Source organism: Blennius ocellaris, assembly GCF_963422515.1.
Source record: "Blennius ocellaris genome assembly, chromosome: 19".
Classification (NCBI taxonomy): domain Eukaryota; kingdom Metazoa; phylum Chordata; class Actinopteri; order Blenniiformes; family Blenniidae; genus Blennius; species Blennius ocellaris.
In genome coordinates, this window is record NC_137668.1 from 10,385,852 (window position 1) to 10,599,820 (window position 213,969).

Here is a 213,969-nt window from a genome sequence, read left to right on the forward strand (position 1 = left end):
TTCAATATTTTTATTTGAGTATCTGTGCTGAACTCAGCAAAGGTTTTAGATTTAGCAGAGATAAGTGTGGATTCTATTAGCCGATGATATCAGAGGAGGGCTATTAATATTCCAGCAGGACCAAATAAAAAAAAAAAACTGGGACTGCAGAGGGATATTACAGTTTTGCTCAGTATAAATGTCTCTCATAATAGAGAACAGTTTCTTACATGATTTTTAAAGGCTACCATTTTAAAGCTCCGCTTCTATTATAATTCATCTGCTTTGTCTTTCAATGAGGATTCATATTTTAATCCTTCAGTGGTCTGTTTTCCACAAGCTAAGCACAAGACTACCTTTGAGTATGATAAAACAAGTGCTCGAATGTTGAGCTTGATACAAACTCCATTGTGTATTACTCCACGTTTTTCACTATTGGCTCAAATCTTGTTGTTGGTTGTAGCTATCAATTACTTTTACAGCCACAAACTTTATACAAGAAAAACAATCAGGCAGACGTGTAATTACATAGAGTAATTACCCTTGCACGTCTGCTTTTGGAGAATTTTTGTATGACCCATATTTCTGATTCTGTATCTGATCATTGATAATGGCATAAATAAATTATTCTAGAAACTCTATTGAAATATTGCTGCTTTAAAAAAAAAGTGGCAGAAAATAGTATCAAGGGACGTAATTCTTAAAAGACGTCTTTCCTATAACTGGCATCTACCACCATGCTATTATTCATATTGATGGATAAGCGCATCAAAGCTAAGCCCCGATCTATCACCAGCGGCAGCGGAGCACTCGTCTCGGATGTCACAATAAGGTGGCTTACATCAAATGTGACCCCTTTCTCCTATTTCCTTTAACAATACCGTTTAATAACGATACGGTCCGTCACGCCCTATAGTGCAATTACATGCCCTGCTTTCAAGAGTTCTTTCTCCTAACCAAGATGAATCTCTGCTCAGGACTCGTGTTCAGACGCACCTTTGAACTGGGGGAAGATGCTTTTGTGGCACGACCTCGATCCATTCCCTTTTTCAAGAGAGCAGTGAACTTATATGCAGACAGCAGAAACCCCCTGGATCAAATTCTTCCGCAAGATGCAGAAATTCTGGAGCCACCAAGCCTTTAACTCAAAAATGGACTTCTGGAGAGCTGCTGTGACTTTTTCAGTTTGCTCAGACATATAGATCAAGTTTTCTGGCCAGTCGTTATGGAGATGAAAGAAAGGAGGGGAATAAAAAAAAAAAGGGGGGGGGGGGGGAGACGGTGTAAAAATAAGTCAGACAGAGCAGTGGTGCAGGACTGATTAGAAACACAGAAGAAGCATGTACTCCCAGTATCCCAGTAGTGGCTAGGTTTCAGTTTTTGGCCTGCTGTGATTGTCAGTGCTCCTAAATGGTGGTAATAACAGATCTGACGTTACCTGCTGCTGGGAGAGAACTGGGACATCACCACCAAAGAACAATAAGTCAATTCTACTCATGCATTGAAAGCCACCAGCAGGGTTTCCTACTTATATACACACATTCAAAGGTTTGTTATTCTTTTATAACCTTTGTTAGCGTAGGGAAATAATTATTCCTTTCCAATTTGCCTTAATTCTTCCCACAATTCTTTTTTTTTTGCATGACTTCCCTTGTTTTTGCCTTTCTTGTCAGCAGTTTTCTTCTCCACCTCTCTTGTCATCATTTCTCTTCCACCTCAGAGACTTTATTTCTCAACCTCTTTATCCATGCATTTCCCCTCCTTTAAGCCCCAGTCTCACCTCATCAGGACTGCTTCCCTGTGTGCAGCCTCCTGTACATCTGCATGTCTTACATCTGGGTCCAGGCAGGCTTGGTGGGAGCCCTTCACCTCGAGTGCAAGGCCTGCCTGTCTGCAAGTCTCCTCAACAGCTGTCACGAAAACCAAACAGACACTCTTAATTGGTGTTCCAGACTCAAGGAAACTGGACTAAAATATTTGCATAATTTCACTGAGGACAGAGGAAATTGTTAAAACATGTGAACCAAGGCCCTGTTGCTGTAACCCTACCCCCCCCTCAGGCCGGTGCGGCTCTTGGGTGCCACCCAGCGCCACCGGTGCCAGGAGCGAATGGAGGAGGGAATTGTCGGGGTGATGGGAGGGCAGTAAAGGAAAGAGAGGAAAGGAGTGAAAAGGTCATTGAAGCCGATCCTATCAGGGCGTCTCACCTTCTCACACTGCTCAGAGCCAGAGAGGACCTGACACAGGCAGAGCCGAGCCAATAGTATCGTATGAATGCATTGCAGGTATTTGCGTTTTAATGTGCGTCTTTCTTAGACATTTTTCTCTTTTTCAAATCTTTAAAGAAGCAGTTGTCATGCCTTTGTTGTGCATTGGGTGACAGTGTTGAGACACTTCAGCTGCAGAATGTCCATCTGGTTCTGTCACAGTTGCTTCTTTGGCTCCTATTATTGATTTGTAAGTGGCATCTATGTGATTATCATATATATTACACCACTATGCTGCATCCAAAAGCAGACATAGTTAATAACTACTGTTCCTGCTGATTCTTTGAGTTACTCACTACACCATCTTGTGGGGCAAACATGTATTGCAGGCTTAAACCTGCTGGGGCAAGTTGGAAATGAAGCCGGCTTCAAAATTATCTTTGAAATGATTTGTCCTTTCAATATTGTTGTGCAATAAATATAAATATTGCATATTTTACCTTTAAAGGAGCACATTTCTATGTTGTCACTGTTGTTGCAGCACATTCATAGACCAAATTGCACAACAAGTGTGTTTCCAATGTGTTTTCAATTGGTCTATCGAAACATCGGAATTTGTTATTTAAAATACAAAGAATGCCTGCAGGGTGCATACCAGAGCTTTATGGTTGTGATAAGAAAACAATGAAACAGACACCTGAAAAAACCCCAAATATATATATATATATATATATATAGTGCTCTTTCCTGAAATGTATGTTCATTCATACATTTTAACAAAGTTACTGAGCTTTATGACGTTTTAGGCATAGATGGATGTTATGGTCACAACAATTTGAAAAAGCTTTGTTCTGTTTTTAATTTTCTTATGTATTCCAATTATAATAAAGTGGATGCTGATAATTAATTGAGGAAAACCAAAATAAATATCAGAATAATAAAATACAAAAGTTTAATAAATATATGATGAATATGAATAATTAACTTTTGTTGGAATTTTAACATTATATTAAGGTGGACTTTGAGGTGCAGAATCAGAGCCGGATTAATATTATAATGAAAATGTGAAGTTTATTTAAGTTCCTGAATCGATGATGAAAATGTGTGGATTTTGATCATTTTCAAAGGAACAAGAGAAGTAGATGTGGACACTATATGACCAAATGACACTTTGAGACTAAATTAAGACATTGCTGCAGTGACATGGATCATCAAACAAAAGAGCTTTGAAACCGGTGAAATGAAATTGAACTTAATCCTGTGCTGAAGCTCATCCCAGCTCAGTATGGGCAAGGGCAGGATGCACCATGGAAAGGTCACTAGTCCATTTCAGGACACGCAGAGACAGACAACCAAACACACTCACATTCACACTTGGATGCAATTAACCTCACTTGCACGTTTTTTTGACTGTGGGAGGAAACCGGAGTACCCGGAGGAAACCACTCCACCCGACACACACACACATGGGTGGAACATGCAAACTCCACACAGAAAAGATGTAATTCTGTTGAATCAAGCTTCAATAATACATCCAAATGTCTTCATACAAACACGTGTGCATTACTGCATGTGGATGTCTATTCTGTCAGAAAGGCTTACAGCGTGTCATCGCTCTTAATTTTACAAGTCTGCACATTGATGTATTACTTACACTAATTCCAACATATTAGTTTTACACCGCTTTGCCCCCGGACCCTGTCCTCCTCCGTGCCGGTTCCCACATAGCGAGACAGAGTTGTGGGCGTTCAACGGTTCCAGCGGAGGCCGAGCAGGGTAATTAAACTAGTCTGGGCCATGTGGAAAAGACATAGAGATTTAAATGCCCTCGCTGGAGATAACATGAGCGCCATGCAGATAGATCACATGGGACCTCCCCGTTTACTGGGGATGCCAGCTGCACCGAGACGCTGCGGCGAGCTTCGTCACCTTGTAAAACCAAAGGGGACGGACAGGGAAGTGCGATGCAGTCAGTGAGCGGAGCTCTTTTTGTTGCTCGCCAGAGGCGGAGGGAGCCGGGAGGGGAAGACAGGGTCTGAAATGGTAGGGCGCTTAATAAAAATGTGCAGGAGGTTAGTATGAGACGCATGAAGTAGCTCAAACAAGCATCAGGTGTCTCTGGGATTTCAAAGGAAATTTCATGCTGCAAAACTATATTTTATGGTCCTCGGTGAGGAGAGATCGTGAAACTCAAGCCTATGATTGTTGACATTAGATATTATTTGGTTTTCTTTTTTTTTTTTTTTTTGCAATATAGATGCAAATGAGCCATCGCAGTTTCTACATTTCATCAGAGAGGAAAAGTCTCATTGGAAATTTCACTGGAGCGGCAACTAATTATTATCAAAAACAACTCTGCATCGCTGAGGTCTGATTAGATCTAATCAAGTGGAGATAAAGTGGGTAAACAGATCATTAAACAGCTGCTTCTTATGAATACAACATAATTATTAAATGATTAGAGTGATTACACACCCACGAGGGTTTGTGGTGCGTCGTCATTATCATGCAGATTAATCAAATCCACAGGCTTGAAGGGCGCGCGCTGCTGGATGATTCACACGGCAAGAATCAGGTCAAAAACCAGAGTGTGCACCGCTGCCATCCCAACATTAGGAGCAGTCAATGTGATGATAAAAAATAAAAACAAAACTGGCCTGGATGCTACGTATCCAATGATCCACCATGAGGTTGAGATACATATATACGAGATGGCTGTCGTTGCCCCAGGTGGTCTTTCAGCATGTGATTGACTGTGAGCAGAAATGTATATAACTGTAAAGAAAGTTGAGGAGAAACAATGATGGCCAAGACTCAAATTAGGAGTATTCTCACTGTGAGGAGAGAGTGCAAATCACAGCCCCACTTTCAGAAATCTTTCAACCAAAGAAGGAACCCAAAGTACCGAGTAGAAGAAGAAGAAAACAAACGTGCTTGTGCAAGGAAAACATGCAAACGGCACACAGTGAAATGTTTAACAGGGGGCATTCTCACAATGAGCCAATAACATTTGCCATTAGTTCTGGCTTAGATTTTTCAGAATTGACAAATGTTTACAAGTTAATGCTGCTCGACTGCAGCAGACTGCGTCTGTGAGTGCAGACCAGCTTCATTTTATGCGTTTCCATTTTACAGCGTAGATTAATCAGTGTCACGGACACAGACAGTGGGGATAAAAAAAAGAGATGATGGATGTAAAACGTCTGCATTGCAGCCGTGTGATGCAGGGAGAGGATGAGAGTCTGATGCAGTGTTGGAGGAGGAGGGCGAGTCGTCGTCCCGGAGAGGAACGAGACAGTTCAAGAAGCACAGTCTGTGTGTGTTTTCAAGTGTGTGTGTGTGTGAGCATGTCTTTCTATGATGACAGAACAAACGACCTCCTCTGTCATGCATGGCCTTGAGAAACCTCAATGGATTTAGGGCTCCATCAGCCTGGAGGGAAGAGAGGGTCGGGTCGGGGGGTGGGGGGGGGGGTTCTTTTGCCGTCCTTGAAGCTGCCTGTTTGTCTCTTTCCACACCAGCGACTAGCCAAACAGCAGGATCCTCCACCTCTCCCACGGGTCAGGTCCCTCTCAACCCCGGGCCAGCTTTGATCTGACCGACAGAAGAAGGGGGTCTGAGGAGGCTTTGGGAACTCTGAGCTCCGTGTACGTGTGTGATGGGGAAGCAGGCTGAAAGCCAGGGGGAGGGTCGGGGTCAGGAAGGGTCAAAGGTGGCTGTCCATCTCGGCCGTCCTCGTGTTTGTTGGCTGGAGGACGGCTTCCACTTATAAACACATCAACAGTTGCATAGAGACATACACAGTGAATTTAAAACTCCTGAAATTAATATTCCTGCTTTATCCAAACAATGGATCTCATGACAATGTGTGAAGTTTAAAGGTGTCACTCATGACAAAACCCCCAGAGGAAACACCTGACTGCTGATTCAGCTGTTCCAGGCAACGCCCAGCTCATTCCTACTGGTTCCCAACCCCTCTTTGAGGTGTTTATTTTGTGGAAATAAAAAAACCTAATCACCAACCCAATACGTAATAACAGCAGAACCAGTGAAGGTAGCAAAGCATTGAACATTTAAAAACAAAAAGTGAACGCTTACGATGAGTGTTAACCGTGTGAATAGCTGAAATGAATGTATACGAATAGCAAATATGTGCCATCAATATTGTTAATATTTCCTTCTCCCATCTACCCTATTTGATTTAAATTACATTCTTTGAAGTATAATACTTTAAAATCTTTAATTTAGTGGAATTTGCTTTTAAAATGTCAGAATTTTTCAAAGAAAATATACAAAAAAATCCTTTTTTTGGGGGGGGGGGGGGGGGGGTTAATTGTAAAAGCCTGATGGGTACCCCACCTGTGCATCAGCTTGCATATCTGTGTGCATGTACGTCCCCACATGTGCCCCTCATCCCCAGCAGCTTTTCCCCACGGGCAGCCTCTCTGACCACCACACAGCCATCAGTCCCCTGCTCACTTCCACCCAGGACAGCCCCCTTTTGAAGCCCGAGTAATTAACGTGCCATCCGATACACCATCCGGCTATGGAGGCTCTCCTCGGGGGTGGGTGGGTGGGTGGGTGGGGGGGACTGACAGATACACACACACACACACACACACACACACACACACACACACACACACACACACACACACACACACACACACACACACACACACACACACACACACGCATTCACATAGACACATGTACATCTCTCTCACACACACTTCCAAGCTTACATGCACAGGTAATCCATCACACAGTGTTAACTGGCCGAGTGCTGCTGTCAGCTGCGTCTTGCGCATGATGGTGACCCCAAGGTTAGCCCAAAGAGACCATCATGGCTGTAATGACAAGCCCCACTCCAGCAATCTGGACGTGGATGCATCATAAAACTAATCCTAAATGTTTGATTGAAGGTTTCCTGTAATTGCACACTGTGAATTACTTCCATCTTTAAAAAAAACAACAACAAAAAATGGACTAATATTTGCAAACAAATGTTGTGAAGATGATGAAGAAAATTTTTATGAGAGGAATAGAAATACTCTGATGTAGCCCTCTTTTTTATTTACATTTTTCGGGGTTGCACCTGTGCAAACTAAGCCGTCTTCACAGGCAATAAACAAAAAAACGGTCACAATAAATTTTTCCCTTCCACTCTGATTTTCTTTTCTTTTCTTTTTTTTTTTTTACGATGTCACGTTCAACACGATGACCATGAAATCACTTTGATTTCTGATGTGGTCACAAAAAGTTCAAGCCTCTTAAGAGAAAAGCGCGCAAGAGAGAAAAGGTTGCATCTGGGATTCAGTTGCTGGGTTGAAGCAGCCGCAGACTCTTGACAGAACATTTTCTCCACGAGGTCAAAGGTGACGCCGGGATGTCAGAGTAAGACTGATGCCTTGGAAATGTAGCCATCCTGACATTTATACTGACCTGGAAAAAACAGCCGATACAGACATCAGTGTGACATTAGTTTGAGAAAGACGATGTCATGAAGAAAAAAAAAATTTAAACTTGTCGTTGTAGAATTTCTAGCAGCAGTAATAGTATATAATAATAGTTCTTGTAGATTTGGCCAGTGGAGTGACACGTTTTGTAAAATGTTCTGTCATTGCTTTTGTAGTGTTTATAGTTGTAACTGCAGTTATTGAAGTCTTTTTTAATTTTGGAAGCTGCAGTTGTAGAAATTGTCAATTTTTATAATTGTTGTTTTTAGTTGTGGTAATAGTAGTAGTAGTTGTTATTGTTGCTGCTGTCGTAGTACAAGTGGTAGTCATAGTAACAGATGTTGTCGGAGTAGTAATAGTGGTAGAAGTGATGGTAGAAATAGAAGTCGTAGAATAAGTATTAATACTAGTAGTAGATTAGTTTTGTATAACAGTTGTATTACTTGTTTTTGTTTGTTGTTGGTGCTGTTTGTTGTAGCTGTCATAGTAGTAGCTGTTGTTGACATAATTGGTGTAGTTGTTGAAGTAGTTGTACAAGTTGTAGTAGTTAAAATAGTTCAAGATAGAGTTCCAGTTGTTTCCATATACAGATGAAACTACAGAACCTATATGATTTCTGAAGAATTTGTATTTGATCTTAATCTGGCATTTGTTTTGTTTTTTGTTTTTCAATGACATTCTACAAAATAAATTTATTCTAAACATAATTGAAAATTAAAAAAAAAAGAACGAAAATGTGTTTTTTGACATAAAATGTCTTTTGATGTGGTCTACACAGCCATAGGCAACGTGTTCGGAAGGAACGGGAGAGAAAAGGAGGAATGTGGAGGGGGTGGAAAAAAAAAAAAAAGAAAAACTTCTAATCCAGAGTTGCAGGTGTGTTACACTTTTGTTGCCCAAGCAGAAGTTCACAACAGAGTTGATGACAAAGGACCGGGCCCCATGCGGCCTATTGTGGCCTGGAGAACAATATAGAGGCTGTGAATAGCTAATCCCTCTGGACCGCTGACAGGTTGGGCCTTTAAGCAACCTGGGGACTCATTTCTCCACTGGGCTGGGCCGCCGTCTGACAGGGATGGGAAAACCCAGGCTACTTACTGAGCCTTTGCCCAGAGCAGAGACTGGGAGCCATTGTGAAGGAAAATATTATCTCCATTGTCAGGTTGTGGTCGTCTTTGTAATATCAGAAGATGAACTTGGGGAGAGTATGCCACCCGAGGGGAAACGGAGCGGCAATAGAAGACTGTGTGAAAGCTTTTCAGCCATATTAGGAGATTTTCAGTCCGACACCGTGTCTCAAAACAAGGTCTTCTGACCTCATTACAACTACAGATAAACAAACTGGTTCTTTAAAATGAATAGCTGCTATTTCTCCTCCCTTGCAATCAATCAGTTATTGCGTTTGGTATTCTGTGTCTCGTGTGTGTGTGTGTGTGTGTACATACATATAACAGGAAGTCCTGAAATATTTGTATAAATAACAATGGATGAGGAAACAATAAATAGGTAATATATAAAGTCTTTCTGAAACATGTAGTCATATATAAATGTAAGCACACATATATAAAACAATAGCGCAGGAAAAAATCTTGAAAAAGTAACATATACAAAATATTTTAAAGTTAGGGATTTATACAAGATTGCAATGCAAACAGCTAAACAAAAGTGAAATGTTTCAGAGACAATCATTTAAACATATAAAATATATAAAAAGCTGGTTAAGATTGTTTGAAGTTATACTTTCTGCACAATTTATTGTTATTTCTTTAACCTTCAATGTCAAAATGTCAGCGCTCAGCATGGAGCACACCTTAAATACCCAGAAACTCAGAGACAATGGGACAAATATGCAGCTAGTGTGTACGTAAAACAAGCCCAGTGAAAGAACCTGCTGGTTGTAAATCTCTTTGTGAGAGAGACAGAGAGGCGAGGACAAGATAATAAGTCAGGGGGGAGTGGGGGGGGTAGGTGGTGGCGCTCCACCCAGTATTTGTAAACAAGGCCTGGATTGCTCCACATGCCCTGAGAGCAAATACTAAATATATGTTTCTTCTGGGTTCCCATTGGCAGCAGCGCTGAAGCAGGTCTAAGTCACCAGGTGGCAGTGGGGTGGGGGGGGGGGGGGGGGGGGGGGGGGGGGTCCTGTCACCCAATCAGGGGGACTCGAGTAGAGGATGCAGGGAAAAGTTCCCATTTTTAGCCTCTCCTTCACACATTTTCTCTCCGGTATTTCCCTTCATCTCTGTTTTTTTCCTCTGATTTGCCTCAGCCTTCCCTTTCAGATTGTCCACCTCATCCTGCCACAAAGAGCCCGATTCCCTCCCGAGAGGACGCTACCCGTCCTGCAATGTAACCCAATCATCTGTCCAACAGAAGAGTGTGTCATCTCCACAGAGAAACAGGAAGTCTTAAACACAAGATAGAGCTCCTTCTCGCTGCATCTGTCTCCTCGTCTCATTCACACCTACACACTGGCAGGCAAATGTACAAACACTATATTGTATGTTCAGCCGCGTCTCAACATTGAATCTTCAAACTAAAAAGTGAGCAACTGTTACACATAATCCTGGTAATTTGGGAACTATAAACAAACACTTGCACACTTACACTCCGAAAATGAATAGTTTTGCACGATCCAAAAAACATATCAAATGGCTTGTGATTTATGAGTAAAGTAAAGGGTGTCACTCAAGATGAAATCCCCAGAGAAAAACTTAAGTTGAAGACATCGTCCAACTATATCGTGTGGCTTTCTGTGCAAGTGTTCACATACATGATAGGTTTTTAGGTGAAAACCCTGAAAACTCTCAACCTCAAACTGGCCCAAGTTTAATTATTTATATTCTAATGTGGTCAGAATTCAAATTGAAACCAAAAAAGAGATAGAGAAAGTTTTACCTGCCAATATATTAATAAGGACTTTGATAATAGTGATTAACCACAGCACCATGATAACACAAATCTTTCCAATGCATATTAAGCACCAAATTTATATTGTAAAGCAATGCTATTAATTTATTTATGTTAAAAATAACAAGGTTTTGCAATTTTTTGCTATATCATTGATTTAAAAGGAGAATTTCCATAAATTATACGATACATCTACTGTCTACCTAACATTAGTTTTGGGGGAAATAGGGGGAATATCACTAGGAATTAATTAATTTGCTAGACTCAAACATGCACATGTATTCAGAACCTCCAAAGCAACCTTGAACAAGTGTTCAAGTGAACAGAAACTGTTATCGCTCGGTTGTTGTTGAAGGATAATTTCACACTTTAGCATCCATAAAAAAAGATACAACATCACAAGCTATTTAAACTTTAAACTTACAAAGTGGTGTAGAACTGGCCATAATCACTCATATTTCATAAAAACAAAAACTGATCTAAATGGACATTATTCTCTCTCAATATCTGCCTTGACATAATTTAAAGAATAAAAGTGACTGGATAAATATTGAAATACGTCTCAGTTTTTTTATGTATGTTTAAATTTATATTATTAAGATTCATGCATCAATCAAGTCCACTAAACAGGAACAGGACGCATTGTGAAAGGAAAAGGGATGAAAAAAGTGAGTTACCAAAAAGTTGATGATAAAGGGTTAAATGTCTACATCTCGAACTCACTGATGCTTTTTCTCAATGAAACCTGCGGGTCAACTTAGATATTCGAACATCAATGTTTTCACTGCAATCATCAATAACTGCAGCTATTTGAAGAAAACCGTTCAATTTCTTTAAATTTCCATCTCAATACGACGGTTTTTGTATCAGAGGTCAACGTTTTAATACCTGGAAGGAATGCCTTTTCTCAACAAAGCCTTGACACGGGAGGGTAACTAATCTCTACATGGGGAAGTGTATACATTAAATGATTGAAATATTTGGGGATTTACATATCCCTTTTCTCATTAGTGGTATTGAGTGACTGGATATTGAATAACAAACATGTTGAAAATGAGTTTGGAAAGCTCAAAGCCTCCAGACTGGATTCTTGCAGCCTGAAAGGCCTAAAGTCTTTTGGGGCAGCTACAGAGGCAGCCTCATTGAACCTGCCAGTGTTGGCTTTGGACCTACGGTTCCTTCCTGTTGCGGAAATTCTTCTACAAATGAAAAGCATTTTAGTGCAAGAAAAAAAAAAGGGGTGGTGGGGGGGGGGGGTTATTGAACTGAGCATTATTGGCTGACAAAGCAATTTTATATCAAAACAATATGTTCAGCCTGAGTTAATTTGAAACTTTGGGTTATGAAACATGATAATGATGATGAGAATAAAATGTATGTATTTCACTGAGGAAGCGAAGAGTCAAATGTATGCATTTTTGTTTGAACACGTCGAGATATCTTAAAAGTAATTTCATAATGAGCCTCCTCAAGCTGACAACATGTTATACAGCTCAATGTATGTTGCGACATTGTCAGTGCGTCGTGAAGGCAGTGTCCATTGTGAAGTTAGGCTGACCTCTGCTGGACACTTGGAGTCATGGCGCCCTCCGTTCACCCAGCCATCCATCTTCTATGCTGATTTATGAAGGTCTCAGGGGCTGGAGCCAATCCCAGTTTAAACTGGGTGAGGGTGAGTCCACCTCTGGTCCGGGAGATCCCGTCTTCTGCATCTTTGGTTCCGCTCCCTGCTGTAATACACGTGAATGTATTGAGAGGCTGCTTATGGGGTTTAAGAGCTTGGTGATGATGTAGTTATTAGATTCAGGTGTGTTGAAGTTGGGCAGAGTCTAAAACCTACAGGATCCTAGACCAGGAAAAAAGACCACATACACGGAGAGACAGACCACCCCACATGCACATCTTGGTTTTTAATTTAACTGACATCTCGTGTCTTCAAGTAAAAGTTTGTCCATGTATGTATAAAGCTTTAGAAATGTTTGAACTTGTAACATAATCTGATAAGTTTTCAGCCACAGAAACTTTCACTTTTCATGCAAACAAAACATCTTTCCTTGTCTGAATTCTTTTCCTGCACATAATTACCAAAAGAAAGTTCACTCCCAAATATCTATGGGCATTTCCTCACACCGAAAATTTGGATGTGTCTCAACAGATATTATTTATAGCACATTCTATTAAAAGTGGTTTTGTTATAGTCACGTTTCCTAATAAGTCGTGGCAGTATGTGTGAGCGAGTATAAAACAATGAAAGCTCCCTGAAAACTATAGCAGATACATCCATTGAATGTTCTTATTTAGTACACCTGTCCTTGTTCTACTTGGTCATTTGGAGATACATTTAAACATTCCCCTCCCCCCATACTTCATTCCTAGTCATCGTGGATTCAGATGGATGGTGTGAACGTCAGACTTCAACTTAATCTAACGCATATGATTTAATAAACACAATGAAATCTGAGGAAGCAATTTGTGTCTCACTTACGCTTGTATTTTACACGGCTTTATTTATGCTTTGTCACAGTTTATGTTTTTGAGGATTATCTCTCTCGGTCTCAATAAAAAAAACATTTACCTTTACTAAGCTGATCAGCACAACAGCGGCCAATTATGATAATGTGAGGCCAAAGTCTTGTTTTTTGTTTTTTTTCTTAAGTCCTTCTCTGAGCAAGTTTTCAGACGTCTCTGTCCTCCATCCATCCTTTCATCTTTTATACTGCTTTATCTAATTGAGTTGAGTTGCGGGGTTTGGAGCCATTTCCAGATGAATGGTAAAAACAGGAGACATATATCAGCCTGATATAAATCATTGATTCAACAACAAACAGTGTACAAACCTTTAAAAGTGACGTATTCATTTAAATGTTGCTCCAGCGCCCTGTAACCCAGCACAGGATAAAGCAGTATAGAAGATAGAAAACAGTAGCACCACGTACATCAGATAGTGGCGAACAAAGATAATACATGGATAGAATTTAAATTTCTTCTTTTAACTTATAAAGCTCTGAACATCCAGGCCCCGTCATCTCCTAAAGAGCTGTCAGAGTGCTGTTGTCTGAATGTTTCCAGGATTTCCAGTTTCATTTCAGGCATACTAACTACCTTTACTTTTAAGATTAGATTTAGAACTTTCCTATTTAATAAAACCTACATTTAGGGCTGATTCAGGCCACCCTGGGCCATTTTCTAGTTCAGCTGCTATAGTTCTGGACTGCAGGGAGACCTTAACCTCACTGAACTTCTCTCTTTTCTCACTCTCACATTAATATTTCACCATCACATGTCACCAATATTCTGTCTCGCTTCTCCCCCCACAGTTTTATCTGTTAAAGAGCCTTGTGCTATATAAATTAAATTGAACTGAATTGAACTTTATAGTATTGTTGCTTCAAAACACATCAATTTGATGAATGCACCATGAATATATGCATAAAACATAATAACAAGCCACCGAGCGACACAACAAAACCACATGGAACCGTGACCCTGATGTCCAGCAATGCCTGCTTCACGCTGGCTGGGTGTTTTGGGAGCTGTGTTCACTCAGATCGCCACTAGATGCCACTCATTTAACATTTCCAACTGAAAGGCTCCACCAGAATTTTTCAAATCAACGGTTAAGCATCACCAGCAGTGTCATCTATCATAACACAGCCCCGATATCACAAATGGGCAGACACAGTTTTATTTGTGAAAAAAATATGGGTTGTTTTCACAGCTCACAACTGGTACGTTTGTCTCAAACATAATTTTGTTGACATACCACAAGTTTTTTATTAATGGCTCCTCATTTTCTGAGCAGTGAAGTTGTACATCATTTACAAGTTGCTTTCCCCTTCGGTGGCACATTTGAAGTGGATGGTACGGGAACTGAGGCTCAGCGAGTGTGAGAAGACACCTCATTAGCTGCCTGAGTCCAGCACAGTGGCCACTTTCTCCCACGAGAGCCGTTCAGGGTTCTGGGAAACTCACCAAAACGACAACAGCTGCAGCTCCACAAGAACCTGATGAAAAGATTTTTCTCTCCCCTCTCTGTCTCTTTCTTCATTTACACCGTTTCGTCAGTCTGGCCCCAGCAGACGCCCCGGGTCTGGATCTCAATCCATCTGTACTCACTTCATTTTGGGGTTTAAAGGGATAAAAGAAGCTTGTGGATCAAGAGATCACCGCCGACCAAGTGTGGATGTGTGTACGCCTTGTTTTGGGGTTGGAGGGGCTCAGCTGGTGACTTTTAGTTTGTTCCTGAATTTTTAGCAAAAGATTGTTTTAAGTTTTTTTTCTTGAACCTAAAAAGTTGCTTTTCTGATGACTTTCCCCAAGTTATCCAAATACTAACTGACCAATTCGTCTCCTAATTTGGCATTTTGATTCAGAACCCATAAAACCCACATGTAGTTGTGTTTTTCTCCCATTTTTTATATGAAAATAGAAGAACACAGTTGTTTGACTCCTTACATGTCGGTGCAAATTGATGTGCAAAGCTCATGACCAAAATAATGAAATCTGAGAAATTCAGACTCATTTCACTAATGTATTCTCAAAATGCATTAGTGAAATCTAATGTTTCCCCTGCCTTTTCAGTGGCGAGTTAGGCAAATCACATACTCGGATCACATTTAAGATCTCCATATAAACGAAGCACATGAATGGAAATGATGGCTTGCTTATTTTTTCAAGAGTCCTTTAAAGTCCTTCAGGTTTTAGGGTTTTGTTTTTTCTTCAGAGCCCCAACACACCTGATTCAAATAAATGGTTTGCTGCCGGGCTCCTGCACAGCCTGGTCTTGATATGTTCATTTGAATCATGTGTGTTGGAGCAGTGAGACGCCTTAAACATTGTGAGAAGATTGACATTTGTTGAAAAAGCTTCTTCTCTCTTTAAAACCTGATGGCAAGCTGCAATATAAAGAAAAAAAAATACAAATTTGCTTTAAGTGGTTACACTCTGACATTTTAAAAACATATACAAAAAAAACCCAATAATAAATTAATCTTTAATAGAGAGAAATTCATGCCCAGGCTGCTGTAATATTGTTTCACAACTAATATTTTGAGCATTTGGTGTTTCAGTAGAATTCACTAAAAAGATACTAAAAAATTATACTTGTATGTAAAAAGTTTGGTATTTTCGATAAAACTAAATCAGTGGTTACTTATAGTGCTTAACCACACTCATTGTACATAATAAAGAAGTTCACAAATGTAATCCAGCGTTTTAAAACCACAACAATAGTAAAAAGTTACACTCAGTGTAAATAAGATATGATTCTCTTTTCAACAAACATGCACACAGCAAGACACTACAAATCAGAGTCCAAAGTCATTGAGGAAGACACAAAGGAAGAAAGAGAGGTCACACCGGATCATTTCTGTGTCCCCCATCTCTTTTTCTTGTTCATGTCTTCAGAGTCCAGCAGTGCAGCTAAAACTGCTTTATGAAGAGATGTGACCTATGCTGTGGTTCCACAAAGTCTTACAGGGGATGTGAACTCTTCTTCTGACCCTCCTGTCATCAGGAACGGCCAAGTCTGTAAACGCAAAACACAACAGGTTTAAATTTGGGGATAAACACACAAGCATGTAAGTTGAGATGGGAAAAAATGATGTAATTTGAATTATGTCATGACGAAAGCTCCCTGTAAAACTAATATAATCTCAGGGGAATTTGGGTTTATGTGAAAAGAATCAAGTTCATGCATTAGTAGGAATAATGAACTATAACAGTGGAAAAGTGTCAAGTTGCATAAAGTCCAGTAACCTTACCAGATTGACTGGGTGGGCAAAGCTGTTTTCGAAGCGGTCGTCCTGCAGAAGCTGCCTGAGGTGAGAAATGTAGCTGGAGGCGAGACGGAGCGTGTCCAGTTTGGACAGTTTGGTGTCGGCCGGAACCCAGGGCAGGCTGGTTTTTAGTCTGGAGAAAGCTTTGCTCAGCACCCTCATCCTCGCCCTCTCACGGGCGTTGGCCGCGTTCCTCTGGGACTGCCGCGCCTCCCTCTGGTGCGTCCTGGAGAGTCTGCGCTCCTGCTTCATCCTCCCCTCCACACCGTCGTCCTCCAGCTCGCCATCTGAGAACCGGCTGGGGTTGTAACTGACACTCTTCCTGGCGGTAGACCTCTTTCTGTGACACGTCTCCTCGTCCTCGGCATCACTCGCAGCAGAGCCGGTGGACATGGCTGTTCCACCTGCACTTATTTTGGAGACAATGTAAAAAAAAAAATATATATATATATATATATATGCTTCTCAAGATATTCGAGTTGCAGCACCGCCCTTGGTAATCCTTATTACACTCGGAGGCCCTGAAGTGCCGCCACTTGACAGGACTGCAGCAGGTTTCCACAGCTCCCTCTAAAACTGAGACATAGCTCCTTGTAGCTATCCCTCTAATTTAAGTGTCCTCGACTTGGCATATGTGCAGAGTTTCTACTGAGTGTTTCTCCTCCCCTTTTTCTCCAAGCCACCGTGACCTCAGTAAGACCACAACTCTGTCCCTCTGTGTATACTGTTAAACACTTAGATTGCTCATCTGCAACTTGATAATGAAACTAAGCCCTGTAAGTGAAAGGCTTATGAACGTAATTCCAGTGGAAGGTCTTTTAAACTTGGCAAATTACTCAACAGCACTGGATTGATTTGACAAAATCAAGAAAATCTTTCAGGTATTACATATTCACAGGAGCAAAGCTGACTTTATAATACACCCAACCTGTTGCAACATTAAAAAAAAAGGCACATATATTGTGAACATCTTTCTATTTTGTTGGTCCCACAGATGTGTTATGGTAATAGAAATGTCTTGAGGACCTTATCAAAAGTGCCTAATCCTTTGCTGGTTTCACAGAGGGATTAGGTTTCTGCAGATGGAGCAGCCTTTCACACGCAGCCTGCGTCTACCAGCCCCAGCTGTTATCGGTTCCCATGACATCTGGAGCGTTGGCATGACAAGGGTGTGTCAGAGTCAAGGGGCCACTATCTTCATTCTCATGGCATTGAAGACATTTCCTCTGCCGTAGCACTGCATTTTACTTTAGCTTACAAATTGAACAAGGGGAGGAATTTATGGTTTGAGATCAATAACTGAAAGACAAAAATGGGATGCTGCAGGATTGAGTGCATGGATTTAAGATACATCTATGCTGATTAGATGTACATGCTAGAAAAGTTTCAGAAAACTTCTTCTGTAGTTTGTATTCAATGAATAAACATTACAACCACGCTGCAAGTAAGGCTCCAAAATGCGGTCAGGCCACAAAGAACAGTGGGATTTGTTTGCAGGTGCAGGATTTCTTTAAATATACTGGAAGTTTTCAGTGTCATTTTTTTATGACACTTGCAGGACTCTGCCAAGGATGACCTAACTCCAGCTGAGACGCACACTTCATATTTTCTGACGGCCATGCCAGGGATACCGGAGAGTACTGCAGTGGATCCAGCGCTTTGTGCAATCTGTTCCAGCAGTTTAGTTCAAATTTCAGTATTTTATACTATTGTGTATTCAAATTTTTCTTCTTACTTGCCTATAATGATGCTTGACTTTTTTTGTATTTTAGTTTAAATCCATCACAAGTTTGTCACAAAGCAAATACAGACAAACACTCACACTTACACCTATACCTATTGGCAATTTAGACAAAGAATGTACTTTTTTGAGCCCCTGAGTGGAATTGCTTCTCTATTTTAAACCCATCCAATACATAGTTAACCTACATGTTAGGAGCAGTGTGCTGCCACAGTATGGTGCCCGTAGAGCTGCAGGGCCAAGGGATACAGTGGTGACGCGTAAGTGGGAATCAAACATGCGAACTTCCAGGCACGAATCTGTTTCTCTGAGTTCTCAGCCACCGCTGCCCAAAGAAGTTCCCTGAGCTGCCTACCCACTACGACTCGGGAGTGAGACTTTAGTGGGCCTTTTAAGCTCAAATACATGTTTTTGGGCTGTGAGAAGAAGCCGGACTACCCAAAGATAACACGCAGGGATAACGTGGAATCTTCATACAGAAAAGCGAAGCAAGAGCACAATCCACTACACCACTGTATACCTTTCAGGCTTTTCCACTCTTCAAACATCCCGCTTTGTAATACAAGGACAGGAGTTCAGCTAGAGAACTGAGAGACCCCCTTCCTCTCACTATGTGTATGGATTTGTCACGTTGTTGAAATATTGAGTTCCACTTGTGCTGGTGAGACAGCCAGAGCTTCAGGCATCCGGCCAGCTCATCTTCCTGTCACCGCATTCGTCAGCAAGGTGAATGGCTTGACTGACACTCGTGAAGGTGCAAGTACTCTGCTGCTGGATTTACTCCTCATTTGATAATCTGTCTTCTATTTTTTTTCTTTTACCCAACACGAAAAAGTATTGGCTATATATTTCAACCTGCTGCTTCCTTCACTGTCAACACATGTTGAGATGAAACACGCTGCTCATTGCTCACTCTGTACATGTAGTTCCTGAAGTAAAAGCAGAAAACATCATCCACAACATCAGTGTAATTGATGGTTACATGGTTATTGTATTTGCCCTGGGAATAATTAAATTCAGTGCCAACTGTAATAAATATTACTTGAAGCCCGACTTGAAATGACTGCTAGCATTTGTCAATCAGCAAAGACTTTCAGGGGTCTTGACCTCCAACAGGCCCTTTACAGAAGAAGCAAAAGGACAGGTGCAGACTTATGATGTCACAAGCATTTCTGCCTTTCCCTCCACAGCCCCTTGTGATTCCCAGGATCGCTGCCGAAGCGGCCCGCAGCACATTGAACTGCTGGGCGACATGGACATAGAAGCCAGCCAGGGAATAAACCCGAGGCAACAATGAAATCAACCACTGGGATTTTTTTTCTGGTTTATTTTTTTATGTCATGCACTTAACGACAGAGCCAACAGTATGGTTGTTCTACAACCTCAAGATGCTACACATTCATCTAAAACTACATGTCAGACATGTTTATTCATGTTACAAAATATCACACCATAGAGACAAAAATGACAGACGAAAGATGAAAAAGCACACAGAAGACATCGAGAATTGTGCAAAAGGCCAGTAAGAAGTGTAAACACAAGAGGTGTCTCAACAGGGACAGTAAATCAATGACACTTCCACATCCATGGCGTTAAATGGCTTTAAAGATCATCAGAAAAAAACTGGATGCTAAATTTAAGGGGAACCCAGTGGCACTATAAGGATGGTCAAATTGGAGCGGGTTTTATATCATTTGTTTGTGCAAACATTGGCAGCAGCAGTTTCAACAACTTCTCAGGATTCCAGTGAAGTTTTGTGAGAAAAAAAAAAAAGGCTACAATAGTCATCCGTCTTGCTATTGAAAAATAAAGTCTGCAATTCGCCCTCATATAAATCCAATTTTCAATTGACATGCTGATATTTTTCATCCGCACGCGAGAAACTCGATTTTTTTAAGTTTTTATTGCAGCAATAAATTGTCACGGAAATCTCAAGCAGGCAGATGATATTAGATAACTGATATATTTAGTCATTTCAAAACAACGATTCTCTTTAAGCCCTGTTTAATGACGTATATATAAACAAGAACACTTTAAGTGAAAGATAAAAGAGCCTGCATTGCAGATGAAGACACTGAAAAGCAGAGACTCACTAAAGTACGATGGCATACACAGCATAGAAAAACATCCATTTATCAACAGGTCACTTGTGTAACTTGGCAGCTTACTATTGGATTAAAAAAAAGTGCTATCGTTTCAGTCTACAATGATTTGTTTCCAAAATACAATGAATACCTCTAATACTAAAGTTATATATGCAACCATATTCATGATTTAGCTTAATGACACACACACTGGAGTTGTCGTACTGCACATTCACCTGTTTACAGAGGTCACCACAGCAAGGCATTGCAAAACAAACAACAAACAAGATCGATCTCGTTTTCACACTGGTGCCCATCCTGCTACAACAAGGATTTGAACCCTGGCCCTCCATATTTAGTAGTTATGACTGATTCACAAATATATAACAATGACATGAGAACCGACTGTAAATGAAGGAGTCAGCTTTTAACATCGTCAAATGTAAGCATGCCTATTTATGGTTTCAGAATCAATTTTGTGAAATGATGCCTTTTTATTTCTTCCTGGTCTCGATGGCCTTCATGAGCGGGACCCACCGAGACGTGGAGGATCTTCTGGGTCTGACGTGGCTCACACTGGGCCACATGCTGCCTCCTCTGACGTTCACGGGGCCATCGTTCTCGTCGGCCTCCGAGGTGATCTCCATCTTCTGAATGATGAGCTTCAGGAGGCCGTGCTGCTTCTCCAGCTGGTTTGACAACTCCTTCATTCTGCAGAGGAAAGCGTCCCATCGTGGTGTTTAGTAAGAGATTCATCCACTAAAGGGAAGCTTGTCATTATTCTGACTTGAAAGGTGAGAGATAAAAGTCGCCACTAGGAGCTGCTCATGTAACAGGAGATTATTTTTCTCTCTCTCTCACTCTCTCACACACACACACACACACACACACACACACACACACACACACACACACACACACACACACACACACACACACACACACACACACACACACACACACACACACACAATACTGCAGTCAACATTATCAGGCACACATTCTTTAATAAGTGAAGTGAATATAAAATAAGCATTACTGGTTATTGGATCACAAACATTACCTGAACTTCTGCTTCCTGAGCTCAGTTTGTAGAAATGTGCAGGGCCTTGATTTGGCCTGCTCACGACTCCAGATTTCAGTTTTTTCATCTACACCAGTGAATAATTGCCTCAGGTAATGCTGCAAAAAAAGAAAAGAAAAGAAAATTCCACAAAATATTTATAAGAACCGACAATGTGAAATGTTTGGCTGACTGATTTGTTGTAGACATGTAGAGTATCTGATTTCAAACAAGCGTTTAACAAACCCTGGAGCATTTGCGATTGGGGTAGATGGTGACAAAGGGTTTGTCGACTCGTTTCATGAACCAGTAGGGGAGCTTGTCTTCCAGAGCAGTATGGAGGTCAATCTGGAGATCACAAAAATGTTCAATTCACCAGGTAAAAATTACATTTGTCGATATATTTTGAATAATAAGACTGATAATTGCACATCCATGATGCATGCAGTGATTTGTGCATTTGAAAAAAAGAGTAAATAGGAAGAAAACAAGTTCATACAAACCTGCATGGCGATTCGTTTTAGGGATGCATTTCTTTGAACTTCAGCAATGTCTCCAACAGCCAAACCAATCTTCCACAGAAAAAGATAATAATAAGTTTCCATGTCATGAGTTGATAATCTATATAAATAGATTTTTTTTCTTATAGATCAAGTTAACATATTAAAGACTATATTACAATACACTGTGTTTTTTAAGATATTGTGATCGAAAACAAAATGTGTAGCTAATGTGATTTTCAGGATAAACTCACCATCAGATTCACCAGCAGTATCGGCATCATGATCACAAAATTTACAAAGATGAAATAGGTGAGGTGACTGAAAGGAAGCTGGTCACTCAGGTAGGAGTCCAGAAAGTTGTTCTCGTAGTTCAGCTCCCCAACCATCATCACAAATGTCTGCATCACTGCGAGTGGCACAGTGTTGAACTCTCGCTAAGAATGAAACACAAGGAAGAAAAGCTTTAAATAACAACATGCGATGATAGGCTTAATATAGCACACACATATGCATTGTATGTGGATTACCAATCCTTCCCCATGTCCTGATTCACTTTAGAGGATGTTTATAGTGTTTGTGGTTTGCTGATTTTACTGATTTCTGTCAACACAAGGTCAGATGTGAATGTTATTAATTTAGTTGATATTTACCTTTAATAAAAGAACTTGTCTTGGTCGGATTTTGTGGGGGGAAAAAAACAAGATCTTATTGAAATCAATGAATTACCTTGTTTTTTATGAATTATGAATGTTCATTTCAACTCAGTGTCACACCCTCGCTCTGATAACCAGGCTGGGATTGATCAGACACCAGCACCGCTTGAACACTGATCTGCCCTCTCGATCTCTTTCTCTTTGGCGACAGTTGCCCGATAGCCTTCCTCTTTGTTTCTCCGTAAAGAAACAAAGAGGAAGAATATTGTATAATACTGTGAATATTTTGCTGAATAATCACTCTGGCAATCCTCTGCAGCGTACTTCCAGAGGGTCACGTGAGTTTTCCAGCCTTGCCTTCTGCGCTCGTCCACCAACTCCAGGCACTTGGCATGCTTTCCCTCGTTTCCTTCATCAATGCACTTGTGCCAGGGCACAGTGAGCTGACTTGACTTGGTAGGACATTATTAACAGTCTGGATGACAAACTTGATGCAACCAGACCTCTACTTTCCAGATGTCGGACCAGGTAATCTTACATTGCAGAACATTGTTCCAGTTAGTCTATTCTTCCTGTTGCCCCACCAGCCTACTAACTCATACTTCCTCCTGAACATGTTCTTGTTCTTTGCCTTTGGGCTTGGCCACCCTGGTTGCCGGAATGTAAAGACCTTCATTTTATGAGCTTAGAGCTCATCCTTGCCCCGGCTATGAGCATCTCTAAGCCTTTGAGGAGCCACCGACTGCCTTCAACGGATGTGTGGTGACGGTCTGGTCATTGAAGAGCAAGCTCAAGGAGCAGGTCAGGCTTTTGCCGAGGTTTTATGTTGGGCTTCTATTCAGCTCTGTGGAGCATGGTGGTCTGATTTTATCTACAGCTTATAGGTTTTGATCACTTGGAAGAGCCTTTTTAATGCATTGAACCTCTTCGATTTTCTCATTTTCTATGCATTCATTTGTCACCATTGCATGTCACAATCTTTCATGTGGTCTGTGCACTCTCATTTATCTTTTTGAAACTGGAAGTTTGTGCGCCATTCATCCTCTAACGAATCGAACAAATTATATTACTTGCACTCCATCTCTGTCTTAACATTTGCTCTTTTGGTGTCATCCAGCCCCACCAGTGCCAGTACAATGATACCACCTCTAAGTCTGGATCTCTTAAGTTTTTGTTCTTTTCGACTATCCCGTTGCTTGCTCATGTGGAATTATTGTTATAATAATAATGATTATTATGTTCTGTTTGTAAATGTGTTGTCTTTGTATTATGACAAGACCCACACAAGCTTGGGAAGAACATATATGAACATAATATGAACCTCCTGCTGTGAGCCTAAAGTTCTAACCTCTCAACCACCATATAACCAAAGTACAGCCAGAGTCATTTCTTCCCAGGCTGATAGTTCTACTCTAGGGAAAATAGTCAACAAAACTTATCAAAAGGTTCTGAAATCCCTGACTACAGAGTAAATTGGCATAAAACCTAATTTCTTAAAATCTTTGGGAAACTAATTCAAAACATCCTAACTTGAAAATGATTAAATGTCCATGCTAAGCACATGTACATAGAAGGTAAATGTTTCCCTGACCTTGCATCGTTACAGTCTATAACCAAAGAGGAGTTAAACAATTCAACTAATTTTTAGGAATTAGTTTCATTCCTACCTGGTTGAGCATCAGGGCATGAAATGTCAAACTGAATGAAAAGAGCAAGAACATGAACAGGATGATAACGCGCATCAGTGTCCTCATGATTTCTCCAAACATCACGACATAGATGCCAATGCCTTCGAACCTGACGAAACAGAAGGCAGCCAGTTAGTGGAGTGCCATTCCTAACCGGAGCTTTGAAAACAAGGAGGAACACGTACCTCTGGAGATAAAGTAGAAAGCCCATCCAGGAGTTAAAAACAGCAATTGCACCTGCTTGCCAGTGCAAAGACCCTTCAACATTCAATATGAGGGGGATGATGAACAGAAGAGAGAAGACGGCTGAAAACCAGTCACTCTGGTTGGAAAAATCCTTGATGTAGTTCCAGCGCTTTAAGGTGACAAGGAAAGAAATGTCAAAACAAATAAAGCTTTGCTGGTTATTTTTTACAAATAGCTCCTTGTTTGAGTGTCCAGTGGTGTAATTCACTTAAAAATAATCATGCCTGATAACATTTTAATCATATGGTACTGAACACATGATGCAATGTGATGAGGGAGTGTCTTTATGATGGCTAAAGTGTGGAGGCAACGTCCCACTGTGGCCATGCAGTGGTCCTACAAATCTAAGTCGGAGGACAGTCATCTATCACACATGATTGCTGGTGTGTCTGCGCAGCGCTGGTGCCGGACAGATTTATGGAGCCATGTTTTATATGAGGTAATGACACTTGTGTAACAGCCCAGTACCTGCTGCCATATCTGTATCATCTCCTTCAGTATCGAGCAGATGTTCATTACTAAGACCATCATCATGCAGAAGGACAAGAAGATGCTTTGCTGTGGAATTCAAAAATAATGTTGAGAAGATTCAGTTGATACAAAATAAACCTGTATGGATCTTAAAACATTCAATAAATGTAAGATTGTTATTAAAAAAAAAGACACAGGACAAAGACAAAGGATTGGAATTGTAAATTGAGATTAGTGATGCTCATGTGGAAACTGTTTTGATTTAAGTCTCTGATATATCAGCCCAGCCGATACCATTGCTGTTTAAGATTGGCGTGTCATTTAACTGATTCACTATTGGAATATGGTTGAAAATCTCAAACAACTTCTAATTTGTCAAGGACTGACAGCAAATTCTGCACAAAAAAAAAAAAAACATACACATGTGCAGATAGCTTTTATAATTGCTACCTATGGGTAATAGTGTATGTACACATTGCTAAGCAGCGCTTTAGATAGGATGAAATATTTGATGTCGATAAATCATCAAGTTATCAAATATGTCATCAAAACTAATTCATTGAGTTGTTTTTACTTCTACACAACTGTTTGCTGACATGTAATTTTTACCTTGGGGTAACAGACGGGCACCATGATTATATCGTGTGTGCCTGTTTCAGTGACGTTCAAAGACGGTCTCAAAGTCACCACCACATGAGTCAAGGGCAGCAGCCCTAACATGTACATAAACATGTTAACCAGATGAGCTTTGCTCCCATAAGCAATCCTGTGAAAGAGGCAAAGAGGCAGGGTTTCAGCATTCAGAGCAAGAGTTTTGTTCGATCTTTGAAAAAGAGTCAACTTCTCGTTTTGTCTTGTTACCCTGGACGACGAAAGATGTGCTAAAATCCTCACCATTTCATTGCCAGGTACTTTTTGCAGACAGGATGGTTGAGGAGCTCAATGCGGTTGTACTCCACCATTGCCTGCGGAGAATGTAACAGGAAAAAACACTTCCTTCAATAATACATTTTTCCCAAAATCAGCAGGGGTAGCAAAAGTGCTTACATTTTTCACACAGTACAATGAGAGATACCACTCTGGTGAAATCAAAAGGACTGAGACAACTCCTTCACAGTAAACAAATATAAGTACATAATTGAAATCGAAGTACGACTGCCCATCATAAAAGTGCTCTGTGTTGTTAGTCTGTCCATCAATTTGACATCTGCAGACATTTAAACAAATAACAAGCCAACATCCAGCAGTTAAGATGTAGAAAGTACAGGTACTTGTGTTAAAATGTAGAAAGCAAACAGAAAGTTGTCTAAAGAGTGAATACTGAAATAAACAACCGGTGACTGGGCATGTGACCATGTTTGGTAACGTCCACATTTCTTCGAATGGATTTAGTTTGCTGAACTACTATTCACATTCAGGTGTCACACTAAAATCTAACAAGGTAACTGAGCGACTTTTAAAAACAGTTCCTGTACACACCCCGATTCAAAAGTTTAAGAATTTCATTGTGTTGCTCCTTCCGTTGTCCACCTGGAAGCAACTTTCCTCTCCTCCTAGCAACCTGAGGCCATGCACATGTTTGCCCCTTCTGTAACACGATCTCTAGTGTTTTGGCAGCTATTAAGTATTTAAGTAAGGTTTATAGTCATTTTTAAAGAGTTGGCATGGCAGTTGTTGCATTGCATTAATGGTGCAGTTAATTATCATGTTCACTTGGCTTCTCTGCATCCTAATAGACCAAAACCTATAGAAAATTCCAATTTATGATTTTTGAAGCTCACACCAATTCTCCTTGCATAGCAAAAGGTGAAAATTGTGATCGTAAAAGAAATGAGCAAAAAGAAAGAGCATATGCAAATACAAATATTTAACATCATCTTTGGTCAGTTGAGGAAATCACATGCCTTCAGTCTTTGAGGAGGAAATAATTGTAACATATGCACCAGATGTAATTATGGCCCTTTTCCATCTTCTCTGCCCAAAAGGTCCTGGCAATGTTTGGTAAACCTCTCATTTATTTGGCTTGGTAGTTAGCGCCTGGCTCAGAAGTTTAGTAAACATGAAAAGCATGCATGCACAATGTTTCTGATGTTGTAAGCAAGTGCAATCAGGTGAATAAGATATGGGTGACTTGCTAGAGTACGTGTAGTATGACCACACAGTCAAAACAATCAGATTTAGGCTTCAAAACCGATCTTGGCATCAAGACTAGCACGGTGAATGTGGCCCCTGGCTTTCCTTTCAGGCTCTGTGACTTCCCCTCCTTGTGTTTGATTGCTGTTCCCCACCTGGATGTGTTTCACCTGTGCCTGAGTGTGTGATTGTCTGCACCTGGTGGCTGTGGCATATAGTGGACATCCTCTGTGTGTTCCGGTTGCTGATTCGTCTATGTGTCTGTGTGGGCAGTTCTCTCATGTCTCAGTCTGTGTTGCTGTGTCCTGTTTTCCAGTGCCTCAGTATTTATCGCCTGTGATTTCAAGGACTTTGTTTTTTTGATCATTTAGATTTTGGGGTTAAGCTCCTGTTCCAGCTTCTTGAGTCTTCCTCTGAACCAAACCTAACAGGCAGAGGCTTTTTGGTGTTTCGCACATTTGGCTGCACACCGATCCGACAAACACTTTTAACTCACTTGACAGTGTAACAAGAAACAAATGTACTCAATGACGCAAGCCTGATAGGTCATTTAATCAGGTCTGCCTCTACAGTTAAATGCTGTCACATTCCCACTGTGTAGTTCTGCATAATTTATTTCTGTTTACACTTAGTTTTTCACTGTCTTAGTTTTCCCAGTGTCAGGTTCTCCTTCTTATTTTATATTGTTGTTGTCTGATGTTTAGTTTTGGATTTGTGTTTTGTTTACTGTTACCATGTCATATAACAGAATATTTAACTTCAACATTTCTGGCCCTTTTTGACTCTTGTGACTTGAGCCTGGACCGTGAACCTTCAGACACTGATGCATGTGAGGTACCAGAAATGTCTGTTCATTATACGTGCAACAGTAAAATGCAATTTCTGTCTTGAGAAGCAGTTTATTTAATTGTTGTCAAGAAGGCTGGTTCGATAAGACAGACCCATCTTTACAAAGCAGTTGGACCTTCCTCAGCATTTGCTTATCTACTTACAACCGACCTGAACTACAAGTTCTACTGTCAAAGTTGCCTGCTCATCTTTCAATACTTTGAGATTGGTTCCTGTCTGCTCTGTGCCCTTATCTCTCGTCACAATGGTGAGAGTTGTAATTTGTCAAGACAGCTGAAGAAATAAGAATCCAAAGGCACCCTGAAGTTTAAACTTTGCTTTTACAAACCATTGACAAGATGTCATCATTATATCAATCACCCGTCGTAAAACAAAGGCTGCAATGTCAGATGTTTCATCATCCTGCACAGGGAAAGTTAAATCTTTGTAGGACAGCGGAGTGAAGAGCAGAAAAAGTGGATGGAGAAACATTCCACCACTGACCCTCAGGGACAGATAGACAAATCCTGATCAAATGAGCCAATGGAGGTGAATGGCTAATAAATGATAGAAAATAATGTACAACTAAATACTTGATACACAGATTTTCATTTGACTAGACAAAAAAAAAAAAAAGCAACATGAAAAATACTTACGTTGAGGGCAATCAGCGGCTTAAACTTCATGTTCTCATCTGATAGTTTCTTTACTGAGAGTGGAGGCTGTAGCCATCTGAAGTCATATTCAATCTGTAACGCAAAAATAATTGTCTTTACTTCCCTGAACTGGTTCCCTATACTGTAAAGAGTTGATTGTTTTTTGTAGATGAATTACATGATAGTTGGGACTGTTGTAGTCATCATCAGATTCCCTCACACAATTGTCTAATAGATGCTGTTGAAGACAGAAGCAAAGCTGTTAATCTTGGCTCAGCGTTCAATTAGAACAGGTTACATAAGAGAACGCTGCACAAGGAGATGACTTATGGTGCCTGTGTACACAGATTTATGTTATGAATGTTTTACTTTGACGGCAGCAAACCTTGTAGCTCTCAGGCAGACACTCAATCATGTCGAGTATGGGACATCGCTGGTTACTGCCAGGTTTGAACATTTTTAGTGCTTCACTACATCTGGAAGAATATAAGCAAGAATTACTCTTTAAGATATAATGATATTAGCATGCAAACATTCTGAATTTGGTACTCAACAGTTGAAGGTGTGATAACAAATATCCCGCCAAACATTGTGGCTTTCTTTAAAAAAATAAAAAATAAATAAATGTGCAAAAATTCACATTCAGGATTAACATCAGTTAGGAATATCTGGAAAAAATATATAGAAAATCAATCCTGGGCAGACGTCACCCTGCCTTCACCAACAGCTGGGAGTGACTCCAGTGCCTCTTGACCATAACGTTTATCCTCCATTCATCCATCTTCTCCTGTTAAACTACTGTGGCCAGAAACCTTATCCAACTCTTTGTGTGGAAAAACTTGTTTCTCTCAAACCTAGAGGTGTATTCTTTCCAGTGAGTTTCTGTGACAACCTTCTAGCTTCCTACCAGTTGGATATGTATGGTAGATCTCCAATGGGAGACAATAAAAACACCTCTGGATGTGGAGGAGGAGCACCTATAGGGTGTCTTCTGGGTGGTTGATCTCCACATACTATCACAAAGATCATGCAGGATTAGCTTCACCCTCTCCTATTCATGAGTCGGTCCAAGAGCAAAACCATTGGGAAGAATGAGGATGTAAAACATCCAGTAAATACGGTATCAAGCATGCAAACTGTCATTACCTTCGCCAACAAAAGATGGGGCGAAGGTTATGTTTTTGTCCGTGTGTGTGTTTGTTTGTTTGGTTGGTATGTAAGTATGATCCCAAATTTTTGGAAAAACTGTTGACTCGAATTGCATGACATTTTCACGGATGATTTGTCTATATCCAAGGATGCTTCCATTTACTTTTGAGAGTGATAGGGTCAAAGGTCAAAAAAGTATTGTCATAACACTGTCAGTTTTGATCTGATTTATGCCAGAATGTCCCATTTTCAATTCACTATCCTCTGATATGCCACATGCATGCAGTGACGTCATTACCCTGGTTAGTGGTTGCGGGTCAGAGGTCAGGCACGTGGAAATTGCAAAATGTGTGTACATTTGAATATTGAAACTCCTCACAGAAGGGCCTTGGTGATTCGTTTTTCCAAACAATATACCAATGCCTTTCATGCGAGAATTATGCAAACTTGATCTGATGGAGATGCCTGTTTAATTTCTACTGTGATAGATCAAAAACCAAACATCTTGAGGGTTCCCATTGTATCCGCAACATACCTCTCACTGTCAATTACAGAAATCACCACGTCTTTTCTCCCGTTTTGCAGAGCTTCATGGAGAAATGAGGTGTTGTTCTTGTTCAGGGTGATGTCTGCCCCCCGAGCCAGCATGAGCTTGACTGCAGCTGTATGTCCCGCTTTAGCTGCCACGTGTAGCGCAGTGTTCTGGAAGTACAACAGTACACTGCATTTATACAAGAATATTAACAATGGTATTATTCAGTGTTGCTGTTTGCTACAGTTAGTTTTTTGTTTTTTTTTACAAATCTGTGAACAAGTCTTGAATATTGTTTGTTTCCAGGGCTGAAGTGTTTTAAACGATGCAGTTTCTACCCCATCTTCATCTGTTTTATCCAGTAGCTTAAGATTGGCTGACAGGAGAATGTCCATAGTTTGTGTGTATCCTTCAGCAGCAGCATGGTGAAGACAAGTCCAGCCCTTATAATCACTGGAAACAACACAAATGAAACGATAACAATCAGGGGAGTTCCTGGACTGTAGCACGTACATTAGAGATGCACACAATTAGTCGGATAAGCAATTAATTCGCTGTCCAGAACCACAACAACAAGTCACGTAATCTAATTAGCGTTTAAGGTCCTGTTTACAACGACAACATTTTCAAGTGAAATAGGAAAGGTTTCGTTGCATTTTTGGGGTCTGTTTACATGACAACGGTGCGAGGAGCAACGGAAAATGCAACTTTTTGAAAATAAAACTCTACAGGTGGAACTCTTTGAAAATGCTCCATCTCCGTCTCCATGGATACACTGCTATTGCACACGCTCACCACATCCATAGTAAAAAGTTCTTCTGCACTTCTTTAGAGCAGCTGACTAGTCCTAATTTGAACTTTTTTGTTTAGTCATCAGAGAAAGCAACTTCTTTTGTGAAGGTTATTGTTTGTATTGATTTGTATTGGATTTACCTGTGAAAGAGAGCTCCTTTGCGCAACAGCAGCTGCACTACCTTGGTGTGCCCCTCCTTTGAGGCCAAATGCAGAGGCGTCAGGCCTCGCTCATCGCCTTCGTTTAAGATACGAGAGTCTGTGATGGTCTCCAGCAGACGTTGACATGTGTTAATGCGCCCATATCTAAAAGAGAAACACAATAAAAATCGGTATGACAGAACTTAACCTTCTTTTAAAAAGTTACTGTAACACAATTGGTAGGTGACTCCTCGGGTTGGGAGCTCTCAGGACATATAAGCAGAAGTGAAATATTGACTTATGCACTAAGTCAATATCTTTCTTTGTCTTTGAACCCTTTAACATGGTGTGTGTCCACACTGTGGTCCAGGGTGGAAAAGCAATGAGCTTTCTATGAGACTTAGCATGATGTCATAGCATGGCCTTCACTTGCCCTCGAGCACTTATGAAATGAGTGTACATGACAGATAAAAAGGAAAAAAAAAAAAAAAATCAATGACAAAAATGTTGAATGTTCACTTGGTTCACACATTCAATAACATTTCCTCACATGTGCTCAGCTAATTGAATCCTTTTCCCATGGCTGTACCTTTGGGTCACTGCATAATACGTATGTCACTGCAATTCATCTTGAAAAAACACTTCTGAGTACTGAAATTTCTCACACGATTAGAACAGCCGGACAGTGAGGCACCATGTTGAAATACAGTTGAGATGTTCATTTTTCATCTTCCTGTTGTTGTTTAATCACACATGTCCAATAAAACTGTTGGTTTTTCTGAGATGACTCATAAATCTTAAAGAGCCATTTTTGTTTTTTAATGATCTCGTGTTCTCATTTTGAAACTGTGGCTTACATTTTATTTTAATTTATTGATTAGATGCCAAACTAGATATGTGTTATTTGTTTGGTTTTATGGACATACAGGTGTTTCATTGCACTCTGGTCGATAGCGGTGACATTGGCAGCACTCAGTACTTTTTAAGTTCCTTTGTGTGAAAATCAGGTCAGATGAGTATTGTTTGGATCAATGGTATGGAAAGCCTTGCCCTCGAGGGCCAATCAAACTTACTGAGCAGCGAAGTGCAGGGCAGACTTCTTGTCCTTGGACTTGCACGCGAGGCCGATTTGCCCCGAGAGTCCCAGCATGTTCTTTACCGAGTCATGGATGCCAAGTCTGCAAGCGTAGTGGAGTGGTGTGCAGCCCTCATTATCCTCACAGCTCACCAGAGCCTTCACACTGTCATGCTAAAGTCAGACACATCACAAAAATGTTTAACATAGCTTTTTCCAGCCCATAAACAGAGAGAAAGCAAGAACAATGGTTCACTTTTCAGAGATATTCAAATTACTCATGTTTTGATGATCATTTTAGCTAAAAATATGTATTTTGCTACACTGTTTACAGCACCTATTCATCACAACTTGGCAGGAACTTTCCTCTTCCTGTCGTAGTAATGTAAACAAGTGATATTTATACCCCACAAAAGTGCATTAAGCTCATTTAATCAGTGACTCAGTGGTATTTTGAAAATGGCAAATGCAGTAACAGTCATGAGCTGAACCATTTAACTCCCAAAAAATTTAATTCAACACTGTATAAAGAATAAATAGTCTGTGTTTTTGATGCTTTTAACAGGGTCTGACCGTAGCTTTTGTTAACTTCTCTGCATCTGTTCACCATTTGAAGAAATGATCAGATCAATATCCCTGGCCCCAGTTTCAGTTTCACACGGCATCACATCAAAATGCTTTATTAGTTCAAGTTATTATTTCTTTTTTTTTTCCGTCTAAAGCAGTACCTGGTAGTCATATCAATTAAAACAGAATGAAGGAAGTTAGTGATCTAAAGAGTTATTGTTTATGTTTTACTGTGAATTAAAACAATGTATTATTGGAATTGAATGATACAAGGGCCAGTTCAATGAAACCTTTTATTTATCATTGCTATAAACTTTTAATAAGTTATATCTCAAATGCATTTTTCTCAATGTTGACCACTAATTTATTATTGTTACCATGACAATGAAGGTCAAGTGTGTTTCATGGAAAGGTGGCTAATTTCTCATGTGGATGCCTGAGCATAAATAGAACCTTAGTATGCTTAATTCATATATAGCAAATATATTTAATATCATAGGCGTTTGACCACAACTAAGTGCTTAGATGTCCATGTATTTCTTTTTCTAAAACCCTATATTCTGCGTAAGGCTTTCACTTTTTACTATGAGCTGATAGTTTTCAGAGTAACTAAGTATTTTTGAAAGCTAAGTTGGTGAAAATGATTTTAGGTTTCCACAACACACATGGAAAATATAAACCCCTAAAGCAGTTGTACTGCGTGCATCAAGTACACCAATATTCATTTGACAAGCAAATGGCAGAAGGTGCTGCTGCAGAAGATGTTTTAAATGTCTTTGTATTCTGTGTTGATTAATGAAGAAGTAATGTAATCTCCATACTGCCATCGGGAAGAATTGATTTGTACATGATATTGTTCACACTGATTATCTTTAAAAAAAAAATTTAATCTTCAACTACCTAAATAAACATGTGGCAGAGAGGTGATCAAGCTCCTGATGTGAATCAGGTGTGCTGCCTGGCCTCTCTGCCTATAAAGGAGGAGCCCATGGACACACAGGTGTGACAGACAGACAGACAGACAGACAGACAGACAGACAGACAGACTGACTGACTGACTGACTGACTGACTGACTGACTGACTGACTGACTGACTGACTGACTGAAGGAAAGAGCCTGAGGCCACGTTTACACGTACCTGGGTATCTGAAAAAAGAAAAAAAAACAACCCCCCCAAAAAATGGTGATATTTCTCTGTTCGGGCCCCGCATTTATACTTAAACACAGCTACGATTCACCACAAACGATGATTCCTGAAAACTCCATCCACAGTGGCGATTTGGATAAAATCTGTGTCTTTGTTTGCATGTAAAGGCGGATAGGGGGATATTTAAGTCACAATTCATGACATCCTGTTGTTTTGTTTTTTTTCTAGGATTCTGATTGTCCATCATGGCTTCATGCTTCTTGTTACACTGCCCCTTACAGATTTGGCATGCTCATAGCAGCTCCGAACCGGCTTTGTATAAATGAAACATAGAGAGTGAAATATTAGGGTTAAAAAAAAAAACTGGGTACGTGTTAATGCGGCCTGAAAGAGGCAGTAGTGTCTGTGCATTTGAGTTTGGTTTTGGTTTATTTAATAAAACAATGGTTTTGGAAAGCTTTGACTCTGCGTCTCTCTGGGAGAACGTGGCGGTGGCATGCTCTACTGCTACAAAACATTATATCGTAGTTGAAAGGTATTTAATGTGCACACACACACACGCACACACATCCCCACACATGCCCTTTGATGCTCATTTTGGAAGTTGTCAATGTTCTTAGCCTTCCATAAAGTGCAGTGTTTAAAGGACTGCTTGGCTCCGGAAGCCTAATGAAGTTCATCAACTTACTTGAAATGGATTCACCTGCTGAAGGCTCAAGTACATTGATCAAGGGCCGTATTGTAATGAGATTCCAATCTGCTAATCGCCCTATTGACATTTTCGCCTGAAGTTTGACAAAGTACGGGGTTCACGGAGTGAGAGTACCTGCAGCACTTCTTCTGGGAGATTTTTCAAGCCCTTGGGTTGCAAGAGCGCCAGGTGAAGGAAGTTACAACCCGCTTTGTCTTTTACACAGACATTTGCCCCTGAAAAGACATCAAATACATGCGTACGGAGCTGACTGACTGTATTTTCAGACATCTCCCAAGTTATACGAGCACTTTTAGAAATGAAGTGCGGAGTCGCTGTTCACCTTTCGACAGCAGCAGAATCACAGTTTTCCACGCGCCGCAGCTTGCAGCCTGCAGCAAAGGAGTATTTCCCTTACAGTCAACGCTGTTTAAGTCTGCGCCCTAGAGAGACGGAAAAAACAACACATCACCGCCATTAATTTCAACACACATTATTGTAATTACTGCAAACTAATGTGTTTACCCTATTGCCGCTCTGCAGTTATAATTAGTCCTGGCAGGTCTGTCAAGCCTTGATTTTACCCACATATTGAAGCAGTACACACATGGGGTGGGCAGAAAGAATAATTTCAACCCCCAAAAAATGCTAAATGCTTTAATTGTAAGAGTGAATAACGTGAGCAAAAAAAAAAAAAAAAAAAATGTGTTTGAGATTGCACAATTATTGATTACATATTGTTTAAACAACATGTTTATGCTTTTGCAAAAGCTACAATGTTTACTACCTACAACAGAAACTGACTGGACTTCCAAGGCGATAAAGCATATCATTATTTATATACATTAGGCATTTGGACTAAATAGCGTCTACTGTAATATCTTACATGAATCATCAGCTGTGAGGGTGCTGGCTATTTTCCAAGAAGAAAGCTCCGTATGGTAGCACATTTTTTATTGTTTTACATAGCCGTAAAAAGAAGATGTTTAGGTCTTTTTCACAGGTCCTGCATTTAGTTGAAGGTCACAGGGCAGAAATGAGAAGCTGCTCTTTTATATATTTGTATTTGAATTAGTCATAATTTGCCTGTGGTTCCAACAACAGCATGATAATCATACAAAATCAACAGCTTATGAAAACAGGTTTTGACAAAAGTTAAATACAAATTAATACAGTATAACATAACCCACCTCCAAATCTTTGCATGAGAAGATACCTGCCACTCTATACAACCCAGTGTTTTATAGTTAATGGCAATGACTTTATATCCTGTGTCATTGTTTGCTGACAAAATGAGTTGACATGAAGTAAACTTGAACTCTGTTCTTTGGAGTGACAGCTTGGTTCTGTGAACAGCGACAGACGGTCGCAGATGGTTTGCAAGCACTTTAATAAAAGACTCTTTAATATTAACATAACCAAGTTGAGTATTGAAAATTGGAAATAGTATTTAATGTTGCCACTGGGAACAAAAATAGATCAAATCCATTCAGCTATAAAGTTAATTTCCTGAAGAAGAGCTAAAGTGTCACCTATCTATCACAGAAATAAAAAGGCTAGTTTTACTCGTGTTGAAGCAATGTCTCGCTCGTAAGGTAAAAAAAATGAATAACACAATCCCCCATCATTAACCTTGAGATGCCTTGTGCATAACAGCTGTGTGGTGTGTTTACGAGTCTTATTTACCAAAGAAATGAGGTACTCCACCAGCTCTGTGTGATCAAATATTGTAGCCCTGGAAAAGTAAACACAATTGTTGTAAAGCAGCAACGTCACACAAGACACTGTGAGTCAAGAGCTTACTCATTTCATTTTTGAACGCCGATCAGTTATTGTCTAAATCGAATTCTGCTTTGTATTATATAAGTATTATATAACCACCAGATTGTTGCTTTATCTCAGAAATTGTAATGAGTCCTTTGGGTGAGGCACACTAATGACTAATTTCCAGTAAATGGCGAACACTCTGCATTAGGAGACAGACACTTCCACAACAAAATGACAGTCTCAAGATACTGATGATCGATACGTCTGCGGTTATCACATGTGGGAAGAAGCAGAAGCTGTTGCTGGTTTTTTAATGTCCAAGCTGAGATATTGTTAATCAATGATGGCTAATTTATTGTACATTATGGAAAAAATAATCGAAAAAGAAAATTTGAAGACCTTTGTCCTTTAGGTTGCAGATAAAATCCACATGAGGACCATATCCTTATTAGTGATTTGTAATTAATCACTAATCTTTTTCACCAATTAAAGATTACAAGTCTCAGGCTTTTTATCTGTTCCTTTTGTTTGCTAAACTGTTACAGTGTAATTATGTTGACGCAATAAAAATGGATTCAGACAGTCTGTGCCAATATTACATGTTAGTAAAGCCAGTTAGATTCTAAACCATATTAGAAATTTTATCCAAACTACAGTGAAATAAACTATATAAACACTGAATTTCTGTGGTTTGTTTTGAACTTCTTTGTAATTACCAACTAAATAGACAGCTATGGGTAAAAATGTTTGTTAAAATGTAGATAATGTACAGGGTCAAATATAAATCAAGTTACTTTCTTTATTCTTTGGACCTTTGATGAAAACATTTGTCTCTATTTGTGGTGCTGCTTAGACAACCAACAAATGCATGTGATTATATTTGTATTTTCAGTGGAAGGAAATTAGTAACTCACCGGTGTAGGGGAGTCTGGTGAGCCCCATCAGTGAGGTTGATAACATCCTCCACATGGTCGATAGAGGAGAGCATCAATTTGACAACTTCAGTTGCACCCTGGGTGCAGGCCAAATGAAGCGGAGTGGACTTGTCATTCTGAACAGACACAACATGGCTGGATTTATGACAAATGGTGAGAAACTAATGAATTAAATACAAACAAGTTGCTCAAACATGAATATGCCGGCTCCATTCGGTTAAATAAAACAGGAACCCAGATGCACATGAAGGGATTCATATACATGTGAGCTACTTGCCCAGTGTAACATTAGCAAAGTATCTCCGGGACCTGATGGGTGAACACTGGGGGCTGTAACACAAGCCTTTAATGAGGTAACCAGGACTGGCAGGAGGAGGCCAGTGATCGCTCCACTCAGCTTCACAGTGAAAGTGGAGGTAATTTGTATCAATTTAACCAACCAAAGCTATTACTGTACTCGCTCCTCCTGCTGTAGCTCTGGCCACTAGCCCAGGGCTACACATACCGATTACTCCCAGATGGGCATGATAAGACTGACATGCTCTAACAGGACACAGACCGAGACCCTCTGCCAGGAAAACACTTTACAGGTGTAGGCAAATGAGACCGAGATTCAAACCATCTCACCATGTGTCCAATGGACAGATGGAAAATTAACAATAACAAGCGTGATCTGTAGCTGCCAGCTGATATGTTATAGCTGCATCATGCTGTCCGATTTGAAAAAAAAAAAAAAACTGTGGCGACAAGGAAATTAATATCTGCCCTACCGGGGTATGAAACTGTAGATAATGCAGGTGTTGAGCCAGTGCAGAATGTAGGTACCTGTTGTTGGTCAATTTTGCCTCCAGCGGCAATGCAGAGATGGATTGTGTCAATATTACCACCACGTACAGCCAGATGGAGGGGGCTGCTACTGGACTTGTCTAAAAAGTTGATGTGGCCGATGGTTGTGTGGCCCACCTCCTCTCCTACTAGCAGACAATTAAATAAGACAGTTAAAAAAAGAAAAAACTTCAGATTGATCATATACAGACATTAAATGGATCATTTCTTTCACCTCAATAGTGAAGTTGTTTCCTGTTTTCAGTGAGGTAAAGAAGTGCATACTCATTGTGGCCTTGCAGTGTTCACCAAGTACAAATGTAATTATTTAGTGATGTTGTTTAGCAATTTCAGAAACAAGGGTAAATATTTGGTGTCTTGACTAAACTTTATGCAAAAACAGCAGATTTTACCATGCAGACCTCCCACTGGTGATAAACACACTGTTAGATTACGTCATTCAATCTTAAGGACAAAGTTCCAAGTTTTTTCTGCTTACTGCCTCTTAGGGCTAGGGTGGGGGGGGGGGGGGTGCTTTGTTGTTATCTATCAGCTGCATGTCCTGCTTCTCCTTGTGAGAAATGTTTTATTGTCAGCACTTTCACTTTTTAATGATGTGTTTGTCCCTTTTATCATACCGGACTTCAGAATCACTTCCATGGCTTTCCTTGCACCTGCAAAGGCAGCAGCGTGGATGGCGAAATGGCCCAGCTTGTTCTGCTGGCAGAGCTTGGCTCCATGCTTTAACTTTGGGGGAAAAAAAGAAATGGATGAAGAGGAAGACAGAGACAATGCTTTGTCAGTTTTAAAGCTGCTCTGGGCTGGCTGTCAATATATGGGAGATGCATAATGCTTTCTCTGCAGGTGGAGAGTTATCTGTTATCAGCTGCTGCAGGTACGCAGTGAGACTGAATGCCTTGTACATACCAATGTGCTGAGGGCTTCACAGTTATTAATGGAGCAGGCCAGCATCACAGGGGTGTTCCCCAGGTCTCCCCGTAGATTGCAATCTGTAGCACCGTAGGATAACAGCAGCTGGGGGGGGCGGCAGAAATATAAACAGTGAGCTCCATGCAGGCTATACTGTCCTCACTATCCCTGCGACCGCAGTCTCCATCATACTGCGGGTGTCAGTTTGTGGACCAGAGCCAAACCGTATAGCCATGACGTGACAAGGTCTTTTCAAGTAGACTTTAAAGTTGAGATTCGCCGGATAAATAAACACCGGTCAGGGACTTTAAGATGCAATTAATACTGAGAGTATGAGAATGAAGGATAGAAATGTGTGAGGGAGGGTTCTTTAATTACAGAAGAGCCCTAATTACCTGCCAAACTGGTGACCTATGAAAAGGTGACATCGACATGTTCTGTCTCGTAAGATATGTGCATCTTTGGTGAATACTCTTTTTCTAGAAGGAATCTAACATCTAAGAAACGCTGTAACATCACTAACATACAAAGCACTACTTGAACATCCAGTCGCGAATCGAAATGTCTTTGTTTACTTCATAATGAGCACATTTTGTGTCAGGGTTTCCTCAGTCTTGACAAACTGTTACATCAGCTGGGAAATGTCAGCATCCTCACCCCCACCAGGTCGTTGTGGTTGAGGCTGATGGCCAGGTGCAGGGGGGACAGCAGGGCCAGGTTGAGGATGTTGGGGTTGGCCCCCAGATCCAAAAGAGCCCTGCAGCTCTCCACCTTGTTCCTCTCCACGGCCCAGTGCAGGGGCACATTGCCCTGATCATCACAGCTGTTCAGCCCTGGGAAACAATATGAGAACGCATGCAAATACACACACACACACACACACGCACACACACACACACACACACACACACACACACACACACACACACACGCACACACACACGCACACACACACACACACACACACACACGCACACGCACACGCACACACACGCACACGCACACACCAAAAAATGCAAATGCATGAACATGCAAGCAGATGCAGACACCACCTCTCTGTACCCCGATGGAAAATGTAAAAATGAAATACACTCCCCCTCCCTTGAAGATGGACTTGTGGTGAATTAAAAAAAAACAAAAACATGCATCAGTACATCTTATGATCAATGACTGAGGCATGCATACCCTGTGAGTCTATGACAGTGTTGATGAATTGGATGAGGGTGACATGGCCCCCTGCGGCGGCATGATGAAGGGGAATGGCTCCACATTCATCTTTCTCACTCAGGACCTCTGGGTTCTTCCTGACTAGGTTCTCCAGGAGAGCCAGGTCACCCTTTTCTGCCAACTGGACAGTCATGTTAAATGTAGTGTGAAAGAGGAGGACAGAAAAGAAGATGAAAAAGTCTGTGAATACATGTCTGTGCATTTCTTACACATTATAGAGAAAATATTCCTTAAAAATGGGGGATAGCTGTTTGTGGGTTTTTTTTTGTTTTTTTTAATTTAATCAAACATCACAGCTATTATCTTCCAATTTTCAGAATGCTGGGCATGATTGTAAATGCAATTTGTTTAATGCTATTATATAATACTGGAATAGTCCTGGTCTATTCAGCTCCTTGCAGTTACTTAAGGTGAAACAATTCTTGGATTAAAGACACTCTGTTACATAAACACTCATATAGTAGAAGAGCTGAATTACTTTCTGAAAAGCATTGTTTTTCACATGTGGTTCTTTTTTATTGTATAGTTTCTCATCACCTTAAATGTGTTGAGACTTGCGAGGGCTGGATCCTCATCCTCTATCACGTACGTATAACAACTGGTCTGCCGGGCCACATCCCTGCTGAAGTTCATCCCTCAGCTCCACCTCTGTAGACAAACATGCCCACATCATGTCATAGACAACAACAATGAACCCCCCAAAAAACTCATCCAGAGCTTCAGTTGAGCTATATAAGTGAGTATACAGTGGAAAACCTGCATAACAAACATGTTCTGTGAAACAGAGGGCAGATAATGCCTGAAGCTATGGGCTTCTGTTGCCACGAGGGGGAAATGGGCACAGATGACTTTGTCTTTACCCGGAAGGGCATTTAGATCTGCCGAGTGTTTGGAGGTTGAAACCCTTCAGTTGAAGAAAGCAATTATGTTCTTCACAGCTGGGGGGCAGCTAGTTTGAGCCAGTCCCAGGTGTCCTTGCGTGATCCTGGTTGAGCGAGATTGAGAAAGACCTTGTAATTGTTCTGCACGCAGCCCTCAGTCACATCAAAAGGCCACACTACAAATGGCATTTTGTGTGTGAATTACTACGGAGAATTTCCATCGGAAAAACCTCCTTGACCTATAGCAAGATCGTTCCTCTGGTGTATACCGAAGTTGTTTTTTCAGGTCAAAACAGAAGCAAGGTTTCACCCTGTGTGGATAAGGATTATTATGTTCTGCTACTACTTTATTTTATAACGCAATTCTGCACAGTCAGTGGCAACTTACTGCACATGTCTTAGCAATATGGTATGGATCAGTGTCCTCAAACATTACTTTTTAACATTTCTGTCGTGGATCCATTAAATTAAATGGAAATACTGTAAAATGGATTATTTTTGCACCCTAAATCATGATGTCAAACATACAAACGGCAGCCAGCTCAAGGCTCCGATCATCCCATGGAACAACGTTTAACAACCAAAACACCAGGATCACAAAGATTTCTACTGCCATGTATGTTCAACATACAAGGAAGTTGCTTTGGGCCACAAAAACAGGAAAACATAAAGAGACTTGTACTTCCATATAATCACATTACATTCAAATTTACACATATGTGCGTGTCGCCAATATAGCCTGATGTAACACCCTGATCACAGGTCACTTAACATTAAGGTAAGCACCTTTAGTCACTGAGAAACATTAGCAATATACCCAAAGTGTGAGGGTGAGTTTGTGAACACATGCAGGATAAAAGATGCAGAACTTGTGCGCCCAATATTAATTTGAAGAGAAACAATTTGGCTGGCAGGATTATAGATCTTTCAGCAGATTTACCAAATGAAGCACAAAGTTTAGCCACTTGATCTATTTTGGGATGCGACGGAATTAAAATAGAAAGTAGGATTTGCAGATAGAGACCAGGGGTTTTGGGACATTACACAGACTTTTACGCCAGTTAAATATGTTGTCAAATGTTACATCATCAAGTAACCCTTTTCATGATGTAATTATAACTTTTTGCACATAAACCATAGGAGATCGTTCAGTTGTTGTAATTTACCGGTCAGTATTTTATTATTTTACTAATCGTGACCACTCAGGATAAGTTTGGGGTGTATGCGACCTCTGGACTGAAATCAGTTTGACAACAATGTCCTATAGTAATATTTAGGGGCATTTCAGTTATTTCCAATGACTATTTTTAGCCATTTATGAAATAACTGTATGGAGTTATAACATCCTTTACAACAGGGATTCTAAACTTTACATGGGAGCCATATTCCGAAAGTGGCATGTTGTCATAAAATTGATCAATATATAATCATATCATTCCTCTGTTTTCTACATGACACAATATATAACTGTTTGACTTTTTGTATTTTATAGTTCAGCACAAATTGAAAATACAAAATAAAGTGTGTCAATTATGGCAATGCAGGTGAATGAAAAGAACTAGGAAAACATTGAAAAAGTATCAATAATTAAATTGTCTATTACATTGCATGGTGTCTGACTGATTCAGAGAAGAAAAGCCTGACTCACAAATATAGATTTACGTGAGTGAATCAAACCCAAAATGACACAGTTTTTTCCTCTCAGGCTTCAGAAATTCTCTGGGTGGATGTTTGACAAGAGAAATGAGCATTTCTATTTGTTCAGGCCAGGGTGTCTCCATCTTTTAATATTTTTAAATTTAAAGCGTGGTGCAATGGTGCTCTATTTATTTAAATTTGAGATCACACATAATCCACAGCTTCTTAGCATCAGTGTTTAAGAACAGTTATTTAGTATAAAAATGTCCTTACACTTGTAGATTTGGAAAATGTAAAGAACATTTTAAGTTATCACTTGTCCTATACATGGTAAAAGTTTTACTGTAGGCTAAAGAAGCAATCCAAATTAATGTATTTGTCTTTAAATGTACCAGTGAATAATACAGACTCATAATGTTTCGCTTTAATAAGCCAATGATGTGCAACAGGTGACCTCCTGGAATTCTTCCAGTACTGCCAAGAAATGGCATGTACATCATATAAATTTGATCCCAGACCTTTTGTAGACACCTGATTAAATATTTCCCTTGTGCTCTATTAAAAGAGGCTTATGTCTCGACCACAATGTAAATCTTTAATCGATAACTTAAAAACCAGTGTGTCCACGTTTCTCATACAGTTCAAGCCACAGACAAATGTCCTGTAATTTTGTTGAATTTGATAATAAATCCACAGTGTAGCATCCCCCCCCCCTCCCCTCCTCATTTCCTGGGCTGATCCAGAAGATAATTGTCGTTTGGTTTTGTAATTGAGCCACCACACATTTGTTTGCCCAGGCCAACTGTCCAGGAAGTACAATAGTTGACACTGGTAAACACATTTGCAGAATACTTATATAAGTGAGTGGGTGTAACTAAATTTAACCAGATTCACACATGCAAGATATTTGTCTGTGTACTTATTGAAAGATCTTAACAGGATGTTCTTGTAGTCACCTATTAGGAAGAAAAAAAAGTGAACTATCCAGGCAGTGTCTAGTAATAGCTGAGTTCTTATTCATGAATAGGTAATTTAGTAATATGCATAAGGTTGCTTTACTTGTTAAAGCAGTAAAGCGCTTAAAAATCCTAACACTTTTTAATTGAATAAATCATCTTTTTTCATCAATACACTGCATATTTACAAAGAAGGATTGTTTCTGTGTTCACTGTTAACGCCTGTTGGATTTACCTCCCATTAAACAAGCAATTTATTATTTATTAATATTTATTCACTATGTGAATTAAAATGTTTAGTTTTTTTGCCATCTAAAAGAAATCTGGCATCCAAATGATTTAAGGCTTAACTCTCATCTTTATAGAATAACCACATGAGCAGAGCATCTTGGATACAGGAGACAAAATGAGGCACTTACTGTATTTGAAAGATGTTGCTCCTGAGCTGACCAGTCTGGATGTTCTCCTCACCACTGCAAAAAGGGCTTTAAATAGTGTGGGCAGCTGTTTCCCAGTCCATCTCCTAATGGAGGCAAGACGCTGCCCCTTGTGACCAAATGACTCATTATGTTTTCACAGAGAAGGAGACAGCCTATGTTGTAACGTGATAGGATGTTTGACTGGAAGCCATACATTAAGCGTACACGTGATATGCCTCTCTAACAAAAAGTTTGACTGAATGTGTCAGGGTAGTGCAGGCTATTGGTGAGATCTATCAGCTTACAAATTCTTGGAAAAGTAAAGGATTTTATTTTTCATTTTTTTGGGAGCACACATTCACCAAGGTTTTGCCTTCCACCCCAAGTTTGAGGGGCTGTCTCTTCTGTTAGTGTTTGAAAGTGGAGCACACCCTGCATCTTTAGACAAACCGCCCAGCTGCACATACGCACCATTGATCAAACTGTTGCTTTGTAAAGAAAACAATTTCCTGGAGGATCCAGGCCGGTGCCTGTTCTGCCGCTTTTCCTCTTAAATCAAGTGAATCCTGACAATGCAGAAGGAAGATGACCTCTGAGACCTGCTTGTTGACAGTGAGGATTAAGGAATATTCCGAAGAGAATATCAGGCAGGATTATCAGATAAGGTATATCATTAACTGAGGATTATACTTTCTACCAGCGCAGTTATCAAGAGAATAAGTATCATGTCAGATTGTTGATTTCCCTGGGACTATACACAGTATGAGCTCTGGCGGCAGAGATACTGAATTTGCAGCCAGATACGGATCATATTATGGAGAAAAAAATTGTGAATTTAACACCATCCTGCCCAAAAGTGTTTGGGTGAATGGTATTCCAGTTTATTTTTCAAGCTCGAAGAAGAGAAATGCTCACTATTTGGTTGTTCTACCACAGTCCAGACTGAAAAATTCAACAAATATTAACGGCCAAAAGCAATGGACTTTTAGTGCCCTGTTGTTCTCTACATCTTCATCCACATCAAACCAACTTTGGTCCAAAGGGAAGTTGTTCTGTGGCCAAACTTCCAAACTTTTAATTTTCTTTGAGAACTCTGAACTCTGTTCGCTGCAGGCTGAACCTTTCCCAAACAAAACATTTGATGCATCATAAAACAGATGTAAAGTCCACCCTGGACTGTTGAGTGGCTCAAATGCTACAAAAGAGACGAATGATAAGACTTTTCCCACTCAGACACCAACTGTGGTTTCCTGGTTGGCAGAGGGAAGATTGAAGGACTGTTGTGTTCACACAGCCAAGTTGCATTAGCATAACGTAGCTCCACAGAGCAGCGACAGGTAATTCACTGAGTGGAATATGGACAAGAGGATCATCTTTGGATTTACTGTCACAAATTTGCAGCAATTCTTAGGTGAATGCAAGACTTTTTAAAATAACACACTCCACCTTCAATGAAAGTCGCACATCTTTTACAATACATTCTCTTCGGACTTTTCAAAAATTATAAACATTCATGAATGTTGTCCTCCACTTAATCCTTTTCTTGTCGTGATTTCTTCTGAAAAATGACACCAACTCCCTTCAGAGGTACCATGACATTTAAAATGAGCTATTTTTCACTGAATAGTAATGAGTAATGAGGACTTTTTTCTCTCAAACAAAAGCTTTCAGCGTTTATTTATTAAACCGTTTCATGTGCTCGTTGATAGATTAACATCAGTGCAGATATTTCTGCACCACTTATGTTGAAATTGTAATCAAATGAAATGCCATGAACTCATATTTTATAGTTTGTCTGATACAAATGCAAGCAAAGTTGATGAAGGTCCAACCATCCTCTGCAGAACTTTCTGTTTTTGTGCTCAGTGTATTAATAGAGTTAAATACACCGCCACCATCAGGCAGCCGTTCAGCCAATTACTCGTGCTGCAACAGTGAAAAAAAAAATGAAAATAAAAAAATCCCCCGCAGTCCAAAAACTATTTTCCCCATCTGCCGCTATAAAAGAGGCGTCTGTAAAGCTGTTGGCAGGTCATATTCAGCCACAAATATCACCTTTTATATTGTGGATTTTTAAACCGCGGTTTTAAAAGTACCCAGAGCCAAATCTGGGGAAACGAGGACAGAGCCAGAGGGAGCGTGTATCTGAGTGGGCCACAGGATGAAAAACATAAACTTGGAAGTCGTGAAATTGTTTTTGTTTTGTTTTTTTTGGGGGGGGGGGGGTTTGTGTCGATCAGCACATTTCATGCAGACCAAATTATATCTAGGATGGTGAAAAGGAGTGGTGAATAATATCAGGCATGTTTTTAGGAGAATTAATGGGCTGGATGAAGTTGTACAGAAATTCACTTTATCATTTAATCCAATTTCATTCATTTCATTGCACTTTATCTGAAGGGTAATACCATTCTGCTTGACAAAAAAACAAAAATAAAACTCTACATGCAGGACAAGAATGAAAGAAATTAAAAAGGTTTAATATGAATATTTATGAAGATTAAGATAAAAAAAATGGAACTAAAAACAAATTTAACAATATAAACAAATAAATACCCTGTAAAAACAATTTGTTTCATATAGTTAAGTTTACAAACAGAAAGTTGTTACAAACAATAAAGTACTAAAAGATAACAATAAAATGTATAAACTGTTTATTTCTTGTTTTAATTGAAAAGCTAACACCCTTCCATGACTGAGCAGTCTTTTTTTAAAGAAATTGTGTCTTTAAAACTTTGCAAACATATTGAAAAATAAAAAAATCTTTCAGATAATTACTAAGGAGATGAACTACGGAGTGAAACACTTAAAATGAGTCGACAACATTTATTTGATTTATAGGGGTCATATGATAACTAATGAGTCAATAACGTATGACCAAACAGTTTTTCTAAATTCATTAAAGATCTGCAGAGTTAATTTTGCCATCAGACAACAAAATAAAAGCCACTCCAATAACTGTCACCATGTTTTATACACATCTCAAGTTCCCTGATCTTCCGTAGGACAGAACTAATATTTGCCCGGTTATTATCCCTGCAGCTTATCACAGAGACGTGCCATTGGCCGAGCAGTCTTTGTGAAAAAAGCCACACACGCAGCAGATGTGAAGCGAGTGTGACAAAGAGTGCATTATCTCTTCAGTTGAGCTTGATGAATTACCAGAATCAGATTGTGGGGCTGTTGCATAAATAAACATGATGCAGAACAATATGGCTGTGTTTGTCTTGGAAAATTTTTCCTGGGCGTGTGTGTGTGTGTGTGTGTGTGTGTGTGTGTGTGTGTGTGTGTGTGTGTGTGTGTATACATGCTTTGACTACATTTGGATGAGGGATTGAGTTCACCAGTGCTCATGTGGGCGCAATGACCATGTAATGACCATTTGATTTAAATATCCCGCCATTCAAACGGAGGCCATGTATGTTTAGCTGTGAGATGACCCCTATGACATAATGCCCGGCGCCACCAGTCAAATGACTGGGCAGTCACATACGGTGCTCTGCAGAGGCAGCTGTGGACTAAATTATACATTTACATCCTACATGTGATGTACCATACAGCCATTTCCTCTGCATTTAGTTTTATCCTCCTGATGTGCAAATCAATGCATTTTCTTGGCCTTACAATCATACAGATTTTAGGTTACAATGTGCTTGAAACAGTTTTTATTTGATGGCAATAATATTAAAATTCATGTTTAGTTTTTTGTCTTGTTTCGAGATTCCGACCCTGCCTTTTGTTTGAAGATCATTGACTTCCTCTCCTTGTGTCTTATTGCTGCTTCCTGATGTGTTTCACCTTTGCCTGAGTGTGTGATTGTCTGCACCTGGTGGCTGTGGTATATATTGAAGGGGTTTTTTTGTGTGTGTGTGTGTGTGTGTGTCTTGTTTGCCCATTGATCTGTGTTCCAGCATTGGATGTGTTCCTTAGATTTCTTCATTCCTCATGCTCCTAACCTTTCCCTGTGTTTGTATTTTTGTATTTTTTGGGAGTTTTTGGATTTTTGTCTTGACAATGTGGCTTTATTTACTTTTCCCCCAGTGCTTCAAATATAGCAAGCTCCTGTAACTTTTACGGCCTATTGAGTCCTTCTACAATCAGCCACCCTTGACAAATATATACAGCCAATAATAACCTGTAGCTTAACGTACATTTAGGAGGGCTGCGCAGGAATGTGTATGTATATGTCTGTGTGCATATGCTTGTTTTTAATGTTTTTAATACATTTTTTATTTTAAATCCCTTTTCCAGTTTGCCATTATAAATATCATTATAAATTCATTCTGAATGACTTACCTGGCTAAATACAAACTAAAAATAAAAACCCAATTTTCTTGCTCTGAGGCAAAGGCCAATCCTCCTCTACTACAACCAAACCCTTGAAGTGTTCAAAAACGTCAGCCTGATTTCTGTGCTTTTCAGCCAACATTGCAGCATAAACTACCTGTGACATGTGAACTATTTAAAGTGCTTTGCTTGCAGAAGAAAAACCTCTTATTGGATTTTCAAAGTGTAAAAAAAGTGACAAGTTAACATGTTGCTGCAACACAAAAGTGGCTGAGAACAGCTATATGCAGAGTGCATTAACCGCAGAGCTGTCAATCACAAGTTCAAACTGGACTAAGTGTCGCCGGTGTGTGCGTGTGTGCGTGCGTGTGTGTGTGTGTGTGTGGCCCTCATAACATGTGCCACTGCGTTGGTGTTCCATCACTTATAAATGAGGTTACCTCTTAAGAGTGCTGCTGTCCTTGAGGGCTGTGAAGCTGGCCTGGCTGCCAGACTCCTTTTTGACACTTTATCTGTCCCCTACTGAAAAGCAACTCAGCATGTTTGACGCTTCACATGTACGCCGGGTGAATTACAAGAGAAACAAAAAGTAATTTTCCCATCAATCAAATCAACGTGGACAACCGGAGCGCTCTCCAAAGACTGCCGTGTTTCGGTTGATTTTCTGACGTGACAGCGACGAGGCTGTCAGACGTTGCAAATCACACTGAAATGAGGATGCAAATTTCAGTATAAATATGTTTGCCTCGGAAATCTCTTTAGTCATACTGAGGATTATCTCCTCTCGAAGCATGTAATTAACGGCTCGGGGGCATGCTTTTCAGGCTTTACTTATGCCAGAAACACAGCTTTTGGTAGGAACAAATAAGTGGTGCTTATGGAGTCATTAGCCATCTTAAATAGGTACAATTTACAACAGCTATTAAGGTTCAAGGAAGAAAAAAAAACTCATTACAATACAATACAATACAAGTTTTTAAGTGTGGATAAAGCCGTTGCTGAAGAATTTCACAACCACATTGTGACTTGGACCACACATACTTTGTCTCGTGCATACTTTTAGTATTTCTATGTGATGAATAACTCTTCTATCTTTTTTATACAAGAAACAATATAAACATTGTTCTTAATGGGATCAATAGGAAGTAAATAACGTACTGAGATGCTTTTGAACCAGGGGTGTCAAAAATATTTTAGTTCAAGCTCAATTTCATCTTGAGTCGACCGGACCAGCATACTAATGTCATCCTAACCTTTAACTTTAAACATTACATTTTTTCTTTGTTGTGGTGCAGAATGTCTCACAAAAAAAATTAACATTATGTAGCGATAGTCATTTTTGGTAGTAATTGTTTTGAAGTAAACCTTCTGGTGCAAAATACAGTGACATGTGACAAACTCTTTGCTTGGTGAACTGAAGGATCTGGTAACACTTTGTACAGTCTGCAACTGTCATAATTATTTCACTTATGGTTTAGTACCTGTGCTTATTTTATTAATATAGTCTTCACAAACATGTCTCTTCCTAAAGAATCCAAAATTCAGTAATTAATAGTTTCACTGACCAATGATTTGGTGTTAATAGGAATTTTACCCAAAACATTTTTTTTTTTTTAATCTCAAATGACAAAAGGCATCCACTTGAGCAACTGGCTCTGATTCTAAAACCTTTCTGAAGCTTTTTGAATGACTCCCCCTCACAATTTGAAAATGTGGAATATAATAAAGATTCATTGACATTGAATTGAACAGTGAAATATTTAGCAGCTGTGTGCAGTACAAAGTAGAAAACATGATAAAGAGTGCAACTATATTACTTGACTGAGGACTTGTGAATGACGACATGGTTTATTCTAAGGTCTGCATTGTAGTCAGACAGACACCTCATGGACTGGCGACTGAGTGTATGTGCAGTGAATGAATTGTTATATTAATGGCTGGACTTTTTGTGATGCTGTGAGTTTCAATGGTGATATACATCAAATGGTGTATATATATTTCTGAATGTGTGTGCATAGGAATATTCGTGTATGTGATTGCACAACATTTATTTAACGTCACGTGCCTGAAATTACTTTATTAAAAAAAAAAAAAAGTTTAAACTGAGTTCCTCACTGCAGGTGATTTAAAAGTGCTGCAGTTTCTTTCTCTTTCTCATTCCCTCCGTTTTCCCATTTGTGTCTCCTCAACTCCCAGCTGGTCTGAGTTAAGCTGAGGCGAACTCAACTGCATTGTCTTGAGACTACCGTGAGCATTATGACTGCTCCAGCCCCCCCCCCATCCTCCCCTGAGGTCTAAATCCTTGATCCGGGTGCCTGCGATTATCTGTGTGGATTCACACCGGTCAAATTGGAGGAGAAAAAAAAAAAGGAGGAAAAAAAAAAACAATCATGAGTTACACAGGCTGCTGCTGCTGCTTGTCGCAGACAGTATCATTTCTATTCCATCCAGCTACACCATCTGCTCAGTTTGTAAGGCTGTGCCCTCATACTCTGGAGGGGACCACTGGCTTGTCATTATTCCTATTTGTTGTGGTTTATATTTGATTTTTTTTTTCTTAGATTGTGGCCATTCATCACGTTATTTATTTGTACTTATTTTTTTTACAAACAGACATATTCCAAGAGAAGTGACTTGATGTTTCACAGGATATAATAAACCGCCTTCAACACAATAAATGAATTTCCATCATGAAGAAAAGAAAGCCGTCTTCTCCGGCTGCTTGCCTGCGACATCCCCATCGCACCTGAAGGACCACTTCTCCTGGGTCGACCTTTAATCCCCTTTAATATTATTCTCCCATCTGTCAGTGCTCTGCCCTGTGCAGCTTGTTAACGTTGAATTCACACCTCTGAGGATTGGAAAAGAGATGCTTCAGACTTTCCCTTCACAATCACAAGGAGCTGAACGACACTGCACAGCATTGTATCAATTCATATACGTTTTTTGTGGACAGTAAGTAACATTGTCAAATCCATAACAAGTAATTTTGACGATCTTGATGTTTTATATGTCTAAATGGGTCATATAATACAGTTTTGCGAGAGGTCTGCTGTGGTTCTTTGAACATGTTTCAAATTAAAATGCATATCAGATCCCACTTTATCAGAGGAGGATATGTAAAGGTAATTTTGGCCTCTTGTTGGCTTGAAAACTTGATTACATTAATGAGTCCATAAGCAGAGCAAAGAGCAAGCAAAGTCTGTGTTTGAGGGTGTTTGGATGCATCGATGCAGGATCGTCATTGGAGCTGTGTTTGTCTCGTGTGACGCAGGTTGACCACAACGTTCATGTAAATAATTCAAAACACATTTAGAGGGTTTCATGTTCAGTAAAGCAGCAATAAATCAGTTTTCTTAGTTCTAACATGAGGTGAAAATTGTGTAATCAATCAGGGAATTAAATTTGAATGATTTGAATTAATCTCAAGCCTCAAAATCATGAAAAATTTAACATATTTTCTGCTCGAAGAAGATGAAGGCAAGTCTGCTCACTGGAATTGTCTGTGAAAGTGCAATTCCTTGAGGTCAACAGCAATCAAAAAATGAAATAGCAAATTTATTATGATGATGATTATGATATGATGGCACACAATAACTTAGATTAGCTGATGGTGCACGATGTTGCCAGGATGAAATGAGAGAAATAGTTGGGCTGGCTCCATTTAGCACAAGCTATTTAAAATTCCCCTCTGAAGAAGGTTAGTAAAACTTCATGGAGGGACATAATAATCAATACTTTAGAAAAACACTGGCAAAGGGAGGAATAAATAGCACTAAAACCCAGATATGACGCTATAAAAAGAGTCCAAAATACCAGAGCAAAAGTTACAATGCAGCATAAAATAGGTGATTGCTTTAATAAAATGAGGAAGAAAACAGCCGACTTAATAGATCTCAAGGTTTTAGTAGTGCTGCACTGACCAGGAAGCATGTTCCAAATATCTGTTGTGTGGATCCAAATTCTGCACGCTCAGTTAGAATTGATCTAGACGATGTGAAAGGTCTGGGAGGGTTCAGAAGTGAATGATTCTATCTCCTCAAATCCCGATCCACATGAATCCAACTCTATTTTGAGAAAACTCAACTGAGGTGTTTTCTTTGCTTTCAGTTTTTCAAGTGTGATTTCTTTTTTTGAATGGATCGCATCCTGGTGTAGTGGTTTGCAACAAACTCCTTTCCGCATAGTCTTCATATTCCGCCTGTCCTGTGTGTTTGCTTCAGGTACTCCAGTGTCCTCTCACGGTCCAGTAACATGTATTCAGGTTACCTGACGACTCCAAATTGCCCAAAGGTGTGAATGTGAGTGTGTGTGTGATTGTCTGTCTCTTTGTGTTTGCTCTGTGATGGACTGTGATGGTGACCTGTCAAGGGTGCATCCTGCCCTCTCGTAACCTTGGATTGGCTCCAGCTCCCCTCATGGCTCAGGTTTGGATGCATCGGTACACAAGATTGATGGATTGATTAAAGCTGACAAAGTTTATACGACCGTGTAGACTCAGTAGTTATCGTCGGCACTACAAATGGTGGTTGTGGATCCGAAAGCAGATCATGAGTCATGGGTAGGTCCCCTTGGTTGACCCAGACAAAGCTTGTTATCCCTGACACCGAGGGAGCAGCAGTTGGGTAAAATCAGTCACAGTCAGAGTTGATCACCGGGGCAATGTGTCACCAGGGAGTAAAGCGGTTTACAATAATCGCATTGTGTAAGCACTCATCATTTACTTTTTCACACCGTGGGGAATTACAAGTTCAGAATATCAATAAGTGATTGATTCCTGATTTTTTTCCCCCCTGTCTTTCATTGTTAAACCCCCTTTGTTGCAAGAGCACAAGTGGAGTTTGTTCATGAATGACAATGAAAGGCTGCAAAAGACAGAGGAAGAGATTAGAGGAGAAGACTCAGTGAATCAAGGAAGAGACAGCGAGAAGAGAGCGAGATGAGAGTCAGCCCTCCACTTGGAGGTTGCCCTGTTTTCTTGGCCTTATTTTGTGATTGAGGATGTATGAGCTTGTGGACTGGCAGGCTTTGTGGGTAATGAACTGTCTCCACACTACTGCACTACACAACTATTATTCTGAAGGTTAATGGATGGGTCAAGGCAAAGAGATACCCTCCAAATTGTGGTAATGAGTGGCTGGCTCCACTGCCTCACTTTACTCAACTGCTCATGGCCATAAAAATGGTTTTGTACAGTCACACGTGGCACTTCACACTGCAGGATAACAAAGGTTTTACAAGCTGTCATATCAACAATAAAGCACATTCATATCGATGGGAATCTATCCCCACTTTTTTCCCCCATGGAGATGTGGCTATGGGACGAATAGTGTCAACTACAAGAGAACCTCAGACTCAGACAAGCTGTTAAGATGAGCTGCAGCATTCAGATAATGAGCATGACACCACCTTGTGGAGACAATACAGATTTCTAACTGGAACACATACCATGAGAGAGGACTGTCCTGTTTCAAACAGCCCCATCATAAACATCATGCTGCCGTTAGATAGGCATGCTGATTAATTTTCAAATCGAAGAAGAAACGCTTACCTGACAAATGTGAGTATATTATTATGTAGCACACCAACCTGAAAACCTGAGCACCTGTTTTTTTCCCCTTGTGGGCCTATTCTATCCTTTATGTTTAACTGTGACAAGTGCATTAGCTGTGAATTGGGATACACATTGATCTTTAGGGGCTACAGCAAATAAAACAGAGCATCCAAAAAAATCTGATAACTGTTTAGGAGAGGAGAGGAGAGGAGAGGAGAGGAGAGGAGAGGAGAGGGAAGGAGAGGAGAGGAGAGGAGAGGAGCGGAGAGGAGAGGAGAGGGGTGAAGATGCAGTGGCAGATTTATGACTTCTTGTTTCGAGCATACTGCTGAAACAGACTCATAAATGTTTTTGATGGTCTGCAAATAAATTACTTTCAGCATGTCCGCTCAACACACAATAAATATTTCTGAAAAGTTTAATCATTCTCAATCCTTCAGATATCTTTTTAGAAATATTTATATGAGCCCATACTGGCCGAGATCTATAATATCCTTCCGTCTTACTTCATGTGTAACCTTCAAATCTGTGAGAACGGTGTGCCAGCTGTGTTATGAGAACCCAGCACGGAAAACCTTTTTTTGTTTGTTTGTTTGTTACTAGATTTAAAATTCTATTGGCTGCCTCCCCTGTGCGGTAATTTCAGTGTGTTTGCTGAGAGCTGTGTTCACCCTTGAACCTCCTCCTCCTCTTCCACAGCAAAAAGCTTCCCACATGCACAGGTCAAGAGACTCACTGTAAAGGTGCCCTCTGTAGAACTCGCTACTCATTATTAAGCTTTGGGAAGAGTGAGAGAGTGAGAAAACGATGCATGTGCATGTGCAGGTGTGAGCGCCTGCTGTCATAAAGAATGTGTAGAGAGAAAGAGAGAGATTTGCACTGATGCATGTGTTGGTGGGGTGCCTGTGATTGACCAGTGAGTAGGACTCCGTGTGTGTGTGTGTGTGTATGTGTGTGTAAGACTTTTGTATGTATTGGTGTGTGAGCTCATGTGAGTTGGCGGAGGTTTCCCTGGAGAAGCAGAGCAACAGAGTTGACCGTGCAATACATTTTTTTTTTTAAAAGACAATCATTTATTCATTGCCATTGTACACATTTCTCTCTAGCTCCCATTTAAGTGTTCAGCTCTTATCGCAGCTGGTCTAAAGTGTCCTTTCCTGCACCCAACGGATTATTGATTCGCTCCAAACAATCTTTAGCTTAGGACAAGATTGAGTTGATAATTCATGATCTTATCAACGTGCTTTCAGTAACTTCTCGTTCAGAGTTTGGATTCCGCTTTATACCTCATCTGGTTTGGTACCCACCCTGCGTCATTGTGTGTGGGGTTTTTTTTTCTTCTTCTTTTTAAAAAAAACCAACAACCTATAGCTTAACCTTGCTGTAAAAAGGTCTCTTATCGGACAGGGTCCACCTGGCAATGTCAAAACGATGGCTTTATACCCTCCAGGGTTTCCATTCAGACTAAATTAGTCCACTAAAATACCAAGGGGGCCCTTAGAAAGCAGACAATTAAACACCTTGCATGGAAGGCAGTCCAGCTGTATTTCAAATGACTGAGAGCTTATACTGATGAATGCAGTCATTAAAAAAGACAGCACTCAATACCATTTCAATGGACAGTAAACACACGGTCGACCTTGCAGCAGAATGGGCTGCGACAGGTTCAGGTATCCTCAAGATTGAACCGTGCATTACTTACCAGTGAGAGGAAGTGGCAATGTTGACTGTTGATTTAAATTATTCATCCTGTCACATGTTTAAAGCTCTCAATTAGTGTGTATAATGCCTGAGTGAAAAATGTGTCAGTATTCTTGACAGGGTAGTCACTGTGCTGCATAAACACTTAAATCGAGTATAGTAATGGGACCCATCTCGTCGCAGCGTGAGGGATGATGGCTTTTAAATTGCTTTGTTCAAACCAAGCAGCCACAGTTGTAGTGAGATTAATTTAAAGATTGTAGAAAATGGGGATAAGCATCTTTTTTTTTAAATGTTATTTTAACGACTTTTAGTTTTAATTTTAAAAAATATATATATTTTCTGGATGAATGATCAGATCACTCCTGTCAGGTATATGTGGGCAAACCACTGATGGGAGTTCGCTGATACTCATGAGTAGTGCAGGTATATCATACTGCACGGTGATGCCAGTAACCGGGGGATAATAATGAAACATTCATTGAATCCTACTCAATATAATTAAACTGTATTAACTTAATTACTCTTGCCTCTGTCACGGTAATCAAATGGATAGAGTTCAGCTGTGCACTAACCTTTCCCTCAGGTGTGAGTTACAAAGCACCCGAGGGATAGCATTACCATCCCAGCCAAAGGCCTGCCTGTCATTCCTTTTGAGGGCTTTATTCCCTGTCTGCCTGCCGGGCCCAGAAGGGTTTTTCCGCCACAGGGAGCTCCTGAACATAGGTGCCCTCCAAAATACTAAATAAATATATAAATAACAAACTGAAACTATATTCTTAGAACAATGAACGACCCCACTCCCTTGTGAAAGTAAGCTTGCGGCTGATCTCTCCACAGGAAGGTTAACGTGGCCGCAATGATCCAAGGACTGCCATCTGTCCTCAGGGGTTCTCCTTTATGGTGACAGCAATCGCTCATTTTGATACTTCTCATCATGACTCCATTTTTGGTCGAGGGCTAAGGCCAGTACTGGGTGGAGGGCATGTTGTGCTGTGCAAAACGACCAGGATAGCTGCTTGATGGATGAGGGAATGGTAGTTTTGGCATTGAGCGTTCCTTTTCAGGGGGTATTTGTACGTCCATGACCTGTGTTCGATTTTTAAGCAGAGTAAGAATCAATGGGGTGCTTTTTCCCCCAAATTGATCTCTAAGGCTATATGGGATCTTACCTTTTACACTTCAAATAGGACCAAGATCATGTTTATTTCACGAAGATTTCGTTATTAGGTTGTTTTTTTTTCCGAAAAAGGAACTAGTTCTTAACCTTTGATAAACATCTGCAGTCACATCCAAGAAATAAAAAAACTTCCGTCTCAGTTCTGAGGAATGTGCACATCAGGGAAGCGATCAAGCATCTGAAAGTAAAAAGCTCAGGATCCGGTAAGATAAAAGGCATTGGTTAGACTGAAAGCAACTGAGGTAGCCTGCCTTAGATTTACAGAGGCAAGAAAAAAGCCTTATTGACTCGTCCTGATGGCTAAGTATATTGAAGAACGGGGCAGTAAACAACAGTGTGTAAAACTCATGACGTGCACCACACCAATAATAAACCACTCTCGGAAAAACATTTAACGTGGGACGAAAGACAAATGGACTGGCATTATATAGCATGACAGAGGTATTCTGAACCCTCGCCCAAGAACTCTTATTTTGTGTTTTTACCAGTTTCTTTTTTAAGACATATAAACATAGTTTCCATTAGATCATAGGGCTCTATTGCAGTTGTTCCTGGCCAGGATTATGGGGCACTCTTGGTAGGGGTCCCCCATAGATCACTGGGGGAGGCCTGAGGCTTTCACCGCTCTGATGTCGAAGATCATAGGATGCTTTCCAGCACTGAGCCTGGGAAACTGTATGTAAGAGTGGCGTGCCATCCTGCGTTTGGCTTTAGCTAATTCAAGATTGGAAAGGAGGTATGCAGCCTTTTCTAGAGGCAATGTGGAAGGTGCTTCATGGAGAACAGGTTGGGGACCACTTATCAGCTGTTTCAAAGGAAACTGTTGAATTAGAATTAAACTAGAAACTCAGTAATGCAATTTGTTTTGTTTGTTTTGTTTATTAAAAAAACCACATTGTTAATGGATTTCAAAAATAGCATAGGGGAATGTTGCATTGCACTAATCTAACCTGGACATCTCCTTTTGGTTTTTTTATTGAGTTTGAATTAAGAGAAATGGAAAGTCATAAAGAGGTATCTAATCCATGCAAATGGGCAGAAACAAGCCGGATGTGTAAAGGCATAAAGATGAGTATGGCAGACACCTTCTCTGAGGTGCTTCTCTAAGAAGAACATTTTCTTCACAAGGCATCATTTCACAGCCATCTTTTATATCTTTGTCCACAGCATGTTCAAACCCTAGAGAGAACTGCACATTATCTATCAGCCGTCTTCATTCAAGTACTTTGTGCATGATATACTTTCTTCTCTGGACTGTTATTACCTGCGAAGTTGTTTGATTAAACACTTTTAATTAGGATTTCCTCTTCAGCGCTGCTCGTTTGAGGTTTGCTGAATTGCTGAGAATCTCCCGACTGTATTACAAGTCTTAAACTCACTGATTAAAATATCCAATAATGACTGTTTTGTGAAAGTGATAAAGAAATTTAACTAAACAGAATATTTCACTGTTATAAAACATTATTGTACTCATAGGACTGGATTTAAATGCACAATTATGTTCAGGTAAAAGTTACTCAGTTTCTCTTTCTGATGGAGCAAAATGAGTAAAAGAAAGGTTTGATGTGCAAAAATACTACCAAAAATGGTCAGATAAAATCCAATATTAAGTCAAGTATGAAAAGAAAACAATTTTAATGAGTATAGATTTGTAATTATAAACTTAGGCTGACCTTTATTTACAGATAGTTGCCTGTGAATGTTAATTTCTTTTTTGTTTAAAAAGCTCATAGAAAGTTCATTTATCAGGAAAAGACAGCCCCCTCCACCCCCAGTCCCGCACCCTCACCTCCACCACCACTATATTTCTGCTCTGCTAAAAACTTAAAGATGAAGGCAGAATCTGGTGAAATCTGACAAACGCAATCTCTCTCACCAACAGTTGAAAGCAGGAGTCTTCAAAATAGCACAGACGGTCAGTCTCACCAGTCTGGATTCCAGAGAGTGCTATATGATGGATTTCTTTGACATGTTCAAATCATATTTTGACATCCTCAGAGTGGACACAGCCTCCGGGCCCGCTGTGATGTCTGGCGCTCCCCCAAGGGCCTCATGGACCCCGAGGTGTAGAACAACTGGTTTAGGACTTGGTTTGTAGTCAGAAAATGTTGGCTGACAAAATCAGTTGTATAACAGAAATTCAGAAATTCAATATGCAGCATACCGCGCTGGGTTTAAGTGGTTTATATAATTGAAAAAAATGGCAAATTACAGAGCTAAAAGGTAACTGGACACACTTTTAATTCACATGTCACATATGTGGGTTTTAAACACTTTACCATCTATCATCATTATTTTGGACCCAAATACAAAATAATTGCAATTTGTAAATTATTGTCATCGAACAGTGAGTTGTGTAATGGCATCTTGTGTAACAATGTGATAACTGAATAATATAAAATAGCTGAAAAATTGTTCACTGTAATAATTCACCAAAGTGACTGCCGTGGCTTTGGAAGCCGAGACAACGGAGGATCAATTTCAGCTACCTGTTATTGTATTGGCAGTGCAATGACAGCATTCTCTGGCGCATCATGGTGGTTTGGCCATAAAGCACTTCTGCTGGTGTGTATTTATTGTGTTTGTATAGGACATTTGGAGTCGCTAATTGACCTCAAACATATGTTTTTATTACTATGAGAAGCAACCGGAGTATATGGAGACAACCTGCGCGGGGGGAAACATGCAAACTCTATATAGGATGATCCCCAACTGGAGACAAACTGTACAAAGTTATATTTTGATTTTCGTTATGGCAGTGATTAGTTTGCGCTGCACACACAAGTAGTTCCGGCCACTCATATTAGTTTGGTTTGATTTGTAAACACATGACGCAAGTCTTTGAGGGGAAGGGAAACTTGAAAGCAGGCTTTCTGCACAGCACCATGTGTCCTCCTTTTCTTTATGCTCTGGGTCAGGGGCTATGAAACATACAGGGGGATCAGGGGATCGCCTTCTGTCAAGGACAGGAACCAAGATCAGCTGCAGTGACCTCTTTAATAGAATGGTTTAAATTAGAAAGCACTTCCCAGGAGCATGTTCTCGAGTGCATCAAGAGCGACGTCATCTCCAGCAGTTAGCATTATCTTTAAAGTTCATAAATGTAACCTTGGAGGACATGAGCAAGATGAAATGATATCACACCATCACTGGGTGTTGACAGGGATTGAACATACCTCTGGTGTACTTGCAGGTCTTGTGACTTGATGTAGCAAATGCAAATATTCAAGGTTATTTGTCGCCTATACACTCACACACACACAAACGTGCACGCACATACACGCCAACACAGACGTGTTGGCTGGGATGATGAGGGGATTAGATGTGAATGCAATACCATCTTCTATACTTAAACCCGCAAACAGTTCACTGCAGACCAATACCCTCCACCAGACCACAGACGCACGTCAGCAGGTAAACAACAGGAAAGAAGATAGGACCACGTCACCTGCCCAGTTTGACCTGGACACACCGGCAACGTGCGTCCACTCACAACTTCAGTTAGCCTCATTTGTAACCATTTGTCACCTTGTCCTGTTCGTAGCAGGGTGCAGGGCGTGCACAGAAACATGCACATACATGCAATTAAGCATTGAACTAACATGAGATCAACACGTGAAAGATTAATGATGGTTTAAATACAAATGTGAAAATGGAAAAAGGACTAGTAAATCAGGGTAATTTCAGGTTTTTAAGGTTGTCTCTGTCACTAAACGTAACTTGATTAATTTAATACTTAAAACTTATTCAGACACAACATATACTGTAACCAGGTAAGTATTTTATCAACATAGCAAGAGGGAATGTCTCTTTTTTGGCTCACGCTTCAGTAAAGTGCTTCTTTTATATTTCCCTTCTTGTTAGATAAAACCTATTTTGATGACACTGCTTAATAAGACTCATTGGTATGACTTTAGACAGTTTTGCAATTAAAACTATATTAACTTAAAGCCAGTTTCGTCTGAGAGATAGTTTGCTATTTCATTTAAACACAGTGAATTTATTAAAGCAAAACCCTGTCTCCTCTCACTTCACTGTTCATTTGTGGAAGTATTTCCCCCGACATGTTTTCCCTCGCAGGAGCAGACAAGTTTTGGTTTCCTGACCAAATGATTAATCTCTCACATTATATTGCAGGGGGACTCATAACACCGCAACACTACCTGTGGACCCAATTACACAACTGACAACAGTATCAATGCAACTCTCTGACTTATGGCTGGATAAGCCGTGTTCCCTTTGTCTTACATCACTAAAAGTAGGACAACAGGGAGGCTGCATTGATTACCAGCATCACTGCATGCAGCTGATGATGGTGCAATAGTGTCACCCAGCAGAAGGTTTATTTTAGATTTATGCAGGAGCAGACAATGAAAGTAAATGCAGCATATTTCATATTGTGAATGGCGTAGGAGACAATTATGTTTCAGGCAAGGTGGACAGCAAATGACACTTTGAGCTTTAAAAGATGAACACAAGTCAGTTTGAGAAATGGTCCGTTCTAACTAATCTGCCCGCGACAACACAAGTGACTTCATTGCTATTCGTGACATGGTCTCTCCTCCTTGTCTTTCACGTCAGTGTACAACAATCAGTGATCACTGGAACACGCTGGAGGTGCCACACCTGCCCTGATTACAAAAATGCTTACTCCCATAAGACGACTCTCCGCGATAGTAGCGGGTCAAATTACCAGCCGGGGTGTTTTTGTGGCAATTAGACCAAGTGCATTATATTCACATTATCATGCTGCCACAAGCACTTTGGGTAAAGGTGTAGCGCGGAGCATCCTGTCTGCCCCGTGCAGCGGCATCATCCACACTGATGAATGCTGATGAGTATGGTGCAAACTCCTGAAATTCGGAGGTTACACCGGAGCTCTGCTGCAAAGGATGTGGCTTTGTGTGCTCGGTAAACAGTGACGCTGAGGTGCACAAGTCAAAAACAGAGCACTGCATTCTACGTGTGCAGCTCCCTGTCTGCTCATGGCTGCCTGTGTGCGGCACAGTGTGTGTTGGGCCGTGCTGGACAACATGATTGCGAGAGCAATTGACCAGCAGTTGGACCAGACAGCCAAAAATTAATACATAAACAAAACAGCACCCATTCAATTAGTGATCCATGGCCTTGGTTGTATTATGCAAACACGCAACCAAGAGGACGGAGACGTAATCAATCATGTTTGTTTGTCCACAGCGACCGGCGGTACAATAGAAAATGCAGAAACGTGAACAAGCCCATGGACACACAAAAAAGAACTTGTTTTCTTTAAAGATTGATTTTTATTTATTTATGTTTTTTTTTTAGCAGACCCTTGTTCTCTTTGATTGATAGGTGTATTACGTGACAATAAACACGGGGACATGCAGAGGGAGACGACACACTGCAAAGGTCTTTGGTTGGACTTGAACCAGGATCCGGTGACTCCACATTCACAAGGTACAGACTTGGACTGTTAATTCCTGAGAGGCACTCCAAATGCTACAGTAGTAATTTGCACAAGCAAACAACGAGGCATGCTCATTGTGTTGTGTGTATTTTTGACACGTTTAGATGCTGTTGGCAGCATAAGAGGTGAACAGGTGTGTTTGCCGGGATGAATGAAGACATGACATAGATTAATGACTGGACTCCACAGCAGACCATTATATTGAAGGCCACTGCTGCCCACTGTGGGTGGGTGGGCGGTTGGTTGTATGGACCTTGACATGGCCAGCAGCTAAAAATAGCCAAAGAGAATAAACAGGCTGCTGCCATGGCGTCTTTCCTCCCTCTTATTGACAAAAAAACGTGCACACACACTTACACGTGCTGCACTATAGCTTGCCACCACTGTACTTACAAACTCATCAAGCTCACATGGCCTCACATGGACCAAACACAACTTTGACTGTGGCAGAATAAATAACATCTTTGAAAATTGCATTAAGTCCAAGCCATTAAAATATCATGGGAGCAGAAAGCAGAGTGGGAGAGAGAGCAGATACATTTGATCAACCTTGGCCAAGTCTTGTTTTTCTTCTCTTCACAAGTATTCATATCTACGGCGGTGTACTATAAATAGGAGGGTGTATCACGTTGATTGAATGCTTATTATTCTAATTCAAGTGGATGTGACTTTTGCTCTCCCACTCCTGCAGAAGCTGACAGTAAATTACAGCATCCATTTGTCTCTTTCCTTTCTCTTCCACTGTCTTTGCCACCACACACAGACCCGTTTCACATGCAAGGCGGCATTCTCCTTCGGTTAAATTGGCTCCGCTTTTATGACGGAAAATTTATTTAGGTTTACGATCTGATGCAATGCAGTCATTTTAGAGCCCAATGCTCTGAATTATTCTTATTGGGGAGCTTAAAGTGAACTGGGCACGCTGGTCTTTGGAATAAGTGTGATGATTGGATGATGATGATGTGTCTCTCTTATGTGCTGACAACGTCACGGGCAGAAGCTGTGGGGTGCAGGAGTGTCCACGGTGTTGTTTGGATGATAGAATGGACACGTTTTATGACAAATTGAGAGGGGAAAATGCGGCAGGCAGTGACAGCTCAGGGATGAGGCAGCCGGTGCAGTCAGTCAACTCTTTTTGGTCTGAGATTGATGAGACTATGCTTACAATGAGAAAAGCTGGAGGTGGCTGTAATACCGGGCAGTGATGAACTCCCTTGCTTTCAACTTCTACCTCCTTTTATTGTCTTTCATGCACGGAATACACATTTTGGACACCTCCATGACTGCCAGGCTGGGGGAAACATTCTGATAAGTGGAGACACCAGAGGTTAATTAAAAGTGAAATCAATTATTCAGTCATACGGTGCAGCCACACCAGTTAAATCCAAGTCTAACCGGCTCTGTGACCCAAACTGTTTCTTCAGCATGGTGCCACAATTTGGGTTTCTATGGCAACAACCCACACAAGCACACATGCCCACATAGTGCACAGGAATTTAAAAGAAAAAAAAAAAAAAAACCTCTTCAACCTCATCTCTATGAAAAACCATTTTATAGTCATTGCAACCTGCTAGAAATTTTGTAATTATAGATATCAAGCTGGTAACTGGAGTTATTCCACCCACGTGGTGGAACTGAGGCCGGCTCCATCTCCCTGGAGTACCCATGCATGCAGGTGGTGTTAGCAAAGACCTGGAAGCGTCAACTGCTCTGCATTGCATTACATGGAGCTGTGGCCACACCGCTCTTGCATTGCTTGGCTATTTTGGACCAACGCTGCTGCTGTTACCTCGCACACCATGACTCACGAGAAAACCGATTGGCCGCCTGCTTGATAATAATAATTAATGGAAAGGGACACAGTCAATTAGCCCTCATCATTTCTCTGCACCCCTAAGTAATTAACAACTCTGTCATCAGCAGTTTTCCTTGTCACCAGGAAACTATTTTACATCTGTAGATTAAGGGTCATGAAGAGGAGTGAAATTAACGTCACAATGATGTCAAGAAAAGTTTAAATTGCACGTATGGCCACACAATGAATAGACATAGATCAGCTCTAATATTACGCAAAAGCCTTTCAAGACTTGAATCCACTAGACCTCTGATGATGTGATGTGGTATCAAGCATTAGGATATTAGCAATAAAGTCTTGACACTCTTCCCGGTTCACTGCTTTTCCTTTCTTGGAACGGTTTTGATGCATAATGACCACTGCAGACTGCGAACACTCTACAGAGCTGCACTTTTTAGAGATGCTCTTACCCAGTTGTCCAGTCATCTCATTTCTGTTCATGAAAGTTGTACAAATCCTTATGCCTGCCCTTTGTTCTGCTTCTCACACATCAACTTTGAGGACAAAGTGTTCACTTGCTGATTAATAAATCCCACCCACTAACAGGTGCCATGATGAGAATTAATCAGTGTGATTCACTTCATCCCTCAGTGGTCATAATTTTATAGCTGATCAGTATTAAAAGTCAAAAATATCTGTTTCTTATTTAAGACCCGGGTTGCATATATTAACATAAGACTTTAAAGCATCTTGCCATATCCAAATTAAATTTGCATGTTTGAACGAGCTCAAGTGTTAGGCAGGCGAAGTGCTGAAGTCACATCCTGATCCAGCCCATATGCGACTGCTGTAAAGAGAGCGTCTATGAAATCTGCATGTTTCGAAATACGAGGAGTACCAGAGCCGCTGACCTTCAAACTGGAGCGACCGAAACAGTTAAGACATAGTGCACATGGACATGAGGGCTTTGTTTCATCAATGCGGCAATATTGATCACTCGTCACTGGAAGGAAGGAACATGGCAAGGAAATCAATTACACATATGCGGTGTATAATCAAATTTCTAGAAAAGTGTCGAGCTAAGGGAAATGTCCGTCTGACACATATGTGGGCTTCTATGGGAAAATATCATTGCAGCACTCAAAGCTCCTCATACTCAGTGAGAGAGAGGGAGAGAGACGGAGAGAGGGGAGACGAAAATGGCCCGGCAGTAACGATCTGAGGATAATAAGGAATACATAATTTAATATCTGTATTTATTCATTTCAGACCAGGGGAATGGGTAGATCATTACATATTGATAACTAATAGATAAGATGGGGTTTGATTACTTGGAGGCTTTTAGGTGTATGTGCCTGAAGTCATATTGCTCACTGAAACAAGATTTAAAGAAAACAAAAAAGGTCAGGCCACCTTCTTGTCATTTGCAGATTGAATTACTTGCTGTGGGTCAAGTGAAGCATCTTAATGGTTGGCTATTTGTTACCTTTGAGGATTTAGCTCTTTTACATGTAATTGGAAGCAGGCATCATGTAGGTGCTGGAGTGGGCGGATGAACGCAATTACCTATGCACTCTGACAAGGAGCTACATCTAATATGATTAGTCCCTGGTTGGCTTTTCCTAAAGATGCTTCACAGTAATGTAAAGCAGTTGTTGCTCACCTTACTTGGGATCCCATTGGAGACGTGTTCTGGGGCTCTCAAAATTCAATTTGCACATATCAAAACCCCATCAGATCAAATAAACTCTAAACCCCCAAAACATCAAGCAGGCCTGAGACTTTGCCTTCTCAAAGGATGTCAAAATTGGATTTGCACTTTTTAAAGAAAACCATAACTTTTTCAAGTCTGCAGTAGATCTGTGCTGTTTTATGTTGGTGAGTGTGTCTGCAAACATTTTGGAAAATCAGATGTCAAAGTGAAACTCCACAGCCTTTTATGACAGCTTATAGAAGGAGTCGAAGTGGAAAATGTTGGTAACGACAACAAATATAAGATTTAATAACGGATGTAGCATTTGAGAGTGAGTTCACTCAGTTTAAAGTCATCTATAAGAAATCGCCCACCAGTAAAATATATGTTAATTTGTGAGATTTATTTTTGTGAAACACGGATGGAAAATGGTCTGCGGGCAATAAGAACAGCCTTAAATTACTATCCATTCTGGAATCGAATAGAAATCCATGTCTTCATTTCACTGCAGAGTTTTCCAAACATAATAATAATAATAATAATAATAATAATAATCTAGAGTCCAGATTCGGTGTTCTCCTCAGTGATGTGGTGCAGCCCGTGTGCGCCCCTCCACTCCTCCTCGTGTAGTGTGCGGCGGGACGCTCCGCAGCGCAGCGCAGCGCAGCGCGCTCATCCCGCTCCTTCCTTCCCGTTGGCTTTTTACGCGCTTGACGTCCGCAGCCACGCTGATTCAGTGATTCAGATGGAGGCGCAGGACTCTTTCTCCCACTGTTTCGATGGCGAAACGGCACAGCTCCGGTCCCAGTGATCGCATTTAGAGGAAGACGCTGCAGCTTAGTTTCTTTTCCATCTACTTCATTTTTTTTTTTTTTATTTTTTTTTTACAACAAAATGTGGGACGCGTGTCCTCTGCGCGGCGTCCACGGAGTGCTCCGTCCGGTCGTGGCCGCTTGACTAAAGGGGGATCCCGGCTCCCTTTTTCCATCTCCTACTCCCTTAGAAACAAGAGGAGTTTGCATGCAAAAGGTGGTTTATCACGGCAAGGTAAGAGTGGGTCTTTTGTGGTGATTTTCACACTACTTTTGACAGAGTCGGGACCGGATTACACATTGTTTAGACTGATTAACAATGACGGCAGCTGCAGTGTGAAGATATCAAAATCTTACTTGAGGCAAATACGTTGTTTTTTAACAGGTAACCTGGCGTATTAAAGCAAACATTCAGCACGCATAGAGTATATTTTACACATTGACGTTGAATTCCGCCATACACACATTCATTATTTTATTTGGATGGTTAAATTAGCTGTCTTGAAGTAATTTCTGTATCTGAAGTATGATGCAGTGCTTTATGTCAGTGTAATTAAAAACTGTTGCATTCAGCATATCAAATTGGGCTTTATTTTTAATCGTCTACTATAATTGTTTATTAAAAGTCGTACAATTACAACTTTCTTTGAATAAACTATACTTTCATTTTCAAAAGAGACAATGTACTCAAATTGAAATTGATCAGCAGTTGTTGACTAAGAGTTATATTTGACAAGGGATTAATTATGTGGCTATTTCACAATGACAAGTTGGGATTGAGACTTGACAGAGATTGCTGTCAACATGCTCCCTGCATCCGTAAAGCACTTGAATGGATTTCGAGCCTTCTTTGACCGTTTCACCGCAGGGCTGTGCAGAAAGTGGTGCTCCAGGCAGAACTTCACTGCCTCGACACAATGCAACAGAACTGGAGTGGAGTGCAAAGCAAAGCAAAGCAGCCATATTGACTGTTAAAACAAAACCATTGATCCTGCCCAACACCATCTTAGAAATGTGATGAAAGGGATCAATAAAGTTGCACAGCTGATACTATTTTGATCTGGCGAAATTAAGTAACAGGTGACTGTCACTTGAGGAGAGTGGATGTATTTTCCAACACAGAGAATGCATACTATTGTATTATACCCGTCTCTGATATTAAAGATGATTCAACGAATGTGTCATCAGTTGTCCAGTCATCTCACAAACTGTTTGTTTGTTTTCTCAGCCATGGAGGGACTTGCCTAAAGAGGATCCAACATAGTTGAAACATTTCAGACTTTTTTTTTTCTCCATTTTATTTATTTTTTGATTGTCATTGCAACAACTTACTAGAGGGATAATTTTACATCATCATGGCAGAGAAGCTTGGACCAGGGGGGCTGAAGTCCAACAATGCCCGAACAGCTCCCTCACTGCCCCCAGAGCCCATCGACATCATTCGCACCAAAGCTCGTTCTCGCAGGGTCCGCCTTAACGTCGGGGGTCTGAACCACGAGGTCCTGTGGCGGACCCTGGACCGGTTACCCAGGACCCGGCTCGGCAAGCTGCGAGAGTGCAACACCCACGAGTCCCTGATGGAGGTCTGCGACGACTACAGCTTGAACGAGAACGAGTACTTCTTCGACCGGCACCCGGGGGCTTTCACCTCCATCCTGAACTTTTACCGAACGGGCAAGTTGCACATGATGGAGGAGATGTGCGCCCTCTCCTTCGGCCAGGAGTTGGACTACTGGGGGATCGACGAGATCTACCTGGAGTCCTGCTGCCAGGCCCGTTACCACCAGAAGAAGGAGCAGATGAACGAGGAGCTGCGGAGGGAGGCAGAAACACTGAGGGATAGAGAGGGTGAGGGAGAGTTTGATAACACCTGCTGCCCAGACAAGAGGAAGAAACTGTGGGATCTCCTGGAGAAGCCCAGCTCCTCCATGGCTGCCAAGGTAGGGATCTGAATGTGGAAGTGCGATCACACCACCTCCATCTCACATTTCCCGTCCACATTCATCGCTGAACACTCTGCTTGGATCATAGCACATCGCCGGCATGCTTACTAAAGGCCGAATTCCATCTGTAAAGAAATACACACGAGTTCATCTATTTGAATTTTAGGAGTAGCAACAGTTGGTAAGGGTAATTACATTTGGTGAAAGATACAGTCTTTTTGGTAACTGTCTCTTTGGGTGCAACGATAGAAATGTTAAAAAAAACAAAAACATGAATGAAAGTAGCAAATCCACTCTTATCCGATTGGAGTTACGTCGGTGGGTTTTGATAGACGCACGCAGGAAACACTGCAGGAGAGCTCCTTTTGCTCCATGGGCTTTGACAAAATAATTTGTGGGTGAGTCAGTCTTTCTTTGCTCAGAGAAAGTATGTCAGGTCTGTCATTGACTTGTGACACGTCACGTCACTAAGAGGGAGCAGTACCAGCCCCTTCTCCCCTGTAGCTCTATTATGTGTCTTACTCACTGATTGGATTTGCTTCCTCATGGGCCTGACGGTGAGTCAGGGAATTAAAAGAGACTGATGTCAAGAGTTTGTTGCAGGTGTATTGATGGACAACATTCTTTTTATTTATGTATTTATTTACTTTAGCCCTGTACTATTTTTACTCCCAAACACCTTTATTTGATTTAATTGAGGGATGAATGTAGTTTCTCCCTCCCACGTACTACATGTTTAGAAAACTGCTGGATCAGTCACAATCATACCCTGGATGATCAACGTAAATCCTGCAGACAAAAGATGACTGTGTAGCAATGTCACGGTTGTCTCTGGCAAAATGATGACATCTCTTTCAGCTCCGCCCCCACCTCCTCATTGCAACGCCGCTCTGACTCAGTCCTCAATTAGGTAGGTCAGCCTTGATGAAATCCAATCACTGGTCATTTACGTTGAGTTTCCATTGTCCTGATCTCATCATCCAGCAGTGTAGGGTAGGGCTGGATAGGATTATATTCCATGTCAGAGGATCATAAACACAGGAACCTGTGTGCGTCCGAGCGCGTCCAGAGCAAGATCCTCTCAGTGTCAAATACAGCTCCTGTCCATGTCGCATGGTCCTCAGCTCCGTTACCTTTAAATTAAAATACAACAAAGCAGTGTTTTTTGTCCCCCTCTTCATTTGCATGATACTAAAATTAAAGTGCAGTATTTCAATTTAAATCGGCAACAAAAAGCACAATAGGTTCAGCCCCCTTCTCGGTAACAACCCTGTCCAGCCTGTTTTTTTCCTGAATAAACTAGTGATTTGTGATTGACAACGTCCCTCCCTCAGCTTGATAACTGCATTCAACCTTTGCAGGGAAGCTGTAGCTCACATGAATCAATTATAAGTAGACTGCCAATATCTAATTTAAGGGAAACTCGGGTGACAGCAGTGGGGTAATTTGATACGGTGTGTGATATTTAAAGTGATTTACTCCCCAATACCGTGCCTTTATTCTCCAGATACATTCTCCGTATTGCTGACATGTACATTATTGTGTGGGGAAGCCTGTGAAACCTTAAAGGGAAATTATACCTTAATTCAAATTGCAATGACTTTCTGCTGAGTGCTTTGCGAGGGAAAACTTGATGGTGGCTCAGCTTTGTAATCTCAGCGAGGTTATCCACAGCCGAGAGTACATTTGGAAAATAGCCTACCAGGACTTTCCAATTGTCAGATGGCTGCTCCCTGAGGTCAGGGAAGCCTTTTATTGGGCGCACATCGTGTTCATCTGAAAGCCCTTGACCAAGGAAATACCATTACAAGGCCACGCTTTTATACACTTTTATACAAAGCCACTTTGTCAAATGCAGTGTCAAAACTTTCTAACATAGGCATAATTTCTCTGTCTTTTTCTGTTACGCAGCCTTTTGCAGATATTGAATCTGCTGCAATGTGCCACATATTGCCCCCTATGCCCTTAAATAAAGGTTAAGTGTGAGAGGTCTGCCCTTTTCAACGAGGGTCAATCAAGCTAGGATTTCATTCATCATCACCAGCCGTGGCAAAGCTTCGGGAGTCCTGACGAAACAGCACACACACAGAGACGGAGCAGACACTGCACCAAAAACCATAAAGCAGTGGAGACGTGCAGCCACATGTAAAGTAACAAAGGTGGAGGGGAAAGATAGTGGCAGAGGAAAGCCCCACGAGAGAGAGGGAGAGTGATGTAAGAGATGCAGTCATGTAAGTTACGCCTCAGGATGCTGAGCTGGATCTCTGCAAACCTTTCTCAATGAATTATGAATGAAATGGTCAAAACAAAGAGGACTGGGCTAAATGCAGTGGCTTCACAGTGTGACTGTGTGACTTCTGGTTCACTGCCCCGTCGTCAAAGGTGGAGCGGGGGGTATTTGTGTTTCGGGTGCCAGCAGGTGCTTTTTGGCTTGTCGCAGGTGAGAGTCTGGGGGGGGAAGTGAGAGTTTCAGGCCGCAACAAGTTAGTGTGTGTGTTTTGTAGTTTTTCTTCAATGCAATTTCTCAAAATACAATTCTTTAAAAACAGATTTCCTTTGGAGTAGATATCGCTACTGGTAAGCGTTTTGAGATGAAAGTACTCTGAGAAAGTATTGGATGGTCTTTCCATGGTTTCCTTACTGTGGGCTATTCTTTTTGTATTAATCCAGAACATGTCAGACATTGTTCCTGCAGGATTTTGTGCCACCCTGATCTATTTTGTTTACAATGAGCCACGGGTGTAGTTGTTCAGCAAATATTATTTGCTTACCACGGACTCACGCAAGGGAGGCCTCGTCCAAGCTGCTGGATTACTGAATTACAGTGACGCTTGCTTTAATACTTCCCTTTCTAAATGTATTTCACCAAGACCAATTCTGGTGTTTGTAACTTGGAAACACACTTTGTAACCTTCCTATGTTTTTCCACGCGAAGTGTCTTTTGTCAGTGAGACGAGAAATGTGATTAGACGTGTTGAGAAAAACACCACCGTATGCAGAAAGTGTGCAATAAATATTGGGACCTTACTGGATGTTTGCTACACTGCTCGTGATTTAATGTGAGCCTCCACATTAAAATATGAGTCAGGCAGTCTTCCTGGTACCATAAATACATTCTATTAGGTGTGACATGGATGCCTACAGAACTCGGTTTCGGTAATATGCAAGAGCATCAACCGTTCTTTTAATCTTACACTCCTCTAATGCAGCATTTCTAAATAAACCCTCAGAAAATTAACAATGCATAATGAAATATTACAACCTCAATATGCCCCCGACTCTGAGATAGGAACGTGTTGCCTGTGAGGTTTTCTTTGGAGTCCATTCGGAGTGGGCATCCCCAGAAAATAATGGCAGAGGAGTCGGAGCGTTTTAATGAGATCAATGTTTCTTCTTGCCAGACGTCGGGTAGGGCTTTCTATTCCCCCACCCGCCCTGCTCAGAGAGCCACACACACACACACACACACACACACACACACACACACACACACACACACACACACACACACACACACACACACACACACACACACACACACACACACACACCCATGTCCAGCTCTATGCTTGCTCTTAATATGGATGTGCACCATTACTCTCCCTTTTATCTAATAAGCTAGGTCTAGCTAGTGGGAATGGCTAAGCAGTGCAGAGCCGCAGCCTTTTGCTGTTTGGTCCTCCCACGCTCACAAGCAGCCAAAGTCAGTCCAACACACACGCACACACACACACACACACTGTTGATGGCGGCGGCACAGTGTGAGGGAGCTGCAGCAGAACCGGGCACAGTAACATGCATTTCCAATGCCAGCCTTTGTGAATGTCACCGTTGTCATAATCATCCGTCTTAAATGCTGTGCAGCAGCAAACGCACAATACTCACTGCTGATTTGCTTTTCGCTGGCTCATTGATAGAATCGCCCACCGTGTGGATGTGTGACACAGCCAAAGTGACAATGTTAATGTATAGCTTTAAGTCTGACATGAACAAATTCAATCAGCAGGCTGTTGTGCTGTAACTTCATACCACTTGGAGCGGCCTATTGTTTCAGATCACTGCAGACAGCCTCTTACTTTCCATCCATCTGTTGGCTTCCAGGCTTTTACAGCACTATGGCAAACCTCTGGTCTGTCTGTGTATTGATGTAGTTTCTGACAGTGGCTGGAAAGAGAGAGAGGGTGGTGAAGGCGTTAAGTCAGCGTGAGGTCAAATGTTTTGTAACAGTTCGTACCCCCAGGTCAAATTAAAACGGCAGGTCTGCTACCTGCAATTCTGACTTTTATGATTACATTTTAGACTCTGTATGAACTGCAGTCGGTCTTTAGATGGTTAAATCAATAAGCACTAGCATTTTATGGAGGAAATACTCTCAGCTTGTTTGACAAATTGATTTTAGTTCATTTTTGATCATTTTGTAAAAAGCCTGATGCCTGGTTACTGACCTTGACCCTTAAAATCAATCCATGTTTTCTCTGTTCTGTCTCCACGTATGTTTTAAAAGCCATCATGTTTAAAGATATTTCTCCAATAACAGCTGACTCCAAACTGGGGCAGCTGTTGTTGAACCACATCAATGTATCTGGCTCTCAGGAAGTTATACCGCTGCAACACAGGAGACGAGTTTGTCATTTCGGTGGAGCGCTCCTCCCCTTCTAGTGCCTGCAGCCTCCCATTTACATAAGCCTTCCATCAGGACTGGCATTTAGGCACGAGCACCTAAATCCTCTTTACCCCGCGATCATAATCAGATAAGGGAGAACCCCCCCTAGATTATAGGTGACATGAGTTCTTATGGTGCATGCATCGGAAGAGGCAGCAGCATTTATCATCGGCAGTGATCCAGTAGGCACGTTAACCCAGTGTTGACTTTTCCTTCAATCGCCCACCACATGAGGATTACCTACAGCTGTGATCAGTTCTGCGATGATTTGGTGAGGCTCAAAAAGTTTATTAAAAATACTGGTGTGCAGGGGATAATGAAAACTTAGCAGTGGCTCCAGATCTAACAAGCAGCACTTCTCTGAGACCAATCGAGCCCAAATGCCATGAACAACATAATTTAATGCAAAATACATCAGCCAAAGTTAAGTATATAAATAATGATGTGCATTAAACTGGATTCAATAAGTCCACACTGAATGTGTTAAAGTTGCTCGTCCTGCTCAATTTATGATCTCAAAATACATATGTTTGATGTGTTTTGTCATTCCTGGTGGTGATGTCGCTTTAATCACTTCACTTCAATGAGGAATACTTCAGAAAAGGGGAATTCCTGAACCAGTAAGAGGGTGTAGTGTTAACATCCCTTCATGCAAAATTAACTCTATCAGATAATAACAGTATTGTATAGCATTTGATTTCAAGTTATACATGGTGAAAGTTTGATTGGTTTTTCCAATTTTCAATTGATATTATTAGATATAAATGATATTTTTCATTTACAATTATTTTGATTAGTCTATTGAAAAGATTTGAAACATTTGTAAAAGTTTTGTTATTAAAAAATTATTTATTGTATATACAGTCAATTCTGACCAATCGAGAAGAATGTCCTCATATGGACACCAAACTGCACTCCCGCTGTAAGCAGTAGCTAGTGCACTCCCCACTCTCCACAGTTTTGGTATTTATAGTTGCGTTTCTAAGCAGCAAATATCAACTTTCATAACAATAGCTTTGCATATTGGATTTATTTCATATAGGTGTGAGATGAGGCACTGTATGCAAAACTTCTCAAATCACGTGAGGGGGTTTAACAGTGAACTTATTCACATTTAAATCAGTGAATTGACACTCATGCTGTTTGATTTCAGACTGTGGCGCTGATGGTTCACAGTGTGTACATGGAAAACAATTCTCATGGGGAATACCATATCAGCAGTTCATCACATAAAACATTTATTTATACTAAATGCAGTGTAATTTAGCTTGTGTCCCACTGTTATAAGGCTAACTTGATCCCAGCAGAGATAGCTCAGGGTCACAATAAAGAACAGGGGGAGTTTAGGACACTGCAGCTTCTCACTGATCACTCTCAAACTTTTTATTCATGAGTTTCCCTTGCAGAGCTGAAGAGACCACTTGAAATGTTGGAAAAGAGAGGAAGGCACATTTTGAGCTCTACATCACAGCATACATTCATACCCATATGTTCTTTTTCTTTTCTTTTCTTTTCTTTGCATTGGTTTAGCTTTTCACAAACATCCCAACTGCTCTGTCTTTTTCGTCATGATTACCAGTGGGACTTCGCATGCGGAGGAATTAGCCTGGATGCAGTTCAGTGGCCACGGGGTCCCAAAAGAACCCACTGGGCTGTCTTCAGGCTTATTGTACTTGACCATGCACGTAGTTATTCATGAATGGAGACATCATTAAGTGAAACTCACAAGGCAGGACTAAACCTCACTATGTTATCCACACAATTTAAGTCGTAGAGACGGGGAAAAAAGAGTAACGGGCAACAGTGTGAACAGAGGAACTTCAGAGGAGCCAGGAAAACTCCCTTTGGCACACATCTAGAGCATAAACTATATGACCAATACAAGCCGAGGCTAATGAGTGGCCAGATGGTGTGGGAAGCCTGATGGCTGAAGCCTCATTAGTAATTGTACTGCTGTCCCCAGAATACAGCCCCACATTTTCTAACTGAACAAGCCTGTAGTGAATACAGCTACAACTGGGGATCATTTTCATTACTGATTATTGACCTGACAGTCACTTTTGTAATTAATCATGCATTTGGTAAGACGTGGAGATGAGGTGGCGTTCTCAAATAGCTCCTTTTTACTCCACAAATAAATAAATAAATACAGGAATTACTGCGTTTCTTCTCAACTAAACGATGACTCAAAAAGAATTTGACATTTCTTTCACATTGAGTGAAAAGCATCATGTTTGATGTTTCCAAATCCAGTTTGAGCAGGCATATGCCAAGTATGTTTTCTTCTCCAACACACCTGACTCAAATAAATGAGAAGAAGGCAGGTTTACAGTTTTGCAGTTTCGGCCTGTCCTTTGACGACAGATAAGTTCTGATTATATCTCTGTGTGGCTTACAAACAGTACTCTTACATTAATATCAGTTCAATGAAGAGAAACATTATGCAGCCAAACTTTCTGCTGCACCTGTCTCTCCAACTTGCATAAAAACTTGTCCAACTCAGGGTCACGGAGAGCTGGAGGCGGTCCCAGCTCATTTTGTGCAAAGTCATGGCACAAACTGCACAGGTCACCAGTCCATCACGAAGTTTTACAGATTCATGTCACATATTTGGTAGCAGGTAGTAAACTTCATCGACTGCTAAAATCACACAGGTTGGAATAGCCATCAAGCTCACAAGGATCACAGTTGGAGAACACAGATATATCCTGAGTTTGCACTTTTAACGTGTAGAATAATTGTGACTGGAGAAAATAATTTATAACATGATTTGGTACATATGCTGCACATGCAATGTGGTGATCGAACATCATTTATTGCTCTGGTGTTTGCTCTCCGCCACTCTTTATCTTATTATGTTGGCTATTTTGTGCAAGGCAGATGATAGCGGTGCTTTCTAAAACTTACATTTTTAAAGCAGATGCTTTGTCTTTGTCATTCAATGTAAATGATGCCCAGAGACCAGTGAGTGTGCACACTGGTCTCTGGGCATCTCTGTGTCATATCATAACACTGAAACAATTAACAGAACAACAATACACTTTCTGCAGAGAACAATGATGTTTCTGTAGACCAGGGGTGTTAAAGTCATGTTAGTTTCATCCTGATTGACAATTGTTCTAAATTCTGTGTCTTTATTTTTTTTTAAAGCCAAACCAAACACTATATGAACAACATGAAAAAGTGCAACCTCAAATCCTCTTTGTTGAACTTCTCTTCAGACCTTCTTTGACTGTATGATTTCTGCACCCTTCAACCTTCATTATTCCACAAACTGATCTTCACAGTCAATATTTAATACTCTTGCTATTTTGCTAGTAACCAAGCAGTTGGCATTTACTGCCCCTTGCTGCAATCTGCTGTACAGTTGTCTCTTTTGTCTGCTAATCTTACTTAAACAGAACAACCTGCTGTGGCCAAATTACCGACAATCATTACTTTCCCAAGTCCCAGTCTCTGTCCCTGCCTCGCTTCTGCTCTTTCGGGACAAACATGAAAATTGCACCACAAAAAAAACAACCAGTGTGCAAAGCTGAATATGTTTGCAACGGAGAATTCATACAGCCGACATATTAAAATATCCAACACAAGGGTGACGGAAAAGCGTCAACCTTTGGAGTGGTTATTTCCAAATGGTTATTTACCATCAACAATTCTTGCTGTGGAAACCCGGACTTTACCAGACCATACTATTCCATTCCTGCACGTTTTATGTGGTGGAAACGAGGCTTTAGACAACTCTATTAGCAAGAACAGTGTGCTCATCATTGTTTAAAATCCTCAATAACAGCATTTTTCTTCTGATCGAATAAAAGATTTTCTTTGTTTTTGAACGCCAAAAACGTCAACAAAAGTGCAAAAGATGTTAAAGGTATACAGGAGGATTTTCAGGAATTTTAGGAAAGAACCGCCCTCTCCACCGTTTGAAAAAAATGCGCATGCGCAACGCTGTACCTGCTCCCGAGACGGAACGCCTACTAAAACGCGTGCGAGAGACATGCACGAGCCCAGTTCTCCTCGTGCACGCTCTGTTTACAAGTCACAAGTCGGCATCGCTCACATAAGCTCACTTTACAAGAAGATTTGCACCAGAGGGGGTGAAACTGTGTAAAAATGTCCGAGAATAATGCGTCGGGTCGGCCACCGGCTTGATGAGGACCGTGTGGAGTGAGCTGCGCGCAGGGACGAGCACGTACGACGGGCTTACGTCGTATATCACCATAATGATTGACAATTGGGGAGTAGTTATTTTGATGATCCACCCGGAAGAAGAAAATCCTCTACTATACCTTTAACAGATCTGGGGCCAAAAGAAGTTTCTGCTGTCTAAATGAGACGTAACTTGCATTGAAGGCTGGGAGTGGCTGTATGTAGAACAAGCATAGACGGGGGCCGTCAGTTTGAGTGACACCCTTGGTAAGAGGCTAATGTGTCCCTTCCTCCTTGTCTCTCCTCTTACCTCCTCCCCGCCCTCAACTCCTGCCCTCAACCGCAGCCTCCTGGGAAGTTGGTTTACTTGTCTGTTGCTGTTTTTCTTCCCCCTGGAAGGCCTCAGGAATACGGCGAGATGGAAAGAGGACAGGGGGCGAGAAAAGAGTCGTCATTCTAAATGCTTCGTACACCAGGTCTCTATTACGTGCTTCAGCAATCCCCCTCGTCACACACAGGCACACACTGTGTGCTCTCACCTCCGGGCCAGTCTTCCACATCTCTGCCCATGCAATAATACACACATCACGTTCTCAATAGATGCAGCACACAAACTGGTGCTCCCATTCGCGTCACAAACGCACACATACAGCTCTTTATCTGAAAACCTTCAAATATTGCTGAACCAGCTGCACCACATAATAAGTGGTGAGTATGTATATATATATTTACCATCTCCTCGCAAGCCTCCATACCTCTTATAACTCCTGAACAATTCCACTCTGTGCTTTTTGTTTGTTTCTGTGTTATTCGTCCACAGGGCGAAAGCTGAATTGTGGTTCTCCATTGCCGCTCCATCTTGGGAGCAGTGGCATGAAAGTGCATTGGTATTCATTGTGCTGCTTTTAGATCTGGCTCTTTATCAGCCATATTTATGATTTAACACCAGTGGTCGGAAGAGTGCTTCCTGACCGCCGGGCTCGTATGTCCACTTCCTGTGGTGTACCAGCACTGCAGTGCTGAGGTGACCTGCCATCGGCGCGATGAGGTGAACCCTGTGTGGGTTTACACAAAGTGCACAAACAATTCAGCCACCCTGAAAAGCTACTGACAGAAAAGAAAGCTTGTATTGCACATTAAGAACTCCTCACAAACGAATGGGATTTCCTCAGGAGCTCCTTCAGTCCTCCTCGAGCGAGCAAGCCCTAAGAGGCGCTTGAAAAAAAAAAAAAAAAAAAAAAAGAACGAAAGAGTGTGTAAGCAACTTCATTTTACTTGTTTCCTCGGAAATGCTGTGTTTGCATAGTTTCCATGGTGACCGTGGTGTGCCATGGTGACTTATCGACACCCAAGGAGCAATTCATCTCTATACAGGCTGTGTGAGAGGCAGAGCAGCTGGTACCTCAGCCCCCACAACCAACCCCAAATGCAAATCGAGGGGAAGCGTGTTTGCTTTACATTATCAGCACAGTTCATGTGTCATTGAGCGGAGCTCGTCCTCAAGCTGCATGATTCTCTTTCTTCCAAATGCGGTGTTTATTGGTGATTCTCTGTTTGTGTGTAATGTAACAAAAGCTTTGACGCTCCGTGCTGACACCCGGCATGATTTCCCATTGTGCAGTGTCGCTTTTAAATGACTTCACACCGTCATGTTTAGCACAGTGACTGCTGTGATGTGATGAGTGCAAAATACCATTCGCTTTAATTGCTCCAGGATGTAATCATTAGCTGCCCACCTCTCAAATTAACTGAAGTGAAGAGGAAGGCAGTAATATTAGTGCATGAAGAAGAAAAGACAAGTTTTTCAGGTCTCCTTTTTGTGGCCTGGCTCTCAGGGATGCTAACAGGGTCTCCAGAGTATCAGGGACTCGCTTTTACAGGATATAGGAGAGGTAATTAAAGTGATGTACAAGGTAAGGGAAACAGAGCAAATCAGTGGCAGGTTCAAAACAGCCGGAGCCACTTGTTAGCTATTGCCCCATGGATACTGAGTGACGAAGCAGAAACTCTTGTGATTGGGCAAAACATATGTCCTCCTCATCATCACCGCCTCCTCCTCCTTTCTCTCACCTTTATCTATTTCTGTCTTTTATCCCTATTTCTGCTGCACGGCTGCTGGACTGCTTCCAGATTTCCGTGCCGCCGTTCCCCGTTTCTCACTCTCGTGCTTTTTCTCTTGTATCATCGTGCTTTTGGCGTCACTGTGGGCAGCGCTGCCAGCTGTTTGCTGTCTCCCTGCACCCCAGGAAGTGACAGAAGAAATTATTTTATCACCCGCTTTTCCCGCCGTGTTCGTGAGCCTCCCACATCTTTTCCTGAAGGCACAGGATTGCCTCGCTGCTGACCATAGTAAATCTTCAAATGCTTGGGTATAAAGTCACGGTGTTGATCGTGTAAAGAGTTTACGCTCATATTTCCTCTTAAAATGTCCATGTAACGTTCATTCAAATTAAATCAAATCGATCAAAATGATGAAAACAGAACATGTCATGCCAAAAAGTCATTTCTGGTTGAATCCTTCACTTCCTTGTGTTTTTGTACATTATGAAATAAAAACAGCTGTTCAGATTCATTGGCTATAAAAAAAAGTCTAATTCATGCCAGTTAGATGCTTTTATGATTAGACATCTGCTGGGTCTTCACATATTATCTGCAACTGTTCCACTTTCTGTTTTCAATAAAAGCTTATTTTCAGAGTTCATTCATCTCCATGACATGTAGACTACAATAAATCCACTTTTAAAGTGTTTTCATTAAAATATTTAATCATTCCTCTTTCTGCTGTATCCTTTTTTTAAATTTTATTCATTGAAATAGCTTCCAAAAATGAAAAGAAAATATCTTGCAGTTAAAAGGCATCCCTGAAGCTCTTTGGCAAACTTTGCACATAAAGGCCCAGCTGTGGGGCTAAAGTGCCACTGCACCACCGTGAGGTTCATTTAATGTCCAATGATGTGGTTTCTTGACTTGTCTCGAGTCTCCCTGGAAAGTTTTCCTCTGTGTTGCTCGTTTTGCAAGCTGAGAACTTGAGGCATGGAGACTGGCCTTTAACTCTCTGGTGTGATCATAATCAGCTTACTGCCAACGCAGGAAAAGACCCGACTGGCCGGAAGGCACACGGGGACGAGAAGACACACAGATCATGTGGCCCATGTCGGTGTCGGCAAGCGGAGCCTCGGGCCAGAGGATCAGTGTGCAGCACACCTGAAAGGTCGCGCAGCCTTTTTGTTTTATTCTGGGTTGCAGGCGCTGACATGGATCTGTGCTCTCTGTGTAAAACCTCCCAAGTGTTGTCAGAGATACTTCAGCTCAGATTTTCTGTTTTTATGTGGTGCTGACAGCTCACCGAGGATCTGTCCTCCATCATTGCAGGATCAGGGAAGATTTGGGTCTTTTGGGTGTTGACATTTGGTGGAGGCTTTGCCAATCAATAAGGCGACACTCGGGTATTGACTGGTGTACTGAAAGACCCACATGTCTCATTTTCTGTCAGAGTTGGAGCAGTGGTTGGCATACACCTGTACTTGTGCTTCTGCACTCCAGTGTTTTTTGTGATATTTGCTGTTTCCTTCCCTCAGTGGCAGCCTATAAAGAATATTTACGTCCTGAGTCTCGTATTTTTTTTTCCCTTATCCTTACTTTCACAGCATCTTGTCTTCATGCAGATTTGTGATTCACCTTCTGTGACTCACCATTAAGTTGATTCTCTTTATACCCTTCTTTGATTATGCTCATCTCTTGTGTGAGATATACTTGTTCCCCTCTTTTTTCCCCTGCACTCCATCTTACCGTAGTGTCCTGTAATCTTTCACTCCACCTCCCAAATCGCTTGTTTCCTCTCAAAGTTCCGGAAAGAAAACAAGAAAAATGAACTGAGAAGGATTAGGGTGCTGCTGGGATCCTCCATGTGCTGTAAACATCTACTCAATTCTATCGCCTTCATTTTTACAAGATATTTGACGCTTTTGAAATTCCAGGTCAGAGCAAAAAAAATTTTATTCGAATATATGCAAGGAGGCTTTAGCATGAGCTCCCAGCTCTATGATCAGTGTGTACATATTTTTTGTAAGTCCAGCATGCGTTGGAAGTGTTCTGTCTGTTGGTGCTCTATGCTCTACTAGTTTTGAGACTGACCGCCATGTAATAAATAATTAAATTGCATGTTTATACTGCTTGTTCTGACAAAGCATCCTTTTCAAATCAAACCACTTAATTTAACTGAAAATTCCCATGACAGATTATGACAGTCTGTGCTTGAGTAAAGCATTTTACACATAGAACTACGACTTATGTATTTACTTCTTGCAGATAATAACAGTGGTACTCAAAACAATGTAAGTAATAATGCTTTTAGCATATTTTGTCATGTGAAAAGGAAATTGAATGCTGCCTCATACTGACTTTAAAATATTAGAATATTATTAGATTACAGTCGGTGGCATTTCAAAGAGCTCCTTCAGAAACTACAGTATTATTTGTGGGAAAGTCTGAAATAATTCTTCTCCATTTATAGTCATTACTTGATGTAAAGATGCGGTGTAAGGAAATTTGTATTATTCATTGGCAGGATTCTGATTGGTTGGCCTATGGTCCTGAATAATGTAAAACTCACGTAAATGGTTTCCAAAACTGCCTGATGGAGGGAAATTCTGAACTGGGAGGAAAGATGGATTTGCAGAAAAGTCTTGTTGGGTCAAGAAGCGGTCTGCCCTCTCATTTATTTATCTCAAGACTATTCTTCTACTATACATTTGCTGGACTTCACTTTTTGATTTTGATTTGTTTTTCTATCTTTGCTGCTACAACGATAAGACAAACCCACTGTAAGTCTGAGTTATATCTTACACTCTTACTGGAGCTGGCCGCTCTTTCTGGCACTGGTCCAATTAAAGATTTCTAAAGGATACTTGTTTTGTAATAAATCCCTCTTAAGCAGTGTGACAGTATCTAAAGGCCACCGAAGAGTGTGAACCCCCTTAGTTTCCTCATTCAGTTCCTATCTAATGAATAAGGTGTCTGAAAACAAATAACAATACTAATGTTGATGGATGACTGGTGAGACTCTTCCCTTTGTCACATTTTCACTGTTGCTATTCTTGTCTTTTTGAGTGGCTGTTTTCCCAACTGTGGCATTTATAGTCTTCTTCTATTCAAATAAAACAAATTCCTCATTTAAACTGCTTTAATATTGCATTTAAAGTAATTTTATGCGACAGCTAGAAATCATAAAATGTAGTATTTAAATGCATAACACTTGATGTGCTTAGAGGCCGATGTAATGAAAACTCATCTCTAAAAATACCAACAAAGCTGCCAGTTCTACTCCATTATAACACATGGAGCAAGAGTAAACAACAATCTGAGATTAAAACCTGAAAATCTAGTCTTACTTTTTCACGAGTTGGAGATTAGGAAGTCTCATTTAAACATATAGATGTAATATGAATGGGTAAAGGCTAATGCGGATTATAATGCAAAGCTTTAAATCAGGAAAAGCAGTGATTCATCCTCCCTCAGCTCCATGTTATTACTCCAATATGTATTTATTCCTTTTATTCACATATCACAGTGAATACATACTGTGGCCTTTAATCCTAATCTCAGCCATCACCTTGAGTAATTTACAAAATTTGGGAAATTTGAGTCAACTTTTAGCTCAGTAATCATAATAATCATTGTCGTTTTTCTTTGTTTTTGTGTTCCAGCACAATTGTTTTGTCTTTCTTGTAGCTTAACACAGTTTTATCCACAGAGATCACTTTATGCAGTTTACTGATTTGAGAGTGGTGAACTAAATATATTTAAAATACATCAATTGAAACGAGGCAAAGCTGTTGTTTGATCCTCCCACTCCTTGCACCTTACTTCTTTACTGATAAAGTTAGTCTATTAAGCAGTCTTTAGCACTAAAGATACAGGTGTCTACAGATATATCTGAGGAATAGTCACTTCAAAGTAACAAAAAATACAGATTTTATTTCAATTTTAATTTTGTACATTTTCATATACAGTATATTATTGTGTGTCTTTATGTATGTGGGCTGGCTGCACATGGAGCTGTGAGGCCTGTTCTCCCTGTGCATGTAGGGGTCGACTGTGGGTCCTTTGGTTTCCTCCCACAGTCCACTAACCTGAGCCAAAAATGGATAATGCACAATAGAAGATTCATAGAAATATGAATGTTTGGTTCCCGTTTCCTCGTTTCTCTTGTATGCAAGTTTACTCACAGGTATATAGATTCGTCCAGCAGGTGGATCTTCTTGAAGTTAAAAGAAGTTGCATCAGAGTAGTGAGAGAATTTATTTTTAAATGTTTGCCATTTCAGCAAATTTAAGAAGTGCACCCATTTAATTATGAGGGTCGAATTTGTCTTAACTGAACACAAGAAATTCCCCCAACTTGCTCTTTCCTAATTGAAACCTCACGTCTGTTTTCATGGATTAGCTGGTGTAGGGACGGATAAATCCAGCCTCCTGTCTGTCTCACTTATTCACAGACACACCCCCAACCTGATGGGCTGTTACCCTAATCTCCTCTGACGACACTGCAAAGTCTATGGGCCAGAAATTAACATCCGTGTTACACGGTGTCAGCTGCGACGTCCCGTCTGCCCGTCATCACGGCAATCACACGGTGGTGACGGCAGCGAATCAATTAGCATTGCTGACATATATCAGATTAAGGCTAAACAGGGCCAAAGGCGAGCTCATTAAAACGGTTGTCTGTATGGCCTGCCTATTAGAGGGCCAAGCACAGGCTTAATACCGTCGGGTTGGGGCTGCGGAGGGAAGCATGAGATTGTCTAAACACGTGTAATCTGGTGCGATTATCTCCCCCGTATTCAACCTGAAGAAAATCCTGAGAAATATGGAGGGATGTTTCGCAGTGGACATGAAGACTAATAGTTTTGCTTCATTTTGAACCGCTTCAGTGAACTTTTCTGCAAGCTTGCAGCATATTTGTGTTCATTTTTGTGGTATATCCATGGGTGGCTCGTAATTAAAATCAGAAGTCAATGAAGTGTGAATATTTAACTTTTATTGGTTGGTCATTTATAACATTACCCCAAATGCTAAAGTTGCAAATCTATCCATTCATCATTTTTCCCACTTTATCCAAGTTTGGGTTCTGTGGGACTGGAGCCAATCACAGGCGACCATTGAAGAAGGGAGGTAGTGACATCTATCACAGTGCAAACACAGAGAGACAAAGCATCACAGCTAAAAGGCGGTTAATTAGCTTCGATGTTTAGAAGGCCTGCAATGATGCAAGAAATCTGTTTTTTTTTTTTTCTTGTTTTTTTTTTTTTTTTTTTCCAAGTTTGTGTATCCGATACTAAATATAGAGTTCCTGGCCAATGTGTACTTGTATGCATGCCCATTTGCCTGTGACTATGTGTTTTTTTCCCACACGTGCCTGAATTCCTGCACCGTTTCAGGTGGTGTAGCCTCAGTCGCTGCACAGAGTCTTCCTATTGGTTCCCACTGGGCCCTGGACTGAAAAGACGCAGTAAACACAGCCCAGCGATTAGATTAGCACACACTGCATCCACGTGTGCACGACGATGTGCATGTTGTGTAGGAGTGCAAATGCAGCACACTGCAGCCAGCCATGTAGAACATTGCATGGGCAGGCTCATGCAAAGCACGTCTGCAATGTAAGCGCTCTGCAGAAAGAGTGGAGCTCCATTCACAAGAATACATTAAAGAGGATCTGAGGAGTGAATGTCAAACAAATTTCCCTCCACTTTTCCCGGACTTTAATTCTCGATTAAACATGAGCTACGGGCGAGCTAATACTTTGCTGAGACAGTTTCTTCTGAGCTTGTATGGTATGATAATGAAATCTCCATTCTTATCAGACATAGATATCTACTCTAACAAAGCACTCATTCATATACTTCTGAGAACTGAAACCCTGCTCTATAGGAGTTGTGAAGGTGGATGTACTTTAATATGAAATATTCATAGATAAGACATTTACTGGAATTGCAACAAAGTGCTTGCAGATGGAAATAGTCAGTTTTGGCTACAGGGGGAAAAAAAGGTATTGTGGATTGCACAAGAACAGGGAACTACCATAGCCGCTTGTTACAAGGAATGCGGTGTACAATACACAAATTCCGAGGGATAATGCGTTTAAGCCAAGTGACTATTATGTCCAAGATTTTTCTTATGACTTCTGGACTCCTCTCTTCTATTTGTCAGCGAGACCACATAGAACAGTCCACATAAAACTCAACACAAAACACAATGCCGAAGTCCAATCAATAGCTCCTAAATAATTTCCGAACTCAATTTATTTGATGTTTGGTTCCATCTAAGAGCTTCATCAATATTGCTGTCAAATGGAATAATGTTGTATTTTGCCAGTGCCCCCCACTCCCCTCCACCCACCCTTGTGACTGCAAATTGAGGTAAATGTTTAATGACCATGTGTGTTCAGTCTGTGCCTTGAAGTGCCCCACTCTTTACAAAGGCACATGTTTGGTTCTTCAGAGGAAAGCCTCTGCTTTTCCCAGTGGCGGTACATGAATCTCACATCTTACAGTTCTTTCCTTTATGAAATCTTCCCATCACAGCCATGTGGCATCTCCTGGAAAATAGATGGTACTGCACATCAATGTTTATGTATACTCTCTATACTAGTGAGGGATATTAGCATGTTGCTGACCAGTCGGAATGAGCAACGAGGCATCAGAATATAACAAGCACAAACTTAGGCATGCACCGGTCAGAATATCAAGTTCAGTTTGGGATACTTAGTTATCTACTAGTAGAGGCGTATAGCTCCAGTGTACCTGCATCCTCTTCAGGCGTTATTGCTTTCTCTCCACATTCACTTGCTTCATCTCTTTCCAACATGCTACTTTATATTCTCCTTTTTTTCCCCTGATGTCGATCCCTTTTTTCTGGAGTCTATTTGCTTCCGCCCACATGCCCACCCACTATCCTCTCCTCTATCCAGCAGAGCAACCTGCCCTATATTTTACCTCTCCCCTGTGAAGGACACTGCATGTTGCCTCCTTGTAGCCATTCCAAACTGGATTATTTTGTTTATACTCTCATATTTTGTGATTGTATTCAAAAGTGTCTATTAAAGTGCTTCAAATGGTGCCCTGGATTATGCAATCCCTCGACCTGATTGAACTGTGAATGACAACCTCACAGTGGCAATTGTCCAAGTCATCACACCACCTAATCGCACAAGGCAACTTAGGTAAATTAGCGACTGAGCTGTGCATCTGCTCGTGCTAATCTGGAATGAATCTTGAGAGGGCTATTTAAAGTTGAGTTTCCACTGTGACGAGTCAAATTTAGCACAGCTACAGAAGTGTATGAATATCACTAAATCATCTTGATAACCTAATCCTTTCTTTGTGCAGTCATGCAGAGGGCAGATATTGAGGGGATGGAGCTCGAGGTTGGTCGGATGTAAGTGTGTTATAATAAGCTCCGGGATCTCTGGCCGGAGCAGAGTGAAAGGCAAATACAGTTTACTTCAAAAACACAAGAATGTGATGGATTGGGAAACACGTGCGTGAGGCTTTGAACGTGCAGGATTGCAGCTTGTGTTTATGCTTGTGGATAAAACGGAAAACATGCTCAGAGAAGATGTGAAAATTGTCTGGGGTTAAAGTTGAAGCAGCCTCAAACGAGGCGCAGGGAGTGCTCGACTCAGATAGCGGGGTGGTTAAACACAACGCACTCCCACACAACTGAACTGCCTCCAAGAAACTCGGCAATCCCCCGAAAGTGACATTTGTTATTTTCCAAACCACACGTACAGATTACAAAGGGACGTGTGTGAGTTTCCGCAACCATTTCTGTAAGGCCTGGCACTACTCATAGTGCCACTGATTAACATTCTTCTCATATTTGTTGGAAATTTCATTTGACTTTCATGTAATTTTGTTTATGTCCTCATGCGGGGTCATATCAGTGATGGGTGGAGCGCATTTATTAGAGTACAGAAAAGGTGGAGATGTGAAGAGGCGGAATATGGGACAGAGTTGATGAACTGTAGCACCGAAAACAAAATGTAAATGTGGGGATGTACGATAAAAAGGGGGAGAGGCGGAGTATGAGAGATCACAGAGAGACGTGGGGAATGAAGGAGAGACGAGCGAGGGGAAGAGGAAAACAAGAGAAAGTGGGTTGGAGGGTGGGGGGACTAATGCGTCCTTCATGGGGTAAGGCTGGACCGAAATGGCTCAGCGTGGAGCTAAATTGACTCCATTACAAGAGCGGCGCACCGGAAAGCATCAGTGACATCACCCGCCATCACAGAAAAGGCCCATCCGACTCTCCGAGGGAATGACAGGAGCAGTGTATCTACAGGATGCAGCAGCCGCTGTGGTTTAGGCGTGTTTACTGCTGCTTTGCATGTTTTACAAGTGAGACTTGGGGGGGAAAACAACATCTAATATGATTAATATGTAGTATGATGGTTGTGAGCCAACAAACTCAGAGTACGAGTACTGATTCAGTTAAGAGGATTGTCAGCAGTGAAGTGGCCTCAGACACCCAGTTTTGGTCGCATGACATGAAACATTGAATGTCACATTGATGCTTTGCTATTTGAGACGTGAGCTGAGATTGACCGTGGTGCAATGGCCACCAAGTGTGCAAGAGATGAAATATCAACCCCGGGGTCTTTTCAAATCATTTTACTCATGTTGACAATTATAAGATTTGTACTTTGTCGCATTTTAATAGTTTCATGGATATTTTCACGTGTGAAAAACACAACATCTTAAGCTTATTTGTCTTTCAGCCGCTCCCTTCAGCATTCACCACAGACTCCTCTACCGTTACACCAGCCGTGAATGTAATTATGTATCTTCTCTGAGGTCTTCCTCTTCGCCTCCTGCCTGGCAGCTCCATCTCCAACACACTTTGTCCAATATATATCCACTATCTCTCCTCAGCACACGTCCAAACCATTTCAATCTGGCCTCTCTCCTTTTTATCTCTCAACTGCTCAACCTCAGCCGGCTGTCTCCTCTGTTGTGTTCAGTTTTAATCCTCTTCATCCTGCTCACTCCCCAATAAACATCTCAGCATCTTCATTTCTGCCACCTCCAGCTCAGCTTCCTCTCCTTTAGACAGTGTCACTGTTTCCAGCTCGTACACCACAGCAGGTCCATCTCCGCCTGCTTCATCCTGCCTTCCTGCCACCTCCTTTACTTGCACTGTCCATTGCTCTGGATGGTCAACCCCAAATACTACGAGTCATTCAACTTACTCTTCCCTGCATCTTCACCATTCCCACCTGCCTCCTTCTTATTGACACCGCTCCACCCACCTTCATCCCTCATTCTTCCAGAGCAGACCACCACCTTCTTTCCCACCTGCTCTCTACTCTCATCACAGATGTACTCTACTCTCAGATAGATTCAATGCCATCTGTAACAGATGTGGCCCACAGGGCCTGACCTCCCCGACTTACGAGTTATTATTTCCTGTGTGGAGTTTACACGCTGTCCTAGTGCTTATGTGGGATTTCTGTTCGCACTTTCCTCCAGGGTCCATAAATGCATATTAGGTCAATTAGCAACTCTAAATTAGCTGCAGGTGTGAGTTTATTCGTAAGCGATTGCCTCTCTTTGTGAGCCTGTGATGGACTGCTGACATGTTCAGGGTTTTAACTTCTTTTTGCCCAAAGTCACTTCCCAATCATTCCTATCACTTACTGACGTGGAAAGTTTATGTATCATATCTTCATCATAAAAGTCTATGAAATTCAAATAACTTATAACCGGCATTCATTCAGTAAAATATCTCACTTATAGCCCATGGCCATCCTGTCCTTGTCGGATACAGATTTATGGTGTTAATATTAAACAAAGTGAAGGACTTGTAACCGCAAACTTAAAATGAACTGTTTTGTCTTTCCTCTGCATCTATTTTTCAGATGCAATGCAGTTACAGAAGAACACACCTCAGGCAATATTCCACACATTGTATACATCATTACACATAAATATTATTATTTTTTTTTTAATAATAATGGGATGTTGCCTCACACTGTATAAGTCATATCCATATGAACGGGTGAGAAAGGCCTCTGTGTGTCTATGACCTTATCACTTTACATGGGGCTCGACTAGGATCACGTATAGAACTTGGTGAGTTTCACAGATAACAGGTGCAATGTCCGTGGAACACATTTAACCATCAACACCTGCAGAAAAAAGGCAGTAACCAAATACAACATGTAGTTAAAATTCTGTCCTAAATCCTACCTGCCAGCCTGGATCAACAGCACCGCACTGGAATTTCTATCGGCTTTTTTCCAGTGTCAGATTGCTCATGCAAAGGCTTTAGAGAAGGTCATGCGACCACAACCATCACCACCACGTGCCATTGTGTCATGTTCTTTGTATATTTGTTCACTAATACACAGCTCCATATAATGTTCCTTAACTAGGCCTCATTACGAGCATGGTGACAGAGCGTGGTTGGATTTAATCTCCTTTGTGCACTTCCTAATTGTGGTACTCTTTCTATGCCAGCGTTCATTCTACCTGCTTTCCAATGTCATTTTTAACACGTTGCCATTCATTTTTGCTACTCGATGCCTCACAGTGTGTTCCAACTGTTGACTCATTCCACTGGGGGCTTCCTCTGAGTTCAGATCCCTCAGCGTTATTTATAGAGGCAGAAAAGACAAGAGGGAAGATGTAACCAAGACAACAGTGGACACTTTCACACTTCACACTGAATTGGGCCGAATGTAAAAGAAAGCATACAATTATGTCTCTTCCCGCACTGTGATACAGCTGCGTGATTATAGAGACAAAACACAGGCAAGTTGGCGAATTCGTCCAAACACAAGAGCAGAACATATTGTGCTGTCAGTAACCACTTTTCAGACAGTAACATTTTGTAAACACTTGTTTTTGTCTCGTTTTTTTGCCCGTCCTTCAGTTTCAAGTTCATACCAAACTCGTGTAAAGTGGTGTTGCTGTCGGCTGAACCTGCACTCACCGTAGTCCAAAGTGGCCAACCCTTACTTGTCTCTTGGCTTTGCAATGCAGATGAGCAGGTATAATGAACAATGAACAAGGGCAGGAAAATATGGTATGCACCAGCGAGCAACTGATTAGGGGAGGTTAGAGGAGTAATTATGCAGCTGTATGGAGTAGTTAATTAAAAAGACCACTTGGCAGATCAAGCGTGTTAGACACACATAGCACAAGATGGAGGCGCCTCGCCACAGCTCCGGCCAGAACGGTGGCAATTGTGCAGCTGCGTGCATTCTGGCCATCAGCCCAGGCCATGGCTTGTGCCCATGGCCTCTCCTCGACGTTCCCCCCCTCTCACTCCACGGCCCTTCTGCAAAGCCAGAGCACCTGCTGTCTGTTTTTACCCAGATTAATTTCCGTCTGCTTGTTTTTGAATTTTCTATGAAAAGTAACCCCGGGTGACACAAAGGAGGGAGACCCTCTCATGGTTAATGCAAAGGAGCTACGTTGTCTACTCGTCTCATCTCTCCGGTCCTTTCCATTATTGATGCCTTTTTCCAGAGGAATTGCTCGGCTGCTGATTTCACCCGGGCTGGTCTTGATCCATGAGTAACCGTCATAGATCACTGATCGACTTTGGAAGAAGCTCTTGCGCTATCCTTCACAGCAGAAGTCAGTAGTTGTCTGGTCATATCTCAAATCTACCCTGGACTACAGTGGCATACGGTATTACCTTGACATTTGATCCCACTGCATAGGCTCTAATTCTCATCTTCATCCCTCTGTAATCTTTTGTGTTGAAGAGGGCAGCAACAACAGAGATGACGATTTGGGTTTGGTGAGTTGTAATTAAAGCGTCAGAAGAATGCACAAGGACATTCTGGTCTTTCCAATTCACTTCACCGCTGCTATCTGCTCTGATTTGATCTGGTGCCCCCCACCTCCTTACTCTCATTAGCAGGGCAATTATCAAACAGAGCCTCAAGACACAGAGCAGGAACACAACATTTGGTAAAGCAGGACAGCTCTGTTATCATACCTTTATTAATTAGAAACACTCCGACTCAGCATTTGTTAGCCACTCTAATTTTCCCTCGTTGAGGCTCCTGGAGGAGAATATTAGAGAAAACTGAAGACTTGTATGTCTCACACCCACACCCCTTGTACGGCATCTCATTTGCTAATAACAGAGTGATTCTGCCGAAACAGTGGTTCCTGCGGCCCCCATCATCACGGGGCAGTGCTCCATCACCACAATTAAAGCTTTATGTTTCAGGTCGACAGGTCTCGTACTTCAGAAGAGGTGAAATGAAAGACGCCGCCTGTTAAAAGGGTCTCATGGGAAAAAATGTGTCAAAGGAAAAATGGACAGAGGGCAGGCTTGCATTGGCAGTTTAGGGGGATTATTTGTCCTTGCATTTATGCTAAACAGGAAGTTTTGCACCTCACAGTAAAAATCTGGATGATAAAGGAAAATAGAAAGAAAGAAATGGAAAGGTAGTCCTTAGACAATAGAGGGGGAGGGAATGAAGAAAGAATCGGTGGGAATGAAAGGAAAAATTGAGGACAGGGGTCTTTTGATGTTTGGCTCTTGGTGAGAAGCCTACCTTTATTATTCAGGTGCACTTTTCCCAGATTTGAAATGGGCTGACTCGGACGGCTCTTTGGACTTCCCCCACGCTTATTTCCCTATCAAAGAGCAGTTCTTCTTAGAAACCATGACTGCAGGGCTGGCTGACTGTCAGTTTATTTAAATGAATCCAGCTTTCATGCCCGCTGGTCAGGGACTCCTGTGCATTTCTGTTGTGTGAATCGAAGACCACCTGACCCTGCTTGAGCTGACTTATTGACATACCTGGCAGTAATTCTCTTTTTGTTTTTCTTTGGTTGCATTCAAGATCTACCCCTGACCCACACAGCAATAGATGCTATTGTTTGGCTGGAATGAGTTTTCATTCAGTATTTATTTCAACATACGGAAGCACAGCTGAGGCTTGCCTGGAATTTAGCATTGTTATAATTTTACCTCCAAACTATCAGCTTCACTGTTTACTAGTCTTTCCCTCCAGCAGTATCAGACCTGTATTGAGTTTCTGCAAAGGCAAACCAAATATCACCCACCCGCCACTAATTCACATTTACATTCAACAAACTGCAAACTGAGGTGTTTTTCTTCTAATAGTTGGCACGGACAGAAACTGTTCATTAAAAAAAAGGTGTCTACTAAGCAAGACAGCAATTTTCTGCATTTTTGATCACTTTGAAAGGCAGGATGTTTTAATTATGGCAAAACGTAATGGAACAAAAGAAGTGGAGCCCCAGTTAACTGTCAGATGAAGAAATTCAAGTTCAAGGCTGCACATTTCTATCAGGGAACATGTGATGTTTTATACGAGATGGTGGTGCTAAATTCATTTTTCCCTTTCCTGTCACAGCATTCAGTTTTCATGGTTGTTTGGTTTGCCGTTTATAGCTTAAAAAAATAAATTGGAGGGTAAAATTGCCTGTTAGGCCTAAATATATCCAGCAGGAGGTAAAGTGTGTTTTAAAGTGGCAACAGACAAGGGGACTCCTGTCCCACCTGGGTTTATTTTTATGTTTGGAGTGCAGAGCTGACTTCTCTCTGCTCTACCTGTCCTGTGACTGTGGCAGACTCTCCCTCATCCTCCTTGCAATCCCACCCACTAAACAGCAAGCCGACGTGGCCGCAGGCAAAGTTAGCCTGGCCGCTTCAGAAGAGGATGTACACATACACACACACACAAAATGAAAAGAGTCAGGAATAAAGAAAATAGGGAGATGCGGCTGAGAAAAGCGTGAGATGAACCATAACCAAGATTAATAAAGGAGGAGAAAGATAAAAAAGAGGATCGAAGGAAGACAAAAGGGGGAACTTGAGTGGTTGAGCAGAGATGTAGGAGAATGGAAGAAAGAAAGGAAGAGATGAGGTGATAGAATACAGTACAGACAGCTGAGTCACTTGGCTTCTGTCTGAATAATCAGATATTGTTATTCATGTGGAGCAAGCTGCTCCACACTGCCACGGGCCATGTGCAAAAGCTGAATGACTGCAAAGAAAGCGAATGACAAGCTAATGGACTTCTGTGGGAGTGCGAGGAAGCACTCAGAGGGAAGCTATGTGGATGCGCAAACTGTTTATTTGGTGACATTTGCAACATCATTGTGGTTCATTATTGGCTGTTTTGTTTTTTGCGTGAGCCTGACCAAATAACAGAAGAGCAATGAGAGAGCAAATGAATTGACAGCTTTTCTTTTCTTTTATACTTTACCTGACTGGGAGTATTAACCTGTTTTCACTGCGAGGGTGCCGGCGGTTTGAAAAGCAATCTCTCCTAGATTATTCCCTTCTCTTGTATTTACTTCACAGGGAACAATAACTCGATATTGCATAGCCGGACCAGACACTCATGGTGATGTGCATGAAAATATTTACACCCACACCTCTTTTCAGAAACATATAAAAGTCCCGATGACGCGCTCCACTGAGAATTATTGTGGTATATATATAAATACATCAAATAATCATGCTCCATGCATGAGTACACAGTTTCCCTTTCTCTTTAATGTTCATGCATTGAGGCAAACAGGCCCACATGGGTCTTCGTCTCTCATCAGACCTCATAATGGTCTGACATTTCATCTAAAACCCCCGTAAGAAGAAGAGAACCAGGAGCTGTGAACTATGTGTGAGGCTGTAATAATATCTTTTTTTATATTTCACCTAATATTAAGTCTAATCTGCAAACTATTTCCACATCCCGATACTGTGTGTGGCGTTAAGCCTTATAATGCACCGCTTCAAACACTGGCTGTATTATCCATGTGTTTTAAGCTAGTAATCATGCAGTAGCCTATTATATCCACCTCTTCAAGTCACACACTGCTGCAGACCATCAATTATGAACAAATACAGGGGGTTGATGTCTTGCTGAGCAGCTGGATATGATACGTGGAGAAAGGAGCTGGCAAATTTGCTATTCTATGTGTAGTTTAAGTCTCTTCTGAATGTATTGCTTCACCTTATCCTGGTAGAAAAGAACATCGTGCAAAAATGAAATGTTATCCATCATTAAATCATTTAAATGTTGAGTGATTTAATTAACAAAGAACTGAAATATACTCATCACTATTTAGTCGCTCTGAGTTTATCCGTTATATTGTATAACCTGCTGAACATTTGTTTTTAATTAGTCTGGACTGTTCAGGTTATTTAAACAACTAATAATTGTTCTATTTCTCACTTTTATATTGTTTTGGTATACGTTATTGATCCCTCTTGGGGAAATTATTTATCTTCATTGAACTCTTGCTATTTCTAGCAGCTGCTACAGTTTGGTGACAGGGGAACTTCAGTGGCCTTGCTCAGGGAACAACAGTGGTGACCTGGGATTTGAACCCGCAGACCTCAGACCCGAACCTCTAGGCTCCTGAGGCTCTGGAAGTCATTTTCAAAAAATTTAATTTTGCTGACTCTGAATGTCATTATTGTGCACACCAACAGCCAAAATGCAAAAAATGTTTCTATTTTCAATTGAAAACATTGCTGCAGGCCTGTTTACATGACTTGCAGCCATTGAAACCCTACTTTTTGAAAACACCTCTCAAGGTGTAACATTTTGAAAACTTTCAACAGATGTAGTAGACACTTCTGCAGGTGTAACTTTTTGAAAACAAAAAGGAAAAAAAAAATACTGCTGTTTCCAGTTAATTGTTATTGTATAAACAGGGTCTTATAAGTTTATTACCTGCTACACAGTATGACAGGAATTTCATAAACTTTGGGTACAACTGTAAGTTTGCGTGCACAATGTTGCTCTCCATTGAATTTGGAGGTGAAAGCCATTACAATGTACTTCAGTATGCAGTGGTCCATCAATATCGTGGGGGTTACGTTCTAAAAATAACCCGCAATAAGTGAAATCTGCAAAGTCGTTGACTTTTTTTTTTTTTTTACAAGTATTATATATGTTTTAAGGCTGTAAAACCCCTCACCACACACTTTATACACGTTTCTCAGATAGGAATTAACATTTTGTCACATTTCTCTCTTGTTTCTGTCTTTTGGCTGCGACCACAGGTAGCTTTGTCGGTGCAGAACGTTTAGTCAACATTGTATGATTTGTCAGGAACAAAACTTGCACTTCAGAGTCACGCATTCACGTACATGAGACAAGGCACGGAGCTTGATTAACAAAGGTGTACAGTCCCTTAGCCAATCAAGACACACAACGCTGTGCGTGTTCATACACTGTAAAAAAAAAAAAAAAAAAACATGTAAAATTGCACACAAAAAAATCCGTGAAAGGTGAACCACGTTATAGTGAGGAACAACTGTACAAGAAAAAAAATGTTATCCTGCACAGCGTCTGCATACTCCACTGGTGCCTTTAGAAAATAAATGAAGCCAACAAAAAAATTGAGCTGTTGTTCTTGTACCATTTGTGCTCAGGGAAGAAGCTCAGCATGAAATTAGATGGAGAATTTGGAAGAGGTCCAACATTTCAGAAAAACTATTGTTTTGATTCAGCGCTGCTGTATCTTTGATCAGGCATTTTCCCTGCACTTCTGTTGGTTTGTGGCTTGTGGCAGAAATCATGTTATGCATTGGGGTGGTGATCGATGACACTTCTGACACTGTCACAAGACGATGCCTGGCTGCTTATAAAACTGTCTCATTTTCCAACATTACTAACCCACGACCAAGGATGGCTTCACAATTGGTTATCATTTGTCTGTGTAACGCCCATGTTGGCATTTCTAAGGTTGCACAATGCGCACGCACGCGCGCGCACACACGGTATCATCATGTCTTTTGCAACTCTGACTTCGCTACAAGTCCAGAAACACAAAATAGCAGCAGCAATAATCACTGCTACATGACATGAATACTTTGCTTACGCAAAGATTCCTCAAAGCGATTTAAGGATCCCTAAGGACTCCAAAAGAAGCCTTTGCAGCCCACAGTACCTGTGTGATTTCTTACTTGTATCCATACACTGAAAAACCTTAAAAAGAATGTTGTCAGGCTATAAATAAATAAATAATAAAAAAAAAAAATCTAAATAACCCCACACACAATTGAACTATTTGCCCTCCAAGATAAAGTTCAAAGGTCACTAATGGCTGGTCTTTAGCTATTATGTCTTGCTTAGTTGTAAACTTGCCTCAGGGTCTATCCTCAATGCTAAGATCCACTGTATATCTCCCGAGACATCTCACTACTCAGTGAATTGGAATGAAATGAAGCACAACCTGCCTCTTTTCTGTAATAGTTTTACGTGGCCGCCCTCTCAAGTAGAGTCAGGTGCACATGATGAGTGATTTGTCGTCGTCATTACGCTCGACGGTTTGCTTCCGGAACAGAACGCAGCCATCAGTGAACGCAGAAAATTGGAGAACAAAATTGCTGAACAAGTTCGTATAAATTTTAACAGACATTAGATGCTGTTGTCTAATTTGTTCAGAAACTCAGACAAAGGTTACTAAGTGGGGTTTTAATTCGACACATGGGTGTGGAGGGCGGGTTTGGGAGTCGTTAACAGTTTGAGGGCCATTCTTGACCATATTTTTCTCCTCACAGAAGCTATTATTCTGTTTCATTTGTCACATGAGGCGTGCAGGACAGCCCTTTGATTAATGGGACCTTTATGTGGGTGTGCACCCCCCCTTCCGTCCCTGTCTTCATTTCATCCCTCTCGTTCCCCTTTTTCCCATATCTCTTCACTCAATTCTCCATGCTTGTTCTATCCGACAGAAGCAGCCGAGCATTTGGTGAGTGATGTGTCTTTGCCTCTTTTTTTGGATGACACATAACGGGCATAATGCTCGATGCTTTCCTGATTGATAGAAATTTGGAGTGGGTGTGAGCGGATGGCTGTCAGTCACCTTGAGAAGCAGGGATAGATACTGTAAACACAGAGTACAAAGATGTCCTGTATATTGAACATGATCAATTAATTATATCTTTAAGGGCTTGTCTTAATATTCAATCAGTGTACAGTGGTTTGAGAAACAATTCAAACAAAATAGATAACCATTATCTGGTGGATCAGGCTGTTTACTATTCTGTGCCCTCGATCAAAAGACACAATCATCCATTTTTTTAAACACATCATCAGCCTTTGTTTTTGTGTGACCAAAAAAAAAAAAACTTCTGGCAAAATAAACACTGGCTGCCTCCCCTGACCCTCTCAGTGACCTCCCATCTCTGGAGGATGAGGAGATGGCAGTAATTAGCCACCCTGTAGAGATTGGGGTGACATTCGCCTGGTCTAATTTAACGCGAGCTGATTATATGACACTCGGACACACCTGAAGGGTTTCATTGGTGGATAAAAGGACGTGAGTTGAATTTTGGGGGTCTGCCCGGAGTCAGATTCTAATGAAAGCTCTCATCGGCTATTTTTTTTTTAATGACAAATGCCCGTTCAATTAGGAAGTAGTAAGGAGATGTAAGGAGATTTCAATATGTAGCTTGAAATAACCAAAGCAATATAGAAGGTTCCCTATATTCTCTTCCTATCAAACTGCTTGCTGTTAAACGAGGTACCATCTTCCATGTGGCTGTTTCTCCACGATGGGAGTTAAATGCATGCCGTGTGTATTTGGCAGGCTCGCTAATGGTCAAGAGGCCCTGCTGTGATCTTCTATTACAATTGAATGTTGTAATTTGCTGTACTCTACATGAAAGCCATCATTAACGTGAGCAGCTGAACGATGCTTTGTTGCTGATTGCAGGAAGCAGCGCGGGATCAGTTGTATCGCGGCGCAGTTCAAAGGCTTTTTATAGATTCACATGCGAGCACATAGAGTATAGAGCACCATATGCTCATTAGGTCATTATCGTACAGGATTATCGCATTACATGGGCAAACCGCACATACAAAGACGGCAATTGCAGAGATAATGTGTGAGTACACAGTGAGGCTCATCCCTGTCCCAGTCTTGTGTCTGTCAGGAAATATTGACTTTATTACTGCACCACTGACGGCTCCACCCACTGATAACCATCGCCTGCATCAGCCGCCCGTCTCAAGCCCGTTTCAGTTCATTAACAAGGCCATTATCACTGACGATGCCCATCAGAATGGGACGGATCCTGAACATGGACGTGCATGCGGACGTCTGTGGGGAAAATTATTTTTGCAAGTGTGGAGGACTTGATGTCTTTCCTGCCGTCCAGACTCAAGGTGTCCTGTGTGGGTTTTTATGTGTACACATGCCCCGCCTTGACGCGGCCTGACATATAGAATGCCCCAGCCCTTCCGACACACACCACAGCAGGTGTGACGGTGTGTGAAAGGATGTGTTAACTGAGACAGAGAGTTTATCTGTGTCCGATGATGAAACCCATTTCAGTAAGTGAGAGAAGCGAGCAACCATCATAACCATGCACCATCTCCACAGCAGTGTGCAGATCCAGTCTGGTAACCTGCACCAGCATGTGACTCAACGCGAGCCAGTTGTGATTTATCCATGGCTATTGCCATGTGAAAATGATTCATGGCTCTGCTTTATCCAAACCTATGCAGCATGCATGGAGTCTGGCACGCTCCCGTTAACTGCCTGCATTCATAAATCACCTTGTGAATATGTATTGATTTGCTTTTATGGCAAAACTTCCCCTTGTTTATACATCTCACAGTTTAGTTTGGCGTCCTCCCCTGAACACAAATACTGATGTTTGTGGAATATTGCATTGTAAAACTCCTTGTTTATAGTTATTTATGCACTTTTGTATTGGGGAATTACAAAATGATTGAACATGTTGTGACAGTTATGCTCCTGCTTTTGTGCACAATTTCTTTTCAGGATAAGAATCATATTAAAATGAGCATTAGCACCAGATTGTATTTAGTGGCTGACCGAAAGGTTTTTGCAGACATTAATGATGAACCCTGATGTTGCTGGGGAGGAACCTGCTAATTGTAAGATATGGAAGCATCCTGAAAGTCTGTTCTGGGAAATACAGCTGGTAAAAGCTCTCAGAGAACACTGCCATTACTCAGGAAAGCTTTCTCATAGCACTCATTTTTTGGTATGACTTCATAGTTTGTTGTTCAGCAGGGTTGGAGGCACTTGTTGGGAGGGGAAAACAGAAGCAAAGGTGTCCCAAAGCAATTGATCAGCTCAACTGGACTTGTTCATTTATCTTCGAGGAAGTTTTTCCTTTTTCCAAGTGTGCTTCTTCAGTTTAGCCTCAGTCCAGTTCACCTGATGCAGTCCGTCAAATGCTTCTCCCTTTAGAAAATGGTACATGTTTTATTAGTGAAACATATCGTTTTAGAACCGACACTATAATACAATAAATAATATGAGGAGAAACTTTAAACAATTAAATAGATCTAAAGCAGGTAGGACCATTTTACTAATATGTTTAATAAAATAATAAAACTCTCATGGCACAAGTTCCAAAATTGTCTTGACCACCTAAATATTTTCACAAATTTTTGGATTTCCTGAAGGGTCCCAAAGCAAGACCTTCGACTCCTGCTAGATTAGTTTTCCAGTATATGGCACTCATTCATGTCGCTGCCGGTAGTTTTTTGTGTACTTTATATCAACGTGTACACCCATGTCTTATCATCTGTCAGTAGAGTTTAAAGAAGTGTCAGACCAGTTTTCAGAAAGAAAGAAGTGGGAAGAACAGATATCTGTGTTCAAATCAAGTAAAAGTGAAACGTTAACACAAATAGCACAAATAACACTAAAGTATAGATTTGTGAAAAATCCACTCAAGCATTGTGGACAGTTATTTGTATTCTGTAGCTTTCCTTGTCTGAAACACTTCTATAGCGCAGTTTACCTCTTGATGAGTCCCAATGTGCTTTGTAGCAAAAACCAAGCGATGTGTTTAACTTTAATGCATGGTGGGATCAAACTTTGGACCTTGGTATTGGAAGACAACCAGCTCTGCCAACTGAGGAACAGCCACCGATAAAAAAAAAGCAATCACGATAGATTGAGAAGAAATAGTGCTTAAACTGATATATCTTTTAGAGGTGAGAGGCACAACATGCTCTGGACTGATGGGACTAACTTGTTCAACAATTGTTTTTGCGTGAGGCCAGGGCAGTGAAGCATGCTCTCTTTAAGTTCATCACGTCTTTTATGTTGGCAGTCAAAGTGCTCTGGAAAAGACAACGACGGCAGTTAATATCTGCTGGTACCCGGCCTGCCTGTCACTGTCCCGAGCCTCGACGTCAAGCAATATCCAACGTGTGCATTCGGCCTCACAGAGTCACCAAGTTGTTTACTCTTTAGTGTTTATCCCACCAACACAAACTCACAAGGGAAAAAAGCATGCATGCGAGTGTGTGGATTGGATGTTATAAAATTAAGATATACACTTCCTAAAGAGCCCTCTCACATCTCAAGATGATGCATTAGTTGGCATGCACAGCATTTTCCATCTTCATATGATGGTTCAGGACATCCATTATTTATCACTCATTACATTTGTACAGAGGGACACTCACTTTGATTCCTCTGAGTTTGTTTGTGCTCGACAGGGAGAGGGAAAGTTGGGCCATGTTGACTATGGTCAGAGTCGTTGTTCAACCTCCTTGTGTCGGCGATGAATGTTGAATAGTTTGATTGAGGTTAATGTAATTAAGTGGGATGGCACTGCATGTGGGGGACATGGTTGTGTTTGTTGCAGAATATTCTGAAGGAAGTCAACGGACTGTGAGGAAGCACTAATGCCTCGGAAAGGCAGGCGAATGCATTGCGGAGGCCCGCGGCTTTATTTCGAGATCTTGAATATGCATAAAGATGTGCCACAAGCGTTATCTTGTTTATGATGGGAAATGTGTAATTTTGAAAAAAAATAAACCTGAGTGGGACACGGAAAAGCTGACTCATTTTAATAAGGAACACTCAGACATAAACAGTGTTTTTTGTTTGTTTGCTTCCTCTGGCCTGTGAAGCATCCAATTAGGTGCTCTTGTACCTTTTAATGCGAGTAGAATATCCTCTCTGGCTCCACTGCAAATGTCCGTGTCTCCTTGCTTCTGTGAAACATCACCGAAGTAAAGACAGTCTGCAAAAACAGAAGCTAAAAGCTGGAGTGCTCAGCTCAGATGTCCCTCTGAACCGCACCAGTGGAAGCTATGCTTTGTTGTTGGACTGGCAATGTTCTTGGCACCGGCTTTGATATCCTACCACTTCTTCCAGGATGCTTCGGCTCAGTGAACTGGATGTGTCAGTGTCACTGTGGCAGTCTGTCACCTAATAAACCTTCTCACATACCGACCAAGTTAGAGCTCTGAACTGTGAACTATAATAAGCAGACTGGTATGACCTCTATAATAACCAACACTGTTACAGTGCAAACGATTGAGTGAGAATGTTTGTTATAAGCATGTGCAGAGACTTCACATGCCAAGAACACGTTGGTGCAGCGGCGAGCATTTTCACCTCACAGCCATAATGTCGCCGGTTTGGGTCTGGGCTTGGGGACTTAGATTTTTCATGCTTCATTCCTCTACAGATACTCCAGTTTTCTTCCACAGAACAAAAAAATGTGCATGTGAGGTTATATGGTGATTTGAAATTGCCTCAAGCAGTAAATGCGAGTGTGTGTGGTGGTCTGTCTCTGTGTTAACCCTCTAATGGACTGGCCACTTGTCCAGGGTGTATCCAGCACTTGCCCATAGTTAGCTGGGATTGGCTCCAGCACCCTGCCACCCTGAACCGGATAAAGTGGTATAGAAGATGGATGGATGTATCTAAAGAATTGTTTATATCGGTGTGAATATTTCAGTCTGTTTGTCTGTGTTTCTGTGTTTGTCCTGTGATGGACCGACATCCTGTTCCGGGTGTAAGATGCCGTCACCACCTGAGATCAGCCTCAGCCTCTCTGACCCTCAGCTGGATAAAGTGGTAGAAAGATGGATGGATGAGAGGTCACATCCTCCCCATGATAATTGCACATTGATTGGAATAAAAACTGAATTCTCCACAAATGTATTGTGTCTGTCTTCAAAAGTTAGCTGACCCGTGTTTTGACAGCAATAATACAATGTGGATGACATTTTGGATTGATGTAAACAAACTTCCTTATATATTCTTGAAATTTTAAAACATCACACAGATTTTACAATTTATAGCTTCATATATGCACATATGTAAAACACATTCCTCCACTAGATTTCTTCAAGGTTTGTACAGGTCACGGCTTGGACTTGGACCCATGACCTTCCCACTATGAGGTGAGATTGCTAATTTATTCCACCCCTGTCCTACAGTATATTGGTTTAATTGACCTATTTGGCTGCAAAGAGACGAGAGTTTAACTACTAGTTAACAAGAGAAGTGAATTACTGAGTTCAGGCAGGGTGAACTGGCTGAAGATAAATGTTATCAGTGATATATGATAGAAGGGTCCAAGTCAGCCAGTCTACCTGCTGCATCTATTGTAGGATGGGATAATTTTTTTTAAAAACCTGAAGGAGTCTGTAAAAAAAATCAGCCCCTTAAATTTTTGTTGGAATTTACTTGATCAATAGAAGAACAAAGACTGATACTTTGTTCATAGTGAGCTGGAATAGACCCCAGCGCAACCAACTGTGAGATGGATGGATGGATGGATGGATGGATGGATGGACGGATGGATGGATGGATGTTTCAAAAAACACAAAGAAATATTGTCACTCATCCGTTTTAAGACTATTTTCTGTAACTTCTGCAAATATGCAAATGGTTTTTTTTCTGTTTTATAAAAACTGACTGCCTGTGGGAGCAGCATCATCTTGACCTTTCATGAGTTGCACAAACAAAAAAGAAAAAAAAAGAATCCTTTTGTTTCCTCTTAAACCCGGAGCTTTTCCTTAGTGTCTCTTCTTTCTCTTCCCATGCCTTGAAGCTCATTCTGCAGAGACGTAATCTTATGTTCCGATGGGATAAGAAAGTCAAACTTAAGCCCTGGCATCACCGCCTTGCCTCAGCAAGTAGCACCATGCACATTAAGACTCCAGATTATGATGCAGTCTATACGCTTTATTCTCACAGTGCTCTAAGCCTGTAACCAAATTCAATTAAGGAACAATTGAAGCCACAATTGTGTTTTAATTGCCCTTACATCATTGGCTTGTTGGTAGAGTCACTAAGATGCCTTGGTGTCTTTTCCGGAAAGCTGCCCACCCACATAACAAGAAAGGATTGTACCGGAAGTTTTGAGTGGAAAGAGAAAAACCCCACTTGGATTGAATTACTTTGCCATTACTAACCACTTAACAGTAGAGACTTTGGCTTTCTCCCCACACAGTTGCATCTGGGTTATGAAAGTCTTGATGGTAGGCACTCTATTTCATCCACTTCCCGGAGACAGAGGTCTGAAACAGAAAACTAAGATACACATCAAGCGTCCAAAGTCTACTGTTGGGACTTGAAAACCTCTAATGCAACATAAAAGTCAGCAGTGCAGTAAACATTTCATAGGAGAGTGTTGAGGGTTTGATTCACATTGCAACTTTATTGCCCTTGAAAAGGGTCCTTAGGAAGCATCAGAGCTGTGGGTTGTGGTTAATTGGAGGTTCAAGTATAGTGATGGGTCTTAATAGTTGCTGCACCTGCACTTTCCATCACTATTTCACATTTTTTGTTATACATTATGTAAAACAAGTCGGATTATTTTAGTACCATAGAGCAATCGAAACATGCCTTTTATATGACTCACAAAACCCTGAAATTCTCAAAAGCATTAAACTGATTTAAAAAATGATTAATAGAAGCCGTAGATGTACCAAGACAATGATCTTTAGTGTAATATGGCCGATTGCATACAGTCTTGTTCAGCTGTGGCTCCTCTGCTTGATTAGTCCATCTCCTCAGTGATGATATCGCAGCACAGGTCAAACCCTTGAGTAGAATTGAGGTCAATTGACAAAAAACAAAGACATTCAATAGTATCTGCTGATAAGAGAAAGTACCATGGTGACAAAATGTAATGGCTCCCGAGTGCTGCCCTTGTTGCAATTATTGGGATGTTGATAAGATTAGATCAGTCTCTATCGGTATAGAGGCAAGGAGAAAATGACTGGGTGGTCTTTCTCTGGAAAGGCTCACAGGACATGTCCATTATAGAGTCGTCCAGCCATGCTGACTGAGATCCTGCAGATCCAAGACTTCACGTAAAGCAGGCAAACTTTCTGTTGGTTTACATGGATGTTATGAAGGCATTCAGTCATTTTTATTTTTTTTATTTCCATAATTTTGCAAATATAACAAAAAAAAAAAAACTTTACCAAACACATACTCACAATCTACTGGCAAGTTAGAGTCATGGAATGGCTTCAAATGCATGTTTTTGGATTGTGGGAGGAAAGCGGAGAACCTGGAGAACAGATGCACAGGGAGAACGCGCAAACTGGGAGTAGATTCGGACTGATCATCATTCCTGATCATTGCACTTTTCAACATGTAACAAGAAATGTTTTGATAGTGGATACACTAAATTTATTGCACATGTTCTATACTTTAAGTACGTAAATGCTTTTTGGCTCTGTTAAATTTAGACTTAAAACAATGCAGTCAATGGGCCTTAACCAATTATAGCCAAGTGCTATAATCAGTTCTCTTACCTGAATCCTCAAGTGTACCAATTCATGCAGCCATGGGAGTTCTGGCAGCACAAAGGTTGTAAAATACACACCTGAACAGCAAAAAAAAAAAAAAAAAAACAACCCACTTAGGCACACATTTTTGTCAGAATTTCTTCTTATTGTGTGGTTTAAACCATAAAAATGGCCAAATGTGTGTACAATCACTATCTGCCTTTTGAGTGAAAAGTGTTTCGTAGCAGAACACCTCCTGCAGAAGCAAATGCCCTTTTGCTCTTTGTCTCCTTATCATTTATTTAGAGCTGTTTCACTTCCATTATCAAAGCAACCCTATCTCCATTTTTGCACATTTCTCGGCCCCCTACTTTTGGTCTAGAAATAATCAATTTGATAATTAGCTTAACACGGAGCTCTACAGGCAAAGCTTGTTAGCCGCTGTACAAGAATATCATCTGTTCTGAGTGGGCCAGAGCCACTGACCCTTTGCTTGCTGCACGGATGAATGTTTGCCCCGTGCTCGGTGTAACACATTGTTCTGTACAGGCGGGTCAGAGCGTGGAGACGCACTTGTTGTATTAGTTATGTAAGTGCTGGATTTGGAGAATGAATATTTGATTGGGGCCCTTAATGCAGAGTGAGCGCTCAGATGAGGAGGCGGTCAGTAGGCGGACAGCAGCGAGCCGCATCGCTGTCCAGGAGCTGGCGGTGTGCCAACCATGGGAGAGCTTTTTACCGTACCCACACTTCCACTCTTCGAGCTCCTCTTCAGTGCCACTCTTCTCGGTTTCTTCCCGATTTTCATTGTGGGTTCAAACGGTCAGCTTTAACTCTTTGCATTCCTCCCGACGTCCACCTTCGTTCCTTGCGCTGAAATTTAATTCAGTGCAAAGTCGGGGGCATTTTCTCTAAGTGTTCTCCGAAACACTAAAATAAGTATCTTGCCTGGAGAGGATGTGTGTGAAATCTGTGTGGTGGGATGTGCGCACATGGCTTGGCAAGTGCTCGTGTTTATGTGCATGGCTGCATGGGCCTCACAGCCCAGGAAAGACACACGGGTGTTGAGTCACACGTATGACTATCGAGAGTTTACAAATGTCATCTGAGGTAGTCTCCTGGTCGATTATGTGACTGACATCTCAATAAAGGATCATGTGAAGAACAAATCCTTGTTTAAGGTCTGAAACGAGACACAGAGCTTTCAAGAAGTTATTTATTGAAACAGGCAGTAAAAGTAAAACAACAAGCATAATTCAAAACCAAGACAAAAAATGTAAGTATCTCCAGGTTTCTATATTTGCATGGTATTAATATTCAGGTATCTCTTGTTATGTGCCAAACATTTCTTTTTTCTTTTTTTTCCGCCGAAGTGATTGAAAATGTCAATCAAATGTGAATAACGCCCCCACCCCGCCATCTACTTTCATGTGTTTTTGCCAGGAACCTGCTCTCCGATATTGTTTTATGCAGCTTTGAAGTCACGAGTGCACACGTTACAAAACAGTGACAGTGAACCGACCAAGACACGAGGTAAAACACATTCATAAACATGAAAAAGAAGTGCCTGCTGGAATAATAAATGACAGGGATGATTAACACTGGCAAAGAGCTAAAGGCGACTGAGGTGCATGAAAAGTAGTAGGAGAGGGAATCCCTGTCGGGCAATGCAAAGAGGTGACAAAAGGAAGCTTCTCATTTAATTACATTTTGATGCTGCAAAAATCCTGAATAAATAATAGAGAGGTGTGCCATACCAATGAAGAAAAGGACCCTCAAGGTGTCACTCAATTGCAGAAATGCAAGTAGTTTGTTTCCTGCTCATGTTGTACTTCGACATTTCAGTGTGTTCGGTGATTCAATCTCCAGCAGTGGTACTATATATAAAAATGATATTTGATAAAGTTGTCAATGCATGATGCACAGTCTAATATGCAATATGCATTATACACAAATTTGTCATGAAAACGTTTGATTTGAGGCAAATTCATTGTTCCCCAGTTTAGATTAAATTATTTTACTTCTTACTGCTGTAAATAAGCAAACACTTGTTTATGGTGCTCAAAGTTCTTTCAAAAGTCTTTAATATTTGTGTCTTTTTATGTGAAATGTATCAGGACTGGGGCTCAGTTAGGTGTGTGGTCTATTTTCAATCGCAGTGTTGCGGTTTACTTATATTGTATTGTGCGCAGCTGGTAGCAGCTTTCAAAAATGTATCCATGTTGACGTCAGTGACTTTTGAGATTAGCAGTAGCATGCTGCCTTTGACTAATTTATGCTATTATAACGTTTCAAAGATAAACAAAACAACGTTTCATGCCATGATGTTTTTTTTAAATGCTTATTTTGTTACAACACAACTTCTTGTTTAATTTTGGGTGGTATTTGAATCCCCTTACTTCAAATTTGGAATTTATGAAACCCCCGAGACCTCATGTGTGTGGTGCAGTAAGATAATCGATGTACTTGTTGTGGTTGGCTGCTTAGCCTTATCAAAGAGTGCTTGTCGGGTTTTTTTTCTTCTTTTTTTTCTGCTGAATGCTGCTGACTAGGAATTGTGCACCAATGACTAAATCCTGCATTTTTAACCACTCTATACATAAATGTATGAGTGTAAGTCAGTTTGCGTGTCTTCTAACAGTGCAACTGTAATTGCGTTTTGTACTGAGCTATGTAGTCCTTCAACTCTTTTCCTGTTGTTGTCATGACTCTAACAATGAATACAGTTCAGCCGTGAGTGATGTTTAACTGTTTTACCATTGTCATTTGGAAGGACTCAGTTTGATGATCAGACTATTCTGCATGGAATTATGAATTATGGAAAACCTGCATTGGTATTTTTATTAGCTGGTATCGGCAAAAAAATAAAGTTACTGGTTAGTAGTTTTCCCAATTTCTATGGAATAGTAAAAAAACCAAAGTTTTATCTAAGGAATAGGCACTTTCCAGGACATACTTGTTAAAGAGATTATTAATCTCAATGTGATTCTCCTGACTAAATAAAAGCTAATTAAATAAATTAGGACTTGTAATCTTGGTGTTCCTAATTTTCTAACAGCTGTGACTTTATGATGCACCATCTCCCACATGGTAAACACTCTATTATGTTTGATACCTGTTTGTTGGGGCTCAGCACTCCATCCAATCGCTCTATGGCGGATTCATGAAACGCAAACATGGTGTAGGTTCCTGCTGATTGTTCTTATGTAAACAGGCCTAATGCGCGTCAAAATCTCATTTAAATACTCCTGTTTGCGTGACTGAAAATGCAATCCAGTTGCATGAGCATGCCATTTTGCACACTATACAGTAGATCAGGTTGCAACAGTCTTATCCTCCTGTGAGAAATGAATTGTGAATCTCTAAGCCACTTCAGGAAATAACTTACCACTGTGAATGTTTTGTGATATTTTTGAAAATACTATACTGAGACAGATTGCAAAAGGAATTTGCCAAGTGCATTAGCTGTTTAAAAAAAAAAAGACAGCACAACCATAATAAAATAAGCACCAGATGGACATGTGAGCTTGTGGTCAGGGTTGCTGCAGCTGGTGTACCGACAAGGGAGGTCAGCGACACCCTGGCTGCTCTAACTTATTTTACCCTTTGACTTCCCTGCCCACCCCTCACTGCGGACAAGTCGACAACCATTGTGTCATGCATTTTTTTCCTTTTCAACACACATCTCACTCCGGTGTTCCTCTCTTCTTCTTTTTTTTTTTTTTTTAGAGGTTACAGCCTTTGAAGACGGGCTGCAGCTGTGCCCCGGCTGTATCTCGGCTCTCGTTCCTCCATTGCTCCCCTATGGGGGAGGTCATGGAAGGAGGCAGGGAGACTGGGTGGCTCACCAGTCTAATACCTCCCTAATTGTCGCTCCCAGGTGGGTGAGACAACGATAGGGAGGTGGAGAGGAGAGAAGGGGTGAGAAGGGGGTTTCAGGGGGATGTCAAGGATGAGTTCTCTCGCAAAGATACAGTCTAATGATAGCAGCAGCATGGACACACAAGGACAGCCAGGTAAACGACAGCGTGCCCACCCCGTCCACTCAGACTGCTGGATGGAGGACAATGAGACAGAATGTTGACCTACAGCGGGCATCCCACTTTGGAGACAACATCGGCGAAGACGGATTAACAACGGATAATCATGCGTGTACAAAAAAAAGACGTAGGAGAAGGGACAGTGGAAGGAAAACAAGGGTAAACAAAGGGACAGATGGTGAAAGGTCATCAACGCTTGCAGGGATTTATGTTTTACCTAACATATCAATTTACACTAAGTTTAGCTGTTGTGCAATTGCAATACAATAAGCGTTAAGATGTTCTGCATGTAATACATTGGTGTTGTTTACTCCATTAGTCACAATACAATCTCAAAGCCAAATGCGCCGACCTCCTTGTTCAACGTTCGAGCAACTCCGACAGGAAAGCTATGTTTATTTCTCCACTTATTAGATATTTCATTTGAATATTCCTATGACATTTAGTTGGAATTCTGGTGTGAGGCCCCAGTGGGTAAAATGTGCTCCACTTGTATTATGGCATTTAGTTATCGTCATGACTTGTATTTGCCAAGTATGGGCCACCGTGACTTCATCGCAGCTGCTTCTATGCGCATGTGTGGTTTGCATACAAGTTGGGCTGGGATTTTCTTCTATATCCCTCGTGTTCAATATTAAAATAATTCATACGCAGTAAGATGTGATTCAAAAATTGTATTCATCCTGCTCTTTAATCTGCCTGCCCCCACCTCTGGCATATTTACATAAAAATAAAGGGGTCATAATGTGCTCTGATATCGTAATTACGAGTGATTGATTCCCTGCATCATTGTTATTAATTTTCCTATGAAAGGATCATTATGTAAATTGAAGGAATGCATCACATTAAAGTTAACTGTGAGCATGGGAGCAGGGACTCATTAACTGGAACTGCAAAGGTTTCTTGTGAATGATTTTTTTTTTCTTTTCTCCAGCTCTTGCTCCAAAATCGAGTTATTCTTAGCTTTGGTAGCTCCGGGCAACTGTTTCCATGCATACATATCCATAGATACGCTTGGTGGCACAAGCATTTTTTTTTTTTCTGCAGCAGTAGGGAGGGGCAGCGGGTAGGAGGGTGAAAAGAAGGTGATTGGTGAAATGAACCCAAGGGACCATTGATTTCCAAAGAGTGTGGGATATAGCTGTGTGTTTCCACATTAGAGTACAAAACCATGAAATGTCCACTTTCTAATAGTAATTCATTCATTCAACCATCCTGCCTTTATTTTATTTATTGTACCGTGGGAGAGAGATGATGGAGACGGGGCAGCAGTGTGAAAAGCATGAAATAAAGTCAGACATAAAAATGTGAAGCCGAATGAGAACATTTATGGACGAGGTTATGGATCGTGGAAGCGCTGTGTTCGTGCAGAAACATTTACCTGTGCTTGTATTTGCACTGGATTTGATTTTGTGTGTGTGTGTGTGTGTGTGTGTGTGTATGTGTGTGTTTCCTTGCGCGTGCAGTCATTGCACATGTGAGCACATCGAGCAGAGGCTTAGTACTTCCTCCTGGCCTGCTGTGGGCAGATGTTTGCGGAAAGCTTCCCAGAAAAGAAAGCTTTCTCATGTAAACATTCCAACAATACCTTAAGCTTCTTATAGACTTATATGTTATAGCTGTGTTTGACCCGCATGGCTTTAATTTACTTTTATTCATCTGCTGTGCAAAACTGTTTTGTTAGTGTTTCGCATTTCAGAGATATGCAGCAGAAACAACTTCAATTTAGAGTGGGCAATGTCCTGTTTTACCCTCAAGTCTACTTTAATAAATGGTGGTTGGAATTCTTGATTCATATCCCTTTCAAGCTATAATTAAACACTTGAATCCCATACTATGTCTTTCCTGTTTCAGTCTATTTCTTGTCATCATAATTCACAAACCTATTCTGACTAAAGGCCTTTTTTGTCTTTTGCCAATTATGTGCAGTTTGGGGTTAATATTTCATCATTGCCAGAGCTGTGCTGTCACTGTATGAATCACTTTCGTATTCTGAAACTCCTCAGCTGACTGCTTGTACTCCTGCAAGAGCAAATCGATGTTGGACTTGACTTCTGACTACATGGCACTTACATAAGACCTCGCTATGCAACTGACCTGAAGTGTGCTTGAAGTAAAGTATTATAAATAAAAGGTAGCCAGGGCTTTTCTCTTTTTCTCTCCCTCGCAGCACTCCCTCCCTCTGTTGTCTCCCGTACAATAGAAGCTGTAACACTGTTGTTTCTTCAAGAGATATGATTCATTAAGGCCCCATTAAGACAATCAGATTTAGTTTTAGACTCTTTTTTTGTGCTTAGTTTGGGTTTTGTGGGCCTGATGAATGGATGCTGTATTGGCAAAACTCTCCAGTGCCCGATGGCCAATGATCACAAATAAAATGGGCAGTAGAGTAAAGGCTGTGTTAGCCTTGGCAGCAAAGGTTAGGACAACAGATTGAATTTCCTTAGCTTTGCCTCATCTATACATGGATTTATCCCAAGTGAGCCCTAAGCTGGCATTCTTACCTCATTAATTCTGGTCTGGAAGTGTGTGTGTGCATGAGAGTGCAAATGCACTTGTCTGTGTGTGCACTTGTGTTTGCTGACAACACATCGTTCCCATGGCTTCATCACGTCGAAGCACAGTTGCAGAATTTGATAGAAAGTGGCAGTTTTGGAAGCCGTGGGAGCGCGCCTCGGCCAACTTTTAAACCCCTTGATTGGATACTAATCAGTTTAATAATTTATAACTCATTTTCATGGAGCATCAGCTAAGAGAAGACAGAACGCTGTCCACACGAGGAAGTTGATTTTGGGGTGCGTGTTTTGCTGCTGCTGTTGGAGGCTACACTCGCTGTGCAGTGAAAAGCAGCAGAAAATAAGCCTATCTGCGATAGAGCCGTCATTCCGAGGGGGAAATGTTTGTTTTTTTAGTAATCTATGTCAAGACTTCTAAATGAAGCATTGCTTCTTTCCACAAAGGAAAACAAACTCCAGCTAATCACCCTCTGGCTCGTGTGTCTCTTGGGATGCTACGTGGAAGTTTATAAAGCACAAAACCAGAGCGACAGTGGCTGCATTCGATTCTTAATTTAATCACATACATGAGAGGCTGTAATGCAACCGTGTCAAAGTTGCACTGCGGCGGAGGAAATGTTGTAAGTGTCTGAACAGATTACGGTTTGTGAGTGTCAGGTGCTCTCTGGTTGTGCATTTTACAGCTGATGAAGTCTTCAGACGAACTTAAACATTTGTCAAAGGGGAGTCAAGCTGGAAAGCGGCACAATTTTGTGGCAAGTTGAGTCCAGATGAATCACATCAAAAAGGAAGCTGTGTTTAGGGAGCTGACCTTTGAAAGAGCCGAGAGTTAGAGACTTCCAAATGAAGCAAGCTATCATAGCTTATTAGTTTTGGTGCAGCAGTCACTTTGATTTAAATCTCCTCCGCGAGAGTAACGGCTTCACAGAAGTGTATGATTTGCAGATGGTTATGATACATGGGTGAATGATGCAGACGTTTGTCTTGATCGTATCATATGATTATGTTGTCCTATTAAAAGCAACGTTTTGTAGGAACACCAGTTCGACATCAACCAATAAAAAAGTGGAAATTGTTAAGTGTCATCTTTCGACGATAACTATTGAAGCTGCATGGATTTATTATTGTTGGTGTTTTTTTATTATTGATTGTAGACTTGTCAAACAATGTGCAATGATTTAGTGCTTCTATTCCCTTTTTTAATACAGCTTCAATTTTTGATATCTGGTAGTTCTTCCATATTATTGAATGTATTAAACTGAAATGTGTGAGACGCTGGGTTACGTTGTCTGTGATTGGATGGTCTCTCTGCAGAAGCCCTGCCAGCTTAATGATTCGTATATTAATATAAAGCTCTCTCTTTCTATCTGCTGTTTCAAATTTCCTCAATATTATAGTTTAGGTGTCAGGAGTTGGTAGAAAACCCAAATGCACAATTCAATGAATTATAGGATTTATGGAATGTATTATTATATTGTGTGTGTGTGTGTGTGTGTGTGTGTGTGTGTGTGTGTGTGTGTGTGTGTGTGTGTGTGTGTGTGTGTGTGTGTGTGTGTGTGTGTGTGTGTGTGTGTGTGTGTGTGGTGTAAAGAAGCATCTAAAACACCAAGAGAAATGTTGAAAAGTGAACATCATAACATCAGTACAGCAAAATGCAATATAAAAGTTTGGAATGTGAAAGCTGGAATCCCAAACACAGCAGCAACTTGTATTTGATGCATGATTTAGAAACAGCCTCAGGTGCAACATGAGTCATCAGACATTTGACACAGTTTTACAGGATTATAAAAAGGGACATTTCAATAGGGAAATACTACAATAATACATGAGGACCATTATTGGTGACAGATCATGATGTAAATGGAAGAGACTGGAGAAATGTAGTGTGAATTTTATGTGCACCACTACTCGTGTTCTATACTCACTTGCTGGAGAAGTTCTGGAGAGGAGCTGGAAGGAATTCACGGGACTGGAGCACAGTGCGGAGAGTTTATTACAGCTGAACTTAAGATCTATATCTTGGAGAATACAGAGGGAATCCTACACAGCACTACACAGAACACTCTATTCCGATTCTGAGGAGCCCACTTTCAGATGTAGTATTGGTGAAGAGGGTCAGACAAATTGAAAACAGGTTGGATCTAAACAAGGATGGGTACCGATGCATTTGTCTCTGTAGCGGCGTGAAGGACGTGGGACAGAGGGCCATGGTAAGTTAAAATACTTGAGAGGCCGGTGGAGCGATGTGTCTTTTCTGTGATGAACTAACGGCCTCTGGGTCAAAGGACTCGAAGTGGAGCCTTTGGGTGAAACAGGTGGGATGTGGCCTACATAGCGAAGTGACAGTGACCATTTCTGCACTGTTACACTCACTCAGTCACCTCATTCACCTCTACACTGATGTAACCTTACCGAAAGACAACTCATCTTTATCCAGGTCCCATTTCCATAATGCTGACTGTCTCTTCTTAATCACTTCCTCACAGTCGTGCCTCTGACGGTCCGACCCGCTCCGACCCGCTCCGACCTCCCAACTTGTCTCGTACAGTTTGGCCTGTAGGCTGATTTCACCTCTGAGATGCTTTACGACTAACTCTTCTATTATCTGTCTTCCTGCAGTCTCTTATCTTCCTCTGTCACATCCTGGGTTTCTACAGGCAACGGCAACATCTGTGAAATTGTGTTTTAAAGTACGCAGCAGGGGACCGCACACACACACACACACGTACACGCACAACTCTGCAGGATCATACGTATCAGCGTTGCCACCTGCAATGTGTTCCTATAGGCAGGCAAACCACCAGCAGTCCTTTTCTTTGTATTTCACTCCCACTGCCAGAAAAAAAGACATGCCTCTGTTGCCCCCAACCCACCCACCCACCCGACCCAACTTCAAAGTTACGTTTTGAACTGGAATTGTGTTTCTCTCAGTCAGAATTAACGTTAATCTTCTTTTCATTTTTCAAGCTGCCTTTGACAAGCATATCATCATTAAACAATGCAGCCGTTTATGCAGATGAGGCTGGCCCGAAGAGCCATAGCTAGTGTACTCACTCTGTTTAGACTATTTATAGTTTCCAGTTGGGTGTGTAACATTCATATCCACTTTTGATTTAAATCAAAACAACACGGTGGCAATTGGAGAAAGCCAATGTTATTTAAAGCATGAATTCCTCTCACTATAAACAAAAGGATCACTGTGAGAGCTTTATGTCATGTTATGGAGTCTCGTCTGTTAAATGCTGATTTAAATATATGGAGGTGATAAAATACTGTGAAAGAAGTGATCAACAGCAATGATACAAATCTGTATTTATGGCTATGATATGATAGTCAGGGGTTGCAGCTGAACACTTTATTTTACCATCCATCTGCTCCGAGATTGACAGGATCTGAAAGGATGATATATGTTGATGGAGCTTATCTGATATTTCATTCTGTATTGGGCTTTATTTGTGAGTCAAGACTCCACTCCCTGTAAAAATCAACAAAGCCAGTCAATGCCAGTTCCTTTAAAACTCTGGACAGCCACTCCCCAGACAAAAACTCATATAAAGTGATTGAACACTAAGCTGATGAAGTGTAAGGGCTATTACAGGGAGTCTCTGTCAGCGTTTATGACTGTATTTATTAAAAAGAGCTTAACAGTGTTCAAACGTCATGCTTGACAGGCTAACGAAGACACTGTAAATTAAGGAGGAAAAGAGACTTGATGGTGATGAGATACTTGTACGCTGGTACTCTGATCCAGCTTTCACCGAACGTGTTATTCTCTCATCAAATATTAATTCACAAATTCCATTTATGTAATTAGATTATGATGTTATAACCAAATTATGTTACTATCTTACCAATCTAAAGTATTTAACTGGAATGACACCCTGCGTTAAAGGGCCACTGCAGTGGTTTTGTACAACTGTCACATATTGCTCGGCTTGTTCACTTTTTTTTAAACATATAGATCTTGAAATCTTAAAATTAGAAAAATAATGTATTTTTTAATCTGATCTTTCTGGGGGGGGGGGGGGGGGGGGGGTTATTTATTTATTTTTTGCCTGATTGAATTCTTTTTAATTTACATTTTCTGCATGATGTTGGCTTGTTATTACTGATTACTTTTTTCTCCCTGATTCTTCTGTTTTACCTGATTCTGGATTTTTACTTGATTTTAGATTCTTTTTGTTTGATTCCGGATTGTTTTGTTTGGTTTTAGATTGTTTCTACTAGTTTTAGCTGATTATTGATTGTTGCACCTCATTTTAGAGTATTTTAGTTGACTTTAGTGGATTGTACTTGACTTTGGAATTTCTTTTGCCCGGGGTTCGACTACTTGTGGGGTTTTTTTTTACATTCATAGAAACTGGTCCGACTTCTTTGGGAGTCTTATAAGAAACCAACTTTGAAAAAGGATGATCAAAACCAATACAGCAACAACAGCATAAAAACAACATCGTGCACTTAAAAAAAAAAACTCTCAATCCTCCTGCAATGTTTTGGTTGCAGTTGAGAAAGTTAAAAGTGAACACTATTTAAAAAAAATAAATTATCCATAGCCTCTTCCACAATATTTTGTAATTTATCTTGATTTTTTGTGTAATGTTATTAGCACTTATTATCTAAAATACAACCATTGCCCAGCAGCACTTATGGTGACAAAAGTCAATACAGTATTACATTAAGCATTGGTGAGAAGATTGTACATTATTGGCAAAAATCTGTCATCCATTCATCTCATAGTACCACTCCGGTCAGAGAACGGTTCCTCACATATAGTTTTCAAAACTGTTGAGAGTTTAATCACCAGCCATAAAGAAAACCCGTGCAGGCTGAGGGAGAACACACACTCCATGTGGATTCAAACCAAAGTCCTCTTACTGTGAAGCGACAGGACCCGACCACTGCACAGCGGCTCCACCATGGACCAAAGTGATGGATTCATTCTGACATATCGTATACATGTTGGATGCTTCATCTACTGCCATGTGATTGTTTTTTTTCTTGTTGTTTTTTTTCTTTTGAGCTGCATGTGCCTATTGCACTTCACGCTGCACATAGTGCCATTTCTAATCAACAGTCGACGACGGAACGAAGTGTATGATAGCACCTTGAGGTACAAATTGATTTATATGGGGGATGAAGCTCAATGAGCCAACAGAAATGCAGGACTGCAACACTCTGAGCCATCAGCAAACACTCCCAATAACCCAGTTACGAGATCACCCCGCCTTCAGTTCCAAGAGCATATTTGCCTTTTAATTCCATTGAAATGAAAAGAAATAAGAGGCGAGAGCACATAACCTCACAGGTTAACGAAGTAGATTAGCTGCACCCACCCTGCCAGCCGTACGATAGAGGGAAAGGTGATACCGAGTTGACTACACACAGAAATATGACTGTCAAAGCCTATATTCCAGATACTTGGTCATCTTTACAGGCTCTAATGTTCAACTGTAGCTACCAGTTCATGAGGTAGGATAAATTATGCTGCTCTGCCCTGGACACCTTATCCATCCTTTCTCTCTGGTGGCTGTGGAGAGAAAAATTGTAGCCATGGATAAAGAGACAGTCTTACTTAAAATGCCACACACATATTCATACATACACGGCGGCACACTCACAAGCAAGTTCATAAATGTCTGTCATGATATTAAAAGTGATTTATTTTAAATACTTGCACATATTGGAAGCAGAGAGGTCAGCATGATGTCACCACAGCTGGAGATCAGACATATTTCCCCTCGTAATTGAATGTCTTTAGTTTTATTTTCATGACAACTCTCTTCAACGCATATATGAGGGAAAGCTTGCAAAAAAAAAAAAAAAAAAAAAAGTCCTTGGGAAAGACATTTTTCTCCACTGATATCAGTTCTCTTGAAACAAAATGTGGAAAATTCAATACACCCACTTTGTCACTATGCCTGGAATAGCTGTGGCAGTATCGATTATTGTATTCTTTGGTTTTTGGCAAGGGGCACTGGTTTCTTGTTCTGGAGGACACAGCACTCAAAAGTGTTTCCCCCTTTACCACCCTCCACCCTCCACCCCCCACCCCCCCCCCCCCCCACCCCCCCCCCCCAGTTGGACAGGCTAAAAGAAGCCTGCAGTTGTATCATTCCACCGTGGTATTCTTTTCATTTGATTTAGAAGGAGACATGTTATTAGTTCAAAAGTATTCTACTCACTTTAATTGCAATGTAACATTAGGAATGCTCAGTATAACCCAGTTGGTCTCAACATGAACACTTCCAACATAAATGGATATCATTTAATATTATACAGGAGTGACTTTAGTTTCCGTGTGTGTGCGTGTGCGTGTGCGTGTGCGTGTGCGTGTGCGTGTGTGTGTGTGTGTGTGAGTGTGTGTGTGTGTGTGTAAACCTGTGGCTTCCTTTTAGGGATGCAACATGTTATGGGGCTGCTCTGCTGTTGCTCCACTTCCACCACAACCAATAAATAATTGAATAGGTTTTGGAAACTGCAGATGGATGAAAGTTGAAGGAATGTCTATATTTCCCATCACTGTTAGGTCAGATTAAAGTTTAATCAACCCCTGTGAGGAAATAAGAAAATGTGAAGCTTGGAATTTTTCAGTTTACCTAAAAATCTACCTAAAATAATAGATGGACGAGGTTTTCAAGACTTTTTGGCTATACGTCGTTATATAGTTTAATAGTTTCAGTAATGGGCTATTTCTATGTTCAACTATTACAATAAAAGTCATTGCTAATGTAATCCTGCTAGATATCCATTTTTAGGTCACGTGAGTTTTATGCATTCGTAAGTGTCTTAAAGTTCCTGTGCTTATGTAAATCAGAGATAAATATTTAACCTAATTCTTGTGTTGGCTGAATCATTATAACTGCTGTCATATCTGCCTTTTATATGCACTGTTGAAGCCAGTAGGTGGTTAGTTTAGCTTAATAGAATTAGTCAACTGTTTTCCAGCCAATGCAAAGTGTCTTTTCTTTTACTACATGTAATATTGTGTTCCCTTGCTTTTAAATGTTTTTTTTTTCAGGAGTAGTTCTGTGTACATTTAAAACAATTGCAACTTTATAATCTACAACCCATGAAAGGCATGAAATTATCCCAAACCATTCTTTCATTGCAGACGGGCAAGCCGTCTTACAGACGTTAACCTGTAATGGTGTAATTGTACAATATTCTGTGTCGCTTTCACTCTAACTTTGCGAATATACTGGCATAATAGTTTGTTTTCGTAACAGCACAGTTATTAGTAATCAGTCATACTAACTTCCAACATAGTGCAGGTCATTTCACATTAATATAAGCTTTGGAAAGGATTTGGAAAGTGACCAGATGGGAAAGTCTCGCGTCTTCGTTGGCAACGAGACAAATAAAACCAGCCAATGAGTCTGGAATAAGAGGATAGACTGATGTTGTCATCACTTGTATAAGCCAATTTGTGGGTGAAATTAACTGTATTAGTTTATCATTAGATGCACAAGTGCTTTAAATGTTTTAGTTCAATTTACTTCACGAAGCATATTCAATTTTTGAAATCTGAATTTGACAGAATTCATGTGCATTGTCCTCACAAAAATTACAATCCCACTGGAAAATGACAAGATATCATACCCCTCTGAGGTACTCATGGATGTACTTCTTAATGCGATTGGGTGGGGCTATGCTTAAAATATGCCATTTAACCCATTTGTAGGACTTTGTACACAGACTGAAGCACAGCTAAAATAGCAAGTGGGGACTTCAACATCCAGGACTGTGGACTTTATGTGCTACAGACCTTCAAAATAAGAAGATTCAATACAACGCGGTCAAAATCTGCACCCCAGTTCCTTTTAAGATCAACGAATGATAAGTTCCTGAAGTCTGTCACAATTGGACAGAGCCAAGACACTTTTTTTTTTCATGCACAGGTATTTTATCACTGTGCTTCTGCTGACAAAATGTTGTCTCCTGATGACCTCTGAGATCTTTCATTTTCTCTCGAGGGATTCTAGTTTTTATTTTTTACTAGGCTCTCAACTGATAGCTTTATGTATTACATACTCGTGAAACTCCAATGAATCTTGTTAAAAATGTCCAAACCATTCTTTCAGACCTCTGAACGCTGTACGCTCAGGCTGAAACCAGAATGATACCAGAGGTGGATAAAGCATGAATAACTGAATTTCTTTCAAAAGATAGAGTACACACAAGCTGTGCAATCTCTACAGTCCCTCAAACCTCCCATTGGCCACACAGGTATTTTATCACTGTGCTTCTGCTGACAAAATGTTGTCTCCTGATGACCTCTGAGATCTTTCATTTTCTCTCGAGGGATTATGAAATGATGCACATCTAAACCCCTGTCAGTGCATAGGTCAAAAAAGAGATATACTTCTTCTTCCCACATTTCTTTTAATCTGGAGATGGGTTATGTCAGCCACTATTCAGGGATAAATGACATAAGGAGGGTTATATATCTGTGAGCCTCTGTTTTCTAGCGTCTCGGCTGACAGACGTCAGACTTACTTGGAGTGACGCACACAGCAACAGCTTGATTTGAAGGTTTTTGGGGTTGAATGAGCAGAAAGACCATATTCTACACCAAGCCTGTGCCTCACAGTGTGGAGTAAGGGGAAACAAATGTCCCTGCAGGAGTGATGTGTTCAAAATGTATATATAATTATGTATGAACCATATGGTCATTTAGAGGTACAAGAGAGGAGGTTGCACAGCAGAAGCACCCGGCTCTCCTGTAGTTGGAAGCTGATTATGCTGCTTTGTGTTGTTTGTTGTGCAGAGATGTTGTATAGACAAGCTGTTCAGCCCGGTCTGTGCGAGGTGTTGTTCTGGCTCAGTGTGGGATGTTCAATTTGTGTGTGTGTGTGCGTGTGCGTACGAGTGTACAGTAATTAGCGGTTGTTGCACACATCATGAGTGCAGAAAATTGAATCTGACTCAGATAATCAGAATCTATCACCAAAAGTTAAGGCAGACACCGAAAATATTAAGAAATAAAGGTCAACTAATGAATGTTCTTGTATTAACTGACACTGACTTCTAAATGTGGGTCTTTCATTATAGTTTTAATGAGTCAAATGTTCTGTTTTTTTATATTGTTTGGCTTCCTTCCTCTTAGGCTTTGGCTAAAAACAAAGATGACTTGGATTTGTGGAGCAAGGGTATACTCATTTTTGTTGTTTACTGTGCATACCTGCAACAGCTATACTTGCATAACAGCTTCTGGGATACATTTACATGCCGACGTGAAGTGCATACTTGCAGGAACCAAACCTTCAAACGCACACTTATCTCCCATCCAGTGCAACGAATTGTTACAGGCTGGTCCGCGAGGCAGTAAAGTGAAGGTCACCTTGTGTTTGGCCCTAGCTGATAAGCTGTAATGTTGTCTTTTATGTGATGCCATGCTCTCCAAGGACCCTGTGCAGCTTACAACGGGTGATCAATACGTTAAATCAGACAGTCTCATTACGGATCACTTGGGAGTGTGTGTGTGTGCGTGCGTGTGCGTGTGCGTGTGTGTGTGTGTGTGTAGGCCATGCGTGATTTGATTTCATGAAGGTCTATTGTCTGTTGATATGAGATAATTTGCTCTTAAAACTGGTTTCAGGTTACGAGCATACGTTGATGTAGTCACAGTGTGTGTCTATACCGTTTTCAGAAATGCAATTATTTGCTCAGTCATCAGGTCACACAGAACATCGGCCTATCAGATTACAGCAATTTAAGGTAGGTGAGCTGTCCCAGGTGACATTTCGGGCCATTCGGTACTGTTCATATGGTATGAAATTGGGATTTTCGGGTGATATGTCATTTTTAAAGCTACATCATTTACCATTTTTTGAAAGTGTTCATCAGTTCATGAAGAAGACATTTGTCTGAGCACTTTAATGTTCAGTGAACAACAATCAGTCAATTTGGAATTGGTAAAGAGCAGCTTGACTTTCTCACTGAGATTGGAAAGTTTGTGCACAGAATAGATTGAATAGTTTGATGTCTTCGTGCAGGTGCTTGCATGTGTATGGGTCTGCACGCATTTGTACTTTTTTGTGTGTATGCACGATCACTTGCGAGATGGAACAACATTGCTCAAGAGCCTGTGATAGCTACGTAGAAAGTTCACCTTCAAAACTCCTGATTACAAGATGTGTTTCCCTCCTGTTATTTCCTATACAGGGTTTTTTTTATTTATTTTATTTTTTTATTCCCCTGCTCCTCGCTTTTTCCACCTGCCGCTTCTGTAATTCATGCATGTCCTCGAAAACCATCACCTTGCTGTCTGGGAACCGCACACAGAGCAGGCCTGGCTCCTAAATATGATGTCCTTCAGTGTCATTTGATCCTGCGGACGCGTGAAATGACAGTCCTGAGAGCCATTCAGATGTTAATATTGTCACTGCCATTGTTCGGAAAGTCCAATATCGCTGCTTTGTAGCAGAATCAGCAATACTGTTGTATAAAAACTCATTAGTGCATCAGCAATGTGGAAAACTTTGGTACAAAAACTATGGCACTGTAGAGACACGAACATATCTTTATGTCTCTCCTGACTGATATTTTTTATTTAGCTCATTGTGTCCTCATCTCACACCTCACACACCCAGACACCTAGGCTTGTAATTTCTCCTGCCAGCTTGTTTTTTATCTCCTCTACAAACGATAAACATAATTCTCCTGTCCCAGCACAAGGCGGAGAAGGACTTCCAAATCTGCAGCAGAAGATGTTGCTGTAAACAATCCTCTGACAGTAGTTTTTTTTTTTTTTTTTTTTCTTTTCTGTTTCTTCATCTCAGTGTGTGCAGCGATACGTGAAGCTGAAGGATGCGGCGGGGGATCGTGAGGGGAAAAAAGGTTGAGCGGTTTTGAACAGGAGGGGGTGAAGAAACCGGGTGGCGATGGGGGTTGGAGGCGGCGGAGGGGAAGAGTCGTGGAGTCAGACAAACTAAATGAAGAGAAATCCAAATCTTTCAATTAATCTGCTTAGCTCCCCTGTGGGCAGATGTTGGAGAGACTGTGGGAGGGCACAGGTCAGAGAAATAAATAGACAAGAGAAATAAAGAGTGGGGGGGGTGGGAGAAGAAATCAGAACTTGCTCAAGTTGTTACAAACCTCCATGTAATCGTCTCTGTCCTTCCAGTCACCTTGTCTAAATCTTGTCTTGTTTTTTTTTTTTTTTACTATCTACACCTACCATCTGTTTTCTGGGGGTTACAACTCACAGCCGATTCTCTCCTTGTGCCCTAGAAAATGACTCATCCCTGACTGCTTGCAGACAGCCTGGATCTGGAGAGACTTAACAAGTCACTGTGCAATTAAATAATGGACAATAAAATCAGAGCGCCGTGATCGATGTGGTATTTTCTACTATTTCAGTGGGCTTCAAAGCCCAGCAGTAACTTCTGGTTCGGTGCCAGATTTCCCCATGTTTTCCACATTATGAGATACGCGCGGCACAGCGGGGTATCGGTTGCTGCTCTCACCACAGAGTGAGAATGCCCCCGGCTCGAGTCCACTGCGTCTGGAGTTTGCATGCTCTCCAACAGTCTAAAAACATGAGATGATGTGTGGGACTGTTTGTCTCTCTGTGTTTGCTTTGTGATGGACTGTCTTGATGTGTATCATGCCTTTACCAATAGTCTGCTCAGTTAGGCTTCAGCACCCAAAACTATTAGTTGGATATGTAAGATGTTTGGATTTCGAGGTATTATTGATATTATTGTTAACATATGATTGGATTCGTAGGCAATGACAAAAACAATCTCCTTTTGAGATGTGCTTGGTACATCACTCTATGAAGCTTTCTGGCACCCTCCCACTTTTAAAACCGCAGTTCTGTCTGTGTTTTTTACTGAAACGTGTCCGTTTTTTCGGTACATAAAAATGGCAGCATTCTTCCTCCTTCCCTTTGTGCCGATCCTTTTTTTTTTTTTTCCTGGAACGCAGAGACAAAGCCCTCCAATTAACCACAAAGCTCAAACAAAGCAGAGTTCATTTCCTCACCTAGCAGAGATTTTCACAGACTTTAATCAGCGAGAGGAAACTAAAATTGTCCTTGTAATGATGAATACCCGATGATGAGCCACACCGTGTGTCAAAGTGGGAAACTCCTTGCCTCATTATATTTCAATGTGAAGTGTAATTTCACCAACTGCAGCAGTGCCTTGTATTTTAAGGACCCTTTTCTCTTTTCTGGCAGGGGGTCTTGCTGTAATCTACGCTTCCATTGGAGTCTGCGAGTAATTGAGATCGCTCAGCGTAGCTTTAATCAGTCTTGGCATGCTATACGCTATCTGATAAACAAGGTAATGTTATTCCAGGTGGACGATGCTGACAGGGACATCAGATAAAGGCAGCAGGAGGACAGCAAGGTTGAGGCAGAAAGGATCGACAATTGAATCTAATATTCAAGAAGCATAAACACTTTGCAGCCATTGAATTCCATAGATAGCCTCCTATTTACTTCAGTAGGACTTGTGAAGCAATGCAATTTAGCGGTTTCCTTTGATATGACGGGTTTTGTTTTTCAGGACAAGCAGCTCCACATGTTCCAGTTGATATTTCAATTTCTGAATTACAGTGTATTTATCTCCCAAACAACAAGGTGAACTGAGCTGTAGCAACTCAGCTGAGCAGACAGGAGCTTGCGCCTCGGTCTACAGCAGAGGATTTTAGTTCTTCTTTCATAAGCAATAAAAATGTGATAGGTGTATGAAATAACGTTTCCTAAAGCATATATCTGCTGAGAGCTTACCGCATATGGATTATCTCCGTCTGAATATGCTGGAGTAATACCCCCTTTGATAGCATGCCTGTGTGAGATGCGCTAGGTGAGACACCGGTATCGCTTCTGGTGGAAACACTCGTAGATCTATTTTCATGAAGAACAAACTCTATTGAGGGCATGAAAGGTGTATCTTGAGTAGAAGGAGCTTATAGCTCTAAAGAGAGATAGATTAATCCTGCATTTTTCTCCTAGTTGCAAATGGAAATGATTGATTTGGTTATTAGGTCTTATGGGAAATAAAATTATGTGTTACGCCCCAGACTGTGGAAAATTCTCCTTTTAGGATTTCCATTAACATTGTCTGCCTCCGCCAGCCTGTGAGTTGTGTGATGATGGCGGATCATTGTATGGATTAGAGAAAATCTCAGTGTACCTAAATCTTTTCATCAAGGCTTTCTTCCTTGCGTCACAATTTAATCTTAATTCAAGTCAATCAGCCACATTTTCACATCATCCCACAGCATCGTTTTTATTTTATTCTGGCTTGCTTTTGTGATGTGAAATCTCCTTGAAGCATCCAAGTCAACGTCCCACATAACAGTGTTCAATGTGCAGCTTTTGTCACATTCAAATTGAAGGGGAAAAAGATCTTACACCACTGATTAAATTCCAAGTGCAGGTTTCTTTCATGTCTTACATGAAAAATCCAGAAGTTTTCTAATTAGAACAAAAATCTTAATCTAAAGTCGATGCTGTCAAACTGATATTGAACAGGTAAACTAAACTATGTTTAGTTAACAATGTTTTTAAGTGAGATACGGATGCATTTGTTTGAAAAAGTAAACTGACATATAAACTGCCGCATCATCAAAGGCAGATGGACCTTACTTTCTTAGTGTGGAGTATATCATTACCTCTTCAGCAGACTAAGCATGCTTTGAATGCACAGCCGCATTCATGAATTCACTTTGCATAAATTTGGATGCATACGAATTTGGAGATGAAAGGGGTAAAAATGCTGAATGTTTGGGCGATCATTCATGACATATTGAAAATATAAGGTGCAAGAAAACTGCAAACTCTTTCAACCATAAATGTGCTTTCTCCACTACTGGACCTGGTATAGCCTCCATGCTTTGTGTCCTCGAAAAGCTGCATGTAGTCAGCCTGTTTATCACGTGTGCAGGTGCAGAGAGACAACAGCCACGCAGCGGCGGGTAGTTGAGTCCCTAAACATTTGAAAAAGCAAGGCGACGGACGACCAAAATATGAGACATGTCAAACGTATTGATCCGTCGTCGGGGGCTCCCAACAGTCGGTCCTGAGAACTCAATCAGTCATAGCCGCTCCCTGTACACTGCATGGCCAACAACAACAGACCGAGCAACCCAGAATATTACTGTGAGTCCAATATTGAATAAAAACTGGCTCAACACCAGAGAGTGTAAGCTCAGTCTTAAAGCCAACAAAGAGCAGGGTGTCTCCTCAGCTTCCAGCCAGCCAACAGTAGCTACATCTGGTCCCTCTGCTCTGTGTGTTTCCATGTTGTACTTGCTAGCTCCCCAGCTTGCAGCCTTATTAGCACCAACAAATTTGTTCTTGACAGTAATTACAGCTTCACAGTAAGCAGTGCAGTGGGCTCGACGAATGAAAGGCAGCAATCTCCCCATCACCCAGGCCCACTGATATGCAGGAACAGTGAGAGGTGTGGCGGAAGAGGGAGGGAAACAATGGATCCTCTGCTTTGCAGTTGGGTTAAAGGTGGCATCTTCAAAGAAAAGAGGAGGAGTAGAATAGGAGGAAACCAAAGTGGTATGATCCACTGGGGATTACTTTTTATCTTTATTGAACACTGAGTGAAGGGAAGGGCTTTCTCCTCTGCCATAGTGCTCCATCTGAGCTGGGGAGGCAATATGTCTATGTCGGGGGGGATCTGTCCTCCCATGTGTTAGAGGTTTCCCATGCACTTCATGTCTTCTATTTAACCACCTGTTATAACCCGCAGCAACAGCGGATCACCATCCCTGGATGGTTTTCATTGCTGTTGTATGAGAACAGTCTGCATTTCTTGTTACAGGCTTCAGTTACAGGCTGCATAGGTATATCCCCATGTGAAATGATGCATCCCAAAAGCAGCAGTGGCCTGTGACTGTGCAAGCGCCTAAAAATACAACAGTTCTCCTGATGTCAAGTTACTGTCAACCCTCCAAACATCCACCATGAAGGCTCACGGTGGCAAAATGTTGGCACCAGTAATGGACTCACTCACAGGACTTACTACTTTAGTGGAGTCAGGATGCAAGTGATGATGAGGAAGGTGTGTGGGCGGCCCCACCAACGCTGCTGCAGATCAGTGGAGAGAGCAGCAGGCAGGAGGAGCTGCAGTGTGTACACACACACACGCACACACACGAATAGAGATACTAAGTTGAGCTCCTCCACTTTGCTGTTTCACTGAGGAGGAACACATTGAGGTGACAGATGCGTGCGTGCATATACAGGCACTTTCTTTACCATTATAGGAAACCACATTTTTTTTACACTGACAATATAGGGTCATTGAGCTCCTACACTTTGCGGTTTCACAGAAGAGAACACACTGAGGTGATCAAATGTGTGTTTGTGTGTCTCCTTTTTTCCTTTTATTTTCTTTGTGGGGTCTTAATTTTCAGACTCGGCCATTCTTGTGGTGTCTGACCTACAATTTGAGGGCTAAAATACTGGGCTCCACAATGTTCTGCATATGCCTTTAAAGGTCAATATTTCAGTCCTACGGTTACATTGAGGTTGGGATACGGGTTAAGGTTGTGGCCAGACCTTTAGTTAGGCTAATGAATGCTTCATGCCCTAATATGGGCCAAACAAGTAATGCTGTACAATGTATGCGTGTTTATGTGCAGATGTGTAGATTTGTGTATGTATTCTCGAGTGGAGATCATAAAGTAGGCACAGGGACTGTAGTTGTTCCTGGTCAGGGATCATAAGCCAGGCTGCAGACTGTCAGGAGTATTAAAGCAGCTGGGAGGACGGTGGCTCACACAGGAGGGTCAGCATGCTTGGACGAACCGCTTATTTACAGCTGTTTTAACGTCACAGGAGGATCGTAACGGTTTGTTTGAAATGACTCTGGTTGTATTTTAGTTGCCAAATGTGGCTCTCCAGACTCAGCGAGTACGAGCCCGAGTTGCAATAATCTCTGAAAGGTATTTCAAGGCATCTCAGTGATTTTCTATGAAAGGCAACATGACATAAATCTGTGGAGTGCTGCTGATTCGTTAAATGCCAACCTTCTGGTCACCTAAGCAGAGTAATCTAAACAGAAGAAATGATTTGGGAAGGGTTTTTAACCGAGGTCCAGTGAATGTACACACTGTACTTGAAACTTGGCTTGACTGACAGTGATACTCTGAAGCACCAAATATGGCTCGGATGCAGCCCGGACTCTTTGGGAGATTCCGTGGTCCTCCCACATGTACTCCCATCTGCAGTATTTTGTGACTAAACGTGTGACTCCCCTCTCCTCACAACCAGCACTGAGTCACATTCATGCTTGTAGAACCAGCACGGCATTGTGAAGCATTCAGTGTTCAAATCCTGATACTTATCCTTTATTAGCACATCTTTGGTCATGTGGCTGGACTCTGGGGTTTACACGTGAATTTAAAACAAGGCAAACAACGTAGCCTGTTTTTTTTGTTGTTTTTTTTGTGCAACGGCGTGTGCGCAGTTCATTAGTCATGAAAGAGGGAGTGGCAAAGGATATTTTTACTCATTTCCTCAGACAGTCATGCACATGTCCTCCTTGCCTCGGTTCTGCCCTTCTCTTCTCTCACATCTTTGTCTGATTCACTCTCTTGATCCTCTTCTGCTTGCATTTTCCCACCCCTTATCTGCCTTTTCATTCTTCATATTTTTATCCAGTTCACAGAGGCAGTCAGAGATGACAAATTAATAACTCTCTCCAAAGCTGTATTTTGCATACTTCAAGCCATTATTCAGTGCACTCTGCCACTCGAAAACACCCACCGAGTAAATAAATGCAACCCCCACTTCATTACAATATTTCGGTAAACAAGTAATGGTCAATCTTGCCTCAAACATTCATCTGATTCAGCACTCGCCCTCCAGCCTCCTTTTGGGACACATGAAAAGTCTTTGAACATTTCCACCCCAGTAAATAACCTACCTGCTCAAAAGTGCTGACCGAGAACAGACGGGTCCAAAAGCAGATAAAGTAAGTGCAGGTTGTTTGTAGCATTTCTTTACAGGGGGATCAGCATTATATGGTTTCTTATCCATTAGGATCAATGTAATGGCACACATGGGAAACAAAGGGACAAAGTTGCATCTGTTTCTTTTCAAATTAATTATTGAGAGATTGATTTTTTTTTTTTGGAGGGGGGGGGGTCACCTATTGTCATGTTTTCTGTTTTAATTGGTCATTTGTCTCTGATAGTCAGTGTGTCGTCCTTTGCAGGTCCACAGGGGTGAACTGAAACACCATTAAATAACGAAAGGAAGGACCAATTTTCCTAATTAGAAAGAAACTTGCAGAAGAAATGAACATTTCAGCATATTTATAGCATTGTGTACATGTCTTGTGTGTGCATATGCTTGCATGCTCATCTGTGTGCATTTTTTTTTTTTTTTTTTTTTTTTTTTTGCAGACGCTTACAGTGCATAGGCATTCAAGTGCCTAAAATATCGAGGACCTCTTGGCCCCAGAGGCATCCACATGTTCTATGTTCTCTAGTTTGCCTCATTTCCCAGCACAGCCTCACACATCATTGCGTAGACATGAAAGAGGAGCGTCGCTTGTTTATCCAGCAGCCCACAGTCAGTGAAGCCTCATGCTCCAGCGCAATGCAGCATATGAGCGCTGCCGCTTACGATCATCAATATCTGCCTTGTTCGTGGTTATAAACCTGACTGTGGCACATAGAAGCATGAGGGAGCTTGCTTGTCGGCATGATTACACTTAATCCTCCCACAGATGGCTCCAGCAACTTGTTCCTTTTCTCTCCCCCGAACAGAGACGTCAGAGTAAACAAAGACTGTGTCACACTGTGATTTTTCACCAAGTGTGTCAGTCACAAGCGATGATGAGTTAGTCTGATGCAAGACACAGCTCTGAGGATTCGAGCTGGAATGTATAAAAAAAAAAAAAAAAAGAGAGACAATACTGTAGGTGCATGGCAAAGAGGCAGAGGATTGAGAAGGAAACTGTCAGTACAATTGCAGCAGCACACGCTACATGACTCACAAGGCATAACACTATAAAGCTCATTATAGTTTTGCTTTGGCATTTCAACTGATCGCATTTGGATCAAGCCTGTTGTACTCAATGCCAGTTGGTGTTGACACTCAGGAAAGTGAGTCAGAGTGTGTGGTGTTAAATGATCCTCCTTGTTTACTTTCTGATGCTGTTGTTCTTAGCTTTACTTTAATATTATTTTCGCCACGGCAGCCAGGACTGTAACCGCTCTAAAGCAGTGGATGTCTGCAAAGCAATATGCTCAACTTTACCAGGAGAATAGTGTCGACTCTGCTGCTTCCTTTTACTGGATTCAGAGCAGAGCACTGCAAGTTAGACCCGAGACTGGGCTTGTTTTATTTCCCGGTGGCTGTTCCTTCTTGAACTAGTGTTGCCCACCTTCTCACACACTGTCTTTAGATTTATGGATATTGAACTTGTTGCACAAAATCTGGTTGGAAAAAAAAAAAAAAAGATTTGGAATACTGATCCTGATAAAACCTCAAATTCTGTCTGAAGAAAGTTTGTTTCTCAGTTCATAATCCAGATTAGAAGCAAAGAAACTAAAATCTTCCTTTTGAAGTGAGTTACCTTTTCCTCTTTCTCTTGGTAAGTTGGGTTAGCAAAAAGCCTTTGATGCCAACAAAACCATGGATTTTGGTATTCACATAAAATCCCTTTTCTTTAAATAAAAAAAAAAAAGATTTAAAGGGACCCCCTTGACCTTGCACAGCATTAAGCAGTATGGATGGATGAATGGATGGATCGTCAAGTGAAAACAAGTACAATGGGTGAATTGGGGAGAAGAGTGAGAGAGCAAGCGAGGTTTCTCATAATACTGAGTCAGACAGATGAGGCACGGGGCGGGGGTAGTTGGCTGGGAATGCTATGAAAGAATGAAATGTAATCCAGGATCCAAAGTTAAAGTCACTGTTGTTCATATAGCAACTGTTCTTAGACCACCGGTGACATCAGAGTGTGGTCTGCTTTCCCCCAGCCAAATTTAGCCACGAGCGCTGGCAGCCCTGAAATCCACTGCTCCTGTTCGTCAAGCAGAAACCAACACTGATGCCAATTGTGACATCATCATTCAGATGTCAAAGAGACACACACACACACACACACACACACACACACACACACACACACACACACACACAGCCACATTCCTTACTGGAATATCATCTCTGCGCACTACAGGTGGCTGTCGATGTTATTTCTGTTTCACTAGTGTTGTTTCAAAGCCCAGGCAGTGTTTCTTTTTCGCTGCAGAAAGGCAAACGCATTGGAGATCCAAAATAGAAAGAGCAGACACAGGAAACACCGTAAAGAGATAAACAACTGAATTTGTTGAAACAAATATAATCTGAGCCCCTGTGCTACAGCTAAGCCTTCATGCCTCTGTGCTAAATCTAGTGCTGAAACATATCACCTAATTCATAGAACCTCATTTCCCCGCAAGCCAATCCCCATTAATTCTGATAAGGATTACAAGCAGGATTTTCAGAGTAACAGTGGGGGGGGGGGGGGGGGGGGCTTGTGACTGGACTTAATGAAAAAGAATCAATATTTGACATTGATTGCGAGGTTTTTCTAAGCGCACGGTGCACCTCTGTGGTTCCTTCTAGTACCATAAATTGTGCATCGTGCAGCCGAACGGTGATGGGAGGTCAACGCAGGAAGAAAGAGGCTCCCAATGCTTCCCATTAATACCGGTTGCTAATGGGCAAGTGGCTAAGAGCTACATGATTTACTGCAGGTGATTCAATGGCATACCCTTACACAAAGTCACATGCAGTATTCAACCATAACTTTTCTCATTTACACATTGATGATCGTGTTCAACACTATTATGTAAATACTGTGAAACAATGACAGGCTTAATATCCACATAAAAACATCCTGTAACTGTATTTGCTCCATCATAATGACGAGTGTAATTTGACTTCCTTTGCTATGCTCGGTCTCATTTCTCAGCATGTGAAGGTATTCAACCTTATAAGCCAGGGGCAGAGGTTCCTGCTCATTATAATGTACATTATTTAGTTTTTGTGTGTGTATGTGTGTGTGTATTTGTTCCTTTGAGAAAGCCTGGTGTTTCCTCAGAATTGCCCCAAGCATACCAGCCGTGTTCAGTTAAGTGTTTTGGAGTGTGGTTATGTTTGTTTGCTCGGCGAAGAATCACTTTGCGAGGTGTTAGCTCGATGTGCATCACTAGCAGGGCGAGACAGAGGGGGACTTATGTTCTAGAATGCTGGCTTAAATTATGAAGAGCAAGAGGTCCCCCGCTGTTCTGGGGAGAGGTGTAATAAATTGTTTACCTGCTGCTACGCAGTGGAGGCAGCGCAGTGCAAGAGAGAGAAAAGGATCAGTGACACCTTAAGAGACACAGCCAATTATTTTGACCTTGAGTTCCTCCAGCTTATTTAGTTAAAGCAGCATCAGTGTGAAGTGTGGTCCAACTGTTTTTGGTTTCGTTTTTTTTCGCTGCGATTTCCAGAGGCAGGGTAAATATGTGGGAAATAAGAGTTCGGAAGTGAGGCAATTACTGCAAGCCTGAAATCCTGCTAAGTCTTACTAATAGTTTTGCCAACTTTTCTACATGCTCAGTGAGAAATAAAACCACAGTTATTAATTATACATACTGGTTCTCTCAACTTAACTATTGCATTTTTTATTCTAAAAGCACAAACATTTAGGACTTTAAAACAACTAACAGCACTCCAACTTCTCTCTTAGCCATACATCAAAGGTTTACTGTATTTTCCAGACTACGATTTATCAAAAAATACATTGTGAGGAGGAAAACATCATGTATAAGGCCTTTTTATTCTATGCCCAGACGTAACTGCGCCATTGAATCTGTGAATGTGTTCTCCGTTCTCCATCTCGTTACATGATTGGCTTTCTTTGTTTTCTTCATTTTGGTAACAAGTTTCTTCGCTTTTCTTCAGTCTCTCACAATTTTTTTTTCTCACACTCTAAACTCTTTCTTTCGTTTTGTTACTGTTTTCTACTGCATAGATTTTTTTTTTTTTTTTTTGTATAGATTCTGTTGTGCAGCTTTATCTTTGGGTGACATTCAGGCCCTGTTTATACAACAAAGAAGCTTTTTTTTTGTTTGTTTTATCATTTCAGAAAAGTTAGGACAGCATTTTCGACCCTTGGTAGTTGTTTTACAAAAAGCTGCATTGCCAGTGACTCCGAGTACCATTGTTGTGTAAACTAACACCCGAAACTCACTCAACAAATTCTTTGTGATTTCACTTGAAGATGTCAGTCAATACAGAAGTAACTGATGCTTTTCGATGGCATTGTTGTAATATTTTGTCGTTATACAACAACATCTCACGCTTCTCGCTGGCAAGTCACGGTGTGTTTACAAATATAAGTCACATGACCAGCCAAAAGACTAAAAAGAAAAAATTACTTCCAATCAGGAAAATCCAGTAATTATTTAGAAAGCCGAATATGAGTCAGTTTATATTTAGCATAGTAGTCAGATAATTACAGTAATGAGTTCTGATTCACTTCAGGAATGCAATAATTGAAAAAGTTGACATGCTTCAGTCAATTGTCGGACTTCTCCGTTTCGTATCCAGTGACAAAACTCACACGGATCCCAGTCATTCTGGCTGTCAGGCAGATGGTTAATGTGAGGGTTTCCATTTATTTAACATAAGAGAATTTGCCACTCAATATTGACTTGACTTCCTGAATCCCTGACAGTCCAATTACAAGACCATAAAAGTCTGACAATTGTCAGGTAAGGAATTGTAATAATGTTACGCATTCTGATGAGCCTCAAGCGGATTTTAGCCTTTGTGGCAATGCGACTCTACGATTTGTTTTGTTTTTTACACATGTAGATGTAGAAAGAATGAAATAAATTAACAAGCACACATGCAGGAATCATTCTCGCTGAAGAGAGAATTCTTTTTGTGTTCATCTATCTTCTCGTAATCAAAAGCTTGTTTTATCTGCTAACGTTTGCCATATTAATCTGTTTACACAATAACTTTAATCATAGGATCACTCCAGAATTTGCATTACAATCAGATGATGAATTCAATGATTTCCTTTTTTTATTGTTGACGAATTAACATTGTTTTTAAACAACAACGGATCCCATAGTGTCAGAAATATTTGTATTTCATCAATTTCACAGCAGAAAAAGAAATGCTCTTGACTCCTCCTCGATCAAGACATAATTTACTTTGAGATCCCACATTAGTCAGTTTTATTGTGTTTTTTCCATGTGCTACATTGAAATTATGAGGCTTTTAAAAATGTTACAGGTCCTTACAAGGTGAGGACATTTTATAGCTTTTTATGACTATATAATATTAATGATTAATAGACACTTAGAGTCCTGGCAGTGTATTGTTACATCAACACACTCCATCATCATCTAATAGATTTTTTGGGGGGTGATATTACACACCCTGGACCAACAGCTCTCTTCATTCTGGACTTTTCGGTCACAGCAGCTATATATATTAATACGATGAGTATTTTTAGAAAAATCTTCCACAAAGATGTTATGGAAGAGGAGAAATCCCACACTGGGAAAGTGCCAGGTCATTGTTGCATTTCTCAAATGCCCCACGGAAAAGGAAGGCTATAACCAATGTAACAGAGTAAACCAGAGGGAAACAATACAACAACAAGAAAAATCAGAGGACAAGAATGGCGGATCAACTGGCCCATCAATCAAGTATACGTGAACAAAAAGTGTCGGATGAGAGCGATGTCTCTCTTCAAATGATGAGCGGTAGAGAGATCTAGCAGGAACTCTGAGAAGATCGTTCCTCCTTGCTTTTAGACTCTTGGCCTGTTGAAGGGCGGATTGATCACACCTTGGCACACTTCAGAGGCAGGCGCGAGGGCGAGGGTAAGGCCGCTCCTCAAGCCAAAGAGATAAAAGAAACAAGGGAAACAGTCATACTGGCTCCTGATTGTGTTCGATTCTCAGCGGCTGTAAAAGTGGCTTGAGCTCATCTGCTGTTTCTCTTCTCTTAAAACCAACTCCCAGCATTATCCTCATCTCTGTCCTTTCGGGGGGGATTTTGACTTAGAACCGTGGAACAAATGTAATTTCCTCCATTAATAGCACTTCATAGTACACTAATGTAGCACAGTAGTTCTCTCATTAATAGGATTATATCCGAAAATGCCAGCGTGACGAGGTGTAATTGTTTTGTTTGCTCTTCATTGGATTTCGATAGGAGCACAACATGACACAATCCTCTGACTGTGTCATCCCAGCCCCATCAGCGCTGATCAGTATTTACTCTTTCGCTGTATTATTTTCTGTTATCCGTGCAGATTATTATCCTGTTTTCTGCTCTGCCTGAATAGTCTGTGTCACAGGTGGATCAGCTTGCAGTGCAACAGGCAGGTTTGGAGGATTTGTAGAAGGGATGCAATTCTTTTTTTTCCTCACAATTTTATAAATGGCCTTTGCAATGTATTGACAGGCCAAGAAGCAATGGAGAAATATTTGTTATTCTCGTCAGGGCTTCGGCGGGCAGCTAAGAGAGAAAGCAGTGTACACCATGTGCAGGATGCCAGTCGGCCACCAAGCAGACCACACACACATACTCACACACGCACACACACACACACACCTTTGTGCAATTTAATCTCACCAACTGACCTGATTTGTAATTCAATTTAAAAGGTTGCTGTCTTTGAAATCGAGAAAAGCTCAAATGTTTTTATTTGGGAAGCTGCTGCCAGCAGCTGTGCTGGCCAGCACTCCTGTCACACAACCAGAATCTACATAGTTTGCATGTTCCCCCTGTGTATGCCTCAGACACTTCCCTATTTCCACTCCAGATATGCAAATGGTGTGTGTGATTGCACTCTGATTGGAGTGATGTATACTGTACATAGAAGTTGGAAACTGCAACCCGCAGATATTTTCCACTTTGTTTAGAGAAGTGAAGGTTCTCAATGCCTTTTTATTCACAATTTGTCATTTTCTCATACTTAAAAAGCTAAAATACTCCTCCAGTGTACTTTGTTTCAGAGTTTTGTAACTTTTAACTGACATCATAGCTGTCTCGGTGTTACATTTGAAAGATGCATAAGTAGCATCAGTACTAGTACTGTCAGTGTTTTCCTTCATAGGGAGGTCAGAGGTCACTGTGTGCCTCAGAGCTGGTTGGGATTTAGTGCCTTGCTCATTCAGAGGGAAAGGTTCGCCAGCACGTGGGCTTAAAACGGGTCTTCCGCTTGAAGGGCAGCGCCTCTTCTGACTGAACCACTTCATGCCCCCACATGTGAATTTTTCATGTGCTCAAATTTCTGCATCTGGAAGCGAATCAGCCTCGAGGTCCGTTAACAATATTATTTTCGTCAAATGTTTGCCAGTAATTTTTTGACTCTCGCTGCGTCTGCTCATGTACATCTTCAACCCCCTCTTTCTCTCATCTCACACTGCCTTCCCACACACTGAGCTGTAATAACTATGCAGCAGTTTATGCGTATGGAGCCGGGGAAGCGTCTCAAGCACTTAAACTTTACCGTCCATGTGTCGGTGCAACACCTGAGGTTCACTCATCCTTAGCCTCTGGCAGGCAGATGTAGTGCAGGGAGTTGAACCTGCCAGGGTATTCATCTCTGTATAATTCAAGATCATTTTAATAGGATTTGAAATCTATCTTTAGTAAGGGCATTAAGAGGTTGTAAGCACTTACTCACTCTTTCCTTCACACGAGTGGTAATAGATAAATAATCTGATGCACACCTGGCTTTTCTCAGCTGCTTTCCTCCACCTCCACGGAAAGTTGCGACGTGTTTGCGGAAATGTGGTCAGGGCTTATCGACTTATGCACACAGATTTGTTAATCTTATACCTGCTCGAGCTGTGCTGATTACCTGATTTGACTGGCCCATAAGCCGGATGGTCACACTGACTCATATACTGAAATGTGTGCCAGTACAAGAAGTGCATACAAATATTCAGTCATGAATAATAACAGAACGGGAAGGATTCAAAACTAAAATAAAAACTCACTATATATTTTACTATTTATTTTTCTCACACTGCCTGCTTTGACTTGTGTTTATAAGTTTTCCTGTTTTAGCACCAAGTATATGTGTGTTATCATGAAACTTTTCTTTTGATGGGTTATCAGCTTACTAAAATATCCCCAGTCTGAGTTCAGGTTAGGTTTGTATGTGTTTTGGGTTTTTTTTTTTTCTTGTTTTCCACAGTCCAAAGACATGAGATTTCAGCTGTCAGTGACCCTGAGTTATATAAAGAATATACCAAAGGTGAAAGGGTGGATGGTTCCCAGTTAAAAAGTTCTGAAAATTTCGACTTCAGTAAAAATAGTGATGAATTATACTTAATTACATGTGAAAAGACAAAGTGCTCCTCTCAAAAAGTACTCAAAGCTTTTAGCAGTATCCGATTGCATTGTCAATTGCCTCCATTCAATTAACTGTATCTGCGTGAAGCGTTAAAGCACATTTCTGAATTGAAAATAACATTGAAATTGCAGTGAATAGTTTTGTTAGGCAATAGAAAATATTAAGCAGGAATTTTTTTCTATTAATTATGTGCTACAAAAAGATCAAATGTTTGATTATTACAGCACCTTAGTAGCAACTTTTAGAATTAAAAGTCAATGAATTCTCTACTATGTGAGCATTTGTAATTCAGCTTCCTGTTATCAGGGAGCTTTGCTCACATTTAATTTTCTTTTGCACCCTCATGTACTACGAAAAGTATACTGGTGCTTACTGTATAATGCAAAATATGCAACATTAACATTCCTGCATCAGCCTGATTTTTCTCTCCTTCATGTTCAATCACTAATTAACTAAAGCAAAGAACAGAAATCAGACAGATATTAAATGTGGACTACAGATTTCTTTTTTGTGCTCCCCAACTGCCAGTGAGAGTAATCACAAACGCAACGCTCTTTGAGCACGAACAATATGTATTCATGTCACACTCGACACCAGATTTTAAAAACTCTGCAAACTGTGAAATGCAGATCGATTTGCCTGCCGGTGATTGTCTTAATCAGCATTGTGTGAAGTCACTTTGGCAAACGCTTGGATGGAACAGATGTTCATGTAAAAGTGTCACATTATAGCTCTGACATGCAGAGTCGTCATTGCATTAGTGTCATTGTTTCTGCACATTGACATTCATATCAAGCTTAAAGCATTGCACTGTTCCTTTTATCATGCTGCAAGCAAGACGATAAAGTGGTCCTTGTGCTTTGAAGTCATTTATTTTATTTGGGAGTTTGGGGATTTTGTCTGTAGATGAAGTTCTCTTACCATCCTGCTCCTGAATTGTCCCCATGACTGCTTCACTTCTGTAGTGCTGATTGCTTGCAGCCATGTGTGTGTGTGTGTGTGTGTGTGTGTGTGTGTGTGTGTGTGTGTGTGTGTGTGTGTGTGTGTGTGTGTGTGTGTGTGTGTGTGTGTGTGTGTGTGTGTGTGTGTGTGTGTGTGTGTGTGTGTGTGTGTGTGTGTGTGTGTGTGTCCTCATTTGGATTAATTAAGGGAAATCTCCCGTGAAGAGTGGGGGGCGTCCCAATCTGGCCTTGTCAAGGGCAGACAACCTATCAATAACACCCAAGCTACACCCCAGCCACCTCTACCACCCACTCAGATACACACACACACACACACACACAGAGGCATACTGCACTGAAACGCCATGGAAACAGTCACCCGGTGCCGCTCCCAGGCCCGGTGATCATCACTCTCATTTGCTGGGGAACAAAGGCTGTGAAACTCCCGTCTGCTATTACAGCCCCCTTATCTGCACTCCCTGCTTGCCTCTGCCACGAAGCAGCACCAAGCTCAATTGCTCAGTCATTCATACCCGCTTTTTTTTTTCAATGTCACATTTCTATTGTGGTCTGTAGGCTGTTCTTTTGTTGCTGACAACTGCTGAGTATGATCCAGCATGAGTCATTACTAAAGTAAACATCATGGCACATTGCGAGGGAGAGAGCAGCATGTGGAGTTCTGCGTACGGGGTTGTCCCAGCTAAGATAATTACCGAAATCACTCTCAGGTGTGTATTTGTGTAGGTATATCTGCATATGTAGGTGTGCACTCAGTTTAATTCTCAGTGGCAAAATAACATGAAATGCAAATTAATTTTTTTTTAAATCTCCTCTAATGTGGCTTTTTTTTTTTTTTTTTTTTGCCTTTGGGGCACAAAAACTGGGGACTGTACTTTGCAAGTTTCTGTGATTATAGAAAAAAAGCATCAGTGTGTTTTTGATACCATGCCTGTTAAGCTTGTCTCTGTTTCCCATTGCAGATAGCAATGTCAAGTTTTGATGCGAATTGGAATGAGAGAAGAAACCGAGACTAAAGATGCACCCCAGAACGATGTTATGAGTCATATTTAACAGTGGGATTAAAATGACATCACGTGTCAGAAGTTAGTGTGGGTTAAGTTAGTGACATGGTTTCTCAATCAATCGCTCATTTTTGCTCCATCCTCAGACGTTTGCACTTCAGCATATGCTTTCTGTGTCCATCTTAACTTTGTTTCTACTTAAGCACCGGGAAAAAATTCTTGAGATTGCAAAAATAGACGGCAAAATGACAGCATTTCAATCGTGTATTTATATGCAGATCTACCGATATGTATTTGAACATTGATTGTATTTGATTGTATTGCATTTGTATTTTAATTGATGGACAGCTGTAGTAAAAAAAAAAAAAAAAAAAAAAAAAACTTGTGGCCCAGGTTTGATTGACATTTCCAGGAGCCAATAGTGCTGAATGTGCATTACGCAAACTTGCAAGATCAGGACAACTCACATTGCTGTTGGAAACACAATTTGGATTTTTTTTTAATTTATACATAGTTACCAAACACCCCTGAGTGCAGGTTGGGGTTTACTGTGTTTAATTGGAAGAGAAAAGGGGATAATTTGATGGGAAAAAGAAACATTCCATTATTTTTTTTTTAGGCAGGAATTTGATTTCTGTGTCGTTAACATGTTTCCCCTTGAGTATTGGTGTGTTTTTCCAATGTGTTTCAGGATATTTAGTGACTCAAAAATGTGTCAAAAGGTATGTTGTGACTGTCTCTGTGTTTGCCGTGTGATGGACAGGTGATCTGTCCATGGTGTACCTTGACAGTCAACGATCCTGTAGTGGATAAAGCAGTATAGAAGGCAGATTGGTGGGGATGGATACATAGGATGAATCTTCACACTAAAAATTGTGACTGTGAAAGTGTATGTGACAATGCTTACAGAGAGAAACAACAGTACAATTTCATCAAATCTTCAGATTTCCCTCTTTAAAATGTTTCTTTCATGTTTCTTTATCTTGATTTCTTTTTTTTAGGGCCTTGCCACATGTTATTCGACTGTTTGTTTACTTTCTTCTCCTACTTTTCCCGCTCCTGTGCCTTGTCTTGTCTCCCCTCCGGTGTCACTCTCGCTCATGAATATATTCATGCAAACATCTTTGGGGTGAATTTCATTAGAAAAGACAACATGTTGTCAGTTGGCTCATTGTAAACAAAGCTCAGCTCATCATGTCCCACTTTTCCCAGAGGTGAGATAGAAAAAGTTTTTGGAATAAAGAACAAAAGTGAACTTCATCTGCATGTGTTCATATCCTTGATTTGATGTTTCTATGGTACATTAATAAAATGTTTATAGAGCCTTATGTCCGTCCTTGGAAGTGAAGCTGAATAACAATATGTCAGCCAGGACAGAAAGTAGAGTGTTGCACCGCCAGCACATAAGTTTAAAGAGGCTTTGTCAGATGCACAATTGACATTGACACGATGCACACAAAATAGGCAAACAATTTCATTTTACGGTATATGTAAGGGATATGGCAGGCATATGTTAATTAATTAATTATATATTTTACTTGATTAGGATTAGCTGACTCCGCAGCGACGCAAGGGTCTGTCTGTCAAAAGCGAGAAAACAAGGGTAAAGAGGAGATGGCCACAAGTCTCCTGAAAAAGACAATTTGACTGGATGTCTTCAGGACTCCTTGTAAAAGAAGTGCCTTCTCGTGGACACTCCTTGTTAGGCCTTAAAACATCAGATCATGGGAGCTGCAAAAAGCAGTTTTTAATTAACCTCAAATGCATAAAATAGAATACCCAGAGAAAACTCCCAAGGCCCTCGTGTCTGGAGTCAAACTGGGGATATTCTACTGCACTACCTTCAGCCCAAAAACATACATTGATTTTCCATGCAAGCTGTATCGAACTCAGGGTCACATTGTGTCTGAAGCGGATCGCATCTGCTTGGGTGAAAGCAAACTTGGAGTTTTCCCAGTCCATAACATTACAGGGCAATCATTGAGATAGACAATGTCTCGAAAACACACTAAAGGTTCTGAAGCTTTAAGTCCAACCAGGAGTGAGAACTAACCACTAAAATAGGTCTACGATTCCACTAAACTCATTTAAAGGTCACCAGTGAGCAACTCCCAGAGAGTGTTTTTTAGCGTTTCTAAAAAGTTTCCAACTTTACCAGAGCTCCACCACTTTCAACCAAACTTTCCCCATTGAACTGAAAATGTTCTCTCATATTGTTGGCATTCATGGTAGCTTTCATAGAGGCTGACAGTTTTAGCTTTGAATTGTAATGCATCAAGTAACCTCTTTTTACCCCGAGACCTGTCTCCATCATCCCGCTGCGGAAAAAAGCACTTGTGTGGAACACTAGAATGGTAAAAGGCTCGACATCAGAGGAAAAAACAATGTTTAAGTCACAAAGCTGCTTTCTACTCGACTTGCGTTAGTAGTGCTCGGAGAGATCTCCATGGTTACGCAGTTTGAATCAGACAGCAAGGTGACGCGCAGTCATTGAGGATAACAGATTGAGGTGAGAGAGAGAGAGAGAGAGAGAGAGAGAGAGAGAGAGAGAGAGAGAGAGAGAGAGAGAGGAGCCCGGAGTCATCGGCTCCTGTTGAGTGCATCTGAATGTGACAGTTTATGGTTTGGAAAAGAGGGGGGGGGACACAAGAAAGTGAGTGAGGAGAGGCATTTCATCAGCATTTGGACTGTATGCATGGTGCATTTGTGAATATGTCTCTGCCTGGGTGCATAAGTGTGTGGGAGGTGTGGGAGTTTTTCCTGTGAGGTTTTCCCAGTCTTATCTGTGAAGGAAAAGCACCCAGGAGAGGTGACAGGACAGAATTCTTATTCTGAGTACATTTTTGGAAAGCACACACACACACACACACACACACACACACACACACACACACACACACACACACACACACACACACACACACACACACACACACACACACACACTCTTGTGTGTATTCAGCACCTTCCCATCCTGGCTCAGTCTCCCAGCTCAGATGGATGATGTTATCAGGAGACTCAGGGGTAGAAGGGAGCAGGGAGCTTGTAAGGGATCCTTTCCGTGTTGTTATCTGCATACGAACAGGCAAGCTCGGAAACGGCCAAGCTCCCCTGCAAGGTGTTTGCAGCACTCGCTGCATCCTGAATGTTAACCGTCACTTGGTCCGTTTTTTCCTTCATCCCTTCCGCCGCGGCTTGGGGAAGTGTTGATTATGATGCCTTGGCCGGTGTGATTAACAGTGATCTACTACTGAGGCACAGGGGCAAGTACACTTAGTGGTAATTATACTTTGCCCTGCTGACTGCTCTCTCCGGCTCTTTCGCTGTCACACATGAAGAAACACACATATTCCTGCAGGACAACTGAGCGACTCAGCTGAGAATTTCTTAAAGCAGAAGAAAGTTATCATTGTAATGGCGATGTTTTCCGTGGTGGTCATGGTGCATGTGCATCCTTGTGTGTATGTGTGTAAATGTTTTAGAGGGCACGGGTACTGACTGTTTCTCCGGCCCGCCTTCTGTTCTGTTCTGTTCTCCGGGGGAGGAGGGGTGGATGTCAGAAGCACACGGGTTAATAATGTTGTCACGCCATAAGGGCCCAAGGCTTGTTCTCTGTTGAAGTGCACACACAACTGGGGAAACACTTTCACACACTATGAAGTGCATTCACACAACCTACGAACATATGCTCATGTACACAGAAAACCTTGAGGAGGAAGGACAAACGTGTGTGTGTGTGTGTGTGTGTGTGTGTGTGTGTGTGTGTGTGTGTGTGTGTGTGTGTGTGTGTGTGTGTGTGTGTGTGTGTGTGTGTGTTTCGTGTATGATGATGTATGATTTCGCCAAACATTGTCAGAGCAAAGTTGCGAAGCTGTGACAGCAGCAGACAGACACTAACGAGGCAGGCTTTCACCTCTAGTTGCTTCAAAACAGCTCCAAACAGCAGTTTTTACATATTTCACAAGCAGCAAAAATTCATTTTGTTGGATTTTCTTCGACCACCACAAGAATCTAGTTACAGGACTTGTCAAATCGGTTCTACGTAATGACTTCTATTCACAGCAGCTCTGTTTCTGCTTTACCTTCACAGCCCGATCCTGCAGTGCAAGGATTACCTGCCTGTTTTCTCGCTCTCGATCAGATTTTCTGCCATTTTTGCTGCGAAAGTCATAAGCTATGATTGGCTGAAAAGTGGCTAAGAGGGCCATGGCATTGATCAGATTACAGATGAAGGACAGAGAGAACCCAAATGAAAAGTGCAACAGGAATCGGTGCAATTTAAAGTTTGCTTGCGAAGACAAGGTTCCAGGAGTTGAGGCCCCTTAAAACTGATCAATACATTGACCTAAAATGCAGTTTGTTGTATTCATTAAATCCTTGGTGGTGCATTGTGTGTGACTTTCCTTGCTGCCCTTCCTGGGAGGCCCTGGTCTCAGCGGGAACCACTTTTCCAGCCAACGATTAATTCGCAAAACTGCTGAGTCGTCGACGGAAATAGCACCACCACACTGCGGGATGTCTTTTTTTAATAGGCTGATGAAGTAATGTTCAACCACAATCATATCTGTCAGGAAGACTATACTGGGCGTAGAAATCTGATAAGAGGGGGAGAGGGCTGTGTTACAGGATGTGCATAGAATTGACCGGGCATTAGGTTTCTATTTCAATCAGCGGATGGCTCAAGGATGCTATCAGAGCTTTAAATAACATCATCAATACAGTTGATTGAGAGGGAGAATCGCTGAATTTCTCTCAAGGTTGAGTCCAGGAGCAGTCCGGCAGTCTCTCGGTGTGGCGTTGAGCATCTGAAGCGCTGTTGTTGCAAAGTGGGATTGCAAATATATTTTGTGGCAGCGAGCTCATAAATGTTTAAGTTTACCTGAGCGCTGCCGCACTTTGCTGCATTGTGGCCTAAAAAAAAAAAAAAAAGATATACAAGTCAGCATGTTGTCACTCCAATTCCCACATTCAAAATTCCAAAATTCCAAAATCTTCTTTAGACACATTTGTCATAAGTTGTCAGGATTTGATTTTTTTTTTTTTTTTTTTTTACATTTTGAAATAGTTTACATCATTCAGGTGCAGTGACATTGAATAAGAAATGCCAAATCAAACTGGAAAAATGTGACAGTGTTTATGTGATGAGAAATATAATACAAAAGATGTCACACAATCACATCATTTTACAATTTGAGGGAATACTATAGCAGCAAAACATGTCTCAATATCTATAACCTCTGCTCACATTTGCAAGTGGAAACTAAGAAGTTACTAAGTAAGGGAAATTAAAACAATAGGTTGAAGATTCATTATCCTTCATAGAATAAAAATCATGAAATGGATATAATGAAAACCTTAACCAGAAGCATCAGCCCACATACTTAGCGGAGCAGCTCGGCTAATTGATAATCATAAAGTACCGATAGTGCAGAGTTGTGCAACGGATATACGTGAACAGTGTTATGATAGTGTGTAACTGGCAGACAAATAAACAAAGATGTAAGATGCTAAACCTTCTTTAGGAAGATTTTTTCTTTTTTTTGCATTTTTCAATAATAAACATTCTTGCGTTGTGACAACACTGTTTATTTTCTCTCAGATGAATTCCACTATTAGAGGCTTTAGGCATCTGCTGCATTTGAACCAAATAGTTACAAAAGCTAAATTTAGCCTGTAAATAAATTAATGGGTCAGGCTTGATCTGCATGTTTTGGGGACGTTATGCTGAGAAACTGCAGGGGGAAGCTTGTCACCAGAGACTGTTATATTTAAATGTTCGCTCCCTTGTCCCATGTGTCATTATGGAAAAGTCATTTTTGTCCCAAAGTTGAAGGAAAGTTGCACATCCTCTAAACTGATTATGACTGATGTGCCATTCAAATAGACACAGAATTGTCAGTACAGTATGTCAGCTAATATGTGATTATCAATGCATGATATTTCAATCTGTTAATCACGTGTACGGTATGTCACTCTGAGCTCCCATTGCTGTAATGGAGCCTCAGATGCTGATACACTAACTCTGTCGCCTGTTGTGTGCAGGCGTGTTTGTGTGACGACCGGCCCAACAGATGAACGGACTCTATAAATATTTCATACTAGCCCACTTTTTTCCTTGGCTCTACATTTTTTTTTTTTTTTAAATAAAGTAACACACAAACAAAAACAAATTGAGTATAAATAACGCGTGGAAAGAAGTGCTTTGGGGGGGGGGAGGGTGAAAAGCACACCAACATTGTGTTTTACATGATTGGGGGGGGGGGGGGGGGGGGGGGGACTGGATGAAATTAAATTCAGTGAGGAGTTTGGAGAAAACAGCCACTCTCGGAATAGACTTACCAGTAGTGGAGAAATGTGTCAATGGTTGAGGGGAAATCCCTAAATAATGCAGCAGGGTCATGTGTGAGGTCATTCCATTTTATTATTTATATATTGGTTCCAAGACTTTTTTTCCCCGCCTGTCATATTGTGGCTAAAAATTGAACTCTCACTCTGCGGTAACAGAAGGTGCGGGTGTCCTGAAAGCAGATGAGAAGTGGTTATTGATTAAGGTTCCTTTCAAACACCGTCAGCCCACTCAAACATTTTTTTTTTTTTTTTTTGTGCTGCTGAGTAAATCTCACACTTTCTGCATTAAACACAAAGTGAAACCATCTGATTCCTGCCTGCAACTGGGAGATAGTTCTGCATCTCTCATTGATCTTAGCAAAGGCTTTGTGGTTTACTAAACAGTCGACAAGAAAAATAATTAGCATGTAGCGCTGGCTTCACACGCTGTATATAGGGCATATTGTCGGGCTTGACCCTGAAAATGTGACTTTAATCATATAATGACAATACTCTTTGACAAAGGTTGCCAAGCAGAGGGAGGGACAAGTAATACACTGTCGCTGAATGATGATTAATGAAATCGCCTGCAACACTGTATGGCTATGCTGCATTATGCCAAGACAGATGGGTTGTATCCACTGTAATTATTGGCTGCACTGAGGGCTGTTAAAGCTATGTGAAAAGCTCAATAGCTTTTCTGGAAATAATAAGTATTCATTATTACGCACCTGACTCCTTTCAGACTCTTCCAAAGTTAGTTTGCCAGATGGATTCTGGAATTGTTTATTTTATTCAGATTTAGTTACAAAAGTTTGAACAAAGGGTTTCGGGACATATTTGTGCAGCGCACATATTGTATCAGCTTCAAAGACTTAATTTGGATCAGGTTTATCTGTTTTTTTCTCTGTTATTTTCCTCTTTTTTTTTCATGAACTCAATTATCTTGTCTGCAGACTAATGGTTTCCGAATTGAGGCCCAAATCATAATGGCTGTGGCATCCCTCCAAACCTCTCTGAATGTCTGAACCCTGGTGGATCTGCAGAACAAAATAGTTGATGGCTACTGAATATCACAATCTCTCTCTCTCTCTCTCTCTCTCTCTCTCTCTCTCTCTCTCTCTCTCTCTCTCTCTCTCTCTCTCTCTCTCTCTCTCACCCTCATTCTCATTCTCTTTCTTTTTGAGATTTTTGGAAACTGGCCATGATGAGGGCACTCAACCAGCAGAATCTTGACAGAGTGTTTCAGGCGGGAGGGTTCTCCCCTCCTTTCTTGTAGATTAATGTAAGGTCTTTCTAAGGGTGTTTTCAAGTCATACTCCAACTATCCATGGCTTATAAATCTTGTTAAAGTATCTAAAGAGTCCTTAATAACGCCATATTTGATCAGTGTCATCATTAATTGTTGGTAATGGCTCAGTAAATGAATTTGTAGGCATTCAAAAGTCCTACCTTTCCATTTGCCCCTCCAGCCCCAGACCCGTCGCCAGCACATGGAGCCATTGGTCTGAATAACCCAGATAGATTTATCCACTTGCACTTGAAAACTTAAGTAAATAATTCATGACAGTAAAAGATTGTTCTTTGTTTTAATGTATCAAAACTGTGGCGCCCCAGCACCCCTGCACGGCTCAGTGAGGTCATCACCCAGGAGGAGATACAGTCCCAGAAGATGGAATACCGCACAAGTCCTGGAATCAATCCACATTACCATAGCCATAATCGCCCGGATTGATTCGGCAGCAAAAAATTATCATACCTGAGGAATGGCTCAATTTGCCCTGCATAAATTGACGACACCAGTGGGGGAGAGGTGGAGGCAGGGGTGTGGGCGTCGCTGTGGACCTCAGAGGTGGATCATGGTGCGTAAGCGCTCCGAGCTGGGATATCAATAGGAGCTCACTGGGCTTGGCTCAGTGTCCATAATGTGATGTGTACACAATCGATAGCCTCCCTCAAGCTGGCAAATGGGCCTCTCATGTGGCGCAGGCTATTTTTCTTCCACACCACCTCTTTCCTCCACCCCCCACGATCTGAAGAGCGATGTAAATGCAGACAGAGGAGGTGATGCAAGACGCCGGGTGTAACTGTGAGGCGACAGCACTGTCACTGATGACAGGACATTTGCAGAGGGGTTAGTGCCCGTATTCACTGCTTCCTTTGTGAACTAAAACCGGATGGGGAAAGGTGACTCTCACAATTTGAAGAGTTGTGGTTGAGATGACAGACGGCCAAGGATGGAAATCAAGAGGGGCTCAGTGGAGAGACTCGAGAGGGCTCTTAACGCTGCGACTCTTGTGTGTTCTCTTCCCTGGATCAACTTTGCACTTCCTACTCAGGGTCGCCCTGAGGATGTAAAACCACTTTAAAAGAGCTGCAGAATGAAATCATGACCACTGGTGTGAGTGTGAGTGACTAAAGCAAATTCTCCTGCATGCACAGAAGATTCCCCTGTAGTGCTGCTCAAATCATTGATTTTTTTTTTTTTTTAAGTTGTCCCCAGAGGAAGTGATCTAGTTTTTCATGATTATCGTTGTAATGTGCTCAGCGGTATTAAAAGAAGTCATCACAGACGTCTTCGTCTTCGTCCATCTGTCTTTCACCTCACTGTACACCTCATCGTGAAGCACCTCGCTGACGCAGCCGTGCCGAAGCTGACTTTGCTGCAAGCGAGGTGATGATGAGTCACCGGACACAGACAACTAAAGCGTGCCACACTCCACCTAATCATCTGAAGACTTTACCCTCCTGTCTAAGCCAATCAGGTCTCATGACTGGCCTCGCTGTGACCTGACAGGAGCACCGTGATCTCGAGGTCAAAACTCTCCCAGGGAGAGGGAAAGGAAAGACTAAGACATTAAGAAAAGTTTGGATGTTATGATTTTAAACACCATTAAAACAATATAAACTCTTTTGTAATTTGCTATTAATACAGTGAAGAAAGAAAATAAGACTGCTAGTGACATTTCAATCTGAATTATTTTCAGCTGATAGATTACAGATTACAAAGTGTCCAGTTTAGTAAATTGCCTTATTTCACTTCCTGCGTCTGTCTGCGTTCGTCCTCTGGGTCGCTTCCAGGTCAGCTGGCTTTCCGTTTTTTTAATCTATAGCATTTGATGCTATACTTAATGCCACCGCTCATGCAAATCAGGGGTAAAGAAGAGAAAGTCTGAAGCAATTGATCTTCTTTACTACTCCCACTCAATTACTGCAGGTTAATGTAAGCCACCTCGGGATTGCTCATGCCCGCACTCAAACGCCATTTGTGGCGTCCATGAGGTGTGTGAGAGTGAGACCGCAGGGGTGCGGGTCAGTGAAAACATTAATCACCGCTTCTCTGTGTGAGAGCGTGTTTGTGTGCAAGCCCACACGACCATCCAGAGCGCACTTTCAAAGTGTAGACGATTAACTGTTTCCTGTGAGGCAAATAAAACATCGACTATAAATAAAGAACGGTTGACTTCTCCGAAATGTTTTACTTTTTGACTGTATTTCAATAAATCCTGCATATACTCCACCATTTGCTGTGGTGTATCTGAGAGATCAGCGATGTAGACTATGCAATTTACTGCTGGTAAGCCTATAAACCGAGCACAATCACTATTTCATCCTCTTATCCGCTCTTCTACCTTGTTCATGTTCAGCAACAGGAGCATAAGCAAAGGTCTCCTGATTTAAGCGAGCTTTCCACGAGCTTGCCAAAAATGTTCAGGGGTTTGGAACCAATCTGTGTCCTTACTCTGACTCCTTCAGCTCAGTGCCAGGCCTGCCTGGGTTGCTTCACTTAGCTGCTAATAGGTTTAACCTAATCAGTACCAGCATTCATTTAGTGATAACACTTCCCCCACTGAGCCATGACACCATCTCTTCTCTCTTGCTCTGTCACAAAATGTTTCTCTGCCTCTAAAATTTGATCAAGAGAGACCTCCTTTAATAAAAAAAAACGATTGATAGTAAACATGTACATTTCTACTCGTCGGCTGGCAATGAACAGTACATACAAATGTATGTGACCAAGTAGTTTATTTTTGCACTCAATAAATTATAGGGCACTCATTAAATACCTGAAAATTGCAGAAATGTACCTTATTATGTCTGTATGATATTAATGTATGCATGTGATATACAGTCATCTTGTTGAGTATTGTGGTAATGATATGATTTACAAGATATGCAAAAACCTAAATCATATCAATGCCTTTGACATTTGAGATTTGTTCTTCCAAATAAGTGTTGTTGTTGTTTTTTTTATTCGAACACGTTGACATCGTGATAACTACAAAATGGCAATATATTATGCAGCACTACTTGTTATCATACAATATTCCAAGAGATCTTGAACTTGTGTTGCTTTGTAAAGTCAGAAAAAACAACTATTTACATGTCATTTGAACTCGATAAAAAGCTTGATCAAAATCACAAAAATGTGTAAAAGGTTATAGAGTTGTGAGAGCATGCAACATGACGTGTCATTCACATGAATGAATGAATACATTTTTAATTTGTGTCATGCACACAAGTGCCCAGCCCGCATGGTCTTATATGACACTATATACATTAATAGGAAGATGACCGTCATGGTACCTTTTCAATATAACACAAACATTTCATCAAAGTAAAGAGTCTGGATACAAACCTTCCAGCCCCATTGTCCAGGCTTTTTCCATATATCTTGCCAAACTAAAAATTTCATTTCGAAATAACCAACTCAGCATATCACCTTCTGCCAACCAAAAGAGATCAGGATTAATGCATTCAATTTTTTTCAAACCAAGTAATTATTTAATCATTATACAGTGGACAATATAACATGGAATGAAATTCATCCTCCACCAAACATAAATCACAAACATTACAGCCCGTTCTCTTCAGAGAGCCCTTTGTAATGACCCACCTCCACCTCTAGGGGCAGCACTCATGCCCTGCCCTTAAGAAGCCCAAATGACTTGTTTCCCTTAGTTTTTTCTGCATAATGCTTATCATCAAATATGTGGCCAAGGACCATTTTCATAATTGTTACAGTTTCAAGAAATCCTGAACAAGGAGTCTTCTATATGCAGCATCACTTTATTTAATCACAATTTCCTACTTTGGATGTACATTTTTTGCTGATGTGTGTTCCCTGTATACTTTATTGTTTGTCTGAGAAATATGATTTGATATTTTACACAAATAAATTAGAGCATCTACTTTTAATAATATCATTAAATATGTATAACAGTAACTAATACTATGGATGGATGGATAGATGATTTTTCAGATATATTAGTTGTTTAGATTCCAAAGCCTTTTCCATCACTCCTGTTAGTGGAAGTGTCCTTGACCTTTTCAGGCAATTGTTTAGTCGACAGAAACTCCTGATTCCTAAACACTGCAAAATCCTTAAGATTTATCTCATCGTATTTGGTGCTCATATGTGGTATTTTTGAAATTAATTTAGTCCCAGGAAAGATACAGTGAGTGTCATCACACTACTCAGTGGAACAAGATCGTAAGTGTGATCTTCAACTTAAATTGGTTTTTGATTAGTATTCAGGGTGCTTTGTTTTCCTGTCTAGAGTGAGACTCCTCAATCTCTGTTCATTACATTTTAATAGGTTTTTCATCGTTGAGGTCATAGAGAACTTTGTTCAAAAGAATGGTAATTCTTCTAAGCACTGGATTTCAGTTTGGGTTATGATGCACTGTGCAGCACTGAATGTGGGACAGACACTTCACCTGTGTGGGTAGAAACACTAAGTGGATCTGTGGGAAAGGACATCAGCAAATCCCAACTACTTAACTGTGGTGAAAGGCAGCGGCACAGATGAAACGCTAGATAAAACCGATGTAAAAGAATGAGCAATGTGATAGTTTTCACTGTTGAACAAGCAAAACAAACACATCCTCACACAATATTGGTCACATACTGTTTTGTTTCTAAATATTCAAATTCAGTCCAAACATTTACAGCTACATTTAATCAATTCTGTAAGTCCTACTCAAGGACTTGCAGCTGAAGTTCATGACCATATTTCGTCACACAGGATATTCTTTCACATCCTCTGTCTCCACAAGAAACAAAACCTTCATTATGATTTCTTCTGAAAATAGTTTGTTTTGAAATGCTTCTGCAGTTGTTTTTTTCCTTTCTAAATCGAGTAGTTATTTATGGCTGGCAGAGGGAAATTTAGACTGTTGCCAACAGGTGGAGCCAAACTCCTGTTTACCTTTTATCAGTTACACATAAGCTCTCCCTTTCAAACACACTCTTGCACACTGCTTTGTGCACGCACTCTGCACACCTCTAAATTGTGTTTATCACCCAGTCATTTCTCCTTATTTAAATGGAAGCCTTGTGTATCCAACAATCCATCGTGCAATGCTGCATTCACTCAGAGGATTAATCAGTCATTTGCTTCGTCTGTCATTTCACATTACCTTGTGACCCTATAGTGTCCGTCTCTCGCATGTCTTAGATTCTTTACATGCATAATGGAGTGCTCATCTATATGCAGGAACACACCCACAGTGCCTTTTTCAGCAAATGCAGCCACATTATTGGATTCATACCATTTACTGTACTCATAACACCTCTCAGCCTTGTTCATGCATGTTTATCTTCATCAGTGCATCTCTGATCTGTCACGAAACACTCGGCTATAAAACGTCGACCGACTGTGAGGGATAGAATTGTGGATTCAGTCAGGAAAATAATTTGCATAACTTGACTTTATAAATGATGGCTCATACATTGTCTATTCATATTAGCTGAGTATATTTATTGTCTTTTCTCTCCATCTCATGCCAACAATGTGATCACGAGAAATTGATTGTATTTCCTAGATGAGAAAATAATGTTTTGTGTCTGTGTGTGCTCTCTTCGCAGGCTCTTGCCATCATATCAATCCTGTTCATCATCCTGTCTACCATCGCGCTGTCTCTCAACACCTTACCAGAGCTCCAGGTCAAAGACGAGTTTGGTCACCCCAATGACAACCCCCAGCTGGCCCACGTGGAGGCCGTGTGCATTGCCTGGTTCACCATGGAGTACCTGCTTCGCTTCCTCTCTTCTCCCAATAAGTGGAAGTTTTTCAAAGGCCCGCTCAATGTCATTGACTTGTTGGCCATCCTGCCCTACTATGTCACCATCTTCCTAACCGAGTCCAACAAGAGTGTGCTGCAGTTTCAAAATGTGCGCCGTGTTGTGCAGATATTCAGGATCATGAGAATATTGAGGATCCTGAAGTTGGCCAGGCACTCCACAGGGCTCCAGTCTCTTGGATTTACTCTGAGAAGGAGCTACAATGAACTTGGGTTGCTTATTTTATTTCTCGCCATGGGCATCATGATATTTTCCAGCTTGGTTTTCTTTGCGGAGAAAGACGAAGATGCCACCAAATTCACCAGTATCCCTGCATCATTCTGGTGGGCCACCATCACCATGACTACGGTGGGTTACGGGGACATTTATCCTCAGACTTTACTTGGGAAGATTGTGGGAGGCCTCTGCTGTATTGCAGGAGTGCTGGTGATTGCTCTACCAATCCCCATCATTGTCAACAACTTCTCTGAGTTCTATAAGGAACAGAAGAGGCAGGAGAAAGCCATCAAGAGGAGAGAGGCACTGGAGAGAGCTAAGAGGAATGGCAGCATTGTGTCAATGAACCTTAAAGATGCCTTTGCCCGCAGTATGGAACTGATGGATGTGGTGGTGGAGAAAGGAGAGGACAAACCCTCCCTTGATAACCACCTGTCGCCAAACCGCTGGGGCAGCTCAACCAGGCATGCAACCTCAGAAACCAATCTGAAATCACCACATAAAAGAAGCTCAGAGTCTCTCCAGCAGAGCTCCCCTCATCGCATAGCCATCACTACTACCGGGAGTCCGCAGAGGACAAACAGGACCCCGCAGCATCTTAATGTTCAGAGGCTTGAGGAGATGTACAACCAGATGACAAAGTCCCAGTCCTTCACCAATCTCAATACAACAAGCTCCATGAGCACTCTGAGCACAACAATGACCGGCCCTGCCTCGCCGAAGAAATCCCAAAGCCCTGAATTCACACTGAAAGAGGAGGTGGAGTTGGAAATGAAAGAAGTCCAGTCCCTCTCAGCAGATAACATGGCCAGCTGTTCAGCAGACCTCCGAAAACAGAGCACCAACTCAGGTGAGGAGGATACTGTGCCGTGTCAGATTAGACACCCCAGAGCTCCACCTTTTCTGGATCTTGGCCAATTAAGAGCAGGTAATGACCAAAGCTCTCCTCACTTCGCACTCAAAGATGACCTCCATAAATCCATCAACCCAGGTGATGAATCGGAGCGTCACATAGAAGAAAAAGAGAACCTCAACAGTGCTGCAGAGAATCTTCACAGCTCTCCGAGAGGGAATAACGCACTAAAGAGAAAAGAGTTGAAGGTTAACTTCACCAAAACCTCTGCTGAAGGTCCTCTAACGCCACCCAGCACAACCTCTCCTGGAGACATCAGCTCCAGCATCCTGGGAGAAGAGACCCCGGAGGGAGAGACGTCGCCACTCATCCCCAGTTCAGAGGATTTGCTCCCTGTTACAGTGGTGGACACTTGCCCCTTGGCCCAAAATAGGCTGATGGTCGACACCCCACCCGGCGATGAAGATCAATCCACAGAGAACCACGAGGAGAAGCATCTGATGGAGGTGGCAGGCGCTGCACCTTTGTCCCCTAAGACAGGAACACAAAATTGCAGCCAGGGCGTTGTTGGTGCAGGCGAGGAGGCTGACAGCAACCAAAGTGGACACAAGGTGGAGAACCACATCTTTACATCTGACATCCACCTGATACCCGGAGACGGCAGCCTCTCTCCAACCTGTGAAACCAGCATGTGAATGTAAGGAAAGCTTTTGGGGACAGTAAGTCCAGCGACAACCTCAGCCTGATGTGTTGGAGAGCGGGAAGAAAAGTCCAAGGGGCTGTTGTAGCGGAAGATATTTTTGCATGGCATGACAAGTCTCTTTTACTTGTGTTATAGTGTGTTGCTGAAAAAGAAACTGCAGTGATTTGTGCAGATTAGAGATTCACTTTGGAACAATAAAATGGGGTCGAAAGGGATGCTCATGAAAAACTGACGACTCATCAACTCAAGCAGACACGGGTCCTCCCAGTGTACATAACGACTGTCTCCTTTTCTAGCAAAAGAAGGAAATGCACAGAGGGACTTATCTGTAAAAAGCATGCACTTAAGAAAAAAAATTGAAAAAACAGACAGATATTTTACGGTGCTTCATTTGCTGAAAGCGCTCCACTGTAAATAGGACATTTAAGGCAATGACAATGCACAGGATGGCAAAGGAAGACTGTCACTGAAGATACAAATATCTGTGAAAACGGAGGGGTGGGGGTGTGAATCGACAGCCCTCAGCTCAGTCTGGGTGTTGCATCGTAGCGACCTATTTAAAATTTAAAAAAAAAAACCAACATATCATTACCTTTTGTGGAAATGCAAAGTGTTCCCATGACGACCCTGTAATGTTTTTTTTTTTCCTTGTGAAACATGGTGTGTGAAACTGTAATGTTGGCATTGTTGCTCTTAGTTTACATAACAGCTGTGGAACGTTAAGTTTGAGCATCCAATACTCAATCTTTGAAATCAATTAACTGAGGCAGGAAGGACAAGAGCACCTTGATTCCTCTAAATACACCTGTAGTTGCCAAATATGTATTTAACCAGTAAGAACAGGAACTATCAGATACTACTGCAGCAGAATTTAAGGTAATAATCGAAGTGGTCCTCCTCCTTCTTCAGCCTTTTTTCAGTCCTTCCAAACCACAACAAGATGATCTTATGTACTCTCTGACATGTGATATATACACCTAAAGGTAGTTATAAGAATAAAGTATGAAATAAGTAGGTCTAGATTGGTCATAGCAAAGTTCTACAATAGGTACGTGAGACTCCAGAGTTAGGAGTAATCAATAATTCAGCACAGTAGATCTGGTTATTAACACAGATATATGCTTTACTCAGCCATTATCTACTTTGACAATTCAAACGAGATAGGCTATGAAAAAAAAGAATTACACTTTCTGATATCAGTGGACCAAATCAAGCACACTGACAAGCTTTCATCTATCTCAGCTGCATCGTAACATATAAAATAATAACATATATTAAGGCGGTAGTTTTTCTTTATTTATTATTATCATTATGGTTTGTTTAGCTGCGTGGTTTTCACCGTCCTCTTCTCAGCGTCCTGGTGTCATCGTTGACATTTGTTCAGTACTACTACAATTTTATCTAATCCTGCTGATAAGGCTTTTTTTGTATATGTGTGGTATCTTTTTTGAACTGTAATTTATTGTGTGTTATTGTGAACAAATTTATTTTCAGTCGAACTTAAACCCAAAGGAGTTTTTTTTTTTTTCTTCTCTGTATCACTCTCTCTCTATCTGGTCTTCTGTCTCGCTTTTGTTTTACAATGACTGAAAATATCTGTTGTATGTTGCCTTTTATTCCAATTTATTGCTGGAATATTTGTTTGTTTTGTTTGTTTTTTTACTTACAGCTTGACATTTGGCTGAGCATACTGGTAAGGTGTTTGTGATAGCCACACAAACCAGATTGGCAATGGCAGGACAAACATAGGTGATTTTTCTTTTTTTTTTTGGGGTGGGGGGGCTGTTTTACAGTTTTCTTTATTTTTCATATTATTGTCATGTTTGTTTGGTCTGGTTTTTTTTTCACTGAGAGGCGTGGAATGTGCAATACCGCATACTGCAATCTATGCAGGCCAAGAATTGTGGCACTTTATTTTATGTCTATGGGAATTTGTAAGTGTACAGGCAGAAATTACTTGTATTTTTCAAATGTTATATCTTTAATATGAGGCTAACCAGTATTACAACTACCAGAATCTCACAAACAATGCAAATGAGAATTTGACTTTTACTTTTTCATATTATATGGCTGGCTGAATGCTATCAAGCACATTAATGCCAGGCGTCGTTGAACCTCAAATTTGATTATCTGTGGGAATATGGATCCAAATTGACCACCAGGGCCTTTTATAATGCTGTTAGATATACATACAAATCTAACAAATGTCTGTGGAAATGTTAGCATAATCTAATTTCATTGGCCACAAACAAAGGATTTTATGTTTTTTGTGAATTAATGTTGAGAATGATTCTATTTTTTCTAAACCAAAATGGAGCACGACCACAATTTCCTGCCATACGGTGGTTGAAATGATGCGTGCCTTTTCATAACACCTCCGTTTATGAGAAGGTAGCAAGTCATTTTGCTTTGTTCATATAGCACTGTACAGAAAATTCTAATTTTATAGGAGAAATCAGGTCTTTATGTAATAGATACAAGTAATGTTATTGAGTTCTCAGGTTTTCTATAACTCTCTAATGTTCTGATTGGATAGATTATCTGTTTCTTCTTTAACAGCTAATGTCAGTTAGTTACTTCTGTAGTTTTTGAAAGGTGATGTTGTCAAATTCACATTGATGTCTTGGCTCCTGGAGTAAGGGGCCGCAATACTTCTCCCTCTTCCTGGGTAATGTGTGTACCACATTCAGTATCCACACTCCCATCAGTCTTCAGTGAGGTAGAGAGAAGTGCAAACTAAAGGAGGGAGGTTTTAATGAAGAGGGAGAGTGGCCGCGGTCCGGAACACATCCCTGCTGTCCCTGAACTGATTCATCTGATTCTTTCCTCTGCTAACGCCACCGAGTGCTCCAGTCCCGACAGCTTCAGAGGCTCTCACCACCTGGCATCCCCTCAGGAACAACGATCAAAGGCTTAAAAACCAGGCATGGAGAAGAAATTGGTAACATTGCGTCAGTGATCCATCACTTCTTTTGTGTGTGTGTGTGTGTGTGTGTGTGTGTATGTGCATACTGTATGCCTAAAGTAGCATAATCTGACTCAGTATTCAGAGATTCATGTGAGACCTCATGAAGTTATCTTTGCGAAACGATCGACCTCTCATCAGAAACAGAGTAAAATGTGAGGTCAAAGTTATTGTTTGGGATTTTCAACTGTCTATTTTCTTTAAAAATAAATAAATAAATAAAAAAGAATGTTGGATGATAATCTTCCAGTTTTTATTTCTTTGTTTTCTTTTTTTTTTCTGTACCTGTACGTTGAATTTATCCTTCATCCCTTGTTATTAGTAATCGCGTCTCGGTGTTAGCCTTGGGTAATCCTTCATTTTGACAGGTAAGGTAGAGAAACAAGGGATTGATCAGTTGCATCCTATTGGGATGAAGTTTGTGTGGATACTGAAGTTATTCCTGTGAACTGACAGCTTCAGGACCGGGCTCTGTGTCACTGTGTCACGATGGCAGAACAATCAGCGATGCTGCACGGGGTGGGATTGTTGTGTCTTTATGAGAGGATGGATGTTGTCCATGTCATTCATGCGTGCTTACCAAACCTTGCTCCAATGCATAATGCAACATTGTTTTTATGTCTTTGTATATTCTGCCTCTTACATTTTCTTGTTTTTGGGACGTTTTTTTTTCTTCTTCTTTTTATCTGTTAAGCTTTGAGAGAACATTATCATAAGACACATTCTGAGCTCCAGACTGTTTCTGTACAAAGCAACATCTTTGTATGCATGTAGAAGTCCAAACAATTATGTGACCACAGAACAATTTGTTATGGTACACGTATGTCAACATTTCTGTAGAGCATTGTTCTTCATTACGTCTATTAGCATATGCAGAATAACAAATAAATGTGTATATAACTCAAACGCTCTGGGTTTTCTCCTATACATTTCTTGGCCACATCGGCTATTCGTTGATGCATATTTTTATTTTATTTTTTTGGCATATTAAAGATCATTACATTGTAAGATACCAGGGCACAAGTCTATAAATCATTTCTATTTGCTCCATTTAAAACTGAAATTGCATTTGCAGCAAGACGATAAAGTTGTTTTTCATATCTAAAAGTGCGGACAAGCCAGCAATCTGCCGGCTGTTAAATTATTTATCACTGGAGGGAAATGCATTCTATTGCATTCGATGCAATTAATGGAAGTCCATGTTTCTGCCGCCCACTACAAGCAAACTGTGATTGTAAACATAAACAAATCCCAAACATCAAACACAGAAAGTACACTCTAAAACAAAATTAAGAGGTTAATAATGGATTATACCAAAGCACCAGCCTATTATCACTATTTATTGCTTTACATAGGGCCCATGATGACAGAATATATTGCATAATCATCTGATATATAATGATGTTAAGTGAGGTTTTAACTCAACATGAGACAAAGTCAGATTTGAATGCCAATACAAAGTTTTTGGGTAAAACTTGCTAACTACTTCCTTTGTTTTCACACCCACACATCACAACTTTGACAATGACAGCCATGTGTCATTCGGGTTGCATTGTGAGAAATTTCATAGCAGAATCAACAACCCAATCAAACTTAAAACGTAAAATGTTGTCCCATAACTCTCAGGAAGATATACTACTGTAATGTCCCTCATGGGTCACCTTTGCTCTAATGCAGTCCAAACAAACAAAGAAGCACCATTTAGTTTGATAGATGGTGTGTTCTGTTCCTCCCTACAGTTTCCTGTGAAGTGGACTGCAAACCATAGTGAGCAGAACATGCACACTTCAAATAAAACTCTATAAATGAAGTAAAAGGGATATAGGAGTTTTCCGCCATCTACCTTCTCTATCTTTTTGTGACAATCTGAGTCTGTACTGGGCTAAGAGCCGGGGCTTATCCCAGATGACTCTGAGCAAAGTCAGGAGACAACTTGTACAGGACACCAGTGCATCACAGAGCAGTCACACGTAGTCACCAGTCAACCTTTCATGTATATTTTTGGACCTGGGATGAAACCAGAGTCTGCATGTACAGGAAGAATGCCCACCTTCCTCTCCGAAAGGCCCTCAATTCTACTCCATGTATCTTCTCCAATGCAACTTTGAATAATTCGGGTTCGTAAAGTGCTTGAGCAGATTCCAGCTGGCGATGAGCAAAGGTAGGAAACGCCTCGGCAAAGTTACCAGTGCATAGCAGAGCATAGAAACCAACAGTCACACCTATGGGAAATGTAAGAGTCGCCAATTAACTTCAAACACATGTTTTTGCTTGGAGGAGGAAATAACAGTACATGGAGAAACTACAAAGCACACATGGGAATAAGAAGCATACTCCACAACTCCAACCAGACTCTTACTGGGGATGTTCTCATGTGAGGCAAGCACTAACTACTACAACACCACACGGTCCTTCATAGGAAGTTGACAAGTGAATGTACCCATGAGCGACTGGGGCCTAACAGAACAGTATGTAGCAGCAGCAACTGCAAGAACGCTGTTTATTTCTGTCCAAGTCCTGTTGGTTGAATTTCTTTTTATCACTTTAATTCAGTAGACTATTTCTCCCACCAGTATGATATTGCTTAAATATTTGTATCAATAGATTAAATAAATTCTGGGGAAACAAACTAAAGGTTATCTTTTAAGATAAGATAAGATCACCTTTATTAATCTCACAGTGGAGAAATTTACTTGTTGCATACAGTTCTTGAGGACACATGAGGAAAGGGGAGGAAAGTGCACACAGTTAGTAGAATAGAGGTATCTTATATACAATTTTACAAATTAAGTGACTTAGATAAAGTGTCCTAGGTTTGACATTTAACATAATGTGTAAATGGGAACAGGCCAACTGAAACTGTAGCTTTGACCAACAGCAGCCATCTTAATATTAAGTCATATTTCCACCCTAATGGACACAGGGGTGCATTTACAATACGTTTTTTTAAGATCATATTCTTAACTACACTCAATAATCTGATTACTTACAATGTAATTCATTATTTTATATTTATATGGTCAGTTGTGGCTGGTAGTGGTGTGTGTGTGTGTGTGTGTGTGTGTGTGTGTGTGTGTGTGTGTGTGTGTGTGTGTGTGTGTGTGTGTGTGTGTGTGTGTGTGTGTGCGCGCATGCGTGTGTGTTTTTTTTTTGTGAAGCACTTTGCATTGCAATCTGTACAAAAAGTGCCGTATAAATAAAGTTTGATTTGAATAGATTTGACTTGATGGGTTTGGATTCCTTTGATCATGAAAGAAAAACCTATGACAACACTATTTGCGAAAGTCCTATGACATCACTACTTGCAACTATAAAGCTCCTGTTCACGTTGCCCATCATTCTTACTTGAAAGCAGCCCTTGATAGCATTCGACGAGCCTACCAGCAGCGTTCAGAATATTGTTGAATTTTCTTACGAGTTTTTACAAGCAATTCAACCACTAAGCAAGTATTTTTCTTTTCCGAGACGACCAACAAACCAATATGTCTTCAGTATCCATCACCTTCAGTTCCTCGCCAACCGAAGACTACTACAACGTACAGGTAAGATAAGTGGATTACATTTTTAGGATTTGAACAATTAGATTTGAAATATTGCCTGGAAATACAACTTCTGCAACTTGGATATCAGGTGTCGGCAGAACGTAGAGCAGTATTACCGTAATTCGTAGTATAACCATCGGCTGTTAGCTTCGCGCCGTCACGTTCGACATCCCCACGGGTCGAGGTGTTTGATAGAGAAATGACCGAAAAGTGTGAATATGGTGGCGATATTATAAACATTATCAAGAGTAGACGTCGACGCTGGCGAGCGGTGGCGCCGCCGTCGTCAGTCGAACGTGTTTGACGTTGTCAGAGACTTTAATCAATCATAACTCCTGAATACAAACCAGGCATTTACTTCTAATTTGTTTCATTTTCCATTTTAGTTTGTGCGTATATTGAGTGTGTATTCTGTCTTTCTGTTGTCTCCACAGGAAATGAACACGGATGCTCCACCCAGGACACTGGTCCACAATGTATCATCAGATGTTCAACTCAACACATGTGAAAATGCCTGGAGGCCAGGCATGAGGAGACAGGGCCCAGCGCTGGATCCTGAAACACAGAGCACAGAGGTAATGGCACAAGAGAAACACACTACCTGCACCACACTAATATTCCTGAAAACAATGTGTTTGTGAAAGAGCTTCATCCACAACAGCCTAAAACAAGTGACTCCTTATCAGACAACCATCATATCTGATAGAGCAGGTTTCACTATGTTTCCATGATGAGTTAATAATCTAATAACTCCAGAACTCACATAATGACTGGATGTACATGTAAGAAAGCTAATTAATTGACGATCTCAGTTATTAACCATTTTTTCTATTTGATTTCCCCCCAGGGGCTCCTCGGGAAATTCAGGAGCATCCTCAACAGACTGACGCCCGAGAAATTTGACTCTCTGATGGAACGGGTGAGAGCTCTGGAAATAAACACAGAGGAGAAGCTGAAGGGTGTCGTTGACCTGATCTTTGAGAAGGCCATCGCTGAGTCCAGCTTCGCCGTCATTTATGGGACACTGTGCTGCCGCCTTGCCTCTGTAAGCATGATTTATTCATTTTTCACTCAGGTGACAGACAATTCATTGAAGAAATGTGCATGTTCCTGTTGGTCTGCTCCCTTTCTCTGTCCTGAATGAAAGAAAAAAATACAGTTTTCGACCAGTTGTGTGGAATCGCCACTTTGGGCAAGCTGGGAAAATTAGTGCTTTAAGAAATGTGTTTAACTGCGAGGATGAAGCAAATTGAGCCTTAATGAAAGCCCTGATATGGTGAATGTGATGTTTTAACCAACCAATGTGAATAATATCTCAGAAAAACCTTTGTCTTAAGAGTATTTTTAAACGGAATGAAGGTAAAAATATCTTCTTCTAAAAAAGAAGATGGACGACTGAAACAGTTCTATAATGTAGAAATGCTTTGTGCCACACTGCAGAGATCAGCACTCTAAACACCAGTGTGGTGGATTATTCAATATTAAACGTGATCAGCAGTCCGCTTCTTCTCCTAACCTCAACTTTTGTTTGTGGTTCACAGTTAAACGTTCAAGTCAAAGACAATCCCAACAGCAGAGTGGACTTTCACAGCCTGCTGTTGAAACGCTGCCAGGAGGAGTTCGAGAAAGAGGAAGAGGGAGACGTGGAGTTTAAGAGGATGCAGAGCGAGCTGGACTCTGCTGAATCGGTATGCATTGATTCAACTCCACATTTTTAGTACAACTCTTGCAAAGACATGTGTGAATAACTTACCAAGGCTAATATTCATATTTGATTAATATTTATTTTTGTTTTCTTTAGTCACCAAAGCGCCAGCAGGTTCAGGAGGAGCTGGAAGAAGCTCGGGTCAAGGCCCGGAGGCAATCTGTTGGCAACATCAAGTTCATCGGTGAGCTGTTCGTGCTGAACATGCTGCCAGAGTCCATCGTGTTCTACTGTTTGGACAAGCTCCAGAAGGATCAGGATGAAGTGTCACTGGAGTGTCTTTGCAAGCTGCTGACGACCATCGGCAAGAAGATCTCTCAGACAACCAAGGTGAGACTGAAAAATCCGAGTTCTGGACTCAGCACAGTTTGCAGTGACATTAGTGAGGCTCTCTGTTGGGAATTGATCTGCTGTTTGTTGTTATGAAACAGAGAAACCAAAATATAACTATGTCTCACCTTCTCTGTGTTTTTTCCGTCAGCCTCAACTGGAGCAGTGTTACGATGAGATTAAAAAGATCATCGACGAGCACAAGACCTCAAATCGGATAAGGTTCCTGCTCCAGGACGTCTTAGACCTGAGAATGGTGAGTATTTAGTTTAGATGTTTGCTACAGTCTGAAGTCCTACAAAGCTCATGCTTTATTTTCTTGATTTCTTTAACTTCCTGAAACACAGTATTTGTGTACCGCTCACATTTTGATTTCCCATCTACTTGAAGTCTGAGTATTGTTTAATTCATTTTGACAGAAAGTGTGATTGGAGTCAATGCAATGTAAAACAAAAAGAAACCCAAACAGTCTTTTTGCGATATTGCAGTTTGAAATATTGACAAATATTGAAAAGTTGGGAACATTTTTAGTCCTGAGAATATAAATTTATGATTTCAATAGAGACATCTGTGCTGTCAAATACCTGAAAGTCTCATCCAACACAAGCTGAATGTGCTTTGGTCATCTGAGTTCAAACTGCAGAATACGACACAACTCGTTGATTCACATTAATAAAAGACATTTGTTTTTCACAGAACAAGTGGGTCCCTAGAAGACCTGTCCAGGGTCCGAAGACCATCCAGGAGATACACGACCAGGCTGACATGGAAGAGGAGGAAAGCCTGAGAAAAGCATACCAGCATCTGCCTTTAAGAGAGAGAGAGCAGGAAGTGAGAGAGCAGAGGCAATGGGAGCAGAGACAATGGGAGCAGAGACAGGGAGGACAGAGATGGCGAGAGCCTGAAGAGAGAGAGCAGAGATGGAGAGGACAGAGATGGCGAGAGCCTGAAGAGAGAGAGCAGAGATGGAGAGGACAGAGATGGCAAGAGCCTGAAGAGAGAGAGCAGAGATGGAGAGGACAGAGATGGCGAGAGCCTGAAGAGAGAGAGCAGAGACAGGGAGGGCAGAGATGGAGAGGGCAGGAAGAGAGAGAGCAGAGACAGGGAGGGCAGAGATGGAGAGAGCAGGAAGAGAGAGAGCAGAGACAGGGAGGGCAGAGATGGAGAGAGCAGGAAGAGAGAGAGCAGAGACAGGGAGGGCAGAGATGGAGAGAGCAGGAAGAGAGAGAGCAGAGACAAGGAGAGCAGGAAGAAATTGAGGAGGGACAGATAGAGCATGGAGAGCCTCCACAGGAAATGAACACGGGTGCTCCACCCAGGACGCTGGTCCACAATGTATCATCAGATGTTCAACTCAACACATGTGAAAATGCCTGGAGGCCAGGCATGAGGAGACAGGGCCCAGCGCTGGATCCTGAAACACAGGGCACAGAGGTAATGGCATAAGTTCACAAGAGAAACACACTACCTGCACCACACTAATATTCCTGAAAACAATGTGTTTGTGAAAGAGCTTCATCCACAACAGCCTAAAACAAGTGACTCCTTATCAGACAACCATCATATCTGATAGAGCAGGTTTCACTATGTTTCCATGATGAGTTAATAATCTGATAACTCCAGAACTCACATATTGACTGGATGTACATGTAAGAAAGCTAATTAATTGACGATCTCAGTTATTAACCATCTTTTTCTCATTGATTTCCCCCCAGGGGCTCCTCGGGAAATTCAGGAGCATCCTCAACAGACTGACGCCCGAGAAATTTGACTCTCTGATGGAACGGGTGAGAGCTCTGGAAATAAACACAGAGGAGAAGCTGAAGGGTGTCGTTGACCTGATCTTTGAGAAGGCCATCGCTGAGTCCAGCTTCGCCGTCATTTATGGGAAAATGTGCTGCCACCTTGCCTCTGTAAGCATGATTTATTCATTTTTCACTCAGGTGACAGACAATTCATTGAGAAATGTGCATGTTCCTGTTGGTCTGCTCCCTTTCTTCATCTAAAAAAGAAGATGGACGACTGAAAGAGTTCTATAATGTAGAAATGCTTTGTGCCACACTGCAGAGATCAGCACTCTAAACACCAGTGTGGTGATTATTCAATATTAAACGTGATCAGCAGTCCGCTTCTTCTCCTAACCTCAACTTCTGTTTGTGGTTCACAGTTAAACGTTCAAGTCAAAGACAATCCCAACAGCACAGTGGACTTTCGCAGCCTGCTGTTGAACCGCTGCCAGGAGGAGTTCGAGAAAGAGAAAGAGGGAGACGTGGAGTTTAAGAGGATACAGAGCCAGCTGGACTCTGCTGAATCGGTATGCATTGATTCAACTCCACATTTTTAGTACAACTCTTGCAAAGACATGTGTGAATAACTTACCAAGGCTAATATTCATATTTGATTAATATTTATTTTTGTTTTCTTTAGTCACCAAAGCGCCAGCAGGTTCAGGAGGAGCTGGAAGAAGCTCGGGTCAAGGCCCGGAGGCGCTCCATTGGGAATATGAAGTTCATCGGTGAGCTGTTCATGATGAATATGCTGGCAGAGAACATCGTGCTCTACTGTTTGGACAAGCTCCTGAAGGACCAGGATGAAGTGTCACTGGAGTGTCTTTCCAAGCTGCTGACGACCGTCGGCAAGAAGATCTACTCTCTGAAAACCAAGGTGAGACTGAAAAATCCGAGTTCTGGACTCAGCACAGTTTGCAGTGACATTAGTGAGGCTCTCTGTTGGGAATTGATCTGCTGTTTGTTGTTATGAAACAGAGAAACCAAAATATAACTATGTCTCACCTTCTCTGTGTTTTTTCCGTCAGCCTCAACTGGAGCAGTGTTACGATGAGATTAAAAAGATCATCGGGGAACACAAGACCTCAAATCGGATAAGGTTCCTGCTCCAGGACGTCTTAGAGTTGAGAAGGGTGAGTCTTTAGTTTAGATGTTTGCTACAGTCTGAAGTCCTACAAAGCTCATTCTTTACCCTACATTGATTCATTTTCTGGATTTCTTTAACTTCCTGAAACACAGTATTTGTGTACCGCTCACATTTTGATTGCCCATCTACTTGAAGTCTGAGTAATGTTTAATTCATTTTGACAGAAAGTGTGATTGGAGTCAATGCAATGTAAAACAAAAAGAAACCCAAACAGTCTTTTTGCGATATTACAGCTAGAAATATTGACCAATGTTGAAAAGTTGGGAACATTTTTAGTCCTGAGAATATAAATGTATGATTTCAATAGAGACATCTGTGCTGTCAAATACCTGAAAGTCTCATCCAACACAAGCTGAATGTGCTTTGGTCATCTGAGTTCAAACTGCAGAATACGACACAACTCGTTGATTCACATTAATAAAAGACATTTGTTTTTCACAGAACAAGTGGGTCCCTAGAAGACCTGTCCAGGGTCCGAAGACCATCCAGGAGATACACGACGAGGCTGACATGGAAGAGGAGGAAAGCATGAGAAAAGCATACCAGCTTCTGACTTTCAGGGAGAGAGAGAGACCGAGAGAGCAGCAAGTGAGAGGGCAGAGAGAGAGAGAGCAGCGACAGAGAGTGCAGAGACAGAGAGAACAGGAAGAAAGAGAGCAGAGACAGAGAGAACAGGAAGAAAGAGAGCAGAGACAGAGAGAGCAGCAAGAGAGAGAGCAGAGACAGAGAGAACAGGAAGAAAGAGAGCAAAGAGAGAGAGAACAGAAAGAAAAAGAGAGAGAGCAGGAAGAGAGCAAGCAGATAGATGAGGAAGAAAGAGAGCAGAGAGAGCAGAGAGAGAGAGTGCAGAAAGAGATAGATCAGAAAGAGAGAGATAAGAAAAAGCTGACAAAAAGAGAGAGGAAAAAACGGCAAAAGCTTGAGCAGAGAGAGAGCGAGCCGGAAGAGAGAGAGCAGCGAGAGAGAGAGCAGCGAGAGAGAGAACAGCGAGAGAGAGAGCAGAGAGAGAGAGAACAGCAAGAGAGAGAGCAGAAAAAGCTGACAGAAAGAGAGAAGAGAAAACAGCAAAAGCTTGAGCAGGAAGAGAAAGAGAAAGAGCAGAGAGAGAAAGAGCAGAGAGAGAGAGAGCAGAGAGAGAGAGAGAGAGAGCAGAGAGAGAGAGAGCAGAGAGAGAAAGAGCAGAGAGAGAGAGAGCAGCAAGAGAGAGAGCGAGAGCAGCAAGAGAGAGAGCGAGAACAGCAAGAGAGAGAGAGAGAGCAGCAAGAGAGAGAGAGAGAGCAGCAAGAGAGAGAGCGAGAACAGCAGAGAGAGAGAGAGCGAGAACAGCAAGAGAGAGAGAGAGAGCAGAAAAAGCTGACAAAAAGAGAGAAGAGAAAACAGCAAAAGCTTGAGCAGGAAAAGAGAGAGCAGGAAGAGAGAGAGCAGCAAGAGAGAGAGCAGCAAGAGAGATGTTTCCTGAGAACAATGTTTCCTGAGGAGCTGAGCTGCCAGCTGGACAGACTCCTGCTGGACGACACGGCCAGTGACCAGCAGGTCTTTGACTGGGTGGAGGTACGAAAATTCACCTTTCAAATATTTCATAAGAAATGCTGCAGATGATATTTTATTGATTATTTGTTATGATTTGTTGCTGATCAGGCCAGTAATTCACTTTGCAGATGATGATGATGATGCAGATTATAATTTATTTACATCTATACATATATAATGCTTCAAGCCTCTTTGTTTGAAAGAGCTTTACATTTTGCCCATGAGTCAAAATGATGTTCATGGTGGACGTCTGTACTGACCTCTTCTTTCTCTGGGCTCTGTTTATCAGGCGAACCTGGATGAAGGTCAGAGGAGGTCGCCGTCCTTCCTGAGGGCTCTGATGACCACCGTGTGCCGGTCAGCCTTGATAGGTAAGCTGGTCACCACCTGGAGGAGACGCTTCTCTTGTGTTCTGCTCAAATAGTAACGCTGATTGAAAGATGTCCAATTGGAGGCTCAGCATGCACTCACTCTTCCTCCTGCTTTTCTGCACAGCTTTTGACAACAAATACTTTCTGGACCTGAGCGCTCTGGAGAGGAGACGGCCGGTCCTGCTGAAATACCTGGACTCTGACACTGAGCAGCAGCTGCAGGCGCTTTATGCTCTTCAGGCGCTCGACGTTGCCCTCGGTCATCCTACTTGTAAGTGTTGCATCCCAGTGAACTGTAGCTTTCTTATACCTTCTGTTTTTGACATAAATAGAGACTCAACAGTGGTTACAAGAACTTTTTAAAGTCTTTCAGCACAACATTTGAGGAACTCAAATGCACATTCTGAGCTTGAAAATGAATTTTACGACTGGATACTTAAATACCACTGTTGGTTAAGACACCAAATTGTTAGAGACATTAGAAATCGGAGTCAACATAAAGAAAAGTATTTTCAGAAGCAGCAAACTGACATTGTTGTCCTCTCCAGATCTCCTGCAGTTCTTCTGTGAATGGCTGGCTGACCAGGGCCTGATCTCTGACAAGGCTTTCAACAAGTGGCAAATGAGAGAAGATCCCGACGAGCAGCACGGGAGAGACGTGGCCCTCGAGTCCCTCAAGGCCTTCCTCGTGATCCTGCGGAACGCCGTGGAGGAGCAAGGGGACTTCTGAGAAAGTCGGACTGCATCCTAACAGCAGAGGACACTTTCAAAATGCAAGCACCTTCCCCCTCTCCTGAAGACATCATCTGGACCACTCATTGTGTAATTTGAAGCTGAAATAAAGCATTGATGCATGAAAAAGTTCATGATTTCTTCTCTTGATTAGTGGAAATGTGGGTTGAAATTTATGCTGTTTTCCTGATAAAATGAGGTGGTATTTCTGATGGGGATATTATCCCCACCTGTGGCAGCTGGTCAATAGAGGGCAGCGAGTCTCTCCTTTTAAAATGCACACAAACAGAAATGTGTTCAGAATTTTGAAAATGTGTCCAGGTTTGTTCATGTTTATAAATGTTTAGATATGCTCATATTCATTAATGACTGAAAATCTAAGAGCTTAAAAAAAAAAGCTGTTTATTTTGCACTTCTTTTTTTGCGGTTTCTGTCAAAGTATTCTAAAATATACCTGATATACCTTTTGTTTTCTCTAAGCTCAGACGAACTGTCATTTCAAGTAAACCGTCTTCTTATTTTTTTTTCTTTTTGTGGTTATTTAAGTTCGTATGTGACTGAAAAAAATGGGGGGAGGGATAAATAAATCGCAAATAAATACATTACAAAATGCACAAAGAGCGACTTTAAAAAGATTCATCCAACTATTCTTCACGTAATGAACTTGTATGCTGTGGTGGTAAGATGGTGATGCATTCAGGGACCAGAGCGCAGAGTATAAACAGACAAGTTAAACAGTGAATAAAAATGAATAGGGCCTGACCTCTTTGCTCTGAAATGTGTATCTGTCTCTCTCAATTTCCAGCTTGAAATGGCCAAAACTCAGACAGTTAGAATGCTCGGCAACCAAAAGTTCCTTTGAGTCTAACTGTACCCTGAACGCCACAATTGCTCCCTGTCTCCAAGCTCTTCAACTATCATTCATTGCAGGCTTTTCATACACTCAGCAGTCAGTGTGTGTTTACTTGAATCATTTTCCACACACACAGCTTCATTTACAAAGGAAAAATGCATTTACCCCCCCCCCCAAAAAAATAAAAAAAATAAATTGATTATCAGTATATTGTGGCCACAAATGTGTATTATGTGGTGTAAAATTCCTATTTCATTAACCTCGTGTCATGTTACTGTTTCATGGCCACAAATTACTATTTCGTGGGCACATTATAACAAATCGTGGCCTCAAATGACCATTTCTTTGCCAGAAATTAGTATTTTGTGGCCGCAAAATACTAACAACTGATTTGTGGCCTCAATTTAAATGTCTGGAGTGGGCCGCACAGTGGTTAGCGCTCTCCCCTCAAAGTGAAAATGGTGTGTGTTCAAATACCAAATGGGGCCTTTCTGTGTGAAGTAGGCATGTTCTCCCTGTGTGTGCATGGGTTTCGTCTTACTTGGACTCTGTTTTCCTCCCCGGGCTGAATTCAAAGTGATGACCTTCTCACTGTGAGGCAAGAACACTCACCACTGTCCCACCATGTAGCCCAAGTAGTATAAGTGGGATGGAAGTTGGAAGAATGGATGGACGGGGCTGCGTAATTATTTGCCTTACATTGAACATTAGATTTTACTTATTTTATCACCTTGATCTTAATACAGCTTTTATTCGTTTTTCTTAATGGCCTTGTTTAAATGCATTTCCTTGTAAAGCACTGTAAACTCCCTTGTGTCTGAAGAGTGCAGCGATATAATCGCACTCCTCCTGACCACCAGATGGCGCTGCAGCGTGTGAGGCGATGCAGAAAGTTGGTTACAAAAAAAAAGCGCGCGGAAGTTGGAGGAAGTGGTGAGAGAAGAAGGTAAACATGGAGGAAGGAATGGATAATAAAGCCTCAACCGGCGAAGTTGCTCTTCAAAATGTCAGTTTCTCACGCGTTACCACCGTCGCTACGGAATGGATGTTTGACTTCATGTTTGTGAGCTTGTGTCGACACTTTAAAGAGGGAAAACTGGAGGAGTTCAATGAACTTATATCGACTTTCCAGGGTGAGTAAACTCAAAGAAGATGCCAAGAAAACAAACACTTTATTCCACGTAGACACAGTCACGCGACTGTAATAACGGTGTTGTTACTTTTTGGTGAATTAAGTGACTACATGTGATAGCTTTTGACAGTTTAACTTTAATTTCAGTTGTTGGCCTGTTGCGTATATGAGTTGTTTTGTTTTGGTGCTAGTTCTGAATTAATTTCACGTTTTCAGTCGTGGCAAGAAGTCCATCTCTTCGGAAAACCGTCCATGAGGAGAAAACGATGATTTGTGCTTTCCTCTGTAGAGTCATGCATGGAGAACATTTGGGTAAGTTTACTGTTCAAGTGCTGTTTGTTTGTTTTTCATCTTTTTCGCGTCTATTTTTTTGTCTCTGACAATTCTGATTTGTCAGATTTAAAACAAAAATAACAGCAACAACAAAAAACACTGAGGAAGAAGACGGACAGATTGTGTGACTACCATTTCTGTACACACCAGTGCCGTGTCCTAACAGAGGGTGTAACCCACTGATCCTCATCTAGATGTTCAGTTTGATGAAGAAGAGTCCGTGACGCCTCTGATGTCTGCTGCCAAAGTGTGGTCCAGCCTGAAGAGCACTGTGGCGGATGACGGTGCTTTTGACAACATCACTGTTCTGCTGCTCGCCCAGGTAGCTTCACCGGAGATCCAGTGGGTCCGTTTGTGCAATAAACTCTTAATATTGAATGTTAAGTTCTCCATCTGTGCTTGGTACTTCTGTCCTGTTCCCAGGCTGTAGCGGTCTGCTTAAAGGAAGGCCAAAGATGTTCTGCCTCCTCCGTCCTCAAGTGGGTTGAGAAAAACATCGAGTGTCCACAGGTTTGTTATTGGCACAACAGCTAAACCTGGAGTCATTAACTTTAAAGCTTCGTAGTGTTAGTTTCTTTTGGTTTTTTCTATTTTATTTTACAGAAATTGCAAGTTCAGCTGTCCAAAATAGTGGCTCAGAAGGACACTTACCACCCGTTTCTGACGAGCTTCAGCTTCAGCCGCCTGCTGGACACAGTTCAGTCCTTTTTGGATGCCTTCTTGGAGAAGAATCCCTCAGATTACCTTCTGAAGGTGCGTCGGCTGAGTGCGCTTTAAATGTTTTGCAGAAATCCAGAAGTGTCGGTTCATTTATTCATTGAGCAGACCGTTCTAGTGCTCCGATAACATTGAGCCAGGCCATATTTGGCATGTTTCAACAATTTAACATGAGTTAATTTAAAATGAAATATTTTTTTTTTCCATTTTCAACTTCATATGGAATAAATACAGCAGATTGGTTGTTTTGTACCAACAGGAGTTATTCTTGAGTGTCAAACTTTTGATTATTTTGTGTCTGATCATCCAAAATGGTGTGGAAAACATTGTCACGTTCCTGCCGCTCAGCTGTTTGCTAATTAAATCTTTAAATCCTCCATCTCACAAAGACGGGAGGCGTCCAAACTCTGTGATTAACAAAACTGAAGCAGTTGGTGCATGTTTTTCCTCATTTTTGCGTGCAGATTTCGCTCTCGTCCTTCGAGTTAATGGCGCTCTGGTCAGCTGAAGGTGCTGATGGGACGTTATCCGTCATAGTTAATTGACGATTTGTCATCAAATTAGCTGGAAGGGCAAACTGCTCCATTCTGCAGACTCGCTTATTCAGGAAAGTTTCTGCAGTGATTTACACAGAAATCTGATGACCTCCTGAAGGGCGTGATAATGACTGGCCTCATTAGCCTCCTTTTATTTTAATTTTAAATAACCAATAATTTAATATTGGGTTATTTAACAGGATTAGAAAAGTGAATATTTGGGCACTTTTGATTAACTCAGGGTCCGTGTCAAACATTCAGCCGAGTCGAGGGTCTAATCTGGTCTGTTGGATGACATTTCAAGGTAAAAATGACATGAACTACACGTTCGTTTCAAACATTATATTTGAGGCAAACACTGAGTATTCCAGATTGCACAATTTTAAGCATCTACCATATATTTTATTTAAAGAATACATATATGTGAGCATTTGTAGGAAGCACTTGTCTCTCTGCAGGGTAGTGGGGTTGTGCTTTTGCGCCGGTCGCAGTGAGATAAGACCGGGCTGGTCTTGGATTAATCTGTTTGAATGGGTGTGGTTGTGTCTAACTCTTGGTCTATCAGGCAGCGACTGAGATGGTCCTGTCGGCGCATACCCTCGAAGAGCTTGAGGACGTGAAGTCACAGCACATTTCTTCCACGGAAACAACCAATGGATCCCATAAGAAGAAGAAAGGGTATTCGTCTAAATATGTATCGATTCTTGTTTTGTGTTTAACAATTAGTTCCAGAAGCTTTTATGATCTAACTTGACAACTCTGTTGAAAGTCGCAGCACAAAGAGGAAACTGCTCCCAACTAAGCCTACGGCCGTATGGACTCCTGATTCTACCAAGAAACTTTCCGTTTCTGTCAAAAGGATGACGGCCAATGGTGAGTGTGACAACGCGTCCATGAAATGTTGACAAGGGTTCTCGGCACGTCATATTTCTGATGAATCTTCTGCTGTTCAGAGATATCCAAGATGAAACTTGGCGCGTCCATGAATGACTCGAACGTGTATAAAAGAAGAAAAGCCCGCGAGGCAAGAGGCACTACAAAAACCTTCTGCTTTTCTTTTCATGTCAGCCCAATTCCTTTAAATAAACTTTTTTTCTGGGGGCGGGGGTGGGGTTTCAACAGAAGTGGACAGCCCAGCTGGACAAATACCTCAAAGACGGTGTGAGCCAACACGGCGTGGGCAAGTGGAGTCGCATCTTGCTGGACTATGACTTTGAAGGTCGAACCGGCACCATGCTGAAAGATCGCTGGAGAGTCCTACTAAAGACACATCAAGCCGAATGAGTGGCAAAGAGACCCTCTAACTTGTAGCATTTTGTAATTTTACCTGTAAATATTTCTCAGTTTTAGCTTTCCAGCGACCTCTGCAATAGATGAACCCGCCGCTAGAGGGCACTCTGCACAGAAATATAATCTGGGTCGATTTTGCATGGCAGTACTTTGTATTTTAGATTACTGCTAAAGCTATTGAAAATCTGCTATTGTGAGAGATGCTTGAGATAAACTTGTGGAAATTGGCCTTTTTTATGTAAAAATATACAAAAACCATCTCAAATGGATGAGCAAGTTTGAGCCCAAATTGTATGAGTATAGTTCAACTTTTTTAAGTTAAGCTGTTTTTGTAATTAAATCGTTGAATGAATTACGACTCTTGTTTTCTATGACAAATATACAAACTCAACCGTGGGTGCTTTTCGTGTAATATAAACTCGTCTTAACTCTGTATATTGTGAATCGCGTCTCGTCCAGAGTTGCTGCTGAAACGTGCTGTGATCTAAACGTGCAACGTGTTTGAAACATAACTGCAACGCTCCGCCACCGAGTCTCTCGAGTGTCTCCCAGGGTGAAACCTTTTCTCCTCAGCCCGCCGACTTGATATGAGGAGATCTCGGCTTTGACTGAGCGAGACACTTCAGGCTGGAGTTGAGTTCCAAAGGGGGCTCCCTGTGTGTCAGATGAAGACGAAGCTGTGCTGTGAAGGACAGGCGCACTGGTGGGTTTTCCGAATCTTCTTCCATGTGCCGCTGCACCGGGGGTTTCCCATCGCCTGCCAGTGGAGCACGGCCTCGCTGTAACACACGTTCACAACACTAAATACCTGCAAGGTTTAAGGATGATCTTTTAGTGCCTCCCTAACCTTTGTCTCATTTCAGGTAATATTATTTGAATTCTGGTTTTAATTGGATCCGCAAACAAGATCAAAGTCAATTCTGCTTGTGCTCCTTAGGTGCTTTTAATTCCAAATCACTAACAAGCCTTTATGTATAGTTTACAACTGTCATAAATCCATCCATTGATCTTCTGCTGAGCTTCACAAGACAAACGCGCCGAGACAGCCATCAATTTTCAAAGACACTAATTAACTTCATATGAAACGGGAGTACCCAGAGAAAAGCCACACAGAAAGGTCAGGGCTGAACTTCAAGTCGTGACCTTTTTGTTATGAGCCGAGAGTGTTAACCGCCACAACACCCGTAAATCCATCCAGTCATTCTCTGTACCGCTTTATCCAAGGCTGTGGGGCCCTGGAGCCAATCCTGACTGACTGGGTGAAGGCAGAGTGCAAGTCGGGGCACCGGTCCATCACAGGACAAACACTGGGAACATGGAGGAGTGTTGTGCGGCCAACTGGTGGGGAAATTGTAATTTTTCTTTATGGCACTTTCTCGAGAAATTCAGTTGGAAGTGTGGGCTGTGATTAAAAGAAATAGTCTTCCCTCATTTTTTTCCCCCTTTTCTACCATTTCTTCTCAAAAGATAAGAACATCGTGTTAAAGAAAACTAAATTTAGTTAAGATTTCTGGTCTTTGGATCGCATTTTTGGGATGTTTCATTGTATTTTGCAGCAAAATTGGCTTTATATTGACATTCTAGTAATTTTTGGTCGTAATTGTTTAGTTATTTAAAAAAATATAGACCTTTTCATCTCATGTCTGTGCCATAACAAAGGAAAAGTTCACATTTTAGAGGTTATCATGGCACTCTTAAATGTATTTGACACCCCTGCTTTAAGCTAAACACAAACTGCTCCCAGCTTTCTCACTGTAACTTTCATGTAATCCTGTAATAAACCTGTTTATCTTCCGTCCTAACATTTCTCAATAACCCACGCATGCAGGAGTTCCAAAACTTCATACTTGTCTGATTCCTGAGCGTCTCCTTGGCAGCTGCCACTATTGTTTCGCATGGCGGGAGGTTCACAAGCCACACACACTTTAAAGCCCTCTGTTATGTAGCGCATCCAGTGTGTGTGTGGCCGGTTCTCCACGGTGCAGTGCGGGGTCCGTGACTCCAGCGTGAATTCCACACAGAACCTGAAGGGCAGAAGCAGAGTCTTGAAGGTCACTCGGTAACCGTTGGGATCGTAGCAGCAGCCACTCAGTAAATAGCCGGTCTGTGACACTGCATGAGACGATCTATGATGCACGTCTTTTGAAATCGCTGCGATAATTTGCCGAGCTGCTCGCAGGGCCTCGGTGCTTTTCATGTTTTATTTCAAAGGGTTGTGGGCAGTCTCTCAGCATTGCTTTATTTAATGGTCTGTGGACAGACGGCCAGGTGGGCAAACACCCACCGCTCGCTCCCGCTGATGGAGGAAAAAGTTGGACTGTTATCTCTTTTCTTTCCCAGAGTGGGTTGGGTTACACAGCGGCATAATACAAAAATGAGGTTTATCCGTCGACGGCATTTCTGAACTTTTCAACCCCAAGAAGGAGAAGATACCCGAGGTCGTGTGCAGCACGACGCGACACCTACCCAGGGTCCAGAGGGTTTCCATAGTTGTCATGCTTGGGCCTTCCCTTGCCAAACTCCATGCTGGTGATGAACGCAGGACCTTCAGAGGAGAAGTGGGTTCAGAAAGATTCCATATGTGCACATAGTATAAACCAGACGAGGAACCGCTCGTGATTCCAAACGGGGTTTGTGTTTGTTTGTACCTGAGCTGCGCCCACAGTGGCTGCCCTGGTGGTCTCTGTGCTCCCTGCAGCCGGCCTGTTGCTCCAGGCGGGGACACGGCTCGCCACTGTTACTGGGCTGCCGCTCTACGTGACGGACGCGCACTCGCACCGAGGGCTGGCAGAGCTTGGCGCAGCCGCTCCAAAAGCTCCACTCGCTCACGGCGCAGTCCTGGGCTGAAAGTTGGCAGCCGAATCGTGGGAGAAACATCATTACAGGATATCCTCTGATGTGGCAAACAATCCAACTGAAATGAACCTCGGAGATGGTGGACTTAATAGAGACACTTTAAGACCTCAGAGTGCAGAGGTGATAAGATCCTCTGGTCTTACGGGATATATTAATACAATATTCTTGTAAAACACTGTAATGGACCTAACTATCCAGGAAATAACTTTAGATCAATGAAGCATTGATTGTGACTTGTAGAATTAGTGTTTCCTGCTCTGCTGCGAGTGATTTGAGTGTGTGCCAAAGGAGCAGCCCTTTCAGTGACCAAGTCCTGTGATTTTTCTTTTCACTTGCTCCGTGTGCTTGATGACCAAGCTTTGATGTTTTAAGCATGCAGATTTAGCCACTACCGGCCCGTAGCACACATTATTTACGCTCGGCCAGTTTGACTAGTACTGTAATTGCTACGACTGATTGACAGAATCACATTCTTGAAATATTTGTACTAATTCCATTATAAGAGTGAGACCACTGAAATGAGGCTATAGGCACAGAGCTGCTTGGAGTGTTGATTATTGACTTTTTTTTTGTTGTTTTTTTGTGATGCATCAGGTGTGACACAATCGACAGACGGAAAACAAGTGCAAATATTGTGCTCCCCGAACAGCACTTCACAAGAGAGGAGGAAAGAGTTTAAGGATAAATGTGCACAAACAATTTCCCATGTATGGGGAAATGCTGAACATATCCTCCCTCCTGTGATAAGCAGACCAGACGCTCAAATAATCTTTCTTCTTCAAGTATTTTTTTATCTTCAGGAAGGAGATGACAGAGGAGATAATTCATCTATAGCAAGACTTCAGGTTATCGCTCACAGGTATCATAAAGTAAAGGTGTGTCCACCAAAAAAATAGATAGCAGCCCCTCTGATTCACACGGCACTCCCTCCATTCTCCACCCACCTGGACACTCTGTGAAGTAGTCGAAGCAGCAGTCCCTGGCTCTGGCGCAGTCCTCGTCACAGTAGCACGTCCCGTACACCCGGTCCACCCTCCAGCCGGTGGAGGAACAGCTCAGGTCCCGGCCCCGGCAGCACTTTCCAGAACAGCTGCCGGTCGCCAGGTGGTTCTCTCCCAGAGTGGAAACCAGCACCAGCAGCCAACAGGTAGCACAGGGTCCCATCGTGAGGTGCGCAGCCCACAAGTCAACACACAAGGTCACTCTCTTCCAAATATCCTTCTCTTGTCACACTCTACCTATTCTCTGTCACGCTCATGACTGTGAGAGGTTTGAATAGCAGCCCAGCCCGACCCGGCCAACACTGAGCCGCGCCACACCAGAGCCTTGTGACCTGGAATTCCTCCGTCCGTCTCCTGTGTCCGGCCGGCCCTTCTGTTTTTGCTCCAGAAACAGGTCTGCAGAGAAGCTTGAAGTACGAAACACCCCAACCCAGAAGTGATCACAGTCCCAACTCTCTCATGTTGTGTGTGTGTGTGTGTGTGTGTGTGTGTGTGTGTGTGTGTGTGTGTGTGTGTGTGTGTGTGTGTGTGTGTGTGTGTGTGTGTGTGTGTGTGTGTGTGTGTGTGTGTGCGCTGATGTCTCTCCCTCACTGTTCCCAGCCGAGCACCTCCCTCCAGTCGATCGCACTCGGGAGGAGACAATGAGGACAGGGAGGAGGGCCGAGCCGGTGGGTTAGGGTGTGTGCTTTGTCCTGCTCTTTCCTGTTCTTGCTCACTTGACTCTTTCTCACCTGTCTAATTCCTTCTTACCTGTGGTTTTTTTTTGTTTGTTTGGTTTTTTTTTTCAGGCCGTCTCAGCAGGAGTGAGGCCTCGATGCCAGTCTGGCCCAGCCGCTCTTTGCCACCCTGAAACTACGGGTCCCAAAAGAAAGGCAGGAATGTGAACATTTGGCAGTTCTCCAATCAATTGTACTACAAGTCCTCAGAGCTTTGTGAAGCCAGCCTCCAGTTCTCACCTAGCCCTTTTTTTTTTCTTATTCGGGTTACTTTAATCAAGCTACAATCACAAAACATGCTTGGTTGTTTCCTGCTTCGTTAAAGCTTTTGATCCAGGGGCTTTAATTCAACATTTTGGAGAATAGGTTACACATAAAACCCACTTTACCAAGATTAGTGTAGAATACTAACAATAGACGTGAAAAATATCGGCCCTCTTTGTTCCCCATTAACAAGTGTATAAGAGGTTTTTATCACAATACAAATCTCGAGAAGCATCCATGGTATTTAATAAGAACCCAAACACCATTAATATGTAAAACTTGGCATTTTCCCCTTTTCCCCCACAATAAAGAAAGAACTGAATGCATTAATCCACATTAATCAGAGGAAGGAAGTCAGATAATATTAGCAGCATCAATAGATTTTGGTTTGCTCCACTCTTTTTGTAGGTCTTGACAAGTATGTTAATTACAAACAATTACATAGTCACACTTTATGAAATACTCGGATGTTTACTTCCTTTTTGAAAGAAGTGAGTAGGCATAATTTTCAATTTCAAATCCAAATCTTTAAAAAAAAAAGTCTCTCCTTGACAGGCCCATATCCTAAGTTGTTTTATTTTTTTTATTTTTATTTTTTTTAATTCTTGTAACTTCATAGGATTGACAGTTTGGGCTATTTTTAGCCGGAGAACCTGTTTCCAAGATTCAGCTTACTGACAAATGACTGCTATATGTTTAAATACTTAACTTGCTTATTTTTACAGTCATGCTTGCTCAGATGTCTGTTGTGGTAAAGAAGTGTGAGGTTTTTTTTTTTCTTTTTCCATGTCGTGGGAATCGTGAGCCCTCTGCGAGGTACATGATCAGGGAGAGAAGCCTTCCTGCGCCTGCAGACATTAATCTGGATACTTCGCTGTCTTGAAAAATAAGCTTACCCAGATCAGAGGGGGGTCTCTTTGGGTCCTTTGATTCTTCTTTTCTTGTGATGGAGCAGGTAGGTCAAGCGACAGTAATAGCATTCATCTTCACCATAATCATTAGCAGAGGCATCACCGAGAAGCATGTGTCTTAATCAGGGTATGTTTGAGCTTGAAGTGGTTGAACCCCGACTGACCCGTACACAAACAGTCTCAAGCAACAAATAATCTTTGCAATCCAGCTGAATGTTACAGTACAAGTGAGATCTGTATTGGATTCCTTGAAAAACAATGTGTCATCTCAAGGAGTTGTGCAGTCAATAGAGTCAGTTTAGTAACCTGTTGTCAGTAAAGTTTAGGTGTTATCGGTCCCACAAACTGAGAACGTATCCTTTCATAAATCCATCATAAAATGAAAATATCTCTTGGGCAACACGAAACAAACAACCCTGGCAGTGTTGATGTGATGTGTCCACTGATGCAAGACTTACAGCTGGATCACTTTGCTGTAGCCTCACCATGTTGGAATTGCACATCAAAGCAGGTGTGTTTTACATCTGACAGGCTCCCAACCCCGGACCTCCTGCCCTCACTGTGCATTTGTCAAAGACAATCAGCCTTCCCCGCAGCGGCATGCCTCGCTCGGTGTCCTCTTAGTGTACGCGAAAGGGGAGAAAAAGAGATTAAGCCCATATTAATATATGTCAGGATGACCAGCAGTAATTGTGTGTGTTTATGGTCTTCAAAGTCTGTTACACGTTGTCGTGTCAGAGCACGAATTCGTGGTAATCGCTCCCAAATATAAAAACCACAGGTTGATGTGATGAACACAAGACAGAGACTCGGTCAGGAATGAAAGTGTGCATGCCTCCACTTCTTACACGGGGAACCAAGGAGACGGCAGAGTGAACCTTCGCTCCATCTCGTCTATATGGGGAATGCAAACTGCGCCCGTCGCCAAGGAAACGCCGGACCTGGGTTTGTTGACAAATGCTAGGATTCACCTTTTCATCTGTCCGCTCAGTATGAAGATATGCCGATGACGTCACCTTTGACCTGCATATAACACAACCGTAAGGTCAATGCAAAGACGGCCTCAATGTTTAACCTTAGAAAATGTTTAATTACAGAGTTTGTTTCCTCCTGATCAGTACAGACAGTTCCTCTCTTATGAATGGAAGTCTTTGTCCATTATCCTGTGAATTTCCTTCCACCATGTGTACATACATTTAGCAGGTTTTGGAGCCCGTTCTTATTATATGCTCTTTGCGTAAGAGTTTGTAAATAGTGTTTCTCACTGCAGTTTTATGGCGTTTTTTGGGAATGATGTACCTGGTGGTGTCTCACACTGGAGGGCGCGTGAGTCATGATTTAATGAGTTGAGAAGTTTTATATTTGACTTGGTTTGAGTCACCAAGGACACGGCTTGCACGAGGTTGATTTGAGGAGCAGATAAGCCACAGTGCACAGGTGAAATCAGGTGAGATTTCCTTGAGAGACTGGGAAGACGTGCTTTTTTTATTTTCTAAATGTCACTTTAAAAGTGTCGAGATGGCGTTGGAGATTACAGTTCACATCATCAACTTCAGTGATCCTTGTACTTTGCATCTTTCAACAGTGACTCTTTATGAGAACGCATCCAATGCATCCGAGTATCATGACGTGCGTTCATTACAGGTCGCTAATGCGGGATGGTTTGTAGATGACAGCACCGCTCTGGGTCTAACGCAGCACACAGGACTGATGACAACAGCGCCGCTGGCTTACTCGGCCTTGGAGCAGAGCCAGTGCGATGACAACAAAGACAGCGATATTGATGAAAAAAAAAATTCTCCGTCAGAGCCTGACATCATCACTGATAATTGTCCCCTCATCAGTCACCCCACTTGGCATCTTCTTCCATATGTATGTAAATCAATGCGGACATTAGTAGCAGGGAGCGCATGAGGCAGGACGTGTGGGCCGGGGGTGGGTGGGACTGAACCCGGCTTCCGAGAGAGATGAAACCTCAGGTAATGATAATGACCAAGAGGCAGGGTGCATCCATCATGGTAGATTTCATAAATCTTACTGTGAAATGTCACAGTGCAGTGGAAAGGTTAGGCTCCATACACACACACGTGGAGCGTGTGTGTGTGTGTGTGTGTGTGCGTGTGTGTGCGTGTGTGTCAAGGGCAAAGCATATAAATATCTCATAATGCAGAAGCTATACGTCATCGACTGACACTGGAAATAACTCCCTGGATTTTTTTTTTTTCTTCACATATTGTCGACAAACATGTCAAGTGCCACTCATATAATGACAAAAGCTGTTAGTAGAGAATTTATGATGGAAAAATATGAAGGGAAACCTCATCACCTGGCCCTGAGTTGTAAAAACGTGTATGCAAACAATCTTAAGCGATAAAGAATTATCTTGGTTTGACTATCTTTAGGACGCACAAGCTCAATGGCCATACATCTGGCATATTTAGAGATTCTGCTTGAGCTTATACGATGGGAACTACAAAGATTTGACCTCTGTGTGGCCCAATTGAACACATAAGTACAAAGAGTTTCTGTTGACATAGACCATGTTTTCCCTGAGCATTACATTTTTCACATACCTGACAGGGTCCAACATGAATCGAAAGAAAGAGGGCAGAACATATTGAAAAGAGTTATAGTTGTGATCCAGGCAGAACTTATTATTGTCTAACAGGAAATGTTTGAGTGAGAATTTTTCAATCGTCTCACAGGTCTCATATCATAACATAGGTGTGTCAGGTACTGTCATTCTCCCTGTTATACACTCTCACGTGCTCTTTTTTTTTAACGTTAATTACTAAATATAGGGTTTTGAACATAATTAACAAAAAGGATATAGCATATTAAACATTATTTCTTCTGGTGGCAAGTTACTGGAAGTCTTGAGTGCAGACAACCAATGTTCGAATCCCAGTTGTCACAGGGATGTTATACGACTTGAACATTAGTCAAAAAATAATTATTATTTGACTACTTCAAGTGGTTTTCAAGGTGTGAAAAAAACTCTTCTGCTGGATGGATGCTTTTAAACTGAAATATCTGTTCAGTGTTAATATGTTGGCTGCAACTGTCACAATTGCTACTCGTATTGTTTTGCATGAAGTCTTATTTATTATTTTTATGTAATTCGCCCCTAGTACACACAAAAGAAATTCAAGCCAAAGCTTTTTTACGATTATCAACGAATTAGTATTTCTTTTCACAACACAATTTACTCTCAAAATGAATTAAAAGTGTAATTATTGAAATTTGACTCATATATTCTTCCTGCTGAGGCTAGAGAGATAGATAGATAGATAGATAGACAGATAGATAGATAGATAGATAGATAGATAGATAGAACATCCTTAGGATGTCCAACAACTCACAGAAATCATAACATACAGTACATTATATGTATCATTGTGCGAGAATAGAATAGAATATGGCAAGACAACACACAGAAGCTCCAAATTGCAAAAAATATATCAAAATAGCAATATTACACAATAATAAATATTGAGAGGAAAATGTAGACAATAAGAACTGCAATATAAGACACACATCAGTGTTCACAGCATAATAACATAGAAAACAAACGACCGACAGACAAACTTTTTTTTTGGCAGACCTTTTAAAATGAGAAAAAATGTTTACAGTATTTACAGTATGACGTTTGGATAAAGCATTTGGGGCTTTAGCGTCCGTAGCAACACGTCATGTAGAATTCATAGTTAACAGAGCGCTGCTCTTTGTCCCCAGAGCTAAGCTGGCTTTTTCCTTTATTACAGAAATATTTGGGGCAGTTTTGATTTGAGGCACTGGCAAAGTTTTGTTTTGGCAGACAGGCTACATTCCGATTCCTGCTGATACTCGACTGGCTCTATATCAGGTCAGGTGAAACAGTAACACAGCTTGGCTTTTTCTTCACCACAGCACCAGTTCAGCGGGGAGCAAGGTCTATAATGAAAGATGTGCACATTTGGTTGTAAACCAAATATGAAATATGTCAACTTCATCCAGTATCAATCAAATGAGTTGACATCAGTTACCAGCGTTAGAATCTATCCAAATTACTTCTATCTGATTTAAATGGAAGCTGTACTTTTGCTCTGGTTCTGTTCCTACTTGTTATACAGTTCCGGGGATCTACAGTGAAACTATAAACCACTTGTGAGCAGGCTTCAGAACAGCTCTTATTAAAGACCTCATTGTTGACAGTTTGTTCCAGGTCATTTTGTTTCACTACACTTGAAAGGGATGGTAAAAACTCTGCAAGGAGACGGAGACCCAGCCAACGATTGAGCGTGAATGCAGCCCCTTCACTTAGCATGAATAAGAGGGGGGGGGGGGGGGGGGGGGGTTCTGTGTTTCTAGGTCACCATGTGTCCCTGAAATGCACACCTCACCATTTGGAGTGGGAGGAGCTACAAACAGACATCTGACAACTTCGCATTATTACCTAACAGGGATAAACCACTATCCTTAATCTTATTTTAATCTGGTTTGTACTTTTCTATGACAATTTCCTCTCCACTTTTTTTCTTTTCTTCTAATCACACACAGAAACACCTGAAAAGTAATGAAACCTAAAAGCCCTTCAGATCATCACTTCACTTTGACCTGTCACTGTGAGACCCACAGCCCTTCTGCTCTCGATGATCTCACTGACGGCCTGCGGGACTCGACCACCCTTCAAATGACAGCAAAGTGGCCGTCTTGGCTGCTTCTCCAATCTCATTCTGATCTGCACAGGATAAAATTGCGGCGAGCTGTTGTGGCGAGATAACGCATATGTCAGATTACTGGAGCCACCAACATAACGTCGATCTTTTTTTAACATTCACAGACAGCACACCACATGACATTTTAATCAACATGAACGTCAAGGTTGAGAGAGGTGGACGCTTCAAGAGTCTTTTACATAAACTTTAATTTCAGGAATATGTCACGCAAGCTGGGTTTTATGGAGTTTCTAAGTCACAACCTTGTCCTTTCCTTTCCCTTTCATGAGTACAGTATTTCACTTTTACTGTCCTCAGAGGTGGCAAAAAGTACACATATTCTTCACTTACGCAGGCGTAGGTACAGGTAGATAAAAGCCTGTTAGAAGGAAAAATATAGAGCACATTTTTTATGAGTATTATAGGATCTGTAGTGCATTCAAAGGTCCATTCATTTATCATCTTTACCTGCTTCATACAAACGAGAGCGCTGAATGGAATGAGTCTACTGGCAAAAAGCTCGGTACATCCCGGAGGAGGCCAGAGTATATGGAACAAATCCATTCAAGCACATTGAAAACAAACAAACTCTACATCAAGGAGCCTTCCGCCAAAATTATACTCCAATCTACTGGTCCACTCTATGACAAGCAAGAAAACCATTTATATTAACCCTGAGGTTACGAGATTTTCCCGTCACAAGTGTCACCTTCTAATAACTCATCTGTTCTATTTCGGTATGCTTTGTCTCATAGGCCTAAATTGTCCATCTCCCATTAGATTATATCCAGTTCAGGTGAACAAAGGCCTGAAGCCGACCCCAGCTGACTATAAGTAAAGGTTAAAAAGTTAGATTCTGGACAAGTCCAACCCGGTCCAAACAGACAGAGAGATACTGACTTTCCCATTTAAAGGAAATTTAGAGTCACCAATTGTGCTGAAATGCATCATTTTGGACTATGAGAGGAAACTTGAGTACCCTAAAATATAGTTGCACACACAGGGAGAATGTGCAAACTGCACACAGAAAGTCCCACAAGCCTCTAGTTGAACTGGGGAGGCTCCTTCTGTAATAACAAAAGTAATAAACACTGCAATACTGGGTCAAAATTAGCGTTGGTGTTACAAAGACATGTGATGATAAAAACACATAATTTAGTCAGGACACAATCCATTTTGAGATCAATCCTAACTGGGCAAAAGAAAACATACAAACATGGGCAATTTAAAGTCACTAATCAGGTAAAATCCATTTCTCAACTCACTGCCATTGCATTTTCCCTGTCCAGGGTACCTTGGACCAATACAGTCCCGATCAGATAGTCATATTGGTCACATCTGTTGCCATTTCTCATCAAATAAACTGAAATCATTGCGATAACTGTACCAGTGATTACCCAAACCCAATTAGTTCTGACAAATCCAAAGAGTCAACACTTCAAAAAGTGCCAACTGCAGCTGCAACACCATCAAATAATAACAAGTCCACATATCTAACCAAACAGAAAGACAGCTGTCTTTGTCAGATACAATGAACAAGACCACCGAGACATGAGCGGCCCTCCATACAGCCGCGTAACAATGTGTCATGTGGGAAAGTACCACATTCTGAGATCTGGAGGCACAGCTTTGTGTCTGTCTGGTAGATATGGAATGCAGATAATGTTTCATCGCAACCTTTGAGGCATTTGGATAATTGTGGCGGTCCTTGCATGACGTATGTGTCCGGAGAAGAGTACAACTCCGCAAGTGGCAAATAATGGCTATTTGTATTTGAGTGTTTACGTTTCTGATGACTTTTGATCTGCTGAACCTCAAGAGTTTCACATGAATTATTATTATGATGTTTTTGAATATATGAAGTTGATGCAGGGTATTAACTGTGTGTGTGTGTGTGTGTGTGTGTGTGTGTGTGTGTGTGTGTGTGTGTGTGTGTGTGTGTGTGTGTGTGTGTGTGTGTGTGTGTGTATGTGTGTGTGTGTGTGTGTGTGTGTGTGTGTGTGTGTATGTGTGTGTGTGTGTGTGTGTGTGTGTGTGTATGCATATGAATCCACACAACCTTCAAAAAAACAAGGCATAACAATTGAGTCAAAGAATAATTTTTACTTTTGTACTTGAGTACATCACAGAAGCTCTACTTTTTTTACTTTTACTAAACATACTTGAGTTTGATACCTTTCACTTTTACCAAAGTGCTTTTTTACTCATCTGAATAGAAAAAAAAATCCACATTTGCCACGTCTAAATACCCCCCCCCCCTTTATAGACATACATACATAAAAACATTTCTTGATATAACAAAAATAAATGTATTTCTTTTGAGGAAGACATTCAACAAGGCACAATAATGGTTATGCTAAACCATTGCTAAACCATATATATTTAGCTATTTATCTCACTTACTTAACAAAGCATACATTTGTGTTGGAAACACCTGAAAGGCTGTTGCAATGAGATTGGAGTCGGATAGCATCTGCAACATACTAATAATACAGAGAGAAACATGGCAGTATTACACAACAGCCATTTCAAGTCATTAGAAAGACGAGTATCTCCTCATGCAGATGTTCAGTGGAAAACTACCGAGTCAGACTAAAAAGATGGACTGAATATTCATGAGCAGCAGGTATTGCTGGAGCGCACGCGGCCGTCTACGGGTTACAGGTTTGTCAATAATACAGCGAAAGATCACTAAAGGTGAGGAGCTCCGGTCAGGAATCCCAAAACATAGAGATCAGCCACGTCAAGCAGCAAAACAAAACCAGCGAGGACACGCAGGCCGTCAGGAGGAGCCGCTGAAACGAGCACGGCACCCAAACTGTTGTATTGTCTTCGGCTGTTGGCACAGACTCAAAAGTTTTTATCCTGGACCAGCGCGACTGGGAAGGAGTTGATTGTCAGGATGGCGGCTTTTTGGGTTTCCTCGTTTTCTTGAGCTTCTCCTGTCTGACCGTCTCGCCCTCCAGGGAGGAGAGCTCAGATATCCTGTGGATGAAGGAGCGAGAGGCGCCGACCATCGGGTCCGGATAAGGCTGGCCTGCGAGGGACGACAGGAGGCAGAGCGAGAGGCCGAGATGAGGTCTGTGTTACAACACTGCGCCAAACACTCTGTTTTCACCAATTAAAACAAACTTTTCTTCCTCTTTGTCTTTTAGTCTGCTCTTTCAAGGGGGTCACCGCATCGCCCCACTCCCTCCACTGTTACACCAACCCTCTCCACTGTGCTGCTTGCAATGCAATCTCTGCATCTTCCTCATCTGCCTCCTCCAATTGTTTATAGTGTGAATTAAAATCCCAAGTGAATTATGGGATACTTTGTTGTTTCGGAAAACAAATCTAACGTACGTGTAATAAAGTTTAGACAAGATTTAATTGAAATGTAGCACCAGTAATACAATTACAGCACACCAAAAAAAACCAACATTATTTGCATTTTAACAGAAGTGCGGCCAGAAAATAATGAGACATTTGGAAAGGGTCCTCAGAGCCCCTCAGTCCACCTGAAAAGACTGAACACTGCAACTCATAGTGGACAGCGAGCTGACAGTAATGAGGTGTTCCTTTGTTCAAACAAGGAAAATCCATCAAAGCGATACCTTCGCGGCGATAAATCAGGCTCATAAACACCTGTACAGGTTGAAGGTCAGACGCTTCTCTTCACTTTCTCCCCAGTACATTCTGTCCTGACGTCTTCGGATCACAACAAATACCTGAGGATGATCAAAGCGTGTGCTTCAGCCGTCTTCGGATCGCAGAGTCAAAAACTTACTCTTCTGGTTGTCTTTAACAGTCAGTAGGTTGAAGGTTGGGTAAATCACCTTGGGCCTGCACGAAAACCGAGGGACAGCGGAAGTGTCAGAGGCCTCAGAAATAATTGAGGGAGATTCTATTGATTGGCTTCGTCAGATTTAGTTTTAAAAAAGGAGAAAAAGAAATACCTGCTGAGCTTGCAGCTTTCAACTGAGAAGGTGCTCCTGCCGTTGAGGACGAGAGCCGAGGGGAAGAGGATGGCTGGCCGTGTGTTCAGCTCATACCTTTCAGGATAGCTGGAAGACAAACATAAAGACTGGGGAACCGTGTTCACATGAGGCTGTTGGGAAGTGGCGTTAATGTTCAAGCCTTTACTTTACTCAGACCAGCAAAATGGTCACACAATAGCAGTTAAATACTTTGTTTTAGTGCAAACAAATGTGAAGGAATTCCAAAAGGTTTCACACTTGGTGCGATACAAAAACTACAATAATCCTGCCGATCTCAACAAACAGTATGTACTAAATCCTACTGGGAATTCATTTCAATGTTAATCATACAGAAAAATGTTAATAGCAGTGTTTCTTTTCAGACCAAAGCTGAAAAAGATTGATGTTGATTTAAAGAACACACGACTCCAGCAGCCTGTTCAAAAACCCACACTCACTGGGGCTTTGATGCCAAAGCTATTTCTCTAGCATTAAATAAAATTGTCATACATCTGATGTTCTGGGCACAAAGCATTGTGGACCAGGAGTGGTTCAAACACATTTCACATTAGGGGCCACATACAGTCGTTATAATCTTTACATTTTGATTTTAAAGTTGTTTTTTGTTGTGGAGCAGAGTATACGTGATGGTGTCCATGTCTATTTTTGCTAAACTAAACAATTATTACCATTAATGAGTACAAACCCAATATAAAGTCACTTTTAATGAAAACTCCTGGTGCAAAATAAAGTGAAATGTCCATATTTGCTGGAAGAAGTCACGGGCCGCTTCCGCTTTAAAACTCCGAGGTGATCAGGACTATGAAATCCAACACAGATTCCTTGTTTCTGATATTCTCGTGCCAAGAAATGAAAGTGGTCCCTTGTTGAACCCGACAGTATTGTGTAGAACTGTAACTCAGTTTAAGCTGTAACATCCCACAACCTAAGAATATTTAAAACATTAAAAGGACTCAGCTGCGACTCTTCTGATTGTGACAGATAAATGTGGAGTGTCACAGTAATGATTGTGTCCGGCTGCCGTTTTTCTTTGTTCTCATTTATGTCGTCTGTCACATATGAGACAGTGGCTCAGTTTAATTGCTGTAATCTGTGCAGCTGTCTCCAGAAATATCCCCTAAAGAGTGGAGCTATGAGTGACGCTAATCCACCGGTTACCCAAGGGTGAAGGGCCGCCCCGCGTGGCTGTGGGAAAGCTCCTCGGCGAGGCCAAAGGGATGCAGGTTACCAGGTCTGTGAGGATGGTACAGTCTGGGCAGTGGAGGGATCACAGTTCTGGTCCTCTCCAACCTCGCATCTAAAAAAAAAAAACACACACACTCACACACACACACTCAAAATACACTTATTTTCCTCTGGCAGGGTTTTTTTTTTTATCTTATCAATGAAGTTATGCAGATTGCAACTTAGTCTAGAGACATGGGTTGATTCTGTATGATGACAACTCCACCTGCTGGCAGTCCGTTTACAATCCACTACTTCTATAAAAGAGAAAGAACAGCTCCAGGTTTACAATTCTTACTGTTTTTATCAAACAGAAAGTGCCTCCCACACATGTCCATCTCTGGATCGCTGTTCTCCAATTCCAGTTTGTCATCTTTGGCAAGATTTGGTGTCCTAAATAGAAAGAAGAGACAGAAACAGAAGTAGAAATGGGGATTAAAAATGCAAATAGCACCTTAAATAATGCAATTTTTAGATTTATTTTTACTGTAATCGAATATAAGCCCAACAAAAATATGTCTCGACACCTCCCCTCAGGTTTTTTCTGCTATTCTGGTTCGTAAAATGTGTTTTAGGTTATTTGACGACTAATGCAATTGAATTAAATTATACTACCTGAGGTAATTCTATCTTGTATTACTTTGTATGTTGTTTATAACTTTGTGAGGTGACATTGAGTGTTTTGAAAGACCACTAAATAAAATGCATCATTATTACTACTATTATTGGTCACTGTGTTGGATCCCGAGCATCGAGGTGGATAAATGAATGGATGAGCTAATAAGTACTGAAAACGACCAACAATTCGTTTTGATTGCAGGCTTTCTTCAAGTGAATTCAATTGTTTGATTTGGCACAACGTTTACACCGGATACTTCCCGGTAGAAGCTGCATAGTTGGGTTGGGGGGTTAAGGGTCTTGCTCAGGAACCCACGGTAGTGATCTGTCTGCACTGGGGTTCATACCAGGAAACTTCCAGTTACAAGCTCACTACCATCACCCTCTAAGCCTCCAATATACATAAAAGTTGCACCTGTAAAGCTTAAAAAAAATGACAGAATGTATTTGAACTCATGCCCCTGCCAAGGATGTAGGACGGTAGAAGTTGTGGGCACTGGAGCATTATTCTCAATGTAAGGGAGACCAATTAATACTCTAAAATAAGCTTTAGTGCAAAGCTACATGTGGAACAGTTATGACTTTTGCAGCCTTTATATATAAAAAAAAAGAATATCGCAAATTCACAGCAGCTAAATGTGTTAAGTTCAGTTCTCCGTGGATCCCAACTGTGGTAAACAATAATTCATCAATCCTGATTTTTTTTTTTTAAACAAATTGCAACTTGTGAGGGGAAACATTGGGACATGTATTTACCAGGACAGGCCCGTTGAATCATTGCTATGCAAAACGCCTGAGGCCGAGATGAAACCTCCTTTGCTGTATGGTGACACTGTGTTTGTAGCACATGATGGAACATTGACGAGCCTTACCCTCCAGCTATGAAGCCGCTCTGCAGCGCCTTGCCGTCCCTGGACGCTACAAGAGACACACGGCGTTAGGCCGACATACCGTTACGAGCCGCGGCTGGATGGACGTGTCGGAACGCCTACTCACTGCTCAGAGGTTGTATCACGGGATATTTCCGCATCTGTTTGAGCCTGAACGGCGGCCGTCCTCCGCCGGCCCCCATCCCGAGCGTCCGGCCGTATGCGGGGAAGGCGGCGGCGGCGGCGTCAGGGCCGCGCGGGCTGCAACCCGAGGCGGCCGCCGACAGCAGAGCCTTGGCGGTGGGCACCGACGCGTTGACCTGGCAAGTCATCATGTTGCTGCACCTGCTTCACACATCACCCCTCGGTGTGCGGACGCGGCGGCGGCTGCTCGCGGTTAACGGACAGGTGCTTCATAATAGTGGTCTCGAGCAGGAAGCTAAGCTGCGGCTCCTCGGGAACAAGCTACGAGGCGCCGCGTCACCATGGAAACAGGCTAATTCAGCCGCCGCAGCGATTAGCCACAATTAGCTTTCGTGCTGTTTCATCAATGACAGGTTTATTTTCAATCAAACGAAGACTGCAGATAAATCTAACTACCTTGATTGTGTTATTTATTACTTTCAATGAAAAGATTATATACCTAATAAATATGGACGTTTCTTAATCCTTCATGTCATGCTAAACAAAATTCGAATGAAACACTAATGCAAACATTTTTTATTATTACCAAATAAATCCTGATACAGATCTAATAGCAGGTGGTCATAAAGTCATGACAAAAAGATTTTTTTTGAAGTTTTTTTATTGTACATTTGAGTCCATTGAAAAACCTGAAAAATAACCAAAAAAAAACATTGTTAAGGGGAGAAGTGAGGAACCAGATACAAAATCTCTAATTATCAACTACAAAATGATTCTCATCAATCTAACAATATAATAAACAGACCCCATTTACTACAGCATGTAAATTGAACATTACAATTTGTAGTTTTTATGCTGATTAACTTCCTGAACTATCAAAACCCAATCGAGAATCAATACTGGGTCCAGTTGCTACAGTGACAAATTAAAAGTCCAGGCAACATTCACCATAACTTTAGCATTTCACAATGTATAAACACCAATTTGAAAAAGCGAAGATGTGGTTTCAGACATATTTGGCTTATTTCACAGCTTGTTTTCACCATAGTCGATAAGATGGGGAAAAAAGAAGATGCATCATAAACCACATCTTGGCAGCGTTGTCCGACGACTGGCCCCGCTCAGCGCTACCCAAACTCACCATAACTTCAGTTCATCCTCCGGATCATTCTGTTGATCTGATCCTCCCTGTTGCCGGCGTCGCCGCCCTCCACGAAGTGTGTGGTCTTCTTGTTCATGCCGCCGCGAGGTGACGACAGCTTGAAGGGCCACAGGAAGTTGTTGGCGGGCTTGAAGTTCTTACCAACCGTGTAAATCTCGTGGATGAGATCCTCGACACAGATGATGCCAAATTTGCCTACAGATAAAAATCAATGATTAGGATTACAAGATTTAGTCATTTTTACATATTGTCAGTCTATAAACTGCCTAGATCAATGACATGAAGGAATCAAGCCCAAAGTCAAGATCTAAGATTTCCACAGTAAGAGTTTGAGGAAAAAAATGCTTTAATTACACATTTAGCCAATAGTTTTGATCAACAGAGCTGAGCAGCAGTATAAAAGCTTACTGTTAACTGCTAAATATCCTGTAATGCTCATTTGACTGGCATGTGGTTTCAGACACAACTGGCAAAGTGTAGTTTGTTTTTCACCAAAGTCGATAAGACGGGGAAAAAAGTGTACATCATTAACCACATTAAGAGTCAACGTTGATCTTTGTATTTCAGATCTGAAATTAATTGAAGTGCAGTGCTTATATGTTGAATAAAAAGACCAAATGTGGACATACCGAGTGTCTTCTCCACCAGAGCGTTGTCTGTGAGGGCGATACGCTGTTTCCTGATCTTGCCATGGCCTCGTTTATAGACCAGCTCACGCACGGACTTCAGGTTGGGGTATCTGAGGAAACAGGCATTACAAAACTAAGTTCCTTGATTTTTACCAGCCCTGATGCACTTCCCCCTCACAAAAGGCCACAAAGTACCTGTGTAAAGTACCTTGGTTCATATAGGAGCCATCTAGGGTTGTTTTATGATTAGGTCCGATTAATGTAGTGTAAAAATTATAGCAAGTTCAGCAAACTCCTTATTTATGTGCATGAACTCAAAGAGTACATGTGATGGTAGTTCCATCATGTTTGATTTAAAGTGCATGACAGGAATGACCTCATGGGGGGCAGAGGTTTGACTGTGACCTGAATTGACATGCGTATCTTTTCAGAATTCATTTCTGCAGCACAGCTCAGCAACGTCTCCCATCCACAGCACAAGTCAATAAATATCAAGATGTAGTCGGGTGAACCCAATTAACATTTAAACCAGAAGCATCTATTATGTTTCACTAAAATTGTGCTTTGATATTTTCCCTCACATTAAAAGGTGATATGAGGGAAAAACAAAGACAGCGCATCTGAGAAAAAAAAATTGATTGTTGGAGGTAATCGGTACATCACATGGTAATTGTTTTTTCAAAAGTCAACTTTTGCAGTTATGTGGCCATGTTTTACTTCATCTACTTATTTTGACACAACTCATTTCAACAAAGCTTCATTATTAAAGGACAGCTAATGTCAACTTTAAAATAAACATGTCGAGGTTGATTGATTACTGGTTGGAATATATTCTGATTGTTTAAGATGTTTTAAGACGGAAATAAGAAATTAATTAAATGGCAGACATCCCCCAGCTGTCAAATGTTTTCTCCATCCAACGCAAATGATTATGTCACATGCCTACAAGCACAATATCCATGCTTAATTGCAATCACATCCGGGTCCACATTTTCTATTTTCTATACACTTCAGTAGAAGGTTTTTTTTTTCTCATTCTGCATTTAAGATTGCTTTCATACCATATCTTTTAATTGCTGCTAATATGGAGAGTGCTGAACTGAATTGTTTTTGTTTAGAGCAATAATAAAAAATAACTTCAAAATTCAATTGTCAAACTTATTTCAGCATGGACAGAAATCACAGCAACTTTACACAATCAACTGCAAAGGCAATAATCAAGTGTTTTCATTAGGAACAATCAGATATATGCATCGACATCAAGGAATGTGGTTTCAGACAAAACTGGCTTTGTTTCAGTCAGTGTTCACCATGGTCGATAAGATGGGGAAAAAAGTTGAGCATCATCAACCACATTCCAGATCCAAAGTTTCAGCACCGACAGGTTCTGCCGCAGCAAAACCAAAATCAAGCTCACCCCCAAGCAATGTAAGGCTCGGCGATTCTCAGCATGTTGATTGAAGCCTTGTTCAGCTTGACGAACACACCGTTGAAGATCTGGCGCAGACGGAGGAGCTGCAGAACTTTGCGGACCTTCGGGCTGACACCATTGATACTGAAAGACAAAGCAAATTGGAATGAGGACACAGATTACACCGAGGACAGTGCTCAAACTGCCCAGAAGTGATTTCAGAACATTATTGGCTTAGAATACAGAAGTGTATCATCAGAGTCGATCAGTCGGGGAAAGAGTGTACATCATTAATCACTGAATGGTATTTAAAGATCCGAGTAAGTTTACATGGATTGCAGTTGATAAATAAGTAGTACCTCATTTCTTAAAAACAACTTGATCACAGAATTAGTTGGGCACATCCTGACAGATTCAGTTCTCAGAGCGATACACCACAGTACAAAGATTATACTTCTCTGTGATGGTGCATTCAGCACCACACCTCATGATTCATACAGCAATTGCAATTATAGCCATTTTCATGCCATAACTTGGTGTGAAATTTACTTCAAGTATGCATCGCTCCAAACAGCAAGTTAAAAGTTGTACATTGAAAATTTTACTCAAAACAATACAAATGGAAGACGGACCACCATGCAATATCTTCTTGCATAGCCACAACAAATCTTTCGATGCAATTTGCTTGTGGCTTGTATGTAAACAGCATAAAGTATAAAAATATGTAACCAGCATCAGCACTTCGAAACTTATAGTTATCAAAGACAGCAATCCATGTAAATGTACTCTATTGGACCCATTACTTTCCACATCTCTACTCTCACTTACCCCCTGATCCTGACGACAAAGGCCAGTTTGGGCTCGGCAGGCACATAGTAGTTTCCCACCTTGCGGGCAGTACGAGCCATGCGGATCTCACGTCTGTACATCTGCCTGTACTCCTGGTGGTACTTCTCGGCCCTCTTGTAGATCAGCTTCCTGGTCACCTTCCGGGCCTGTGGATGACATGAACACGTGTCCATTGAGCTCAATAATAACTCAGTCATGTTCAGTCAAACAGGTACTCGACATACAAACAGCTTTACCCACCTTCTTCTCTGCCAGGATCTTCTTCACCCGCATGGCCTTCATGGCCGCGAAGGCCTTTCGCCTTTTTAAAAGGCTCTCAGGGACCGACGGCACCTTTTTTCTAAAATGACAACATGAATATCCAAATGAGAGGCAAGGTTGCGCGAGGACATTAGCGGCTTTAACGAAGAAACAATTCCTACAAAGACGTGTTTGATTCAAGAATTAAGCTGCTGAATGCTAGCATGCTAAGATACGTTTTACCGGCTTCCTAGCATGTTGAAGCTTCCAAAAAAACCACCAGTATTTTTTTCTAAGCACTCCCAATAGTAAGAAGTCGTTTGAACAACAGTCTTGCCTTCCTTCTTTTACTCAAGCACACAAAAATACACTTTTACACTGAACAGTAGCTACTGCCAGCCATGTTGTTCTCGTTAATGAGTACTCTCTTAAAAGTGATCCTATCAATAATCCTTTGCAATACTGCAATCAGACTAGTATACAAGAACTCAGCAGCGTATTTGTGATGGAAATGATGGGCAGATGGCCGTTTAAGAGCCGGATGAAGTTAGATTTTAGTCCAGAGGAAAACACTCACTCTGCGTCCGCCATGGCGATCACCGAGAAAGAGGGTCCTATTTCTGCGCATGCGTGAGTTATTGGAGTGCAGGGGGTGACCTTTCAGATGCCTGAATGAAATGGTTCTTAAACGAATAATACAATAATAATCTATTTTGAAAATGAGTTACAAATTTGACAGTCGTTCTGACCTTAAAAAAAAACCATGTTTTATTTGGTATACCTGTTAAAAATCTCGTTCATGATCTGGTCATTAAAACAATTTTATTGCAGGACAATTCTACACACAGAATATATATATATATGACGATGTCTCTGAAATGTGTGTAAAACCTTTACTTTCACCTTAGAGAGGAACCCGTCCTAGCCCTTTCCCCCACTTATTCCTGTATTTATTTGTTTATTCTAGCTTCTTTCTTTTCTGTCCTTTTATCTTTTAGTTATTCTACATATATTATCTTGTGTTTTGTGAAGCTTGTCAATTGCCTAACAGAAAATGTAAAACAATGTCTGTTTTACATGTTATACAGTTTGTTCTCTGCCATATTTTGTAAAATGGGATTTTGTTCCATGAAAAAGTGTTTTAAAATTCTACAGAGCCATATTTCTGTAGATTAATAACACATTATAATTTTTGTGAGTATTTTGTAACATGTTATTACGTTTACTTGACATATGGTCAGTCATGAAATATCCTTCATGCAGCATGATCAAATTCCAGTTTCTTTTTTCAACTACAATTTAATTGTGCAATATACCGTAAATTCACCCCCACCCCCGCATTTCTTGTTCTCTCTTCTGCTGGTCATGTGAGCGCTAACCCGGCAGAGGGAGCAAAAGCTTCATTCTTGCAGGCCAGGATCAAATATCCTGCAGGATTTGCAAGATCTTTGATCCTGGTCTGCAAGCTGCTCAGCTGGAGGAAAAGTTCCCGCAGGATCCCGCATCTCATCAGAGGGAAGACACCCAGTCCAGGAAGAAATACTCACATTTTGGGATCACTTTCACTTTGTTGATTAAAGAAATCTAATAAATATGACACCTTTTAGTACTTCCATTACATAACTCAAAAATTGCTACTCCTCTGTTTGCATAATATTTTATACTTATTTAAAACTCTTTCAGCCTTGAGCTTTGTCCAGCATGAGGCTATTTCGCGATACAAACCATTGATTCATTGCTTTTTAAAAGACTTTACTTTAAAATATATTTTTCATTACAATCCTACACGTTGCTTTCAGTGGTGTTACCTATTTGAATGGAACGAACTTATATTTGGTAGTTGATAAATGCAATCTTTATTCTCACTTTGCATATATAAGGATTCCTGAATCACCCCCCCCCCCCCCCCCCCCCCACACACACACACACACACCACACCACCAAGACACGCCCAGTTACACGTCTGAAAGGTATCCAGCTGAGGTTACACAACTTGAAGAAAATGCGACAACTGGCAAAAAGGATTTCTTGTGGATTGAACTTACCTTTGGTGTATAAAATGTTTCTTTGTTGGTGTCTGTGTGGCTTTAAAACATACATCACTGATTACCTTAATAGGGTGTGTGTGTGTGTGTGTGGGTTTCTACAAAGTGCCACTTCTGCAGTGCACTTTGTCTGTTTGCCTGCAGAAGTGTATGGATTACTAATTACCCAGGATGTGCATAACTTTGCTTATCTCTGCTTTCACTCTCAACCATGAGCTGGATTGCAGTGGGTCACCGGTAAAGAATCTGATCCTAAATTTGTTTTAATCCGTTGATTCAAGTTTCTGTTGTGTTTAAATCCAAATTGGTACAGCAGATTAATAGTCAGGGTTATTCTTTAAAGGATTACCGGCTGCTCTGTGTGCATCTTTGGTGGACGGACATTGACCTGAACTGTGGCTGATTCAAATCTGCATTTCGTGTTGCAAAGTGTGAACAGTATCCCTTAAATCATTCATATTCCTTTAATCAGAGGAATGAAACAATGCGGTATTAGTCAGTGGGCTTTTATTTTAAATATTACAAAATGTTGAATAAAAATAATTAAATCAATCAGAGGCACGGACAGAAAGAAGTGTCTTATTATCAGTGATAGGGAGGTTTAATCTGCAGACCCTATTTTTGAATATTGCATTAAGGAGGGGGGAAATGCAACAGATTAGTGTTATAATCTTTTAGGTTACATCACCTCAGAGTGTAGTGTATGGACCTGGCACTTCATCCTGACAGGCGCTCAAGTCTCACTCCGATTGGGTCCAGCTCTGATGGGTGGACTAAATAAATAGCGCGTGAGATGCGCTCCGGCAGCATGAGATGAGTGGAGGAGCAGCGGAGGAAGTAGGAGGCTCAGTTCATAGTAGCTGATCAGAACTCACCGCAACTGTGCGTTATTGGAGCAACTGGACTCTGACTGAGCAGCTCAGCCCTCTCTCCACTCACACGTTTTGAGTGCAGTCCCTATTGCACCACTTCTCTCCCCCCACCTCCCCAGTGTTTCTGCCGCACTCAAGTTTAGTCGGCTTCTACCTGATCCCCGCTGCAAACAGGTTGCTGTAGAGAGGAAGCGCGTCTGGTTTTTGTTTTTTATTATTTATTTATTATTATTTTTTTGAATTTTCTTTCTACAGCATTTGATTAGAAAAGCTTCTGTGCCAAGATGATGATAATTATTGCGGAGTTCTTCGTGGTCATTTTGAAGGTGCTCTGGGCTTTTTTAACGGCCGGAGCGAAGTGGGTGGTGCGACCCAAGGAGAAGAGCGTGGCGGGACAGGTGTGCGTGATCACCGGCGCTGGAAGCGGCCTCGGCCGCCTGTTCGCCAAGGAGTTCGCCCGGAGACGAGCGATACTGGTGTTATGGGACATAAACAGCCAAAGCAACGAGGAGACCGCGGAGATGGTGCGGCAGATATACCATGAACTGGACACTCCCATCACCAAAGACGGTGAGTCTTCGCTCTCAGTGAGGATGCGCTCAGGTTTTACGCACGACGAGCGAGAACGCAAAGCGCTTAGTTTCCGGATTAAATCGCTTCAGACTTGTTGAACCAAATACTAATTGTGTCATTTCCAAAGTTGTCTCAAAGTGTACAGCTGCAATAAATATTCAAACCAAATAATTATCCATAAATCCGTTTAAGTAATTACCATGAGCATCGTCTGAATACGCCACTTTGACAAACTTTCATTCATCACTTGTCACCTGTTTCTCCCCCTGCAGGACCTGTTGGAGGTGTAGAGGAAGTCCCTCCTTTCCAGCCACAGGTCTACACGTATGTGTGTGATGTGGGGAAGCGTGAGAGTGTGTATTCGACAGCCGAGAAGGTGCGCCGGGAGGTGGGAGAGGTGGACATACTCATCAATAACGCCGGCGTCGTCTCTGGTCATCACCTCCTGGAGTGCCCTGATGAGCTGATCGAGCGCACCATGGTGGTCAACTGTCACGCGCACTTCTGGGTGAGCTGATGCACAAACTATTATTGGGCTGTCACCCAGCTTCTGAGTAATCTGGAGTTGTGTGTGTGTATTGTATATTAGGACTTGCACATTATGGTGCTTTGATATGTCAGCCACAGTTTCCATGAGCACAGAGTTATCAGATGTGTTTACTGTGATGCCAGCTTCACAGGAATGTTTCCACTCTGACTCGCATGCCTATTCATAATCTTATCCTTCTGTGTGCCGAATTCACGAATCAAAGGAGTGTGTGTGTGTAATTGTCCCTCCAGGATTGAGAAAGTATGACCATAAATAGTTGCCTTGCATGTTCAGATTTCAGCTTGACTTGGTTTTCGGAGGAAAGTCACGAGTTTAGCTTTTTTTGAGTCTGTCTTTGCTCCGGTCAGCCCGCCCCAGTCAGCGATGATCCTTGAGGTATGTCAACCCTTCCCTTTTCATCTGATTTGTTGTACAGGTCTGCACAAACCTGAAGTATGTGATGTAAGGGGGGTGGGGGTGGGGGGGGGGGGTTCTCTGGATCTGCCTTGGATCAGCTCACCACATTACTTTGGCAGCTTGTGATTTGTTGTGTATCAGATTTTACTCTGGCTCGGTTCCTCTGGCCTTTCAGTGGGACTACTTTATCTGAAAGGCTACATAGTCAAAATGGAGAGAATATGTTGCACTTAAGATAAGCATGAACTGCGATGTTGAACCAAGATGCTCCCACATCTGTTTTTTTGTTTCTGTGTGTGTGTGTGTTTGTTTCTGGGATGTGGTTACATCTTGCCACAAGAATTATGGCTTCATTCAAGCGCCGGGATGATTTAAAGATGGATGTGCAACATTTGGTGCTTTCTCCCTCGGCCCCAAATACAGCTGTAGTGAAAATTGATTGTGCTGCTTAGCTGCAGCCATCTCTGAGGGACTATTGATTGTGTCTAAATTGGTTTAGATTCCCACATGGATGGAAATTACACCAGTTGCGTTGTGGTTTTTACCTCGTGGCCTGACTCTGAATTGACCACTTCATCCTCGATTGTATTTGTCACGTTATATTAAGCAATATGTCAAGTGGGGCAGATAAAATTCTTTTGACCGTGGGCTTTTTATAAACACGCATTCTCACAGATGCCATGAAACCACCATGATTTGAAGCTCCTTAATTGAGCATGAAAACCTCTTGTTTTGTCAGTCACACAGGTTGTGTATTTCCTCCTTAATGGATGCTCCATTCAGCCATTCATGCGTCTCCCTGCTGGCTATCTCCATGTTCTTTTACATCCAGGATTTGGAGTCAGGATGCAGTGGTTGGGTGGTAGATTTGGGATTCTTAATGGAGGTCTGTGTTTGTGTCCTCCCATATTCTATGGAGAGCGTGGTTTCTTTAGGGGTGTGGGGGGCAGATGAAAGAAGGACTTAATGAATGGCGACAGCCATAGTGGAGGATGTGGTTCATTAACGACACAAGCTCAATGAATAGAGCTTAGACTAACAGGGACCTGTCCACTTTCTGCCGTACAAACATAGTCTGGTTACTCATTGCATGCAGGTGGTATCTTTTGATTTTGGTATTTTCCTTTTTGAACAGTTTTTTTTTTTTTTACATGACTTGCTTTGGGTTTGTGATTCAACAAATACCTTCAGCGTAGAGCTGATTCATGAAGTGTTCGGCAGGTTTTAAATCCTGTTTATAGAAGCGCATGCTTTCAATTTTTTCTTCTTCATAGAACACTAATTCAAAGGGGATGTGATAATAGGGAGGATTTGTGTTTGAGAGCTGAAAAAAAGACCCATTCACATGTTGTCATTGCAATTTTACAGAAGCAGTTTTGCAAAGATGGAGCCCATTTTTCATGCTTTTCTTAAATTTTCATTATGTTTTGAGGCTTTAGCAGTGGGCCCAAATGGCCTGTGGTGCATTTTCACGAGTTGTGTGATTTCACACAAGCTCACTCAGTTCCATTATTTAGCATAAAAACTGGCAGTAATTGTGGTCCTTCAGATGGAATCAATGTGTATATAATGTTACCTCCTCCTCGCTTTAATGAAAAATCTCAGTTTTTCAACTATAGCGACTCCTGGATTAAAGTTTTCCTTGCATCTAAATATCACAGCTGGGTGTAAAATAAGCAAAAGGAAGGCCAGAGCCCAGATGGAATAAGATTTGTATTTTGTGTAAGATTTTGTGTTTTTTGTGGGGGGGGGGGGGGGTGTTGGGAATAAGGCAGGGAAGGAGACACGAGCAGGAAACGGATGGTAATCGTAGTCTGTGTGTGTGGGTGTCTGCCAGACCGACCCAGCTCGGACCCCACAACCCCCCCCCCCCCCCCCCTCCACAGGCCCCTCTGACTCCTCCCATCCTGATTTGGAGGCAGTGCATGGGAGTCATGGAGGCCAGCTCTGTTCATCCGGCTCTGCCCCACACACACACACACACACACACACACACAGAGCTATGACTCAGTTGCTTGCCCCTTTCAGGTTTTTATGAGACGGGGGGTCATCACATTGAATTTATCCGATGATGCTTTGATTAGTCCAGCTGGCAGTTTGGGATGTTTTGTGGCTCAGGTTTTGGTCATGGAGCAGCAGCAGTGGGAATGTGGAGTCATTACACTCGTGTCACAAGGGTTTGTGTTTTGAGGATTAGTGCAAGTGTCTAGTGGACTGACACAAAAGGAAACCGTCCTCAGCATCTTGAGCTGGTCATCCACTGCGTGGCTTCGTGGCGCATAAGCGGTTCTTTCCTCGCCGTCCTGGAAATCCTACCTTTTCATGTGCGATGACACGGACGTGCAGGGCGCTCCGGAGTGACATGGCGGGAAAAGAGCAGAGGAAAAGGGGGAAAAAGAGGAAGGAAGGCAGTGCCGTCCCATCCACAGGCGAGGCGAGAGGGTAATGGTAAGCTGCTGCTGACCCACTTTATCTGACAATTGGTTTCTTGTCTGTGGATCAGCTTGACAAGATGCCAGGCGACAGGAGCCAAGTTCCGCAGGCCGCATTCCTGCTGTAGCCAGAGAAAGGGGGCAGCCAGGCAGAAGGGTCCTACTTGACTGGTTTTATATGGGCCCCTCCTCAGGCCTGGTGCACCTGTACCCCTCAGTGAAGCCCACCCCGGCCACTCCCGTGTCGTCTGCAGGTACCTGTTCCTTTCTCTCGGAGTGCCATCAGGACGCCCTGCCATCCCGAAATGTAAAACAAATTTATTGGAAGAAGGCCTGTAAGCATCCAGATGACTGGTTCTGTCTGAGCCCCCCCCCCAAAAAAATGTGTTAAGCGTTTTTTTTTTTTTTTTTAACTACTCAATTTACTATTGCATTAATCACCCGATGGTCTAAATTCAGTTTATATATCCGGTTAATGGCCGAACAATTCTTCACAAATTCAGTTTGAAGAACAAGTTTTAAATTGATAATCCAATTTGGAGTCGATAACAATTGGTTAAGTTTATTCTAAGAAAAGGCTAAGAACCATGAAAATGCTCATTTTATGGGCTTTTGACGCTTCGTGGCATGTGGGACCAGTGTGTTCTTCCTACATTAAATACCGTTTATACAGCTGCTTAATTGTTTGTCGAACATTCTGAGTGAGATGCAGGTTAACACTCTCCTGAGATATAAGATTTAGGAGAAAATGCTGCTCGGCACCTATTAGCAGCATGAAGAGCTCTTCAGGTTGAAGAGGTGCTGGTCTGACGGCTCGAGCACCGAAACGAGCGCAGGCAGACTCAAGTAAAGTTTGGTTAGCGTATCTGTGGTACTAATGCAGGTGGATTTGATCAGGCATTGGACTCACTATATTGAGCGCCGGGCTTCTGCGTTTGTTCCCTATTGATGACACTTTCTTTCAGGGACATCAATATGTTTTGTTTTGGGTTTTTTTCTTTTTCTTTTTCAGAGTAAATTACTTTGTAGCTGTAATGGGGGGGCAGTAGAGCTTTGGTCAATCCAAGCAGCGGCTTACTCATTAGCATGGTCACCACAACATGAACAATGCGTATCAATCATCCTCCCCGATGGCCATTAAAATCAACCCGGCCCACTCAAATTCCACGATCTGCTGTCGGATCGCACAAGCTCCCGAGCCCGGGCCTGCGTCTCCCTCTCTCGCTCTCTTTCCTTCTCATCCAGGGGGAAGTCAGTCCAATTAAATGGCCATCTGGTCCGACGCAAAGGCCAATATTTTGTTCATATTCCTGTTGGTCAGGCGTTAGCACTAATGCAGCCTGACACCCCAGCTGCAAGAAGCTTTGTGTGGCTTAAATGCTCCTGGGGGCACACACCAATTAGGGGGTGCAAGCGGGCAGGGCACCCCCACATAGGCCAAGGAGGCCCGGCTGTGTCAGCGGGTAATTTAGCGGAACAAGGGAGCGTTGAGACCCAATTACGGCCGCTCTGATGTAAGACACGAGCCCCTGGTTGCCTTCACACATTTTGTGTCTGAGAGGTCAGCGGGGGTCATACCCACATGCCAGAGTTGCCATGAGAAGCAGGACATCACGGGAGGGTGGGAGAGCGACGGGACGGTCGGTCCCGGGCAAAGGGCCGTCTTCGACGTGAGAGGGAATCAGCTTTTCCTCCATCGGCTCCAGTTATTTTCAGTCCACTCAGCAAAAAAAAAAAAAAAAAAAGGTCCAGTTGAATCCGAGTGTTTGAGAAGCACGGTGCCAGATCCAGTCATTCCCCTCTTTCTGAAAGTTGCTGTGGGAGTGGAAAACTTTGGCTCGGGCCCGGTAAGGGCATATCTTAAAGTGAATGCTTCATTTGCACGCAAACTCCCTCCCTCCCTCATCCACTGCCATTCTGGCTCGCAGAGGCCTTTATCAGCTCCTGCCCAGGCCTCGTGCGCTCCCCCTCATCGGGCCCCATCGTTCAATGACTCTAATATTGCTGCAAACGGATAATTTATGTCCGACAAAAATGCAGTTGTTTGGAGCCGGGCCAGTTGTACCTGGCTGGAGGAGAAACTCCAAAAGGGTGAAATCATGTTCTCTCCATCAGCCCCGCTGGGTGTGGATTTGACTTATTGCTTCCAGTTTTATTTACCTCGCTGAAACCGGGAGAGGGTCCTTGAAAATACAGATGTTGAGCATAACCGAGATCAAGTCTGACGCAGTTAATCACCGAATGCAGTTTTAATGAGGCTTTTCCTCCCCTTCCATTGCGTTTTTGTGGCTGTACTACCTGGTACCATGCTCCCGCTGGCTGCGTGCTCCTCTCCAACAAATGTTTACAGAAGAGACCGAATCCCTTCTCGGGCCAGACTCTCATACTGCGCCGACCAATGAAACTGCTGCCTCTCATTTACACAACCACAGAATTTTTGGAAACTGGGATTTGAGCTGTCAAAACTAATAACACATGCTCACGCGATTTTTCCAGAACTCTGGGAATTTTGAACAACGGAAAGAAAGAATCAAATTCCGTATTTCACGGGATGTTTGTTCAATTACTGTGATTCAAAGAGCGGGACGGTTCTAACCTGTGTGGCCTGGTGGGAGAGCTTCAGTTCTGAGCTTCTTTTTACTTTGAGAATAAATTCTGATCAATATTTTGCTCAAAATTAGTTTGGCTCTTTTCAAAAATGTGCGTTTTAGAGCGTAAACTTGTAGTGTAAAAGCACTATTTAAGGCGGTAGTGTGCGTCCTCTCTTCTCCTAATCTGTTTGGAGACCGTTTCTAAACTTAAAGGTGCCCTCTGTGTTTTGTCAGTGAACCCAAGAACATTTGCGGTCCGCGTCTCGCCCCTTCTCTTGAGGTTTAACCCGACAAAAGGCCTGCTGGTTGTTTGCAGACCTCCCAGTGAGAGAATGATTGGTCAGTTCCTATCATCGCTGTCACATGTCACACCTGCTGATTGGCTCCTGCTGAGCCCGGGGAAGCCTCGAAGCCAGCAGACGGGGCCGGATGAGGAATGGATCCGTCGGTTAATCAACTGTAAACCGCTAAATCTTCTCGCCGCCTCACTGACCGTGGCGGTAACACTCGGCCTCTCACGTGTCGTCCGGCTCCAGGCCTTTCATCTCCGAGCTCGTCTGGCTCGTCTGCTCCGCCGAGTGCCGCCCGGGCCGGCCGCGAGGCTTGTGTAGGTAGATGAGAGGCCGAATTGTATTGTTGGACGTGATGAGTGAACGGAGGCCTGTGATTTGGTGTTGTCACCAACTCTTTAGTGCCCGGCACTAGATCTGTGTGGGAAAAGGACGGATTGTACAGCGACACACACACACACACACACTTCTCTCTCTCCTCCTCCTCAACATGCAACTCGCCAAACACTAAACTTATGTTTATATTTTGAAACTTCCAGTGTTGAGTCTTTTTTTTTTTTTTTTTTCTTTTTCCTTTTTTTTTTTTTTTCTTCTTGTTATGAATTCTCATTCAGACGTGTCTCTCTGCATCACCATGGAGAGGAGAGGGACACGGAGAGAGGGGACGAGAGGGAAGGCAGAGAGGATCAAAGGCCTTTGGCACAGACAAACGGCACAAGTGAACTAACCTTCCTCTCTTCTTTTTTTTTCCCTTTGCCCTTCTGTCCGTCCCCCAGACCACCAAGGCGTTTCTCCCCAAGATGCTGGAGCTGAATCATGGTCACATTGTGACGGTTGCCAGCTCCCTGGGTTTATTCAGCACAGCTGGAGTGGAGGTTAGTATCATACACAACAACACATGCACATCCCATCGTTCCCACCATCCAGAACCAGTGCTTTTCTCTGGAGCCGCCAGTGTGCCAGCTAGCACACTGAGACGGGAGAGGTTCGCCCCCACCCCTCTCTCTGGTTGCGCCTCCACCCGTTAAATTAAGGAACACAGATGAGCATTGGGAGCCTGGTATAGATTTCTCTATCTGCAGCAGTGGGGGTGTGGGGCCCCTATTGGGCGCCGGCCCCGGGGCCAGAATGAGCTGACAGCTCCCCGAGGGATGGAGACATCTTCATCACTGCTTTGTGAAGAGCCCGGAGCTCACTCAGTATGCAGCTCATAGCTGCTTTCACTGGATATGGTTTTTAGTTTTCCTCCCTATACTTTTGTTTATTAATGCAGAAATATATTTTATTAGGGGGGGGGGGTTATTTGTCTCAGTTTGCCCCTCCCCGACACGGTTTTACTTTAATATGTTGGGTTCCGTTTTCCCTTCAGCTTGATGATCAATTTCTGACCATGTGTAGTGCCAGATACTCCGTCTGCCTTTGTGTTTAAAGCTGTTGTCAATTTTCTTTAAGCCATTATGGTTCCTGGAAGAGGCTTTGAATGTGATTTCAGAGGTGTGTGTCAGTTTGAGCGAAGCAAAGCCCTCTCCCATCATGTGGGCACAATCAAATCCCTTTATTCTCCCCGTGTTTATCGACATGCATCTGTGTTTGCACAAGCTTTTTTTTTTTTTTAAAGATCATTTCCACAATGAACCACATCAAAACCTTCCCGCCAAGCGCGGCAGTCTCCTGATGCACGGGAGAAGAATGCTAATGAAACCGTAAAAACGGCAGACGGACCTGCTCTAGTTTTTTTTCTGTGGCCGTGCCATTAATGCACGAGGAGGGATCTCCGTGCCTTGCAATGAATTCTCCCCCCCCCCCACCCCCCCCCAGGCAGAGGAGAGGGTTTTTCATGTTCTCTCCGTACTCTCTCAGGACTACTGCGCCAGTAAGTTCGGTGCCATCGGGTTCCACGAGTCACTGAGCCATGAGCTGAAGGCCTCGGAGAAGGACGGCATCAACATGACTCTGGTGTGCCCTTACCTGGTCGACACGGGAATGTTCAAAGGCTGCAGGATAAGGTGAGAGCCCCAGTTGTTTGTGCGTGCAGTGCTTTAAAACAAAAACAAACCCCCCCCCCCCCATAATTTTCACTTTATAAAATTCCTCGCAAACATTATCTGGAGTTCAAAGCGTGTGTTGTTTTACAGTCCCTATAAAGCGTGGAGCAACATTCACTGCTTAAACAAAGAGGGCTACTTTTCTTTCCTCCTCCAACAGGTGCACCTGGTCCCCCCCCACCCCGAGCCGCTCTAATAGTCCTCACTTTGTCTGGTGGTTACAGTCGGCAGGTGGTGGGTCCTGTCCCACCGTTTTGGAGCAATCAACCACACCGATTACGGCGCGCACCGACTTTTTTTCTACCCGTTTCTTCATTCTTCTACTGAAGCCTGTGAACGGCTGAAATGATTCCGCTTCAAACTCGCCATGTGCAAATAATTATACCACAGTAGACTGAGGGAAAAATATTTTGTCCAGTTAATTTGAACTCTGCTTAATTTCTTTTTAAAGTGTATAAATACACAAACGATAAAAGTCTCGATAACAAACAAACAAGTCTCGATAATTATACATTAACTGTTGAGGTTATTAAACCTCGCTAATGGCTCGTGTATCATTATTATACTTAATAATTCATATTTGCTTATGATCATCAACAAAACATTATTTTGTAAATTGTTTCTAAAGCGAGGAAAAAAACCCTTTAGCAAACTTTTTAAAAATGGAAATATGAGCTAACGGCTATTGGATAATGGCAATTCTATAAGGACTTTTTAAAAAACCCATCCTCTACTCTATCTTTAGTCAAATCAGGATTACAGGCTTCTGTATTTTGACTTGACAACCCAGAGTCCACGCTCACGACAAAGCGAGAGTTCTCAACGCGAATCCATCGTGTATATTTCTACCGTCGGTAAACTAAAACTGACCCGTGAAGTTGCGTCTTCTTTCTGCGTCCATGCTGCCACTAGCTCTCGTCAACCACGGCATTACTTTTGTGATTCAGGAAGGAGATCGAGCCGTTCCTGCCGCCTCTGAAGCCGGAGTTCTGTGTGAAACAAGCCATGAGGGCCATCCTCACCGACCAGCCCATGATCTGCACGCCTCGCATCGTCTACATGGTGAACTTCATGAAAAGGTGAGCTCCTGCATGTTTTTTGTTTTCTCGGCCCGCTGGAGTATCTCGCATCACTAACCTTTCCCTCTTGTCCCCCGTCTCTGCAGCATTCTGCCCTTCGAGGCCATCGTGTGCATGTACCGGTTCCTGGGCGCCGACAAGTGCATGTACCCTTTTCTAGCTCAGAGGAAGGAGGCCATGAACAACAACGAGGCCAAGAACGGGATCTAGTGGGGGCGGAGGGGGCGGCGCTGTTTGCAACTGAACAGAGGCATATAAACCTTGTGAGCATGAGGAAACAACCACTGCGGCTGAAGATGGGGAGGAGGGACGGACGGGGAGAAAAGACTAAATCTAGACTGGTGCACTTGCATTGAGCAAATGCAAAGGTTTACCATATTGTTCCTCTGGAACAAAGAAAGCTGTGTACTACACAAAGGATTTATTTGACTTGTTTTGTCTATTTTTTTTTTTTTTTTTTTCCAGTTTGTTTGAAGAAACCAACATCTATATACTGTGTCACTAGTTTTTGAAATCATACAGAAAAGCTATCCAGTAATTAACTATTTACGTAATGTAGTCACCAGCCTTATCTAGTGTCATTGTGGAAATATACAGTATGTTACTGTACAAACAGTAATCTTTTTTTTTCACCTTCTATTTTATTTTTGTAGACATGCACTGTAATTTCTGATTTATTTTTTGTTTTCTTTGATGTAAAGTCAGATTTTTCTACACTGCCAGCATTTCTTTGTGTAGGAAGGTTTAATCCAGCATTTCAAGCGGCCCCACGTCGCCCCAGCAGAGGCTTCCCCCCCCCCCCCCACAGTCGGGGCAATTTATTTGCCACCAACACAGCTCGGGTCCCAGCCACCGGCATTTAAAATAAAGCAAAGGGGAGAAGATTCTACATTTTTAAGTTTGACTTACTGCTTTTTTTGTTGTTGTTTTTTTTTTTTTTCCCCTTTTGAGTTAGAGACATGTAGCATATTCCTTCATGGGACATTTCCTGGCCAGATTGTGGCTGGTTTAACCCTCCCAGGCGTCTCCAGAGCGATGGGGACTCGGCAGCATCCCTCAGTGGTCCCGTCCTTTTCCACACGTGTCCCTTTTGAGATGAAACATGTGCGAGGGGAGTCCGTGTGACGCATCCAGAGAATGTACTGTTTCGGGAAGAAATCGAGAGGAAACGCTTTAAAAAAAATTTTGTTTAGCTTTCACCTCCCAATGAGATCTGTGGTATTCATGTTGTAAATTGTATCCATTGGCACTATTGGTAAAAAGAAAAAAAGTAACCCAGCATAGTTTGTAACTTCAGGCAAAAGTGTGTGTGAGATGTATTAAAGACACTAGCTTTGCATTATAGATTTTTTATTTTTTTTTTTTTTGTTTTCTCCCCCCCCCCCCCAAAGGTAATACTTTATCTCATACGTTCTCTTGTCCGGTGTCCACCTTGTCCAATTAAAGTGAAATGTATATGTTTAAATTGTTTAAATGTTGTAAATGTCCCCAGTTACCCTCCACTCACATGTCCACCACATTTGATGTATAAATATTTTGTATACTTTTTTTCTGGGATGACGAGAGTTATTTTTTTGAATTTCAACTACATTCCAATAGGCCTCATTCCTCCGGTCACAGTGATGAGCCTAAAGTCTCTACCTCTTAATTTTTGCCTTTTTATTTTTTGGTTTTTGTTTTGGACAGTATGACATACGCCTCTTTTTGTAATATTCTGAAGACTGCTCCATAGCAGAGCAAATGTGGTTCCAATGTTTAGTGTCTCTACCTAACTTAAATTAATAAAGTGATTTAGATTATTACAAGGTGTGTTGTGATGTGCTTGTTGGCGTGTCGGTTCATCACAGGCTGGTTGGGACGACTGAAGAGTGCAGTCAATGAGGGAATGAATAATGTGCATATGGCCTCCAGTTCACCAGTGTTTATATTAAAGTTTAGGCTTGTATGCCAACAATCATACTGTGGACTTTCAGATATAAAAAAAAAAAAAAAAAAAAGGCAGATTTAATGCAGAAGGTGGAGTTTTTAGACAAAGTGTACTTTCTGTGGAGAGCAGATCAAATTGTGTTCACGGATTACGATTTGGACCGGAACCAGGCATAACAAGACCAATACAGAGCAGAAGTAGCTTATCGAGTCCATCTAACAAAGTGGTTTATATTATTAAGTTGTTATTCATATCAACCAGGACTGAATTAATTTAATAACTTTTTTTTTCCATGCAGACTCTGATCTACCTCGTCTTTATTTGAACGGTCACGAGGGACATGAGTGAAGCTTAAGGACGACTGCTTGGCTCAAGTCAGAGCAGATTGTCCTCTGATCAGAGGTTCGATGCCCACATGGCAGCTTCAGTTGCAGTTGAATTTGCCTCCATGATCTTACAGCCTTGTTATGTAATTATTGCAATAAGAAATATTTGATTTTCCGATTTGAAGACTGATTCTCCCCGCTGTGCTCGAGGTTCTACAAAGTGTCCGATTGTGCTTTTCTTCGCTTCATTTTGCCGACCGAGCCGGCAAAATCCCTGCACTCCTCCTGGTGTGAGTCCCAGTTTCAGGAGCGCTCCACCAGAGTCGGGATTAAAAGCAGGAAAAAAGGTTTAAGAGTCAACAAATGAAAGCATCCCGATGTTCAATTTGAATGTTTTTCAGCTTTGATTGTCACCTTTAAAGCTCAAGCCACGATGACATTCTAGCCGAAACATTTACTCAGTAAAAAAAAAAAGAAACTGCGTCGGACTGCAACGATGATGAGTTTGTTATTCTGTGAATCAGCACAGTGACTGACAGGAAAGAGGATCTTCCGCGCCGACGAACTGCTGGGACACAGTTTCCATTGTCACGGCGACACCCACCCAGCTCTTTTCTCTTCCACGACTCATCTTTTGAGTAGTATCGGTATCACGGTGTCCTCCTACATTGTGCCACACGGTGACTCAGGCAGCCTGTAGATATGGGTGTTGGCTCGAGAGGCGGACAGCAACGAGCCTTTGTGAGTGAATGCACGACGCGGGGCAAACGTGCTTCTTGGGAAAGAAAGGATTACTTAAGAGTCTGAAAATAGCCAGGCGAGGTCAACGGAGTCTGAAAAACCACTAGAAATAGGAGGGATGATGCTGAGGTTGTCTTGTCGGGTTTGGATAAAGGTTGGCAGAGGGTCACAATTAACAACTGCATGCAGACTAGAGTTCATGAAAACACTCTTGAGAAAAACCTTGAATTGATTCTAATGCCTCCGTTTCCACTCAAGCTGTTCCGTGGCGGATCCTGACCTTTTACTTAGCCAGAGGAAAACAAGATAGAGAAGCTACATTTCCTAATTGGTGTCAGCAGAAGTTTCATATTAAGATGCAATGAGCTCGATCTGGACTCACATGGTCAGACTGCTGAGCTGTTCGGAGCTGCTTTTGCCTCCTACTTCTTTTCAGATTTCACACAACTAAGCTGCAGCTGTAATTTTGAAACTGAAAGTGAGATGATGTGGCCTTTTGGGTGAATCTGGAACGCAAGAACGTTTCGACTGGGTGTTTCAGTTGCACAAAATACCCCAAATACCGAAGTCATGAGCCCGGGCCTGAAGGCTTGGACGCTGTGTGTCTTCATCAGAGCCTCCAAAACACTGTGAGTCCTGTCTGAGACTCTCTCTCATCCCTGCTGGTCCTCTTGTCTGTTCCTAGAATAGCAGCTCATGAAAACTCATGAGAATCGACTTAACTTTGAGCCCAAACACTGATTTAAAAAAAACAAAAAAACAAAAACAACACACTGTTTTAGTTATTCAGTCACTAAAGCAACTGTCTGCTATATCTCCTGCACATTAATAACAAAGCTTTCAACACAGTAATTTACTGGTCCTTTAATGTATCACTGCTATGTTGGTTTAAACCTGTGGTGATTATAGTTTTACTGTAAAATTTACTGCAACATCTGTGTAAAAGTTCTGGAAAAGATTTAATACTGTCCAAAAAAACCCAACCCAAATCAAAACAAGCATGTCATTACTGTGGAAAATCAGTGATATTAAAGCTACTGGTACAATTCAATGCAGTTGAAAATCACATTGAACATCAAACTGCTGTTAATAATCAACTGACTCAACAAACAAATCCCCAACACATTTTTTTTTTTTAAGTTATAATTGGTTTTTCTCACTTAGATTAATTACACTAAATAAAACTAAAATACTCAAATAAGGTGTAAAACCACTGTTGAAAATTACAGTGATATTTAAAACTTAAATAAATACAAAACAATCTGTTATTTCCATATGATATTACCTGCATATTTCTAAAATATTTGTTCAATTTGAAAATTCCCCAGTAAGTGCTACAATATTGTAGAAAATCTGGTATATTTATTCTAATATAAAAAAATTTGCAATAATTATTTAACAACTTTGAAATGACAAAAAACACTACAAAAACCCCAGGACTGTAAATAATGAGTGGTATATAAAGATCTTCATTAAAAAGAAAATCAAAGGAAATGTCTGAGATGCAAATTTCCCCAAAGTGTGACAAATAAAAGATGATCTTATCTTAAAGAATAAAACAAAAACAAACAAAAAATTACAATGAAGATTTTTATACTACTGCTAATAAATATCTGTGATATTTTGACTTCTGTAAAACATTTTTTTTAATATATTTTGATATTGTCAAAAATGTGCAAAATCAAATCTTTTTAAATTACTTTAAAAACAGTAAAATATTCATAGTGTAGGAAAAGTCAGTAAATGTCACACAACTGTGAAAAAGCAGTCATTTTAAAACAACTGCAAAAAAAACAAAAAGATTTTTAGACTGTGGAACATGACAATGATATCATTACTGCTGCACTTCTATTAAAAAAAAAAAGACTAAACCCACAGCTGATCCCTTTGGAGCAGAAATGGGCATCACAAGACCCGGGAGCCATATGTGGCCCGTTACCTCTGCTTGACCGGCCCTCAGGGTGTCACTGTGAAATCCTCAATCAAGTTAAAATCACTGTTATTATTGGCTCCATTACATTATTGGCCATTATTATATTATTGGTTGTGTCTCGCACCTTGGATAGCAGAGCGAGCAATTGTTACCTCACAAGATTGATGTGTCACAGTGGGGGGGGGGGGGGGGGGGGGGGGCAGATGAATGAAAAATAATATTTATTTACTTATTTACTGAACTTGAAATTGAGAAAAAAATGTAATCATCATTTCCAGACCAAGACTGGGACTTGGGAGAAAAACACACATCAAGGCCCTGGGCAGTATTTGAACCTGTGACATTCTTTGTAAACTAGTAAACATCTCTAACTCTGTGTTAACGCACCAAATAAACAAACTGAAGGAGATCGTAAGCAGTGATGACAATAGATTTTGTGGCGCTGTAAAAGTGCTATAATATGTCAATCACTTGTAATTATAAAAAACTATAAAACAATAATAAAAGTCAATCATCAGCATGAAAGCCAAAGTAACACCTCGGACTGTAGAATTATTGCACTCAGTGGCATTTATATGATTAGACCTGACACACTCATTGTGTTTTTAATGTGTAAATGGTCATAAATACACACTTCCAGCAGATTTTATGATGCATACATTAAACATAATGTTTCTTTTTATGGATTTTTACGGAGTATTTAATTACCCTCCAGATTAAAACATTCACTCAGTGTTTCACTGGCTCCTTTTAAAGGATAATGAATTAATCTGTTCAGTTTTGACTGAACTGACGACAGGTTTTGAATCCTCCGAGAGAAAAAAAAAAAATCAAAGATGTTGAAGCGACAATTCCGGGAGGAAAGGGATCTTCCCGAACTCCCGTCAGATGCTTGCCCGTCTCTTCGGATGGATTTCAGCGAGTGGCGGTGGCGAATACACCCATCTTCCAGACGCGACGAGCTCCTCGCCGCACTGGTGGGGAAGAGCGGGGACGTCAGGGCCTCGGTCCGCAGCACGCCGCGCTGCTCTGCCGTGACTAATCGGGTCTGGATAAAGTTGCTCAGTGGCAGATTACTTCTAATATGAGGGAGAGTTGTACTGACAGCTTCAATCCCTCTGTGTACAGAAGCAATCAGCGGCGAGTGCAGCCACTTACAGCTCCTGTTGGGACTCGGGAAAAGGTGCTTATTGTGCGAAGGCAGCCTCCGCCGTTGGTCCCGTTTCAACGCAGCCGAGCGGGAAAACTCTCCGGAGTTTTGGCTTGGATTGTTACCGAGACATTAGCGTCTATAGGACTCCCCTGGCTGCTTCTCCCCTCCTGTTAATGCAGCTCTAATTAAGAGGACTTCAAAGGGGTCGATGGCACATAATTCAGACGGAAAAATCAATGACTCTGGCATTTGCTTTTGCGTGGCACAGACCAGCTTCCACAGCCCCATTGATTTTGTTCTATTTTAGGCCTTAAGGTTCACTTCCCATATTGGCCGGTCAGCGCGAGGCAATTCATCTCGGGGTCCAACACGGCCTCAAGCTGGTCCGAGACCACCTGAACAAGCCCCTGGAATAGAGCTCCGCTGCTAATGCATGTGAGCAGATGTAGCTGCCAGCTGAGTCCATTAGTCAGCGGAGTTGAATTAGACCGCCGACGTCCTGCTTGCCCATTCGTCTCACTAATGTTTGGGGGGGGAAGGGGGAAGGGGGGGGCATAGGGGCTCTGACCGTGCAGGCGT

The 213,969-nt window shown here is 41.6% G+C and overlaps 7 protein-coding genes across 7 annotated transcripts; 3 read left to right on the plus strand and 4 right to left on the minus strand.

Moving 5' to 3' along the window:
* Positions 1–5,758: 5,758 nt before the first annotated feature.
* On the minus strand, positions 5,759–16,725 carry msc (musculin (activated B-cell factor-1); the record flags this gene model as incomplete). The annotated part of the gene is made up of 3 exons (XM_080515257.1): positions 5,759–5,857; positions 16,032–16,082; positions 16,318–16,725. 3 exons carry the CDS (start codon positions 16,723–16,725, stop codon positions 5,759–5,761), a joined length of 558 nt encoding a protein of 185 aa, XP_080371383.1.
* Positions 16,726–20,651: 3,926 nt separating this feature from the next.
* Positions 20,652–40,809, minus strand: trpa1b (transient receptor potential cation channel, subfamily A, member 1b; the record flags this gene model as incomplete). The annotated part of the gene is made up of 27 exons (XM_080515208.1): positions 20,652–20,868; positions 21,221–21,339; positions 21,467–21,568; positions 21,724–21,792; positions 21,975–22,157; positions 24,044–24,173; positions 24,250–24,419; positions 24,779–24,868; positions 25,391–25,547; positions 25,676–25,746; positions 28,399–28,491; positions 28,577–28,636; positions 28,784–28,874; positions 30,083–30,249; positions 30,418–30,532; positions 31,013–31,177; positions 32,086–32,261; positions 34,628–34,728; positions 34,836–34,935; positions 36,179–36,227; positions 37,174–37,310; positions 38,020–38,165; positions 38,658–38,766; positions 38,947–39,054; positions 39,607–39,782; positions 40,135–40,297; positions 40,714–40,809. 27 exons carry the CDS (start codon positions 40,807–40,809, stop codon positions 20,652–20,654), a joined length of 3,360 nt encoding a protein of 1,119 aa, XP_080371334.1.
* Positions 40,810–67,896: 27,087 nt separating this feature from the next.
* Positions 67,897–153,888, plus strand: kcnb2b (potassium voltage-gated channel subfamily B member 2b; the record flags this gene model as incomplete). Its single annotated transcript, XM_080515151.1, has 2 exons — positions 67,897–68,481; positions 151,909–153,888. 2 exons carry the CDS (start codon positions 67,897–67,899, stop codon positions 153,886–153,888), a joined length of 2,565 nt encoding a protein of 854 aa, XP_080371277.1.
* Positions 153,889–169,871: 15,983 nt separating this feature from the next.
* On the plus strand, positions 169,872–172,860 carry terf1 (telomeric repeat binding factor (NIMA-interacting) 1; the record flags this gene model as incomplete). The annotated part of the gene is made up of 9 exons (XM_080514731.1): positions 169,872–169,991; positions 170,207–170,302; positions 170,518–170,645; positions 170,747–170,833; positions 170,927–171,076; positions 172,142–172,254; positions 172,346–172,449; positions 172,530–172,600; positions 172,699–172,860. The coding sequence occupies exons 1-9, from the start codon at positions 169,904–169,906 to the stop codon at positions 172,858–172,860; spliced, it is 999 nt and encodes a 332-aa protein (XP_080370857.1). The 5' UTR covers positions 169,872–169,903.
* A 10-nt stretch (positions 172,861–172,870) lies between these two features.
* On the minus strand, positions 172,871–177,154 carry sbspon (somatomedin B and thrombospondin type 1 domain containing). Its single transcript, XM_080514732.1, has 5 exons — positions 176,667–177,154; positions 175,515–175,709; positions 175,333–175,411; positions 174,714–174,890; positions 172,871–173,645 (listed from the first exon to the last, which is right to left on the minus strand). Exons 1-5 carry the CDS (start codon positions 176,884–176,886, stop codon positions 173,528–173,530), a joined length of 789 nt encoding a protein of 262 aa, XP_080370858.1. The 5' UTR covers positions 176,887–177,154; the 3' UTR covers positions 172,871–173,527.
* A 13,550-nt stretch (positions 177,155–190,704) lies between these two features.
* Positions 190,705–195,051, minus strand: rpl7 (ribosomal protein L7). Its single transcript, XM_080515211.1, has 7 exons — positions 195,015–195,051; positions 194,438–194,537; positions 194,177–194,343; positions 193,355–193,492; positions 191,938–192,047; positions 191,288–191,503; positions 190,705–190,835 (listed from the first exon to the last, which is right to left on the minus strand). Exons 1-6 carry the CDS (start codon positions 195,026–195,028, stop codon positions 191,295–191,297), a joined length of 738 nt encoding a protein of 245 aa, XP_080371337.1. The 5' UTR covers positions 195,029–195,051; the 3' UTR covers positions 190,705–190,835; positions 191,288–191,294.
* A 2,392-nt stretch (positions 195,052–197,443) lies between these two features.
* rdh10a (retinol dehydrogenase 10a) lies at positions 197,444–208,867 on the plus strand. Its single transcript, XM_080514922.1, has 6 exons — positions 197,444–197,924; positions 198,200–198,435; positions 204,963–205,061; positions 206,047–206,192; positions 207,179–207,310; positions 207,397–208,867. The coding sequence occupies exons 1-6, from the start codon at positions 197,639–197,641 to the stop codon at positions 207,518–207,520; spliced, it is 1,023 nt and encodes a 340-aa protein (XP_080371048.1). The 5' UTR covers positions 197,444–197,638; the 3' UTR covers positions 207,521–208,867.
* Positions 208,868–213,969: the final 5,102 nt, after the last annotated feature.

What these genes read in the sequence shown, in the direction of transcription:
- rpl7 (XM_080515211.1), bottom strand. An exon ending in TTTGTCGTCAGGATCAGGGG is followed by an intron (nt 193,493 to 194,176) that starts GTAAGTGAGAGT and finishes TTTGTCTTTCAG; the next exon opens with TATCAATGGTGTCAGCCCGA. An exon ending in GAGCCTTACATTGCTTGGGG is followed by an intron (nt 192,048 to 193,354) that starts GTGAGCTTGATT and finishes CTGTTTCCTCAG; the next exon opens with ATACCCCAACCTGAAGTCCG.
- sbspon (XM_080514732.1), bottom strand. Translation starts at nt 176,886, where the DNA reads ATGGGACCCTGTGCTACCTGTTGGCTGCTGGTGCTGGTTTCCACTCTG. An exon ending in CTACTTCACAGAGTGTCCAG is followed by an intron (nt 175,710 to 176,666) that starts GTGGGTGGAGAA and finishes GCCAACTTTCAG; the next exon opens with CCCAGGACTGCGCCGTGAGC. An exon ending in CCACTGTGGGCGCAGCTCAG is followed by an intron (nt 175,412 to 175,514) that starts GTACAAACAAAC and finishes TCTCCTCTGAAG; the next exon opens with GTCCTGCGTTCATCACCAGC.
- rdh10a (XM_080514922.1), top strand. Translation starts at nt 197,639, where the DNA reads ATGATGATAATTATTGCGGAGTTCTTCGTGGTCATTTTGAAGGTGCTC. An exon ending in ACTGTCACGCGCACTTCTGG is followed by an intron (nt 198,436 to 204,962) that starts GTGAGCTGATGC and finishes TCCGTCCCCCAG; the next exon opens with ACCACCAAGGCGTTTCTCCC. An exon ending in TCAGCACAGCTGGAGTGGAG is followed by an intron (nt 205,062 to 206,046) that starts GTTAGTATCATA and finishes GTACTCTCTCAG; the next exon opens with GACTACTGCGCCAGTAAGTT.